General features: G+C 41.8%; 3 protein-coding genes across 7 annotated transcripts; all 3 read left to right on the top strand.

The window, feature by feature from the left end:
- The first annotated feature begins 12,597 nt into the window (after positions 1-12,597).
- CAPRIN2 (caprin family member 2) lies at positions 12,598-47,150 on the top strand. Of its 4 annotated transcripts, XM_061345808.1 has the most exons (21): positions 12,598-12,724; positions 13,899-14,098; positions 15,924-15,986; positions 20,062-20,148; positions 22,632-22,870; positions 24,182-24,264; positions 26,173-26,334; positions 26,814-26,857; positions 28,259-29,104; positions 29,959-30,000; positions 34,158-34,289; positions 34,506-34,593; positions 35,284-35,339; positions 35,982-36,092; positions 37,757-37,867; positions 38,492-38,644; positions 41,455-41,638; positions 42,636-42,821; positions 43,907-44,007; positions 44,688-44,754; positions 46,236-47,150. In XM_061345808.1, exons 2-21 carry the CDS (start codon positions 13,928-13,930, stop codon positions 46,802-46,804), a joined length of 3,495 nt encoding a protein of 1,164 aa, XP_061201792.1. In that variant the 5' UTR covers positions 12,598-12,724; positions 13,899-13,927; the 3' UTR covers positions 46,805-47,150. The 4 variants fall into 4 exon arrangements, with proteins under 4 accessions (XP_061201792.1, XP_061201794.1, XP_061201793.1 ...); XM_061345810.1 differs by lacking the exon at positions 29,959-30,000 and having other exon boundaries at positions 12,632-12,724; positions 13,839-14,098; positions 42,699-42,821; XM_061345809.1 differs by lacking the exon at positions 29,959-30,000 and having other exon boundaries at positions 12,633-12,724; positions 13,839-14,098; positions 42,639-42,821.
- A 7,750-nt stretch (positions 47,151-54,900) lies between these two features.
- Positions 54,901-104,755, top strand: IPO8 (importin 8). Of its 2 annotated transcripts, XM_061345805.1 has the most exons (25): positions 54,905-55,271; positions 63,586-63,667; positions 65,766-65,922; positions 68,131-68,289; positions 69,252-69,408; positions 70,462-70,551; positions 71,358-71,452; positions 72,021-72,105; positions 74,651-74,785; positions 75,796-75,895; positions 77,500-77,576; positions 78,785-78,901; positions 81,161-81,250; positions 82,080-82,245; positions 82,800-82,960; positions 83,405-83,530; positions 85,247-85,313; positions 85,992-86,117; positions 86,607-86,704; positions 87,716-87,811; positions 89,434-89,654; positions 96,901-97,106; positions 99,086-99,322; positions 99,976-100,092; positions 100,820-104,755. In XM_061345805.1, the coding sequence occupies exons 1-25, from the start codon at positions 55,188-55,190 to the stop codon at positions 100,915-100,917; spliced, it is 3,147 nt and encodes a 1,048-aa protein (XP_061201789.1). In that variant the 5' UTR covers positions 54,905-55,187; the 3' UTR covers positions 100,918-104,755. The 2 variants fall into 2 exon arrangements, with proteins under 2 accessions (XP_061201790.1, XP_061201789.1); XM_061345806.1 differs by lacking the exons at positions 99,976-100,092; positions 100,820-104,755 and having other exon boundaries at positions 54,901-55,271; positions 96,901-97,160; positions 99,086-99,214.
- A 39,671-nt stretch (positions 104,756-144,426) lies between these two features.
- Positions 144,427-284,382, top strand: TMTC1 (transmembrane O-mannosyltransferase targeting cadherins 1). The gene is made up of 20 exons (XM_061345846.1): positions 144,427-144,923; positions 157,206-157,383; positions 159,099-159,172; positions 160,295-160,471; positions 162,357-162,563; positions 200,728-200,809; positions 201,796-201,899; positions 214,359-214,548; positions 227,721-227,842; positions 241,590-241,754; positions 249,774-249,887; positions 265,682-265,825; positions 271,648-271,756; positions 277,524-277,626; positions 280,328-280,463; positions 281,245-281,389; positions 281,503-281,640; positions 282,005-282,127; positions 283,216-283,293; positions 284,032-284,382. The coding sequence occupies exons 1-20, from the start codon at positions 144,460-144,462 to the stop codon at positions 284,170-284,172; spliced, it is 2,994 nt and encodes a 997-aa protein (XP_061201830.1). The 5' UTR covers positions 144,427-144,459; the 3' UTR covers positions 284,173-284,382.
- The last annotated feature ends 225 nt before the right edge of the window (positions 284,383-284,607 follow it).

Raw genomic sequence — 284,607 nt, 5'->3', positions numbered from 1 at the left:
CTGAGCTGGTTTCCTTTGGGCTGTGTACACACCAAGACTGGCAGCTTCAGGTGGGGCAGGGAAGGGCAGCCATCACCCTGGGCCCCAGCAGAGTGAAGTAAAAGATGATTTGTCTAAATGTAAGCAATGGCACTAGTATAAAGTGGGTTCCTATTGCAGGTGAGGAATGTGCCTTTTAGGAAAGGTCAGAGAATATGGAGCTACGTGGCAGCGTGGAATTAAAAGGAGAGCTGAGAAATATCGTGACCTGAACAGATTTTCAGTGGTGTTAGCATACAGTAACCATCTGTTGTCTCTTTTGCTTCTGGAAGGCCTCTGTCAGCAGACAGGAAGCCGGAGCTTCGCCTCATCTGTTCTACCAGCTTTCCATGTGAGACAGGCTGTTTGCTGGGCAGGCACTTTTCTCCTCTTTTGAAGGCGTGTGAGTGAAGAGCCCATCCCCTCTGCATCACCTCTCATTGTTTATACAAGCTAACCCTCGGCTATTGTTTGTGCCTGTGTGAATAGTGCTCTGTGCAACGCGATGCATGGCTCCGAGGCTTAGATGGGAAGCTGGTGAGCTGCAGATGGCTGCCTGGTGACAGCATGGGGTTGAGGAGAAGGCACGCAGCCAAGCAGAGATCTGCTGGTCTAACAGCGTGGAGATAGCCGGCTTCCCACCTGTCCTCCCTTGAGCAAAATACCCATCTGCAGTGACCTCAGACACATTTTTACCTGCAGGAAAAACAGAAGAGAAACTCAAACTAAAAAGGAATGATTTAATATCCATGCAGGAAAGTGTAATTCAGGCTTTCGTAGGTTTTGAGGGGCAAGGGAGAAGTTACAGAGGTGAAATTTCTGCCATGGAGTTTAGAAAATATTTCTGGCAGTCTAAGCTGTAGTTAGATTAGATTTGATTCTCTAATACAGGAATCTCAGGAAAGTCAAGACTCTTCCTTCCACATTAGTTCTTTATTGTTTCCTACATTGCTTCAATGAGGTTAAAAGCAGCAATGTTTACAAGCCGTGAACCACAAGTTAGATTTCTCCTAAATTTCTAACCTGGAGATTATACATCCATGAGCTGGCCAAAATAAAAGGACAGTGTTTATATGAGGGACTAGGCTTTCTGGCTGCCTGTGGCTGCAGGGGAACCAATTCCATGACCCAGGATGGGTCCCCTCTCAGCTCTGTATTCTATAAGGAAAACAGAGACAGGATTTCAAACTACGTAAATTATTACCTGCCTCCTTGTTTTTAGAATGGTTCGGTCAGTTACTGGCAGATTATTGGCCAAACCTAGTGAAAAGAGAGTTAAAAAAATTATACTGTCACCTCTGCTCTGTCTAAATTGGAATGAAGTGAAAATTGCTTCTTCCTGCTTCACTTTTTTCTCTCATTTCATAGTCTTTGAAGATGAGCAGCTATTTCAAAAGTTAAGACAGACCAAGAATCTGCTTGCTGTTTACACTCATGTCACAATACCCTGTGCTGACAACATGAATGGCCTTTAAAGTGGCTGTAAATGTCCATGTAAAATTGACAGATGGTACACCAGTATTTCTGTGCACAGGGCCCGCTGTTGCAATGCAGCAACAGTGTAAGTCATACCTGTATGTGTACAGGATGTGGAGTTTACTCAGGGCCCTTGCTAACTTTAAAGCTGCCCCCTGACTTCAAACTGCTTTCCTCTTTCCTCATTAGCTCCCTTGTCCTTGATTGCATCTATGTCAGAGTTATTCAAGGGTTAGGATACTGTATCTAAAATACAACAGAGTTACAACAGTATCACATTTCCTACTGAAAGGGCATTCTTGCTGTGCTACAAAAATGAGTTATTACAATTTGTCTTAATCACTTCTATAAACAATATCCATGCAGACGAAGTCCACCATAACACAGAAAGCACATACTTGGTGGGTTGTAAGATGTAACTATGTGTTCTCACTTTTACAGCTTTTTAAGGGCTTAGGTGTGTGTGCATTGGTGAACAGGTGAATTGTTTGAGATGTTGCTCTCTAGGAAGTCATTACAAGCTTGTTACAAGCTACTTGCATGGTTTATCTGATGGAGGTGGGGCTGTTGAGGGAGGAGGATATGGGAGAGGAAAGTCCGTGATGGTAGCATGCATTCAGAAGGTCCTATCCCAGCTCTGGCTTGGTAAACCATTGGACTGACTGGTGCTGTACTGCTACTTCTGCTCTGTCTTTTCCAGTGTTTCACTTGTACAAGAAGTAACTTTAAAGCTACTAAATTTAGCCCTTGAATCTGGAAACACAACATAGCCTCAATGTGTAGCCATTTGGGGGATGGATAGGGCCGCATATCCAGTTCTCAGTATCTTCAGTATTAGAGCTGTCTAGCACAGAACTTTAAAATATCTTAAAATCAACATAAGTAAAGTGGCTTGTCAGTAAGTGGAGTAGTGTGAGATTAAAGAGTAAAGGATTATCCAGTCCTTGAGATCCCCTGGAAACCTTGGAACTTCTACCTAAGTTCAAAATTCATTTTTTATTTTGGGTTTTCTAAAAGCTTGTTTGTTTGCTTGTTTTAATAACAAAAACCCCAAACATACAACTTAATTGTGGGTATTAGCTGACCACTACTGCATACTCTCCGCCACAGCCCTTTTGAATGCATGGCTTGTTGTGAGCAACCCAACACAAGGGAAAATGAGATTTCTGGGTTTAAGATTGTCCTTCTGTCATCTGTGAGCTCTAAATTCTTTTACAATTTCAAATTAGTTGAAAACTTCTGCCCAACAAAATAAATAAAACGTTAGGTTTTACACAACCCCCCATACATTCATCATCACTTCTACCTGCCTTAGTATCTACATAGCAGTAAAAATAAAGAATGATTCAGTCTTCAGTACATTCATTTAATAATTATAATCATTCACTGGGCCAAAATGATTCAAAGGAAATTAAATGTGCAAGTGACAGGCCTCATGACTATGCAACCAAGTGGGAAATTTTCAGATCATGGTTTTAAAGCATGTGTGCTAGGTCACTGTTCTCTATTGTCTATTTAGAAATCACCATCACAGCTCTCTTATTAATGTATGAGGCAGAAAATAAATGTATAATAATTTCAATCAACTTCCTAATTTCTTAAGACATTGCTTTTAAACTCTCCATTGCCATATGCAAAATGGCAAAGTCAATTCCACTTAATTTATTTCATACGTTATTCCAACAGCATCACAAATAGTTCATTATTACGCACCTCTCCAAATAATGAGTTCAAGACATTCTTTCCTTCGCAGCATTTCAGCTGCACACTACATGCTACGCACTTCATACCGCCTAATTGTCTGATGAAGAAGGGAAGCAGGTAGCCCAGGGCTATTGGAAAGAAGCAGCTCAGTGAAAAAATATTGGACACAGGTGATACCCCTAAGGACAATGGAATATTTGGAGGATGAATAAAAAAGGAAACATGATGAAACTAATCAACAGGTGATTAAAAAACAGTTTACCTTCCCTCCCTCATCAGGATGCTACTCATCACCACAAGCATTCTCTCCCAGGGTGGGAAACTTCCAGACAACCATGAAATTCCCATAAAAGGTGGTGGATAAAGCTAACTGAGCTCTGTCTGAATGCTGCACTTACAGGATTTGCTGGAACGATTAACATGAGTCTAACACAGCATTTGGTAGCTAACCAGTGCTTCCAAAATGTCGAAAGAAACTGAAAATTTACCAAAAAAAAAAAAAGGTGTTTAAATTGGAGTCAATTAATTTCTTGTGTATTAAAGTCTGTTCTTTGCTGGCCTGGCAACATAGCAATCAGTCATGTAAACTCCTCATAGTAATTCCTCATGTAAATGAGGAATGTGGGGGGTTTTCATTTAAAATGTCTGCCATAAAATATATCCAAATATTCAGTTGCTTGGATTTTTTTTCCTGTGTGTGAACACGAGTCACATTTAGGCCTCCACTGAATACAGTGGGAGTGAGGAGCAAAATACCTCTGAGAAGCCCATGGCTTCAATGAAGGCTGGATGCTGTCTTGCAGGATTATTTACGTACTTTAAGATAAATCTGTGAAAAAACATTTACAGACCCAGGGCTTTTGGTTTTATGTTAAGAGTGGCTGAACATTTCTGGTTAACGTGTATATTGGAGCTGGCTGTAGGGTCTTAGCATTTCTGGAAGTGGAGGCTTTTAGCTACAGAGTTGTCTACTTGGTCTACGGCTACCCAGAGTCCTATCTACCCCGGGGCACTTGAGGGGTGTTAAGCCAGGCTGGCTCCTGGTTCTGCATCTGAGATTTAATGCACTCACCAGTCACACAGCCTTTGTGCCCAGCCTCTACCCAGGTGCGTGCAACCAGCTACCTTGGGATAGAAACTCAAGAGCAAAACAGGCTCGCGTTCATGAGCTCACATCCCTGCATGTAGCAATGAATAATTCAAGTGGCTCCAACGGTCTCTGAGGCCTGAGAAGTCATGGCCATGATCCAGGCATCCAGCGTGGCCCAGGATTTCTGCTCTTGCTGACGTGCTAGTAGCAAAGACAGTGTGGCCACAACCTAGACATGTAAGACAGGGCAGCATTCAAAGCCAATGGGTTTTAATTTGTGTTAACGATTCTATGCATCATGCTGTTGATGTAGAGGTTCGATCTAGGTCATTCTAGTCTGTGAAATGAATGCATATTTATTTATCACCGAAACATGAAGATAACCACATCTGTTCCTGCTGCCTTCCAGCCTTACACTAAGAAAAGATTTCAAGGTTGCGCTTTCTTGTGTTTGTTATAGTTTTCCTTCCAAGCTGTAGGATGGTCACTAAATCTCTCTCTCCCTCCCGGGCTCACCCCTGGCTCTTTGTTTTCTTATCAGCAGTGGGAATGGTGCAGGAGTATAATACTGATGTGCTTTTCTGAGGATCTGAAAGCACTCAATTGCCCTTGACTGAAGGCTCTGATTATTTCACAAGTTTTTGTCTTCAGCTGTGCTAGTGTAGACTTGGTTGAAAAACAGGAAAATTGAAAGTATTCTCCTATATTCTGTCAAGCTTCAGAGCTGGTTTTGTTACTTTTTTACCATAAAATTTTCCTTATATTCCATTGGCTCTAGGAGATATAGCAGCGATGTGCTTTTGACAACGTTATTCACTGCTTTTTCATAACTACATTTCTGCATGTTTGAAGTGCTGCAGAAACAGTAGGGTTTTGTTTCCCTCTCTTTTATTAAGGCAGGATCTCTGACTCGAGCAATATTCATAACTCTTAACACAGAATAATACATATGTATCTGAATTATATGAATAATACAGAGAATAAACAATTATTCATCAACACCTTAAGTAAAGTTCTTTCTTGTCACTTTTCCATTAGCATACAAATACTGTTCTGGAAAGCTGTCAAGAAATTTACCTCAATGAAGCACTTACTGCTCCTTTTTAAGAAGACAAACCAACCCATTAAGATCACAGTTCTTGTGAGCAGGAAACCCAGCAAATACAAAGAAAACCCCTGTGCTTTTCAATATGACTTCTTAATAAAAATGAAATTTGTAGAGTATGTTGTCTTACTGAAGCCAGTGGGAACAGGCAGATGCTCAAAGTTAAGCATGGGCTTATGTACATGTATAATATGGGTCTTGAACAAAAGAAATAATTTACAGGCTTCAACAATTATGAAATTGTGGGGGTGGTTTCAGCCCTGTTGTAAACCATCAACGATATTCCTATTCCTGATAAAAATGAACTGCTATTTTTAAAAATATATGGATGAGCAATTTATTTGCTGGTGAGTCTAAGAAAATCATGGTTGCAATAGAAATACACGATCTTTTTAGAATGCAAATTAATAAAGATCCTGGATTTTATTAAAAAGTAGGAAAATGAATGACTATGATCAAAATTGTTTTTCATATTTTGAATTCTACAAGGAATCATCAGAGGTCTTCAAGAAACAGAGGCCCTATCCTGTAAACACTTAAACTCGTCTTTATTTGCATTCAGGTTATCAGTATTGTTTTATTTTGTGAGGTCTAGCGTGAGGCATCCCTACCCAAGGCAGGGAGGTGGAACTGGGATCTCAAGGTCCTTTCTAACCCAAACCATTCTATGATTCTATAAAATGGACACTGTAAAATTAAGCATATGCATGTACATTTTTAGAAAACACCTCTCCACTTTAATAAAGCTATCAGAGGGATGGTTTGGGTCTCTGCTTCATTATTTTCTTCTCTTTTTATTTACCACACATTTTAAACTTGTTAACATCTTCCTCACATAAATACCATATTATTTCATGTAAATTTGACTGAATCTCATTACAGTACTTTCAGAAGTTGCCAAATTCTCCCCTTCTTTTTCTTCAGTTACATACAGGTGGATAACATTTTGCATATGGAATTGCTCAGAACCTGCACAAGACTAAAAAAAATAAAAAGGAAAAAAAAGAAGCCACGGAAATTGAGTCCTGAGTTCAGGTCACAGACACATTTCAGGAATGTCAGTTTGTCTGCAGCTCATCCTTTCTTTCTACTGAGAAAAAGATAGAAAGTGGGGCCTATTTTTTTCTTTCCTCACAACATACTGGGTAATGATGCAGAGAAAGTATCGGATTGCAGGGATAGTCTGTGATGGTCTGAAATCAGACTTTAAGTTTAATTGAGTCTCCGAATGCAGCTATGACATAGCTGCATTCAAAGGGAAATGCAAGTGAAAGATTTTCTACGGGTCCACCTGAAAAGCCTGAAATCAAAGGTGTATTTAGATGGCAATAAGATATCAATCTGTCATTAGTATTTCCCTGGGACTCATAAAAATCCATTAGCTTCTCTGGAGGAGTTAGGGTTATTGGTCATAAGATGAAAGGCATGAAAGCTGTCCAAGTCATTCCTGCATGACTGTACCTAAGACGACCAACTACATAAAGAAACAACCAAGTCAGGCTGTTATATTTTTAAGACCTATATGACTTAAACACTTTTGAGCCATGCACCATGATCATAAGAGCAGAGCCAGCCAGAGATCCAAGCTTGTGAGATGCCAGCGGGCACCCTGCTAGCCTGAGGCTGGACCCATTACCGACTAATGATCCTGCAGCTGAGTCAGTGGGCAAGTGAACAATTCTGTGAGAACAAAACATGTTCACGTAAGAATTCAGAAAGCTGAAAAAGGACCCCAGATGTTTGAGAACAATTGCAAAGCTACTTACAAAAAAAGGGCTTTAACAGAGAAATACGACATAACGGGGTAGTATTTTAATGGAGGCCCACAGCATCAAAGGGCTTTTCAGGGCTGCTATTGAAGGACAGGGTCACTGAGCAATTTACAGCTATTTCTTGCGAAGTGCAGAAGCACTGGGCTCTCTGGGCTCTGCCAGAGGAGCAAATGAAGGCAGCACAAGAAGCTCACAGTAACCCTGTACTTAATCCCTGTGCAGAATGGTGAGCATGTGCTGTTCTACAGTTCCTATTCAAAATAAACTCTTCCCATCACAGAACTGCCCTTGAAAGAAAACATTTTTCTACAGACTACCAACTAAATAATATAGGTCTGTTTTGAAAACAGCATTGGTTTTGAATGGGGAAAATACACTGGGCAGCCTTTTCTCAGCATTCCTGTGAATGGTGAAGGCAGGATTACATCCCCTATGGCAAAAGTCACAGATGCTACTAATTTTGAGTGTGTAATCTGAGACATATAATGTCTCATTCTCCAGAATACTTTGTATACAAAGGATTACACTGTGTTGAAAGAATCCACCCTGGTTTTGCTTACTGAGGTTGTTAATGCTCTAGAACCAGATCCTAAGCCATCTAGAAAAAGATCATATCCATGTAAAGTTCTTCAGAAGTTTGTAGCAGAAATAGGGTTAAGTTTAGCTTAAAATCAGTGTTCAGTTGTATTATCCATAAAATCATATTTTCCTGCAGTTATTTTGCTCATTCACTGTAAATCTTCTAAATACTGCAAGGTGCAAGTCCTGAACTCGTCAACTGTTTTAATGCACAATCTAGTTTTGTTCTAAGGCCACATGCATGCCAAGCACCAAATGAAAGAGGGGGAAAGGAGTGGTTTCATGGAGAAAATAACACTCTAAATGTGTTAACTTGTCAAAATGCTGACAGATGTAAAATGAGCTGAATTAATATTGGTTTTAAGGAAAATTTACTTCTACTATTTTCTAACCTTTCAGTGCCAAATTTTACAAGCCTACTCATATTTTAACACCAAATTTCCAAGGTTTCCCCAGTAGTCTATCACTCAGACTACTCTTATGCCCCATATATATGTCCCTTTTATGTCCTCTGCATCTGAGTTAAGCATCTTCTTGCCCATGTGCTCAGTAGCAGAAACACAGAAAACATTGAAGCATGATTCACAAACTGAAAACGAGGGTGGTCCTCATATCAGAGTGCCACGGCCATTCAAAGCCTTACAGTCTGCATGCTCTCTGCACATCAACTCTGGACAGACTTCAGCTGCCAAAAAAGCTGAACAAGCACAGGTGTGGGTTTCAACTCCCAAGACGTACGAGTAGGCAAACTCTTTTCATGGGGTTAATAAAAGAAGTGCTTCTGACAGAAATCACAAATGCACTGCCATGTGCCAATCCCTGTTGCAAAGCATTTCTGGGCAAACATTCCCTTTAATCTCACCCTTGGAAATTGGTTGATTCCTTTTGAAATTTTCACTATGCATGCACACAAAAGGCATCCCTTTTGAATGCCTCCTCTGCAATATCTCCCCTTTTGCAACTGAGGTTTGATGAGGCCAGAGAAACTAAGAGAAGCAGGTGCTACTGCTTGGAGCACACCTTCTCAGCTGATACCTCTTATTACTAAGGTTGCCCAGCACTTTCCAATTTGTTTGGTTTAAATTTGCTTTTGCTTTAACCAAAAAGACGAGCAGTTGGTGGGGTTCCTTCCATGGTTTTAGTGAAATTCCAGAAACCCGCAGCCTGGGAACGGGAATTTCAACTTTGCTGCCAAGGAGTGGCTTTTGTGCAACATACCTATATGCAGGCAGCTGGCACATACTCCACAGAGAGCTCTTTCAACTGAATTTGTGTATTCTCCAAAGGCCTTCCCTGCCAGGGAGGTTAACTCAGCTCCTTTGCAGATCTTTACAGGTGTTAACATGGGCTTTAATTATACATACTGTGTTTGGCCTGGAGCTATGCAGGTGAAATTTGACTAAGTTTGTAATTGCTGTTCCCAGGCATAGTAACTATTTATACTCATTTTTTACAGCTCCTTCTCCCTTGAAAATCATGTAAATCATAAATTTATATCTGATGAAAATGTAGAAAGCTTGGGCTGGGGGGGGGGGGACGGGACTACACACCAAAATGAGAGGAAAGGAAAGGAGTTAACAGAATCATGAATTCTGGCAAGGTAAGGACTGAGTGAGGAGACTGAAACAGTCTGGGAATTGGAAGGGGTGCCTGGCACTTTCGACAATAAGAAGAGCAGGAATATGAACCACCCTGCTAGGCAGGATGGAGTGTGGAGGTAAAAAAGGAGAAAAAAGTTTCTATACAAGAACATGGAAACTGGGATCCTGCGAAGAAAACCATAAGACAAGGATCTGGAATGTAAAGGGAGAACTGTGTCTTTAAAAAGCATTTGCAAAAGTTGGTTATGTGGTGCGCAGCAGCTTGTGTAAGGCAATGCTGGGCACTGAGTGAAACACCCTTTCATCAGACTTCTTGGCTTTGATTCTGAAGGGCGGACACGTAGCCACAGGCTATATATGTGAAAAAATTCCTTGCAGCATAGCATAGCCCTGAAGCAGTGTTATTTCCTAAGATCCTCCAGGTTCTTCCAATAAATTGGGTGTCATTTTAATATTCCTCTTTGTGAGATCTAACGTATTCATCCTTTGCTGGTTACAGAATTCCTCAGCCTTCTTTCCTGAGAGATGTTCCATCATGAGTAAAGCAGGGCTTCCCTAGTCCATCACTGTATAATCTTTGCTACACATTTACTTGCATTGTCTTCCTCTCCTATAGTTAACAAGCAGCTGATCTTACTCTACACAACCATTTACTTTCTGGAGTTTCAGTACAATAATAAAAGGGATGGCAGGGAATCAAAGTGGGAACCTGGTCTCATTCTTTGCCACGGTTGCCTGGGGGGAGGCAGGCTGGCACTGGATGTCCCTAGGATTAAGAAGGGTTTTGGTAGGCTGCATGAAGAGTCATGTGTGGAAAACTGGAAGTGATTGGGCAAAGGAGCCTGTGACTGGGACAACATGCAGACTGGGGCAGGAAGACCAAGCCTGGAGGGGATGGGCATGCAAGGAAAATGAGTGGGATAAACTGCTGGGACTGGGAAAAATCAGGGCAGTCCCAGCTGAAGGGGATAAACAGAATCAGCAAAACATGCGAAAAATTAAGAGCTTTTCTTTTAATTAAGTGTTTTTCTTCAGTCACTAGAGTGCAATCCCCTTCTGATCCTGGAGTAAAAGGCTCAAGTCTCTGGGTTGAGAGTGCTGAATGTCTAGGACTCCATGGCTATGATCAGTGTCTGGCTAGGCTGTGATAACCTGCCATACGATCATCTACTTAAAGAATATCTCACGATGGATCTGCAAAATGGCATTAAACTAATTAATTTAGGCTGCACTTAATCCTGGCATTTTTTAACTTTGGTTATATTTACATACTATAAATGTATATAGCATCAATCTCAAATAGGTATTCTGTATTTCTTTTAAAAAGAAGTTCAAACATATTTTGATTTTAAATATGGATTTGGCTTATATGAATCTTTCTTTCAATTTTTTCCTCTTTTATATAGTTTTCTGATTGCAAAAGCAAAGTATAAAGTAGCTTTCAAGATGTAATTATGATTTATAGAATAGTCCCAGGTGTCTGCACATTAATTATGACTTATTATTATTAATATATGCATTAATTGATCATTAATTTTGTAATTACTTTGCAAGGATCTAGCCCGTTAGTGCTAGGTTTGAACAAAACCACACAAAGAACAGAAATCCACTGGAAGGATTTGCAGTGTGTGTTGCTTGTCCTAGACACAAGCTGTGTTGAATTCATTATCATCTATTCTCTGTCATGAAAACCTGCCTCACAAAGTGACCTCATTCTAGGAGCTAGGGCTTTAAGAAAAATAGCATGTTTTGAGACTTAATTGATTAAGCTGGGACAAGTGGCAAGATTATGGATGCTACAGGTGGTTCCATATGGCTGAATCTGATTCTGCGCTACTCTGAATCCTTCTCGTTGTTTGACTCACTTATCATTTGCTTGGGTTTACTGTTAAACACAATCTTACTTTGGTGTGAGCCTTTCCTCTCCCAGTCTCTCATCCATGCTGTGTACTATATAAGCACCTTTGGTAATCCGTAAAACCTCTTTGCAATCCTTCCATACTGACTAATTTTTGCCTCTTTCAAAATCACAGCATCACAGAATGGTTTGCATTGGAAGGAACCTTAAAGCTCATCCAGTTCCAACCCCCCTGCCATGGGCAGGGACACCTTCCACTAGACCAGGTTGCCCAAAACCGCATCCAACCCGGCCTTGAACACTGCCATGGATGGGGCAGCCACAGCTTCTTTGGGCAACCTGTGCCAGTGTCTCACCACCCTCATAGTGAAGAATTTCTTCCTTATACCTAACCTGAACTTCCCCTGTTTAGGTTTTAACCCGTTACCCCTTGTCCTATCACTACAGTCCCTGATGAAGAGTCCCTCTTCAGCATCCCTATAGGCCCCCTTCAGATACTGGAAAGCTGCTATGAGGTCTCCACACAGCCTCTATTTTCGTGTCTCTGTTTTCATAACTTTCCCAACTTTCAGCATCTCTCTGAAGCTGCTGTATCATATTTTAGACATATTTAGCCTATTAGGCCATTACTTTAGACATAAAAAGAGAAACACAGAAAACATACTTTCCATTTAGTCCTCTGGTCTTGGAAGATCTGCTTGCTCTGGTTTTCCTGCAATTGATGCCTTGTGTGGTGCTGATGATGTTCTTAGAGGTTAACAGAAGTATGTGATCATTTTACTGTGTATGTTCAGTGGACTTCAGTGTTTTTATTGGGTATCAACTATTTACATGACTGAGTTGTAGTTATAGAGGACACACGCATCTTTGGTTACGAAGAGGACAGGGAGACTGGTCAGTCTCCTCAGAGGGCTCCATAATGGCCCAAAGAACCCTTCTGCTGGTTTAAACAGGCACAAACCAACATTTCTTACTGTCCCGCAGCCACCCAAACCCAGTGGTCGCGGGATGCTAGTGAAGGGTGTGACTGGGCCCTGTGTGGTGAAGAAGAGAAGGCCAGGATCTCCTTGCAGTGGGGTGAGAAGACACTTTTCTCAGGGCTGCCCGGAAAGACAAGCCAGCCTGTCCTTGGCCGACTGTTCTGAGGGGCTGGTGTGATACATGGCTTCCATGGGGACCCTGACCCCACGGACAGCGCGAAGCACGGCATCGTGTCCCTCCATGCATCCCTTCCGCACGAAGACGATGACCCAGCACCAGGCCTTGCCCGGCAGCCTGACCCCGCAGTCCCCAATCCCAGCGACCCCCGAGCCGAGGGGCTGGCCGCCAGCTCTCCACACGAGGACGCCCCGCCCCGGCTGTCGCTCTCAGCGGGGGAAAGCAGACGGGCAGGTGAGGCGGTGCCGCCGATTGGGAGGCGGGCGGTGACCCCGGCGGCGGGCCCCGCTCCGCCTTTCCGCCGCTGCTATATTAGGCGGGGGGCGGGCGACGGTGCTGGTTTGAGCGTGTGCGGGCAGCGAGGTGAGTGGGGAGGCGGGCGCGATGCTGGTGCTGGCGGCAGGGACCCCGCCGCCGCTCCTCTCTGTTCTCTTCTCCTCTTTCCCATTGCTCGGGGAGCGGCGGCGGCGGGGCGGGGGGGTGGTTCGGCATCTCTTCCCTGGAGGCGCTTCCTCACTGTCCCTGGCAAGGGCGTGATGAAGGGCTGCTCCCGAGCTCTCCCTCCGGTGGGCTTCGGGTGCGGCGGCAGTTACCTGCCCGCCGGCTGAGGCTGAGCCTGAGCGGGCGTCCCGGGGCGATGCCGGTTTCCCCCGGCTCGGTGCCCGTAGGGAGGCGTGCCGCAGGCCTGCCTGCAGGCAGAAATGTGGTGTCATTGCTTTTCAGGAGCAGGTGTAAGTAGTTGGAGATGAGGGTGGTGGAGCATCTCTTACAGAAACTCTATGTTCAAGGTTAAAGCCCAGCCCCTCCCATCGGAGCTGGTGGCTTGCCGTGGCACGGGCCCGTCTTTTGGTGTAAGCAGAGCCCAGCTCTTCAGGAAGAACAAAGCTGTTGTATCCGAGCGTGCTACTCGCTTTATCAAGTGATCTGGTTTTGCCTTTTTCAGTTGAAGCCTTTTTAGTTTAATTCTTCGGTTGGATTGCTGCAAAGGTCATGAGGGGGTAAAACTGATTTAATGGGGATGAGAGGAAGAGGAGCTATATCTTCAGGCGTGCCTCTTCTAAATCTTCATTCAGGCTGCAGCCTGGATGCGAGGCTGGCAGCATGATTTGCAGTTGCTTGCTTGCAGTTTTTTTCCCTGGTGGGTGATGTGTGCAGGAAACCTGCCTGGTTTTATATGGACACTATACTGGCTTTCTGGAATCATCCCCTGTGCTGGCAAATTCTGCCGATGTAAAGGATTTCTGGTGTCTGGATGGGTGGGGAGACTTGAACAATACAAAGTTTGACTTGCTTTGAAATTCCTGCAACGGATGTTTTAAAAAGGGAGGGAGAAGACTGAAAGGTGGTGTTAAATTCTTACCGGGGCTGTTTTGTGGCTATGTTTTTGGAATACATGATAAGAAAATATGTAATTTTAAAAAGAGGGGGAGGTGGGGGGTGGGTGAGAGAAAGCTAAATAAGAGGAGTTTCTTTGCAGCTCCATCCATTTCAATGGTGCAGCTTTCCCAAGCCCCTTTCCGTCACCCATCACCTTCAGGCCGGTCAGAGGAGGTGGAGGAAAGGAGCATGAAGGCGGCCAAGCAGCAGGTGAACCCGTCTGGGGAGAGCCCGTCTCCCTCCAGCCCCCTGCAGTCTGCACTGAACTCGGCAGCCTCTCCTTCCCAGGCATATGAGACTTACATTGATAATGGGCTTATCTGCCTCAAACACAAGATCAGGAACATTGAGAAAAAGAAGGTAACTTGTTTTAATTTGGCATGGCATGTGTTTAAGCTGTGAATTTTAAAACTCGGTGTCTGTTTTATAATAGCTGGAATAAGGTTGTGTGTGTTTATAGAAAGCAATCATTGATTTTAAAAATAACTTCTAGTAGGTACTAAGCTTGGATTTGCTGGTGGGTTTTTGTTAGCATTTGTAACTCCTCTATAAGAATGGTGGGTTTTTTTAACCTTATTGTTATGAAATGGGCTCCTTGCATTTGACATTGTGTGAGCATAACATTTGTTTCTAACAATTGGGAATGCAGCTAACTAGAGACCTGCTCTCAGCTGCTGGCTTTACAGTGCATTCACAACAGTTACCAAAAGTAACTGAATGCTGCTCAAAACTGGGGATGCTTCTCTAATAGGCTGAATCAGTTAAGAACTAACTTGGAACTGTTTTGGAGGCAGTTTGCAGTTCTGTAGAAATCTTCGTATTTATTCTATTAATTGCATATATCTAATATGATGTAGAAATGTATGTAAATTGAAGATTAGAACAGTATTTCCTCTGACTCATGCAAGTGTCAAATTATATTAGATATATATTGCTTTTCACTTCGCATAAATATGGGGGGGGAGAATGTAGCACAGTGTTAAGAACTGAGATAATGATACCCCTAAAATATTGTGGCTATAATTAGTCAGGCTTTTGCATTCTTAGACTTTTCAGTTAATTGGCAGGTGATTGAAGGCTATATGCATGGCTTTTAATTTGAAAAATGCTATTTTCTGCAAGGTGAAAAGAAATAATGGTGCTGTTTCTTTTATTACTAGATCAGGTTTGTAAGTAAAACTATTCAGTGAATATTTTGTGCTTCCCTAAAGGTCTGAAAAGCTTTGTGTGCTATGTCTTAGGGTGAGGAGAGGCTCGCCATAGATCAGACTTCTAGCCATGTGGCTGGGGACTTGATCCTCCTGCAGGAGATGCAGTATTACTGCTGTCTCATGTCATGCATCATCCTGTAATTTTGAATAATGTCAGATAAGCATGTTTTCTTTGTGGGATTAACCAGCTTTGCATGGTATTCTGATTCTGCCCAAGAAAGCTTATTGTTGTGAATTTCTCAAGTATCTTTGATTTTTCACGTGAATTACAAAGGGCCTCACCAGCAAATGCAAGTGTGACTTAGTAAAATGAGCAGAAAGTAGTCCTACTCCTAGGCTCCTATAGGTACTGTGTCAATGAAACTGTCGGCCGTTACACGAATGAAATAATATTTAACTTCATGGCCATGAGTTCCCTTTTCTTTTCCCTGTGTACATAAAGAATAATACCTAATAGTTTTGTATAGTTTACCTCAGCTTTTTTAGACTTTCAGTATATTAGAAATAAACCTTCTCTGAAAACATTAGTCTAATTTCTTAGGAAATAGTGCTGTAAAATCTTGATGAACAGAACTCAAGCCAGATTTTGAAAGGCATGCTCTGGAAAGCCAGGTAGGATTATTCAAGAGTAACTGAATTCTAGCATGGAACTGGAAAAGCTAAAAAAGCATCCTTTAAAATAAGGGCACTGTGTTTGGATCTAGGGTCAATGCATTACTATTTCTTAAATGAAACAAAGATAGCAAGTAAGAGATGAAAGATCAAAGATAAGAAGTAGAAGTAGACAGTCCTGGAGACTGAGATTGCTGACTCAAAGGCACAGCAGAAATTTCTGTGTTCCTTTCTCCTGAAAGTGAGCAAATAGTAAAATGCTTATTCTGTTGCAGTATGCAGTACAAGAAATGTAACTTGCATGCCATACTCTGCATTAGACAAATTGGTATTAAAAAAATGTATTTTGTATTTTCCTGCAGCTTAAGTTAGAAGACTACAAAGATCGCCTGAAGAAGGGAGAAGCTCTCAATCAAGACCAGTTGGTAAGTGCAGGAAGGGATGCCCTCAGAACCTTCAGCCATATCAGAAGGATAGGTTGCTGAAGCAGGTGGTGGTGTTTCACAGAAGTAATGCCTGCATGCTTGCAGTGGTGTTTTTCACAAAACCAAATGGATGAACTATTGGTAATTAAGTTGAATGTTGAGCCCACAAGCTTTGTCTCCTACTTTGACATCAGCACACAAGATGGAGGTTACAGAAGGTACTTGTTTATTTTTGCTCTGTAGACTTTCAGCTTCAGTGTTCCTGCACCTTTCTTGAGGGGTGTCTGTATGCAGCTTATCTTTGTGGCATTGCTGTGTTTGAACCCGAACATCAAGACTTTTGGAGTAGCTAATTAATCTTCATGACATCTTCATTAGTAGGTGTTACTTGAAGTTGCCAGTTGGCTGCACAGCGATGTTGATTACAAGTAGCTGTTAAAATATAACTGACAAACAGTTCCTGTTGGTAGAAGGAAGATGCTGATCTAAGTTGCATGATTTCTAAAGGCTTCTCTAATACACAAATCTGGCTATGGGTTACTGATGCGGTTTGTAATACTCTCTTGTCCTTCTAGTGTTGCTGTTAGACAGCTGCGAGTCACTGACACTCTCAAATGCTGTTAGAGCAATGTCTTGTATGTAAGGTTGCTAGAGTTTGGAATGCCAGGATGCAAGATCACTAAACAAATGTGATCCACTTTGTGGAGCTGGTGCAGACTTGCCTAATGTTAAACAGTAGTTCTGTTTTTTTTTTCTGTCTTGGACTAGAATGGGTTCTAGAACTGAGACAAGGTTTCTGTAACATGAAAGCTATTACTTAAGCATATCTGAGAAAGCTATTACTTAGGCATATCTGAGTAGCAGTGTCACATAATCTAAAGGGTTTATTGCTCTAGTTATAGAATCATAGAATATCTCAATTTGGAAGGGGACCCATATGGATCACGAGCCCAACTCCTTGCAGGACTACCTAACACTAAGTGGTATGAGTAAGTGTTGTCCAGGTGCTCCTTGAACACTGATGGGCTTGGTGCTGTGGGGAGCCTGTTCTGGTGACCAATCATACTTTCAATGAAGAACCTTTTCCTAATGTTCACCAAGAACTTCCTTTGAGGCAGCTTCACATTATGTCCTTGTGTCTTATTGCTGGTCACCAAGGAGAGGAGTTCAGCAGTTCCCCCTCTACTGCCACCTTTAAGGCAGTTGTAGGCTGCAATTGAGTTACCCCTTAACCTTCTCCAAGCTGAACAAACAGTGTGACCTCAGCTGCTCCTTGTAAGTCTTGCCCTCTAGGTCTTTCACCATGTTGGTTGCCCTCCTCAGGACATCCTCTAATAGTCTGTCCTTGTATTGAGGTGCCCAAAACTACAGGTAGTACTTGAGGTGGGGCTGCACCAGTGCAAAGTGGATAATCACCTACCTCAACCAGCTTGCTATGCTGTACTTGATATGCCTCAGGCCACGGTTGGCCCTTTGGGCTGCTAGGCCATACTGTTGACATAATTAAAATTGCCATCAACCCAGACTTCCAGGTGTCTTTCCATGTGGCTGCTTCCCAGCCTGTTTTCCCCCTGTGCTGATTCTTCTTGTGAACCAGTTGGAAAAATAATTTCATTGGATGCTAGCTGTATCACAGTGCAGCAGGATGAGAGCACAAATACTGTTTCTTTATCCTGAATGATTTCCAAATGAGGCAGATGTAAGTGGAACAAGAGGGGATATAATAAAAATAGGATGATGACTTTTTATTTTCTCTAAACTCAATCTGGAATCAGGTGGGCAAGAGCCTTTTGTGTTATCATAGCTATTAACTATGATCTGTTTTCTGTCACCAACAGTGTGACTGTTTAGTATTCTATGTAAGTTTGATTAATCTTGAACATGTTTTAAAGCTACTTCTGAATTTGACTAGTTGTTTGGCATACACACTGGACTGTGAGAAGATGTTAGGTGAAAGTGAAATTATGATGTGGGGGACTAGAGGTGAAGGATTCTGTAGAAATCATTCTTGCAAATGCATCCAGCAGTGCTGATTTTGGAAAATGGCAAGGAACTTGGTTACTGGCTTTCAGTATTTTCAGCTGAACTGGATATCCCAGTCTTCTAAAATGGGAGATTAGATTCAGTCCTGCTAGTAAACTGATCAGTGGTAGTCCAACTGTTGGAATGATTATTGTAAAAGTATCAACTCAGTATTTAATAATCTAGTCAAGACCCCTGTTTTAGTGGTTAAGATAAGGAAATATTGCACTTGTACCTTTCAGATGGAAATTCCCAATGTAGGTATAAATACCAGGACGTGGTGATTTGAGCTAGAGCAGAAGGAGTTTAATAGCTTGGACACTTGCCTGAAGAAACCTAACTGCTTGTAATACAGTGAAGCTTTGGTATAACTTGATGTCACCTATATTCACATTGTTCCTTGCACAGAGGAAGTGCCCATCTGATGATGAACTTTTGTAAGCAGTTTGTATTAAACTAATTACTTATGGTGTGTGCATGCCTGCCAGAGCTACTGTGTGTGCTAGTCTTACTTCAGGGAACATCTGTTTCAGAAATAAAGAGCTTCCAGCAAGTTAAATGCTCTCACTGGCAAGCTAAGCAGGCTTTCCTTGGTACTGTTCCTCCAGTATGCTGTTAATGAATGTTAATAACAGGTGTGACACAAGAAAGCTATTGCTTTCCTGTGGGCTGAGTTACAGCTTGCCATCAGGGCAGTGGTAACTGTTCTTGATGTTTTCAGGTAGGGAGTTTTACTCTGGAATTTGCACTGTTAAAAGCACAGTTACTGCCACCTGTCTTATAAGTTATTAGTGTTAAATTGTGAGTATTCTTCAATGTGTGAGCATTAGAGTCTTAGAAGTTACTCTCCAGAGTGTGAAGTAAACTTGCTAATTAGTTCTTACATTGATTAATTTGCTGAGGGCAGCTTAAACTGCCAGATGTGTGCTTTAACTCATGCACCTCACTGTGTTGAGTTGCATTTAGGCCTAGTAATATTTAGTATACTACAAATAAATGAATACAGGTAAATGATCAATGAAAGTGGTTGAACAAATGAGCATGTAGCTTGTTTTCCAGTTGCTTAGGAACACATATGGAATTTGCAGATGTCCCAAATCTAACTGGGACAGTAGATCAAGCTTTTGTCATTGCACTGATGAAATGCTTCTCAACACTAACACTACTTTGAAAGAGCTTTATAGTAGACCCATGAGTCTATTCCAGAAAACTTCTGCTATCATGAGCATAAACCACATGCACATGTAAGCAACTGAAATTAAAAGTATTTCCCAGGCATGCTTATGGTATGAGGATATGGACAGCATGTCTGAACTACAGCATTTTGCTGTCTTCACATCCTTCAAGGAGATTTATAAAAAATAAACTGACTCCTCAGTGGGGAAGAACTCATAAAAAATAGGGTATATCAAAGGGCATATTAATAATCCACTTTACTTTTTTGAAGACTGGCTAGTGAAATATTGGCTAAAGCCGTTAGTGAAGGCAGGAACATTGTTTTATTTGTGGAAACTAGATTTGAAAGACTTCTTTTTTCCTCAAAGTATGACTTAGCTTCCATGTTCTTTCTAAAGTGTACAAATCTGTAAAGGCATTCAGGTAAGTATGAGGGTAAAAGGTCTATGCTGAACTTGTCAGTGTCCTGTATTCCTTCCAGGCTTTTGTATCAGTGTCTGGTTTTAGGTGGTTGCTCACCTCTGACTGCTGAGATCTATGAGAACAAAAGGAAAATTGAAGTAACTGGTATCCAGGCTTTCCTGTTTCTACATAAGTATACCAAGTATTGAACAAGATGTTGCCTGGAAAGTCTAATACAGACAGACTTGTAGGACATGTGGTGTGAGCTGGCTTTCTTCTGCATCTCAGTCATGGTTGAATGATATTCATAACTAAATTTAAAATACCATTTACAGATACAGTATCTTTAAAAGGTTACAATTTTAGAGAAATATATGCTAAGTAACTAGTTCTCAATAATAGTTTACTAGTGCATCTCAGTCCCCTTGTACTTGGTCTTCTTAAGCCTGACAGATTTTTACTTGTTCCTTTGTAGGAGGCTGTAGAGAAATATGATGAAGTAGTACACAACTTGGAATTTGCTAAGGAGCTTCAGAAGACTTTTTCAGGACTTAGCCAAGATGTAAGTCTAAAATGCTCTTCCCTGTATTGTAAGAAAGTAACTGCAAAGCTTGTGCTACTCTTCTAATGGCCACACTTACACATGAATATGCAGAATACTTCAATATTTGGAAGTTTCTATCTTGGGATTTGGGGGAGCAATGTGCTTAAGCTTTCTGGAGTAGTGAATAGAGCAGAGTAAATGTTGACAGTTTTGTGTACCACTGACCTCCACAATAGTTATTCACTGTATTTCTGTAAGAACTTGTGCTTAAGTAAATGAGTCATTGGAACTCGGCTGTGGTTGAGATGATTCCAGTTAAGCTTGAAACCATTAACTGGTACTGCTGGTACCTTGTCCTGGAGGTGGACTTACCTGCTGTGTAGGTACAGACTGGTGGGGGAGCAGCTCTGCTGGAAGGGACATGCAGGTCTTAGGGGCTGCAGGCAAAGTAAATTAAGTGTACCCCTGGAGCAGTGAAAGCTAGACTAGACTGAGGACCAGTAGATTAAAGAGAACTGATTGCATGATACTGATAACCAGGTGTGCCTGTTTCTGGTCACTTGGTGTACACAAAGGCTATAGATAAACTTCAGTGTGTCCAGTGGTGTGTTTCTAAATGGCTGGGGCCTGGAAAATGGGACCTGTGGGGAGAGACTGGAAGAGCTGGGCTTGTTTGGCCTGGTGAAGTGAGGGCTTGGCAGGAGATACAGTATTGGCCTTCAACTACTAAATTGATTACTGAAAGGGTGGAGCCAGGGTTTTTGCTGAGATGTGGTAGAAGGCGTAATCATAAAATCGTAGGCTCCAACTAGATAAAAGGAAAATTGTCACCGAGGGTAACTGAGCACGAGAGCAGGCTGCCTAGAGAAGTGTTAAAATCTGTCCTTGTATCTCTTCAAGACCTGCCTTGCACAAGCTCTAAGCAAAATGGTCTTGATTCCGTGTAACCTTTGTTTTGGAGGCTGGGCAGGATGAAATCCCAAGTTCGCTTCCAGACGATATTTTGATGTTTCCAATGGAGGGAAAGTGCTGGGATTAAATCACTGGGAAGTACAGCTCTCAGTAAAATTTTACTGAGGCTGGTGGAGTTTGCCACTTACTGTCCTGTAGTTGTCTCTATTTATGGCAAGTAGCAGATTTAGTGCTTTATGGTGTTATTCAGGGTTTAAAGCACTAAATACATTATTTTTATGTAAGCAGATGTTTTAATCTTTGGTGAAACTGTTTTTTTTAGCTCAAGCAAGTACTATCCTTAAAAGATTTTATCCACGGTGGTTTTATGGACACTGAACATGATTAGTCACTGCTCTGGCATTATGTCTTTGCCTTTTACAGAATGCTGAAGGACTGGTAAAATGGTAAACGTTTTGTTTAGACCAAAAAAGTTTTGCTTGGGAGGCTTTTCTTGTGTATGTAATAATTCCAGGTAGCGCTGTAAATCTCTCAAAGCATTGTGTGAGCAGAGATGTAAGAGCCTTTCCAGCAGTGTTGCTGCTTTGGGTTCCCTCGGACATTTTATGTTGAACACAAACTACTGTGCTGAATGTTAAAACTTGGGTTGCTTCTTATTGCTTTTCTCTGTGTAGCTGCCCATAATATATTAGAAATTAAGGATTGTTACCAAGTGTATCTTTCTGTAGGTGTTTTTAGTAATCCAGGTCATGTTTGTCCTTTCACTTAAGGTATTTTTAAAGACTAACCCCTTTTTGTTTTTTGCTTTGGCTTTACTTCTGCCTGTATGGATTCTACAGGCAGTACCTATTACTGGAACACTAGTGAACGTTCTGGCAACAACATCCTTACAGATTTTACACTGAATTCTAGAAAAACTAAATTTCCACACATCTTGCAAAGAAACTTAAGATGCCCTTTAATGAGGTACTTTAAATCTTTCAGTTACTCAGCTTCTGCTGTATAATTTTGTTAGTACATGGTTAAACTTCTTAAATGCATGAGGGCTGTGTATGTTCTGTGGCTTGTTGCTTATTTCATGGGTGCTTCAGTCCTCTGCCATCAGAAATGAGTAACTGTAGGATTCTGCTGCATCATTTAAATGGGGGTGCTCAAAAGTGAAGAGGCAGTTGTCTCAGAAGAAATTTGGGAACTTCTGCATTACTAAATTCGTGTGGTAAGTGATAAAGGTCAGCTAGGCTTGGATTTGTGTTTGTATCAATTTCTTATATTCAGTTGTAAGAGCTTTTACAATAAAGCAACTAGCATCTCTAATCAAGATCTAAGTATCATAAAGGCATATTACAAGTGAAGCTACTAGTATCCAGTTTGACTAACAGCTAGATTTGTAGAGAATCAGTAAATAAATGGGGAGCTTTTCCAGAGGAGGATCTTGAACTCTCGGGTATCTGAAGAGAGTTAGGAGCTTGTTATCTAACCAGAATTAATAGTTTGATCAATGTAAGTTGATTGATACTAGAGCTTACTGTGTTTCAGCCTAGAATCCTGTTACTTAATTGTTTAACTGTTGAATTCATGTACTGAAATAGCTGCTGAAAGCACAGAGGAAGGCTCAGCGAAGAGAAAGTCTATTGAAGCTTGAAGCTGAGAAGAAGAAACTGCGTACGATACTTCAAGTCCAGTATGTGCTGCAAAACTTCACTCAAGAGCATGTTCAGAAAGATTTCAAAGGTGGTGTGAATGGTGCAATATACTTGCCTTCTAAGGAACTAGACTACCTCATAAGATTTGCAAAACTGACGTGTCCAGAAAGAAATGAAAACTTGAGGTAAGGTCAAGATTTTTGTCTAATTGGTATGCTTCATTCATTACAGTAAATGTCCTCTGTTTGACACTGCCTTGAAATATTATATTTTGGGGCATTAATTAAAATTCTGGTCAGTACACTTGCTTTAGTGGGAGACCAAGAATGTAGCAGATTGTCCTCATTGAGCTTTAGAGGAAAGCTGCAGGAATTACAGCCTCAGTTGTGCTAGTTGCATACAAGCGCTGCCATCTCACATCTTGTTGTGGGGCTGAGGAGGGATAGTCCAATACCATCATAAGCAGGGAGGCTGGTGTTGTGCTGCTTTCTTGATGTCTCGCTGTTCATGGACTGAAAGTGCAGTAAATGCAAAACTATGTTCCATTCACATGGTGGTCCAGATGTGCTACTTTATTCCAAGGAAAGCTGGTACTCCTGAGGCTCTCTTGCTATTATCTTCTAATCTTTGAAGTTTTAAAAATTAACAAAAATTTTTGATACCTCTACAATAAATGTCATGCTTTTTAAGGCAACAAGCTGTCAACAAGTGTAATGTCAGTACTAATTTGATACCATGTTTGTATTACGATGACTTACGCTTAGCCTGTCTGTTTTTAAGATCGTATAGAAAGAACTGTACTTAAATATGGAAAAGTAGTTATTAGGTGGCAGTTGAAACATTTCATAGATAAGGGTACTTCCATATTCAAACATGACTTCCTAAAAATCACTTGCCATATACTAAACTGGCCAAATCTTTGCTCTTAAGGTAACTTCTAAAGAACAGCTGCTTATAAAAAGCTACGCAATAGGAGTCTCTTATCCTGGTGAAAAATCTTTATTTCTAGCTTCCTCTTTCTACAAGAAGCACAGTCCTTTCCTTCGGGATTCTAAATACCATCAGGGTAGATTTCCAAATCTATTGTCTGGAGGGGGTGGAGTGGATCATAGACCTATGTCAAAGCCCCTCAGTAACTAGCAGAGGCCAAGAGCTGTTGACTGCCCCTGCACATGTGCATCCAATGAACAAGGTGATCAGATGGTTAAAGAGCAATTGTTTCCCTGTCTAGGAGTCCTGACTTGGAATGAAGGTCAGTTTTATGGTCTTGTGGGATAGTGCTAGGCTCTTTAATATGTCTTAATTATTCACTACTTAACATTTGCTAGGTTAAATCATGTACAGATAGAGATAAATCAGTAGTGGATAATGGATTTAGGGTTCCCTTGAGTGGGAAGGCTAAACCTTAGTCAGTGGCTTCAAAGGAGGGGTGTTGGGATACTGCAACACTTGATCTTGGCTATGATTCTACCTAGTAAAACTGTCATTTGTTTTAGTGTTGAAGACCAGATGGAACAATCATCTCTCTACTTCTGGGACCTTCTAGAAGGAAGTGAGAAACCTGTGGTTGGAACAACATGTGAGTGTCTCCTCTAGAGAAGTAACTTAGAGACCTGAAATGTGTGTGCTAATTAAAGCATCTTAAAACCAGTGGAATATATGTGGAAGGCTACTAAATTAAGCACTTCCAACTGCATGTGTTCACTCAGTTGTCCAAGGGTAAACTGCTGCTTGCTTCAAGTTCTGTTTAAGTACAGCTCAACAACACTACAGCATGCTTGCTTTTTCCAGGTAAAGGCTTACTCTTCCTCTAATGTACTAGCACCTTCTTGTGGAATAATGATGGTAGTAATTCAAAAGCTGATGCATGAATACCTTACAGGACCAGCAGTGGGAACTTTTTTGGGTAGCTATGTGCAAATGGCTTAAGATTGGAACACTATTCCCAGCCAACAAATGCTTAGTTGAGTAAACTGATGTGTTTTACAAAGCTTCATTGGCCCCAGGCTGAAGGTCCCACAGCACTGAAGATTGTCTTGTAGGAATTCCAGGCTCATACCTGTTCTCTGACTACAGTGCAGGATACCACACTAAGGAAGGATAGTCATTAGTGGAACTTGCAGTGTTATCTAACCATGTACAGTGCAGTCTTACTTTGACCTGCTGCAAGTGTCCTCATTTTTCAGGCACAACAATCTGTGGGACTCTACATGTTTTATTCAATCTGTGGCTTAGTTTCAACACGCATGGTTGTAAACCAGTATATACATTTTATGTTCCTATTTAGAACACAAAAGAAATGTGAAGAAAGTCTTTCCTATTGCAAACAGACCTTGCTTGTCCCATCTACTCCAATCTTGTAATGGCTGTATGGCAGTATCTTGTTTGTAATTGACAGTGTTGTTGGAGCTGTTGGACCAGAGCATGAAGTGTACCCTATCTAATTTCTACATGCAGATAGCTGAGCTGAAGATTGTGTTAATTCATTTCATGTAGTTCTGGACAAACTGCAAGCTGCCCTTGTGTTGTTACAGGCTGGTAACTTTAACTTTGTTGACATAAATTAATAGTCTAGTTATTTTGAACTCCAAACTTTTGTAGGTTTTTGGCTATAACCTAAACTTTTGTGACTTTTTTGTCAGTGTCTTTACCCCTTTAGTGTCAGTCTTGCACAAGCTAAACTTGAGATAAAGCTATTATGACTTCTTACTAGCATTCAGTGCCTTGGGAGGCAATTTTCTATACCCACATTAAATTCAAGCTACAATTCTTGTTCATGTGGCTGTCGCTGGTAGGAGTGATCTCTTGCTGAGTGTTTTTCCTGTTTTTAAGGCTGCTGTTTCTCTAGCTTCTCTGAAAGAATTTCTAGTATGATTTCTGGGTCCTTACTCTCTGTGTTGCTGTCTTTTTTGCATAAAGAGGAAAGCTAACAGTTCTTGGAGTACACAGTTAAGTTTTTCTTTTCCGAAACTTCAGAGGGTTAAGTTCAGTCTGGAACAGTCTCTTGCTTCCCACCCTCTGCTTGTTTCTGCAGTTCTTAACTTTTTGGTCTGAGACTTAACATCTTACCACTGGGAAGAAGGTGCTGTAAGGCAGTTGCATAGCGAGTTTGTTTGGCTTCACCTTTCCTGCAGTCCCTACAACTTGCTTTTAGTATCAGTGCTGGCTAGCTTACAGGATAGACAAAGGGTAAATAAATACCTTTCGAAGCATGTGGGAGACTAGGTAGCTCAGTGTTGACCTTATGTGCATTTAAACACAGGTGGCAGTCTTACCTCTGGCTTGCAAAAGTGCTTTCAGCTGTAATATATAAAGTAGTTTAACAAATATTTTCCTTTACAAAAACACATTATTAGAATAACTAGGTAAGATGTGTGAACTTGGAAAAGTTGCAACTTATGTAAAGGGAGGGAGTAAAGAGTTTTGATCTGAATACTCCTTAATTTCAAATTGTAGTATCTTAACTGCATGGGTTTTTACTCTTCAGATAAACACATGAAGGACCTGCTGTCCAAGCTTCTGGACTCTCGCTACTTTGAAAGTATTCCGACGCCTCGCACCACTGTGCCCGTAAAAGAAATTGAAGAAGTAAATAGAAAACCTGAGAGAACAAGACATGTGTCAAAAGGAGAGCCTGTCAAAGAATCAGGTGGAATATTACAGGGTTCAATTTCTGTGTTATTGTGTTGGGATAAGCTTGAACTGAGTAGTGACTTTCTATAGCTTGAGACTAAGTCTAATCCTGTGCAGTGGCTTACTTGCAATGTAGCAGATAAAATAGAAACTTTAAGGCTTTCTGCCTTATTCTGACAAATATTGTAGGGGAAAAACTATCTAATTCAAATTAATAAGATGTTTTTGTCACCTGAGCAAGTCTTCAAGGTGTGACAATTGTCTAGTTTAGAGAGTGCTGCATATTACAATAAACAAATTACAAATACTACAAAATGTTTCTTAACTCCACAAATTTAAAACAGAAAATAAAAGCTTGTCTAAAAATACCATCTTGAATGACAAGCTGAGCTTTAGCAATTGGCCCTACTATTTGAGTAGAATTAAAGACTTGCTACTGCTTGTTCTGCCTTTCTGCATTTGATAAGTTGAAACAAATTAACATCCTTTCTCTAGAATCCATTGTGGAGCTTATGAAGTCTGAAATACAGCCACAGGAGGTAAGATATTCCACTGCTAATTGCTTTTCTTTAGCATATGATTTATCAGAAATATGACAACATTTCTGCAGCTTGTTTTTTAAACTTAAGGGAGTCTGAACAGTAACTTAGGTATTGCTTTATGTAGGAAGCATTGGCTTGGTTGCATTTCTATTTCTAAACCCAAATTTATGGTTTCTGTGGGGTATTCTGGGATAAATGGGCCAGGATTACATGAAGTAGTATAGTACTTTAATATACTCTGGTGCTTTCCTGAATAAATCAAAGCATCAGCCTTTAGAGTGGAAACAAACTGATATTTAGTGTACTGCAGGATGGAAAAAATACACACATACTAAAGCTGTTTCTAAAGCTAAGCTTATTGCCGTAAACTTGATACTGGTGGGGTTGCAAATGATACAGATCTTGTTCTGATTTGTCAGAAAAGTAGGGGTCTTAACATAAACTTGTGTGCAGAGGGGTGTGTAGATGTGTTTCAACAACCATTAAGTCATCAAAACACATCTGTCTATACATTTTGAGCATGTATAGACATGTTTCGACAGCTAAGTTGAAGTTTAGTACTCAAACTTCAACTGGGAACAGCACAAACCCCATTAAACTTCAAAATGGGGGGAGGGGTGTACTCCTGTAACAGGGAATACTGGTTCTTGAAATGCTGAATCATTATTTCCCAGGTATCACATTAGAGGGTGCACCCCTGAACAAGTTTTTATAACCTGGTAACACTTGTTACCTGATGCTAAAGGCTTGTTCTGGTGACTTGTCAGGAAGTCTCAGCTAGTGAGCTTTGTACATTCTTCATATACTTCTGTTTATGACAAAGTGGTAACCAGGGATAACTTCAGGATGCCTTCACTAAACTCAGAATTACTGATAGCAAATGTAGCCTGTCCAGTGGTACTGAATCTGAGAATCTAGTGACTTTTTAGTATTTAAGTATAACCCTCATTAAGGATGAGGGTTATACTTAGTTACTGGGTCAAAGACTGTGTGGGAGATGGTGCTGCTGTTCTTAGCAGAATGTCTGCTAATCTAATAACACAGCATTTTAGATGCTTAGGAGGAGAGATGTGTTCATAAAAAATCACAACTGAACCTGATATTGTCACTGCCTAGGAACACCAGTTAGCACTGAGGATAATAGATTTACTCAGCTCAAGTATGTATCACTTGTGCTGCTCAGGACTGTTTCATGCTTCTCTGGCCTGTCAAACAAAGCTAGTTTGCAGTGCTGTAGCATAAAGACATGGCTGTCCTTGTAGTTTCTACAGCTGATACTTAAACTGTCTGGGCTCTGCTTTTAGTCAGAAGTTTTCAGTAGCTGGGTGACCTAACTTACCTGAATTGTAGTAGCAAAATGTTTTCTTGGGAGCCATTAAGTTTCTCTGGTCTATATAGTTTCTCAACAGGCGTTATTTGCCTGAAGCAGAATACTCTGTCAAGAAGAAGCCAGAAGAACCAAAATCTTGGGAAGCTGGGTATGCTAGAAAGCAAGAACCTCCGAAGTCCTGGGAAATGCTTGTTGATACTGAAGAGCAGGAGCAGAAGCAGAAACAAGAGACCTTAAAGCCTTGGGAAGCTCGTGTTAGGCAGCAAGAACCAAAAAGACCAGATTCTCCAAAGCCTTGGGAAATCCGTGTCAAAGAAGAGGGGCAGAAGCGTGAGCCTGCAAAGCCCTGGGAGACCCGTGTTGAGGAGGAAGAACAGAAGAAGCAGGAAGCTCCAAAGGTCTGGGTAGCACATGTCCGAGAGGAGCAGGAGTCCTCCAGGCCTTGGGTAGCAAAGGCTAGGGAAGAGCAGGACCAGAAGAAACAGGAATCATCTAAGCTGTGGGCAGTAAAAGCTAGGGAAGAGCAGGAACAGAAAAAGCAGGAGTCTCTAAAACCTTGGGTAACCAAAGTTAAGGAAGAACCAGAACAAAAGCAGGAATCTCTAAAACCTTGGGTAACCCAAGCTAGGGAGGAACCAGAACAAAAGAAGCCAGAACCTGTGAAATCATGGGAAGTGCCTGTTAGGGAAGAGCCAGAGCAAAAGAAGCAGGAGCCTGTGAAGGCTTGGGCTGCCCATGTTAGGGAGGAGCCAGAACAAAAGAAGCAGGAGACTCCAGAGGCTTGGGAAAAAGCTGACAGGCAGCAGCAAGTGTCATCACAGCAGTTACAGAACCCTCTGAAGTCCTGGGGAGCTGCAAGTATTGGGCCAAAGGAGCAGATTGGGCCAAAGAAGTTTGATATGGAACCCAAAGAAGTGAGTTGGCATATATAGTATTACCTGTCATAAGCTTTTGACACTAGTGTGTATTGGACTAAAGCTACCTGTTAGCAGAGGCTTTACAGGGTGCATTTTATAGGCCTGTATTTAGTCCTGTTCTTGGGGAAAACAATTCTGGCAGTTAAAGCTTATATTGGAATACAAGATGGTTTGGTTTACTTCTTAGATCAACACAGTATTGCTGTGTTGGAGCCTTGAATAACTGTTTTATGCATAAGACAGAAGACATAACTTAGTTCATCCCTAGTTACTGGCTCTGTTCACCCTTAGCAGTACAAAGCAAGTGTGACTCAGCCAGGAATCAAATTGTGTGTGTCTGTATGGAAACAGCAGTTCAGCAATGCTTTTGAGGCTTTTGATTAAAATAGCTGCTGATTCAAGACAGATCTAGATCAAGGAATAGGAACTGTGTAGGGGCTTATGTATGTATTTCCAGATGAATGCATAAACCATACTGCCGTCCTGAGTTGTTTAACAAATAGCTATAATTTTAGAAATGTAAAATGAAAGCTGCTGCAGTGCTCACAGCTAAGCAGGCTGCTAGCATCTTCTTACCTTACCTTCTTTCTCACCTGTGCTCAGGAAGTAACAGTTTTAACTCAAAACAGATAAATGAACTCTGTCTTCCATGTTCTGTCATTAAGAGCAGTGTTCAAGCTAGAGTGAGACTTCAGGAACAAAAGCAATTTTGTGTACAGTGTTGTCAACACTGTCTGGTTTCTATAAGAAAGCAGTTATCTGTTAATTCCATATTACTCATAGCAAATGATTAAGTTTAAATCTTGTCAGTAAACTTGATGTAACTGGAAAATGGATGTTCTTGTGCCTAGAAGCGGGACCGCAAACTGAAGGTTGAACCGGAGATTAAGAGAGTATGTAACATGCAGCACTGGGTAACAAAATGGGATTAAGGTGTTTGATTCATCTTTACACTTGAGCTGAGTAGAATCTGTTCACTGGTGGTACACGTATAAAACCTGGTGGCCTCACTGAGTAAATCTGAGCACAAGGAGGTGTCATGGACCCAACTATGCATAGTATTACAGAAACAATCTGAAGTATTGGAATAACTTCAAGCACTTTAAGATGCCTTGGATTTTCTGGTGTCAGATAACCTTAAAGCTTAAATCCAAGTTGCTTGCATGAACTCTTGTTTTTTATACAGGATGGGCGGATGGATGGCTTAAGTGGTAAACAAAACTTTGATGCAGTAAGAAAAAAGGAGTTTCTCCAGTCAGTTGGAGAAACTTGTGAACTGCCTAAGAATCTTTGTAATGTGAAGGTGTGGATGTCAGCAAAACTAAACCAAATGAGATGCTGGAATGTGAGATTGCTTAAGATGGGTTGCTGAATTAAGTGAACAAAGCATATTTTAAGTATTCAAACTTTGGTTTCCATAGACCTTAGCGAAACACCAGCTGGCTTTGTTTTTGCTTAGTAGTTATTGACAAATGCAGTATCAAAAGTATATTGACTCAATAGAAAGGTACTATCAACCTAGTTAGGTTCCATATACAATTTTTAAAAAATTAATATATCTTTGACTTGTCAGGTACATACAAAGCACAATTAACAGTAATACTGAAATTTGAATAAGGAAATTTCTCTTGCCTTTCTTAATATGAAGAAAGAAGAGGCAATGCAGTGCCATAGCTGGATCCATTTTGCTCCCAAGGACAATCTATAAATGACCTTGTGGAGGGATCTAGATATGGTAGACAGAAGGCCTGTGTCATTGCTGCTGGCCTCTGGAGCCGAAATTAACCTTGCCTTACTCCCTGAAATAACTTAGAGCCCTGAGGTCTTTTGATAAACTACTAGGTTTTGAGATCTTGAAATATGCTTAGTTAACTTAATGTACCATGAAGTGCAATACTTAAGAAGTTGAGCTGATGTGCAGGCCTGTTAAGCTGTTACATTATTTGTTTGTGCAACCTGTGGACCATTAAACTTGATTAGAGCTGAATTTGTGTCTTGCTGTGTGAAAGTAGCAAGGCTTGTGCTGTCATCCAGTGCCGTTGAAATCGTATCTAATGTGAATGCTACTCCAAGTAGGAAGCAAATGTTGATTGTGTATCTACATGGTAAAGCTAGTGCTCACTGTTGAAATTACTGTTTGGGTATCACCATCCCAGCTTTCTTGGTACTCCACAGCTAACAAACCCAAGAAAGAACTGTGGTATCAGAGTTAAGTTTTACTGGCATGTGAGGTACTTAAAACGTATGTTGGTGTTGCACAGAAGTAGACCTTCAGTCTCTAAAAGTTCAAGCTTTAACACGAGTGCTTAGTATATTGGCACTCTAACTGGTAAAATTCCAGAGTGGTCACTGTCTTTACATTGATTTGCAAGTGACTTACAGGTCCTAAACCAAATTCTAAGTATTTCAACTCCATTTTTAGTCAGTTCTCTAGACAGAAACAGTTGTTGCTGAATGTATCAGAAGTGTTGAAGTTAGGTTTCAGGAACATGTTGTTACGACAAATTAGACCCTAAACTTTCCAGTGCTGTGTAAAACTGACTTGAATGTTGCTTGAACCACTGATGTTAAGTGATCTCAGGATATAAGTTTGATGTGAGCTGGACTAACAGGTTACTACACTCAGAATCTGCCACCGTATTGTATAGTATGAAATACTATGATTTCTAGTTATAAACATCTAACTGTAGGCTAGAAAGAAAACTTGGTTTAAAACTGTCTTAAGGATATAAAGTACCTGCTCTTTCTCAAAGCATCTCTTACAAAGACATAAAATCTGAAATACTTCAACTTCCTGATACTTTTTTGTGCATGTTCTTGTACTGCACTTGATTACTCTAGCTTCAAACACCCAAGTGGCAGCAAAATAGCAAATTGAGGTAACTTCAGTATAGCTCCTTTGGGCTGGTGTATTTTAATATATGCAGGAACTGGAAGGTAACTTCGACAGACTAGAGAGTCTCAGTGTTTTAATCCTGGCTTAAAGCCCTAATACCATACATGTAACCCTGTATGCTTGCTCTTCTAGTTGGAAGAATGCTACCAGGATAATGTACAAGCATATGAGCTGGGGAAGGAGGTGAAGACTCTTTAACAAGTTGTAAAAGCATACAGAAGACTGTATTGTCTTTGCAGTCACAAGTGAAACTGCAATTTCTGCTACTTCCACGCTGTTAAGGCTGGTTTTAATTGTACTTAATGTACAAGTCCAATTTACCTAACCAGTGAACAATCTTAATGGCTGTAGACACTGCCAGACTTGACCTGGTTGGGTGACTTAACAGTGAACAGCTTACTGTCAATTTGCAGAACTACAGAACCAGTTTGGTAGTGTACTTGGGTCTTAGTAAATTGCAGTGAAGAGGGAAAAAGTAGTAGAACAGTTAAACCCATAATGTATTTAACATGACAGCAAGTGTTTTAAGATTGCCTGCTTATAAGTGAGGGCTAATAAAGTGATGTACAGGAAGATTGATTCCTAGTAACTTAATCTATAACTTGCTGAGATTTAACTTTATTCAACTGTATATTTTGTCCTGCAGTTAGGTTCTTAATAGCTTTAGTGTCTCTTCATTAATGAAAACTATACAGCATAATGCATGTGCATCAGGAAGTCTAAGACAGTAGTACAAAGATGTGCTCTTAGCTCTAGGAAAAAGTAAAACTTCCCACAGCTCAACAAATGTCTGTTGTGTGGACCATAAGTATTAGAAATAGAGTCCTCCACAATTAATGTGCTGCATATACATGGATTATGCTTTGTGAAGGTCACTAAACCCTGCAAGCTTCTTCCATGGCCATGTTACTGGAAATTCTGCAAATGATAGGGGTTAGTTCCAGGTAACTGCTGAAGACATCAAAGAGTAGTTTGGGGTTTATTGTGCTAAAATTGGACAAAGAGTACTCTGTCAATTTGTGTTGAATTTGTGATGAATGTCATGACGACACATACCCTTCTGCCATATAACGGCAGTCTTCTAATGAATTCATGCAAATACTCAACTGCTATGTAGTATATTGTAGTCATCTCCTATTGGAAAGATAGACTTTTATCTCTAGGAAAGTAAAGGCTTTCATATGTTCCTGTGTGTCTCAACATTTGGGCCAGCTGAAATAATGCAGCTATTTAATGTCTTCAGAATTGCCTCCCTCTAGCTGGAGAGAAATGTAAGAGAAGCGAAGCTTTAGAGAATCACTGAAAATAATGGGTTTGAAATACTTGTAACAAGCCTACCACTTCAAAAGACATGTTAGGCTATCTAGACAGTCTGTTATTATTGTCACCCTGAAAATAAGGCTTCTGCCATCTAAAGAGTTTACTGTCATGATTTTTCTGATACCTTAAACTTGCTTATTCTCTGACAAAACACTTTCTGCTTCTGAATGTGAAGTGAGAACAAGTTGTGATGAACTGTTAAGGGGCTATCTGAAACAATCAAAGAGTACTAAGTTCCTGCAGAAGTATTTAGCCACAAAATTAGGCTCCCATGTGGGAGTACAGGTGTACTTTTCATGCTAGACTTCAAAAAGTTTAACATACTTCCTGCAGGAGCTGGTGCATTAAAGAGTATCTAGCTTGCTAGTGGAAGCACCTTGGTCTAATCCTGAATAACCTGCTTGCAATGTATCTCTTGGGTGCGCTTTCTTCAGAATGTCTGGAAATGCCATCCTAAAGATCTGCACTTACTGGTGTGGGTTCTACTGGGAGGGGGAGTATGTTTTCAACCTTGAGTGATGCAGCTTTGTTTTTTAAGCTTGTTCTGGCCTTCAGCCTGGATATGCGGGTTTCCTAATGATGCACTAAATGTAGGCAACTTACTGTCGTCTTGTACACTTGACTGTATGAAGCTGAATGAGGTGAATTAATGTTGTGGCAACAGTAACCTGCTGTTATTTAATGAAGTGAAAACTTGATTCAGGAAATATCAATGACAGTACAGAATTCCTTGGCCCATGTTTTCTGACACTTATAGGTTGCTCTGGAAGTATATTGGATAAGAAACCTTGTCTCGCTTCCAGTATTAGATTTAATGTATTCTCTTCTGATTAGGTGCCTAAACCTGTACATCAGCCAGCTGCAGAATTTTGTTCTACTTCAACTCTTCCAAAAGATCCAGTGTTGAGAAGGGAAAAACTTCAGGATCTGATGACTCAGATACAAGGGACTTACAACTTCATGCAAGTATGTGGGGTTATTTTGGATTTCTTTTTTCTCTGCTGTTGTAGCACACAGCTCCAATTCCTACTGGGTTAGGGAAGTAAGTGCTGCCAATGTGTGTTTGCACTGAATTAATGTAGCTCTAATTAACTAACAGCAACTTGTCAAATGAGAATGTTTCATTTATATCTAGAGTTAAATCTTTTTTTTTTCTCTCAACTGATGATCTTTTCGCAAAAGGAGTCCATTCTGGATTTTGATAAAGCTTCACCAAGTGCCATTGGTTCATCCCAACCACCTTCAGTTACTCCAGCAAGTAGTCCTGCAGGTAGGTAATACTGTTAAGTGTGAATTGTATGCGGGATTCCTGCAAACACTAACAGGATTTGGTTGGGCTGTAGATCAGTAGGCCTGATGAAGACAGCTTGTCTAATTATAAAATAATACTAATGTCTGATTAAAGAAAAAAGAGACAGCTCAAATCACTTACCTGCTTATTAGTTGCTGGAGGTGGCTTAAGTTGGTGTATCTGCCTGGAAATGGAGTGTTTGTATAATTGCTGACTAGCATGTGCATCTGAACCTAGAGAAGAATTGACATGCTGACAACTTGTCTAGATGTGGTGTATATAAACACAAGCTGTGAATGAGTTCAGGACAAAGAGCAGTTTTCTGGCTACACTTGGAAAATGGGAACTTGTTAATAAACTGTTTGGGTGGCTCTTTGGTTGTGAAACCAAATTAGACAGTTTATTACACCTTTCTAATATAGAAAGTGGTATCTCTTTTGTGGTAGAAATATTTTTATCATTGAATACTTTTGCCCTTTTACAAAGAAAAAGTTTTCAATGGGGTGTAGTTTACTGATGCTAATTCTAAATATTTGCAGTGCACACACTTGAAATAGTGTGCATTTTCATACACCAAATGCTCTCAAAATGTAGAACTGTAGACTGAAATTCTATGTAGTATTTGAATTTAAAAGCAAACGTTGCTTAATGCATTCTTTTTTTTTACAGCTCCAAAAGAACAGAAACTGCCAAGTCAGAGTGACTTTCTTCAACAGCCCCTTCAAGTAAGTTGAAGTGACAGTCCTTACTGAAGAGGCAGAACCATAGCCACAGAATGACATAGAGGTTATGCACTAGAACAGACTTAGTACTTCAGTTGCTTTTCTTGTTGCCAGTAGTTCTGTAACAAACTTCATGTAACAGTAGCTTACAAATCTAAGATCACTCAAATGCTGACAGAGTTGGCTGCTCTTCCACTTGAAAAGCAGCAACAAATGTTTGAAATTTCTGGAAGTAAAAAGTATGTTGAGGACATGCTGAAATAGTTTGAATACTTAACCTATAGATTCAAGTTGTAGCTGATAATTGTGTGCCAAAGAACATGCTGCTGCTTTGTTATATAGTGCATGTATTCATCTTTAAGGTCTCCACTTATGCCAAAGATAGTGTGTCAAGATTTGGCAGCCATGGTTATGTGAACCTTAAAATCGCTTACTGTACTTGAATGCATTGCTACTTGGGCTTTTAAATAGGTTTCCTTGCCATGAACAAGAACTCCTGAGAAACTTAGATTACTGTTCAAAGCACTTCAGCTCCTGCCTCATTCTGAGGTTTACCTGAAAATGCCCAGAGTGTGTGTGAGTTTCAGTGAAACCAGACATTTAAGACAGTATTTTAAAACTTTATCTCTTCTCTTTTCTTGCAAGGCTGCTGCTTCACCTGTTGCATTGCATGGTTCAAATACTTCCCTAGCATCTGCTGATCAGACTCTTTCTGGCTCTGAAACAGAAGACTTGGTGACACCACAGACACCACAGGTAATATACCCTGGGCTTCACTGGCATTCAAAAATCTGTGATACCTAGCCCTAACAAAAGCTGTGGTGGCACCTCTCCTGGAACAACATGGAGGGACAGAATGGAACTAACAGCAACAGTATAGCCTACATTTTGGAATACCTAAAGATGGCTGGGAAGGTTTTCCTAATCCACATGAATGCAATGTGAACAGTCTGCCCCTTGAAATGGAAAGGGTGTGAGATGAAGAAATGCAGGTTAGAGTGATGCATATTTTTGTGGGAACATAGGAGCAGCATGAATATTTGCTTTGGTTACAGTGTAGAATACTCCCTCTAATTACACAGAGGATGCATAAGTTGTGGTATTGTCATGAAACAGCAGACTTCTGTGTAAGGCTGGGATATGTTCTCTTGAGCAGTAACTGAAAAAACAGACTTGCTAATATTCAGCTAAGACCTTAGATTTTGCATTAACAGTATGTGCAGTTAAGTCTTCAACTAGCATTCAGATATTGTTTAGAGGCAGAAATAATGTTTTAGTTTATGCAGATCACTGTCCTAAGGACCTCTTGCTTAGTGTGATGCTGTCTTCAGAAACACAGCTGGCTCTTCCTGTTAGAAATCTCTAATACAGTGTATGTAGATTATAATGGGGGAATGTTAAAGCTTCTAAAATGTTTTTGCTGATGTACATGCCATCAGCATGCTGTGCATGTAGCATTTACTGTATTCCTTAGTAATACTATATAGGCAAATATAGCAGTCCTGATGCGAATATCAGTCTTGCTGCCCCTTGAATTGGCAATTTTGGCCTGGGTCTTGACACCTTCTCTCATTTAGACAGTGTCAGAAAACTTCTTGTGTTGACAAGGGTTAAATAATTTTACTGTTTAATATGCATCCAGAAGACTTGTGCTGTGCTCTAATGTAGATCATCTGATTTAGTAGAATGCTCCTAGTTTATCTGTAAACTTATTGTTTGGAATTAAGGTTGCTTGTGCCCAGCACCTCTAGTCCCTTGGGCTTAGAGTGTGGTTTCTTTTCCAGTCCTTCTCATAGAAAGCAGTAGATGTGCTGAGACCAAAGCTTAACCAGGGAATACACTTCATGGTGACAGTGCACTCTCCTGGCATGTGAGTGCATACCAGTTTTGGTGCAACTGTGATGGTATACAAAGTGAGAATGGAACTGGTAGTCTTTAGCCCTCAGCTGTGCATCTAAGTGTAAGGAACTTTTAAACTTAGAATTATAGTGTGAACTAACTAAAACATGTAGGTTTTGCAAAAGCAAACAAAGTTTGGCTCTGAAGCCTTGTTCAACAGAGCTTACCGAAGCTTAACATTAGATATGTCTTTGTTTAATTCAAGGAGACAGATGTGTATCAGACTTCATTGTAACAACTGGTTGAAGCAATCTACAGTTCTTAAAGTTACCTGATTTTTGTAGGGCTAGTTGTGCAGCCTGTTGCGTAAGAAGGGTGATCAGTCTGAATCTCTAATGCTAATTACTTGAAATTTCTGGCTAAGATGACTATTTAGTAGACCTACTTTGGACCTAATATTTATCATGGTCTTTCAAAATCCACTTATTTCAACTTAGGCACTGGTATTTTATAGCTCTAACAGAAGCTTGTGCTTTCTGCAGTACTTTTTTAATAGCAGGTGCATGTATGGCTTCTTCTAGGCATCAGCATCGCTTTCTCAAGAGACTGAGAAATATACTTCCCAGCCACTGTATCAGACAAGTCCATGTATTTCTGAGCCCCTCATACCCAAAAAGATTGAAATTGCCCAGGTAAGCTATCACCAATACAGGGGGTAAGGTAAATATATTGGTTGCTGAAATGTCCAGAGCCTTGCATTTCTTTGGCTTCTGATTCCTATAAATACTGGTATTCTAAATTAACACTTCACTTTGCTCTCTGCACAGATGAGGCTTAATGCTGGTTAATACTTGGTCTGGACAACTCAGCACTGTTGTAATCTGAAACACTGAGATGGGAAAATAATGAAACCCCCTAAACTTCCTGAGTTCCTTTAGAAAAGAGGAGTTGCTTTTAATATCAGCTAGAGAATCATCTTCCAATAAATAGAACAGAAGGCATTCTGTTTCCTTAGTGGTGAGGAAAAAAAACCCTAATATCTCTTTTGTAAATTTATTACCCTGCATGGTATGTATAGTAGCTCATAGGCACATTTCACTTAATCAGCAGAGACTGCAATAGAAGTACTGTTTGCTGAGGATGCACAGCAAGATTTGGAATTGTAAGCAAAAACTATTTTGTAGCTTTACTATGTCCAAATGTCATCCTGTAGAAACTGCTGACTTCTGTCAGTCTAGGCTTTAGAACAAATTAAATGCTCTGATACTGCCTGATAACTATCAAGTGACCTTTCATTACATTTATTCTTCCCTCAGGCTACTGTTCCTCTCCCAAGTGAGCCACAGTCACCGTTGCCTACTTCAAGTACTTCCATGACACCAGTACCACCAGCGCAAAGCTTTCAGTCTCCTCCAGCAAGCAGCAGTTCTGTCACAATAACAGCAGCTCCCTTTCAGGCTATGCAGACTGTAAGTGTGCAGAATGATTTACAATAACGATGGTAACTTAGTCGTAATACTGGGGATCTGGATCCTCTTGATAGAGTATGGAACTTCATAGATAGTTTTGATTCAAGGACACATCCTGACTTTGCTCTGTATAGTCCCTGTATTAAATACTGGGATATATTAGTAGCCTCAAGGAACTAAGAGGGAGAAGTCAGACCTGAAATCAGCAGATTTATAGCTATGTCCCAAGGTAAAGTTGACTGTACTTAAACTGTTCTTAAGCCTAGATTTTAACTAACGGACTGCAGAGGAAAGAGGAAATCTTCAAGTGTAGCTGTTAGGATGAAGAGCTTTCTGAAGCCTGAACCTGTCTTGCTGCCTTTTAAACTGCTTCAGTGCGATAAAACTTGGACCACTTAACTCATGCAAAATGTGACCTTGAAACACTGTAACTCATTATCCTATCTTGTTAACAAGGAGTCACTATAGATGTCTGGGGAATAGTCCACACAGACTGTATGTGGTGTTTTTTGCAAACAGATACTGTTTTTTTTTCAGGCCATATGTCATTACTAATGTTCTTCAACATCACTACTGTTGCTACTGCCTGGTAATCTGCAGTGCAAGCTTAGAGGGACTCACAGGAAGGGTCGCTGTTTACTTCTTAATGTTCCCTTCCCTGTACTTGGTCTTTCTTACTCCTCTGATACCTTCTCAAGATACTAGAGACCTTTATTTAATGTTCTTGCCCAAAAGCAAGTTTAGAAAAAACTCAATCTCCAAAGGCATCCTCTGTTTCAACAAATATCACAGTGCCATTCTACAACTTGCTGGATGATCTGCATCTGGCAGTACTGACATCCATAGTAGGATTTAGTGGAAGAGGATAGCTAATAGTCTTTTAAAGCACAGGATATAACTAAGATATGTGACACTCTGGTGTGGTCTGTAGAAAATCATACTATGACCTTCTCCTTGTTTTTTTGGCATTTGTGTAAGTGTTCCAAGTAGAAGCTTCCTCAGAACCTGTACAGAATCAGATAACTAAGGGAAGTGATGGTAGAAAGGTGTTTGTTTGTTTGTTTGTTTTTCCCCAAGACAGCTCTATTTAAATTATGTTAAGTTGCTAAGTGGTGATTTTTCATGAAAGTGGAGAAGTAGCAGCATTCTGATCCAGAGTCTTTCTGGGGACCCAGTTTGTAAAATAAGCATCTGTCATGGTGTAAGTATGGAGTAGGTCTCAGTCATTCAGATTATAATACTACCCAGTGTCTGCATTTGGAGTGCTTTTGATCTTAATGGTAGTACTGAAAGTATACTTGAATGAATGCTGTGGAGTTTTCAGAGATGTTGAATATTTCTCTTGGAATTTTTTTGGGTCAAACTGGCAAGCATCTGTCACTCATTGCCAGGACGTTAACTCCTCTTCTAGTCATAGTATACTTAACTGTGCAGTACTTGCTTCTTTCCTGTGTTGCTTAGATTCTCACAACTGACAGGAAACCACAGCCATTGGATTTCAGTAGATAGCCAGGAGGTAGGTGGTTCCTTGCCAATAATGGGAGTACAGTGACAGTAATGGAAGCATCTGATTACATGTTGTCAGGTGTCTGAACATCCTGTTGCTGCCATTGTGCTTATAGAAGCCTAAAGACAGATCCAACTTGTAGCCCTCGTCTGTTACTAGAATTCCACCTGTAACCCTCACTGTAGGGAAAAGTAGACCACTTGCTTACAAATACTTCAGGATGTGGGAGGTGACAGCCTTGGTGCACAGTATCCTCTTCTAGAAACAGGATTGCTTCTGCTCACTTTGATCACTTCATCTGGTAAATTAAAAAAAATCAATTTGTTATGGTTCAAAACCTAACACTTGAGTATCATGAGGGATTTCTGTGCTGTCTCCCTCTTAGAGGCAGTACTTGGTTTCTTGACCTTGCAAGAAGTGTTCATTTCCATTTTAATTTTAGAGTCTTCTGCAAATTGACAACAGTTGTCGAGCTGTGAAGCTGTTCCTTTTGCTCTGGTCTATCTACAGACAGTTTATAGTCTTGGGAAATGGTCAGATGTACCTCTAGACTCCAGTATCAGTACTGCTGACAACTCTTTATGTGAAGTGTAGATGCTTTTACTTGAAACAGACTTCTTTCCTACTGATCTTGGTACTAGCTGCTTTTGACAATGTCAACTCTGGTAACTTTGGGTTATTGGCTATAAAGCAGTAGAGTCACTGGAGTGACTGAACTCTGGTTGATTAGTTTTAACTAACAGCATCCTTGTGCCACCCTTGTGCCCAGTCTGTAACACTGAAATTTGAATTACAAAAGTTAGGTTACGTGTTTACTGTGAGAGAACTTAAAACAAGAGGAAAGTTGAGGCTCATTTTACCAAAGGGGTGAAGGCTGTCTAATAGAGCGGATAGCAGTGTTATATCAGGTTCCAAGACATGTATAAAGACAAATTTTTCCCAAATGTGAACATCTATCTACAGGCTGTCCCAGCTTCATGTAAAAAACTGTAGGATGGATAGACAGTGAATTTAATAGTGGATTTCTCATAGAAAGTAGCTTACTGTATGGTAACCCTTCTGTTCAAATATAATAGCTATGCTCAGTCAAGCTGTTTCTTGGGTAGTAGCTACATGAACAGGAGTAACCTTCAGAAGTGCACTGAGAGGGGAAAAGGATGGGTTGAAGTAGTCTCCTTGATTTAGTTCTAAGAAACAGGTATTCTAGAAACTGACCTGGGGGTATGAGTTTAAGCTACAGCATAAGATGGTGGTGGTGACTTTAGCTGGTAGTGTTAAGTATTTTCCTTGAAATATGTTGTAGGTATTTAAAGTGAATGCACCACTGCCTCCACGTAAAGACCAGGAAATTAAGGAGGATTCTTCATATTCAGCAGGATATAACCAGAGTTTCTCCACAGCAAGTACACAGACTCCTCCTCAATGCCAGCTGCAATCTTCTCATGTTGCAGAACAAACCTCTCTTTCACAAGAACCTCTGTCTTCAGGTGAGAACTGTATGTGTATCTATTTCAAGTAGCTTTAAAAGATAGTTAGGTTCTAGTATTTTAACTCATTAATATGTGCTGTGAGTTATAACTCCGTGAAATTCTTTAACACTTTTATAGCACCTTGTTAACATTAGGGCTGCATCAGCCTAATCTAGTTGATGATAGGGTGTGTAAACAATTTCAAAACTGCTAGCAGAATGAAAGGCTGCTTCAAACTAGTTTCTATAGTAGCTGTATGGACAATGTCACTTACAGGCCTGAATTTCCCAATAGGCTGGAAATTCAAGGATGCGCTGATACTTGTCAGTCACACCTTTGTTAGCTAGGAATTGAAGCAATGATGAAATGCTCATATTTGGAACCATTAATTTGGTCTCTGGTGATAGACAGTGCTGGTGTTGCTGAATGCTAAATGAAGTTGGGGTGGATTTTCAGTTTAACCTAAGGAAGACTAAACTTCTGATAGGTGGGGTTTTCCGCTGCCTTATTCAACACAAAACAGACCTGCTTGACAGATACTGTAACAGGAGAACTTACACAGCTGACATTAAATTTGAAATTAAACCAGTTCCTAAGTCTCAAATATTTTCCAGGATGAAAGAAAGCTGACAAATAGGGGTCTGGATTCCCAAGACTAATCACTTGTAGAACAGTGTTGGTTCTATGTGAAAGCTCTTAACCAGGTGTTACTTGATTTTTATTGTGGCTTGCATAGGCCAGCAAGCTTGTTCTGACCTATGCAACTGAACCTTGAATGCATTAGAGGCTTACACTGACAGCCTGGGCTGTCTACAGTATACTTCAATAAGTATTACGTTCCACAGAAGAAAATGGGAGGATGCCCTCTTATTTGAAGTAATGCAGGGGCAGGAAAACAGGATATTCTGAGCAGCTTGATGGATCTTTGGACTTCCTAAGGCTGCTGCTGCTTCCAGGTGTGGTAACTTCTTACAGTTACAAAAGCTTTGAATTCTTCTGTGCCTTCTGTTTTAAGCAGTGAATTATCAACCTGATGGAGCAGTTCCTGTTAGCAATGGTAGCCTTGCCTTTTATCCAGCACAGACTAATGTTATTCCCAGACCGCCTCAGCCTTACCTTAACAGTCGTGGGTCTGTCAGAGGATCTGCTAGAGGTGGAAGGTCACTGGCTAGTTCATATCGTTCCCCTGGTGGGTACAAAGGTATGTCTGTATTTGCTACCACCTTAGAACTAATGCAGTAATACTAGAACATGATTTAACAGGACAGGGCAGAGCTGTTTCATAGCCTTTTGAGTTTTGAAAGTAGAAACTTTCATTAACAGGTTTTAAAATTATTTAACTATATAGATTTTGCTTGCTATTTCATTTACTAATCTGAACTTTTTTCCCCCTTTTATTCTTTCTCTTGGCATCTGTCTTGCTAACGTTCTGGGTGTGTATTCTCTTCAGATAGCACTTGTGGTATTTGCCCAAAACAACGTGGTCTTTGCTTAGTACTGCTGGCTTTAATATTACCAGCAGAAACCGGGACGTGGGAGAGGCTCACACTAGTGGAGACCCCTTCTGGATTAATAGCAAATTGAAGAGATTGAAGAGGTTTGTCTCTGCAAGCTAGTTGCTATCTTGCTGCTAGCTGAAGTACTCCAGAAACTTTCAGCTGACTTAAAGCAGATACTAACTTAAGATTTTTGGTAGCTGTGGCCTCTTCCACTTCGGAAGGGCACTTAGTCTGTCATAGCTGTTCCAGTTATTTGGCTGAGACTGCTCAATAGCTGGTAGCAACATGTACCAGGCAATGAGTTGTATAGTTCTCACTTGACAGCAGTTAAGGGTTTTATAGTGTCTGGTACTAAATGGCTTGCAGCTCTTCTTTGCTAGTTAGCCTGATAGCTAAAGAGGTTAAATAGTAGCACCTAAATGTATAACCATAGTAGATAAGCATATCTAATAGCAAAAGAAAATACTTCTTAATTCTGTGTTAAATCCTGTTTCTGGACCTAGCAGATTTTTTCAGCTATTCTTTGAAGTACCATTAGTATCAAATAAGTAGTTGTTATGGTCTGACGTTAATACTTCTAAGTATGCAATTTTGATACAGTAGTCCTGAGTAGCTAATGAAATGCTTTCTTTACAGGGTGAGATTCTGCTCCAAATTCTGAACAGGAATGGGTGTAGTTGCATAATTTAATACACATAGTAATTCCCAGAAGGGAGCTCCAGTTGTATTTTGGACTTGTACTATAAACCAAATGAGGAATATCAAATAATCAACTTTATTTGAACAGGTTTTGATGCTTACAGAGGCTCACCTTCAATAACTAATGGCAGCTATGGCCAGCTGCAGTTTCCTGGTAGAGATTATGCTGGAATGCCCTATTCTCAGAGGGTAAGTATTGACCTTGTTTCCAGTAGCCTTTTGAGCACTGTACAGGAGCTGAGTCTTCTACTGTAGGTTTTCATTATCTTCACAGGTGAACTGTTCCTTACAAGATGCTGGTTTTGTTTCCTGGACAAAACTTCTTGAAACAGTAGGCAGCAGTTGAAATGACTGGAGACTGGAGGGAGTCTCTGAAATGAAATATAGCAAATAGGATGTGATATGAGTCATTTTACTGTGGATTTTAAAGTTGATGCTGAGTGCTTCTGTAATATAAAATAATGGAATGAGAATATGGTTGGGCAAAAATTCCTAAGAAGCAGTATATAAGAATGCAAAGGGTTCTGGTGAAAGGAGAGTCTTCAGCTTTGAAATGAACTACATTCATTCTGTACAGACTCATGGACTCCTAACGGACCTGAGATTTAAGATATTGCTTGAACTGAACTGTGTATAGTTCAGAAGCTAACTTGCTGGAAAGGGCATTGAAATAGCTCTTTAACTTCATACAAGCTATTGTAAATTTTCCATAAGTAAGGCTGTTTATCTACATCTTAATTCTGAACTCCAGGATTGTCTGTTCTAGAGCTTGAATTAATTGTGTAAATGAAAAAATACTGTATTTGTTAGCACCACTTATTTTCAGGTTTGCTTATAGCCATCTTCCTAATACTTCTGTTCTCTTTTAGGATGTTAATTACCAGCAGTGCTATAAACGAGGTGGGATGACTAGTGGTCCTCGTGCAAATTCAAGAGGTAAGGCTAACATCAGGTTCCCTGTGGCACATCTGTATGCTTGGGCATAGCAGATGGAGTGTTATTGTGAATAGTGAGGAAAATGGTGTACTATCACTGACAAAACAGATTATGGTGTGTGTAATTTAACCAAGCTAGATGGAAGCTTAAGTACTGTTCTGAAACAACATTACATAGCAGCAAATTTAATGCTACTGTTCTCAACTTGGGTGTCTTTATATGTCAAAGTTCTAACATAATGGTACCTTACTTAACTTTCTTCACAAACTGAGGAAAATGCAGAGGGAGTGGTTCCAGTGTTGCTTATGGCTTTTTCCATTAATTGTATGGTCTCCCCTGCTTCTGGGGAAGCTATCAGATCACAGAAACCTTGTAAGGTAACTTTTTCTATGAAAAATAATTTGTTTGGGAACAGAGCTTTACTTTGTATTTCCATGCTGGAGTACAAAACCTAAAGAAACACACGAGACTTGAGGACTCAAGCATGATAGTGTGTATTTTGAAAAAGCTGTGAGCAAGATGATGTAATCCTACTGTGTGTGCTGGAAAAAGCTGGGACTTAGGATGCTATAGGTGAAAAATGAGATGAATAGTAATTGTAGATTGCTACTTTGAAGAATAAATGAAAATTCTGGCATATCAGGAAATTTTAGGATAAAGCAGGTCAACTCAGTCTGAGGGAGGACTTTCAGAATAAAATTCAGAACAAAATTAACAGAAATGTGAGATTGTGGTGAGTTAACAGTTGACAGCTGTACTCATTATTGTTAGGATATAGCAACTTTAGCTTTATTTGGTATCTTGTGGTGTTCCTTGCTGGTGGAAATAACAATGATTTGCAGCTTGAGTGTGACTGGTTAATATTTTTCAGATCTATTAATCTTTTCATTTTAGACCCTTTTTAACTTGGATGTTTGAAAAATATAAACAGCTTTTTTGGGGGGGGGGGGAGTTGGGGTGCAGAAAACTTAAAAGCAATTCTAGTTCTTCAGACTTAAAATATTCTAGCATCACAAGTCAATAGGACCTAGGATGCAGTTCCAGAACAACAGTATTGAGGTAACCTGAAGAGCAAATTCAGGTCTTGAATGTGACTAAATGACTGCTTGGCTCTTGGTAATTTGTAAGGTTTTTCAGAAATTATGTTTTATCTCCTCTCAGAAGTTAGCATACACTTTTTTTATGCTGATATATGTAAGTGGAAATAGTGAAGATAAAACTATTGCAAGCTACTGCCCTCTCCAAGTATGAAAAGTAACTGTTCATAGTTAAATTATGGCCAATCTTGCTGAATGTAAGTGTGGTTAATGTAAACTAGCTTCAAAGTTCTGTTCTCACTGGGGTCCTTGGACAACTTGCTGTTGGTGAAGGACAGATCTGTTGTAAAGCCCATACGCTTTCTGCTTAGGACTATAACTGCAGGTTTAAAGATATCCTTCTGTTACAATACTTACTTGTCATTGCTGGTGATCTTTTAACAGCAGGGTGGAGTGATTCCTCTCAGGTGAGCAGTCCAGAACGAGACAATGAAACCTTTAACAGTGGGGACTCTGGGCAGGGAGACTCCCGCAGCATCACCCCTGTTGACATGCCAGTGACAAGCCAAGCTGCCACCATACTACCAGTGCATGTCTATCCTCTCCCGCAGCAGATGAGAGTTGCCTTCTCGGCCGCTAGAACATCTAACCTAGCTCCTGGAACTCTAGACCAGCCAATTGTGTTTGATCTGTTGCTGAACAACCTTGGAGAAACTTTTGATATCCAGCTTGGTAGGTTCAACTGTCCAGTGAATGGTACATATGTCTTCATCTTCCACATGCTGAAACTGGCTGTAAATGTTCCCCTGTATGTGAATCTCATGAAGAATGAAGAGGTCCTAGTGTCAGCATATGCAAATGATGGGGCTCCTGATCATGAAACAGCTAGTAATCATGCAGTCCTGCAGCTTTTCCAAGGAGACCAAATCTGGTTGCGTCTGCATCGAGGAGCCATCTATGGAAGTAGCTGGAAATATTCCACCTTTTCAGGATACCTCCTTTATCAGGACTAAAATCCAGTGCGATGTTTACAAGAGCTGCTCCAAACACCTTGGTGGAGGGGGGTGGACTAGCTTTGCACTTCTGACTTTATAGAGGATATGTGGTTCCATTACTGGGGGGAAATGATGGGCCTGTTGTGCAAGGTGAAATCTTGAAGTTGGGGTACTGAATCAGCACTAATTTGGCACTTTATCAGTTGTGATGTAGCCTTGCTAGTAAAGCTGTGAATGTATATTGTTTGCACTTACCCTAAACTGTATTAATGTCCAGCTTACTACACTATCAGTTGCCTCAAGTATGGGCTATTCACAATGCCTTGTTGTGCCTCAATAAAACAAGTTAATATGCATTTTAGTATTAATATTTCCAGTGGTCTTTATTAAATATATCAAACTGAGCTTATTCCTGGAGTGGTTCATACATGCATATTACATAGAGCTGGTCTCCAGGTTTCAATAATTCGGGATAAACTGTGTAGTTTAAGTGGGATTACTTGTTTAGTTCTTGCTTGATAACATTGTTAAAAGTGTGTCCTTGATCAAAGTGAGTTCAAGATTGTTCCATACCTGCTTGCTTTTAGCCAAAAGGTCAAGAAGTAGTGAAATTCTACATCTTTCATTAGGGCTGTTTATTTTAAGTGCATATCCTGTTGAAGTCTAGCTTTGTCACATCACCTGTCTTTCAGCAGTGATTAGTTAAAACTTTTAAACCTTGAAACAGTCACTGAAGGGCTGGCTCACACTTAGGTGCAAATATATTTTAAAGTTAAAATTAATCCTTATGAAGTATGCAAGTGTATTGTTTTCCTCGCCCATGACACTTGAATTGGATTGTAATGCAGTTCTTTCAGAGAACTGCTGAGGAACTTGGTGCTTGTAGTTGAAGCATGCTGCTTGCTTTTCAAATCCAATGTTAATACAAATGCTAGGAAGCATTTATGAAATTCCTTTCTTACAGCTAACAGGCTCTGTGACCAAACTTCAGCAATTTCTTTTGCTTAGTAATTGTCAAACCAGGATATGTCCTTGTCATGTCAACTACTGTAAAGTATTTCAATGTTTAAAATGGAAGGTAAACTAGTAAGAAGTTTATTGGATAGGTAGGTCACTGGCTCTTTTTACTTCTAAAAGCTTCATAGTTTGTTTTAGCCCTAGGAAGCACTTCATCTGAGTGCACTAATGAGTGCAAAAGTGTAACTGGTATATCTGAAGATGAAACAGAACTATGCAAAGTAAAAACAGTTCAGCTATTTGCTTGTTGAGATAAAAGCAAAAACCTGCATGGAGTAGACTTCAGACCTGATATAAAGCTTCTGTTTCATGGTAACTGGTTTCGCAACTTCCGAATTTAAATGGTTCTCCCCTGCAGATGCCAAAACATGTTGTCTGGCATGACTTAATGAAGTTACTGGCATAAGATCTTGGGTTTATTCCAAGCTTAGATTTCTCTTTCTTACTGACTTGGAGAGTAATCATACTTTGTCTTGTTTTAATTACTTTGGCAAGTTCTGAGAGGCTTAGGCTTCAGGGAACCTTGCTTTTTCCCACTACAGGCAAAAATGTCAAGCCTTAACTATTGACTACTAAGGCTGTATTTTGTGCTTTTAAACATGGTAATTCTTCAGCCAATGCACGGGGTTATTTCAAGAACAATCAAGGTAGAGGTTGAGTGGCAGGAGTTTAACTAGCACCCTTTTCTTACAGTGTTAACTCTCCTTGTATATTCATATGGTAGATAGGCCTGAGTGCTAGGATAACTAAGCTTTGCAGTAGCTTTGTAGCTGTGGACAAAAAGTTTATTGCTTTTCTAATAGACCTACAACTCCTATGTCGTTTTATGTGTAGAGCACTGCACCAGTCACACCTCTCTCAGTCTGTCTATATAGAGACTAGTAAATACATGAACTCTACTGTGCATATAGCGCTTAGATGGCCTTAGTGTAGGCTGCTTTGTTTAGCATGCAGCTTATCCTTACTTGCTTTATGTGCAAGTGATAGATTTCATATGTTTTAAGAACAAGTTACTAGTACTTACAGAGGCTGCTAATAAGCTCAGCCTTTGGCAACCTCAGATGTGATTACTGTGAATACATAATATGCATGCTGCTTTCTAATGCTCTGGTTCAATCAGATCTGTAAAACTGCTATCCTGGGTTCAGCTGTAGCAGTTATCTTTCTCCTTGTATCTGGTGCAATGCTGCATTTCGACTTCAGTCTAAGAACAATGCTGGTAACACACTGATGTTTTAGTTACTCCTGAGCAGTGTCCATCCTGATCAAGGTCTTTTTCAGTCTCATGCTGAGGTGAAGCTGGGAGAAAGCAGAGACCAGGACATCTGACCCAAATTAGCCAAAGGGGTATTCCATACCACAGTGTGTCATGCTCAGTATTTAAACTGGGGGGAGTCACCCGGAAGGCCCAGATTGCTGCTTAGGTCAGGCTGGTTATCAATCAGCAGGTGGTGAGCAATTGTATTGTGCATCACTTGTGTTTATTGTTTTCCTTTCCTTTTCCCCTTTTAGTTTTATATTTCTCACCTTATTTTTGTTATTATTAATAGTAGTTTTACATTACACTTTAGTTATTGGACTGTTCTTATCTCAACCACTGGGGCTTACATTCCTTTGATTCTCCTCCTCCATCCCACCCAGAGAGAAGGGGAAGGGCTGAGTGGTTCTAAGTTACTGTCTGGGCTTAAGTCATGGCTACTGCTTGGTGGACCCATGTTACCGTTTTTTTTGGGACTAATCTTATTTCTTACTGATAGGTTTAGCAAAGTTTTTATGTATCTTAGCTTGCCATGTATTTAAGATATCTGAGCTAAACATCTTGATTTCATCTGTACAAGATGGATTTTTTTTTAATACATAATTAAAGGAGTACATGCTGCCCCAGATAGATGTGAAATCTTATCATTATACCATTCCTTGTTAGTAAACTTGATCATAAATCATATAATGGATAGCTTTAAAGAACTTCATAGTTTATAGGCTTTATCAGTCTGAATTGGAATTCTCTCTAGTACAGATACTTAAAAGTAAAATGTCTTCTTCCTGATATTTGTTATTAAAAATATATACAACTTGGATAATTTTCTTCTGGAGTAACTAAAAATAATGTTCAATGTTATCCTATACATTTCTCACATTACCCTCTTAGCTAGAACTTTTACTGTGCTTCTAGTCAGAGCCATGAACGCAGCTCTAGCTAACCTCTGTCACAAAACCAAATGCACGCACTATTGAACAGGTACTGTCACAAAAAAGCTTTCAGACTAGATGTGACTTAAATGAAATGAAATTAAATGAAATGTACTGAACCTTTCAAATGCTAAGGCTGTGTTTACAAAATACTTCAAAAGACCAAGCGAAGCACCTTTTTTTTTTTTTATTCCACATTAACAGCTGGCCAAAATCCACTAGTTGAAAATTATTCTGATCTTTAAAATACCTAAACCCATCATTTCCAATGATTTCAGATAATGATAAATACTAGCCTATTGATAACTCTTATGTCATTCTGCATGCTTCAGGTTAGTACTTGATTTTGAATGCTTCTCAAAGTACTTCAGAGTATTTAGATGCATTATTTACTGACACAGTTTCACCCTACCTCAGTATGTCTAGATGAAAGATCTAGATCCCTATTCTACTTCTGGGCAAAACATTTCACAATTTGAAAATACTTGATGTACTGCTGCTGTAGATTTCAGGTAAGTATTGTCTGCCAATACTTTTCTCCTTAGTAGTCATTAAATGAAGTTCCTTGAATTGTTGCGCTAGCTAATGTGCTTTTAAGGATGATAATCAGATCTAATTAAAATATATGAAGAGGCATCATAGCTTTTCTAACATCCTGTTGCTGTCTTAGCTATGCACATCAGATACCACCTAAGGTCTCTCCAGTTTAATTACCTTGTGCAGCCTGCTGAAGATGAGCCTAAAAGCTAAGGAGCTAACCCTACATTTTGATTTGGAGTGAGTTTCCACATTTTCTTCTCTGAGTTCAGTGAAATGCTGGAACCACCCTGAAATGGGAGGGTGTGCTGGCTTTGACTGCAATAAATTAATTTTCATCAGAGTAGTAGGTATGGGGCTGTTTTGGTTTTGTGAGCAGAACAGTTTCTATAACACAAGGATGTTTTAGATACTGCTGAGCAGTGCTTACCCAGAGTCAAGGCCTTTTCTGCCTCTTACAAGATCTTTTTAGCAAGCAGGCTGGGAGTGCACAAATTGTTGGGAGGGGACAGCTACCCATAGCAACCATATAACTTAGTACTCAGCAATACAAGCTGGGGGAAGAAGGGAAAGGGGATGTTCAGGCTATGGCATCTGATATGCCAAGTAGCTGTCAAGTCTGATGGAGCCCTGCTTTGCTGCGGATGGGTGAACACCTGCCTGCTTATGGGAACTGGTGAATAAATTTCTTGCTTTGCTTTAATGCGTAGCTTTTGCTTTGCCTATTAAACTCTCTTTATCTCATCCTATGTGTTCTCTCATCCTTACTCTTCTGATTCACTACTGTGGGGGGGAGTGAGTGGCTCTATAGGTCTTAGCTACCTATTCAAGGATTCAACAAAGGGCTTCTTAAAGCTTTCAAAATACTAATGGAATTTACTTTTTTGTTTCCTCCAGGCTATGGATGTGAGAAGAGATCATGAATGAACAAGAATTGTCATGGCTGCCTTCCTCCAGCTAAGGAAGCCTCCATCCTGCAGGCTGCAGAGGTGGTGCAGACAATACCACTGTTCTCTTTTTCTGGATCACTTCACATAATGTTTCCTTCCTGATTGCTCCAAGTTACCTGTAGCTGCTCCAACAAAAGAGTCAGTAGAGGCGACAGCTTTCGAATTTTAGAATCATAGAACAGTTAGGGTCGGAAAGGACCTTAAGATCATCAAGTTCCACCCCCCCTGCTGTGGGCAGGGACACCTCACACTAAACCATGTCACCCAAGCCTCTGTCCAACCTGGCCTTGAACATTGCCAGGGATGGAGCATTCACACCTTCCTTGGGCAACCCTTTCCAGTGCCTCACCACCCTTCCAGGAAAGAACTTCTTCCTTATATGCAATCTAAACTTCCCCTGTTTAAATTTTAACCCATTACTCCTTGTCCTCTCACTACAGTCCCTAAAGAGGAGTCCTTCCCCAGCAACCTTACAAGTCCCCTTCAGATACTGGAAGGCTGCTATGAGGTCTCCATGCAGCCTCCTCTTCTCCAGGCTGAACAGCCCCAGCTTTCTCAGTCTGTTTTCATACTGGAGGTGCTCCAGTTCACTGACCATCCTTGTGGCCCTCCTCTGGATTTGTTCCAACAGTTCAATGTCCTTTTTTAGCCATGAAGTCTTGTACCTGGAGGCCTGCTATATGTTTATCTGCTGCAGATCACCCTTGCTAGCTCTTTGGTGTAAAAAAAAATTTTTTTTTGTAGTGACTATTGTGTCTTAAAAGTTCTGTGTTTTAAATACAAATGATAAGTGCAATAAAACTATTAAAAACTTTTTAGGGAGATGTTAAGCACATTTGGTTCTTCATTGTTTTACATCACCAGCTCCACAACACTGAAGTCCTTTAACAAATACATTTAATAACATATAAGTTCACCTACCAGAGATGAATACACAGAAACAGAATAAACTAGAGCTGCTTTTAAACTGGCCATGGCATGGTAATTTGGGAAAAGGAAGTGGAGATATAACACTACAAATCGTTGAAGTAATAGTGGTTTCGTATGATTTGTGCTCCAAGATCTTTAAAATGGACAGTTTTCACTGGACTGGTTTATTTTCTATCTTAACCAAAATGAGAAAATGATGAATTATCACAGTTAACAACATGTACTTTTCATACTCACACTGTTTTCTGTTTGTTTTATTATTACTGAACATAATCTCACCTGCTTCTGAGAAGGAATGAAAAGGTGGCTGAAAATACCTTCAATTTCCTGCTAAATGCTGTAGAGCTGCATTACTGGAGAACAGAATGGCAGTTCCTGAATGATAATGATCAGGTGTTCTGCACCACTTCAAAGTGATGAAAACCCTAAGAAAGCACACAGTCTCTAAAGGCCAGGTAAGTGTAATTCATTTTTACAGCCAGATTATATTTTAAGTTATAAACAAAATTATTAAGGGAGTTTTTTTTTTTTTAAACAGTATTAGCTACTTTCACGTTTTCCTTGTAAATAATTTCATAGAATGGTTTGGGTTGAAAGGGATCTTAAAGACCATCCAGCTCCAACCCCCACCATGGGCGGGGACACCTTCCACTAGACCAGGCTGCTCCAAGCCCTGTCCAGCCTGGCCTTGAACACTGCCAGGGATGGGGCAAACACAGCTTCTCTGGGCAACCTGTGCCAGTGTCTCACCACCCTCATAGTTAAAGAGTTTCTTCCTAATGTCTAATCTGAATTTCCTCTCTGTCAGTTTAAAGCCATTTCCCCTTGTCTTGTCACCACATGTTCTTGTAAAAAGTCCCTCTCCAGAATTCTTGTAGGCTCCCTTTATTTAAGAACTTAAGTTACTTAGTGGCAGTAAAGATGTGGCAAATGCTGCTATATAGTTCCCTTGGGTAGATAAGGGTACCCCTACTATAAATGATAACATAAACACTGTGCATTCAGCACTGTTAAGAAAAGTATTCTTCAGCATAGGTCAGGTAATACATAAGTTGAAGGAAGTACTGCTGCTTTCTTAATTGAGGAACAGTAATGACAAATGATATTTTACGCTGTAATTACAATGAACAAATAACATACTGTCTAATAGTATTTTTAAGGCATCTATATAATGGGGCGATCTTGTAATTGCTCCTGTGCTTGACTTTTCCAAAATACAGCAGATAGTCTTTTTGTTCTTTCTACCAGTTAATAAAATGTTCCTTGTTCGCAAATTTAACATAAAACATTACCTGCAGAAGTAAGCAAAGGATTTAGCTCACTAAGTTCGTACTAGTCATGAGGGTTTCTTGGCATGGTTTTGGTCTGTGAACTGCACTTTGGATAGTTATCTTACACCTGCATGGGTATTTAATTCTTCTTTTGGATCAGCTGCATGTTCTATTGCTTAAGGGTGCAAACAGGAGGACAGGGGTGAAGAATCACAGTAGGCCAAATGTTTACAGTTGGAAGTAGTGTTTGTATACCCAAGAAGTTCAAATTAAAATGGGGGAAATTTAGATTGGATATAAAGAGGAAGTTCTTTACTGTGTGGGTGGTGAAGCACTGGAATGGGTTGCCCAAAGAAGTGGTGAATGCTCCATCCCTGGCAGTGTTCAAGGCCAGGTTGGACACAGCCTTGGGCAACACGATCTAGTGTGAGGCATCCCTGCCTATGGCAGGGGGCTGGAACTAGATGATCTTAAGGTCCTTTTCAACCCAAATTATTCTACGATTTTCACACACAAACACCATTAAGATACACAAGTAATTTTCAGGTTCTACTGATCTACATAATGATGAGAACAAGCAATCCAAAGGAGCATGTTCAGAAGCATAGCAGGAATTACAATCAGTGTCCCACTGCACATTTTAGGAAGCGCCTTGCAGCATGTTTCTATCTTCCTGTATGTTGTGAGCTTTTCTTGTCCAGCTGCAGGTAGCTGGGTAATTGTGTAAGGGAATTGACCTCATTTCCATTCAGTTTTTGTGTGCTCACTTTAATCCTCGTGCAAACAACTCACCAGGTAGCAAATACACATCGAGCCTAGTATGCAAGCTAGAAAGCTACTGGGAAAAGGGAGTCAACTGTTAAGAAGGAAAATGAGGATTTTACCTCGAGTGCAATGCAAGTATGTGCTGGCAAAGATGGATTAGTGCAGAAGGTCTGGAAGCACTCCGTGGGCTGAGCAGCCCAATACCTGTGGGACTGGTGTGCCTCAGTCAGTGCTGCCAGTCGCTGCAAGGTACAGAGAGGCCACCAAGCAGCGATGGAGGTTCCTCAACACCACTGCAGCAGCGGCAGCTGTACCACGGCAACCGTACTATGGCGGGCTGAGCCGCCCCTTTGCTGCCGCGGCTGCCCGAGCCTGCTCCTCCGCCTGCGTTCCGTAAGCCGACATGGCCGCCCCCAGGTAGCCACGCCATGGATATCGCTCCCTAACCCCGCCCCCAGCGTGCCATTCAGGGTGACTTTCTTCCGTACAACAACATGGCGGCCACCCTTCGCCGACCTCCGCCAGAAGCTAGAAGGAGGCGCTGTGGCCGTAAAGCAGTGCCCGTTTCCCGATACCCAGCTGTCGCAAACCGGTGAATGGCTCCGGAGAGGGACCGGGGTGGGTGGGGGACACGAGCCTGTGACTGTGGCACGGGGGGGCGGCCGTGGCGCTAGCGGCGGCTCCTCTCCCTCCTCCTCCTGCCCCTGGGGACGCGCCGCTTGCCACCGACGGAGCGGGAAGATGGATCCCAACAGGATCATCCAGGCTCTGAAGGGCACTATAGACCCGAAGCTGCGCATCGCTGCCGAGAACGAGCTCAATCAGGTGAGGGGGGCGGACGGCCCCGGCCCCGGCCACGACCAGCCGCCGGCCTGCCCCGCCCCCGCCCCGCCGCGGCATGGGGCCGCCGCATAGCACGGGGTCGTCCGGCCCCGCCGGCAGGGGCGGGTTGCGCCCCCTCCCCCCCGGCGGGACCGTCGTCCGCACCGCTCAGCGGCCGGGGCCATCAGCCGCTGTTCCCCGCCGGTTGTCAGCGGCTGCCCCGGGCGCTCGGGCCTGGCGGCGGAAGGCAGCGCGGGAGTCTCGGGGAGAGACCTGCCGGCTCCGGGAGCCCCGGTCCGGGCCGTGGGAGCCCGGAGCTGTACTCGGTGTACTCGCTCCACTGTGTCCTTAGTTTCGTGACCCTGGGAGCACGGTGTACCGGATGGAGTGCGGCAATGTAACCTTCGGCTGGCCTGGGCGCTCATTGCAGTGCTCTGTTCTGGGAGGCATGGTACCGGGGAGCCGTGCTCCTCGGGTCTCTGTCCTGCTCTTCCAGATGGTTGAGAGCGGTGGCTCCCTGGGATTTTGTCCCGCTCAGTAGCGTGCGGAATAAAACTTTGAGATAGGCACGTTAGGATTCTATTGGTAGTATTTATCGCAGCATCCCGCAGTTTGTACAGGCATAAGCGCTGAATCAAAACTATTGAGCACAGTCTCAATTCTCTAATAGCCTTCCAGTACCTAAACGGGCCCTGCAAAAAGTCTGGAGAGGGACTCTTTGCAAGGGCATGTAGTGACAGGACAAGGGGGAATGGTTTTAAACTGACGGAAGGGAGATTTAGGTTAGACATTAGGCAGAAACTTAACTATGAGGGTGGTGAGACCCTGGCACAGGTTGCCCAGAGAAGCTGTGGCTGCCCCATCCCTGGCAGTGTTCGAGGCCCGGTTGAACAGGGCTCGGAGCAGCCTGGTCTAGTGGAAGGTGTCCCTGCCTGTGGCAGGGGGTTGGAGCCAGATAAGCTTTAAGGTCCCTTCCAACACAAACCATTCTTTGCTTTTCTGAATTTGGACATTTGAAAAAGGAGAAAATTCCCTTGCACAGTGCTAAATCCTTTATGCTTTACTGGAATGGATCAGTTCTGTTGGAGGACTTGGATTTTTTGATTCTGTTGGTGTCTTAGAAAAATGGTCAATGAGAATTGGCTATTAGGTATTACTGCTATTTCAGAATTGCTCTTTTGGCTTAATTTTCTATTTAGGTAGTTTAAAAGTCATTCTGAATTAGGTAGAGCTAATCCTTGCTTTAGCAGTTGGCAAATTCCTTTAGTAAATCAGTGGATTAGGTGTTGGACATTGGGAAGGCTCTTGGGGATAGTTAGATAAAAATACAAGCCTTTTATTTCTTTATTTGGCACAGTTACTTAAAAAAAAATCATCAGTATCTATTTTTATCCCTACTAGGAAGGACTGAGAGGGAAATTATAAATATTTGTCAGCAGGCTGTTGCACAGGAGTCGGAACTATAATAATAAACTGCTGCATGTTTGGCAGGCTGAGAACAAAGAGGCAGCTGTCTGGATTCCTGGGTCCTGCTCCTTACACTGTTGTTCTATCATCAGTAAGAAGCTCAGGAAAAGTTTTGAAAGCAAGATTGAGATCTGTTAAGTGTTTTAGGTTCAAGTGATGGGTACTGCAGTTCTCTTAAAAGACACAGGTTTTAGATTCCAGAGGAGAAGCAGACAAGTACATTTATTGAGATCAGGTTGAGATACAGATTGTTATTTGAAATAGCTGGCACATTTTTTCTTCTCTAACTACTACAAGGAATGAGTCTTGAAACTAAGACATACCTTCCATTGTGCAGGCTTTCTGTTACTAAATGAAGCATGATGTATCTGACTGATACAATGTACTGATGCAGTGCTGGGTTTGACAGCTGTTTAGATGAGGGATGAAAGTGCTCCTGAGGAATGTTGCTTAACGTGGGCCTTTGACATCTTGAAGCCTTTCAGTGCTTTTGAAGCAAGACTACAAAGCGACGTGTCAGACTCTCATGTATCTAATGATGGTGTTGACGTATAACTGTGTTCCTGCAAGTACTGGAATCCAGATGCTTTTCTGGTATTTATCTTGTTCTAGCAAAGGAACCAATCCACCAACCAACCAGAAAACCCTCCAACAATAGGTAGTTGAAATAGTAATATAACACTTGGTCAAACAAAACAGGGGTCACCTTTATTCTGTGCCATAGTTAAACTGATGCTGCTCCTGATACACATATGCTAATGGATATTGAGGTAAAACCTCTCTTGTGTTTGCCTGTCTGCAGTGTACATTTGCTTTCAAGTTTGAATCCAGGTAGTGACAGGAGCTTCCCAGAGAGTGTAAACCCAACTAGTCCACCAATATAGCACCTCTCTGTAGGCGCCTCATTGCCTATACCAAAACAGAGTCCTTTAGAACAATATTGTAATGATCCTGACTCTGTAATTTGCTTACAGCATAGAGCATGGGGAATGGTGTTAAAATGAAGGAAAGCTTCCCTACCTATAAAAAATCCCAGCATGTTGAAAATGTGTCTTTCTCTTCTGCATGCTTCTTTCTCTTCTGTACATGTGTAAAGATAGATCTAAATTAATCAAACTGTTGTCTACCTTATGGATTATCATCTAACTGCATTCAGAGATGGAGTCAAGATTCTTTTTTTTCTTCCATTATTATATCTATTGGAAAGATGTTTGTGAATTTTCTTCCTCCTGCAGCTAGAAGCAAGCTCTGGTTTCCAGACAAAATTAATTTATGGTCCATTTATATCCATTTGTGCCAATCTTACTTCTTAACTGGTACAGATTTCTTGGTACTCTCTCTGACATATTTGTCAAAGCCTGATCCCTACTGGCCTGTTTTCCTTGCCTCAACAGGCTGTATTTCCTTTGCTTTATACTAAAACTGAAATTATGAAATCTAATAATAGGGAGGGCACAGCTCTTCTTTGTGTTTGTTTCCATTTGAATTAATCTTTCTTGTGCAATCTGGTCATCTGTTTGCAGCATTCCAGAAAGTTTCATATTCAGTGCCATATTCAATACCTTCTAAAACTATAGCTATCTTATTTGTGTCCAACATCTACATATTTCTTGTCATTTAATACACTGAGGTCTCCTTTTGGTTATTCATCACAAAGAAGCCTCAAGCTTTTAGGAGAAGTTCCTGTTATCTTCGAGTGCATGACCGTGTTCTTTGTCTCCTTATTCCACTCTGTTTTTGTTGATGTAAAGATCACTCAGTTCTTTGTAGGATTTTTCTGATCTTTCTACTTGGATGATGCATTCTACTTATGAGTCGTCAACAAACTTCACTCTGTGACTTGAACACAGGTGGATATGTGGGATTTGCCTGAAAGGTGATTCTTGATAAACTAGAGCAGTAATTTTCTGCCAGGTCAGTAATCTATCATGTAACTGTTGTCATTTCCCTTGTAGACTGTTGATTTTGTAAGTGTACACATCTTTCAATACTCCTCTCTTTCTTGTGCTCCCCCCCCCAATTTTAGTACATTAATCTTCAGTGGCTCAGCCTGCTATAGTACATTTGTTTGGCTTGTAACAAAGGGGGAAATAAGGCAATGGTTCCAGCTATTTGTGTGAATATTGAGAAGGAGTTGCAGAACTTGGCTTTGACAGGGGAAGAGTAGCAGTTGTGGAAGAAGAGAAAGAAGTATGAGGAGGTCACCTAAAAGCAGAAGAGTCCAGAATAAAGATAGGGGCTTCCATATCTACCACATCTTTGTTGAGCTGGCTGCCGTAGTGGGTGGGGATCTTAGGACCACTCTGAAAGTGCCAGTGAGCACCTCATTCATTACCTAGAGGAAGAAATCTCAGGTGCTTGGGTGTTTGTACTGAAGACCAGTTTGATGAGGAAGTTGAGTTGCATGATTAGAAGTTCTGTGGAAAGTGAGTTTGTTTGAGACTGGGTGAATTTGGCAGCAGAACCCACAAAGGAAAGAAACTCGGGTAGGTTCTTTCATATGCTTATTTTCACCATGTATGAAAACACTATGTGTTTTCTCCTCCACATTTTGTTTTTCCCTCCACAAAATGCCTTTGTGTAGGCAGGGAAAGAAGAAAGTGTCTTTTGAAGTTGTAGTTTGTTTTAACAACCGTCTGTGACTGACAGTGTGAAAACAAGAGAGAAAATACTCTTTTAACAACTGCAGATATATTCCTGAGTGTGAAATACTGATGGAATTTCTAAGTAACACGTTTCCAGTGCACAGCAAACAGAAAATAGAACTTACTAAAGCAGGTAGTTGAGCATTCAGATCAAATGTGTGTAAACCTTAAAATAAGCTTAGTGAACAGTTAATTGCATATGTATTCAAGGCACAAATTCATTTTGTCTGTCTTTGCAAGCGAAAACGTAATGCCTTGATTTTTCAGCAATTTTTACATGCCATGCTTGGATTAGGAGGTACAGAGAAAGAGGTGTTTACTACTGGTGTAGAAGGATGGTCTGGGCTTCACTTGCAGAACCTGAGGGAAGGCTCCAGTTTTCCATATGCATTGTCCTCGGTTGTCCCATTGTTCTGCAGGGGAAAAAGCACCATCCAGTGCTGTTCTGCACTCAGCCACTGTGGTTGTCATCAGTGCAGCGGGAAGGTTGCAGACAAATAAGGTTATGGAGCAGTTGCTTGCTGTGGGATTTAAATGTGATGGCAAGCAAGATGGAAATAATACTTCCTGAAATTAATTTAGTAGTATATAGTACATGATAACCTGGGATCTGAATGTTAGGTGTGAAGACTATTTGCTTCAGTAAGATCCTTCTGGGGAAATTTTTATATATTTTTCTTGCTTTTCTCTTTTCTCTTTCTTGCTTTTCTCTTTTATATATTTTTCTTGCTTTTCTCTAGTCCTTTTCATGTGATGGTGTTCATCCTGCTGTTTTTCAGTTTCCCATATGAGGGTTTCTTGGGTGTCATCTGTTCTATACCTAATCAAATAGAAGAGGAAATAGGCAAAACATGATGTGCTGTCTGATGTTTCAAAGACTGGAGCTGTGGTGCTGAGGCAGGAAAGTATATGTTAGGCCAAAGGTGTGTGGAGAAAGTGCAAAAAGCTATACAGCTGCAATGCACAGATCCTGAGACATCAGATAGAGGTGGCACAAGATGCATGGGGACATACACATCTCTTCTCTGTTGCTGTAAAATTACCAAACCGCATCTTAACCAGTGCTGTGTGCTTCTCCCAGTTTAGCTGCTAGCTTTGCATGTTCTTATATCCCATCCTCTTAATCCCAGTGGAAATTAGATGTGAGTTTGGGGTTTTTTTTTAGCATAAATGCTCTGACGTGATTCAGTACGTATTTTACACAACTTTAAAATGATCAGTCTTTATAAATATTCAGTGAAAGTTTATAGTTAAAAACTTCTACTTTCTCCTTCAAAATAAACTTATGCCACTGTGGGTCAGTACCTTCCACAACAGTGTGAATCGAAGGCAAATGTAATTGTTCACAACCTGCACAAAGCAGTGTGCTGTATTCTGGGAGCTGTGCTGAAGGTCTTTTTCAGCCGTCTGGTGCCTCCCTGCAGCTCATGGGCAAGTCAGTAGATAGATTTCCATTCCTTACGTGGGACTAGCAGTATTCCTGCTCTCCTTTTGTAAAGTTCAGGTGCAGCTGTAATGATGTAAATAACTGTCTTGCTGAACTCATCCAGCACCAAGATCTCTTCCTTGTCTCTTCCCACTTACACAGTGCACACCTGACAATTGCTCTGCACCTGCTTGCGTGATAAGTACAGCTTTACTTAATGGTTCCCAGGAGCCTGTTACATAGTTTCCTGCACGAGGCAGGGAAAGGATACATCTCAAGATCACAGCACTGCGAGACAACTAAACCAATAATGTTCTGGTATACAAAAAATGCTGCTGTATACAGCTTTTTAAAAAGTCCTCTGTTCTAAAAATTGCAAGCAGCATGTAGTTTTCCTGAGCGGGTTTGCTGTTGCACAAGTGAGCAGGATGGTGTTTGAGCTTCACAAATACAACCAAATCAGGGGCACAGAGTCTCTGTTGATCTCTACAGTGTTTGTGTTTCTGATAACAGTTAGAAAATGAAGCTATGTACAAATGTAAATTATGGTAATGACAATAGTATGGAGTAGGAGGATTTAATGGAAGCTTGATACTCTGTTCCTGTCAGCCCTTTAGGGATGTTGGCATGTAAAGTGTAAAGGAACCTCATAGCAGCTTGCTGGTAGAGCTGGGGCCGCCTCTGAGACACTGCGCGTACCTTCTGCATAGCATGCCTTTTGTCACTCCAGGCACTTGCTGAAAGGATTTGCTGCACAGGCCAAATAACCATATTTGTATATATCCTGGCAAAACTGCAGGGATAGCAGTTGTATGACAGCACAAGTGGTACCAGTAAAACTTCCTGGAGTAGCACTGACTTTAATGTGGATTTAGTAAAAGCTGTTTGCACAGAGAAGGGGAAAAGATTTTTACCATTATCACTGTGTCCACTCTAAATGTCATACTGGTAGGACTACTGCAGGAAAACAGCAGCAAAACAACCTCCCAAAACGTTGCATTCTTAATGTGTTCATAGTAGTAAAAGCTGTGAGTAGAATGAGTCTGAGAACAACATGTTGGCACTGTTCAGAATAAAAAGGATTTGAGTTCATGCATGGTTTTGGTTTTCTGTGCTTCTGGGATTCTGTGTGGCTTCCCTATCTCCCTGGAGTTGGGTGTTGAGTGCTGGAGGATGCTGCAGCCTACTGCAACCCCCATCAGAACCTGCCAACATTGTAGATAATTGTGTCCAGTAGTGACTGAAGGACAAACTTTGCACTCCAGGACACTTGATTAAAAGGTGATCTTTGGAATTGAGTATGCTTCAACCAATTGATGTTGATAGCTGATATTTCTGCATGTTTGTAGATAAATGGTGTTCCTGTTCTGTTACAGCTTTTACTTTGTTTGGAGCATTTCTTATGGATAATGAAAGTTTATAGAGAAGGGAATTATAGGAGAGTATGCTTTTGATTTGCCATTACTGCTTTTATGTGAGATCTCAGATTACTCTATAAACACCAAATGAGTCTCTGAGCACAGAGTAGGTTAGAATTACACTACCATTATAATGAGTAAAATGAGGGCCAGAAAGTTAACTGATTTGGTAAAATTATTGAATGATAGTGTTGTGATGCAGCTGTTGCACTTAGGCATTATGAAAGCAACGTAATTTTACCTCATTATGGAAATGCTAGCTCAAGGAACTGGGTACAGAGCAGAACACTCCTCTTTATTTCACAGCTTTTGAATGAGGCAAAGGTTACAGGGGGACGTAGTATATTTGTACTTAAAGCACAGCTCTGGAAACAACCACAGAACTGCCAGACAAAGCAGTTGGAAAGAAAGATGACTATAAAAGGTGAAATAAAGTGAGCTTGTGCTATCTAGCCCAAAGAAACTTCTCTCTTTGGACATAAAGCACATGGATCTAAGTGATGAAAGATCTGACCTACTAGTAACTACTGATGTTGCCAAGGCTTAGTAGTTACTGCACCATGCTGAGTCAATGATTCTTCAAGTTGGAGGACCCCTGTTAAATGACAGCGGAATAATGCTATCAGATTTTCACATCTTTTCAATCTGGCATGCCTTGCTCGGAAGTTCAGTGAGCATTATTTTCTCTTTGACATTCCTCGGCTGCATGGCTGATGGAGCATTTGAAAAGTTCCCAGGAAGGCTGTGGGGTTTGAAATGTTATCTGTGTGCACTTGGTTTTAATTAAAAATGGTTATTCCACTGTGTTTTCCCCGTTCTTGTTTTTCTGTTAAGATGCACTATACTTCTAGTTCATTAGTGGGTGTATAATATCTGGCTAATGTAGATGCTGTTTACAGTTGAATATAATTTTAAATGGTTTTCTTAATCTCTTCAAAATTCAGTATCTCTATTACACCACAATCTGTTTTGCAAATAAATGGTATGTGTTGATGAAGCATGTCAATACCCGTTTGATTTATGAGGCTAAGTTAAATAATTCAAAGAGATCTGTAGTGCTTCTCATTATGCATGTTCAAAATTATTTAAATATTCAGTACCACTATTTAAATATTAATTACCACTAATCTCTCGTGGAGAGACTTGTCACATTAGATATTCCACCCATGGGCCGTTATACACTCAGCTTTCACAAGTAATTATTTGGGTTGATGCAGATCCAGGTAAATCCAAGTGCTAAAACCTTTTGTACTTCATGAGGAGAGTCGAAAAAACCTGCAAAATGTATTTGTTATTTAGCTTTCAGTAATACACTCGACTTCAAACTTAGTGATTTGCTAACTGTTTTGTATGTATTTCAGTCCTACAAGATCATCAATTTTGCTCCAAGTCTACTGCAAATCATAGTATCAGATCAAGTCGAATTTCCAGTGCGTCAGGCAGGTGAGATGAATTCCTTGTTTCCTTTTCTTTCAGTAGACAGTCAGTCTGTATGTTATTTCAACAACCTATCCAGCTCTTGCAATGCAAGTAAGTTCACATTTGTCCTAAATGTGGAAATGAAAAGGATCTAACATGACGGTCAGTTAAAACTGGGGGCATATGGTAGAGCCCTGCTTTGACATCCCTGTGCTTGTAGTGATCTCTGCTGGATTGCTGTGGTACTGATAGCAGAATGATTTCTGCTCAAAACTAAGCACCCAAGGGAGCCTTAGGTCTTCGTTTTCCTGGTGATATAGAAGCAGTGATGCCACGACAAGTAGGAATTAAAAAAAAAAAAAAGGTGGATCTCATTTTTATACATGTATCCATTTTCCTGGAATAAGGAAAGCTAATAATAATAAAAAAACCCTCATCTCATAGTTCCCTAGGTCAGGGGTAGCCATGTATGCTTAGACAGTGTCTATGGTGTCTGCTCACAAAAGTAGATTTGAAGAAAGGTCACATTACTGCGGAGTTATAAATTTATAGCCTGAGCATGTCTAGAAGGATTGCCCAGCAGTGTGTGTAAGTCCAGGTATGCTGGTGCAGTTAACTGCAGGGTATACATCTGACTAAGATCAGATTCTAAGTTCTCATAATCTGTCTGGACTAATCCTATACAATATTTTTGACAGACACAGAAAATATTCAACTTTTTCAAGAAATTGGTGAACACGGTTTTGCTCACAGCTCTGTTTTTATCCTATGGAACAGCATTTCCCATAGAAGCACTGTTGGGTTTTTTTTTTTAACAGATCCTATTAATCCCCTCAGCGCATTGGGGCATGCTGACATATGCTGTTTGTCATGCTGGCATTTATTTTTTCAAAGATAATCCAACTTTGAATGTCATTGTTAAACCATTCCCTAGTAAAGTTTGATGCTTAATCTAGACTCCGTAAGGTAATTTGTGTAAATTAAGCTCTCATTTCGGCATCATTCAGGAAAACCCACCAAGTATGTAGAACATCATTTCTAAATTTTTGATTTATTTTTCATTTCTTACAGAGTAGGGGTATAAAATAGGAAAACATGTTCAAATTACATTTGTAAGCTAACAGATTTCCCTGGGAATTTTTAAAAGCCAAGAATTTGTATAGTAACAAGATGTATGGTTAAAGTAAATTAAAGTCTTGGGCTGGTCTTTGTGGACCTGTTTCTCATGTGAAAATTCTGGCATGTCATCAACAAAGAACTGTTTTTCCTCTTGTTCCTATAAAATATTTTATGAACTACATGTTTTCATACTTAGTAATTTGTCATCAGCAAGAAAAATGATTGTACCCAAGGATATCTTATTTAGACTTTAAAACCCTAGCTAGTAATCAGCCCAACTAGTGCAGGTATAAGAGTTTATTAAAAACGTTCCTTTAATGTCTTACACCATATTTACTACATTTTCATAAAGAATGCCTACAGGCATTTTAGTACTGAAGCATAAATGCTGCTTTATTTTCAGTTGAAGATTAACTTTATTTTTCATGGTTATTCATGTGAGACAGAAGGGAACAATTCTACAGGATTACGGGAAATCCTAGTAGTGAGATAAAGCTTAGAGAATTCACAACAAACATTTCAGTTTGAATAGAAGGTAGGCCACATGCCAGTTTCATACTGAGCATTTCCCCAAGCGAGTGTCCCTTCTGCATGCACAATGGTTTGTTTACCTGAGCTTTCTAAACTTCACTTACTGAGCTTGAGTTAGGGATGGCTAAAAATGCAGATAAGTAGATTTTTGTTTGCTTATTTAGAATGATTGAATATTATGTCCATATAGAAGATTGCTGTAATAGAAAATGTATCCTAATAGAAGCTGACTGAATACTGTCCTGTTCTGCTTAGGACCAGGCACTTGAGCCTGATTTTGTATGGAATTAAAAAGAAAGTGGTTTTCTGCTTCAGCTGTGCGTAGTGCCTATAATGGTTAACAACTCATGCAGTGTTTTCCAGTTGTCTTTTCAACTCTTTGTTCTACTTTCAACTTCTAGTAAAGTTGAGCACAGAGGAATGTGGAGATGTGTTACAATTAAACTTTTATTTCCCCAATGTTTATACTTAGCTGCCATTTACCTGAAGAACATGGTGACACAGTACTGGCCGGACCGTGAACCGCCTCCTGGAGAAGCAGTATTCCCATTTAACATTCATGAAAATGATCGTCAGCAGATTCGTGATAACATTGTAGAAGGAATAATTCGCTCTCCTGACTTAGTGAGGTACCTTACATTGTGTGGACGTATTTCTGTAGCTCAGGTTTTCAGACCTACCAGTCCAGATATAGTTGGTGTGAGAATCTCTATTTCTTGGGAGATGAATCAAGTACTTGTTTTGAAAATGTAATAATAAATTTTAACGTATTTATGTGCACTTGTTTTTCAGAAATGTAGTAACCAGGCTAAGAGCCTTGTGATGTGTTTTTTCCTCTTATGGTGGTGTTTGAAGTGACATGTAACGCTTACTGTAGCGACAGCCTGTCTATTTGGATGATGAGGGCAGAAAGGGCTATCTGCAATATATAATTAACCATAGAGAAATACTGCCTAAGATCTGTTTTTTTTACTAGTAGTCCTTTTCTCAATTACTTTTGCTATTTTTATATGTAGTCTCAGTATTTAAATATGAATTGGTATTCTTGGGCTTAAGATATTCGAAGAGCAAAGAAATGATCTTCTGTTTTTGATGGGAGAATAGTTAAGTTTCATAGACATACTACAACTGGTACTTGTTCAACACTCTAAAGTGAGGCTGACAGGATGGGATTAGGCTATACTGTATAGATGTTCGTCTTCAAAAAACCAAAGAAAATCTTCCTCTTCTTTCCTATTGCTCCCCACCATCTAGGTGCCCAAAGATGTCCTTTTTTTGTCAGTGGTCATATCCAGAAGGGGTGATTCACTACAGATTGAAATTGTGATTAGAGAAAGCACTTTTAAAAAATAATGAAGAACTAGGATGCATTAGACGGCTATAACATTGCTGTCACTAGAGGTCCTTATGAATAAATTAGACCAACACCTGCCAAGGATGCTTAGGGCATAAATGGTCCTTTACTGAGACAAGAAAATGAACTAAATCATCATTTCCAGTTAATCTTTTCCAACGTACTCTGACACAGATGATTAGTATCTCCACTGAAAGAGATAGGTGCTCCTTGCCAAGGTTGTGCTACGAGATAAGGAAGTCTGTGTTGTTTTGTGATAAGGTAATAAAGGTATATGGTTTCTCCTGCAGTCATGTCATAAATACCAAGGCTAGGTTCATAGCAAAGAACACAAAATAATGGAAGCTTGAAGAGTTTTTTGCAAACTAGTTCAGCTATCATTCATAACCCGATACTCAGAATGCCCTGATGTTGCAGTGACAATCTACACCTAAAAGGTTTGTTGAAAACACTGGGACAGTCACCTGTAATGAAGTACAGGGTTTCTAAATACTGGATAAATTTGTAGATTCGTCGGAGGTTCAGAAAGTCAAAGAAACTTTACTGGAACTGGTCTGAAGTTCTAATCCTTTTTTCATTGTTTGCTTGTGAGAATAAGTGGGGGAGGAACCAAACCAGCAACAAGCACAAATTCCAAAGACTTGAGGGGGGAAATAAGTTAGTACAAAGCTAAAGAGATTGGTAGGTGGAGGACCCCTTATTGAACTACTTTTTAATAGTGGCTCCTTATGTAATGAACTGCAAGAGGATACCAAAGGAAAACTAAATATAGAAGAACCAATATTTTCTGCAGACTTTTTTTTTTAATTTCTTAGCAGAGCCAAGAGTATTTATTTGCAGCTTCTAGTTCAGTGCTGCTGAGCTTTTTGAATCACACCTCACTTTAGTCAGTTCGCAATCGCATCTTGCATCACCACTGTGAGTGGCAACTAAAAGTGCATGGAGGGAGAGGAATGGTAAGATGTTTTTACCTAATTGTGCTTTGCCATATACTTTGGAAGTGGAGAAAGTGCTGTTTCTAGTAGATCCCAGGAAGACTGTAATTTCACGAGGAGCCTCTGGTTTGGGTTATAACACAGGCCAATACTGTTTAATAAAAATGTACAAATTTGTGGCTTTGTGGTTACTTTCAGTCTTAAGTGTGTGTAAGTATAAACATTCATTTTCAAAGTACAAAGCTAGCTGGTCTCATGAGCAATTAATTGTTTTCAAATATTGCCTGGTGAGTGTGGAGTAGGGAGAAAAGTAGCTGAAATGTCCCAAAATTAGTTTCTTCCTTGAAGTTAAATCCCCTGGGATTTTTTTTCCTTGCTTTTCCTCTTCCACGTCCCACAACACTTTCAGTGCTGTTAAAATGCATATGATGCTTATGATATAATATACATATTGTGGCCAATAAACCAAGATTTGGGATCTGTTCTTTAATGTTAAACACTATGCTGTGATCTTCTTTGCTTATATTTCTTATTCCCTCCTGCCATAGAGCCCAGTTGACAATGTGCCTCCGTGCTATCATTAAACATGACTTTCCTGGCCACTGGACAGCTGTGGTAGACAAGATAGGCTACTACTTGCAATCTCAAAACAGTGGGAGTTGGCTTGGGAGCCTCCTGTGCCTGTATCAGCTGGTGAAGACTTATGAGTAAGTTGATGTCCATCAGTAGATGAGGTAGCAGTACTTTCAGTCTCAGGTGATTGGTGAGAATGACGTTCTTAAGAGTGCTGGCAGTTCTACAAGGAATTCAGATAGAAAATAGGAATTAATATTTGTCCTATGCTTTCTTTCCTGCAAATAAATGAAAACTATTTCTCACCTTTATATCACCAGTGATTTGAAAGCAAAGACACCAGCAGTAATCTGTATGAATTTACTGACTTGTGTCTTGAGGCTTTTTACTTTTGATCTGATTTAACTCATTTGTGAAAAATTTCTTAACTTCTTTTGTTTGACAATTCCCCAAATGCTGGATATATGAATGCAAATAATTTTCTACTTTTATGTCATGAATATAGTACTGTCATTGTCATATACTCCTATTGCATTTTGTTACCTGTAGCATCCTCCTGATAGTCTAAATCCACAAAGCATAGATTAGGAGTAATGTAGTCAACATTCTCACTAATTTAAAAAAAAAAAAAAGAAAAAGTCCATTGTTAGAAATATATGTATAAACTACACAAAAAATGTAAATGGAGAAAGAGAGAATCTTTTCCAGACAAAGGAATTGTCTTTCCCTTTCAGTGGCTGTTCATTTCTATTTGTTCAGTGCCCAGCTTGGGTTTGGCACTGGTATGAATGTCAGAGACATTCAAATCCTTGCTCCTGTGAGCTGACAAATCAGTAGTAAAGAATGTTAGTTCTCCCTTCCTATAGCTAGATTCTATATAAGGTAACATTTGTTGTTTTTAATTTCTCTATTTATAAGTTAGTGAATTTGCACAAGTTGTTGAGATGGCGGTTAGAGGAGGGGAGAGAATGAGTGCTTGGATATTAATTATTTAATTTTGCGGTTTTAGGGTACAGGAGTTTAATTGCTGGTGGGGAATAGGCATTAGAATCTCCAGTGTGTAGATCCTGGACCAACATTTTTCTTTCCTTTGCAGATACAAAAAAGCAGAGGAGCGAGATCCTCTCATAGCAGCAATGCAAATATTTTTACCTCGGATTCAGCAGCAGATGATCCAGCTTTTGCCTGATAACTCCCATTACTCTGTACTGCTTCAGAAACAAATCTTAAAAATCTTCTATGCTCTTGTTCAGGTTGGCATCTGTGTAGAGGAAAACCCAAACTTTTACTTTGCTGGGCACAATGACCCCGTTCAGTACACTCACGGGTGTGATTGAATAAGAGTATCGATTTCACTGGGAAAAGTCAAGTACAATAAACAGCTTTTACAGAAATATGTTCTTTATAGATTTTTTTCTACTTAAAAACAGGTCACATGATCCCCCAGATTAAATTCTGAATGAATCTAGTACTTTTGCACATCCTGTTTGTAAGCTTACTGGGTAAATGTTCCTGGTTCTGTAAAGTCACACATAACCTCATATAAACTGTATGGGTGTCTAGACTGTGCTTGCTGGGCTCTGAAAGTGTCAGTAGTGGGTATTGTACTATAATTGTCAAATAGTGCACTTCAGTAGGTGGCATTTCATTATCTTCTGAAGATCTGGCAGAAGTTATTTATTGAGGCACATGCATTTTAAATAGATGAGTTTGGCTTTTACAGGGATGTATTTCTTCAGGAAGCACTTTTAGAGAATGAAAAACAAAACAAGTTTTTACATAAGGGGCAGTAGGAGAATTTTTACTAGGGGTTAAAAAGCTAAAATAGTTTGTTATTAGATGGGGGGAGGATTAAAAAGATCTCAAGATCCTATTTTAATTTTCAGTAGCTTGCTTGAATACTGACACTTTGCTTTAGATTTTGTAGAGAAGTAAGATTTACTAGATAGTAGCTTTGTAGTAAATAGGAATATATTTTACTTCCTGAAATGCTATCGGTTTACCCAAACCATGTAATACCGACACTGCTGTGGTCCCTAAAAGTTAGCTGGGGAATTGTGAAGAAGAGGAAGAAATAAAGAGTCAGCAGCTTCTCAGACTAAGGAACTTTCCTCAGATAGTGTCTGCTCAGAAATTCCTCTGTAAATTGTACCAAGAAGGATGCAATTAGAGTAGTAGTAATATCTAACCTAATTAGTTTTAATTTTGCTTAAAACCTCATCTTCCTCAGAGTGTAACTACTGTAGAAACATCTACCTTTTTCAGGTAAATCAGTATTTAATGACTGTTTTTTATTCTTATTTCAGTATGCATTGCCGCTCCAGCTGGTGAATAACCAGACTATGACTCAGTGGATGGAGATCTTCCGTACTATCATAGATAGAAATGTACCTCCGGTAAGTTTTAGTTTTGCAAAGACAATACTTGTACATTGCCATTTGAGGAACAGTCAGTGTGAAGATTTTCTAAGTGTTCTTTTTTTAAAAGGTCATCTGTTTAAGATTCTTATTCTTGGAATAAATGGTCTTTCTGACAGAAAGCCAGGAAGATCACGTGCCCTGTCTGAATTTCATTCTCCAAGGTAGTGACACCATGTAAACTCCAGCCTGGGATGTTTGCAAGTTTCCAAATATTTTAGCCAGTTTCTCTCAAACAAGAAGTGAAAGCTCATCACAAACCCATCATTTGTCTCTGTTCCTCTTTTTCTTTCACTCATCCTTCACATTTCTTGCAGAACAAAAGTAGTAATTAAATTCTTGTTTGTGTATGTACAACATTAACTGGCTTTTCCTCAGTATTTAATGCATTTCTTTCACAACCATAATATTCTTTTAATAACTTTTGCATTAGAATATGGTTAGGGTGTATGTATTTTAAAGAGTTAGTATCGTGCTGTGAGGTATTCAAGTGTATCTAAGACTTTCTGGTTGTAAATAGGCATATTTATCAAAGAATCATAGAATAGTTAGACTTTAAGATCATCTAATTATGAAAACTAAAGTACAGGGATTGTGCAGGTATTGCACAGACACAATTATATTGACTAATAAGGATATTTGAAAGTTTATGAATGTTATATACCTGTTAACCAAAGTTTTTGGTTGGGGCTGTGCATTTGTAGTAGCTTACTCAACAAGGAACATTTAAAACATCATTGATATCAACAATAAACACAGCTAATTTAAAATGTATTTACTTATAGGAGACTTTGCAAATTGATGAAGATGATAGACCGGAGCTGGTGTGGTGGAAATGCAAGAAGTGGGCACTGCATATTGTAGCTCGTCTTTTTGAAAGGTAACAAACTAATAAACTGATTAGAAACTAAATTTGGGTTACAAATGTGTAATGTTACTTGATGTGCAATTAAACAGGACAGTTGAGTTAACAGCTCATGGTCATGGAAGAGGTATTCCTGCTGCTGTCTTCTGGCTTGCATTGGCATAGCCACTGGTCTGAGCTCTTAGTGAAATGAGTTAACTTTAAGATGGCAAGAAACTAGCCCTGTGGAAGAAGTACATCTTTTAAAATTTATTGGGTTTTTTTGCTACATCCAGCTACAAGTGCTTATATTCTCAAATGTAAAGGTAGGGGAAGATTTGAAAAGGAATCCATAAATATGAAAGTTACAGAGCTTGTGACAAAAAGGTGGCTATATTTACTTGACTACAGTATTGTACATTATGGTAATCTAAGAAAAGGGAAGCGGGGCGTTATATGGGAAATAATGGCTTAGAAGAAATCTGAATGAGAGATTCCTTTGGGGATGGAAGACTATGCAGGGTCCCTTTGTTTTAGAAAGTACTGTGTTTTACTGGCACAATAGAATTTTCAACATGTAAATATCTGCATCCTCTTTTTAAAGGTATGGAAGTCCTGGGAATGTGACTAAAGAATACTTTGAATTCTCGGAGTTTTTTTTAAAAACCTACGCTGTGGGCATACAACAGGTAAGTACAGTTCATTTGTTTCTGAATTAAAGAATTGTCACTGAAGAAATGCACTGCTTTTCAACAGTGTGCTTGTATCAAAGTTCATTCATGAAACAAAAATTCCTTTTAGTTATTGAGAGGTTCTTTAGACCTCAGTGCCATACAGCTGAGGTACATAACACAAGTTTTCAGCAATTCAAACAACCTTGCAGGAAAATTCTCAGGAAAGCTGAGTGCTGGTGAAACGGTATTGTCATGTATGGAGATTCTAGATACAGCTGAGAGACAGAACTATTGATGCAGGGCCCTCGTATCATAGAAGGGTATGTTTTCAGGCCAGTCTTTAGGAAGTGCTTTTGCTGCAAACAACTTAGGCACAGTAATCCAGTGGTACTGTTTTCTTTCAGGAAGATGAAGCAGATTAGAAGGTATCTGGAAAACATCAATGAAAGTGGTTTTATACTTGGCAAACATATTTTATGAAGATACAGCATAAACTCACACTTTGCAAGGAAATTTTTGTTGGGAAATGCTAATTACTTGTGAGTAGCATGGTGTTGTGGAGACAGCTCAGTTCTGATAGAGTTGCATAGATGAGAGGCAATTCCTGTCAGAATTTTCCCTGGTTTTCTGTCAGTTCAGCTATGTACCCCTCCAACTGTGGGCTTCCAGCATCTCCCTGGTTTGGTGGAATGGATGTAGTAATTTGGTGCTTGAAAGCCCTGGGTGCTGGTTCCCACGCTTGGATGTTTTTGGCACAGCTCCTCCTGTTTGTTATGCAGCCTACCGTATACTGTATGACTACGAGCATAGTTCTCAGCTAAAGCTCTTGAGTGTTCAGGCTTTTGGATTACATATTCCAAACAGTTTTGTAAGAAGCCAGGAGACTGCAGTACACTCTCCTCATGTGCTCTTGCCTGCCTTTGACCTGTAAATCTTGAAAAACACCTGGGAACAGATTTTTTTAAGTGACAAGTGTTTGGATAATGTATATTTCCAGAATAGGTGGCTGCTTAGCATGCTGTCAGATTAAAAATCCCTGACAGGGCATCTTTAGGCTTCTTATGATTTAAATTTGATGTGGAGTGCCAGGCTACTGTTATAACTTCAAGTCAAATTTTAAACTAGGTTTCAAAATGCCAGGATTGTCTGCAAAACAAAATTACTTTTCTCCATCCAGTTTGCCAATAGGATAGTTTATCCACCAGTGTATTAATTCTGTGTAAATATATAAAGAACCAGGGAGAGGAATGGTTGTGGTAAGGCTGTAAGCATTAAATTTAAATAGCCTAACATCTATTCTAAACTCTTTTCAGTGTTTAACTTCTAAATGGAAAAATAAAATCCCATGAGCAGTCGTCAGTTGAAATACTTAAGGTTTGTCTGTTAAGAGATTATGCTATGTAGCAGAGGGAGCAGTTTGGCTTTCAAGATAAATGGACTGGACCATCTGCGTGTTTCTTCTATTTCTGGCTCTTAAATGCTGATTTGTCATGTTTTCTTGCAGAGTCAGTAAGAATTCTATTGTGAATATTACATTACTAAGCCTTCATTACTTATTTATCAGTTGTAAAGTGCTGGCATCGTGCTAGAATCTATATGAGCTATAGATAATTCTTGCCCAAGGAGCGTATCGTATAAAAGACTTAAGATCAGACTTGGTACTCCTAATGAAGGAGTTATATCCAAAACAAGATCTGTTATAATGTTGTGAAGAATTATGAAGCAGAATTGTCTTTCTGAAAATACCACTTGATATTTTGTTATGCACTGCCCTTGATTTTTGTTATTTGTGTACATGTCAGTTCTCTACACTTATTAACATGGTTCGTCTGCCATTAATGCAGATTAGTGGCTTTGTTCTGTAGGTTTTTCTTAGTAGAGCAAGCCTGTGTACTAAGGGAGCTTTCTGTGACAGAATTTGTGATATCACACTGGGTGGTACTAGGTGATGTTTGCAAAAGGGAGTTGAAGGGTTTTGCATCTCTTCTGATTCACAGATTTAGGCGCTAACCTATTTTTCTAGTTAATATTTCTATTCTTACCTCTGTTCTTCCAAAGTAATTTGTCTTCTTTAGGGGCCTGTCCTTAAAAAATGAACACAGACACTACTAACGGATTTAGCAGCCAACCAGTTTGAAAATCTCACTGTGCCTTTTCCTAACATTCCAAATTTTGCTGAGGCCTGCATAAACTAAGAGCCTGTGACTATTGAAGTATATCTTTGGTTTACTATGATAAGTGATCACATGGTGGAGTTAGTAGTGAAGGTAGACATGTACATAAATGCTTGCAGGATTAGATCCTGCAATATTCATAATGTTGCAGGATCTAATATAGATAATATATACTTTAATATATATTATATATAATATGTGTATAAAATAACGTCTTTAAATGTTTTCTGATATTTGGATCAAAGGCATTACATTTATAACTAACCATAGAATCTCTGCTGTAAAACTAATTAATCTGTCCATGTGCATTTATTGAAGAGGTTCACTGCATGTCTGTGTGTGAGAAAGAAACTTCATTTAAAAATATTAATTTATTATTTCTTTAGGTTCTCTTAAGAATCTTAGATCAGTACAGGCAAAAAGACTATGTTGCGCCACGTGTTCTTCAGCAAACATTAAATTATCTGAACCAAGGGGTTATTCACTCTGTAACATGGAAGCAAATGAAGCCACACATACAGGTCAGTGTATAAAACCCAGTCATAAACACTGCATGTCATCAGAGATTATAAAAACACCAAAACACCACCAGCAATTTTACAGTTTTAGAGAAGGTTTTGTGCAGCAATTGATCTGAGCAAAAAATAGCATTTCTGTATGAATGTGGTTGGTGTTTTTCAGTATTATGACTACATTTTATTGCAGATATTGTTAACTCAGCTAAAGATTATGTTCCATATTTTTATTTTGGAAGTTTTCCACACAATCGTAATGTTCTGTCTTTTATTACTTACTGGTGTTTTGAATTGTCTATAAATTTGGAAAGTCATAATTGATTACATATAGGGCGAAATTCTTCACTATGAGGGTGGTGAGACACAGTGGAGCAGGTTGCACAGAGAAGCTGTGGGTGCCCCATCCCTGGAAATGTTCAAAGTCAGGTTGGATGGGACTTTGAGCAACCAGGGATAGTGGAAGGTGTCTCTGCCCACGGCAGGGGGGTTGGAACTGGATGCTCCTTCCAACCCAAACTATTCTGTGATTCTGTGATTGTAGTGGGCAAAGAGAACATGAACTGTGAGAAACCTAACTCTTTGTTTTATATGTGAACTAAAACCAAGTGAAATGTTATCATTGTGCTTTTATTTTTTTCAAATCATAAGTTCGTCTGTTGTAGTTAGTTAATCCAATGACTCTTACAAAGAAGGACTTTGAAGTCCATTTTCATGTTAAGTGTTGCATTGGTGAGATCCTCATGCCGAATGCGATGTTCTGCTGTTCATAGACCGTGTCCTGAAGTATATTTTGTGTGAGTCACTTTATAAAAGTAGATTATATAATTACTTCTGTCTGGGACTGGTGCAAAAGAAAAGTATATTGTAAGCTTATTTCTGTTGGCCAAAATGAGCACTGGTTAAAAGAATTTGACTCTTCAGGAAAGTAAGTCTAATAAATTAGTGCTTAGCGGAGGGAAACTGTACTGCTTTTGATTTTGTGTGTACTTATATGTATTTGACTTCTCTAATATTAGAGTATAACAGAAGAAGTGATATTCTCTCTAATGTGCTACAAAGATGAGGATGAAGAGCTCTGGCAAGAGGATCCATATGAATATATCCGTATGAAATTTGGTACGTTTGTGTTCATTTTTTTGCTTTCATCATGAGTGTGCACTCTAGTCCCTGTTAACAGCATGGCCACTGTAATGTCTCTGTCTTCACTAGTGTCCTGGACCGGAGGAATAAAATCTAGTTTCTTAAATCTCAGTTAATCTGAGTTAAGAGAAAGCATCAGATCAAGTGAGTTTTGGCCATTTGGCTGGTAGCTTTAAATGATTCTTTTAACAATTTTTCCTACTTCACATGTGCTCAGTGCAGCCCAAATAGACTAGCTTGCTCTCTTTTTAATGCCAGTTTCAGAATCTCTTGCAGCTCTTGCTTTGACCAGAAGAGGCCCGACTTGCTCTTCCTTACTGAAAATTGTTTATATCTTCAGAGTTTTTCCCAATTATTATTGCTAAATTGTAAGATGATTATAAATACATATTCTTCCAAAAGACGCAGTGGAAAATCATGGTAATATCACATAAGGCCATATTATGAATAACTACTTTTATTAAAAGACTCATGTCATTGAGAAAGAGAAAGGTATATTGAAAATGTAGCAGCTGTGGCTGGAAAAATTCCTTAAGACAGGCACCACAGAGATATGTAGCATTTGGGAATTTTTAATTAATTGATTTGGGATTAATATATGTGAAACCAGAATTTAAATGTTCATAGAATAATAAGAAAACCCCTTAGAGTTGTGCAAAAAATTAATCACAATATAGTGTTGATCACTGGGGTACAAATACATTGCTCATTTTTAATATGTGAATTCAGTTCATGCTGTATAAGTAGTGAATGCTATTTTTATATGTAGTGAGACAGTTAAATATGGTGAAGGATAAAGAAAAGAAGTAAGCATGAAATTACATTGAGTTGAAGTGTAGTCATACACATTTGGGTTTGGAACAGAATTCAATAGTTTGGTCGTATTTCTTAATCATGTTTTATCTTCAGGCTCTCAGGAAAAGTTAGTGTGCAGTTTTAACCACAATTTAAGATTATGTTTTTTTAGATCTTTTTCTTTAATTCAGTTTGTGTAGGGATGTTTGCATTAGAACATGTTTGGCAGTGCAGATTTTTTTGTTTTTCAAGATACAAGTGATATTTTCAATATGATTAAAGGAGGTTTACTTGTTATGACTGAAGCTAAAAAGATTAAACTCTCAGTACATTTGGAACTACCCCATACCCAAGTAGTTTTTACAAACAAAAAGTTTCCCATGCGTTTTTAATAAAATCAAGCCCAAAACGTGTATGTATGGTACGCAGATGGTACTGAAGTGTACTGTTGGTTTTCCTATAGAAGTTTTAATACAAAAAAACCCACAACCAAACCCCAGGACTTTTCATCCCTTAAATACATTGTTTCAAAGAATTAATGAATAAATAACACATCCCTAATAAAGGGAATGATGAGTGGTCAGAACATCAGGGAGGCAAGAAGTAAATGCTTTCACAAGCTATGTGACATAAGCTTGGATCTGACTCTTCAACTGTGAATACAACTCTGTCAATAGTTTTAAAGTTACATATCCACCCTGGTTTTGTGATGTCCCACAGATAAGATGGTTTATGAAAGTTTTATTCTGTCATTCAGAAATAGATTTATTTATTTATTTATCTAGATGTATTTGAAGATTATGCATCTACTACAACAGCAGCACAGAATCTCCTTTATACTGCTGCGAAGAAGAGAAAAGAGGTATGGAACTAGTGCTTTTTAATTATTTGAAGTTTCCTTAATGATATAATTTTCCCTTAAAGTTGAAGATGCTCCAGGAAACTAGTCTTGAAAAATCTACTTGCTAATAATACATAGTCAAATGTTTTCCTGGCTGAGTGCTATCAGTACTGAGTGAATAAAAATGTGTGTATTTATAGGTAAGTAAGTGGATTCCTTTTGCAGCCAGATATGAACTGAATTGGAATAGATGTACTGGTATTTTCCCAAGTTTACAAACACCCTCTGTCATGGATGTTCTGAGCTTCCCAAACTGTAGCAGGGGGAAAGTGAAATTGATCCTTATTAGTTTTCACTGATGTTATTTTAAATCCTGTTGACAACAATTAAATAAATGATGAAGAATTAAAGCAGTTTCATAGTTAGTATTTAAATGAGGACATAACTTTCCTGTAGATCTTTCTATACTTAGGTTAACCTGGGCAAAAGATTGCCAAGCCCTGGAAAGCATATGCCAGTTCACTGAAACTGTGGACTTTTCTCTGGATACCATTTTAGCATCCAGTAAATATGGAGCTCTTTTTCCAGGCAGATTTTTTAGAGGAGAGCATAGTCTTTTTGTCAGGTGGAATAGCCTATGATCTTTCTTCTTTATTGTCAAAACAGTCCTTGCCCACTGATCTTCTCATTTTCATAATTTGCACTGAGACTGTCAAAATGTGATAGTATCCGAAAGGCACATAATGGGTGTGGAAATGACGTTAAACAATTAGTTTTGCCAAGAAGTCTTTCAAAGTCAAATTACTGCCAAAATCAATAAACTAAAATAAGTTTATGAGGTTTTAGTACAAACTGTTCTTGAATATGTATATATTCATACATATATGTACACACGTATACGTATATATATGTATGTATCTGTGTGAGACAATAAAATGGTACTGTTTGAGCCTCTTTCTTTTTCATCACCTTCTTTGATTTATCACAAGACAATAACAAAAATACCTATGTACTGTTACTAATGTGAAATTTCAAGGAGGTTAATATAATTCTGACAAGTTGGGCTGAAAAGTTGGAAAAGGAACCTGCTAAATATTAACTGTGGAAGATGCTACACATAATACCTCACAGTTGCTTTGGCCAAGGTGAAATTTCTACTTGGATTTTTTAACTTAAACAATACTATTAAAATTGACAAAAGAAGATTGTATGTTTTTTGTCTTGCATAGGTACTACCAAAAATGATGGCATATTGCTACCAGATTCTGACAGAGCCAAACATTGATCCAAGGAAAAAAGATGGAGCTTTGCATGTTATAGGATCCCTAGCAGATATTTTACTGAAGGTATGTGGGTAAAGAAGTGAAAAAGGTTTGTAATTCTTATTATTAACTGCCTTTTCCAATAAATATGTCTTAGCTTGTAAAGTGTGGCTAGCCGTTATCCATGTTTATAAAGTTTGTAGAGAGATTGCGCTGTGTGGTAAGAATCTGAGGGTTTGTTTCTTTACAAATATTACCATTCCTGGTTTTTATATTCCCATTTTATAAGCATACTTCTCAAGTTTCTCCAAAGCACTGTTTGTTTACTCTCCTACTTTATAAGTAAAATGGTGTTAAAAATGCAAACATGCGTTCCATCGATAACATTTTCTATGATCCTTTAGCAAACTGCCCAACAGCCTGCACTATTGTGGACTTCTGGTTCTAGAAAAACATTTACTTAACATGTTGCAGGAATGTTTTGTCTAGCTCGCCAGCTTTCTTACCCTACAGTATGTTGCTTTAACTCTTACTTTGTCTGCCATTTGGGAGTCTTGAAAGTAACTGGACAGAGTACAGAGTTTCTAACCTTCCTCCAGTTTTTATACAGTATCGTCAGAATTTTGAGTATTTGTCTGGTATTTGAATATACATTTAATCTGCACTGTTGCTCCCCAATGTAATATTGATTACAGTTTCCCTTATGCTTTTGTAGAAGGTAGAGTCTAAAGTATGCCATGTCTCCGTGATAACTGTCAAAAAGTTACCACTTTTATCATATGAATGGCAGCCTTGTGCTGGAGGCTTCCTTATAGAATTATTTTATTATGTTTTATGTGAGTTGTCCGTCTGTGCAGGATGTGTCGTCATGTTACAAGCAACAGTTGCCATCTATTTGTTACCAACGTACCAATCTACAATCTGATCTGAAATCCAGAAACATCAGTAACTTTTGCAGATATTTTATAGATTACATTAGTTTGTGAAAGCCCTCCCTCATGCTGGAGTACAACAGTGGACATTATTCTAGGAGGACATTGTTTGTGTTGTGAGGAGCCTTTCATATTGATTAGGGGATTCTAAACACATTTATCTCTGTCCTGAAAGGAAAAAAAAGAAAAAAGAAAAAAAGAATTTATTCCATTATACTGCTCTTATTTGAAATTTTCAGTCTTGAAACATGAAGTTATACTTTATAAAAGAGTATATATTTTCTATATACTTTATAAAAACCCCAAACATTGCAGACGTTTTTCAGCTCTGAATTTCTTGTGTTTGGGATTTGACAGATTGAAAAATCCCATTATTTGTTTCTTCGTAAAAATATTGATTTATAGTGCTTTCTGGCTGGTGAGCCAACTGAGGTAAGATTGTGAAGAGCTCCGTAAAACACAAGGACCCTGCCTGAGCCACCTGGTTGCCTGTAGTGGCTCCGGTTTACTGTGTGAAAATCTCTGACGTGTGTGCACAAAGGAAATCTCTTTTCCCTTCTCTGTTTCTTTCTGTGTCCAGTTCTTCATCTGTCCTTCTGAAAGTTGGGAAATTAGTGTGTGAAAAAATGATTTATGCATTGGTGAAGTAACAGTGTGATCATCCAAGATATATTTCGCATGTTGAATGTCCCTTTTCACCCTTTTTTCCTATCTCAGCCACTGAATCATTCCTTTAGATGGTTACACAGTCCCCAGCATACATATTTTCTAGTATCCTGGGGCTAGAGTTGGCAAGAAAGTCCCAGGTCTCCATGCTGGTGTTCCTGGCTTCCTGTGAATATCTTGGGATTTGCCAAGGTTTGAATGATAACAGATTATTTTCATTGATTATCCTCCAGCTTTCTATCACAAAGGACGTATCTTAGTCCATTAATAAAAAAAGATGTGAGTTATCAGTGTAGTTTGTAAACTAATTAGTTTTGATGCTGATAATAGGTAATTTGAAACTTGGATCTCTTTCATACTAAGCTTAAATTTTTCTTCAGGTACATATGTACTCCTTTATAGAAAGAATGGAGGTACTAGGTTATTGATCCTTATTAATTTGTAAGAAAAATCAGCTGGAAGCAATTGCTTTAAAGAAAATGGAAACTCCAGTTTACAGTACTGTAATGAGTTACGTAGAGTTGAATACTGTATGTACGGTTCACTTACCTGGCTTTGAACTTTCTATCTTATGAGGTTTGTTCAGTTCAAGGTACAGGATCCCAATCTTTTTGTGAGAGAATACCTTTACTACATAGACAAATCATTGTATTTCCCACAGTTGGTAGTTGAAATGGAATATTGGCTAGAATGAGGTATGTAAAATGAATGGTCTCCAAAATTAATTTTTTGTTTACATCAATAGAAGAGTGTCTTCAAGGATCAAATGGAGCTGATGTTGCAGAATCATGTATTTCCACTGTTCATGTCCAACCTGGGGTACCTCAGAGCTAGAGTAAGTTCACAAGTTATATTACTATTTCAGTATTTGCCATGATTCTTCCCTTTGCAGTTTGACTTCATTCTGAATGTTAATGAAAGGTATAAAGAAAATGCATACTAAAATTTCAATTTTCAGACAGCCTTGTGCAATAATCTTTCAGCATTTTGATTAAAAAATGGTTTGTCAGTTAATTGAATTGATGGAAAGTTTCTCGTATTATTGTTTACTTCTTTGATTGTGGCCTTTTTTTGTGACTACTTTTCTTTAGTAGATCTCAAAAATTAGAGTGGTTGGATGACTATGAAGAATAGGTAGGACTTCCACAGAGTAGGTAATGTCAGTTTTTGAGTGTAGCTTGAAGAAAATCCCCAATTGGTCCTATCAGTCATAAACAAACATTTAATTTTCCTAAATTCCTGTTCTGTTTTGTTTGTTGGGGTTTTTTTTTCCCCAGAAGGGCAGAATTATGATTGACAGGTATGTCCATAGTGTATTTATAAGATTTGAGAAAGGAAGATAAAGGACTGGAAGTGTTCAAGGCCAGGTCGGACTTGCAGGGACTTTGAGCAGCCTGGTTTAGTGAAAGGAGTCCTTGCCCACAGCAGAGGGGTTGGAACTGGATGAACTTTAAGGTCCCTTGTAACCCAAACCATTCTATGATTCTCTGAACTGCTTGAGCGCAAAAGCTGTTACATTTACTGTAAGAATACACTATAATTAAAAAAAAAAAAAAGAAGCAATATGTGCAAGTAGAGATAATTAACATTGGTTTTGTATGAGTTAAAAAATGCTAAAAATTACAGTAGTCCCTAAACTTGCTTTTTTTGTCCCCATCATGCAGTCCTGTTGGGTACTTCATTCATTCAGTGCTTTGGAATTTCACAATGAGCTAAACTTGCGGAATGCAGTAGAGTTGGCAAAGAAGAGCCTGATTGAAGATAAGGAAATGCCTGTCAAAGTAGAAGCAGCCATAGCTCTTCAGACATTAATAAGCAACCAAGAGCAAGGTATGCTACAGTGATTCATTAGCTGCATACACTGATGAGGAGGTTGGTGTAGATTTATTTAAACGTTTCTGCCACTTGAAAGATGTAGTTTTCAGAACATTTTATCATGTTTAGACAGCTTCATTTGCCCATTAGTTACTATATACATCCCAGAATTCTGACTTCAAGTTTTTATCACAGGTCTCTACACAAAAAAGTTGGAATCAACAAATTTCTTTGAATAAATAGCACCTGTCTTTGTTTTTCTTCAGTGAAAAGAAAGCACTTGTATCTTTAAGAATGAATGGTGGCATGCGTTTTCCCAAAACAGTGGATTTTAGTTGTAGGTGGTGTTTTAGTACTCAATGTGGTAAATGTACAGTTTATTTACTTTGTTGGTTTGCTAATTATGGGGTGCAGATGTGCCTTGAGTAATTTTTTTGGCTTTGGGGTTTTTTTTAGTGAATTAACTTACGTTGTTCAAGAGTAGTCAGTTCCATAATAGTTTTGAGATACTGGGTGTTTGTGTTTATGGGCAGTTGATTTCACCTAGGGGTTTTTTTTGATTTTTTTAGCCAAGGAATATGTGAAGCCTTATGTAAGGCCAGTTATGCAAGAGCTCTTGCACATTGTTAGAGAGACGGAAAACGACGATCTTACTAATGTAATCCAGAAGATGATCTGTGAATACAGTCAAGAAGTAGCTACTATCGCAGTTGACATGACTCAGCACCTGGTAAGAAGCAAGGGTAAAGTAACAGTCCAGTCAGAAGAACACACCTAGTTTAGTAAACATGTAATGAAGGTTGTATGAATTGCACACTGTTTAAAATAATCTTTATAAAGATCCACCTTTAGTATTCACTATATTCATTTCAGTATGAAGCATCTTTACAACCTGTAGGTTTTTAAAGTTACCAATTTTGCCACTGGTTTTAATGAGCTAATCTTTTATCTGTTTAATATTTCAAATGATGCATCGTAGCCAGACTTCTCAAAAAGGAGTTTTTAATTTTCTGTGTTCCCCTTTCAGAAGTAAGGAATGTATTTTTCAGTGCTGACAGCTCTTACAGATAACATGTTGCTGCTCTTGCATTAGCTGTCTTGGTTTTGCATGACAAATTAGAAATGTCAGCTTGCTCTTGAATGTCAAGTTGGTTAGTTTGTTTTTTTTTCATAGGCTGAAATATTTGGTAAAGTACTTCAGAGTGAGGAATATGAAGAAGTAGAGGACAAAACAGTTATGGCCATGGGCGTCTTGCACACAATTGACACAATCCTGACAGTTGTGGAAGATCACAAGGAGGTGAGATTTTTTTATGCATCTTTTCTCCTGCTGTTCCCTTACGCCTTTCATTCATTTTAACAAGTGCTTCTATGTATGTTGCATCTCTTGAGTTGATATGAGTGTGCATTTTTTATGGCTGCTTGGTGAATTAGTACCAAGTGATCTCTGACAAATTTGAATTTAAAGCACAGTTTACTTTTATGATTTTTTAATTGTTGAAATCTCAGCTTTGATGGGAATTCTATCCTGAGGGTAAAATCCTTACCTCTTATTTTAGTAATACTTAATTGGGTATTTGTATTACAGACTGTTGAAATAGATTTTTTGGGAGAAATATTTTGCACAAGGCTAGTTTTTTACAGTGGTAACTCATATTTTGTTGTTTCTTGGATAGAATTCCTAGGAATTGGTCTCCCAATTTTAGTGCAATGTAAGTCTGTGTTTCACATATTCAGGGAAGAAAGATTCTTTCTGCTCATACCACCTGAGCTGACTGAGATAGGAAGGAGTTCAGTGACTGATCAAGGAGGCAAAGTCAGTAACTTTAAACTCAGCATAAAAGTGCTTTGTCCTGGGTTGTTTTGCTTCGTTGTTTTACGATGAGAATGCTTCACTGCAAGGGTGAAATCTTTTTATGATGCTTATAATTTTGAAAATAGATTCATTAAAATACTAATTATTTGCTTATAAGACCATTATGTTCCATTGGATTTCAAAATATCTTTTCATTTCTTTACAAGAACCTCTTGCATCTTTTTAAAATTAAAATGAAGTCTGGTAGCTGAGCCAAGAATTAGGAATGATTGAAGTGGATCTTCAGGCTTCAGCCTAGGAAGAGCTTTAGGGTTGGGGTAGTTTTGGTAGAAACTTAGAAGCTTATTTCTCTTGTGTGAAGCACAGACTAAAATACTGTGCAGAGTGCTCTTCATCTTAGGATCTTAAATAATTTTAAAAGTGATATAAATGATATAGAAATGACATATGAGGCTGAAAACTCTCTTGTATGCATGGAGAGAGTTTAGAGGATGAAAACCCAAGTCACTCAAAGGTGACTTGAAGGTAAGAGGATGAATCTGTGGTCACATACTTAATCCCTTAATTTTTCCCTGCAAGATTATGTCTGTAATTACCTGTGGTAATAGCATGAAATGTCTGTATTTGGTGGCTTTAATTAGATTTATAAGGTAGCCATATATTTCTAATTTAGTTTAATTAATAAATGTAGTCTGTCTGTCTAACGTGGCAAGGCTGAATCCTGACTTTGACACAGTTGTATGCTCTGAATTTCTGCATGTGCCTCCTCATACTGAGCCTCCTCTGGGAAGCTCTCCATAGACATTAGGCAAAAGCATCTCTTCCTTTCTTCCTGTTCTATTTCAAAGTGTTTGGACAGAGGATTTATCTCAAATGCTTTGAGTACAGTGTTAACTTCATATCCAGACAGGACAACAGATACAGTTTTTGGTTGGATCTGTAGAACAACCATAAAATAAGATTTTTATTTTTTAATAAAAAGAAAAATACTGTGACAAGCTTTAAAGCGATACTGTTTATTGAAAATGAATACTTACATCAGTGAGACCTTATTTCATAATATTCCAATTATTAGGGCAGCATTTAAGTGATAAAAGCCTTTTGCTTTGAAGAACTTGTCAAACTGAATTAGTCAAATACATTGATTAAATGCCTGTATTTCTAAGTTTTTAAATAAACTTCTTTATGTTCTTATTTCAGATAACTCAACAGCTTGAGAGCATTTGTTTACAGATTATTGGCCTTGTTTTGCAGAAACACGTTATAGGTATGTTTTAGAGATAATTTTTAGGAAAACATTACTTATTTTTACATTAAAAAAATCTTAAATTTATTATTACAAACAGTACTGTCTTCCTGAACCATGATTTTGTATGTGTGCTTCTTTAAAGAAAAAAAGTTGTTAATTTTCAGTTATGATTTGTTTCTCCTGATACATTAGTCAGGCTGGTTATTGTGATTTGAAGGTCAGACTCAAAAGTAGAAGATGCAGTTCTGATTATAGTTCTGGCTAGCTGTGTTAAAGGACAGTACCTGCAATTACATTTGTATTTTATGGACGTGGGCTGCAATTAAATTACTGCTTTATCAGTACCCTTGACTAAAGAGTTACACAGTCTGGGGACAAGGCCTTTAAGAAAAAACAAAAGTTGAGGGAAGAAAATGTTTTTCAGTAAATTGTTTGGAAGCAGTGTCTTCGTGCTGGTATTTTTCTGGTGTGTATTTGTAATGGAAAACTATGCATATCATTGTAACTATAGCCAACATAAAGCTCATCTAAAAGAATCTTTTCCAGCTTTTATTATTTTTCTACATTTTGATTTAGTTACTAATTGCTTTAGTCTAGTTGTTGTATGTCTCAGGGTGTGGTTTCAGATTTCAAGGTATTAGCAAACTAATTTTGTTTTTTCAAAGCACCCTACTTCAAATTGTTTCTCCTTTCCAGAGTTCTATGAAGAAATTCTCTCCTTGGCCTACAGCTTGACGTGCCAGATGATTTCACCTCAAATGTGGCAGCTTTTGGGTGTCCTATATGAAGTTTTCCAGCAGGATTGCTTTGAGTACTTTGCAGGTTTGATTACTTCTGTTGATGTTTCTACTGCTTGGGAATTACTTTCTAAAACCCACCTTAGTAAGGGTCTTTTCCGTTTAGTGTTTTGGTTTAAAATGATTGTGTATTTGAGTCATGCCCTGACCGTCTGTTTAGTGTGGGAGTATAACAGGAGCATATTTAAGTAGGAGAAACGTGTTCAAATCTGTCAGTGCGATCAGTTATTGTAGGAGGTCCTGAACTCAAAGCAAGCTGAAATATACAAAGTTAATGTGAAACTACAAATTAATTAATTAAAATTCTGTTTCCTTTTCTGACAAGGCACCCTGCATGCTGCACTTTATGAAAAATGCTTCAAAACAGACTTTTGCAGAGTTTGAATTTCCACATTTCCACCCATATCCAAGAATCTGAGCTAATGAATTCCATTACAGGATTGCAGCCTCACTGGTTTTCAATTGGATGGATTAGTTTTTAATGTTTTTCTCTGTTGCTCTCCCTGTTTTGCAGATATGATGCCTCTCTTGCATAATTATGTGACCATTGACACTAATACTTTACTGTCTAACCCAAAGCATTTAGAAATCATTTATGCTATGTGTAAAAAGGTAAGGCTTCTCATTCTTACTGTTGAGCTTGTCATTGGTGCTTAACGATCAGATTAGTGGGGTGACCTGAACTGTCAGGTGGTTGGCAGTCATTTCAGAATGAACTGAAATTTGGTCTCGGCTCAGTTCCGAGTACACATAGCACTTTCACACTTGTTAAGTGACATGCTTTTAAATAAATTACATGTACAAATCTGTGTGGGAGAAAGTTGCTGTTCGTCTTGACTCTCTTTTATGAACAGCTATTTTGGTAAGTAGAGGAATTAATGAAGCCTGATTTCCCTGGGTTGTGTATCTGCAATTGGATTTCTCTAGTTGTGAGCTAAGGTGTGAACTTATTTGAAGTTCCTCTTACATTTATGTTTCTCTTCTATGCTGATTCTCTCATCTGAAAGTATGAGATCACACAGCAGCCTTTCTCTGATTTTAGGCATTATAGAGTGTTAGGCATCTAGCTACCATCTTACTTTTAAGAAACTTACGGAAATTCAGTGTGCTTCAGAATTCTTTGTCAGGCTTGATTGACACTGACCATAGGGTTGAAATGCACTGAAAAGAAGCAGTCAGTTTCACATGTATTTGCATACACCTACAGTGATTGCATAGATCTTGTTTTTAATCAGAAACTAGATGAGAGACACGGCTTCACTTTGCCAGCCTGCTGATCTGCCAGTGTCTATTAGAACTGAATTGAAAAAATGGAAGCAGAATGTGGAAAACATCAATGCTTCTTACCAGTAGCACTTCCTTTAAAAGACAGAGAGCTATGACATATAAAAAATGCTAACATTCATAAAGAACTATAGCAGTTTCTTTGATTTTTTTAAATTTGTCTTTAGCCACTTATCCTTTGATTTTTTGTGTGTCTTAATTCCTTCACAAAATATAACATTAATAGATATGTATATGCTATGTAGAGGGGTTTTGAAGTATGCAGGTACAGGAGCACACTTGATTTCAAAGTTATCAGTGATTCATATTGTTGAACTAAATTCTTATCCTGGTTGTTAGGTATTAACAGGAGATGCAGGAGAAGATGCGGAGTGCCATGCAGCCAAACTCCTAGAAGTAATCGTTCTTCAATGCAAAGGACGGGGTATTGACCAGGTGATAAATTTTGAACGGTTTTTCTCTTTTACTAGTTTCCAATGATGTGTGTGTAATTCCTGAAAAGGCAGTTGGAATTGGAGAATTTGAGGTAAATGTGAAGTATAGAAATGGGGAGGAATGCAGAAAAAATTAAATGAACTCAGGAGAGTTTGTAAGGTTGGTTGTTTTATTTGTTTGTTTGGGATTTTTTTTACATTGCAAATTAGTGGGCATGACCTGAAAATCATAGAATCATAGAAGAGTTAGGGTTGGAAAGGACTTTGAGATCATCTTGTTCCCACCACGTTGCCATGGGCAGGGACACCTCGCACTAAGCCATGTCACCCCAGACTCCATCCATCCTGGCCTTGAACACTGCCAGGGGTGGAGCATATGAATACAGAAAACAAATACAGACTGAATAATAAGGGTAGAGTATGATGTGCAGGATGGTCTTTTTTTGCTTTTTCCTAATAGGATTTCCTTTTTGATTCAAAACACACATTGTTAAATAATTGTGGCTGAGAAGTTAACTATACATATCCAACTACTGAAATTGTTTCTCCAAGCAATTTGAACTTGTTCCCTTTTAGTATTTTGAATTTCTCAGTGCATTTGGAAATGAATTTTTAGTGTGGCTGGATTGTGATTGCTGGGAAAAACATAATCACAAAACATAATAAGTTGTTCAGAGTTTCTTACAACACACTTTTAATATACAGTCTTTTTCCTATTAAGGGCTAAATTCTGGTCTCGTGTTTTACATAATGCTCCAGCCTCAGTTTCTTTAATGTACCATATTTGATGTTGCCATAGTAGAATCCGTGAACTTCAGTAATAAATTTTCAGTTAATTTCACTGAAACCAATATAACTTCACTAATTTATATCTGAAGTCACTGAAGATAAAAATGTTCCATGAAAGATCTTATTTTTAAAGGAAATCTGGAAGGGTTTAAAGTGAACTGTAAGCATTTGCATTGAAATAAGTATGTGGTGGAAGGATTAATTGAGCTCCACAACTCTGTGAATTAAAATGGTTGCACACTGAACTGAAATACATCAACTAAAACATTCATAATGCTTCCCAAGTTATTATAAAGCATAAACTTGCACATTGAAATGTATTCATTTCATTGTGTAGAAATTTGTGCATCTTGCTTTTATCTGAATAAATTCACTCATTTCAAACTTTTATAAGAAATTTAACATCACTTTTCATAGGAAAAACTTATTTTCTTGCAGGTTTAGGTAATATTTTTATGCCTGTTAGTTTTGAAATTGTTGGATATCTTTACTGAAAGATGAGAATATCTTTGAGTTCTTTTCTAAACCTTTTATGCACACTAGAACAAATTACACCAAATGGCCCCAAATATTATTTTCTGTGCTGAGAATAGCACTGGCAATTTTTAGCTCAGAGAATAGCTGTTTTGGGGAAGATGTATAAGGATGTAATCAGAGGCTTAAAATGCTTTTATACTAGGAAGTGAATAGAATGTGTTTCTAGGTTACACCTGCACTTCAGCTAACTCTGGAGATCAATTCAGATAAAAGTATCTTAAACTTTTTTATAATCTGGCAACATGTGCAATGCCTGTTTTATTTTTCTTTTCTCTGTATTTCTGTTTCTATGCCCAGTGTATTCCACTCTTTGTGGAGGCTGTTCTGGATCGATTAACTAGAGGAGTTAAAACAAGTGAGCTTCGTACCATGTGTCTTCAAGTTGCCATAGCTGCACTCTACTACAATCCTGACCTACTTCTGCATACCTTAGAGAACATCAGATTTCCACACAATCCTGAGCCCATCACTGCACAGTTCATAAACCAGTGGATGAATGACACAGACTGTTTTCTTGGGCAAGTACTGTGTTGTCTTCTTTTAAAAGTCCATGGGTTTGAATTTTTTTGTTTGCTTCAGTATATGTCCCTAGTTGTGTTGATGAAAGAGTTTCCATTTACTGGCTAGTCTATGTAACAGTAATCCACATCAGGTCTGACTGCTGTGATGCCAGTGAAGGTGACCTATGTCCATGTAACTTTTCCAGGTCTGCTGAGCCACATGCTGAATTTTCCGTGATGTGAGCATACAAGGGTACAATACCTAGAGTATTTCAGAATTCTTTTAAATTCCTTAGTCACAAACTACCTGCTGCTCCAAGGGACGGACCAACATGCATTGAGAGTAATATTTGGAGCTGACCAGCAGGATTTAAGTGAGATGCTAACTTTTTTCCCTGAAACACTGTATATATATTTTCTGTTCTATATTTTATAAAGTATTTTCAACTGCTCCTCTTAATGTTAAAAAACATCATTCTGTCCAATGAATCCCACATCCTTATTTTAATCCCTGTGAGTTGTTCATTATCAACTTGTGTATTTATCATTATGCTGTCGATGTACTAACTCTTTAGCATGCTCCTGAACTTAGACTTCACTCCAGCCTTCCTCAAGCATTTGTGGACACTGCATGAGTGTGCACTTGGGCAGGAGCTGATGAAGTAAATGAAGGTGGACAAAGCCTGTCATCACATAGCTAAAGCATGCATTTCATGCTTTGTAGATGTGAAGTCCAGTACTTGACAGTTAGTGCTTGCCTCTCAGCTAAGATGTGGTGTCTAACAGTGAGATTCAAATCCACTTAAGGGCAAAACAGGCAGTCAGGTGTAGTTAACAGCTACCTCTCATCTTCCTGCTATGAGTTATGTTTTCTCAATGGAGGCTGACATCTGACTGCAGATGTATGGATAGGCTTAGAATGAGTCTTCTCTGTGCATGGCCTATGCCAGCAGACGAAGTGAAGTGTCAGCATGTTAGCAATCATGCTGTAAATGAGAATGGTCCGAGACAGGCAGCTCCTCACCCATAGATGCATACCTTATTTTAGATTGTCAGTCTTTTCCTACCTGTTTTTTATTGGTACAATTTTGTCTTTCCAATTCTAAACAAGTCTCTAGGGAGCTTCTTATGAGAGGGTTTCTCCACTCCTCAGTCATCCAAGTAGCTTTTCTCCATACCAATTCTTATGCGAGTTAATCTTCCCTGAACAGAATTATATGCCATCTTGATATAGCTGCGCTATTGCCTCAGTGTCTGTCTTGAATTTAGAACTGTGTGGTGCATTAGAGCACTGCATCACCTTTTTCATAACTGTAATAAAATAGTGATTCCAAATCAATCAGTGACTAACTGGTATATCCAGGCTTGCTTTCAGCATGTCCTTTGCAATATTTTTGAAATACAGGCCACGTACACAGTAAAAATTGTTTTCGTCCCTCTTCTGTCCTAAGTACAATTTAGTGGGATGAGGATGAAAGCTCAGTAATTTGTAGAATTGCAGCATATTTCAGGTCTGCATGTTAATTCTTTTTTACTAGAATGAAAACCACTTGGAGATACAAGAGAAATGTGTGGTATACGGGTTTTGTGCAGCTTCCCCATTTGTGTCTGTGTTTGAAGGTATTACCGTAGCAGTCTCTCCTTGAAGGAAAAAAAAAGGTATTAAATGGATAAAAACTGGGGAAAAAGAAATCTCTTACTTTAACAAAACAGATGGTTCATATTATCACAAGCATTGTGACTTCTTCTACCTGCTGTGTGTACAAAATGTGTACAGTACATCCTGTATCTTAACATAAATACACATCACTTAGAGGGGTTACTTGAATTGGTGACAAAGAAGGCATAAAGGAGCCAGTGTCACTCATTTCTTTTTGGAGTGCCAGTGGCTGAAAAATGGCACCTTTAAGTCTCTCCCACATCACATGGTAATATTATTGTTAATTACTGAATAATTTTAAATCTACCCACTTCAAAAAAGGATTTCCGTGAATTGATTTTGTTTATTTTTTTTTATGGCTGAAGCGAAGTTCTTGAGATTCAGCTCTTTGTTTTGTCATTTTTTCTACTGCATATCAAATGCTGAACTCGTACAGAGGCAGTAGGAAAGAAGACGTTCCCTACAGATGGTAAACTTGTCATACCTTTTTAAAAAGAAATAAAAAATGAAAGAGATTAATAGCCTTAAACAGTTCATCCTGGAGCATTCAATGAGAAGTTAGTCAAATCCAGAGGGGGGAAAATACTGCAGATCTGACTAGGCTCTAACCTCAATTAGTCCTATAAGCTACAGCATAACTTTCAGTTCTTTGCTGTTGTTTTTCAAAAAGGATCAGCTACTGCAACTACTGTTCAACTGAAGTCTTCTTCAGAGCTGAGGCAAAAGTTGACAAAGCCTATGAAATGAAACATGGAGATCATGATGTTAGATTCTACTCATACTCTGCACTTGAATGGCAGCAGAAGATTAAAATATATCTCTTTGATCTGTTGCTCCCAGAAGTGAAATTAAGTCATAGAATCATGGAATAGTTTGGAAGGGATCGTAAAGCTCATTGAGGTCCAGCCCCCTGCTGTGGGTGGGGACACTTTCCACTAGACCAGGTTGCTCAAGGCCCTGTCCAACCTGGGCTTGAGCATTGCCAGGGATGGAGCAACCACAGCTTCTCTGGGCAACCTGTGCCAGTGCCTCACCACCCTCATAGTGAAGAACTTCTTCCCAATGTCTAATCTAAATCTCTGGAGGCCCCAGAACAGAAGAGGGGGTGTATAGTATCATTGGGTATTTCCCAACGTATGACATGTATTGATGACATGATAGACTTGAGATGAGGAAATATAGCCAAGAGGGTGTTTCCCTACCCCTCTGTCTCCTGCCAAGGGCCCAGGGTACATGCCTCAATTCAGCCTGGAGCTGTCAGTCCCTGCCTGAGCCATGCTGTAGCTGTGCCTGTGCCTGTCTCCTGGATGCATCTGGGACCTGCACTGCAGAGCTCTACTCTCCTGGGTGGACACTTTAGACCTGTGGCATCACTTGTCATGCAGAGATGTAGGGATCCCATAGCATAATGTATTCAATTTCTATTCTAGTCTAGTGTAGTCCGTTCCATTCTACTCCATCCCACCCCATTCCACTCCACTCCATGCCTCCCCATTACATTCCATTTCCTGTGCTCACCCCGAGCTGAATAACAAGACTATTCCATTCCATTCCCTGCATTCACCCTGAGCTGAATAACAAGAATTTTATTTCCCTGCAGTGCCAGGGGTTTTCAAATCAATTGTAAGACTCACAGAGCCTAGAGAAATTGCAGAAGATTGAAATAGATCTACCTCCAGCGGTGAAGGGCTAGTGAATCTTACTGCCATTTCTTTAGCAGCCATGCAGGAAACCTGTGGCTTACTGCTAACAGTGGCTCTTCAGGATGCTTTGTCCACATATCTCACACCCCTCTGCCTACTTCTGCTCCTATGAAGTTGTAGTGCCCATAGATCCTGTCTTGCCAGCAGTAGGGTTGTCTGTGTCTGCATGCTCTCAGGTTGGAGCCAACAGTGCTTACCAAAAGAATGCAGTATTTCTTGCACCATGCTTGTGAAGGCATGAGATAGAATCCATGGAAATAATACATCTTGGGGAGGGAAGCAGTTGTGGTAGGATAAGTAACTGTTCTTCCATGTTATTAAAAATTGGGAAACTATTTAGAACTGAATAGACATTGGAATATTATGATCCAGGCAAGGAGAACTCAGAACTCATTGTAAGACTGTGCATAAATCCAGTATGTATCTGTGAATGTGTGCCCATAATGCCCATGTGCCAGAGCATGTTGTATTTATTTATTTTCAAATGTTTTCTCCAAATCTTTAAACTGAAAAGCCTTTTGTAGAAACATTTGTTCCTTACTGCCTTCCACCCTTTCCTTGACAGCTGAAATTTGGGTGAGACTTCTGCATGACTTACTTTGCTCTCATACTAAAAATTCTTCTGTGAAATCTAGGGTGAAAAGAAAATCTAACTTGCTTCAAAAAACCCTCAGTAGCATTTTATTAATTTTTTTTTTAGAAGGTGAATAGGGGCATTTATTTGATAGGAGTTTAAATAGTTAGAAATCCTGGTTTTCTCAGTTGTATATAAAATCCCATTCTTACATAGGAAAACAGGGTTGGTTCCAACTTTGCAGCAAGAAGGAAATGGCCAATTATTTGCAGTTTGTCCAGGAACTGGATTGCTGTAATAGAAAGCAAATTGATCCTTGCATAAAGGAGCACAGCAAACCAGTAAAAAAAAAGGCTTAGTGTTTTCCCTTTGAAATACTTTCAGCTTGGTTTAAATAAAAAAGATTCTTAGACCTTTTTGTCCTGTCTTGGAAAGAAGTGCATTAGCAAGAAAAGGTCCTACAGAATATGAAGACCACACACAGCTTGTTGAAAATAGACTAGCCTAGGCGTCAGGCATTGCACTGCCATATGTTGCATGTTTAGCACTCCAGGCTTGATACGCCATTGAGGGAGCAAGTTTGTGATTACTAGGGAGGACTTTTGGGTGCTGCTGTGCAAATAAGTATAAATCTTGAAGGACAAAGAACTGAGGGAAATCTTATCTAGGCTTCCTTGTGTAGAGGGAAGGGTGCTGAAATAATGAGCCATTTGATAGCAAAGGAATGGTCCTGAAACCATCCTTTGCCATTACAAAAATATGTAAATGACATAAAACTGTTTTGCTTGCGCAGTCCTGTGGGTACTTAATATAACTGGGACGAAGTAGAATGTTCAACTTAAGGCAGGGCAGATCTTATCCTGCTGTTTGTCTCTGCTGGCAGGTGGAAGAAACAAGTCTCTTTCTGGCTCAGGTTCACTAAAGATGGCTTGATGCCTGGATTTCTGCTGTATTTCTGGGCCATCTAATAACATGCATATACTGAAGACGTGTTCATTCTTATAACTTTCCTGTTGAAAATGGATCATGACAAATAGACTGTATTTTTTGACCATTGGGGTTGCTTCCTAATGATGACTCTCTTTTAAACAGCAGTGCTTAATTCTTGCAGAACTTTGGTTTGCTGTCCAGAAGAGACAATTTAGTATGTAGCTAAGCCACTAATTACTGAGATTTATTTGGTTTTTTAGTTTTGGGGGCTTGGTTTGGTTTTTTTTGCATTTTACTGTGTTGCATTTTGCAATTGGCATTTTGTAATGGTAGGTTTTTCTAATGTATTATAAAATGTAGTGCCAAGTGTCATTAACTACTCTGGTGCATGTACACAGAAATTGCTTTGTTACACGTTTGGGGCTTGAAGCAATTTCATGGCTTCCCAGTGTCAAGATGCAGGATGGAAGTCTTGTGCGTAGATCACCGAGATTTTGTCAAACCTGGATGAAGGTGCTGGCAGAGAAAGGAGGTAGAGAAAGTTCTTCCTTTTTGTACTTGAAGGACAACTGTCCCCAGAAAGCTATGCTTCATTCATAGGTGGCATCATCTTTAGCTTGGATTTTGGTCTTCACAGTGTTGGCATGAGTGCAAATGGTGATGAGCTTGTTTTTGACATAAATAAACTGACAGGAGTAAGCAGATTCTACTCCCCTGACTCTGTTTCCTTGGATGATTTGTATGCCCTCTTTTGAGCCCCATTCCTTCTGTATTGCAGTTAGCAGTGATTTAAGGACACTCTTCGCCTACTTATGTTTTGGTACATTTTTCAACACATGTAATGGAGCAGCCAAACCCAACATGACAAAGCGTGTCATTTGATGTGCTAGTTGACTTTGTTTTTGTTGGAAGGTCGTCTGTGATCATAATGTTACCCATGGTCATATGTAATTCATTGTTGTTGTCAACTACTCTGAGAATGGAGTTACTTCACTAAGCCCTAACAGGATGAACAATGTGGGAGGTGTAATGAAATCCGTTTCAGATCCCCAGCCTTGTTTAAGCATGTGTAAAGTTCAGAAAGCTGTAATACACGATCACTTGTATTACTTAGAGTTCAGTAGCATTTTGTATGGGATCTTTGGTAATGAAATTGTAAGCACCTTATAAATTGTATTTCTGTAGCAATTTTTGAAGTGCTGGATTGAATTTTTGAGCTGGCTATTCCCCCGTAAGCTTTATTGCAGTCTGTGGTGCACATGTTTAGTTTCATCTCTCTCAGCTTGTTGTATCCTTTTTGTCCCAAAGTAAAACTGATTCATTAATAGAAGTGTCTAGCCAGAGTCTGGAGGATAGCCGGTTTCCTGCCAGCTCTGGAGGTTTGTTTGGTTTCTGTAGGTCTTGCTGAAGCTTCTTGCTAAAACTTCTTGCTGGAACTATGTGTCTTGTAGAAGGCGTGCACAGAAGCTTTCAGCATCAAATTGAATAGTTCAAACAAACCAAGTTCCTCTCAAGCCCTGAATAGCAAAATGCCATAATGCTAGAGAAGAGTTGAATACTGCTGTTGTTTCCAGTAAAGGAGAACCAAAGAGTACCTGCAGAGGCAGTTAGAGAATTTTTTTATCTTGTTTGAAATAACTTGTATTTCTGGAAGTGAAAATCAGTTCTTATTTGTAATAGCATATAGGTTCTTACCTAGTTTCCTGGCTGTGATCACATAAAGATCTTTCTGCTACTAATGTCGTGATTTTCTTTCCCTTCAGTTATCTATAGTTTACTTTTTTTACTGAAGGTCTATCCATTGGCAAGTTCCCTGTTTGAGTGTACTGTATTCTTGATGCAGTGGAATTATTTCCCTGCTTTCAGTGGAGTTAGCAATGTGTCTCAAGTTAGTGTGGAAACTGGATGTATAATACAGCCTTTCTGGTGGACTGTTAATAAATATATGTAAATACAGCACTCCGTCAATGCACCCTGCAATTCAGTAGATTCTTGCTTATCATTACTCTTCACTAACAATCATTTTACTAATTTCAGTTCCTGTAACAGTACTGCTACTGAAGCCAAGGCAAATTAATTTTCCATCCTATTTAATGATGATAATCTGTATCAAATGCTATATTAAAGACAAGGTATTCTACATAATTATTAAACAGTATTTCTTAAGCATTACAAACTTTACATTTGGCAATCAGAAGCAGTTGTTCCAGGAATTTGACTGGTGCTTCAAAGGTATTTACTTGCTATTTGCCAGTGGGCAACTTGGAAACAGAACAAAGAAATAATGCCACAGCATCTGTGACATTGTTTTCTGCCATACCAAACACCAGGCCTTTAATGTTCTCTATATATCCTTGCAGTGAAAATCTGTTATGTAACAAGTATGTGTTGTTTCAGACTCCATGACAGAAAGATGTGCATAATAGGACTGAGCATCCTAATGGAATTGCAGAACCGACCACCTGCAGTGGATGCTGTGGCTGCCCAGATTGTCCCTTCAATCCTCCTCCTCTTCCTGGGCTTAAAACAAGTTTGCGCCTCACGAGAACTCACAGAACATGAGGATCATGCTAAAGATGAAAAACACGTTGCAGAAGATAATGGTAAAATCTTCCCTTTTCACATTGTGGATTTTGTCTGGATTTAATTTAAAGGGGGTAAGGAATTGCAGTTCATTTTTAAGACTTATTAGTCTGCTGAAAATAGCTCAGCTTACTGGGTTCTTGAAAGATCATCTTAGGAATTGATTTTTCCTCCCAAAAAGGTTTCAGTGTGTAACAGCTAACACTGAATAAAAGGGTTGCATATATTTAAGAGTAACTTGCAAGTCCACTCTTCTAGGTTGTGAATGTGCTCTGTCTTCTCACATAGGCAGCAGGAGTTTGCCAGAACTGCACTGGTTATATTCTTGCATCCTGGAAAGAAGCTGTTCCTAGTTCCCAACTAGTTGAAAGACCCATTTGGATGCACTTCAAAGGAAATCCCAGCAAGTCTTCTTTGTCCAAATGGAAAGTGATTTGTAAAGTAGGGTTTGAGACAGCTGAGGTTCCTGGAGTAGACTCTTGCTGCTGTGTCTGCCAAAAGAGAAAAAACATCAAAGAATACCTTGTGGAGGGAATTGTGAGGAGTGAATTTTACACAGCATAGCAGGCAGATATGTGTGGCTATATTTGACTTGGAACAGGAGATAGATGGTTTGAGGTCTAAAAATTAGATTGGATGTAGGCAGATCATGTAATCCACTCAGATTTCACATGATTGTTCTGTAATGGAATTACAGAGTTCTCAATGCATAGAAATATGGCATGGAAACAGTGCAGTAATTTTCAGATACCTGTGATTCTGTCCCTGCTTGTTGTAGATACTCATCTTTTTTTTTTTTCTAAACTATTACTACAAGAAGAGCTGAAGGTTTAGAATTGGAGGGGGATTTTTTTTTATCTGGATTATAAATTCAGACTAGTTTACCTTAGGTAAGAAATAGCAGTGTTTAGAATTGCATGTTGGAGTTGCATTTAATTCAGGATGTAATAGTTGTTTCATAAAAGGATCTAAAGGTAAAGCTGAGCAAAAGATGCAATATTAAGTTTGTTCCAATAAGAGAACACTCTGAAGAGCAGTGAGCAGGAATTTGGTCTGCATCTGGTTTTCTCTTTGTTTTGGGTCAATTTGTGAAGTCTGTGCAAGTCTATTTGTTCATTTGCCCCTCTGCTTTGCTCTCATGAGACCCCACTTAGAGTACTGTGTGCAGTTCTGGTGTCCTCAAATGTAAGGACAGGGGGCTCTTTTAGAGGAAGTCCATGGGAGGGCTGCAGGGATGATGAGGGGGCTGGAGTACCTCCTGTATATAAAAAAAAAAAAAGCTGAGAAAGTTGGGGCTGTTCAGCTTGGAGAAGAGAAGGCTGCATGGAGACCTCATAGCAGCCTTCCAGTATCTGAAGGGGGCCTACAAGGATATTGGAGAGTGACTCTTAGTCAGGGACTGTAGCCATAGGATAATGGGTGATGGGTTTAAACTTAAACAGGGGAAGTTCAGGTTAGATATAAGGAAGAAATTCTTTACTGTGAGGGTGGTGAAGCACTGGAACAGGTTGTCCAAAGTAGTGTATGCTCCATCGTTGGCAGTGTTCAAGGCCAGGCTGGATGGGAGCTTGAGCAGCATTGTCTGGTGTGAGGTGTCCTTGCCCGTGGCAGGGGGATTGGAACTAGATCATCATAAGGTAGTTTCCAGCCCAAACCGTTCTATGGTTCTGTGATAATTTAAAAAGCACAGTGATGAAACACTCTGACAAAGACACATTTCATAAAATTTTTTGAATCCTGTAATTACTATGACTACATAAATGAAAGAAGAAGAATATAGTAGTTTCACATTCCCCTGGTGTGCTTAGAAACAAAAGTTTAACTGATCTTGAATGCAGGAAACATTAACAGCTTCATTTTTCCAATTCTTCAAGACTTTGCGGGAAGGGTGATAACAGAGGGTCCCCTTTCCAGCCAAAACCTAATTGTTCTTCACTCAGTCATTGTTTCCTCAGACTTTTTAAACTTTGCTTGACAAAATACATCAATGCTTTTGCAGAAGAGATACCAAGTGATGAGGACGAGGTAAATGAAGTGAGCCAGGCAATGCAAGAGAACCATGGTTGTGGAGGAGGAGGAAGAGGTGGTGGAGGAGGAGAGGAAGAGGATGAAGATGATGATGATGATGACTGGGATGAAGATGCATTGGAAGAGACTGCTCTTGAAGGATTCAGCACACCTCTTGACCTTGAAAATGGAGTTGATGAATATCAGTTTTTTACACAAGCACTTTTAAGTATGTGTTTGCTAGTTGACAGAATGGCATAACATGATGAAATAATTTGGAGATGTTTATGATCATTCTTTTCCTTTTAGGAGTAATAGTTCAGATTAGTGAAACTGGAAAATGTGATTTTACTTTCTAATGTTAGTCCTAAGATTTTTTTGCTTAAAAGTACCACAAAAACAAACGGTAGCAAATACAGCCAGAGATTAATTATCTTCATGTTCTCTTTCAGAACGTTTCAATCACAGCCTAAATAAATGGGACTCGGTCACTAGAGGGACTCCTAAATATAGAAATACTTGTCACGTTCTAGATGTTAAAATCATAATGGAGAAATTATTTTCTGCCTTTCCTGTTTGACTAATCCTGTTGCTTTTGAGTTTGAAATTAGAAGATTTACTTCATCATTGTCCATAAATAATGGATACATGGTTAACTTTCTGTTTCAGAAAACGGGGATATAATTAAGTTCCCCAAAACGGATTGCTTTTATTACAGTGGGTATTCTGTGTTAAGAAAACTGACAGGAATACTGAACTCATTTTGCAGTGCAAATTCTGTTTTAAAACCAACCAGGGATTCCATGTGTTTCATTTTGTTCTTCTGAAATTAACTTGCTATATAACCTGATAATCACTTTTCCTTCCTTCCTGTTCTAACAGCTGTGCAGAGCCGAGATGCAGCCTGGTACCATTCGCTGACAGCGCCATTGAGTGAGGATCAGAAGAAACAGCTGCAGGAAATTTATACATTAGCAGAACACCGGCGAAGTGCTGCAGGTGAGGCACTTTTCTGGGGCCATTTTATCTGTTGCAGAGATGCTGGAACTGCATCTAATCTGTAACAACAGAGAGAAGAAATCTCTGTTGTTGTCAATGTGCCAAGTAAAACTTCCTGAGAAGCATGAGTGGGATATCACATTTATATTATTCCCTGCCTGGAAGTATGTGTTATTCAGAATACTCTTGCTTCTAATTAATTGCCTTCTCATTGCCATGTGCTGCTATTTGAACAGGGTATGAACTAGCTTTGCACAATCTGACATTTGAAATGAAGAGGAAATTAAGACAATATCTAGCTGTCAGCCAGGCAATTGATGAAGATTTCTATATTATTAGAATAGGTTATTATGTGTTTAACAGTTTTGTGACTTTTTAACTGCTAACATTACCGTCGCAGTCAGTGTAAGGTTTTAGATGCTTAGAAAGCTTGCATCATGAAAAATAAATTCATATTTAATCAAAAAACATGCAGAATAGTATCACGAGCTGATTCTATAGAGGATTAATTTCTAAGCTTATTTCTCAGTTGTAGTGGTGTGTGCATGTCTCCATTTAAAGAAAATCTGAATATAATTTATTAGTGTCACTGCATTTAGGGGATGATATTTTGACTCAATTGAGAATTTTTTCTACAACTGCCTATTCCTTGCTGAGCTGTATTGCCTCTGACAAAAGCATTTTCAATAGCCTGTTTTTCACATCCTTTCCCTTCTTTCAATTCTAGAGGCTAAGACAATAGAACAACAAAGTGGCTACACATTTGACAACAAAGGACTGATCACAGCATTTAACTTTGCTGGAAGTACTACCGGTGGCAACTGAAGGATCAGCTGCAAAGGTCAATGGGAAGGGTCTCATCATTACATTTTCTTGAAATCATGGTGACTTCTGAGTGATAGGGGAGGGTAATTTAATGCTGCTGAAGGTTTCCTGGGAAATAGCAGTGTGCTTCCCCCACCAGAATGCTCTTTCTAACCAGCTACTGTAATGTACAAATTCTTGTGGTGTTTTTATAATTTGATGGATGGAAAGGAAACATTTGTTCTCAAGGAAACCGAATGACTGGGAGGAGCCAGGCTGCATCTGATTGAGTTGCACTTCTCAGGTTTTTGCTGTGCAGAATTGATAGATTCATATGGATAACAGTGCCTTCTGTTGTATATGGGTTGCCTGAACAAATGGATTTTGGAGTGCATTATAATTTTTTAAGTGTAAGGACATTTCTTGATACACTGTAAGCCTTGGTTCCATGTTTTCCAGTCACCTGCTTTTTACTACTCGGTTCAGTTGTTTGTGGGTTGCATATGCGTTGCTGGATTCAGAATATTATCTCATCTTCCCTATTTGGTGCAGACCAAATGTGTAGAGGGAAGTGTCGGTTGGAGTTGCAAAGCATACACTGGTTATGTCGAAGGGTCTTAACAAAATTGCAGATTTTCCCTTGATGCAGTAGTTTTAAATTATTTCTCTTAGCCATGAAATCAACTTGCTTGAGTTATGATGACATGCATGGCAGGTGTCTACCCTAAACCTACACTGATATTACCTCCTGCCTGGGCAAGCGGAGTGGCCCTCGCATGTAGATGTTCTACATGACAGCTTTTTATTTCCACTATTTTTGATTAATATTGGATTTTAATTGGGATTCTATAAACCTCTTTTCTGGTTTTATTCATTCATTACCATTCCAGTGGTAGTACTGAGTAATGTGGTACAAAATATTTACAATATTTTATTTCTCTTGATAGAAGAAAAACAGCTCCAAACTTATTTCTTCTTACTCTTATACTTCTGTGATTGCATTTCTGGTCTGCATTCCAGTTGGCTGTTCTTGTTGCATGCTGAAATTCCATCATCTGCCAGATTTTTTCCTTAATTTTTGAAGACTGGTTTCTCATAAATTGAAACACATCCAGCAGATATTTTTGTGAATATGTTAATTTGAGAAACTGATAGCAGTACTAATTTGATTAGGTGCCCCTCCTTTAGACTTACTGGAATCGCAGTGGTGTAGCCAAAATAAGTAGGGGTGCTTTAGAATGTGAAGTTTGGATAGGAGATAAAATGTTTAGACCAGATATTATCTCTATATGTTAATTTTTTTATGATTCAGAAATATTTACAAAACCATTTTAAGCACATACTGATAGTGTATTTCTTTACAGCAGTGCCCCAGCTGAGAAGTCAAAGCCCTTCCCATACCCCATCAGATTTCCATTGACTGTAATGAATTACAGATTGCTGGCCCTGCCCTATGCTGAAGCTTTCATTTCATGTACCTCAGAGTAATTATAATTCAGTCTGATAAATCTGAAGCACTCTATGCCTTGGCTTCTGGAAAAGGCCAAAGTGTCTCTGCCTGTTTCTTGCCCCATCCCTTGGGATTTTCTGAGCCTGGCAGCTGAGGGGCAGAAGGTTCCCTGCTGCTTTCGTTTTTCCTGCACCTTTATGTCAGACTCCCTCCAGTGCTGTTCTCCGCTGCTGGTTTTTTCCCACCCTCCCCCAGCAGCTGGAGATTAAAGTTGGCCTGGTTCATGTAGGTCTTTCACTGCTGCTACTCACTTAATAGCAACAGTGAAAATTTCTCACTTTTAGGTCTGTTGAACATATGGAAAACTGAGAATTCCAGGTTCTGCGTTTCCAAAAGGGAACAATACATTGAGCTACATTGGGCAGGCTCTTCAAGCTCAAAAAACAGAGGGCCAGGACATCCTTTAGTTTGAACATCAGGCCATGAAAATTATAGGTCACTTTTGCTAACTTAGGCCTGGGGGTGAATTGACTGAGATGGTAGGAAGCCATTACATCCAGTTTGTGGGTGGGTTTCTTAGAAACCATAGAAGTTTTGAATTCCTTCATGAATTTAAGGAATGTGTTTTTTTGGAAATTAGGGACATGGACATCTTCTCTCTTACCTGAAAGCTGAAGTGAAGTATTAGTCAGGTAAAATGTTTAATCCCTTTATTATCTTATTTTTAAAAATGAGATTGTTGAGTTGGGTTTCTTTAAAAGCCCATTTGCCTTCTCTACACTGGCATGCAGAGTAGAAGAGGGATTTATTTTTCTTCTGCTGATGAGGTTGCTTGCACAGTCACAAGCTAATTTTTAGGAGTTGATGTGTTCAAGGAAAAATCTGCTTTTGCATAGCATCTTTGTGTCACTCAGCTGAACTATGGCTGCTCCCTTGTTCTGCTTCTTGTATACTTTACGAATCATCTGCCAAGAAAATGTCACCCAGATGTTTCTTACAAGGGGTTTAATCAGCAGTGTGGAGTCGGGAATCTTTGTTGTCTGTTTTGCAGCGGGGTCAGAGGTGGCTGAGGGGATGGCATGTAAAAAGGTTAAATGCCCTTCCCTTCCCAGGAGATTCGTGAGCAAATGTTTCTACTGGCAAAAGCAAATGTTAATTATTTTATTCCTTTTTTTTGAAAAGGGTTTTCATCCAAAAAGATTTATTGGGCTCTAGCCTCCACTTTAACATATGGTTCTCTTTTAACATGATAAATATCCATTTGTACATGTTCATAAATAGGTAATGGATTTGAGGGATTTCTTTCTGACCTGTGTCCAGCTTTGTACTACATTAAAGGGAGAGTAACACAAATGTGCATTAGAGTCTCACTTTGAAGCCAAGGTAATAATGGAATATCAGGTACCAACATCAGCCAATCAAGCATGATGTATTTGCCATTGAAGTGCAGAGAATCATGAATGTATTGTAAAATAAATCAAAGGCTGATAAACAGTGACCTGTGTTGCCACACGTTCATCTTCCTAAAGTGTGAAGGTGACTTGTATGGGCACCATGGGGGCTTTACATAGGAAACTAACATTCTGTAGATTATAATCATAGCAAATGTTAACTTACATGATAAGCTGCTTTTTCAGATAAAATTAACTGATCCTGGGTATTGAATTGCATATGCTGTTTTGTCACTTTGAAAAGAAAATGAGATTCACCATATGTTCTGACTGTTACTTTTTACTCTCTCTCTTTCAAAGTTGAAAGTCTTGGTTTGCTTTCATTAAAACCATGATCTTTGATCAAAATGGCCAGGTCCAGGAAAAGTGCAGAGTATCAAGCTAAGGAAAAAGCTAAATCCCAAACCCCAACAATCCCCCAAAACCCACATGCGCACAGTCTGACTGAAATAAATGTGCTTTGGGAGTGTAAGTCAAAATATGTAAGGAATGTTACACAAAATGATATTGAGAGATTCTTTGCTTTAGGGGGAAAGGCTGCCTGCCAGGGTGTCAGGGAAACATGAAATCAACTGCTTTAGGACATGCCCTTTGCCTGTGAAGTCCGGGCAGTTTGTGACTCTGGAGTCCATCATACATTGTAGAGTAGACTGTAGGACAGTAGAGGATTTATTTATTTTTTTACTATAAAGGAAGAGTCTGTCTTGAGACTTTGGTGAACATGAATGATTAACTGTCTTTTGTGTCCAGAATCCTTTCTTCTTCCTTCCTTTCTTTCTATTTGCCAACCAATGTCTTACCAGGTATTTCAGGGGTTGTTGAAAATACCTGAAAAGTTAAAGATTAAACATTTTTTTTTAAATCCTATGCTTCTTGAAACAATGCAATCTATCAATTGCATTTCTGTCTGTAGAATAAAGTCTCTCTTTTGACATATGCAGATGTCACAGAACTGCAACCTCCCCTCATTTGTGCCTGTAGTTTGATGAGTGTTTCTGTGTTTTACTTCTTGAGGATATGGGTACTTGTATGGGTACTTTGAAATACCCACACCTTGTACTGAAATTTACTCAAAGGACAGGCAAAACTGCAGTGTGTAATGGGAGTACCCAGTTCTAGTTCTGAGATGCCCTTGTCAGTCTTCTGATGATGTTTGACAGGCTGGTGGTCAGCTCTTCAAGGATCTCCATCTCTGAGGACATTCTTGAAGTCCAAGAGACTGTGAATCTTTGCATGTGGACAGAGAATCTGTATTTCCCTGGTCACAGGAAAGCATACAGCAGGCATGGCTATCAGCTTCTTGATCTTATGAATGAAAATAGCACTCTCTTCTGTCAGATGTCAAATTTTACCCCAAACAGATGGCGTACAGAAGATGTGCATGTTCGTAGTGTGTTAAAGGAAGCCAGATACTCTTCCAGAAACCAGAAAGTTTTAGCATAAAGCCATATCATAAAGGATATGTGAGAGGATATATGAACAGTTCAAGCTGCTTGCTTTTGACACCTCTTCCACAGCTACTCTTTTTGTAAAACAAAACAACAAAAACCAGTATAAAATAAGAAAGAACTAAAGCAATGCTTGTGCACTAGACAGGTAGAAGCTTCGCTGGCCTGTGAATCTAATCCCAGTACTCACTGCAAGTGCACCCACATACTTTTAAAATAGAACATGCAACAAGTGTATGGATATCAGTACCCTGAATCTGACAGCCGTTGATGAGAAGTAATGACTTAATGTGAGTTTTCGCTGGCAGAAAACATATGCATCCCTTTATGCCTTCCACGATGAGGCCACAGTGCTGATGGATAAGGGAACAGCAACTGATGTCATCTACCTGGACTTTTGCAAGGCATTTGACACTGTCCTGCACAACATCCTTGTCTCTGAGTTAAAGAGGCATAGATTTGATGGATGGACCACTCAGTGCATAAGGAATGGGCTGGATGGTTGTGTTTGAAGAGTTGTGGTCAATGGCTGTATGTCCAGGTGGAAATCAGTGACAAGTAGTTGTCCTCAGGGGTCAATGTTGGAACTGGTCCTTTTCGACATATTTCTTGGCAATATGGACAGTGGGATCTTGTGCGTGCACCCTCAGCACATTTGCTGACAACACCAAGCTGTGTGGTGTGGTTGACACACTGGAGGAAAGGGTTGCCATCCTGAGGGACCTTGACATGCTTGAGAGGTGGGCTGATGCCAACCTTTTGAAGTTCAACATCGCACCTGGGCTGGGGCAGTCCCAAGCACAACTATGGGTTAGGCAGAGAATGGACTGCGAGCAGCCCTGAGGAGAAGAACCTGGGGAGTTGGGTCACAAGAAATTGAACATAACTCATCAGTGTGCACTTGCAGCCCAGAAAGCCAACCGTATCCTGGACTGCATCAAAAGGAGCATGATCAGCAGGCCAAAGGAGGTGATCCTGCCCCTCTGCTTTCATGAGACCCCACCTACAGTACTGTTTTCAGCTCTGGAGCCACCAACACAGGAGGGATGTGGACTTGTTGGAGTGAGGCTACAAAGGTGCTCAGAGGGCTGGAACACTTCTCCTGTGAAGACATGCCAAGGGAGTTGTTCAACCTGGAGAAGAGAAGGCTCCAGGAAGACCTAATAACTGTTTTTCCAGTACCTAAAGATGGCTTACAAGAAAAATGGAGAAGGATGTTTTACAAGGGCAGGTAGTGACAGGACAAGGGGGAATGGCTTTCAGCTGGCAGAGGGGAGATTCAGATCAGATATTAAGAAAAAATTCTTCACTGAGGATGGTGAGGCACTGGCACAGGCTGTGCAGAGAAGCTGTGGCTGCCCCATCCCTGGCAGTGTCCAAGGCCAGGTTGGAGGGGGCTTTGAGCGACCTGGTCTAGTGGAAGGTGCGCCTGCTCATGACGGGGGCAGGATTGGAACTAGATGAGCTTTAAGGTGCCTTCCAAACCAAACCATTCTATGATTCTGTGATACTAAAGGGCTACCTAAAACACTCTTATGTCTAGGGAGCTAACTGTTGAACTGCTTCCTGACTAGAGTTTTGTGGAACAGCAGTTCAGAGAGAATCTGCAGGCATGTGTAATTGTAATAAATAGGGAAAGCATCGAGTTTCATTGAGATGTGATGCATTTGGTATGATCTTGGATTTGCAGTGTTCCCAGTGTCGCTTGAATCTTCTACAGGAGCATCCAAGAACTTTGTCCCGTGCCTTTCTCCAGGAAAAGAATGTAATTGGGCAGCCCCAGATTTGGTGGGATGCTTTGAACTCGCGGTCAGACAGCAATTCTTACTAGAAGCGGGTAGTTTTCCGTATCAGAGAAATGAGGTGAAAATGGTATATTAATGCAGGGATTCTCTTTATAGCCTGTACAGAGGTTCACAGTTTTAAGTGCTCGGCTATGTGCATGGTGGGGTAAGAGTTGAACTTTCAGAGGCATAAATTTCTCCAACATTTATACAAAAGCATCTGTTCCAGGATTCACCTGAGGTGAATGGAAAGTGTTGGTCAGGGGCTGCCTGCTGGACCATCAGGCATTATGTTAGACGAAGTGAAAGGATAATTTGAAGCTGTTAAGCAACAAAAATGAGTGTTTTCTTGAAATGAGATTTTAATGTTATGTTCAGGTATGTTTTTAATTTTTGGGTTTCTTGCCCTCACTCAAACTACAAAATCACTACAAGACATGGAGGCCTGTTGACTTTTCACAGGATCACTTACTGTTGGAGGGGTTAACCCAAGAATTGTTCCTCATTTTTAGGTATTTTCAGTGTTTGTTAGTGAAGCTACACATACCCCTCTTTCACTACTTTCCATGCACAGAGAACTTGGAAATTGAACTTAACAAAAGGAAAAAGAGCAGTGCTTTGAAAGAAAAGACTGTGCATAAGGTGGTTATTTTTAGAAAACAGAACAACTATGGCCTCTGAAGGAAATATGAAACAAATATTTATACAAAAGTGTATGAGGTAAAGAAAGAATTTAAGACAATATAAGCAGGTCTGTGTTCTTTGATCACAGCCATAAGGGTTGTTTTTTATCATTGATAAACAGTGTGGGAAAATTGGTTTTGATTGCATGTGCTGTTGGTAGTATGCTTGACATCACCTGCAATGTTTTGGGGCTCAGAAAGACACCAAATAGGCCATGCAGATTTCTTGTGGTATTAAAAGCAAAAATAGGAGCCCATGCCTGCAGTGAGGTAGACCACTATGTGCTACATTAGCAGATTGAATTGCAGGTTCATCACCTTTGTAAGAAGCCTGAAATACTAAGCTATGGGTTGGCTTTGAGGGCAAGAATTGACAAACACAAAACATGCATCGATGACAAGAAGAACCTCTTCCTAGCTTAAAGAATTATGGACAGTGTTCTCTGAAGCTGTGCTGAATTTGCTTTAAAAATAGTAATAAATCTTGCTGCTTAGGTCGAATGTTACATCTGTTGTGCATTTCAATGGGAGGAATAATATTTCTGTAAAAAATGTAACATGCCACCTACCAAGGACCCTGATCTCATTTTACAGCCTCTCTTCATGCAGCCATAAAACTGACTTGCAAGAACACCCCAGAATTCATTTTAAACAAATGTGTGTGTTAACAATCCAGAGTTAATATGTGCATTTGTGTAGCAGTGTCTGTTTGTTAATCCCAGATTTGTGAAGGTAACTGTTCACATGCACACTTTGCCTGCAAAAGAACACAACTGTCATTTAATGGAGATGGTATCATTACAGATCAGCCAAATACAATTCCTAAATTATCAAACTAGTGAAGACAGTGCTGAGGGAGGGGATTGCACCAGAACTTGGGCCAATCTTCTGTGCATGGGAATCCTGCGGAAAGTGCAAGCCCGGTATTTGTATCAGTGGAGTATTTTCCTGACAGTGAGTTGCTGAAGTAGCCTGTTTGCTAACAGGCACAACTTCCTTGGGTGAGGCCCTGGAACAGGTTGCCCAAGGAAGCTGTGAATGCTCCCTTCCTGGCAGTGTTCAAGGCCGGGCTGGATGGGGCCTTGAGCAGGCTGGTCTAATGGAAGGTGTCCCTCTCCATAGGCATTGGAACTGGATGATCCTAAAGTCCCTTCCACCCAAACCATTTTATGATTCTAAATTGTACTGATTGATAATACTTACCCTTTTCTGTATGGGCACTTCTGTGCCACAGTGTCTCCAAGAGCAGTGCTTAGCGGCCCATTTTTATAACTGGGGAGGTTGAGTTAGTATAGTTTGCCGAAAGCTGTAGCATTGTGTTGCAGCTGGCATGAGAAATTAAAATGCTGTCTCTGTAGAAGTGTCTGGGAATTTTGCTATTTGTTTTAACAGAGCCAGGATTTTGCCCAAGAAATTTGCTAGGTCCTGATTTTTGGATCACTGCTAATACCTTTCTGGAAAGCTCTGTCAGAATGTATTTTATGAAAATGCTTAGTAACAGTGAGTTCCTCTATTGAGCTGCAATTCTAATCTGTCTAGCAGTGACATTCTTTAGTTGTATCTTTTGTGGGTTGCTTGATATGATGAGCTGTCACTTAGAAAAATGGTTCTCGCCTAGCTGCTGAATGACATCCTGACTGTTAATTCCTCTTGAGGCTTTGAAGTGAACCCGTTGATGTGGGAGCAAAACTCTAGGTGACCTGTGGTATCATCTGCACCATGTATCAGAGTGTTGTGAAGCTTGTAGCCTGTCTGCAGGTATTAACAAACATGCTGGTTTGGTTGTGAAACTGTATGTTGTGACTGTAAGTGTTCAAGGCCAGGTTGGATGGGGCTTTGAGCAACCTGGTCTAGTGGAAGGTGTCCTTGCCCATGGCAGGGGGTTGGAACTGGATGAGCTTTAAGGTCCCTTCCAAACAAAACCATTCTGTGATTCTATGACTGCCACTTCTAATGGGTTCTATAAGAGTATTTTTTACCAAAGTAAACGTATGGCTCCTATGCCACCTCCTGCCCTCTGACAGAACATTGATCTTTTACCTAGAATCACATTCTTAAACTGAATTCTAAGTCCAGATCTCTTAAAATGGTCATTTCTCGATTGGTCCCTAGCAAAGGTGAAAGATGATTGGTGTTTGCTTCCTCTTATTATCAGAGATGTTAAATGAATAATTTAAATACTGTATTTACCTGTTTGATTAAGTTACTGGGACTTCACCAATCTCACGCAGTATCCTACTGAATGTATGGGTTTTCTGGCAAACTCAAGCTACATGGATTTGTGTGCACATCAGGAATACTCTCCATAGTCATCTTAATGAGATTCAGAGTAAAAGAGAAAGAGAGAAAGAGTCTGGAAAGGTCATATCAGCATATAAATAATGGATGTTTTCCTTTTTATTAAAGATATTGGCCTTCTGTCTCTCAGCACCTTCTAGAGCAGATCATGCAGTGTCTGTATGGAGAAAGCATAACCTGTGTCTCCTTTTCCTCCTGCAATGAGTATCTTTCTGGAGGATGCAGGGGGTTAAACAAAACTGCAACAAGAGAAATTGGAGAACACCAAAAGCATCTGAACGTGCACTGAACAGAACTAGCTATCACCATCCATTTCTATGTATAGATCACTCAGAAATGTGTCGACATCAAGTGAGATTAAACAGATGCAAGGAGTCTGGTTTTCCTCGGTACAACAAGGTTCATAGTTGTTGAATTCTGCCAAACAAGAATCAACTCGGGGTAAACAGCATGATTAGCTCAATTTGTATTATTGTTTTGAAGAAAGACTGACATGATCTGTCTGCATCATTGTGGAGATGAAAAACACCACCACCACCACCATGGCCAAGAGTCTCCCAAGCATTGTTTTAACTGGAAGAGCAAGCATGGAAATTCTCAAAGGCAGAGTTAGTACTCCTGGTGCTCTGTTACAGAATATTTATCCTTTTTGTACTTCTAATCAAAAGGTTTACTTATCTCATGAAGATAAGGTAAGTAGGTTGCTAATACTTTCCCACTGTGCTCCTCTGGTAAGCATGGCCGATTTCAGAACCCAGGGCCATCTGAGCCACTAGGCTGGAGGGTCTGAAGGGCTTTTCCTGACTGCCAAAGGTCCTTCTGTGAAGAATGGAGAATTTTGCAGTCTCAGGTTGCCTCACTTCTTTTGGTTGCTTCTTCCTAACTGCTGCAAAGGCATATTTGATTGTTTAATGGGATTTGCTATGACTTAGTGATTGATATTCTTCTAATAAAACACACATACTGAAAAACCACTGCCACTGTGTGGCTGAAGTAGTGGCTGTTTGTGGTTGCAAATCATTCCAGGCTGCCTGTGACACAAGGAAGGGTTGGGGAGAGTGCTTATGTTCATGTTTGTCTGTTACGATCAGGCTTTGTTAGCCTCCTCTTTGCTGTCTGTTCTATAGCTTTAGGATGCAGTGGTCTTCCAGGGCATCAGGATATTACCTTAGATCTTCAGCTTCTGCTTTTTGTGAAAAAGGATTCTCACTTAATCATGATTCTGGATTTCTGTGTCTCCCACTCACCTCTTCAGGGCTGTGAGCTGCTGAATTAAGAACAACTGTGGAGTAATCCAAATTTTTCTGTCAATACGTATTGCTACAAAGCATGGATTATTAATCATGAGATTTTCTTACTACTGTTTCTTTCTTTAGATACAGTACTGTGTAAAGTATTTTCAAATAGATTTGGAGCAAGTTTTCCAGTGTTTCAGGGCCCAAATTCTGATTGAATGAAATTCTGTCACTACAGCAGGTTGGGGAAGATGCAGGAAATGTGTCAAACAAATCAAGGGTTAACTATGAGAAGAAAAAGATAGCATTGCTTTGTTTATAAACTGTAAATACTCAGTTTTATAGCTTCATGTTCTTGCTCTGTTCCTGATTTTAGGGTAGGAGATTTAATTGTCATTTACTTTTCATTTGGGTATGCAGTTATGCTTGACTATTAACTCCAGATTTTACTTTGTGACAGTACTGCTGCAGGAAAAGAAATCACTGGCTACTTAATGCCAAACAACATGTACCAGTTTTTTTTGTTGCCATCTTTGTGGCTTCCATCCAAGGTCACTTCTGCTACAGTACACCTGAGTCCAAGATGCATTTTGCTGTAGGAGATTGCCTAACAGGACACCAACAGTTCATAACGGAATGAATTTCCAAAGCAGTATTAAAACACTGGAAAGCATTGCATCCTTTCCTGAATGCTTTCTGCTTCACCATATAGTTTTGTACAATAGTATTTTTTTACTGTTTTTCATAATATCCCTGCTTTGGTTGAAGAAAAATAGAGGGAAAAGATGACCAACAGTGGATATGATTAAAGACACACAAGTGAGCACTGTTATGTGTAGTACTAATGAGGACATAAGGGAAAAAATAAGCACACCATCTGGTTTTAGGTACCTAGTTTAAGTTAGGAGGCTTATCTTTTTAGGCTTTTGTAAGAGAGTACGGGATAGGCAGAGTTGTACTCCTAAGCCATCAGATGCTCTAAATCACCCCCTGGCAAGCCTGCTTCCTTCTTTTCTTGCAGAGCTGGCTTAGGGAGATGAACCATCCAGGTTGGGTGGGTAATTCAGCTAATGTGAGTACACCCACCTGGTGGATTTGCTTGGAGGGGAAGGGGAAGCACTCAGGAAGATTATAACACTCAGTAATCAGAGAATAAAAGTCTCTGCTTCTTGTTTGCTGATTGTGTGCAAGTGTATAGTCGGTTTTGCTGATGCTTGTGCAAGAGAGGGATTCTGAAACGTGAGTAATTTGAGGCATAGGCTTTGTCTTGTTGCAGTAAATTACAGCCTTTCCTAGCCCAGGAGTTGAGCTATAGCTCTTCCTGTTTTAGAGTGTTGATGTTGCCTTGATTGAACCATGTATTGTGAAATTTTTGGTGCTTTTTATTGTTGTCTTTTCCTGTGGATGCTCTAACACAAGTAAATGGTACTACAGCATTCAGGAAACTTGTCAGGCTGCATTCAGATCAGCAGTTCATCAGTGAGTGCTGTGAAAGATAATCTATGAATGTCAAAGTTGCAGGACCTTGAAAATGTGCTGAACAGCTTGAAAATTTGCTGAACAGAAACACCTAAAGGTAGGTATGGTAGTGATTATGAATTATCGAATGTGTCAAGCCCCTGGTTGTATGTCCAGATTCTGGGCTTTGTGGTGACCATTAGCCTAGCCTCTAGGATTAGGGGAAAACCCTAAGGAAGGGAAACATACAACCTGTAGTTGGGGGTATGTTGCAGAGCTGGATTTTCTATCAATTTCTGTTATTGCTCCTGCTTGAGAGCTTAGAATCGCTAAATAGTTCAGGTTAGAAGGGAGCTTAGGAGGTTTCTAGTCAACCCGCTGTCCAAAACAGAGTCAGCTTGGAGATAGAGAATATTGCTTGGGATTTTATTGAGTCAGTGTTGCTGCTCTTCCTGTAGGATGGACAGGGGGAGCTGAGGATTGGCAGTGGTGAAATAGCTTGGCTGGGCTATGTGAGCAGAGATGATTAGGAGGGCAGGTGTTTGACTTGTTCAAAATGTGGTAATTGCAATAATCTTGAATGAAGTGGCTCTGCTTCAGACAGTCAGAGGTAATTAGACTTTGCATTTGAAAGGACATGATCGGAAAATGCAATAAGCATTAGGCATGAGCCTCACCACCATGCAATTTCTAGTTCTGGAAACTACAGCTTGAAGTAGCATTAGCTTCAATTGCTAGGGTATGTCACTTCCTCAGAGCAGTCCAGAAGTTGAAACATGAACTATAAGTTGTGTGGGAGGGGAAGGTATGAAAGGTATAAATTCTATTGCGTGAACTATAGATGTGTAGGAGAGGGAGATACAAAAGGAGAACCCACATGAGAAATCAATGTCTGCTTGGATTGCAGAGTGTCAGCAGGTGTCTGGTAGGTTCTGCTTGCTGAAGGAAGCAGGTGGCTTATTATTCATAAGAGAAGAAGGAGCATCTCACTGACAAAGGATCTAAGCATGGGAGAGCCAGATGAATGGAGGGATCTATGGAGGTTTCAAGGAGATGGGTTGTGACTCCCATGTTCTTAACCTTTTCCAAGATGACAAAGCGTATTGCTGAAGGAGAAGAGGCTGAACAGGGAAATACTGTCTTTTAAAGGTTGAGAAAGCCACCTGCAGTCATTTACTTTGTGTTACTGCAGGGGAAAGTAGAGGCACATCCCTACCCTGCAACTATTTGCTCAGCCCTAGTACAGAGATGCACATCGAGCACACCTGTGCCATCCAGTCTCAAGCTTTGCTGCCAAATTTCAGCTTCTTTGCAATGATTCACTGATGGGAGGTGCAGGTGTGTCAGCTATATGGCACGGAGGGAGGATGGCCCAGCAAAGCAGAGTGACATTGTAAAGGGGGCTCTGGCTTCTCCTGCTTCTGCTTGGGCAGGTTCCTTCAGCTGAGCAGCAATCACAGGTTTGCTGTTGGCTTCCTGCTTGGTCTTGAAAAAGATTGGCTGCTCTATAATCTTCCTGTCTGTAATCTCTCTCTGTCATTTCTCACATACCATGACTTCGGGGCCCACTGGAACCCAGAGATTTTCACCCTTGCAGATAGCTGAATATCTCCAACAAGGGCTACCTTTCCTATTTCCTTGCAGAGAGCTGCTGTTCTGAAATAATTGCCTGCTGATCTGAACACAGTGGGGAGTTCTCAGGAAGATCATACTTCTGAAAATGGCTGTGCTACACCAAACCAAGGAGCACCTCAGCTTATTAGTTGAGAGCTGCAAAACCTGAGTCCTTAAAACCCTGACTGAACTGATACAGCTGAGCTTCTGTATGCCCTTGATTACAATCCTTGATTGCCTAAACTGCTTACAGAAGCTAAAAATATCTGATATATTCCAACTATCAGTGACACATGCAGCACATAATACTGGATGCCACCCACTGGCTTGAAATGTTTTTTCACCATGTGCCTGACTTGCTACAGGAGCCAGAAGGCAGGAAGAGAGACAGTTGGGGTGACATTGAAAGAGGCTCCCTTATTACTTATCTAACTTGGATCAGTTTGTGGTTCAGTTTTGTAGTACTAAAAGCTCTTTGCAAAGTGTGATTATCTAAATTGGTGCAGTCTCTCTGATGACGTAGTCCAGCATTTCTCAGGAAAGCTGATAGCAAAAACCATTCCTATAGGTTTTACATACCTCTGACACTGTGGTTAGGTCTACTGCAGCCTTTGGGTCCATGAGAAGATCATGCTGGGCTCAGCTGTACCATTCTATGGGTGACTAATGCTTAAAAATCTAAGATTTTGAGAATCAAGATAGATCTATTTTTCACTTTGACATGTTCATGGGTTCCTTCTGACAGAGTATGCATGCCAGTCAGACTCAAGGAAGAAGAGATCTCAACACCCACCATCACCTTGATTCCCTAGGCCAGCTGAGGATCCAAGGAAGGAGTGTTTGAGAGAAGATCCTGTATCTCTACACACGTTTTCTGATGCTGTAACCACTATCAAGCATCCCTTTTGGCAGTTTTCTGAAAAGCCCTTGTTAGCAGGATACCTTTTCTTCCTGCTTCTACCTTTATCTTGCATTTGGCACTCTTTCTGTTTAATTCAGGGAATGGCAGAATGCCTTTATTCAGCATGACAATCCTTGGTTATAAGAGTCACAAAGCTGATGCACAAGAGCTTTACTTCTGTGCCTGTTGTTCCCCTCTCTTCCAGGAGGGATGTGAAGTTTCATCTAAACAATCTTGCTTTTAGCACAAGGGCTTGTTCTCAGGATTATTGTTAGCATGGGACATTTTAACAATATACATTAGAATTCATATGATTCTAGAAATCTCTGCTTCATTTCTCCCACGTGTTCAAATAATGGCTGTACAAAGGAGACCACTCATCTTGCCTGTGCCAAGCAAGAACTCATTTCTGCAATTGATGTACCATCACCTAGTCTTTGCCTGCAGGACTGTGTTCTGCACAGGAAGAGTCAACTGTAGAGGCAAATGGAGTACAAATGTACTCCAGGAGTGCATTTATAAACCTCCTGCAACAAAAACATCAAGTGTTTGCCATTACAAGTCGTGACTGGGGACTTCCATTGTGCATGATTTTTCATCCCATGATCTTCAAGAATGACGTGCATGTAACTTTTAAATCTGTTAATAGTGTTCATGTTAGGAGGATTAGGTCAGGCAGAGCTCAGATAGATAGCCATCAAGATATTTTCATGCTTTGTCACCAGCCATTTGTTATTCCCAGAAGGCTAAATTTGTGGTTAGGTTTGATGGCGCAAGGTGACAGGCGCAGGCTTAGCTTCCCTCTTCTTGGCAGTATTTGAAGCTTAATTGGTGGCTGCAGAAAGAGTCCAGATACTTTCAGAGACCAAAACGTTTAAATCCAAGTGAGAAATACGTCTGTCAGACAAACATATTGTGCCAAGTAGAAGAGAGCTTCTTTAAAGCAGAGCCATGTCTGTTAAGTCCCTGTTCTGAAATACTAGTTTTCTGACCTGATTATTTATATGGGGATTTTAGAGGGAGACATGGAGCACCCCCAATCGCTCTGTGAACTATCTCAGCATACCACTCCTTTTCCAGAGATACATACCTCCTAGTTTCCCTGGTCTCTGTTGTGACTAGATCGATCCCAGAGGAAATATTGTATGCACTTTTTATTCTCTGCAAAGCAGGAAAATGCCAGTTTTACATTAGCAAAGGAATGAGAGTTTGATAGAGCCCTCTCTCTGCTCCACTGTGATATGTTAAGCAGTAAATTTACTAATGGCTTCTGCTACCCACCATATGACTGTGTGGCAAATATTATGGTTTGGGAGCACAAATCTAGGTAATATGTATCTGTGATTAAAGAGGCACTAGATTAGCTATGGCAGTGTGTTTGTAATGGTTTAACCCCAGCCGACAGCTAAGCCCCACAGAGCTGCTCTTTCACACTCTCAGTGATGGGGGAGAGAATCAGAAGAATAAAAGTGAGAAGATTCATGGCTTGAGATAAAGCGAGTTTAATAAGTAAAGTAAAAGCCACATGTGCAAGCAAAGCAAAATTCATTCACCACTTTGCATCAGCAGGCAGGTGTTCAGCCATCTTTGGGGAAAGCATGCCATCATCATGCTTTCCTCTAAGCTTTACATCACATGTAATGGAAGACAAACACCATTACTCCAAATGTGTGTGTGTGTCCCTTTTTTCTTCCCCTAGCTTTACGTGCTGAGCATGGTGCCATATGGTCTGGTATATCCCTGTGGTTAGCTGGGGATAGCCTGTCCTGGCTGTGTCCCTTTCCAACCTCTTGTGCATCCCCAGTCTGCTTGCTGGTAGGGTGGGGTGAGAGGCAGAAAAGGCCTTGAGTCTGGAAGCACTGCTCAGCAGTAACTAAAGCATCCCTGTGTTATCAACCCTGTTTTCAGCATAAATCCAAAACATAACCCCATGTGAGCTACTATGAAGAAAAGTAATTCTACCCCAGCCAAAACCAGCACAGCATTTCATCCTAATGAACAAAAGCAAGGCCTGACCTACCTGGCCTAGTTGGCCCTGCTTTGAGCAGGACTAGATGACCTGCAGAGGTCCTTTTGGTCTGAATTATTCCATGATTCTAATCCAGCTGCCTGAGCACATAGCCAGGATCAAGGGCTCTTTATACAACTGGTGCTGGATCCATTACTGCTGCAGCTGCTCTTGGACCGACATTTGTCTTCAAGTGCTGTCTTCATTTCTCCTAATGAGTGTGGAGGCACTCAAGAGATACAGTTTCTGGGACTGTGGTGTGGCCAATTGTGTAGTCTGAAAGCTCCAGCACATGGCAGTTCTAACATAGAATCATAGAATGGTTAGGGTTGGAAAGGACCTTGCCTCTGCCTCCCTCAGTTCTCTGCCTGCCACCATGAAGGTGGTTGTATTAATACCTTTCTGTAGTACCTCTACCAAAGAAAAATCCCTGTGTGGTTTGGTTGATACGCTGGAGGGAAGGAATGCCATCCAGAGGGACCTTGACACACTTGTGAGGTGGGCTGATGCCAACCTCATGAAGTTTAACCATGACAAGTGCAAGGTCCTACACCTGGGTCGGAGCAATCCCAGACACAGCTACAGGTTGGGCAGAGAAGAGATTCAGAGCAGCCCTGAGGAGAAGGACTTGGGGGTGCTGGTCGATGAGAAAATGAACATGAGCCGGCTTCAGTGTGCGCTCACAGCCCAGAAAGCCAACCGTATCCTGGGCTGCATCAAAAGGAGCGTGACCAGCAGGTCGAAGGAGGTGATCCTGCCCCTCTACTCTGCTCTTGTGAGACCTCACCTGGAGTATTGTGTGCAGTTCTGGTGTCCTCAACATAAAAAGGACATGGAACTGTTGGAACAAGTCCAGAGGAGGGCCACGAGGATGATCAGGGGACTGGAGCACCTCCCATATGAAGATAGGCTGAGAAAGTTGGGGCTGTTCAGCCTGGAGAAGAGAAGGCTGCGTGGAGACCTCATAGCAGCCTTCCAGTATCTGAAGGGGGCCTATAGGGATGCTGGGGAGGGACTCTTCATTAGGGACTGTAGTGATAGGACAAGGGGCAATGGGTTAAAACTTAAACAGGGGAAGTTTAGATTGGATATAAGGAGGAAATTCTTTCCTGTTAGGGTGGTGAGGCACTGGAATAGGTTACCCAGGGAGGTTGTGAATGCTCCATCCCTGGCAGTGTTGAAGGCTAGGTTGGACGAGGCCTTGGGTAATATGGTTTAGAGCAAGGTGTCCCTGCCCATGGCAGGGGGGTTGGAACTTCATGATCTTAAGTCCTTTCCAACCCTAACTATTCTATGATTCTATGATCCAGAGAGAGCCCCTTTGGGCAGGTCTGGTGCTTTGTGAAAGGCTCAGAGTTCTCCAGATGTGAAAACATAGAATCACAGAATTGTAGAATAGTTAGGGTTGGAAAGGACCTTAAGATCATCAAGTTCCAATCCCCCTGCCATGGGCAGGGACACCTCCCGCTAAATCTTGTCACCCAAGGCTCTGTCCAATCTGTCCTTGAACACCACCAGGGATGGAGCATTCACAACGTAAGGCCACCTGCCACCCCACCTGGTAATCCATTGCTTTTCACGGTGAGTGGGTCATTCTCTGTGCTCCTCACAGGGTTGCTGATTGCACAAGCCAGCACCAATTTATTCTGTGGGCAGTCCTGCATCTCTACTGGAATGCATGCTCCTTTCTACTGCTCCCAAACACGATAAATCACACAAGGCTTTAACCTTTATCTTCTACAAATTGTCTTTTTTCAGTGCTGTGCCATGAAACCTGCTCATAAACAAGTGGGAACTGAAAGAACTGGAGCTTCTCTGAGTTAGACATAAACCAAGTTTGAGCCCAAGTAGTGACATTCATAGAGGCAGGTGGCTTGTTGAATAGTACGCTCAACTGCAAGCCATGATGCTAAATGTCAGTCTGGGAATGCCATAAATCCTATCTAAAAAGCGTTCAGATTGTTTTATGTTTCAACACACTAGCCCCAAACTCCACACATAAGAAAAGAATAAACAGTGTGGGTGGCATAGCCATTACTTTTTAACATCCCAAACATATGCTTTTAGCAACCAGGACCTCACAAATTTTCCCTCAATGCTTGTCAGCATTGCTTTAGTTTCCACCCAGGGGCTTTGAACTCTGCTGGCCCTTCTCCAGAGCTATGATCTTGTTTTATGATCAGCTCTGGGGGACTAGTAAAAATGCTCCTGAGAAAAAAGCACAGCTTCTGTCAGTGAAAGAGAACTTCACAGGTAGGGCTAAGGCTTGTTCCCATTTTAAATGGGCCTTCCTTTACCAACCACCTGCTCCTTTGTACTCCCGTCCCCGCCTCAAGCTCTGGCTGTCCTACAGCTCGGTCCTTTTAGGTTTAGCCTTTTGCAGCCTCTGCTTGTCCTGTGCTCATTTCCTCTACAAGTTTCCCACGTGGCGCTGAAAATCCCGCTCACCTCCTCAGCAGGATCTGTGTGAACAGCACCACCAGATCCTGGGGCTGTTCACTTCTGCTCCCTGTTCTGACCTGGGGGTGAGGCTCGGCAAAGCCTGGGACTGTAGCTGCTGGAGACAGGCTGCTGCAGGGCTTGCATGTGTGGGAGATCTCAGGGAAATGGGTTTGAATTCACTTTGATTTCATGTGACTTTCTTGGTTTGCCACATTTCTACCTTTGTTGTTTTGTTGGTTGGTTGGGTTTTATTAGCCTCCCTGGCATTGCCCACGAGTCAAAGCCTTTTGATTAGTGTTTTCTGTAGGTCCTCTGCGCTGCCTCCAAAGATAATCTCCTACAGTGTGACTTCTGTTTTCTTCTATTCAGGCCCTTGTCACTGTTCTCACAATAGGATCTCCAAGCACAGTGCTGCTCAGAAGACACCTGAGGAGCTAGAATGGCAATATCCCACATATCTGCTAACATGAGCTCATTTAGTGCTTTGGACTGGGATGTGCGTGCCAGCCTGTGAACATCTGCTGCCTGTGTGGGCTCTGTTGATGCTTAGGCTACATGTGGTGGGGATGGTGTGGTCAGTCCATCTTCCTCAGCCACTGCATGCTGCAGGGCTCACCGATAGCTGGTTACTCTCTTCCTAGCCAAATGCAGCTTGGACTGGGGAGGCTTCTGTTTGCTTCTTTGGGCTTATAGGAAATGGCTTTCCCTGACTGAAACTAACAAATGTGGCACTTATTTGAGATGTCTCTGATGACTGAAAAGTGGGGGGAAATTTGGGGTTGTTGGCACAACCCTAAGCAAACTCCTGAAATCTTTTTTTCCTCCTTTTGCTGAAAGCAGATTTTACTTTGATAAGTCTAACCTTTAACTATAGCAGACCCACCACAGGGATGAATGTCACCTTTATAGGGGAAGGAAGATTACAGGAAGAATTATGTAGTGCTGCAGCTTTTCAGGGTAGTAAATTTAAGGTATCCAATGTACACCATTGTAAGTCTTCAAAATGTTCTAAAATAACCTTTGAAGCCCAACCTTTGCTTACTTTTCAAATGCAAAGACCAACCTTTTGTGGAATTTTCATATTAAACAGCTGCAATTTGGCAGAAGTTTAGGGAGGAGAGAAGGAAATGGTCTGGAAAGATGATCATGATTTAAGAAGCTGTGCTCAAACAAAGCAGCCTCATTCGTTTATTTCTATTTATGTAGCCTGTCTTTCAGAGAGCATTTTTGGCTATTCATTTAGATGTTTCTTTTATATGACTAAGACCTTGTCAGTCAGTTCCTGGCTTGTAACTGCTTGATTCTGCAACCTTAATATTTTCTTACCATTGGTTTGTATATAATTTCCTATATTTGGTCTCAGGGAGCAAATGGAAAAAAAACCAGCTTTCTCACCATATGGAACCATATGTACCCACACAGGGGTCAGCAAGATGGCTGAGCTATTTAGACTGAGATTTAGCAGAAACCTCTGCCTGAGTTAAGAGTGTTCAGCGAGAGCACTGAAGAGCTATTTGCTCTGGCAGGGTGGTCTGCAGTCCATGACTGTCAGTGGCTGCAGCGAGTAGCCAGCATCTAGTCTGTAAGAGTTGTGTTAGACATCAAAATGAACGTACGTTAAAGGTGGAATGCTCTATTTGAGTACCAGTGGGTGAGCTGTGGGTTTACTGTGAACCACTGGGCTGCAGGGTTTGGTCTGTATGGCCAGCTGCTAGAAGAAGGTGAGCCCCTTTCTTTGCTTGGGAGTTCTTCAGATTGTAGAACAACTTGGGCTTTGATTTGAGCTGCTGTGGAAGAGTGCATCCACAGGCATCCCTCCTGTCTCTCACCCTGTGCTTGTGAAGGAGGTCACTTCCTTCCATCTGCACAATCTGGGTGTTGCCACCCAGAGTGAGGTGCTCGAGGAGAGGCTGGTCCTTGGCCCTGCTTTAAATCAGTGGTGGGCTGCTGGACATTTTAACCCCAGAGGCCCCATCCACCCTAAATCTTTCTGTGTTGTCTAAAGATTGCACGTGCACCAAGAAAAGCACATCTATCTTCAGTATTCTATGTATTTCCTTAGGGGTAAGCACCTGAAATGGATGTAGCCCTGCCCAAGCAAAGACAATAGTAGGTATTTTTTGGCAGCGCTAATTAGGACATTGCTATTTATAAAAAACAAAACAAAAAACCTCCAAAAAACCCAACCCTAACTTAAGGCAGCTTTCGCATTCTTCCCTTACAGCCTTCTTTAATGCTTGCTGCTTGCCCATGTTGCCCAGGCACTATCTCTGTGTCCCTCGGAACTCAGCCAGCCCCTGTTCACCGAAGCCTGCAGAGCAAACACAATGTGGTGGTGTAGCAGAACACTTGTACCATTGATTGTCTCCTTGTAAATGATTTCATAAACATCCACTGTGGGTTTGCTGCGTGCCTTGTGTGAGTGCAGAGATCTCCCGTTGTGACAGAGCATGCCAGTGCAAGCACACGTGGGTGACTCAGGGCCTGGTGCGCAGTCAACAGCTGAGTGTGAACTGCTGGTTTTGGGCATGTCTCGCATGGATCCTGGACATATTTCCAAGGCAGCAGCACATGCACTTCTGGGATACAGCATACTGCTTCCTTTCAGTGTTTTGAAGCCTTGCCTCAAAGCTTCAAGAGCTTCTAAATAAGGCAGTTGGAACTTCTGTTAATGCTGGTGGAACACTGTGGTTTTTCCTAACTTCATCCTCAAAACGGCTGCACTATTTTTGCTGGAACTGTCTGAAAATATTGAACCTGAGACAAGAACATTAGAGGGAAGTTTTCTGCCTGAACACTGAGTGTTTGGCAGTTGCAAGCAACTGAAATCAGGGTCTTATAAAAGGGAGTACGAGGCAAATTTAACTGTTGTCATCTGTGCCTGGTGTCTGCCTATACTGACGTTTCTGGGTGGATACACGAGTAATATGTGCAAGTTCATAATACATCCTTTCTCTTTAGGAACCAGCTTTATTCTGGTAAAACTTGTTAAAGTCTGTGGAATTACAAGACCATAAATCTAATATCACACTGGAAAAATCAGGCCCTGTAGATGTGCTCTGTGTGTGGTATCAAGCTATTCGCAGTGTATATAAGATCTGTGGTGAAATGAGAAAAACAAGCCTCTTGTAGATCATCTAGGAACGAGCTCTATGTTGTGCTTAATATTTTCCAGAGACAAATGTGGTGACAGACTTATCAGAAACACCGGCTGAAATGAAGCTGTTGATCCAAACATCCTCATCATCCTTTATCCTAAAGCCAAAGCAAAAATGAGATGTCCCAGTGGGTGTGGGCCATGGTAACATTACTTTTTATCATTATTATTATTATTGTATTCAGATGTCGGTTGTGTTTACAATTACAGTGCTGGCAGACAGACTCTGTCAGAGCTGCCAAAACTGATCATCTAGCCCCACATCTGATCATATTACTGAGAACACAGTCTGGGATTTTACAGGGGCCGGAGACAAATTGACTCTTTCTTCCTTGCTGGCTCATCTTGCCATATCTATTTCAGAGTGAGGCACAACATCTATTTTATTGAGCCTCCAACACTTGCTTTGGATCCTTCTGGGTGGCTGTGAGGCAGAGACCAAACAAAGCTAGCGGCTTTGCACTGGAGGAGGGAACAAAACACAGGTATCCTTGCAGGTTCGGCTCATGTTCACTGTGTGTGAAAGATAAATAAGGGCTTTCTTTCCCATTCTGGCACTCTTTTGAAACAAAAGGAGTTGTGGAGAAGTGCCTGACAAGTCAATATGTGTCGTTTCTCTGTGGTTAGGCTGATTATTTTCTGTCCCAGGAATAACAAGCCAACAGCACTTGCATGTTGTACATTGCATCCAAAGAATAAAGTGGACCAAGCAGCGAAGCTGGGTCAAAAGATACCCTTCAGATGGGTCTAGCAGCCAGCATTTCAGTGAGTTTGCACTACACAGACTCTGCTCCCTAGATTTAACGGCTCACTGAGCGGAAATGAAGAAGTTAGCAGGTTATCTCACCCTCTGGAGAGAGTTATGCTCTTTGGAAAGCAAGGTAGATATTCAGATTATATGCAAGCAGAGCCAAGGAAGCAGGAACCCCAAGGAAATGGCTGTGCCCAAAAGGATTGTTCTGAGGAAACAGTCTAGGGTAAACAGCAGAGCAAAACTGCTTGATGCTGACTCCAGCAGAAGAGCTGTTTTCTACCACAGGAATGATTTCCATAGACCAGAAGCCCTTACAAGAAAGTCATAAAGTACCACCACCAACCACCACCTCCAGCAATGAGGCATTCAGAGCTGGCCAGGAAGGGGCCGGTGTTCTGCTTACAGCCCACTACAGGTTTATGAGCCCTTTAGGTTTGTGGAAGCTGAAGGGGGAGGTAGCTTTGAGGGCTCTTTCTCCGAGTTATTTTCTTGTTTGCTTGTTTTCCCCAAATTCAATTTATTAGCACCTCTTTTGGGAAGCTTGGAGGAAGTATGTTTAGTCTCACTCAGCTGGTGTTCGTCTGACAGCTTTTGCTGTGGACAATTTAGGCATATCTGTGTTAGACCTCAATTGAGAAAATTGCTGAAAATGAAGGAAATGGGGTTGGGCCTGCTGCCTTAGAGAAGCGTGGCTCAGAGGTGAGCCCTTTGCAAGAGAGGACCATCTACTGAATGGACAGGGACAGCAGGAGACTTCATCCCTTGGACAGACCGCTCAATCAGATGGGGGAGTCCTCACAGTTGCTCTTCCTGTCTTCTTGGTCATAGACTCATAGCATGGTTTGGGTTGGAAAGCACCTTAGGTTCATCTAGTTGATCCCCCTGCCATGGGCAGGCATGCCTCACATGAGGTCTTAACATTGGAAGCTACCCCATGTCTCTTTGAGGTGGTTTCTTCTAATTTTCTCTGGATTTTTCTAAGCATATATTTTGACTCTTTCTAATGGCTGTAAGAAGTGATTTGCATTGATTTACTGCATAGTTTTGTTGTGCTGTGATAGGCAATCCAAATAGGCCAAGTAAAAGCCACTGCTCTGTGTGCTAGAGTGAAAACAGAAAGGTGCATATAGTGCTGTCAGCAAAGTCTGTGGAGAGGAACCATTTTTTCCCTTCACCCAAAGCAGTAAGCATTAAGGTTTTGCATGACTAAAAATGTAGCATCATCTTCCCTTTAACTCTTGTTTGTTGCTACTTAGCTGTTGTCACTTTATTGGAATGAATAAGCAGCTCTGAAGAGGAGCTGTTTGGTGCTTTGTGGTTTGGGTTTATTTTCCTGCGACAAATGTCTGTATAGAGGAGCAGTGAAGCACAGCTTAGATGTTATTTTAAACAGATCATTTTTGCTGCCTGACCTATATGACTGAGTTGATGTCACAGGAGAGAGCATCTTTTTTCCCCAGATTAGATATGTGCTTCATGCTTTGGGCTGATGCTAATAATTTTGATTTCTGGGGCTGGAGGTAGAGATAAAAACACCCCTTAATTCTACCAGTCCTTGCAGAATCTCCTCAGAGGAATTCTGTAAGCTTCCTCTGTAAACCACATCATCCTTTGGTTTCGTCTTCAAAAGTAAGGGCATCAACTAGCCCGTGAAGGACAGCAGCACAGGGTGCTTTCCAGTAGAAGGATGAATGCAGCATAACTGTCAGTCCTGTTCTAGTCTGAGTTTATACAGTACCGTTAAGGTGACTATCACCTCCTTCATGATGTTGCTTCCAGTTGTTTTGTATATTGGGAGCAGCTGATATGCCGGAGGGAAAGGCAGCAGCCTTTCATCATCCAGGGAGGACATGAGCAGGCTGGATAAATTGGATGACAGAAGCATCATGAAATTCAAGAAGATGAATGCGAAGTCCTGCACCTGGGAAATAATAACAACAGTACAAGCAGTGGGCTGGCTGACTAGACGTCAGATTAGCCTAAAAGGGCCTAGAGTTCTTGGTGGACATCAAGCTAAACATGAGTCAAGAATGCTCCATTTCTAAACACATCAGACATGGGGTGCTGTCATACCAGTACAGCCAGCAAGCTGAGGAAAGTGGTGGCTGTTCTCTGTTCAGCACCTGGGAGGCAAGGAAGTTAACTCTTTAGAGAAATGAGAGCTTTCAGATGTGACCCTTTGTTTTACAGCATTAGAAGTACATTTTATATGAGGTGTACTCATTTTGCTTTGTAATCCTAACTGACATTTGATCCCCAAAACTGATTTTGGAAGCAAAACAAGAGACCTGTTACCATTGCTGTTCCCACATTAGGCGTTCACACTCCTTCGCTTGTCTTCCAGCCCTGGAATAGCAGAGAGGACTGTGGGACATGTCTACTGAGAAGATCAGAAGTTACTGAAAAGGCGAGGGGTTGTGGAAGTGCTCTGTCAGGTTCCCAGTGAGCCATTGTGCCCCACTGCCTGTCTCTGCTTCCCTGAAGCACCCTCTGGTCACATCACCCATGCCAAACATCAGATTAGCTAGTTAAAAGGTGCACTGCAAGAGCCTGCTTTGTAGAGCAGAGGGAGGAGCACACAAGCTCTTTGAGATGAATGTGACCAGGAGCTGTTGGGAGGTGTTGGCATTAGTCCCCAGATGAGGTCAGCAGGACTGCTGCAGCAGAGATGCCTGGAGAATATCAAGCTGCTTATCTCAGCCACAGCTCACCCTGGCTGTGGTAGGGGAAAGGTCATGCTCGTGACTACTGCACTAGTCTTCCTTCGGACCCTGTCCAGCAGCTGCGGATGAATATGGAAGGAAAGAAGAAATGAAACCTGAAGGTTGGAGTGAAAAGCAGGGGAGTGCAGCCGTGACATGTTATTGCACTGAGAACATACATGTTTGCCAAACACATCTTGCTCCTTCTCCCCTAGCAGATAACCCACACAAAAAAACAAGCCTTTGCTCTTACTGCCAGCTGATGAGGTTATTCCTTTGGTTCTCGCTGACAGGTCCTGCGGTTCCTGGAATCCCTCCTTGCCTGTGTTCCTCTGCCAGGGCTGTTAACAGTGGCTGCAAGCTTTCCTCATGCCTGCAGTTTCCCTTAAAAATAGCAAGGCTGGTCAGAAAGAGACAAAAGAGAGGAGGAAAGATGACAGCTTTGTCACTTCTGCTTCCTTGGTTATGGTCTTACAGGGAGTTGAGTAACTTGGGGATCTTGAGGACAGAGGTTCATGAGGTCCTTCACACTGACTGTGTGCTCTGCTACCCTTTTGCAGGGCAAGGACACCCTCCTTTTATACTGACACAGCACTGTAAAGCTTTGTATTAGCTAACTTCATTGCTTAGTGTATTCAGAATATGCCTTTTCTAATAAATAGAGAAAAAAGGAATTAATTTTCTCTCTGCTTAGACTATAGATGACACTTCCAACAGTGCCTCTCTCAACAAAGCCATTTTTGCATAGTAGAAAATACCAGGGGCCTCCTGGTACCTTCTCTTTCATCTGATATAATACATCTTTATTCCATAATAGCATGGCACAGCAGCTGTATTTTCAACGCCAGTGTGAACAGTACTTACACCATATTACCAACGATCATACAAAACCTTGGCACATTTCTGTAAACCTCCCCTGTAATCTCAAGTGTTTTCCTGTTCCCTCATAAGGCCTGAGGAAGGTCACAGCCTAATGGCAACACGTTAGTGTTTTGGACATCTATTTGTTTCTTTGGGTTGCATTAGAGTACAAACAGCAGAGTTAAGCTGGGAGCAGGGCAGAGCCCCCACGTTCTGTGATCTGTATATTTTAACTGGGTCACTGAGTGAGAGCCATTTGGATGCTTCATGCTCTGCATCTTCCAAGTAATTGCAGTTTAAAGATTCATTTTAATGTTAATTTTTCCCACTTATATGTTTGAAGCTGAGCTTGGAGTTATGCAAAGAAGAGGCATATCTCAATCTATTTTGAATCTGAAACCAACTGTCAGTGTAAAACCAACCCTACGTCATAGTGTTACACGTTAAAACTTTTTACATGATGCTTTTGAGGCAGGGGAAGACAAAGACTCTGCCTTTTAAAAACGGCCTTTACACAAATATCCCTTAAATAAAAGGAAGTTCATAAGTTTTCTGAAGAAGAGCAAAATAAGATGCTGCTTCACACATCTGTGTCTTTGAAACACTGGCTGTTTCAAAGCAAGGAAAAGACTGGATGCTTACACTGCCTTATATGACCCATATATCCCATCCAGCTTCTCAGTCAATTCATTTCTTCTTTGTGATGTCATGGCTCCTAACATCAGTCCTATCACCTCTGGACACTGGGATTGACAGGACCTTTAAGAAAATGAAAACCAAGGCAAGTTTTGTGATGAGATTTAAAGCTGAGGGTTGGGACCCCTGGGTCCTATCTGCTCCTATGCAGAAATTAGGAAGGATTTCCAAATGCATGGATATTTTTCTTCTGACCAGGTAAGTCTGTGAAACAAATAATAAAAAAGGTTGCTTAGACAAAGCATTGCCTGCCCATCATGACTGACATTACTGGCCCTTTATTGAGATGACTGTGCTTGCCCTGAGATGGCCCTAGGCTGCAGATAGATAGCTGGTACTCCAGCTGCCAGCCTAGTTGGTGTGGCTCTTCAAAGCCTTGTCCCTTCCCCTAACCCAAAAGGAGGGTGAGCATCCAGCCCAGGGCTTCCTCCCCACCTTCTGCCTGCATAAAAGGGAAATAACATCTATGAGGAACTTTGCCAAACCTAACCTTCTGACTTCTTCCTCACAGCAACCAGCACGAGTGTTTCAGGGGCTGTATGTCCCCTCACTACAAGACTTGGAGGTCTCCAGACAGTCCTAAGGGCAATACAGTTCCAGCTTTGGCAGAGCTCTGGGGCAGTCTTTTGCTTGCAGAAGGTTAGTTCGTTTGCTTTGCAATAACCCCTGTAAATGTGTTAAAACCTGTAAAAGTCCATAAGGGAGAACAGATACTTCCCCAGAAGAAGAAAAGAGAAACAAGTTCTGTCAACAAAGGGGTTTTGCTGTGTAAACAAGTACTTTGCTAGCTGGCCACTGGGAAAGGGTAGTCTCAGATGCACTTGTCAGCATGCTGATGGAAGTGGCTCTGGAGGGAGTGGGACACCCTTACTGAGCAGAACTATCAAGGGTGAGTTGAAGTGGTCACTGATGGCAAGAACAGTGGCTGGATGCATGAGTATTGGGGTGGACAGAATGAGGAGAGGCTCAAGGATAAGGAAAAAGCAGATGAATTAGATTAGGGATTCAAAGCAAATGGCATTCTTCAAATGACTAGGCAGAAAAGATAGTTTCAGAAACAAGACAAGATGAAAGCTGGACAGTAAAGAAGGCCAGTAAGTGAATGATACAAATTTTATTGCAGAAATATGCAGCAAAAGAATTTAATTACAGTCATGATTTATTAAAATGAGCTGGGAAGCATCCCAGTTCAGGGAAGCTTTTTATAGAGGAGGCAGCCCACATATTGCCTATCCAATTAGCAGGAGAGATTTGTGGACATAGGATGTGGAAACTGGCAGCCACAGGGGTGAATGGAAGTGTGTCTGTAAATCACATTTTGACAAACGAGGGAGAAGACTGTCTTGGCTCATCACAACCACTCCTCTGTCTGCCTCTTTTTTCCCAATCCAGAGCTGAAGTGTTTGTCCCGTCAAACAGCTGTCTTGCCTTTGCTTCTTTTGATGCTGTGAAGTTCATCAATATTCATTAGGACTGGAGAGACAGAGAGACTAATTTTCAGCAGAGGCAGCTGGGTGACTCACTGTCAACACCAACACTGGTAACAAGGCGAGACCCTTTGCTTTTTGGCATCTCCCACCACCCTACAGTAGGAGATCCACCCTGCCGCTGCAGTACCCCTGGCTGGGAGAGGTCTGCCGAGGACCACAGGGATTCAAATGTGATGCCCACAATAATCCTAGCAACTCCAAATGAGAGCAGGAAAATCTAAGCAAACCAAGTAGAAGCTTTAAAGGATGTGCTGTTTTCTGTAGCCCATTGGCAAGGGAAAACCTCCACAATTCTTTTAAACCAGCTAGACGGATTGGGTTTATTGTTATTTAGTTTCTAACTAGAAATCAAGTTACTTAACCCATGCGCTTCTTTTCCGAAGTTCTCATCTAAGCAGACCAATTCACGTTCTTCTTGCTCTGTGAAGTGGCTCCTAGCTAGTATGTAGCATATAAAGCATCTGTACTTGGTTTAGGACTTTCTAATATTGGTTATGTGCTATCTACAGGAGGAGTGTGGCAACACGCTTATCATAACTGTGTACTGAGATGCAATTCTCCACAGAAGTAAATACTGTACCTCACTGAGGGGAGTGAAATCTCGCAGCTGAGCTGAGAGGGCAACATGGCCACTTTTTGTTATTTCTGTATTAAACATAATTTTCCTTTCAGGGGGGCACTTCAACCAAATCAAAACATTTCTTCTGTACAGTCAGTGCCATTCCAAAACTCCTGATTGTACTGTGAAGTATCTGCTGAATTTTGGTGGCCCTCAGGCTGCAACTCTGATCTCAGGTAGGGGCTGTGGGTACCCCAGAGTCTCAAGCTTTACATTATCTGCATGCTTACCTTACTGGCTTGAAACTATTTATGAACCTACAATATTCTTCTCTACTTGCAAACTTATTTAATGAAGATTTTCATAAACCTATCCATAAATGCAGAGAAAGAAAAATAGAAATGAAACCCCAAATGGTTAGGTACATCCTTTTTGCAGCTGCCTGATATTTAGGAATCCAGTATTGTGAAGGATGTGCAAAGCTTCTGGGGGCTTCTTTAGTCCTTTACCACCAGTCCAGGCTTGCTATCAGTTTGAGATGTAAATGTGAAACTGACCCAGTGGCACTGAGATTTGCCTTATTTCACATCAGAGTTGGACTTGCTTTCGGTCCAAAATGATAAAACAGAAGTGTAAACTGTGTTTTAACAAGGAAAATAAAACCCATCATTCAGAACAGCACAGAAAGCACCCGCTTTGATGCTTCATTTCCATGTTTAAACATAGAAGAGGCTCAGAGAGACATGTGCTCAGCTTCTGGATGGGTTTGGATCAGCCACAAGCACCTGTTTGCACAGGGGGAGTGAGAGCTGTGGGTTGCAACGACCCAACAATGCAAATAAAACTGAAATTCGTCATTGATTTTGCTGAACTTCTGCACCCTCCATAATGCAAGAGTTCAAACAGGATCTTCACAGTCCCTTCCAAACTAAATCTCAATGGAAAAGGGACCCACATTCTTGAAACTAGGCACCAGAAGACTTTTTTACTGTGAGGAGACAAGCACTTTACTGTAGTTTTCTCACCCCAAGATATCAACCTTTTGTTTCATTTGGTAAAAAAAGCTAGAAGAATCGTAATGCCATTGCCACCATGCCTGCAGGGTCGTAAAAAACAAAGGGGAAAATGGGCTGCTCTCTTAGATTTTCCATAGGATGCTTAGACATAATAATGTACCGATAGGTTTTGTGTTTATCAAGAGTGATTGCTTTAATACTGAGCTGAAGTGCTAAGTGAGAAGAAAACTATTACTGTTACGACTGATCTGAATCTGGCAGGATTCTTTGTTGTTTGTAGCTTATATTTTTGAAATTGTTTTTCAGCTACTACATCTACAGCTTCTCTGCAAGCTGAGCTCAGAAAAGGAATGTCAGTAATGGGGGAAGCCAAAAAATGCTGCAAACCCATCTAAAGGCAAAAGGTTTAAGCCTCTGGCTTGCAGTAACTTGCAGGAAATCCACCGTCACTTTGTTTGCAATGATTAAAGGTCAGCAACTTAGCCGTGTGTTGGGTTTCTTGCCTTTAAAACACAGTTAATTATTACATCTTAATTTATTTTCTGCTGTAGAATAAGCCTTGCTGTGGGAAGCAGAGCATAAGAAACACAAGATGGTGCTTTTCAGTGGCAGAGCTCAGACTATGGCATCATTTTTCATACTTGCAATATTAAAGCACAGAATTCACAAGGGAAGTATCATAATAGCAAAATGCAATTTAAAAGTATGGTGAATTTTATAAGAGCTTCCAGTGTCTTTCATAATATTTGCAGATAATCTCAGTTTGCCAATTTGTCAAGTCATTATTCTCCATCTGTAATATCCAGAATAGCCACATAGACTTTTAATTCATTTTTTATCAACATTAGTGAGCTCATCAGTAATATGTTGAAAAAACAAAGTGCAAGCATTAAAAGCAGTATAATGACAATGTGTTGATATTCTAGCATGTACCCAAACCTGCATAATTACTGCTCAATAACAATTAAAATGCTAAGGTCTTCACTTAGAAAAGACTAGCGGTTCTATTTGCCTCTGTATGCTACTATCCACGAATCATCTTTGTAATCTGCTTTCTAGGATTAGCGACTACGAGCTTGTTTTGTCCAGCATGAGGCAATTTCACTTAATCAGGCACATGCACTAAAAACCATCCGTTGCAGTTAGGCATTCACTTATACCAAGTATACTACCTCAAACCAGTATGTGCACGAACTTCGATCTCCACATGGCAGGCACTTTGCTGCCTCTGGAGAGGAGCACGGTAAAACTGCGAACCTTTCTTCATGGCCTGGATGCTGGCAGATGTGCACACACATCCTTGCCCCATAGACCAAGCAGGAGCCACTTTCGTCAGCACAGCAAAAGTTCCTTTAAGAAACAGATAGGTGGGAATAACAAAAGACAGGTGAGAATGAAGGAGACCTCTGCACCGTGCTTTTAAACATTTGAGTACAGTATTGGTTTGGCCGATAGTGATGTTGAAGTAGCACTTTGCACATTACTATTAGCACTGAGTGCCTAAAAGAAGAGACCTAGGCCTTCCGTTTGCACATCTGTATGATTAGGTTGCATGCTCCTAGCAACTTCTTCTTGAGCTGCAGTATGACAACTGGACACTAGAGAGCTCCTTTTACCAAAGACAGCTCAGCAATGAGAGGGGAGGCTCCTTAAGAGGCGCCTTCCAAGCATTCCCTCTTTTTGGGGGGCAGTTTGACTCGTTTTTAATTTTTATGTTGAAAATTAATATTCTCAAGGGAACGATATCTTTGCTAGAGCGATGGCTGCAGCTGTAATTCCGCATCTCCCACCCCCGACAAGGCAGAGATTTTGCAGGAGTTGCAACTTGGGAACTAATTATATGGTTTCAGAGATAGCAGAAAGTAAATCAAATGCTGCCAGCTTGGAAATGATAATTAAGTTTTCCTCCGAATAACAAATGCACTCAATATGTGATTTATTATGACTGTTACTATATTAATGATAGTAATACTCTATGCCATGCACCTATGCAGAGTACATGTTTTCATCTAAATTGTTGGATTGCAGTCACAGATGCAGAATGAATTCTAACTAGCTCTCTGCAGCCACTCTGCCGATAACCTTAAGCCTTACAACACACAAGCTATAGCTAAACACTACTCTATTAGCAAGTGATAGAACAGGATGACAACGGTCTACTTTTTCATTAGCTGTGTTTGACCTGTTCCCCAGTAGTTGCCTTTGCCCTATCAATCATTTATTCAAAACTGACTCAAAATCTCCTATGCTGTCATGGTAAGGGCATATGCATTCCTGCTTCTCAGACTGTGACACAAACACAGGCTGCTGCAAGATGCTATAGCAATGTGGCACCCTGTCATATTCCTCAACAGGGATTTTGCTCTGGGGTTGATTTACAGGTGATAATGCCCTGAGGTCATCAGTGGGAAGGCATGGGATTCTGCCTCCCGAGCATGTCCTGTCTCACTTCTGTCTCAAAATCCTGGTATGTAAAGATTGAAAAAGTCATCAAGAAAACTTCAGGAAGGTTGAGGGAATTATTGTTCCAATCCTTGTGTGCCCTCAGGGGCAGAAGATGACACTGAAATGAGGAGATATGTTTTCACCTACTGCTTATATTTTCTGCCTGAGTTCCTTTCTAGCTCTGAGCACATCTCTCAGCCTTCCTATACCTCTGTTGCTTCAATAAGGAAGGCTTGCTAGCTTCCATTACTTCTTTGCCTTGCTCCCCTGTGACCAGGAGTCTTTACTTGTGCAGGTGCGAGGGACCACAGCTCTGTGGGAGGCTGTAGTAAGGTCCAGGCCTGGGTGCAGGTGCCTCTTGTGTCCTGGTGGGAGGTCAGTGTCCGTGAAGCTGATGGCACAGTGGGAGGGTGGAATAAGGAGCCTCCGCACAGTTGGAGGCTCACTACTGCAGGTGCTTAGCGATGCTTTCAGCCACATGGACCAATTCATTATGAGTTAAAGTGTTCCAGATCTGATTAGGTTACTTACAGGCAGCCTGGCAAGGTGAAAATGTTTATAGTTGTCTTTGCCTGGCTGTTGAGGAGGATATTCTGCAGGAGGGAGTCAAGTCTGATCAGGTTTTACTTATACTGCTAAGGAAACAGTATTGAGTTTTGAAGCCTCTCTTCCGGCACAGCCTGACTGTGTTAATGACAGTGAGCTGAAACGTGGCATGAACATCTCGTCACTTAGTTTCCAAACCCAGCATGCGACAATGACAGTTGAAAGGCAAACTCCAATGTTACTTTGTTCTTTTCAGCTGACAGTCCTCTGAAAATGCACAGATAGATGGAGAGAGGGGATTTTCAGCGTGGGGCAGCTCCAGGAAAGGTCAGTGTGGGAGGGGAGAGGCTGCCTTTTGATTAACCTGGTATTCTTCTCTCTTCTGAGAGAAGCTCTATATGAGCCTTTGCTGTGTTGTTATGCAACCCGTACCCTGGCTCCCATACCTGCAGAGCAAGTCCCCAGCACGGCACTCATCAACTCTCTTCTGAAATGACCCTAAGATACTTGGAGAATCCTCTCCTACTTTTGTGAACAGAGGGCTCATAATGATAGGGAATGTAAGAAAATCCAGCCCTAACTCACTGAACTAGAGCTAACAAAATGAAAGGGAGTGGTGGAGTCAGGGCAGGCATGTCCCAGCCCTCAGAAAATTGAGGTTTATTGTTTCCAGCCCTGGGAGCTCACATTACATCCCAGCAAAACCTAGCAGGGCCCTGTCATTCATCAGTCACTTTTATGGCATGATGGGAGTCTGCAAAATTAGAAGCCAGTTAAACAAATTAAAGAATTTAATGGGATCCTCCGAGTGCGTCTTGCAGAAGGAAAGAGGAAATGCCTTGGGATAGCTTTTCCTCACAGGGAGGATTGTATGGGCCCTCAAAAGGCAACAACAGCGAGGTGGCCACTGGAGAGAGAAAAGCTTGCAAAGTTTTATGAAGGAAATTGGAATGTGATTCCTGTCAAGCCACCCCTCATGAGCCCATCTGTTCTCATCAACAGTTTGGACCACGGGATATTTGGAATAAAGTGAAAATGCTGTGGCTGTGGGCTATTTTTTCCCTCTCATTTCATTCTGCTTCTACTGTCCAGAGAGCAAATCTTTTGGGATGTGTCCAAGACCTCAGAGTCTGAGGAACTCTTTCTAGAAACTGAATATAATAGTGCCACCATTTTAGCTGACAGATGTGGTTATTTCAGTGACAAAGCACCTGGGAACCTTCTAATCCCCTTCTCAAAAAGAAAAAAAAAAAGCCCTCAGTATCGTTTCATTCATCACCCCAAAATATTTTGGTATGTGGTCTTAGGAAAAATGGCTCATTTAATATCATTTTTATAAACTGTTATTGAATGGATGGTGATCCATAGGCTATTCTTTTCATCAAGGTGTCACCCACTGTCAAGTCTGACTAATAAGGGTTTATAGACCATCAGTGAGTATAAGCAGTCTCAGTGACACGAATACAAACTCAGCGTCTCAGCCTACTGCAGCTTAGCATGGATTAATTTCCCATGGCAGACACCAGCCTCATGCCAAAAAAGACTAACCCCATCCTTAGTATTTTACTTTTCTTCACAACTGGCAGTCTGTTTAAATGCAGAGATAACTAGAAATAGGCCCAAATTACAAAGTGTGGATCTCTGCAGCACTTCACTGAAACTGGGCTTTACCTGAGTCCTCTTTCAGGCTCCTCTCCAGTCCTTTCCCTTATAAAACTATTGAGCACAAGCTTTGTATGTTTTTACCCTTTTTATCAACAGATGTGGTTAAGCAGTAGTTACATAAATGATGTTGACTCTGGTAATGATTTTTTTCTCTCCATCTTCTCCCAAGGAAGGATTAAGAGTACAGAGGTGTATTGTGGTTTGATGGAGTGGTTTGTTTGCTGTTATTATCCTTTTTGTTTACACTGGAGAGTGTCGGTCTTTTTGCACTCAGATGATGATGATGAGGGTCACAAAAATCCTTGCGTCTTGTGGGGAATCACTCATTATTCTTGAAGCAGCTTCCAGGGAAGTTCTGTCCCAGCGTACGTGACCTCTCATCTACAAAAGAAAAGGTTGCCTTGTGCCTGAGGAGCAGAGCTGTGGCGTGAACTCAGTAATAAGATATGCTGGGCCATGGAGCACCTCTGAAAGCCTTTAGACAGCCTGCAGAAAAAAACTAGGAAGGATCTAGGACGTGGCAGTGAGGTCAGATGAACCTAAAACTGGGCCCCTGAATTTAATGTGGTGCCCCAGGAACGGAAGAAAAGGGCAGGTGTAATGTGCTGGGATGGCTCAGCTAGAGAGGACAGAAACCCTACAGAGAGGTGTTGCTAAGCAGGGTTAGTAACAGTGACCACGCTAGATTTGCTCTCAAACTGTGGTTTATTTTGATTTCTACACCTTCCAGGCTCCAAATGCAGTCCGGAAAGCTTCCAGACTCCTACTGCAGGGATCTTAGAAGTGTTTCAGCTGAACTGCAGATGACTTTTGGCTTTGGGCTGGAGCCATGGGAAATTCTGCAAGCTCTCGACTAGGCAAAGCTCGGTAACTTGTTTTCTCAATTGTTTAGCAATAGAAACTCCAAGGTTACAAGTTCCTACTGACTGAAAAGCAAGCTGGAGTGGAATCAGGAGAAATCAGCTGAAACACACAAAGGGAGTGGGAGCGGGCATAAGAAAGCAAGAGAGACGCATCTCCTTGGAGAGAGACTGTGAAAGGAGAAAGTCCTGTGGTCCCCATTAGCAGGAGGAGCTGAAGATCCTGAGCTCATACATGTGCACTCGCCTTCAGGAAAACTGGGAAAATCACAGATATGTCTCCCCAGAGCATTTCAGGCAAGCCAGGAGTTTGCATTCATATGGATAAAAGGTGTGTTAGTATTGCAGGCATGTATGGATCATAATTCCAGCATTGCCACGTTCGTAGCCCCAAAACTAATTTTGCAGCACTGCAGTAAAAATATAACAAAGCTCAATGTGAGCTAATGTAGGACAGAAAGGTGATTTTACTCAAAACAAAACAGCATTTGCATGTGCTTCCATACCCTCATTCACTCTTCATCCTGTTCCATCCCTGAATTAGGATTTTTCTCTCCTTACCTGGGTGTTTGACAACCCTAAGCCTATTCTTTTCTTCCTTGCATCATTTCTTTAGGTTACTGATTTATATTCTGTCTTCTGTTTTACTCTGTTCATCTTCAGTTTAGGGAGGTCCTGGTAAGCTGCACATAGATGTACTGGCATCTCTATGATGTAGCTGTCATCTGCACTTAGCATTCTCACAGCACTTCTACTGGTCCTTTTGGTGCTTCCATACCTAGATAATCATTCTTATTTAGAATGGGCTTAATATTTTTATTAAACATTCCTCTAGCATTGCAACATATTTCACCTGTCCACAACAGACTCATATGAGTGCTGAAGAGCAAAGATCACTGGGGAAGGTCCAACTTACTCTGCTACCAGTAGGAAAGATGTGTGGTCTGTGAAAACAATGGAAAGGGGAAAAGGAGCACTGAAAAGCTACTTCAGTCATCCCCATGTCTCCTTCTCCATCTCCCTTCCTCCTGATATTGTCCTTCTCAATCAAGCTTTCATTTTTTTTCCTTTGAGAAGCAGCACAGGGTTTTATTGCTTTGATTTTTAACTGATCTATTAGCTGTCTGTGAATATCTGATGCCTTGGGAAGACAGCAGCCAGCACATGGTGATGTTTGCAGGTGAAAAGCAGACCTGCATGATAGTTTTCCAGCCAGCATAGCACCAGTGTTGCCCTAGGTTGTTGTAATCGTGCTTGAGAACTTACCTGTGCTTTAACATAGAGGGAGCTCCTCAGTACACCTTGGTGTAAGAGGACTAGTGAGAAGAAGCAGTGCCCAGAGTGGCTGATGGATGTGTTGTTTTATCTGGAGTGTGTTTGTTCAACAGGAACACTAGAAAGTTAAGCACTGAAAAATAAAACTGTAGCTGCCTGAAAAAGTAAAACCCAAAGAAGTCACCTGGAAAAAAAGAATAAGAGAAAGAAATAAAATAATAATAATAATAATAAAAATCGTATTCCTTTCCCAGTAGCTTTTATGGAAACTTTTCCCCTCCTCAAACTGCAGTGACTCCATGTGGCTTATTCTACAATCTAGACATTAATATTTTTGCTAAAATGTATTCCAGCTGTTGCTAGTCATAGAGATATGAATAATATTATTATACAGATCCTTGACTGGACTTGGTGCAGATTTATTAATTTGTAATTTTCCATCTTAAACCCAAATATTAAAAAGTAGATGAAAGGAAAGAAAAGTAATCGTAACCGCTGGCTTCTGCTTCACCATGATGAAATTGAGCTTGCTCAGTAATCAGAGAATGAATGTAGAGATTTCCTGATTTTTATCCGACTGTCTGATTTTTTTATTTTTTTTTTTGCAGTGACTGCAATTCAATTGAAACTGGTGATGCCAGAAGTTCTTACATATAAATCAGCTACTTTTAGGAGGAGGTAACTGCTACTGAATTCCAGCTCAGAGATGCCCAGAAAATAAAACCAACTGAATCTGAATAAGGAACAGACTTGGGGTATTTAATCTATGTTATTATTTTGACATATAAACTTCCAAGAGAGAATTACATTGAGGAACATATAGCCAATATTGAAGGCTGAATATAAGGTCAAATTAAACTATTTAGATCAATCCAAGCTGAAAATGCCTCCTTTGTCTCTCCAAAATCAAATTCTTCTTCTGAATCCAGTGCCTCCCTGCAGGAGCAATATGAATCCCAACCACTAAATATTGACCAGAGTTCTGTGCTCAGATGTTTCTTATTCTGTGTTTGACTCCGGTGCCCTCAGCAGCTCAGCATCCAACTTTGCAGCCATGTGCCATTTTATACATGTCCTTCCATAAGCCTCATAGGAAGTGTATGAAGTATGAGCTACTAATGCTCATTTATCAGGAAAGATGCCCATTTATCAGGAAAGATACCCTTTTAAATCAACTTCTCTCTAGTAAGATCCCTGCTTTAAATAGCCTCACACCCATTCTGACCTGCTTGTACTCAGAAACAATGTGCCATGTATAGTGCAAATGTAGTCCAGGGCTACGCACTGTAAGTAGAAACAATGTTGGGTCATCTAAGAGTACCTCATTTGCTCAGTCAAAAATGGGACTATCTTGAGTTGGGGTTTCCCTTTTTAATTTTTGTGGTTCTGAGCCATTAGCTGATTTCCGTGAAATACATAAAAAATCAACTTAAACTGTCTTGTACTTAATCATCATTAAATAGATGAATGTTACAACTGATAACTCTTACGACTCAAGCCCTCTATGCTGCACTTTTCCCTTGCTCTGCTGCAATAAAAGCAGTTTTTTAGGCAAGGGCAAGACTGAGAACTCTTGGAATTTGGGAAGATTTTTCAATGTGTCTAGAGGAGGAAAAGTGCAGATCCATGCTCAATGAAGAGAGAAAAATGCTTTCTCTCTTCCACTCCCCATTCCATCATGGGGCTCTTCACACCTAAATCATGCCCACAAAAATGGAAAGTGCTGATCTCCTCAGCTCATGAGCAAGTCCACTAGAGTGGGCAACTTCAGCAGCCTGTGCCATCATCTGCCTCTTCTCTGCAGGTGAAGAATCTGATTATTCTTTTTCTGGGAGTTGTCCTACCTTTGTATTGTCCCTGACCTTTAAACTGCAATTACCAAGCCCAAGTCACTCTGCACCATTTGCTGGATGCCTCTCCCCTGTCAAATTGTGGATGTTCCACCCATTACAGGGGTTCAAAGACTCTGTACTATCCTGCCCATAGACTAAGGCTTAACCTGGGACTCTTTGAAGGCAGAAAATGCATTTGTTGTATGAGCTGAAAAAGAGATTCCCTCTAATCCAGTAACAACTATGGCAAGCTTTTTCTCAGCTTGAAATTGCCCATTTTACACAGGCATATGAAACAGGTAACAAATGGATCTGAAAATGGGTCATGGAGGATTCTGTGTTACTTGCCATCTGTGTCAGGGATGGGAAATGTGCATCCATGGGGATCCACCAAGCAGCGCTTGCCATATGATGTCTTCTTCTTTATATTGCTTTGTAAAAACTGAGAGGGTTGAATTTTCAGGGCTAATATTTATCATACTCCATGACTGCAACAGGGAACAGGTTTATTAGGGGGTTGTGGGCTAAACTTGAAATACTATATATCCCCATTGAAAAAGAGAGGTCATCCTAAGGGTACTGAATTTCTTTGTCTCCTAAGGATCACAGCACAACGGTACTAAGGCCAAGAAGTTTTCCTCTCCTGCATGTACTACTGACTCTTGGCCATAGTTGAAAGTGAAAGCAAACCCACAGGACCTTTCACCGGGCTTCAGGAAGAATTCCCCAAAGAGAAACTTCCTGTAGCCTGCATAGACCTGAAATCTATTTGGTAACAAGCAAAATGGATGATAATTAGGATTTTTCCAGCCCAGTCCAGTCTTTCACTGCACCATTGCTCTTGGTAATTCCAAAGTTCAATTCCTACTTGCTTAAATAGAATGATGCCTGCACTTGAAGGGGCCAGGGACTACACGGATTGCTTTCCATCTCTCCAAAGCTCTTCCAGTGCAGATGCATACTGGATTAAAGATGCCAAACTTGATTCCAGGTTTTGCAACACTCTTTCATTTAAGATGGCAATTTCCTTTAACAGCTACCAGAACCTGGTGGCTGGCTCTTTTTTTGCTGTTGTTTGTTTTGCTTTTAACCATATGAACATAATCTTTATCAGCTGAAAATTATATGCATGGCAGATCAAGAGTTTCATCCCAGGGGCTACTTAAATGAATTGCAGAACCAGTCAGTAACTGACTACAAGCAGAAATCAATTGTGCCAGTTACCAAATGACTTAGTTTAACTGTAGAATTATTTGTTCAGACAGCAAGAAACTATTTACATGTGCTACTTTTGAAATTTACCTCTAGCTATGACCATATGGTAATTTAACTTTTAAATTGTATTTACTTCATTCTTATACTTTAATCAGTCAGTGCAAAGCTAAACTCTTCAGAACCCCACGTTTAAGCTTGAAACTCAAAACTTTTGCAGTTTCTTTCTGCCTTTGAGCAGTTGCCATCTTCAGATAATAACAGATCAATCAGTGTTCAGCCCTTTGAAGTGTAACAGTTCAAACGTGTCTACTGCCTTCCATACCCTGCCGTATGTTTTACTCCAAGCCGAGGCTAAACTTTCCTACTTCAGAAGTAACGAGCTCTGCTCAATTAGCAGAGCAAGGTTTCTTTCTGAGTGTCACACAGAATTAGTTTCAAGATCTCTGTTTCTAACAGGCATTTGTTAATCTTTTTGTATAGCTCACACGAAACTTGTGATTCAAATACAAGCAGGCAGTCAAATAGCTGGACTGCTTCAAGTGCACATGATTCTAGAACTCAGCTAGGCTTTCAGAGAAGCAATTTGATTTTACATTTCAGAAGTGATGACATGGCTACTTTAGGTAGAAAAGGAATCAAGGCTTGCAGGAGGAGGAAAGTACATCTTATTAGACCAGGTATCTTTGGAAGTGGCAAAGCAGCTCGGGAGCAAATCATCCCATTAATGGATTCTCATTTTTTCCTCTCTCTTTCCTCTTCCTCTGTGCATACACCTGTGTATATATGTACAGACTTAAGACCCAATACACATCGCTGTTCAATATGTGTTCTCCCACTCTCTGAATTATGACTTTTTTTTCTCTTAGTTTCTTTATAGGTGGTCAGGACTTTTAGTAATAACATCTTGAATTTAGTCTGTGACGGTGACTGCTGCGTGATGAGGTAACCTTTCCCTTTGTGAGTGAAAAAGAGAAGACTATGTGCAAGTCTTGGTGTGAAGAAGGGGAGGTTTTCCTCTGTGGCTGACTGGAGCATTGCTTTGTCTCTTTCAGAGTTTTGCTTGAGGGAAGAAAGGAAAGATCTGGTCTATCCTGGAGAAGTGAAAATAGATTTTCTTCTCCTAAGAGAAACTTGACAAATCAGTGCTAACTACTTTGTGCATAACATTTTAATCAATATATAAGAAAATAGATTAAAAAATAAATAGGGTTTTTCTTCCCTGCAAACTCTAGGTTTCTGTACCAGATGAAAGCAAATGGCCAGTATTTGTGCTCTCGCAAGAATGAGGGCAGAAGGAGTCCTGAATGGGTCAGCACTGCCATCTCTTTCCAGGCTTTTTGCTATTATTCAAGCAGGGTGGGTTATGAAAGCAAACAGGAAATTGTAGATCTGTATAGGAAGCAATATTATTTCTTCCATAGAGCGTGTCTGTTGTACTATGTGATATGGCTGCGTGCATTACTGTCATAAGATATTGACAGGAATTCCCTTAATGAGAAAATGATTTTTTATCGCCTCTTCATCATTAACCATTTTATAACTCTGCATTTTTTGTCAGCTTTATGTGGTGAGCTAGTTAAGCTCAAAGGGATGAACAGCGGGACTTGTGCCACAGCAGGAACGTGTACCACAGTCCTGGATAATGAATGGAGAGACCTGTCCTGTGCCCAACATCGGGTTGACTTATGGCAGCCACAGACCCTGTTTCCTGGCAGGAATAGGCTATCAGCAGGCTGCCCCCAACCTGTGGTGAAGGAGAAGGATGGAAGGCTGAAAGACATCAGTGAGAAAGTCTGTGAGGACCTCAGTCTACAGTGGGTGGGCCCATAGCATGGGCATCATGTACCTGGGCTGCTGGTTGCATTGGGTTCACTGTGCTCACCTCAGCAGTGCTGCAAACCCCTGTTTTGGCTGCCTAGCTCACCTGTGTGCAGTACATCTGCCTCAGAGAAGACCTTTGGCTGTCCATTTTAGAACTACAGGGGACTGCAGATTTTGGTCAGTGGAGGGTTTCAAACACTACCTGGAGTCTGCTGCAAGGCAATTTCAATGTTTAAATCTTACACATACTGGTTTTGCTTTCTTCAGCATTAGAATCCATCCTTCTGCTCATCCCTCCTCCCACTAACTGTCACCATTTTAATTTATATCAACAAAAAGTCACAATTCCACCTTTCACAAATGTCTGCAATAATGACTGTTTCCAGGGCTGCTGGGCTTTAATGCTTCAGTGCCTCTGTGTACCAGGCTGGTTTTCTGTGCACATGCATAGATGTTGGACTCTAGCCTTACATGCCCAAACTTTGAAACTCTGGTGAAAATGAATACCAACACACCACCACAGTCTCCCATGCTGGGGAAAGCTTACAGCAGCCGACTGACAAAATGTCATCAGCCACTTAAGGGAAAGTTAGAGTTGATGACCCTGCTGCTGGTGGAGTTTCCTTCTGTCCCGGATATAAGCATGCTGTCCTAGTTGGAGCTGAGTGTTATTTTTAGCTACGACCAAAGTGCATCTGAAAAGCCAGTTCTGTTGCTCTTGGAAAATACCAGATGGGTCCAAGTGCCAAATATGCTGGGGAAACGCATTCCTGGAGAGGGCTCACCCTGGACAGTCTGCATGAACTCTTCACGGCTTCTGCTCCCCTCTTTTTCCCACAAGCAGGCAGGCACGCTCACACGCACACACAGTGACAGCAGCTTGGAACTGCACAGGAGGGTGGTGAACCATGTCCGTGTATCTTTGTTCAAGAGCAAACTCAAAGTATGTCCAGTATGCTCGTTTGCCTAATCGAATCTAAGCTTCTTTGCCAAGCAGCATTATTGCTTTGGTCATAAGCAGGAAGTTTTACTTAAATGGCAAGAAAACACTAATAGAACCCTTGTTTTTCTGTTTTCTGAAAAAGTCATGGTCACATAACTTTTATACATGGCTGAATAGATGATCTGAACATAGCCTTGCCTTAAGCAAAACTTACTGAGAGTTGTCACAAACGTAAGAAAGGTCATGTATGGGAGGGGATGGACAAACTGCAGACATCAGAATAATCCTTTGGAGAAGGCAGCTCTCAGGTGATTTTGGAAGAGGGACAGTTGGTGGACCAAAGCAGAGAAAACAAGTCCATAGCACCAAAAGACTTCCCCCCGGCAGGACGCAGTGGGGGACTGCTTGGCACAGATGATGCTGCAGCCTGGATGCTGTGGAGTAGTGTGGATGGTGTGAGGAAAGCAGTGTGGATGCAGTGGAGCAGTGTATGATGCTAAGGAGCAGTTTAGATGCCGTGCAGCCGGCTGGGACGTTTCCATTGTCCAGGTAAGCTCGGCCCACGGGGAAGCTACTCCTGGTGCGACTGCCTGTGGAGGGGGACGCCGGCGGGGGCATGGAGGAGGCAGTGGCACCAGGGCACCCTTGCACCTTCCTCCCGCGAGTGACAGGGGCGACCCGCCGCACCGGGGCTCCGCTCCCAGCCCCGCAGCCCATGCCGCCCGCGGGGAGCACGGCCTCGCGTGGGTGCTGCCGTGCCGTGCGTGTCTCCCTCCCCGGTGTGCGGGGCCACCCCAGGCAGAGCCCACCCCGCCAACGGGAGGAGGTGGCGGCGGCGGCAGCGGGGTGACAGCGCGGCAAGGAGCATGCGTGCGGGAGGGGGGGGTGGGGGTGAGGGGGAGGAGGAGGAAGAGGAGGAGGAGGAGGGATGGCGCGGGGAGGCGGCCGCTGTTTATGTGCAGCCGGGCAGGCTGCGCCTCGGCAGAGAGCGAGTGGCCGGCGGCGGTCCCGCTGCCCGCCCCGCACCATGCGGGTCCCGCTGCATCTCCGCGTCGCGGCGGCAGCGGAGCCGGGGCAGGGGCAGCCAGCGCGGCGCCCCGCGCCATGGTGACGGGCTCTGCGCTGGGATCCCGCAGCCGGGACCGAGCCGCGCCGCCCCGCTACTCGTCCCCTTCGGCGGGCGGGCGGCACGGCGGGGCGGCGGCGGCGGCGGTGCTGGCGGGGCTGTGCGCCCTCTGCTACGGCAACTCCCTGCGGGGCGAGTTCGTGCACGACGACGTCTGGGCCATCGTGAACAACCCCGACGTGCGGGCGGCCACCCCGGTGGCTGCCGCCTTCGCCAACGACTTCTGGGGCAAGCGGATGGCCGAGAACACCAGCCACAAGTCCTACCGGCCCCTCTGCGTCCTCACCTTCAAGTAAGTACCCCCCGCCGGCGCCGCAGCGGCTCGGCTCATCCCCTCCATCTCCCGGTCCCCCTCCCGGGGCGAGCCGGGCAGCGGGCGGAGAAAGGCGGCCAGTACCGCGTGGGGGTAAAACGGGACACCCCCTCCCCCCCCCCCCCCCCCATCCTTCCCAGCACCGTCGCCTCTGGTCCCGAGTCCTCGGCTTCGTGATTCAGCATTTCTGCCCAGAGCTGTACGGGACGGGGGATGCCCCGGGGGGGAAAGGGTCAGCGGCCCGGCCCGGTGGAAGTTAACTGGAGAAAGGGAATGATGAAGAGCCGCTCCGGCGGAGCCTGGCGCTGTCCCGGCAAGTTCCTCATTTCCCTCTCAGTTTGGGAACAGGTGGTGACTCTTCCCAGGCTGCCGAGGGTAAAAGGGAAATTTCGGAAAACTCTTCTTTTTTTTGCTTTTTTTCCTGGGAAGGGTGTTCAGACTGAGTTCCCCGTGAGTTCCTCCTCTGCTGTACCTCCGCTACTTTTTTCTCTGCAATTGAAAGATCAGGCCAGAAACTTCGCTGGTGCTGCTTTGAAGCAGACCCGCAGTCATCCGTACCTTTCTTTTTAACGCTAAGCGAAGGGATCTGCTCCAAGTACAGCGCCGGGGCTGGCAACAGCAAGCCTGTCCTGGCACCCCCGGAGCTCCCCGCCAACCTCGTCTGCCTCAGACGTTCCCTGTCTACCAGGCAGAGCTGATGAGGAGGGACTGCGCTTTCACAGGGGTAAAGAGAAGTTGAGTAGCGGCAAAGTAACTGACAGTTACGGTTGCTTATCCTAGAAGGAAAACCCAGGGAGCATTCTTTCCCCGAGGAGGATAATTTGTAGCAGACCACCTTAGTTACAGTTCCTACAGTTTGCCGTACTTTCCTTTAGCTTGTTCTCTTCTTATTTATTCTGATCAAACAAATTATAGTGAATACTTACCATGTTCTAGGATTTAAAACCAATACAGGAGCTGTGCTGAAGGTCTAGCGTAGCTGGGCAGCATTAGCACTCGTTTGTAGGTGATGGGTAGGTGCTCATTACAAACCTATGGCAGGCATAAGGAACTAACTATATAGACCATATAGTAAGTGTGCCAGGAGGAAGTGTTACTGGAACCTGGTTGAGTCTGCTAATTGAGTAACTGTTCATTAAAATATCTGATTCACAAATAGCATTTAATGACCTATGTGAAAATTGAGTGTTTCTGTGAGGCAAGAGCAGTTCTGGGGAATGCAGCATCCCTTCAGCACTCCCACGGAGCGCTTGCCACCCTTCAGTTGTAAGGATGGGCTCTGAGACAAGAGCCATCAGTATCGGCTGTCAGGGAAGCAGGGCTGAGTGGGCACGGGGTGGCATATCTGCATTAAAGCAAGACTGAACTGCACAGACCCTTATAAACTCGCTTGTTAAGGGCATGTTTTGTAGCTGCTGCTCAAAGGAGCTCTCGGCAGGTTTCTGTGGAGAGCAAAAGGGATGTAGGCATCCACGGGCAGAGCTGGCTTTGTGGACACAGAGTGCCTTCTCCATCGGGTGTCCGGCCAAACTGTTGCAGCTGGGGGAGCTGTCCGACTAATCCAGCAATGCACTGAGGGGCAGGGGATATAATTTCAGAGGTGGGTGAACCTGCGCTTATCACCACTGACCATGCTGTGTGCAGTATTGGTGCTGGGCTTGGCCTCCTAGATTGGGTTGCAGGATCGAGGTTACATTATGCTAATTAGCAAAAGAATCTTAGACTTTAATAATGGAACAGAAACTAAATGCTTTGGTTCCCATTTCCATGTCTTGACTTTGAACTGGCTTTGCCGTTGCTGTTCAAAGGGGTGTGTGTGTAAAGTGCTGCCTCCATCTAGTCCTTTTTGGAAACCAGTGAGACTAATTTTGAGAGTAAGTTTTCAGCCTTAAGTGCTTATAATAACCATAAAATAAGATGTAGGGTCAAAGGCAGAATCACTTGTTCATGGCTTGGCATTGTATTTGGAATAGGGAAGGAATAGCTTATCTTCCCTGGCTGCAGAAGATTATTTCCACCACATCCCAAATATCCTTCCAGCCCTCCAGTTTGCGCATTCTTCCCATTTCATTTCTATCAGTAGGGTGTCAGAGGAAGATATTGAGATCTGGGTGGAGTGGATCCTCCAAACCCAGCTCTTCCAAAAAACACTGCAGGGAGCTTTTGCCATGCAATACTGAGCCTGTGGTTGAGCTGTGCTCTGCCTGCCAAAGCCATCCACCCCTGCCTTGCCCAGCAGGAGGCTGCTGGTTGTGCGCTGTCCTCCTGGAGAAGACAGAAGGGTTTACCCTGATGCTTGTAAAATGTTCTGCAGAAATGGACTTTTAACAGAATGGAAATTAATATTGTTTGTTAATACTTTTGTTAGGATTTAACAGAGGATTAATTATCAAATATCCACTTAGGATACTTGGGAAAACAGGATCTTGCTGAGGAAGGGAAGCGGCTGGTGGTGGTGGTGTATTTTGGTCTCCTTATTTTTTATTTATTTGTTGGTTGGTTTTGGGGTTTTTTTGTGTGCTAATTTGGTCAAATCCAAGGCATTTTCATGGTAGCGTTATTATTCATACCTGCCCACTGGTTCTGCATCTCTCCTATGAAACCTTCGTCTGGAAAGACTTGTTTTGGGTCTTGCTGTACTAAGATTAAAAATCTGGGAGATGTCCAAACTGTAAGTACAGAACAGATGTGAAGGGTGGGCTGAGATTTTCATCTACAGATCCATCAGTCTATGGAAACTTTGTCTTGCTGTCTTTTCTGTCCTTCGTGACTGTGAAAGTAAAACAAAGCCCAGTGGACTTCCCATGAGGCTGAACATATCCTACATATATCCTATGTGTTCCTGAAATGATCTCAATTAAAGAAATGTATCACCGGTTTGTCAGACAAATCTTAAGCAGACGTTACTGAAATTCTGTAACAGTAGTGCAGTGTCCCTGATGAATTGGGAATCTTAAGTGACAGCCCTCCTTCAGTAACTAATGCTCTGGAGCCAAACAGTGAAAAGAGCTCACCTATTAGACGTTATTCACACCGGGTCTGTCAAGTATGAATGATCAGAGGAAAGTAAGAGCAGCCCGTGTTACTGGAACCATTGAGCAAACTTAAAATATTCTCAGAACTGCTGCATTGTTTTGTGTGGGTTAACATCAGAAGGGGGAGGAAAAAAGCCTGCGCGTGGTCTGTTGAGTTAAATAATGTTTGCTTTGTGTCTTGGAACTTCTCTCACCTTTTTTCTTGACTTCAGTAGAGTAAGGGGGTGTTAAAATTAGTTGATTCAGAAACATTCCTATTTTAAGTTGGTAGCTGTTAGGCGACAGGTCTAGCACAACTCCTCATCTGCACAGGAGCCGAGATGGTAGGCAATGATTTTGCTTGGTCTTTATGAAAAACTTACTTAACTCTTTTCTCCAGTTGCTGTCACTCAGGGAACGTTTACTTGCACCTATTTTCTTCTCCAAGAAGTGATTCAGTATGCTTCTTTCTAAAGAAGGTGTCTTTTTGGACTCAGGATATACACTATTTCTTGGTGTCTTCCCTATAAAATGTTAAGAAGAGTAGGGGAAAAAAGAAAGATAAAAGAAAAAAATAAAAGAACTGCCAGTTCTGTAATTCACCCAGGATTTTATATTTAAACTGGGTGCTTTCTGTCTTACACCTTGTCTCCACTAACAGAAGTTCAGTGAATCATTTATTCCCTCAGTAGCACTTAAGTTATTCCTTGGTTCCAGTGGTTTCACAAAACTGTTTCTCAACTGTTGAAGCAGAAGGTGCAATCCTCAGTGCCGTCTCCCTCCCTCTTTCTCTTCTTGTCTGCCAAATCCCCATTTAGATAGATTTTCAGCTCAGAAACAAACAGGTGATGGAAGTTTGGTGTAGTCACCACCACAGCAGACTTAGCCTGAATGTGTGCAGTGGTAGGAAAGGGTGAGAACAAAGCCTTTTGAAGAACCCTAGTGCCAAAATTTAGACTCTTAATCAGAGATCAGTCTCCTGGTTTTGCAGGTGGTTGAGAAAGGAAGTGTCTGTCTGCTCAGCCGCTTTGGGTAGGGATGGAGGGCACTGCCATGGGGGATGCTGGTAAGGGGGGTGCCTCAAGTGACAGCTCACCAGGGACAAAAGACTGGTGGTGACAGGTCTAGGTCATGTAGCCATGACAGGCTCATGAGGATGAAGCACATCCTCATGAAAGAAGGAGGGCAGCACAGCAGGTAAGGAATCTTCCTTCAGAGAGGTGGAAGTGACTGTTCACCAGGAATGTGCTTGGCTCAGTGGGAAGAGTGTAAGAGTGTCCATCCCAGATGCTGCTGGGTGGTTCTGGTGGCCCAGGAGGAGATGAGGTGGGGGAGACAAGCTGTAAAGCGGAATGCTGCTCTCCACTGGAGAAGGCACAGACACGGGATTTATGAGTGCACAGAGCCATGCTGCTAGTACTGTGGCTGGAAAAAATGGGAAGAAGGTAAATCAAAAAGCCCAGGCTGTGCTCAGCTGCTGACTGCAGAGCAGTTGACCTTCCAGGCCTGCCCACTGAGGCTGCTAGCCAGGGATGGCTTGGCTACATACCTGTCTAGGAAGTAAATGGGACCCTTCAGTAGCAGTTCAGTATTCTGTGTGGGCAGCAAATGCCCTAATGTAAGACTACCAGGGGCTTCGCATCAAAGCCTTCAATGACTGTGAGCTTGGGTTAGGTGTAAATACATAGCCAAAGAGAGAATTAATTCAACAATTCACTGCCAGCCTTCTGATGTAGCTGCTTACAGCTGATCCTTCTGTTTTTTCAGCTGTATCAATGGCATGAGTTTCAAGGACAGGGAGCTTAAGAAAACCAAAGCAAGCCAGGGAAGAAAAGAAGACCTTAGATTTTATTTGTTCTTGATTTAATGTTATATTACAGTTTGACATCACAGGGTAATATAGTGGAGCTATAATGTGTCAGGTTAAATACACAGTGCACAAGTATTTTCTTCGCTCTACATCCATAATAGGGCAATATCACAACATTTAAGATTGTGTCAGTATTTCTCCTGTACAGCTTAGTCTAATATTTCTAGCTATAGCAATCACTCTCCATACTGATACTGTGATACCTGCCATGAAATTGATATAGTACTGGTGTAGCCATGCTGGGAGAGGGGGACTTTGTAAAGAGAGGCAGTTGCTTTTATTAGACTAGTTTTGTTATAGTTGGAATACACAGACATAAGCTTTTCTTCTGACCCAGAGCAGAGGGTCTTTCTGCCATTTCCCATCTGAGAGAGGGCACATGCTCCTCAGAACTTGTTTTTTTCCCAGTTCCAGGTGCACTGAATTCCTTTCCCCCTTGAATGCAATCTTCATGTCTGGTGTCTGATGTTTTTGGTTGTAAGTTTGGGCTGTGTTTCTCTAGGGAGGGCAGCAGGGTTGCTTGCACTCCCTAGAAGGAGGGGATTCCTGGGGAGGGATGGGGGAAGCTCCCTGCCTAGGGAGGGAGGGCACAGACCTCCTTAAAGCCAAGCGCGGAGGTGAGGATCTCCCCAGGAGCAGAGGTCTGTACAAAACATGTAGGACTTCTGCCTAGTCACAACACTTTCTCAGTCCATAATACTCAGTAAAATTTGTCTGTCTCTTGAATTAAAAGCCTTTTACTATGAGGAGAAGAGTTCACTAAAATGTTTGGGCAGATCCTGCTGAAAGATCTGGCTGAGGTGAATCCAGTCACGCCTGTGTTTGCTGCTTGCCTCAGTGGTGTTTTGTCTTTATTTAACACCTACCAGTTCCTGGGGATTTTCTCTCATTCAGCATCCTACTCCTTCTGTACTAATGTCACCCTTAATTTTCTTTTGTCATCTTTTACCTAAAAAGAGCTTTTGACCAACCTTCTTCCCCACAGGAGCATCCCTGTCAATACTCTTTAGAATCCATGAAAACAAAGTACTCCGGCTGCTGCTGGTTAGCTAAAGGCATTTTTCTGCATTTACTTGCTCTCTTTCTGACTGCTTTCCTGGGCTTTCTCATACATTGTCTCTCAGGTTTACAGAAAATAAAAGAAAGCGCTGCTCTCTTTTCACTCTCTATATTGTGGCTTTTTTTCTTCTTTGCTTCTGTATGAACCAAAGTGGCACTTCCTTCATGGTCTGCAGCTAGAGCTGAAAGACTGCCATTTATTTCAAATTTGGTGGGAAACTCTTGTACCCAGTTTGAAAATGCTGTCTTCATTATGCCTAATAACTGAAGACTAGGCTTCTGCTTTGTTTTCTCTTCTTGAGGAGTGACTGCAGCTTGGCTCTTCATCACATCCCTTTCTTTGTCTCTGCTCTCGGAAGAGGACTGCTTGATGGCTGCTGAAGTGTTTCATGAGATCTTTGCTTTCTTCAGTACATTGCTCTTGCTAAGATGCTACTCCAGGATAATTTTGACGACAAACTCTTTTGTTCACCATCTAGGTAAAATGACACCTGCTTTATCAATTTGTCAATTGCCGTCATCTGGCTGGTTTTTAATTCTTCAAGGCTGTTTGTGGAGACACATCTAAAGCCATGTGAATGATGCCTTCAGTATTCTTAGCACAACAATGATCATCAAGCCGCACTTTCTAGTGTTCCACTAGGAATTTCTGCCCTGGCATGTTTGCTGCTTCCAAGATGCTGCTACTTCCCAGTCTAATTGTGATTTCTGTTTTCTTTTCCTTGCCCTACTGGAAAGCAATAACCCGCTTTGAATGCCAGCGCTTAACTATTGCTCTTGTAAATGACAACTGTTGTGCTCTAAGGGAATTGCTATAGCTTGGGAATTGATACGGCCTCTGTCTTCTCACCAATCCCCGTTACAGCAAATCAAGCAACAAACTATTTAAGCCTTATTGTCCATTTAATTCCGAGGCATTGTACTGAACTATGAAAATATTATCAGCACAAATCAGCACAAAGTGCTGTTGCGCTGTGATGGAAACTCCGCTGTGCTTGTGCTGGCCATTGCACGAGCAATGCTGCAAAGGGGGCTTATTTTCTTTTTACTGCTACAGGCTTTTCATTAATCTTTGAGCAGTTTCCACATAGCTTTAACCATTATTACCACTGATGCAGCTGTGCCATTTCTGGAGTGCAGATGCTCGTTTTCCTGGCACAAAGTAGATGCATCTGTGGAGTTTATAAGGAGATTCCACCATGCACTGAAGTTGTGCATTAATTTGCATAAAGCTTGCCATATATATAATGCAATTCCAAAAGGAAGGGAAGATCGCAGGAAACTTAATCCATCCTTGTATGTTAGATTAATTTATATAAATCTGCATGTGAGCCTACCTCTATAAAAACTGTGGGGGTTTTATGAGGTGTGGGATGTTCTGAGACTTTCCATTAACTGTTACTCGCTATAACAAATTACCATTATTATCCTGTGCATTTCTATTTCATAACATGGTGTGGGTTTTGTTAGTCTTTTGAAAATAATAAAACAGATTAAACTAAACAAGAGCTGCCCAGGGATAATAACAAAGTCTATAAAAAGAGAAACTCTCCAATTATGGTTTACAATATAATTAAATCATAAGAGGCCTTAAAAAAGGTTGAATGAGTCTTTGTGTGTGCCAGTGGTTGAAAAGCACTATATTAGAGCCCGGAGGTGCTGGTGATTATATATGGTAACTAGATATGTATGGGATTTGTCCGTGAGCCTGTAATCTTGCAGCATAGACCCCTGTAGTTCTGGCTATGTGAGGATGAAGTCACTGAATCCCACTCCATTTCCAGGCCCTCTGTACGGATAATTGCTTACCCAGGAAGGTGTGTCCCTGCCTGATGACTTATATAGAGGACAAGTAAGTTCCTGTGGCTTGAGGGTAGCAGGCTCCATGGTCTGGGCTCTACACATTTCACTCCTCAACCAAGGTGGCAGTGCTGGCGGGTGGGAGGGTAAGTGGTTAACTAGGAATGCTGATTGGAATTGCTTATACTTGTAAGAGCAAGAGTGATTTGGTTTCTTCTGGAGAGCTCTTTTACAAGCTCTACTCTGTGGACCTTCAACAGCTGGTGCCTGTGGAAGTCTGAGAGCAGAGCTATGTAATTTCTTTTCCTAGAGTGGATGGTGGAGGAATGGAAAAGCTGCTGTAGGTGGCAAGGAAAACTACAGCATTGTTCCCAGAAAGCATCCATTAGCCTTAACAAATCAAGGGATTTCTGTGTTAGGCATATGCCTCTTATTTTTGTATACCTCCTGCTTGGGCATGTAGCTTTGACAGTGCCCTGTCTGGGGTGTTACATGCTGAACTGCACATGCTGCAACACTGGGACACAAAGACTGGTGTTAGGACAAGAATCTGCTTGAATACATGTTTCAGTGCAGCGTTCTCTGCCCTGAGGGGACACCTGATCGATGCTGAGATTTCTGTAATGAGCTTTTATTTTGGTGGTAGCTTGGGTGACGCTGATCAGCGCTATTACAGGATACCTGCCATCTGGTATTGAGAGACTACTGTTCTGTATATGTGCTCTTTCCCCTCCTTTTCCACATGGCCTTTTGACGGCCTTTGCATTTGAAGTGCCGTTCACCACTTCTCAGGAGGCTTAGCCCACTCTTTTGCCATGGGGACTCTTCCAGCAGAGGTGTTGAAGCAATGTAAAACTCTTCCTCTCCAAGTGTTTTGCAGGTGGCTCTGAGGTGGTGGTGTTTCAGGTGTCTTCATTCCTAGGACCATGGTCACTTGATTTATTCAGTCCCACATCTGTACTACCTGCAAACACCTTTCTGGTTAGATGAGCAGTCAGTCCAAAAAACCTGGCCAGCCCAAACCATGTGCTCTCCTAGCTGTGTGATCTACCAAGGCCATACCATGTATCTTACAAGGTGTGCTTTAGCTCAGACAGATGTTATGATCTTCATGGAGAAGGAGCTAAGGTCTTCCATCCCACACCATCCTGCAAATGAGAAATGATGATAATGTTTGGTGTCTTTGGGGCTTATGACCTAAAAGATGAAATATTTTCCCCAATTATGGACCTGTTTAGGTATGGAAATATAAGACAACTCCTCCCCTCCAATGGAGTACAGTTGTTTCCTGCCAGAGCTTCTATTCATCAACATTATGTTGGATAAACACCACTTCTTACTTGATTTTGAGATTCATATCTCTGTTTTTCTTCCTTTGTTTGCTGAGCCTTATACTGTGTATAATTACTACATGACTCCATGATAATGCTGCTGGCAGTAAACAAAGACAAGTCTGAATCTCTGTAAGGGTATTAAAGTTTAAGAAGGGAGAAGTCATTTTTGATTTACTTATCTCGCCCTGCTCCCTTGCCCACAAGTTTCTTCATAGTTGCTCCACGATGGAGCAAATTTGGCTTCCCACATTAGGCTGCCTTTTTCTTCCCCATGGGTGTGTGAGTGTGCTGGGGAGCTTGTGACTTGGATTAGAGCTGTTTAGAGCCCCAGATTTGCTCACCCGTTTGACGTGCAATAAATTCAAGCACTGCTAACGTTTCAAAATCATTCTGCTGGGATTGTTTCAGGACAAAAGAATGTTTCCTTCATTGCTGCATGGCCTAATTTTTTATGACAAAGAGATTTAGCAGCAAAAAACACTGGTGTGAATATAGCACCTGCACACATTCATGTTTAGTATTCATGGACCACCAAAGATGGTGTTTAAAACGTACACTGAGGTATGCTTGCAGCCAGATTTTGCTGTTTAATGGAAGGCTGAATACCATGGTGTTGTTATGTTTGTGTTTTGTTCTGCCCTTTTTCCCCTTCTGTATTGTTTTAAGAATACACAGGGGAATAGCTAAGCTGTGAGGCTGCTTTTTCTTAGCTGTTTTCAGTAATTTACTTCAGGTAACTCACAGCTTATAAGCCTTGTTGACTTGATGTTTGCCCAAAGAAGGGGCCTGAAGAGCATGCCCTGACTTTGGGATAGGGTCACCTATCCTGGGGGCAGGAAGATCTCCCTCTCAGAAGCTCTGTCCCATGAGATTCTGCCTCTTGCCAGTAGACCTGTTTTGCAGGATGGGAAGTGATCAGACATGATTCATGGAGACCAATGGTAGATTTTTCCAGAGTACTGTTGGATATTGTGGATTTAGTGATTGGTCCTTACAACTTGGCCAAATAAATAGAATCATAGGCTGGAAGGGATCTTCAAAGCTCATGTAGTCAAACCCCCCTGCAATGAGCAGGGACATCTTCAACTAGATCAGATATCTCAGAGCCGCATCCAGCCTGGCCTTGAGTGTCTCCAGGGATGGGGCATCCAACACCTCTCTGGGAAACCTGTGCCAGTGTTTTGCTAAATGAGAATCTCTCACATTTTGATGCATGGGTTCATATCATGTGATAACCTGAGCACTTCTTGTCTTCATTGTCCTCACCTGCCCACATCTTCTTTCTCCAGAAATGAGGTTGCCAGAGCACGGTTTGGCATTTGAGTAATGACTGCGCTTTACCCAGCTGATTTACAGCCAGAAATTGATCATTTTTATAAAGATTGGGTCCTGCAGGTGGTCCCTGCCTTTGCACACGTCTGCAGGGGCCTCTGAGTGGGAACTTTGTCTTCTTTGGAGCAGGGTGGCCCTATGCTGCCCCTTGTTTTCAGCACACTGCGGGAACAAGACTAAGGCCTGCGGCTTCCCACTGCTGCAGCATATTTACAGCTGAAACTCTGGCTGGATGTCTGTTACTGCCATTGCTGTGGTTTGTCATCCTGTGCTGGTAGGAATGAGGGAAAATGATGTATGCTGCTGCCCTGAAGTGGCTTGCAGGAGAAATGGGGGGAAAAAGTAGAAAAAGCCCCAACTCTTTGTGTATTCTTGAATCACACAGACTGATGTCTTGTCAAAATGTAGCTGCATCAACCCATACTTCAAAGGGAAAGGTCACTTCATGCTAAAATCTCACTTTTGCCAAACTCTCTGGGATTCAGCTATTGCCTCCATGAGCATTGGGAGTGGGAGCAGAGCAGGAATGCACAAGTAAGACTCTTGATCTGGTAAAGTTGGATTGGCCTGGAAAATGCAGCCCAGGACAGATAAAACTCAGTTGCTTATGAGTAAGGAATGCAGAGAGTATTTATAAAAAGCATATGTTGTCTGGCCCTTACAGACATACCACACCTCCTCTGTCTTACAAAAAACCCTAAAGTGTTTGCATAGTAGCAACAGCTCGGTGGCTTTGCTGATGCATCATGTATGTCATGGGAGACCTGGAGCCTGTTAGTAACAACAGGAAGGATTACTGACCCTTTAGCGTGTTTACAGCAACATGCAAAATATTTAGACTGAGTCTTCACTGACTGTCTTATTTTTTTAATGTCCATTTACATTAGTGCTCCCAAATTCTTTGTTCATATATGGAGTCTTCCATAGATAGAGGCACCATGTGAATGTGTGTATATATGTGTGGGTGTATATGTATATATTTGTCCAAATGTGCAGATGCGGCTAATTGTAAAGAGAATTATCTTCAACTGCATGTAAGGCAAAGCCTGTCAGCAGCTGTTAAGCAAGCTGTCTGTAAAAAACAGTGACCAAAAAAATGTGTTAATACACGCTGTCAAACAAATGTCATGACAGCTTGTTATGTTTTCCTTTTCTTTTTTCCACAATCAACACAAAGATGAACCCCAATTGTCTCACTGAATCGAGGGTGATGTTAGCTAACTTATCTTTACCATCAGTGTCCTTATCAAAGTGATTAGACTATCTTGATAGTGTGGTCTTGATGTCAGTAAAGCATTTAAATAAATGCTTAACCTTCAGTATATGAAAATATTTTGAAAATGAAATGGGAATAAATGCACCTGGAATGCCAAGCGGATGCTCCAGAGCCTTACCAAGTCCTTGCCTTGGCTGTTCCCAAGGAAAACCATCTATTCTGTTGTAGAAAATAACTACCCATATTGTAAAGCTGTCACGTGGCTGTGACAACCACAGAAGGTGCCAACTGGGAAATAGGACAAGTGCTGTATTTCCGATGTTGGCCGGTGTTATTTGCTGCTAGGGAAGCACAGACGTTGTCTTACTGCAGTAAACTGTAGAGGGAGGGCACAAGCCTCTCCCATCTTGGTGCCAAGAAGGTTGCCAAATGAAACCACATATTTAAAAAACTGTTGAAGTGGTTTCTCTTTAATCAGATAAACCAGAAGTTCAGAGCTATTTGCACTAATTAGTTTAATAGCACTTAAAAGACTGCAGATTAGGCAAGGAAGGCACGATTTGCAGTATTTGAAAGATGTCCTGCTATTACAAGATCTCTCCAGTCTAATAATAGGTCCATTTTGTTTCCTTACAGGTTAAACATATTGCTGGCTGGTATGAACCCCTTCTATTTCCATGCAGTGAATGTAATTTTACACTGTCTAGTGACTCTTGTGCTGATGTACACTTGTGACAAAGCTGTGTTCAAGGACTGTCGACTTGCTTTTGTCACGGCGCTGTTCTTTGCTGTGCATCCCATTCACACCGAGGCTGTAAGTATGTGACACACAAAAAATGGGTGACACAGAAGCTAAAGATAAATGTATACTTTATTTTTTGTTTGTTTTTAAAGCAAGCTCTGAATCATACAGAGTATGGCACTTGTGATTCTTTTCTGTGGAGGAGGAAAGGTGAGAATATACTATGTTTAAAATAATTTACAAGAGTCATTAAGAAAAAAGCATATTCGTACTTGCCATCTCTCTGCTCTGGCACTAAATCCTTATTGAGGCTCCTAATCAGCGATGCTGGGAAAAAATGGGCAGTCACTCAGATGATGAAAATCTTGAGTCTTCTGAAACCAAAGACCTCAGTGAGGCTGTGCTCTCCTGCTGGGACATTGTTGCATGCCTTCAGTCATCACCTATAGTCATCAATTTAAGGGAGAGAAAGCGAAGGGAGTATTAGTGTGTATACTGGAGGAGATGGCTCAGATTGAAGCAATGTGACCCATGGATTAATTTGTATTGATTTCAATTGAAAGCTGGGAGTATCATCTTCAGTATGACTTGTTAGCTTAATAAATGTCATGGTAAGTTTACAGAGCAACAGCTCATACTGGACATTTTCCATTTCATTATAAGGAAACAGTTAATGACATAGTCATGCTAAAACTGCAGTCTGCTAGCGCTGGGAGGTACTTCTGTAGATAAAATGAGTCTTTGAGAAGGAAATGCTGTGTCCAGCTACCCATACTTAAAAGAAACACACTCGTTAGCTGAGGTACCATTGATTGAGTGAGGTACACATGCTTTCATTACGAGCCTTTGTAAATGAGCGAGGGAAATGGCTGCTGCGGCTGAGAACTTCTGAGGAGAGATTACCTTCATAACAAAAAGCCACGAGCTTTACAGTTACTCCCTGTGCTGGTCTCGTGTGAACTAATCAGCTAGGCTCCTTTTGATAACACAGCTTTATATTATGAGGGAGGTTTTGGAAGAGGCACTCTTTGAATTTATTTTTGTCTGGGTCAAAACTTAAAAAGGTTAAAAAAAATTGCCGGAGCACTGAATATGGCTTAATTATGTAATCTCAAAAGAGGCGAGACTTCAAAGGGGCTTTTATTTGCTTTATGGGCAGTTTTTAGATCTTTGTGGAATGGAATATTGAAATAGTTTGTCAAAAAAGTGTTTATGCGTTCTTCTTCAGTATTCCCTTTCTCATAAGAAGATTTGGTCAATTAATGTGCAGAAAAAACTCCCATAAACTCAGATTATTCAGAAAGAGAATAAATTACATATCACTGTATGGCTTTTTGGTGATAAAGTTCATTCAGATATTAATTATTAACTCACTTCTATATAATAAGTCTTCTCCAAAGAGTTGCTCTTTTGTGTGTGTTTTCCTTTAAGAAATCTCAGTTCTGGGATTTGGATGTGTTTCTCATTGGAGCCTTATTATACAAAATTAAAACTTATCCCTAAAATTGGCATTTCTCTATGCAACTTTATTATTATTTTAATAAGAAATTAAAGAATGACTGAACTGTTGGTTTACTCATTTGTTTTGCCAAGTGAGAAATGCAGTAGACAAAGCTGAGTATATCCTAGGCTAACCAAGTAACATTTCACTATGTTGAGGGAGGATAACACTGAAAGATAGAAAGCTTAAAATAGCAGCAGTTATCATGGATCATTGAAATGCTCACTGAATGCATATGCCTTTTTATAGATATGCCTTTACACCTGCATGTCTCTTTTCCTTTCAGGTAACAGGTATAGTAGGCAGAGCCGATGTCCTAGCCTGCCTACTCTTTCTGTTGGCTTTTCTCTCCTATAATAGGTATGGATCCTTGCTATTGGTTGTGATGAGTTGCTATAGTCAGAGGAGACAAAGGGGTAACCTGTCAGTTTTTGGTTGCTAGTAGAGGTACTTCTCCCAGCACTAATACATGGAAGTGCCCTGGCCACTGTTTTCAGCCGTGGTGCCAAATAAGTGATGCTTATGAGAACATTATAAACAGAAAAAGAGAAGTCAGTATTTAAGGTCCCCTCTTCCATTGATGTTACGGAGGAGCATACGCTAGAGGAGGGCCTGCAGAGCTAAAAATGGTAAAGAAATATATTCAACTAAGGCAAATTGTCCATGTGTAGAGTGAAGCAAGGACACGTGGCTGCCTTTGAAATACATACTGTGACTCTGAAACACGTGGTCTTGAAGAGTTAAGGATTGCATCTAGACCATTACTTACCCTTTTCAGATGAACACTTGGCACCATTTGCTGGTCTGTCTTAAAACTGTGACGGAACAAGTATAGATAAAGAAATAGCTTTACTTGGATGGGGTTTATGCCCCTTTTGCATTCTTGTTATTTCATTTAGGAATGGCCACGTGGAAAAACTGCTTATATCCCTCTTGGGCTGTTTGCAGCTCTGTTTTTGTCAGAAGGTTACAAAGCCATAAAATTGGTAGTGACCCTGCAGGAATCTGCCTGTTTGATTTTGATGCTTCTTTCCCCTCCTGCAGGCTTGCTGCCCAGTCTATTAATGATTAGGTCACATCTTTGGCTCAGGGGGGTTGTGGGTGGGATGGAGGAATTTTTGCTTGCATAGTGCATTTTGTCACATAAGGAGAATAAAGCATGTGTGTTCTAGATGATGGAAAGCAGGTGTTTTTCTGCCCTTTCTGTCTCTGCACTTACTCTGCCTTCCTCTGTTTCTTCCAGCTTGTCTTTTTTCCCTTTTCTGCACAAATTCTTGGTGCACCTCTCAATATTTGTGTTTTCCCTTCCTGTCCCCTGTCTAAACCCTTCCTCATTTATCAGTGAACAGCGTACATTGTTCATGTCACTGATTACCAGCATCTTAAGAAATTAAGGGAAAAGTGTGTCAGTATTTGTGTAAATATAAGAAACATTAAAATAACACAAAAGTTAAAAATATTTATGTCAAATCTATTTTTCAGGAGTGTGGATCAGCTTTATGTTGGGGAACATTTCCCTCCCACTGCCTCCCCATTCTTTTTGCTGCTTAGTTTACTCCTTGGGACATGTGCAATGCTGGTGAAAGAAACTGGAGTCACTGTGTTTGGTGTGTGCTTGGTTTATGACTTCTTTTCCCTCTCCTGCAATGGACTCAAACTGTAAGTAACTTGCTGTGCTTTTCAGATGTTGCCTCCTGCGTGTGCAAAATATATATGATTATAGACAGCACTGTGGGAGATGGACTTGCCCCCCTGAATTCGATGGCACACATTTGACAAACCTTGAGTGGGGGAGGTTGTTACTCTATTGCTGCCTGGTAACTTTTGCTGGGTAGTAGAGCAGATGTGAAGAACTGATCTCTAAAATGCTCAATTCACTCTGGCAAGACTAGCATCTATTTTTTTCTGTGGGAGTTCCGAGTGAAGCATCAACATCTTCCAATTTCTTTGGCTCAACTCCTTCCAGTTACAATGTCTGCTTGATTATTTAGCTATAATGTCATAGTTTTAGGATATCATATGATGTTTAGTAGCAAAATCAGGTTTGATCCTTTCTGTCCTTACAGAATGGAAAAAGAGGGAAAATATTCAGCCAATTCTGGAATGACTGGAATAATTAGCAGCTCTTAGAAGTCAATGGAGAAACATCAAATACTTTGAAGTCTGTATCCCTCATCCACTTAGTGTCACAAATAACTGCGATTCTGTATCTCCGTTAAAAGTCTTTTGTTTGATAGAAGCTGGTTTTTATCCATTTCTCTCCAAAACCATACCTCATGCAGATCTGTTGATGAGCAAACATAAAAGCTTACTGCCACTGAGAATGGGAGGTCTTGCTCCTGCCATCGCCTTTTGAGTTTCCACCAGTGCTGCCCCACAGGCTCTGGAGCCTGTCACACCCCTGTGTGAGCTAATGTATTTAGGCTATCGAAAAGGGCACTGAATTTGTGTTTCTGCAGTAGTAATTAAATCAGCTCCCAAAAGGGTTTGGGGGGTACCAGAGTTGACAGAATGTGAAAGCAGGAAATGCAGGGAGGAGAAGAGGGATTCTCCTCTTTCAGGGGCATCCTTTCTTCCCACCCACTTCTTCTAGGTCCTAATGGGGAATGGACCCCCTGCCCTCCCTCAGCCCCTCTAGCAGCAATAGCAATGAGAGGGCAGGTACAGTGGATTGGCAGAGGACTTCTATTTTGACCAGATAAGTAATTCATAACAGTGTAACTGACGGGCAAGTAGCCAGCGAGCAGTTTTCTGGGGGCTGACAGCCGGCATGCTTGTTGACATTTGCATTTACCGTCTGCCAGGCGCGCTCCAGGAGCTGCCTGGCTAAAGGTAACACAAATGTCAATTAAGTGGGGGAAAACCTGTGCCTTCCTCCTCCCCCCTCCCCTCATCTCCTTCCTATAGGTTCACATTCCAGTGGCCTATCCAGGTTATTTCTTTGCTTCAGTGGCATCCAGTTGCCCGGGTATGGCAGTTCTTTAGCATGCAGGAATGAAGCTTTGTGATCCAGATGTGCTGCATTCTTATGTTTGCTCTGGTTTTCTGTCTGTTTGTGGTGCTCAGGATCTGATGACTTTTTTAGGGGGCAGAAACCAGCATCCTCCCATATGCTGCTAAAACTCACTTCCTCCTGCTCCTTCCCCCAACCTGGACAGATTTGATTTCTGTTTAGAAGAGGTAGAACACCCAATTATTTTCTGCAACAAAAAATTAGGAATAGCACCGTATTCTTCCTCACAGTGCTTCCCATCTTACCAGCAGACCAGAGAACAGCTTGATATGGGAGTGCTCATCTTCTGTTGCTGTCAGATCTCTTCTGATAGAGACCTAGTTAGGAGCTAATAAATCCTGTCCTCCCAGCAAGCAAAGACGTTGTATTTTGGATTAAATAAAATGTCACCTGTTGTAGTTAGATGCCATGTTGTGCTGTTTTCATAATGCTCAACCTTTTGATCAGTATATCTGAAAAATAAAAATCCTTAAATCCTTTTATTTCCCTTTTCCCCCCTTTTTTTCCCCTTTTCTCTGCATGCATTAGCAGGAGAAATGGGGGGATCCACCACAGACCTGCGCAGCAATCCTCAGCTTCTCCCTCTGCCTCACTGCCGGTCCCTCCTTCTGGTCGGGAGAATGGGAAGCATCGCTTTGCTCACCGGGGCACCTGGAGCTCCTGCCACCCTGCATCACCCGAGGAGCAGCGGAGCGGTGGCCTTTCTGTGCCCAGCAAAGCCATGTGGGCCATTCGGAGGTACTGCTGGCTGCCTGCCGCTGTGTTGTGGTTTAGTTTGTAGCCGATCTTATATTAAAATGGTTTATCCATTTTTTGTTAACTTTGGATTACCCATTTTTATCCTGAAATGTGCTGCAATTTTTCTTGTGCTACTGGAGAGGGAAAGAAAGGGGAAGGTGGAAGGAAAGTTGAGGAAAGAAAGAGGATGGAATTACAAAGGGTATGTATTCTGCTTGGGAATAAGAGAGTATCTGATGGCTGTCCATGTCCTGAGACTTTCTATCCTAGCATGATATTAGGCAATGCTCCTTTTCCCAGCTTATGTGTGGAGAAAGCCAAAACTGTAATGCTGGTTTGAATGTGAAGAGGGTGCATATGTGCATGTATACAATAATGTCTGAAATGAGTGCAGTGTAAGCAGCATATTATGTGATATTGCTATATATCTACATATGCACATGTCTGTAGGTATGATTTGTGCACATAGGTGTACATACATGCATATGTGTATGCGTATTTATGTATATATATGAAAGTAGTATATATGATAGCCGCTTCTGCTTTATACTTAAGAACGTGCATGTAATGGTGAGAGCCAGGCTTGAGCAGTAACAGAAGGATTTTCACTGGTCACATCCAGCAGTTCTTGGCATGATCACTGGGGAAGGCAGGAATCCAGGGCCACACTCTGGCATGGGACCAGCGCTTGGCGCCCTTATCCCTGTGGAACTGCACAGAGTTAGTAAGAGCATTTGAGGTGGTGTGACTCAGCAGCCCCCCACGGATGTGTGTCAGAGCGTGGGGGTTTTTCTTTTAACGTTGACTTTTGTACAGTCTCCCTGGTAGCCCTTGTCCAGCTTGTCCTTTGTCGCTAACTACAAAACACAGTACGATTTCATTTAGAGACCTGTAATAACAAATTGCCCTACACTACCTGGTCCTTGGAGAAAGTGTTTTGTTCCTTAAATAGATCAGAAAGATAGATCAGTTCTCTGATCACTTAATGGTTGGCACCTGAACAGGCCCTGTGCAACACTCCTGAAATCTGGAAAAGGGAGTGTTTTATTCTCACGTAGCACCCCTCATTAATCAGTTCAGTAGGAGCTGTTTGTTTGTTGTTGTTTATGTTGGGTTCTCTTATAAATAGTCTTGCTGCATCAGTAGTGATGACATTTAAGCATTACATGGGATCTGTAGCTTCTCGTATCAGAGAGTCTGTTTTCTTTTTTTCTGCAGATTAAATGGCTCAACCCACTTGAGAGCTTCTGCCCTGCATGTGTTTTGTCTGATTGATCTGACTTGGGCATGGTTGGGTTCTGCTTTTAACAAGGAAGGGAGTGGCTTTGGTCCAGTTGCCTCTCAGTGTGGGAATCTGTGATACAAAAATAGTACCGAATTTGAGGCTTTTTGGAGTGGGTAAGTGCTGGGTGCTGCAGCACGGAGGCTTTTCTGGCTGTTGGGAACAGCTTCTAAAATTGTTTGTTCAAATTTATTTCTTCTCCTGTATCCTAGATGTTCCACACAATTGGAAAGTGTGGGTCACTCTGGTAACTTCTGATATGCCAGGCCAGAATGGGCTGTCCAAAAGTCTCCTTCGACATTTTGCCTCCAAAGTTTAGGATCTGGTGGGGAGGAATAACGTGAGCATGACACTGGTGCAGCTGCTATTTGCTCTCTCCATGTTTCTCTCAATGCTTCTCATTGACATTTTTGTTTGTTTCCTTTTCCCCTGATGGATACTATGGTGGAGGGTACCAATATAAAAGGTATCTCCTGTCTTACTCCGTCTCTTGTTCCTTGTTTCTTTTATCCCTGTTTCTTTCTTTCTTCCTACTGCTCCTTTCCCCTCTCCTTTGCTTTGTACCCTTTCCAGACAGCCTCACCCTGCCGCTGCTTTTGGGAACATCTCTTTCTTACACCATGGGGAAAGCCTCTGCTTTTCCAGCTGCAGCAGAGGCTGCAGAAGTTGTGTTGGAGAGACTGTACATGTGGGATGGCTTTGGAGGGAGCTCATCCATGCTGCCAACTGGCATTTGTTTTTCAGCAGCTGCCTCTTCGAGTGTTGTGAAGGATTTCTGCACATGGCAAATCTAGCTCCGCGTGTACATAGCTGCTTTCTTTTTTAAAAGGGTCTCTCATGGTGCAAGCTGCTCAGCTTCTCTTTCCAAGTGACTGACTGTGTACAACACACTTGCGACAACCTGTTGCCTGCTGATGGTTCACTCTGGGATGCCCAAAGTAGAGCTGGCTTGATCCCAATGGCTGAGAGGGAAGCCTGGTGCCAGACATTTATATAAGAGTTGTGCCTGAGAGCCTTGGGAGAAAGCCTGGGATGGGTTAATGGATGCTGCACACTGCTGGCAACCTTCTTTGCTAGTTTTTGCCTTGCTCTGAATTCCTCTTTCCTCTGAATGCTTAGAGGATAACTTCTTGTTGCATGGAATGACAGCGTCTTAGTGCCTGAGCAATTTGACCAGTGCCTGCTTGTCTAATGTCAGTGGTTGCTAGTCAGTATAAAAAACCTAAATATGCTGCTTCAGCGTTTGTAATTCCAAGAGACCTTCTCAGTTCACAACCACATGGAGCGTGCTTGCAGTCATATGGAACAGCAAGAGTCAATGTATTGCAGCTCACTGACTCTCAAATGATGTTCACCTCACGTAGAGAGAGGTCTGTGACCACTACCTGGTCTAATTGCAACCTTCTCCTTACTTCCATTTGCTGACTCCTCTCATAGGATAGATTAAAATAGTTGAAATACACTGTACACTGTCTTTAGTGCTATTGGCAGATTATATGATATGAAGTAGGAACCGCTCAAGGCAATTGCTCTATTAAAAGACAATCCATCTTTTCTAAAGTAAATTCTTGCTATAGATGAAAAAAGGTAGAAGGAAAAAAACTGCAGTCACTAATACACAAAATTAATTGCACAATTTCTCTTCTGTGATCGATGTTTCTCTGACTGGTGTAGGTCTGTTCCGTGCAAAAGGAAAGATTTTAAGTATTTCAAAAACTCCAAAGTTGGAGGGCAGGTTGGGTAGAGTGCAATAGCTGCTGGTACCTTACCTAGTGCACCAGGTTGCTAGTTGTAATGCCTTCATTACAGTAAAATAGTTGTTCACTGTTTAATAGGTACTTTTAAGTACTTGTGATCAATTACATTCCTATTTAATAATAATTTATTACATATCTTACTACTAGAGCTAACTGAAAAATGCAGGAAAATGTAATGGAGGAGTTAAGGGAATCAGTCCAATTAGTAGCAACTGGAGTTAGTTATGTAAATTCTAAGTACAGAATGATTTCTGTTCTTTATTGTCACTTGTTCGTCAGCTATTCTGTGAATGTGGGTGTTACAGTCCTGGATGCCTTCAGGAGTCTGGTTGAAATTGCAGGTTTTATCACCATGATTTATTGCCATTTTGGGGGATGCTGGCATATACAGTGAAACAGGGTAGCTAGGATCAATTACGATTTGGATCCATCTCCCTGAATTTTAAGACCTGAAAGAGACTTGTGACTGCATGTGTACTCCTATAGGACATAAATGGAGAAGTGCAGGCAGGAACTTTCACGTCAAGCTTGTACTTCTGTTTGGGGCGAGGCCAGACCTTTAGTGCTTTCACTGTGATGGTGCAGTATACATATATGTGTCCTATTAAAAAGCATTATCACTGTCAACACTTCATTGCTCACCATAGTGATACTTTGTCAGATCCATGAATATGTTAAAACGAGTTGTCACAGTCCTTCGTGCAAGTTGTGTCTGTAGTTATTGTCACTCATTTTCTTTCTCTTGATTTGTTGAAAACATGGAAAACAGAGAGCTGGTTTTGGTTTGGAGTGTTTTTTTTCATTTTTTTCTTTTACTATTTTTAATTTCAAGGCTACATATAACTGTAGTCATGCCGTCTCATACATGCCTCACGCTCAGCATTGCTAAATGCTGTCCTACCCGTGGATACCCTCATACCACCTAATCACCCTGATGGTTTTGAGCTTTGAGCAATGATTCTATGGTGAGCCCACAGTCTAAGCTTCTTGAAAAACAAGACTCCTTAATAGCTTGCATACATTTGAAACTGAAATCTGTTTATCTTTGGTGATCTAAAACCTGATTTTTATTGCATCTGCTGGTGGTGATTTAGCTGGTGAGACCTTTCTTTTAGAATGGACAGTAGATTGGTGTTAAAGACTGCCATTTTCCTCATACATGAACTGTTATATCGGATTTTTGTGGTGGTTTAGTTTTGGTTTGTTTTCGTTTTTTTTTCCCCCAGTTGACAGAATGAGGGAACAAGCAGGTGTACGTGGAGCTGTGTTCAACATCATCACTTTAAATCTCTGTATGTGCAGAAGAGAATGAGGGAGCTCACTACTTGTTAGCACTGTGGGATCCAGGCACAAAACCCTATTGATCCAAAATTCAATGAAATCCTTCGGACTAAAGCAGGGATAAGTGTGATCTGATGACTAAACCGGCAGTGATGTGCCTTTCTTTTGCAGTAGCAGGGGAAGGAAAATGGAAATGCTTTGCAGAATGTGGTGCATTCCAGGGATGGCTGTGCTGGCCCTGAAATTGACATACTATGGGGAAAAGCATGTTAAGGTCATAACATGTCTTCCCAGAGTCCCTGTGCAGCATGTAGCCAGTGTTTGAGTTGAAACAGATGCTGCTCTCCAACATGAAGGAAGAGCGGGAAGGGGGGATCAAAGTGTTGGCACGCATAACTTGCGACTACGTAGGAATTGCTTGGTGTTGATTTGGCTTTCCTCACTGGGTGCTTCTATTCTAATTCTTGTGTAGCAATGGGTGGGTTTTTTAATTAATATGCCAGTGTAGCACTTTCCTGCTCTAACATGAAATTCCTGTTCAAAAAGCGGAGGTCTCACCTGCACTTTTTAATGCTTCCCCTTGCCATGCAGTGCAATGCTGTTTCCTAGATTCATAAACAACATAAGCAGAATAGTGTGACCAGTTTCCCAGATACAGGATTTAATGTGTGCGAGCTTTATCTTTTCTTGAAGAGGGAGTTTTGCAGAGGAAGGTGTGGCTCAGAATATGAAACTGCCTGGGTTGCAGAAGTGTGAGGAAGACCCTTTCTGTAAGATGTGGCTAAACTTCACTAGGTTGTTCTTGGCAGCACTCACACACCCTGAAGGTCATTGGTGATCATGTTTATGCATAAAGTGCAATAGTAAACAGCTCTGCATACTTATGAGAAAACACTAAGGTAACTATTATTAGTGTATTATTTTGGTCAGGGGCAAACATACAACGAAAGGAAAACCTGGATACTCATTGCTGGCTTAAAAGGTTCTTGCCGTGCAACAGCAAAACAGCAAGGAAGGGATATAGGGCTTTGAAAATGCCAGAACAATAGCGGAGGAATTCCTGGAGAGTTTGGGGGTCAGCCTCTGGTGAAAAAGGTCTGGGGGTCCAGCAGTCAAAATGATTTTCTTCTCTAGGAAAGCAAAACGAGTAACCTGGAGCATTAAGCAATGGAACCAGCCAAGGCTTTTCCAACTTCCTTCCTCTCTCACTGGTAATCTCCAGAGGGTTGTGAGGTTTTGAAAATAAAGGAGTAAGCTCCTTGTCGGTGATGCTCTGAGCAAAGATTGGTGTTGGATTGCCTCTGTGTGAAAGGAGAGAAAAGGCAGTGCTGGATTGTCACTGGTCTTGGGCTGATTTCTTTTTTTTAGGGAATTGATGTTTAAAATTCAACTGAGAATAGGACAACACAATTTTACTTCAAAAGACAAGCAGGGCTCCGAGTCCAAAGGCTTAGAAAGGCACAGTTTGTGCTGAAAGATGACAGATAACTGTCATTGTTATCCTGATAACAGTGGGATGATGTTTCTATGATGTTGCAAGCTTTTGTTAATTGTAGCAGGTTCGCTAAGGCTCTGCCATGCTTTTATTCAGTAGGCTTAAGTTTTGAATGAAGCTTGCCCCCCCTTGGGGAGGTGTATTGCTGAGGTGGATTTATTGTGTGATTTACTCTTCTCTGAACTTAGTTCTTTAGACCATTTTTTCCATCGTGAATCTGAGCAATAGCTCTAGCTACTGCTGTGTCTGTGTCATGTCTCCTTAGGAAATGTATGCTAGCAATATGTGAATCTCGTTCTCCTTCACCTGCAGTCAGTAATGACATTTATAGTCAGGCTGAGATGGTACCTGAGGCCACCAGAAGACTCTGCTAGAGTCTACAAACATGGGAGAGGTGGGTGCCTCTATGCTTAAGGCTTTGGATTCAGCCAAGGATTTATGCGCTCTGGCCTGTGACTGTCTTCCAGAGAATCCTTGTGTAAACCTGGGAGGAGAATTGCATAACTCTGTTCCCATAGCATGTGCTGGAAGATGAAGCACAGTAATGCACTCTTCTACCTCTATATTTGTGATGTGGTGGTTGGTTTAAGACTCTACCCCAAAAAAGCCAAGGACTCTCTGTTTTATGCATATTTGTGGCATTATTATCTCAGTCTTTGAAATCTGTAAGTGCTGTTTCAATGCAAGTAACTGAACTCATTGCTTCCTAACTGAAGTTTATTCACAAAACAGCACCGCTTTGGTATGGTGATGACTGATGTTGCATGCACACACAAAGACGTGTAGACATCATTAGATGCAAAATTACATACTCACCAGGTAAGAAAGGCCTGCTTTAATTTTGGCCCTGTTATGTGCTTATATCATGACAAGTCTTTAATTACACTGTCGCACACCATTTTTTCTGCATGATTCCTGCTCTATTCATTGTCCAGAATAGATGAGGCTCAGTTAATGAGCAACCATTCAATAGTTTGTTTCTTCCTTGTCCAGAGAATGGCCCCATGCACAATTTACTTCATATTATTCAATTCCTGCTCTGAGACAGATTAAAACCATCTTGATAATTTCTCTGTGTATAAACTACCAAGTGCTGGTATTTCCTTGCAGTTTGTTGCCTTCAGCCTGTAATCTTTTAAAGTACTTCTGGCATAGTTTCTGGATGTGTAATTTCCTTGCTTTTCAAAACAACTGGAGTGAATGGCCAGAAATTATGCAGTGGGGAGCCACATGGGTGTGAACAGTTGGATTGAAACCTTTGGATCCAACCCATTGACATCTGCCACTTAGGCAAGCAGACTAGCTGGTGGCAGCAGTAGATTGTGCTCTAAAGGAGTTGGTATTAAGAAACGAGGGACTTTTTCCCTTAGATATTTGCTGCCAGAGGAGGCACAATGACATCATGTTCCTTTCCAGACTTGGAGAATAAGCCCTGGCATGTGCAGCTTCTAGCGGCCCCTTCCTTCCTCCCCATTTTATTGTCCTGCCTTGTCTACTCTAGCCTGCATGCATCTCTTCCCTTGTGTTCTTCTACTTAGTCATTTAACTGCTTCCAATCACTGCCTCTCAGGCTCTGCCTTTTGGATCTCATGGCTTTCCTGAAAAGCTACTGTATGATGACATATAGGGACTGTAGTGTATAGGGACTGTAGTGTATAGGGACTAGTGTATAGGGACTGTAGTGATAGGAAAAGGGGTAATGGGTTAAAACTTAAACAGGGGAAGTTTAGATTGAATATAAGGAGGAAATTCTTTCCTGTTAGGGTGGTGAGGCACTGGAATAGGTTGCCCAGGGAGGTTGTGAATGCTCCATCCCTGGCAGTGTTCAAGGCCAGGTTGGACGAGGCCTTGGGTGATATGGTTTAGAGTGATGTGTCCCTGCCCATGGCAGGGGGGTTGGAATTTGATGATCTTAAGGTCCTTTCCAACCCTAGCTATTCTATGAACTCCCTCTCCAAGGGTCCAGCCTATATTCTTGGCCCCCAGAGTCCTTGCCCAGCCAATTCAGGGTCCTCCACCTATGGTCTTTGTACTGTGTATCACATCCTCCATGTGCTTCCCACTCCCCTGTCTTTTGGGTTCAGTCTCCTGCTGTGGGAGCTTTGCCCAACTATGGGGGAAGATCCTTCTTGGGTTTTCGAGCTGTCTGTGCTTACTGGCTCTTTGCTTATCTCCTCCCTTCCTCTGCATGGGTTTCTGTCCCATGGGCTGCAAAGCCTGGTTTCTTTTTTACCTCTTTTCTACAGCTTTGTGGGTTTAGCTCACCTCCACTCTGTACCCAGCTTGTGAGTTTTCCCTGTGCTTGCTGCATGGGTTTGAGGATGAGTGAGCCTGGAGAGCCAGGCAAAAGCCAGGAGCCTCCTCTGCTCAGGTGCTCGTCATGGCACCGAGCCACAGTTACTTGTACTCTTGGCTTATTTGTGTATGGAAATGAGAGCACTTGTACACACTTGTTTGAACAGAAGAGGCTCGGTTTTAAATCTTACTTCCTCTGTTGGATTGTTATAGCTGCTATTCTAGATAGTTTTGGGGTTGTTTTTGTCCTGCAGCACAGAAAAACACCCCTCTCCATATTTTTAAATCCTCTGAGAGGAAGTGGAAAGTAATAACCCCATGACTATTAATATATGACAGTATTGAGAGGCCCTGTTTATTTCAGTAAGCAGCAAATAAACTTAAGTAGTTTGGCTTTGGGTACATTAAAGGTCAGAAAATAGGGGGCAAAGCTGAGTATGACATTTTTCTTAGGTGATGATGACTTACCATGTTTTATTTATTTTTAGGGAAGACCTTTTAGCCTTTTAAAGATTCTTTAGACCTTCATTTAGTCCATAAAACTATGTTTTTGTGAATTCTTGAGTGGGAATTGTGCCTGGGACAAAGAACCATGCTGCGCAAAACAGAACCAGGAGGGAAAGTTAACGGCTGCCTTTGTTTGGGTGTTTTTCCCCATCATCTGAAAGATGCTGATCGCTTATTCATTCGTGTGCAGAAGGAATGTTTTTTTCCTCTCATTAATGGGAGTTGTGTTTAAGCCCTGCAGTTGCAGTCGCTTCATTGTATGTCGGCTTCCCTGTTCTCTGTGTTGCTAATTGGAAATCCCCAATTTGTAGGTGCTTTCTTGTTTGTCCCAGAGCTGACTCACAGGAGACTCTGTTCATTCCTTTCACTTCACAGGATTGCCTTTTATTCACAGCTCATGGCAGTCTCATTAAACCAGCGTTTGAAATAGCAGCGTGCCCATGTTCATTGGCTTTCTCTGAAAGCCCTGTAAACCAGTGTCAGGGAATTAACAGCGGCTCAGAAACAGAAAACCCTTAATGGCTTGCCAGGTCATTTTCCTTGCAATAAATCTGGGTTAGTTTGACACAGAATGGTATTTCAGTCGCCCAGGAAATAAAAAAACCCAAACCAACCACAAAACCTGAAGATAGACTATGATACCCATGTTGTTGCAGGTATTCCCCCAGAGCTAATCTAATTGAACAGTTTCTCTCTTACAGCTTTGACTTCCAGGCACATTTTTGGATATCTAGTGGAAAGGAGACATTTAGGCTGTTCTTAAGATTGAAGGATTCACTCATTAATGCCTTAACAGTTTCCAAGCTGGTCTGTGTCTCCTCTGTAAACCTGGTAATCACAGCAAGTATTAAGAGAAGGACAGCAAACTCTCAGGACTAAGTTAAGTGGCTTTAGGTTTTCACAAGCTGATACAAGCAATCATTTGCTCAAAATCATGAGGACACCAATCTTACCAAATGCAACTTTACATGGCTGTTTTGCGATGACTATTACTTTGTGTTTTGTGTTTTTAATGTGAAGTGGCTGATGAGATTTAATTCTTGGTTTAAAAAGACAAAATCTGTTAGCATGACTGATGCTTCTCCCATCTTCCCTGTATGTTTTCCAAAAGGAATAGGTCCTTCCATGATTAGAAACAAGTAGTATATCCACTTTCACATTTCTAATTCAGTTATCCCAATATTCTTTTCCAGCTAGTGCATTTAAAAACCTTAATCCTCTACTTGGCTTGGAAATGCTGGAACACACATTTGCTCCCAAGTGCAGATCTTTGAAATGCAGATTTTTTTTGTTCCTATTCTTTTAAGCAGTTTCCAGAATGTGAATGTCCAGGAAGCTGCAGCGCAGAAGGGACTGTTATAAATGCATTCCACATTCCCAAACACCCATGCTGAAATTCAGATACTGGCCAAAATGAGCCCTGAAAGACAAGGTTTGCTCTTGGGCTGTTGGAACACTGCTATTGAGTGTTTGCTTTGAGGTCTGACAGGTCTTGCAGCATCTGGCGATGCTCTGCCTTATGAATTCTCATTACCTATCACAACTGATCATGGAGTAGTTTAAATGAAAGCCTTCCACTGAAATACATTGTGGTGGTTGTTATTTTTTTCTTAAAGCCACCTTTCTCAAAGCTAGGTTTGGTTGTCTTAAGCAAGTATCATTCTTTTGTTGTGTGGATAATGCAGTTGTTCCCTCTGAAAGCTTCGGTTGGCAGCGCGTTTGCATAGGTCCTCTGTTGTCTGGTGACTAAAAGTCTGCTCAAATCTCTCCTTTTGTCACCTGTGAATCCCTTGTTTTTGCAAATCAGCTATTTCAGTAAGGAAATTATTTCAGTAAGGGAATACTAAGCATAAAATTTGTACTTTGAAAGTAAGTAAGATTGTACTTTGATTGTACTAGTGCAAAAACTATGGAATAAAATACAGTTCTTTTAATCCATGAAAGATGCCAACAAGCCTGCTGGATGTTCACTTTAACAAAAGGAAAATTAGAAGGAAGAACTCATCTCTGTTTTCCTCTGAGACGAGGACATTATTGATTGCTCAAGACAAAATTCAGGGATAGAGTAGTTATTGGTCGGGGTTGGAAGGGAGGGGGAACATTACCTTTATTTCCCTCCCATAAAATGCAGTTTTATCTCATCATACAACCCTGTTACATGTATCATTCTTGCAAGACCATGTTAGGAATTTCTGCAGAGACAAAGCTGCTGTGAAATGCCAGCCTTGGATTTTCCTGCAATATTTTGACATTGCTTGATTTAATTGCATTTACTGTAACCTCTGCCTAATCTCATGACAGCAGCTTGTATCACTGCCGCGCCTGTGAGTTATCTGTAAATACTTGAAGCAGGGATGTTTTTTCTGTATTTTGGTAGTAAGCTCAATTCATTTTGTTGTTCTCCCCCATTCTCTCTAGAGTTCATTATGTCACACATTTATTTCAGAGGATGAATTGTTTAGAGCAAAAATGGTTTTGGTACAAGCATCAGGAATTTTCGTCTTTAGAAAGCTGTCACCTGCTCTGTGATCCAAATGGCTGCTAATCCCAGTCTTTCTAATCTAGCCATTACAGATCAGCATTCCTTTGCTGATCTTGGCTGATGTACTGAGGTACTGAAGCACTATCATGACCCATTCATGTTCCTGAATGATATCTCCATTATGGAATTGCTCAATATGGAAAACCAAATTCCTTCGTTCATTGACCGTATAAGCTTTTGGAGATGATGAATAACTTTACACCCGGAAGGCATTTGTTCATCCATTTGGTGTAGTGCTGTGCATGAATATAGGATTTTTTTTCATGATATTTCTTCGGGGGAAGAAGCCCAAACAAATACTTTAACTTTATGCTAAGATTTGTCTGTGACACTCATAACAATATATTCAAAATAATAGAAAAACATTGTAGGAAAACTGTATGAAACCAACTGTCCATCTAGCTCCAGTCTCTGTTTTCTAACTGTGGTCATTATTAGGTGCTTACAGAGAAGAAAAGAATGGGAATAGGGCCAGTGTGAGGTTATCTTTCCTCACCGTGCATGCTGAGCATGTGCCAGTCAGTGATTTAGAGCCTATGCATGGGGATGTTTTATCTGGAGCACTGTGTTTAAGACTCTCCATGGACCTGTCCTCTGTGGAGTTGCCTAATTCCTCTTTTAGAATCCTTCTCTTCTCTGACTTTGAGGGCATCTTGTCACAATGAGTTCTGTGATTTTATTATACACTCTATGAAGAAATCTTTCCCTTTGCTTGAAAACAGAATTTCACTGGGAGCCCCTTGACTTTGTGTGATAAGAAGTAGAAAGTAATTTCTGTGGTTACCTCCTCAAGCCCTTCGTAATTTTATGATATCTTCATATGCACTCCTTTCCAGGGTGGAGAGGAGCCCTATTCTGTTGACTTGTCTCCTCACACAAAAGCTATTCCACGTGTCTGAGCCTTATTACCCCTTCCTGTGCCTCTTCAATCTCTATTAGATCCTTTGAAAATTGGGCAGAGGAAGGGGAATAAGATGCAGTACTCTGGATGCAGGGGGACCTTGGATTTTTATTCAGTGTATTATTGCTTGTTGTTTCTATTCTAAGCATGCTATTCAAGAGCTGCATTTTTCAGTGCTGATTTATGGCACCAATCATTTTTTTAATTTGTTACTAATTCTTTTGTTCTGACTGCTGTCTGTGTGGGTAGCTGAGATGTACAGTAAAAACCTGGATGGAAAAAATCTGAGTTTACTGTGGTTTGAATTCTGAGCACTGCTTTTTGGCTGAAGAGTATCCTGCAACGGCCTGGCTCGTTCCCCATTACAGGGGAAAGGCTGGAGCAAGGTGCTGAACTAAGCTAAGATGGGCCTGGCTGATTTCAGGGCCAGAGACGATACCATCAAACCCTGTAGCTGCTGTATCTTGCCTCAGTTACCTTGATCTGGGTTATAATATATACACAATATATTCTCCCTTTCTTAACTGCTATTTGGGTGTGAGTAGTAACTCAAAGTAACTTGGCTTGGGCCATGCTTGTGGGCTTGTCCAGACACCCGTGAGAATGAGCACTTCTCACTGCTTTTTCTTGGCTTCAGCTGTTTTTGCTTCTGCTTAGCAGTGTAGTTACAGTGCAAAGGGGCTGCAGCAGCTGTCTCAGCTGCCTGGGACCCAGGGTGTACATGTCATCTCTGCACCAATGTCTGTGATCCATCAGCCAGGGAAAAGAGTTACCTCTCCAAACCAAAGAACAGAAAGTCTGAGCATTTGCCCCAGTTCACAAACAAAATCTGACATACAGCAGAGATGTTTGGGAAACCAGGGTTTCCCAAATCATAAGCACAGCCACTGTAGCAAAAGTCTTGCTATTTTTGCTGATAAATTGTCAATTTCTTTCTTGAAATTTGCTGAAAAGAGAGAGCTCCTTATCCCTCTCCCCTTTGCTACAAGCTAAAAGCTTCATCATTTGTCCTTTTTAAGTACGAAGTTGTAGACAGTACAAGCCATGATAGCTGCTATCCCAGGGTTTCACGTCACTATTTGTTGCATTATTTACTTTGATCTGATTTGGCCTCTTGACTCCATCAAAAGCGCCTTTCAATGTGAATTAATTAAGAGAACTGTATTTTCTTCATTCAATTGCCTTTAAAAGAGAAGTGGTCCCAGATGGCATTAGGAAAGGAAGGAGGTGTGTTTTCTCCCTCCACAAGCCATGCTTTTTTTGTAGACCAAAGGCTTTCTCTGCCCTTATGCTTTGGGAGTTGGCAGTTTTGATGGATTGAAGGTACTTTCTCCCAGGAATCTGGAAATGCCAGAACCAAATGAGGCCGCCTCAGTGGCATCCCAGCCCAAATGAGCAGCTTTCTAATAATGAAGATGACTTTAATATTGCAGCATCACTCTGCAGGCACTCAGTTAATTATGAGGTGTGAATAAGGAATATGTTTCACAGTGCCTTAGCAATTTTCTGAGTTCACTGATCCATAAACAAGATTATTCCCTAATAGTCCTTCATCTCTGCCATTATTACACAAGGGTGTTCAACTTTAAATTAAATTAAAAATTATCATCCTTAAAGTTTGTTGAGCCACAGCTAATCTTTTGAGAGTGTTTCCAGGATTAACTATTTTTAAATTGCTTAGCGATTTGGGGAGGAGAGAATTCTGTGGCGTTCCTGCTGTGCCATTTTTATAAAGACTGCACTGTAGCAACTCTCCACTGGGAAATGTGGATTAGACCCATTTTTCTCTCTTTCTTTCCAAAGTCTCTGACACTATCAGGCAGCTGATGTTTTGGAAGGAAGCTTCTTTATCAAGGTACGTGTAACTTTTTTTACAGGTCTTTCAGCTGCTGCCAACCCAGGAGCAAAGGACTAAATCTAGTTCCTGAATGCCAGCTGTTCCATCCTGGCTCTGCCCTGTCCCTTAGCCAGTTTGTACAGGGTGGAAACGAAATGGGCTACTGGTGCAGAACTGTTAGGCAGTTTGCAGTCTCTCGGGGTTGAGCAGAGCTACAGCTGCTTGAAGACATTTTTACCATTACTAACAGTGTCATTGTAGATTTTTAAGGTCAAGAGTGACCTTTTATGATCGTCTAATCTGAGCTGGAGCGTGGTGCAAGAGACAGAGCTTAACTTAGATTTACTGCATGGAGCTTGCATTTCTCTTTGTGCTGTGTCGCATGCCTGTCAGTAGCCCTGACTTTAAAGACTTGATGTGATGGAGTGTTTGAAATATCCTTAGGTGAATGGTTGCAGCGGTATGCTATTTGCACTGTTAAAAATGTGTGCCTATTCCTAGTCTGATTTATCTAATTTGAGCTTCCAAGCGCTGCATCTCATTATGTCTTTTTCCGCTAGATTAAACTGGGCTCTCCTAGCTGAAAGTTTTGCAGTCTGTGGTAGTTGTTTTACCGTTCTTCCAGACAGACTTAAAGGCCGAGCTTCCTCAGGGTATGTCTAACCAGCAGTTGCTGTTGTGATGCAGTTAATGTACTTGGATCTGAAGAAGTCTTGGATTAGGTAGCTTGGGTCCTGCTAAAAATATGTCTGCAATGGCATGGAGATCAGAGTAGGTGAAGCAAGATTTCTAAACATTTGCCAGTATTTCTTTTTCTTTGATTTTTTGGCTTCTCCCCCTCTGGATGTTATGCTGAAGTTTCAAAGCAGTAAAATACAGTTACTTTTTGCAGTGCAGAATTTACATATTGTAAAAGTCGGTACTTTGCTGACTAAACCCAAGTAGATTAGAGGAAAATTAGAGTATCCTTGATGTAAATCCCTATGGGGCAAGAATAAGACATTCCCATGTGTTGTGTTTCTAGTGCGATAGCGTTTCAAACTTAATTGGAAGATGAGTTGTATGATGAGGTGCACTTGATACTGCATCTGCACACACAGATGACACCTGGATGGTACACAGCTCTTGATCTTAAGAGCATCACTGTGCATTAACAAACACCAGTGCTCAGAGCCTGGAGTTGACTTTTTGTCTGAAAGGGCTGTGATTGAACACGCGGTCTTCAAAATGCTGCACCGAGCCCTCGTTCATGGTTGTAAAGTTAAAGAAAAGGAGATGGAGAACATTTGGATAGATCATCTTTTTTAACACAAGGTTGTTCTTCACAATATAGTTCCTAGCAGGTTGAGTCTAGTTTTAGAAACAAGAAAATATACAGATTGATATCTTTATTTCACACTCAATATGTTTTATAATCAGGAAGTATAATTTCAGAGGGGAAAAAAACCTTCTGCTGAATTGCTGGCAGCCTTACCTAGAGTGTGTAGGAAGCTGTCAGGAAAGCAGGGATGTCAGGTGTTGATTTGCACTGGTAATGCTTCATTTGTGAGATTCAGTCAGATTAAAGGACAAAGTAATGTGAGTAATTTGGCTCCAGGTTCAGTGCTTAAGAATACATAAGACAGAGCATTAGTATCATTCTTTTATACCAGCTGAGACTGTGACCCAACTGGCAGGCTACTCTGAGGGTACCATTATCTTTTACATAACAGGTTTCATATTCTCACATTTATGTTTTTTAAGCATCTGTCATTACCTCTTCACAAATCCCTTACAAATTAGAGGTGCCTCTTGCATAACTGAAGAGGAATTATTGTTCCATTATCAAGTAATGAAGTGCACGCAAGATGCCCAAGAGAATTTCTGGAAGTGTGTCCTACCTTCAAAGCTTGTATTTTAGTAGTTGGCAGATCTTAGATCCAGTATCTTCTTTAAAAAACTATTAAGGAAGAAAACGTATATATGTGAGCTTGAAAAAGGGAGCTGTTTCCATATTGAAGTTGAGAGATGTTTTGCATCGTCATGAAAGATGCGTCCCTGTCATGACCCAGAGTTTGAGTTATTGAATTTGGTTTAGTGTGGGGGTTCAGTGTGTTATTGCCCTCCTGCTAATTCTGCCAGGACACAGAGGAGGCTTCTGGGGGAAGTCCTGAGAGTTAAGTATAGCGGAGTCTTCCCCCAAGTCATATTTGAAGAAGAATCAGAATCATAGCATGGTTTGGGTTGGAAGAGACCTTAAGGATCATCTAGCTCCAGCTCTCCTGCCATGGGGCAGGGACACCTTCCCAGGTTGCTGAAAGCCCCCATGCAATGTGGCCTTGAACACTTTCAAGACATTGATTTTCAACTGGATGAAATTGCAGGTCCTTGAGCAAGTCCAGATGGTGCTCCCAGGGCCTGCCTTTGAGATTTCCAGCGTAATCACCTGAAGCAGTAATGCTCTCTGGGAGTTAGGAATCGTCTATTCTTGGGATTCCGAGCACTGAGGTACTTGAACAGGAAATTATTTTGAACATTTAGTCCTTACATTTAATGCTTTTTTGGGTAGAGCTTAGTGTGATGATCACAACCTGCTAATCCCTCTAGCAGAGTCGTCCAGTAACTGGGACACGGATGATTACTGGGTCGTTGCAGCTGAACAGCTGGTGTCTATAGCTTTGTTTGGTTTTGGTACAGCTGAGGTTTACATATCTCTTGACATCCTCATGTCAAGTCTCAAGCCCCTGCCAGCTTAGTGAATAGGATGGCTAACAGCACACATCTGACCAATTTGCTAAGCCTGCCTGTGGGATTCTTCTCTCCTTCTTAAACTAGGATTAGTGAATTTTGGACCATTAATTTTAAAAGCCTTTTTCAATCTGTTAATTAATATTTTCTTAAATAGGTCCTCCAGATGAGAGTTGCAGGAAGTCTAATGGCTTTAGCAAGAACAGCGGTATACTCCCTGATTCAGTAAAAGAAAAAATGCAAAACTTAAACCAACATCATCCATAAGATTGTTTGCAGGTGATTCTTAAAGTAATCTCCTTCCTTCTGTCAAAGAAACATCAAATGTTATGGGACTGCTTGGCTCATCAGGCATAATCCTCTGTTATCACATGCAGCCAGTTACCTAATCCCTTCCATAGACTGGTTCAGTGCTGCCTTGTGTCCAGTTGGATCATCTCCGTGTCTTCCCTTGAATCACTGCTCCACAGTCTGACAAGTTTGCTTGGAAAGCTTTCTTTTCCAAGCCTAAATACCTCGATGGCCAATTTAAGCCCACTTAAACCTTGTGTTTGTGCATCTCCTTTGCCTTTCTTCCTTTGTGTGCCTGTGTGATAGCGTGTGGGCACACAGACCTAAAAAGACTGTCAGGTGGTGTACAAAACTGGTGTTAGTGTGAGGATTCAGTAGCAACTCTTTATTTTGTATGTGTTCCTGAGGAGAGGATGCAGAGAATTGACATGGGTTGTTGCTAAATAATGTAAAATAACCTTCTTGCTGGTGTTACTTAGGCAAGCTTTGTGTAGTGACAACGGCTGAAACTCTCCAGAGAAGCTGACTTTGCTTCTGCCAAGGAGAAGGGTATGTTTGGAGTGCTTGTTTTTATTTTTATGCATTTCCTTTGGTCAAGAGCCATGAAAACCTCAGCAGCTTCAGAAACTTATGCTTTTCATTCTGACTCACAGCCATTTTGAGAAAGCACAGAACAAAAACCACCAGCAACTGCAAATGCATGTGATTAAAAAACCCATACGACCAGTATCCTCACCAAATATGTTTAAGGTCCATTTATAGGAGAATGAAGCAGTAGAGAACCTCCTGCATTATCTTGATAACTAGTGAATAGGAAATATGAAGTTCAGCTATTTTGGATAGTGGCTCATCCTTACTGTTAAGTTGTGCTTAAGAGTACAACTCGTACTGTTGTACACTAGTGCAAAACATGTCTAAGTCAGGTGGGAACTGAAACTGGACTTAAAGCTTAAATATCAAGACTTTCCCAATATGTTAGACAAGAAACTTGCTGCTGCTTGCTTTATTCTTCTGGGCTCCCAGAGGCATTAGTTCTCATTATATCAGGCCTTCTGGAGACCTCAGCTCCCTTTTCATGAGCATGCTGGATAGGCTTCCTTTGCTATGCTGACCAGGTGCTTCTTGCCTATTGTGTCTGAATGATTGCGTGAAAATGATGTAGCCTGTAAACAAAGATAGTATTACTCATAGTTTAAAAAGCCCAGGATGGTTGTCTTTCCTTTGCTGGTAGTGTACTTCCCAGAGGCATATCTTCCAAAAGGGATGTCTGTCTTTTTTGCTGTCTTTACCATGGATTTACATCCACAGAGTCCCATGGAAAGAATGCCTTTTACTGAGTAGGAGTGACTTGTTCTTTTTTTGGCTAGACAGCCTAAAAGGGTTGCTGGACCTCTAGGAGATGAATATGCACCTCTGTCTTCTTGGGAAGGTGTGTGGGCATGGTCATCCCCATGCCTGGCACAACCCAAGGGCTGACTGACCTTTCTTCAGCCACTGGGTGAAGCTGAGGGCTTTCTTTGGCCGTAGCTGGTCTGTGTGGACAGGTGAGATAATACTGTACTTGCTGTTGTAGTTTAGGTTGCTGTTGGATGAGGGAAGTCCACTATGTGCTTACTTGTTCTGTCTGTCAGCTGTGGAGCAGTAGCTTCGAAGGAATGGCTGTCCAACTCTGCACTAAGAAGTAGCCATCACTCAGCAGTGGTACCAGCCATTTTCTTGCTAATGGGGGAAAAAAAACTGAAGAGGAAATAACTTGGAGCTGCATGTATTAGTGGTCTGAAGCGTTTCTGGTTCAGAGGAGACAAAACAAACTTAGTGCATGAGTTTGGATGTGTGGTGCTCTGCTCCCTCACCCGTCTTCTGATGGCAGTGTGAGGTGAAGGCATTTGACACCTTTCAGTACTGGCCTCAGGAAGAAACTGAGGCTTCTTAACACCTTCCAGCATTCCCGTGACTTTAATTTCCTGAGAGCAGAGAAGGAATGTTGTCCTACTCTTTCCCTGGCAGGCTTTGGGAGGTGAATTTCTTCGGTTTGGAAACAAATGTGATCTGAAAACATTCTTTCCATAACAAAAACAGACTGTGTGGTACAGTCCCTAGACCTGATGTGAAAGTTGAATGTTTCTGTCGTGAGGAGGCGCCTTTGGTGTCAGGCAGTGGACTGCTTCATGGAAGCCATGCTATCGGCTCTGAGTAACAGCCACGGTATTGGTTACATGCTGGGGTCCAAAGAGCTGAAAATCTTTGAGTGTGAGGGGTTTCAGATTTCCTTCTTAGTCTTCTGTTTTTCTAGTTCAGTAAAATCTTCATATGGAGCTATTTACGTTAAGAAACAGAGCGTAAACACCTCTGCTCCCCTGTTTCCTCCATTTTCCTCATCCCTCCTGCCCCCATGCTGGCCAGCTCTGTGTGGCTCAAACGGAGAGGATCTCTGCTCAGGACGTGTGCCAGCCTTTAGGACAGAGACCTGCTGCAGTGTGTGGTGAATTGCAATGTGCATTGACCTGATGCCTTTGGAAAAGCATTGCCATTTTGCTGCTGAACTTGCAGCTTTTCAGGTGGTTCTTTCTGTCAGCAAAACTACCGATCAGTTGACATTCCCTGAGAGGTTGCTTTTTTGTTGTTGCTTTAAAGGCAAATAACAATTGCAAAAGCAGCAAATGGTGTCTGATGTGAATGAGCCCCCTTTATTTTACTTTCTAGCCCTGCCATGTTAGTAAGGATATATTAATGGCTTTCTTAACCTTGGTTCACTTTGGAATGTTTATGTATGATGAAGTAATATATGTGTGCTATTCAGTAGGAGCCAAGTTGTTGCTTTAGTTTTACTTTTCTTTTGTCCATAAATTTAAGGAAATAGATATATATTTATGGATTAGACACCTGATGTAGGAAGGTCTTCCCAGAAGACAGCAAGAAATTAATACATGCAGCCCATGTTGCAAATTGCGTTTAAATAGCTATTGCTTTCCTTTTCCCACACTTGAGTGGGAACTCATGCTGCAGAGAGAAATAATGACTCTGTGATAAATCTTGAAAGAAGTATGGATGAAGCATCTTTACAATGAGATATGATAATCAGCAACTGCTTTGTTTCGGATTGTGTGTTTGGATGCAGCAATTACGTAGGTATGGAGAAAAAGCGGAGGAGGGCCAGGATTAAGAAAACTGGCTCTTAAATCTCCATTTTCAATCTCAACCAACCTAATATTGCATAGTAGAAGCATAACCTAGTACAAGCACTGCCGAGAGATAAAATGCTGCATTTTACGTTTCCTTCCCTACCTCTCTGTCCTCTCAGCATCACCTCTCTGCTGTTCTCTGCAGCGTGTTTTCTTCGAGATGGGTGGTATGATGTTAAACCTTTTTGTCCCTTTTCATATTTTTGGTGGTGGTGGTGGTGTTTTTGTTGCTGTGGAAAGACCCAACCTTCCTCTGTTCTTCCTGCTGTGAGAGCTTTAATTAATGTTTTTGCAAAGTGTGTTTAGATCCTTGGATAGCAGCGTAGTTTTGGCAGTGGTTCAGTCTCCTGGAGAAAAGCGTATGCTTTCGTCTGGGAAAAAAATAAACTGACAGGTTTTCAGAGTTAGAAAAAGGTAAAACAAAGTGAATAGGGTTAAAAAAATTACTTTTCTTTGGCTCCTCTAACCTGAAGCTCTAGTCTCATAACAGCATATTCTTTTAGTTAATGGGTTATCTTTGCTCCTGGAGTTGGGAGTCATCCCTGCTGAAATCTTAGGAACAATGTTCATTTTACTGTTTTGGAGACAAACCAGTGCATGCTGTTACTCAGCCTTACCCTTTGCTTCTCTGATGAATAGAAAATGATAGAAATGAGAAGGAAACTTTAAAATGTTTCAGCTGTTGTCTTTGATGGAGTGCATCCTTTCTTTTAAGCAAAAGAACACAAACCACAAACCCCTCTGGATTGCTGTCAGCCCACAGTGGGGTAAAGATCCTGAATGTATACCGTATAAACTATGCCAACATGGGCTGTCTGTCTGTACCAGCACCCCTTTCTCAATCTCTGATATTAATGCTTTGAAAGAGGTCTCTGTTTCAGGAGTAGTGTACATCAGCAGTGTAACAAAAGTTGAAATGGTCACTTGCTTCTTAATGTTGAATCCAAATGTAAGAATGGTGTTTTCAATGTGTTATGGGGAGGCTGTTGTGTCCCAGAGTCTCTGGCAGTCTGGGCACTGTTCCTGCAATGCCTCAGCAGCAGAGACCTGCTGTGGGGTGGGCATGCGTGCAGCAGAGGCTGCAGATGTTGCAGAGCTGTGAAATAGTCTTGCTTTACGTGGCTGCTTACAAAATACATTTAAGGAAACCAGTGTTAGGAATGTTAGGAGTAACATCTGCAGTTCCTGTAAAATGGTTAGCTTCGTTTTGGGAACAGTTCTACATTTTCCACATGCTTACTCTGAAAAGTGGCCATGAAGCAGCTTGAGGACATCTGGAAGGCTGGATTAACTGGTACTTCTGAAAAAGCAGGGAAGCCGTTTGAGATGGGAAGCTGTTTGTTACAAAACATGTACTTGCTGGTGAAGATGTGTTGTACCAAGCACACTGACTAGCTTCTTATCTTGAGAGCACAAGGAATTATGTGTCCTCCGTCCTCCCATTTAATTTCCAGTGGTGGTGATGTTGCAGTTTTTACTGTGCGAGTCATTGCTGTGGAGTTTTCAGTTTAATCCACTCTTCCGTTTTGGAGGCAAAGCCCTTGAAACTTCTGATGGCAAGAAGAAGAACCGTGGGCTGTATGTTCCTTGAAGAGCCATCTGATGGGTACTGTAGTAGACTGTGGGTACATACAAGGAGGTGATAGTTATCTCTAAGGAGAAGCCTACCAGCAAAGCTAGTGCTTGGCTTGGCAGTGACCACTGAGAGATGGACTCTGGTGAGATCCAGCAGCTGTGGGGCAGCCAGGCACTCCCCTCTCAGCCCTGAGGTGTGTGGTCCCAAAAAGCCTGTCCGAGTTCAGCATCTTGGGAACTGTTTGGGCCGAGGGCTTTGGCTGAAGCAGATGACTGAGGTATGATTGCATTGACACAGTCTGTAAGCTGTAAAGCAAATATCCCCACCTTGTTTTTCCAGAGTTGCCTCTGCCAAAGTGCTGTAAGACTGGCTGGCACTTGCGGCCCTGGATAAGTTCTCCTCTGACCCTCTTGTTACTGATTTTAAGCCTGTGTTACTCTATCAACGTTATTTGTAGTCTCATTTTGTAGTTCTACTTTTTTCCTGTCAAGAGGCAGTCTGTCTGCGTACTGCTATTGTGAGATGACAGAAGCTTTTCCATTTATGAATCTGTCTCTTTGATTGACCCACGGAGCAGCAAGGGAAAAGCTAGTCCCATGGTTTTGGGGGCTTGGCAATCTTTTTCCATCAAAGCTGGCATTAGTTCCTGAGAACTCAAAGGCAGGGTTGCCAAGAGGGTGAGAGTATCCTGCACTCTTGTGCACAAAAAATACCAGACCCTATTTTTCTTCTTCAGTTGCTGTAATTATTTTTGTCAGAGCCTGAGCTGCATCTGGATGGTGTGGGTTTTGAGGGAGCTGAGTCCAAGGGAAGTGAGTTCCTCCTGTAGCCGAGAGGGTCCTCAGAGGCTAGCTCAGGGGAAGTGATGGCTCTGCATTGCCTCTCCCCTTCCCTTTCGCTGCTGATCAAAAAAGGAGCATGGGAGGCTTTTTCCCTTTGGCAAAATCTAGCCTTTCTGAATACCCCCTCAGCTGCTACTCTTCTTGCAGGGGTTTTTAGCAGCTTTCATCAGCATGTGGCTTGGGGTGCTTAGTTTTGAGAAAGTAGATTGATTCGTCAGATTCCCAATGCATGCTGGCCTAACTGGGACAGAGCAAAGAGGGCAGGAGAGGGAGTGTGCCCTCCTGGGTGGCAATGATCCCGAGTGGTATTATGCTCACATAAGAGCTGTAAATACCTAGCAGTGGGTCAGTAATTGCCAGGAATGCTGGCAGGACAGGGGTGAATAGCACCAGTGGGATTGTCTCATTCTTTGTCAAGTGCTGGCCTGCTACCAAAAATTGTTTTAAAAAATAATAATAAAGAAGTGGAAAGAAGTTAAGATTCCTGTGGTGAAATCAGTAAGAGGTGGCTGTTGACAGAAGTGAGAGTGGGATGGAGTCCACAGGGTTTCAGCTTCCTTTTCCATAACTTTGTGGATGCTGATATTATTTATATCAGATGTGGCCTTGCAGAGTCAGTAAGATCAGTAAGAGAGAAAGAAATTGAAATAAATGAGGTATCTAGCATGTCTGAGTTTTATAGTGGGCTTGTGTGCAATTGTGGGGGTGGTTGGCTGAGGCGAGGAGTGTGATCTGGTATGATACAGTCCTTATTCTGCACACCCATGTTTGCATCAGATCAAAACCATGCAGTCAGCTGTAGCATTGCTCTGTGCCCAGGAGACAGGCAGAGGGCACGGAAAGTCTCCATGCATCCAGTGGTGCTGTAACGTGTGCCGAAGGGGCCGCTGCTGTTAGCCTGCTCATCCCTGCCCAAGCAGGCAGAAGGGCAGCCTTGGGTTTGTAGTGCTTCAGCCAGCACGTGAGCTTTCAACGTTGGTGTGCCTGTGCCTGTGAGCAACCAAAGCAGTGTGTGGCCTGATGAACTTGGAGGAAGGAGGGAAAAGAGTGAAGTCCTGTTGACTCCTGGCAGGGTGAAAATTCATTTCTTAGATTCATCCTAATGAAAAAAACCCAGCCCCAAAACCCTGGATATCCTAAACAGCTTTGCTAAACTGAATTGGTGTTTATTACTAACCCTATCCATCTGCAAAAGACCCCCAAACCCAAAAACAAAGAGGAAAAAACCCAAGCCATTTCTTAGTGATCAGCATGTTTTGTTTCTACTTTGGTCATTTTCTAAATAAGAGCTGTAGAAAAGGAGTCAGATTCAATAACATTCACACTTTTCCCAGGGGTAGGATAGAAAGGGGAGGCTATTAAGATGCTGCTCCTTGTCCCCAGAAGCCTGGATTGCTGAAGGCTGGTCAATGCAACTTGCGGTGCTTACAAAGTGTGTATGTACAAAAGTATGGTGTGGGGCTGGCAAAGGTTTTTTGCAAATCTGACTTGGAATAACCAAAACATTTCAACCCAAAGAAGCGCTCCCTTCCTCTCAGAGTATCTTAGAAATGTCCCTGCTCCCCTGTGAAACTTTGAGTATGGCACATACAATAGCTGAGCTTGTGTAGTAAGAAGGGAAAACCAAACAAAGGAGGCAAAGAATCAGCTCCTGTTCCCTTTGGGAAGTGGTATTTCACCCAGCAGGAAAAGCCATTTTTTTGAGCTGTGGCAGACTGGGGTCAGTTCCGCACTTTCCAGGGAGATAGGAATTTACACCTCAGTGGAGTGCCTGCCAGCTGTGGTTGGTGGAGCCTGGGATAAATGATGTTGCTCTCTGGTCCCTCTCTTGATTTTACTCATTTGTGTATGATATTGCAGGAGAGGTCTGCCTCCTTAATCTTTATTTGCATATGGATGCAGTAACCCCCGTTCCCACTCTGTATTCCTCCTTCCTACTCCTGTCCCCATCTCTGCATTAAATGAGAGTGGATTGGGATGTCCACTTCATGCAGTACCTATAGCACTTGTGGCTGGCCTTCAGAAGTTTTCTTTTTTATTCCCCTTCAGTGTGTTCATAAGGAAGCTGAATCACTTAAACCAGCTGGAAGGTCCCTGAATTGCTACAGTTCTATAATAGTTTCCCTCCCAGCTTATAAAACCGGCTCTCTCCTGTTTACTGCCAGGCCCTTTCATTGCAGATTGAAAAAATAAAGGTCTCCAAGGACCGTGTGCTTCTCAACTCTGAGAGATCGATTGGATCAATTTGCCTCTGTGCGTTTCAATGTCTCTGTCCTAATTCTTCAGACAGCCACTCTGCTGTGCAGCCAGGTAGCTGCTTGCAAAGGGAGAGGCTCCTGGATCTGCTCAGGGCACTAAAACGAGCTCATTAGAGGTTGAAAAACCCCAACAAACAAAAAAAGGGAGCAGTGTGTTATTGCTCTGTTACAGTATCAGTGAATTGGGCACTAATTTTCTTACCTGAAGTGAGCAGCATGTGTGGTTTGGTCAAGACGTTAAACTCAAGCAGTAGTGATTTTGTAATGTGAGTTTTATTAAGTTGCATGAGGTACAGTATGTTCATCAACACTTTGCCTTGGTTCATTCCATCCATCTTGTAAAATCCATTTCTTCCTCGCCCTTGTGAAAAGTGCCCTTTTCTGTGTCTGTCATCATAGCCTTGAGCTATCAATTTAAGGAAACAAAACTGAAGCAAACAACATGGTTTTACTCAAGTAAAGTTCACTTGGGTGAGCTTGTGCTCTCTGGATGAAGCTTTGACAGCCAACAGCAGCTTGGGTGAACTCCACTTCACTGCTTCTCAGCGAACACTGCAGCAACCCCACGGCCTGAGCTGGTCAGGTTAGAGGCTCATCACCACAAAGGAGAAGCTCCAAGCCAAGGCTGATGTCCATAGTCTTGGTGCCTGCTACACTTTAGCCCCACAGTGTTAGCTCGCAACAGCCAAATTTAGTGGAAACTGCTGCTGGTTTGGGGATTGCTCCTTTCTTACCCATGTGGGAGCCACACGCTAAGTGTGATTTGAAAGTTTATGTTCTTAGTGAAGACGAGTGGCTGTACTCTTCCAAAACACTTGGCCCCTTTCTTCTGTGGGAGACGGCAGTGCACAGGGCTCACCACTTGCTTGGTTGGGCTGCAGGGTCTCAACAGAGCAGTTCCTGCTGTCTCCCTGACATGGTTTCTGCCTCTGGCTCTTCAATCTTGGTGAGTCTGATGACCATTGGTGAGGATCTTGCTCTCTGTATTAGATTCTGGTGATCAAACGGGGACTGCTGAATCAGTACATTTATTTGGTATTATTCTTACTCTTATTTTTCTCAGAATAGCCTTCTTTCCTCAGGGTCTGAGGGCATGAGTTTTACACAGCTAATTCAAGAATGTTTTTCTTCCCATCCATTTCATCGCTTAGTAAACCAGGAAGCATAAAAAAAGAAAGCCAGCTTTCTGGAATCAGTAAAGCATTACTGTTTCACAAGATTTTTTCCTACTGAGACATATTTTGGAAAAAGACCCTGTTGCCTGCTTATATTTACATGTAACCTGAAAAGTATTTACAATGACTTACAAACCACAGCCTGCATTGACACTTCTCAGCTTTGAGTTATGTTTTAAAAAATCTTACCTTTGTATTTGCTCCACAGGTCAGGATTCTGTGATTTGTTTCTGTTTGGCTTGTGGGGATATTGGATGCTTTACTTGTTTAATTGCATTTTTAACCACAGGAGTATATGTGATTGGCACTTGGAACGAGTCTTTACTTCTCTGGGAACGTTTGCAGAATAGCAATTCTGATTGCTGCTCCATGGATGTTACATTTAATCAATAACTCAAATACAGAAATAACAGCAGCTTTCTGTCTTCAGTCTTGGTTGACAATATCGCCCACACTCACTGGTACTTTTTTCTTAATTACTCAACAAGGGGCTATTTGTTGTGTTTAATAATAGGATTGAACATATGCAGTGCAAATTTTAAAAGGGAAGAAGAAAGGAAAAAGAAGGGTTATTTTAATGAAAATAGCTGTTTCGTGCAAGCAAATCTGTGGAAGAGTCTTTACCATCAGTTCTGTTGCAGCATTGCTTGTCCCAGGGCTTCTTTACAAGTGAATTTGGGAGAATCGGTTCTCCTGTTTTAGCTGCAATGGGATTGCAGCCACGCTGCAGAGCAGAAGCTGTGCTGATGTTCTTCCATAACAACTCTTCTGGTGGCCTTCCAGGCCAAGGTCCTAGCACCTGTGCAGCAGAACCACTGCTGTCCATTAAGAATGAACAGATGTGTTTGTGGTAGCTCAGAACTTCTCACCTTTCCCCTTCTCCATCACCTGTGCCTTCTTGCCTGGACATCTGAATCATTTCTGACTAGATCCCATCACTGTTTGGAATCTAGACAAGCACTGACCATGGGAGTACCCTCTGAGGGACCTGCTGCATTTCCCACGATGTGTGTCTCCTTCTGCTCGCTCACCAGGACCTGCCTCCCCCTTGCACCTTCCTTTTGGATGACTTGGGGGATGGGTGCGATGCTAGAGGATGCTCATGTGGTGCCAGAGCAGGCAGTGAGTTGCTGTGTTGCATGTTGCTCTGTGAAAAGGATGTTCATTACGATACGACCTTTTAGAGTGATCTTGGTTGTGGTCTACCAGTACAACCGAAATCATGGCTACGCTGGAGTGTGATGAAGACTTGAGCAAATTTTACAATGCATTTTCATGGGTTTCCCTCAAATGGGTGATGTGCCTTCTAGCATGTCTGGGGAGGACAGGCAGCTTATCAGGCATGGAGGTTTGGTTACTCAGTGTCAGCTCCAGCCCCATCCTGTAAAAGTTTGATATGGTTGGGGGATGTGTTGCAGGCTGCTGCAAAATCTCCAAGGCAGAAGGGGTCTGTATTTTTGGCTGAGTGCAGCATCCCTTAAGCTTTCCGGTGAGCAACTGCACAGAATCTTTCATGTTTGCCAGGCTTTTAAATACCAGAATTTAAGCCCACTTCTGTAGAGATGGAGACTACAAAATGATGCTGTTTTCTTGCAGCTGCATATTTTCTAAAGTTGCCGGTGCAGTTCAAAGTGAATATCTTGGTGATTTAAGGAATACTGGAACATTTGTGGTCTTATTTTTCTGGCAATAGATAAGACTGAATTGTAGTCAAAATAGGATAAAATGTAATTATTTTTTCTAATTCTGCCAAGTTTCAGAATTATTCTTTTATTGATGTGCTATTGGCTTTTACCATTTATTGTCTGTTTAGGCAAGATATAAAGAATAGCTTTGCGGAGGAAACCCATTTAAAGTAAGCCACTGATCTTTACTGGCTATTGTGGATTTTAATTCTTATTTTGCACAGATGAACCCAATCATAACTGAACCAGGAGTGCCTGTGATGAAGGAACTGGTCCAGTTTTAATAATTTGAAGAGTTTAAGGATCTGTGTGATTGTGTGGAAAAGCGACAGAGATAAAAGTTGTTGCAAGTACAGTGCTTGGCATTTTGTGCCAACAGGAATAGCACAGGCATAATTTACTTGCAGGGCTGCTGAAAAAAAGAAGTAATTTGCTGCCAATTTTTGAATTGTTTTCCACTAGATTCTTTCTGTCTTGCAGTATAACTTTGGCACTGAGTTGCATTTGATTGCAAACATCAAGAAGTTTCTCTGAAAGGACACTAGCCCCGAAGGATGTTATTTTGCTTCTTCACTATATTGCTAACAGCCTCATGTCATTCGTATTTAAAGAGAACAAGCTATTTTGAGGATGTTCAAAACAACAGACAGATTCCTAACAAGAAAAGAGTGAGGAAGGGTTGTGGGGTGTTTTTTTTTGTCCTTAACGGTTTATTTTGTATTTGTATATGGCGGTGCCATATTTATGGGTTGCTTTATTTAACCTGACAGAAGCAATAGAACATGGTAGATCAAATGTCAGATTAAAAATTTTCCGGAAAGGAAATACCTTCTTCCTGAAGTGTGTAGCACTGACATCCAGTAAACTGCTTTTTAAGCAGCTGATGCATGGGTTTCATTTGGAAGAAAAAGTTTGTGAAAAACAGGCCAAAATTCAGTGTGAGCACGGTACAGCTGGATTTAATGTCTCTGCTGCTGGTGACTTTTGACAGAAAGTCTGAATCCACACAAGGACAACTCCTTTCTTTTCCATTACATGAATTTGGGAAGATTTTGATGTAAATGAACAGGTTATAGCCTCTTTCAGTTTAGACAGCATCTTCAGAAGAATTCACGCATGCTTTTCTGTCTCTATTAATGCATCAAAAAGGAAACTGTTGCTATTAAAGTTGTGTCTTGTACTTCTAGCTCTTTCCCATTCTTTGCTCTCTCCTGCTCCCACGAAGTCTATGCTAACATGGTCCTTTAAACCAGCCTCCGCTCTTAAACCTTGCTGTCCTAAGGCAGAGGGAACCAGGGGAGGAGGGAAGATTATAAAATGTATAAATATCCCCTCTTAATTTTTACTATCTCTTGTTTTCACTTATTTTCTTATTATCACTTGGTGTTTGTTTCTATGTGTCTGTAAGTTGGTTGTTAGACATTAGCGCTGTAAAACATATTCTGTTTTACCATCCTGAAGGTCCACAGTCCCCCTACTCAATCCCAGCAGCACAGTAACTGCTCCTCTTCCCATCCTCTTGTCTCAAAGTCAAGGATTCAAAATATGGATGTGTGATCCAGCCCAGCCCCCCTCCCCCCATTAAATTAAAAATGTCAATTTAAATTGAATTTGACAAGTAGTTTCAGATTACAAGTAAATTATGAAGGAATTACAAAAAAATCAAACCAAATAGGTTTTGAAATAAAGCAATACTCTTCCAGCTACATTTATAGGAGGTTTTGGGTGCTTATTTTCTCCCTGCATTTCTTTGCAAATTGTGCCCATGTTTCCTTCTGAAACCAGACTTTCACTTACCACTATCGCTTGATTTACCAGAAATGCTCACAACCAACAGTATGTGCCTTTCCAAGCACTGCAGAAACTTTTTCTTGGGCTGACCCCAAATGATGACTTAAAAAATAAGTCAGCTCGAGTATATTTAAGATTCCCAAACAACTGAGTGGTTGTCCTGATTGAGAGTAAGGTCAGCTGTAAAAATTTGCGTGCTTCCCTTCCTTTCTCAAGTCAAACTTTGTACCAGGAAGCTACTTAAATTCCTTAAAGAGTTGTTTCAGGAGCTGGTATGGGGCCGGCTGACACTTACCTACCCTGATGCTTCTCATCAGTTCCTGTCACTTTTTTAGGGCTGATGCATGGAGGAGATGATGGGTCTGTTCTCCAGGGAGTTCTTTGCATATCCTGGTGGTTGTGTAGGGGGTAAGTGTACCCATCCTTGCTGTGGGATTAGGTGCTTGGGCTCTTGCCTTTCCTGGGCATATTTACAGCTGGACTGTGCTCCTCACTGAGTCCTTCCTGTGTTTTCTGGGAGCTGGATGACTGTTGTGCCATGTTTTTCCATCAGGAGTAGGTAGTCTGCCTGAATGTGTTTTTTTGTTTTATGCTGTTATTTTTGTTACCAATCTCCCCTCCCTCCTCCCCTCGCCTTCCATATTTGATCCTTTTTGGCACTGTATTTGAATCCAGGATGGTTTGTTGTTGCTAGCAGTTGTATGTATTATTTCCTACTTGGAGGTGCGTGGGGGAGAGGAAAGATCCTCTCCTGTTCAGAAGCTCGCCAGAAAGAGACTGACAGTCTCACAGACAGTGATTTCTGTGCCCTTTTCTCTGCCGTATTTTACCGATGAAAGGATTAGTTCTTCCTTTTCTGCCCTGATGGAAGCTTTACGTTTAATTTATTTTCTTAAGTTTATTTACTGGAGTCCTGGGCAAAGACAACAGCAAAAATGCTAAAGCCTTTAATTCCCTAATTGCACACACGTAAAGTCACCATGGCTCCTTCTGTAAGTTAGCAGACTAGTCAGACCAGCGTGTGTTTGCTGGCACAAAACGCTTTACACAGAGCATCAAAGCAATGCAGCAGGCCTCTGCACCCTTTGCGGTGGTTTGTAAGTTTTTCCTAGAATGCTTGATTCCCAGGGACACCTCAATAATTTCCACTCACAATAACAGAGCCTTGTGCATGACTGGAGGACAACCTCCTCCCCTCTTCACATAAATGCTGGCAAGAAGCTAGTGATTAGGAAGTATGTTTTAGATACCTTGCGACCCCACACTCCCTGTCTGCACGTGGTGGGTGTGCAAGCAGCCCCTTTACCAAACCTGGCCTTGAAGGGTGAGTGTGGCCCCTGGATGCTGTGCTGTGCTTTGGGGAAGGCTGTATTTGAGAGCTGCCAGCTGTTCTCTGTGCAAATACACAGAAGCAGCAGTCAGTCTGTAGAGTTCTGGCTATCCTCTGTGCTTTTAGGTCCATCTGCTCATGCTACATTGGTTGACTGGAAAGCACAGCTGCTTTCCTTTCCTAAGCATTGCCACTCTGGGGAAGGCAGGCGCTTTCCTGCCTCCAGTGCTGCAGCTCAGCTCCTGAGTACTCACTGGGGATGCAAGTGAATGCAGCTCCAGTGGCAGCTGATTTCTTGGATACTGCTGCTGGATCTCTGACACCAGAAGAGGTCTGAATATCTCCATGTATCTCCAGCTTTCTCTTTCTCTCTGTCCTTCCTGATTCCTCTTTGCTCCCATCCCTTTCCTCTTTGTGCCCACCTTTTCTCCTTTATCCCCTCTATTCCTTGTAACACACATTCACATGGCCTCTTCAGACACAAATTTTCAGCCTTCTGCAGTCCAAGCAGTAGGTCTCCTCCAGGCTGGATTGCAGGAGAGAGTATCTCCTCGGTGGCTTTGCAGGAGCAACGCAAAGAGGGTATGATGCTATTCCTGCAGGCCCCTGCTAGAAGGTGCTGGGTAGGGCTAGAGACCCTGGGGAATTGATACATCTCTCCAGTGAGCATTGCCAATGGAACTTTCTTCTGCACTGGCTTGTCAGGTGCCCAGAAGCAGTCAGTTGTCACTGAAAGCAACAACAGGAGAATCTCTGCAGTCCCTCTACTAAATTCAAATCCTTACTCCAGAGTATGGAGCTACTGGAGCCTTCCCAATAAAGTGGTCTTACAACTTTGTTGATATGGGCAAATCTCTCCAGTTGTTTTTTTTTTTCAGGAATAGCCTAACAGTTCTAACTGATACTTTCAAGGAAGAAAACAATTTTAGCTTGACAACAAGCTCCTGTTAGGGAGAACTTTCAGCCTGAATGAATACAGCTTGTCACAAGAATAAGCAGCTGAAAATAGGGGTTTGTAGTTAAATGTCTGGAGCAGCCAAAGCTGCTATCAGTGCTGCTTATAATGCAGTTACTTGAAATACTGCTCTACCAGCCCTTAAGTGGGCTAGGACAAGAAATAACAAGCCTAATGGTTGATTTCAGTGCCTCAGGTGTGTGTGATGCAGAGGAAATAAAATGGCTAAAATCGATGGAAGCTTTAAATTGCAGGCATGGTGCTTTGGTTTCCTGAAATCTGGTGGAAAGTGGCCGTGCTTTGATGAGGTCTTATTTTTCCTGTTAGCCCTGCTCCACCTTGTCTCCTCGTCACGTCGGTGGAATGTCTGGTATGAAGGGAAGCCCTGTTTCATCTTCTTGGTCACATCTTTGATCCGTTAAGTGCATTTTGTGATTTTCCTTTTTTTCTTGTTTTACTCGTGATCCCTTCCTGTGCCTCTTTCTCCTCCTTTCCTTGTTCCTTTCAGTTTTCATCCTCTACTTTCCTCCCACACAGAATGAGATATGTATTGCCTAAAAGAATATTGAGAAGCCATGAGTGGAATTGTCTTCTCTGCTGTACATGCCAGTGCATTTATGGCCTGCTTTGCTTTCCCCAAAAATCCAGTAGCAGCAAGATCTCCAAATGTGGTTTCAACTGAAAATGTACATGAAGAATATGTGACGTTATCAGTGCAAATGAGTTAAAACAGTTGTGACTTCCATTAAATCTCTCTGTGGCCCCCTAAAGAGTCTGTAAAACTGCTTGTTTGGTGTCTGTTTATACATCTACATCTGTATGGGTAGTTGTGGCTGGGGTTTAAGGCTCTCTGGGGAGATAAGGAGCAAGGATGCTACATATATGCTGCAGGGAATGTCAAGACTACTCATAAACAGAGAAGCAGGAGGGCTTTCTTCTCCCTTGTAAAACCTGTAGCTGTGACTGGTATTTGATTTCCCTGCATTAACAAGTATTTTAAGCAAGTTTAAAATCCAGACGTGTCTGGATTATATCAGTTTTCCTTTCCTTTTGCTTAATTTTGTTTTTATTTTGTGATCGATTTTCATTCCTGTTTTCTCCCTGCCCTTCGATGGCTGCCCTCAAGGAGTGACATAAGCCAAGCTAGGTTGAAAAGATACTTCTCTGATATAAGATATAGCTGACTAGACAGATTATAAGGTGGTCATCTTTAAGTAGAAATGGTAAGGTGGTGTCTATAAACAAAATATGGCTCCTGTAAAACTTGCCCATTCTCATGAGGTGAGTGTGGCAAACTGGTTTGGAATTAGGTGTGTGTCTAGCAGTGACCTAAAGCTTTGATGTTCACTTAAAATAGCCCCTTCTAAGTTTAAAAATATCTTGATTAGAGGTGTCTTACCATTATCGATAATTAAGAGCAAGTTAGCAGCCTTGCTTTTATGCTAATCCTTCTAATGTCTTCCTTTAGTATTAAGATTTTGAATGTGCTTGTTCAAAACTCTGTCAGTTTCTGGCAGTTGCATCTATTTGCTGGGAAGAATATAAATGAGAGCAATGATCTTGCAGTGGAGGGGCCTGCCGAAAACAGGCACTTGAAATACCAAAGCTTGTTCTACTGCATACTTAACCTGGTCTTTTAGATGTCCCCGTGCTGGATGTTTGCTTCCCTTGAGAAAGCCTTCAAAGAGAACACAAGAGCAAGTTGACATTTTATACCAAAGCTGAGCCTGCTGCAGCGTGGGATAAATGTGTTGCCAGTAGTCTATGATAGCTCACAGAGCCATGGCAATGAACAGCATCTCAGTGAGCTGCCCCACTCCTTTCTGTAAACTCTAGGTGCCTCCAGTAGTACAGGCACATTGAAAAAGCTGCCTGCTTCTTAGAGAAGTTTGTTTTGATTAACACAGAGTCCATCTGGTACCAGCAAAGTTTATGTTCCTGAAAACTGTGTAGTATTGAGTTTTACTAGGCCACCTACCCTGCTGTCTTCAATTATAAAACCTCCGAGTGCCCTGATGATGTAATAGATTTCAGGATGAGCCATGCTTTTCAGGAAGCTGGGGCTGCCAAATATCTATCTTGGCCTCCACTCGAACTGTGCAAAACAAATCCCAGCATTATTAAGCATTTCTTGGATTTACTGGGTTTTGTCATTCTGATTGCTTCAGGGAATATTCCTGAAAGGCTCTTAAAAGATAGCAAGTAGGTAATTACATGCTGGTTGGCTTTGTGGGAAAGCTGGCACTGTGCAGATGTGGAACCTCTACCCAAGTGGGCTCTTTTCACACTCATTTAGCAGACCTGATGATCTGGATTTCCTCCTCTAATTTTATTATATCATTATGAAAATCTGGAAGACCCACACCTTGAAATATTCACCTACCCTGGAGGTAGCATTTTGCTGCATGGAGCTACCATCAATAGAGCTTTCCTACATACATCCCACACCTGCTGTCGTGGAAATGAGTATGTGTGTGTATTTTGGCATGGGGAGCCACATTACACTGGTTGGGGTGGAGTAGGTGATAGGGAGGGTTTCCAATGAACGGTGGGATGTTTGGAAGCCTAATGTGGTTGGCAAATGCACGGAAATCTGACCTGTAAATGACTTTATACAGGCAGCTTTTTAAAGCAGGTATAAAGCAGTTAAACTTGTAATAGTAATTTCTTTGAGTCTCCCAGCTAAAGACAAAATAAAGAGCATTGGCTGATCTGAAGGTCATGTGAGAAAAGTTCAGTGTAACTTTAGATGGTCTCTTGTCCCAAGGAACAGTGATAGGACAAGAGATAATGGCCTCAAGCTGCACCATGAGAGGTTTAGATCGGATATTAGGAAGAATTTCTTCACAAGCAGGGTGCTCAGGCATTGGAACAGGCCACCATCCCTGGAAGTGTTCAGAACCTGTGCAGATGAGGCCCTCAGTGACATGCTTTAGTGGTGGACTTGGCAGTGCTGGGGTAATGGTTGGACTTGATGATCTTCAAGGTCTTCTCCAACCTAGTTGCTTCTATGATTCTATGTATTTGCAAGCTGCAATTTTACAAGTAAATGCTAGTGCATTTTTAAATGCTGCGTGTCACTGATGTTTAGCAAACTTCCTCATCCAGGTCCCATTTGCAGTTCATTGGGATTTAAATATATAATCTGTGTGTTGTCCTTCAGCAGCACCGGACATGAGACGTTTTAATAATTGCCTTCTCTGAAACAAGTAGTAGCCTCAGTGAGGTACTTTGGAAAACCACATGGTTCTTGTAAAGCTTTGATGCATTGAGCATAACAGGTATGTTTATACCACCCACACAGGTTCATCTGATGGGCAGACAGCTGGATTACCAAGCAGTGGGCCACACTATTCTTTGTGGTTTCCAGATAGACTTCAGGACAGCAGCTTTCTCAAAATGGAAATGCTTTGCTTCTTAACTGAACTACCATGGGAAACCCCCCAGGATTTCTTAACAAGTTGTAAAGTAGCAGAAGCATTTGGGGAAATGATCAGGAAAATCGGGGCTCTCTGATCTCTCTTGCGTCACTGATTCCCAGTTACCCCTTGCTTTCATTTTTGTTTCTTCTTGCTTGCAGCCCATCTGCTCTGTAGCACAGGATGGAGATTTGCAATTGGTGTCAGTGCACAGGTTTGGGTTTTTTTTCCCTGGCTGTGTTATTGCTCCACAACATAAACTGTGAGAGGCCTGTCAGGATTCTCTGAAATGTTTTCAGAAGGCCTCCTCTGCAGTGGCCAGAGCTGCCCTGCAATTCATGTAGCACTTCAAATTGACTTACAGGTAAACTCATGCCTTGAAACTGTGCTTGGTAGCTTGCATGGCGTTATGCTTGCTGCAAGGAAGGTGTGAGATGTGGGTGGCATTTTAGTTACTCACAGATAGACAAAAAAAAGTCAAAATCAAGATGTTTAAAGTGTAAGTATTCTTGCACCGTACTGCCAATGATGAAAGAGCAACTATGGCCTTCCATTTACAAATCATTTTTTGGCTTAGATTTTCTCCGGCCAGGCTTAAGAGGGAACGAAGAGATGGTAATGAGGGTTCCTCTATGCTGGTCTCCCAACCTAGATCAGTGTTTGTAAGTCACTGAAGCACAAACACACTTTCCTGAGCCTCAGCAGACTAAAACAAAGTTTACTGTTCTTGCTGATGGGGTACTACAACAAACAGCATGTTGTCCCCAGCAGTTGTTCCAGCTGGAATATCTTTGATGCAGACTTGCCAAGCAGCAAGGTCTGTGTGTCCCTACCTCCTTATCTGTGCTGCTCCCTCAGCTTGCTGCTTGCCTGATCACAGCTGGCTTTTCTGGAGGGTGGCAAACACATAGCCTGGAGATGATGGACACCTCACGAGTTCTGGGTCACTGGTATGAGGTGATGCAGCTTCTCAAGCATGAAATTGGCAGACTTCTTGACACCTATTAAAAGTGCTCCTCTGTCTCTAATTTAAGTCTTGGGGGAAAAGCTAAACTGTTTTGGCTTTTCCCAGAATAATTCCACCTAAAGCAAATATTTGTAATGGAAAATTTCTGCTCAAAGTGTTGCAGTTAGTTAAAACTACGAGCAAGTGAAAATGGGTTCTTGAAAAGAGTGAGGCAGCGTGATTAATAGAGGGCTTTCCTCCCTCCACCCATTAAAGTATAAACAAAATGCAACCCAACACTTCTGTTCTCACTGCAAAGCGTGAGGGGATTGAGTTTTATAGAAGGTTTCAGTAGGAAACAAAAGACCGGGGTTTCATCCAAATGCTATTAAAGTCACTGACAGTCTTTCCCTTTGGCTTCGGTGGGCTTTGGAGCAAGGCCATGGTGAACACTTGAAGGCCAGCCTGTCCTTTCATGGAGAGAGAAAGCTTAAAGCTTAGCTTCATCTCACTTTTACTTGCTAGAGCCTGATTAAAATCAGTGGGAGCTCAAAAACTTTGCGCTTTGTGGGGTTGAGCCCTTGAAGACTAGTCTGACATTTAAGTCAGATTCCGAGCTTAAATGTCAACATTTGTAAATAGGTAGGCACTAAAGACTGAAAGTCCTCTGGCTTGCTTTGCGGTGTATGGTGTCGTCCCTAAGTTTTAGGTACAACACTTGGGCACTTTTCTCAAGAGCAGTTGTTTTGTGGAGAGCACCCAGATTGTACTTCCTTTTTCTTGTTAAATGTCGCGTCTGTTTCTTGCTGGCTTTGCCCCTGGTGCTTTTGTCTGCAGTGTGCCATGGTGACAAGGCTTGCAGACTTCCTCCACAGAAAATCTGAACAAAAAGCCAGGTATTAAAGACTCTGCAGCACTTCCTAACGCTGCCAAATCCTGTGGGTTTTTTCGAAGACTTGAAGGGTGGAATCAGTCAGATGATAGACTGTCTTGAGGAATTTGGAGAGGAAAGAAGATGTGTTTTATACGCTAGATGTTCACGGGAGAAACGTATGATGATTTCATGCTTGGAAAGGTAACTTCCTTGCAGGTGTGATTCATGCTACAGGTTTTGTAAATCATTTAAATAGAGTATCCTGATACTGATTATATTTTACAGAGAGGAACTCACAAATGTTTTCCTTCTGAATTTATTTGTTTACTTGATATTTATAACTTCTTAAAACTGTATTTTTTTTTCTATAGTTTTCTAGTTCTTATATGCTTAAATTATTCCGGTTGTCTCTCCTGTGTTTCTTTTTGTTTTTCATCACCTTATTAGAATGACAAAGCCTCTGTAAGGTTCAGTAGAAATGGAATTATCATTTAATTAATAGGTACAGCATCATTTGTTATATTAAGAAAGCGCCATAGAGTCTGGCAAGTGCTTCTACTCTATATTAAAATAAATATGTAGTTTTGGCTCCAGACACAATTTAATTTTACTCATTGAGAAACAGGAAGGATTTTTTATGAACACTCCTACAACAATAAGGCACCTGTGTGTTTGTCTCTGTGCAGTTTAATTATCGTAACACCTTGTCAGCAGAGTTGTGATGAAACTTAAGTGTGCTGGATACACTTAAAAAACCCCGCTTAAAATAAGTTCAGATCTGCTAGACAGTTATTCCCATCTCTAGAGACTGAGTTTTGGCATTTTAATAATGGCCTAAAATCTAATTGTTCTCTTTGGGTAACCTTTTAAAAATGTGTCTCGGTGTAATCTTCTGGGAGTCTGAAGACAGCAATCTTAGTGAGACATACATGGAGGTTTTCTGAGGATTATGGAGTTAATTATGATTTTAAAAACCTACAAACCAAACCCAGAGTTTGATGGGAAACTGCAATGTATTATAGTATCTGTCATTTGAAGTGGTCTCAATATTTTACTTGAATCATGAGGAAAGAGCTTTGAAGAGTAAGATTGATGTCACTATTACTGCATCATTAGATTAGGGTAGTTTATCACAATGTGTTAACACAAACACCTTTTTCTCCAGTTTGAAAAATGAGTTGTTGTTTCAACAAATACTTGTTTCCTTATGTTTCAGCTACCTGACTGCAAATAACAACCAGAATTTCTTGTATACCGCTCGGCCTTTTCTGAAGAGAGCTGTTTTGGTGATAAGCTATGTAAGTATGAATGGACTTGACTGTGTATTTCTGCATATGAAGGAATGTTGTGTGGTGGTATCCCAAAAGACTCTGAAAGCTTAGATGGTAGATATTAATACAAAGTTAGCCTTGCAAAACAGTCTAGAAAACTTCAGCTGGGCAGACACAAGAATATTGCTATGCTTCCAGTTCAGGCATTCTTTCAATTTATAGTGGTTGCCCTTACAGCCATGTAATAATGTGCAGGTATTTCCTGCCCTAAATACAGGGGAACTCTGTAGTGCTGGGCTGATTTTTCAGTGGCATGCCATTAGTTTCAGATCTGTTCTTGGTAAAAGTCACAGTAAAACCTCTGCCTGCAAATACCTGCTGCTTGGCATGCTCCAAGGAGGACTTGACATGTCACAGGGGAGAAAACAAGTACCTCCATGGGGGTGTGCTGGATGCGCAATTCCCTGTGCTGCTCTAGGAGCCAGATCCCCTTGCTTGTTCCTTGACAAGTGGTTCCCAGAAAGCTGGAGGAGTGCCAGCCTGCTGAAGTCCTTCCAGGGATTAGGATTATACAGCATGAGAAACTCTGGTGAGCTTGTCCTTACACCTATGCCAGCGTGAGTGAATGATAATAGCTTTTAAGACATCAGCCATGTTTTCCTCTTCTGTATTTAGGTAGAGGTCAATAGCAAAACTCTGCAGTCTGAGCCACAGCAGGGTGATAGATTTGTCCTTCAAAATGCTGCCTTTTTCGTGGGTAGCTGAGATATGTCAGTTGCTGTCAGTAATGCACACACGAAAGGGGGACACACAGCAACGTATTGTGCTATCTGTGCTGAGGGTTGACACGTTTGTCACCCTACATAGGGTGGTAAAATTGAATTTAGCCTAAACCACTGAGCTGACTCACTTGGAGGCAGAGAGAGCATGAAGATCTAGCACAACAAAACACTTGCTGGAGGCCTTAGTTCTTCTTAGTAGCTCTCTGCTAACTAGGATGTTCTTCTTTGAAGGTAATTCTCGTGTTGTACTTCCGCCTCTGGATAATGGGAGGTTCCATGCCGATGTTTTCAGAGCAGGACAATCCAGCTTCATTCTCACCGTATTTCCTGACGAGGTACAATGCCACTAATCAAACAAAAGTTTTCAAAAGTGAAGCTTTGATGTTATTTTTTCTCCTGCACTAAAATGTTTTACAGATGGCAAATGAGAAGACTCATTTTGTTGTCTTAATTACTTTTCCTTATTGCTCTGCCTAGAATAGAAAGTAACCAGCATTATTTGAACCCTGAAGCATACTCCAGGTCCCTTAGATTACATTACAGATGTGGGTTTATTTTTATCCAAAGCCCGAAGAATATAATTAAATTCCCTGAGCATAGGGCCAGGAAGTCCAATGACTAAAGCCTAATCCCAAACCTAAAGCCTAATTTATGAGACTGAAACATAATTGTAAACCTTAAACTGGCTGCTCCTGAGGCATTGGATGCAAGTATTCGGAGTTTCATCTTCACTGTATAAAAAGGGTAGGACCATGCCTGTTAGTGGAGTATAGGTGGCTGATCAGTGAAGGTGGAATGTAGAGTTGTGCAGAGTACTGGAGAGCTCTGACTAAGCATAAAATGAGCTGCTGTGGATTAATTAAAACCAATGAACCTGAAATTTGTGTTAACAGACTTTTTTGTTTTATAACTGTTTTTTTTTAAAGACAGATGCTTAAATTTTGTAAAAAACATGTTTTGTTTTCCTTGCCTGGGACCCAGTGTGCAAGAAGGGGGGCTGATTCCACATTCCTTTGGCTCTGCTGGGCCAGACCAGCAAGGTAGTAGAAGCTGTGACTTAGTTCTTCCCTCCAGATGTAACCCAACCAGTGCTCCAAGAAGGTAGTAGGAAGTTAATTTCCTCTTAAGACAGGGCCATGTGCATAACTGCTTGCTCTGGTTAGCTTCTGAACTGGGGAAAGACACTTTGCAGCTTCTGGAGGGATTTCCTTATGTCTCAAATGAAAATGGGAACAGTCTTCCTCTTTGTCACTTTCTGGCCTTGCTGGCTCACGGAATTGGAACTGAGATGCAGGTTAAGATCAAGCAATCCTTACTGAACATCTGCTGCAGAATTGGACTGGATCTCATTTGGAGACCTTTAAGATAATGTGACAACAGCTCCTATTACCATCAAGGCTGAAAGGGCCTCTAGGAAGCACATTGTCTGATTTGGAACGCTCTGATCTGTTCACAGCATTTCTGATGGAGTCGTTATTACCAGACTCTGTGCAGCATAACTGAAGGATTTGCTGCTGTCCCTTTTTGATACGTTTATGCTGAGATGCGGGTCATCAAGTCATAAATGATCATGGCCTGATTCCAATTACGTATGCTGAGCTGCAAATGACTTTCGTGTGTTTGCTCTTTACATCTTGTAATGACAGGGGAAGGTTTTTTAAACCCAAAAGCTAAGTCATTCCTGGGCTATAAAACAGTGTCTATTTTTACCATCAGCACTGTGGATTTCATTAACAGCCTTATGAAACTCAAGTGAGAGTGCTGCTGGCTAAGGTCCTTCCTGGTTCCAGAAGCAGACCTAGCTTCACCTGCCATCCATCAACACCTACCTGCTCCAGACCTAATTAAGGAAACCCTTGCAATAAACCCCACTATTATTGTTCTGCAGGGATTCTAAACCCCTGTAGTTATCCCAGCTCTTCTGCTGAGTTTGATCTTAATCCTTACTTTAGCCAATTTACCCAGAAGCCTGTATCTTCCACCCAGACATCATTTCAGCAAGCCCAGATGGCAGCCATTATGTGGCTTTCTAATATGCAGAGTTAAATTTAGCTGGTCAGTTCCACTGCTGCTAATCTAGCACTAGCCTCCCATAGCTGACTTTGAGGCACAGGTCTTCGCAACAGAACCTGAAAAGTGAGTTTGTTGCTGAGTCCTTGTCAGCAGTCAGGAGGTGGGACTGGCAAAGCTGCAACATGGCCCAAAGTTCATGCAGGAGAAAGGGCAAGAGGCAGGAGTAAGGACAAGCAAGAATGTGTCTCCTGGATGGACACCCACAGACACAAGCTACCTGCAGCACAGGTCCGATGTGCATAAAGGAGACAGGGCTGAGGTGAAATGGGGTGCCAGGTGTGGGACTAGGTGGTGCTCATCAGGGCCTTGACAATGTGTTCCCACAGTTCAGTACCTGGCACCTTCCCTGCCATGAATCTTGTTCCTCAGCTTTTGTGGTAGTCCCTGTCCTCACAGTTTGCGCACTGTATGATCTAGACAGAAACTTGGTTCTGAGCTTCTGCTGGCCTTAACCCTAGTCTCCTGGCATGAATCTTCATCTTAGATGTGAAATATCTGCAAAATATATCTGTGAATTCTCCTCTGCAATTCGTATTTCTCTGAACTCAGATTTTAAGCTGACCACTAATCTGAGCTTGCAACCAAAAAAACCTCAGAGAGGTCAAAACCTGGTTATCCTGATCCCATGTACCACTGTAAGCCTGCAGGGTCCACCTGCCAGCACATTAGGCTTGCTCAGCAATACCTTTTTTCCTGAATGAGACCCTAAGCCTTCATTTTGAAATGGTCACTGACCTACTGACAGCCTCAGAGCTAGCTGTAGGCCCAGCTGTGCTGCTGGCAGTGCTCTTCATGTTAGACATGTGGGATCACCTACAAACAAGAACTTGGAGGTGAGAGCTGTTCTTTTGTTGTTGTATCTTGCCAGTCTCATGGAGCTGTGGGAAGGCTAGTTAGTCAATATGGATGACACCCTAGGACAAGTTTTTGGACAGGTGGGGTGGCAAACTTTTGGTGAATGGGACAGTGGTCAATCCTTCAAGGTAGCCAGAGCTGGTGACTGCGTCTGAATGGACAGGCTGTTATGCGTACACTGACCATAGCCCTTATCTTGGCAAACCTCTTCCTTCCTCATCTCCTCTTTCAGAGTCAAACTGTAACTCTCATCTGAGACTTCATCTGATCGTGGTCAGAGCTGAAGCTGTTGCTGCAGAAATGACACAGTGCCAGTTGTCATGAGTGCAGAACTGGGATGTCAGATGGAGACAGCAAGTCTGAGTGGTGTAGGCCTGGTTTCCAGGAAGATCTGTGTATCTGGCCAGTTGGAAGGCTAGCCAGGGCTGGTGTTCAGCTTAGGTGCAAGGAAGAGGGAGGCTGAAGAGACAAGATTAGCTTTAAAGCATCATATTTCCACCCTGTGGAAACAAAAAACGCTGTTAGCTGGATGAGTTGCTTGAGGGTATATCTGGAGTCAGTGTGACTTTCTGGCCCCAGTGTTAGAGGTGATGTTAGGTTAGGGTCTGTGACATCAAGGTTTGAGGATATTCAACATCCAAGTAAGTGCTGGTCTGTGTGGTTGGTTGCCCAGCTGCTGGATCTCTGGTCAGATCGGAGCGTCTGTAGATATGGTCCAGCCTCAGAGAAGCTGCTAAGCAATGTATGTTCCTCAGCTGCAGACACCTACAGCAGCAGCATATGAAGAGTTGGTGTGGGAAGCTTTTAATGAGATTTTGAAGGCAGTAATTTTGTCACAGCACTGAATTTAAAGCCAGGATGTTATTTGCAACTTGGGTTAAATTGGGAGGAAGGGAGTGGAAGAGCTAAGTTTGGTGTCAACACCAGAAGGAGGAAGCCCCATGAAACTAAAAGAAAGGCCAGTGTTGGGTGGTGATCTTAAGGGGGTTGGTTACTAACAGTTTAGCTATGGCTGAAACAAAGATTAGTGCTTGGGCAGCAGGCAAGTTGTTTTGTAACTCTTTGAAGATCCTGCAGGGCACAAATGGGAGTCTCTATTTGCAAGCAGTTGTTCCTATTTGTACTAAGCTGGAAATGTGGTCATTCTGCATGTCTTGCCAGGGTAAATGTTTTGGTTTTTCAACAGAGTTGAAAGCTATTGTAAGACTTGGCCAACTCTCTGGGGCTAGGAGGAAGGCTGATGACAACAAGTGGAATAAAAAAGAAGATCAGTAGTTTGGAATGTGTGGCAGTATTTGTGAAATGTATAAACTTAGAGCTGGAGTTGGGTCTTGGCTGACATAGAAGGAACCCAAAAGAGTATTGTTAACTGTCACAAGATCTCTGTGTGAGCCAGTGAGCTATACAGGCATGGTTTGTCCCGAGGCTGGCAAAGATTATTGTAGCTAAGATTAGGGGTAGCTGTATGTTATAGGTTTGGAAAAGTATCTGAGGTCAGACTTTTCCAGCCCTTATGATTCTTGTAGTGTAATCTGTGCATCCGTGGTTGTGTGGAGGTGGGGAGCATATAGAAATAAATGTTTATCAAATGAATTTAAGAGGAGACATTCAAAGCAAGCTAAGGAGGTGGCTTGCAACAGGTAGTTGAGCTGGGGAGCTCCTTCCTGCAGGATCCTGTGGGTGTACTGAAAGTTTATGCAGGCTCGAGGAGAGATTTGCCAAGTTAAAAAAAGAAATTCAGGCTACTAAATATGCAGAAACCACATCCAGCTCGGGGATATCATGATAACTAGAGACTGGAAAAAATTATCATGTTCTTATATGCTTTGATGCCATTAATTTTTGGTCACTGCTGGAGAGAGGATCCTGGTCTTGGCAGACCATTGGTGTGGCCTAGTCTGTCCTTAGAACATGGCTGTGTGTTCTGTAAAACATCCTCAATCTTGGACAAACGTATACATTGAAGATTCATTTAACCATTGGAAAATGAAATAAGCTGAAAGTCTTTAACAAGTTCAGTATGTTCACTAAATTACTGTTCTTAAAATTACAAGTAATATTCCCAAATAACTTAAAACTTAGTAACATGAATGAAAGCCACATTTCCATGTCCTTCAGCGTGTTGCTTGGCAAGAGTGATCTGAGAAGATGAAATCTGTCCATCATCCCAGTTCTCAGTGTAGGCAGAAATTAGTGGTGGGAATCTTGCTATATATAAGCCCTGCCATTAAAACCTGTCCATACAGGCTATTTTACACTGCAGAAAGGATGTAGCTTCTCCAATGACCTACCTTAAAGAATGCGTATTTCCGGTCATTGTGACTCGCCATCTCAAAATCTGCTGTGGGTAAGCTGTTGCAGTAGAAAAACCAACCCCAACACTCTGTTAAAACATTCTTGCTTGTATTAGATGAAAGTGGAGGAAGAATGCAATTAGAAAGGTTTGGAGCACTACCCAGCTTTAGCTGAACAGTGTACTGAAGTGTAGCTTGAGTGTTAGCAGGGCGTTGAGTGGTGGGCTGTCATGCTTCAGATGTTTTGCACAATGTTTCCTTCTTACACCATTCTTGAAGGGAAAGAAGTAGGAGGCCTCAAGATAAACAGATTGTATTACTAACACCATGGTGATACAAGGGAAAAGGCCATTGTACAGCATGTCTCAAGGTGTGTGGAACAGATTAAATCCTGCCAGTAATTTCAAACTAAGAAAGTATAGTTGTGTTTTGTTTTTTTAAGACTGTATTTTTGTGAGTCAAGTTTGATGAATTTCTGCTGGTATTTGCCTTGTGACCTCTGTTGGCTATGGCTCTGGGCATGAAGAAGGATAAATTGTGGTGTTGCATTAAATAGTTAATGCATTTCTACTAAGACTGCCTTGAGATAACATTGTCCTGTGGTTGAACTGCTCTCTCTGTAAGCTGGTTTTCCATATTATTTTGCTGTTTCAATAAAGTAAATAAGAACTCACTGCTGTATAAAGCTGAAGAAATGCTTATACATAAAAACTGGCAAATGTTCCTTTTCAGATAGATTTGTGACTATTTCCTGAGCAGTGTATTTAATCATCCCAGTTGCACCTGTGAAGGGAATGAGTTACTGAGAGGCATACAGCAGACCTCTGTTGGAGAACTGGGTGTGTGTGCCAGCCAGTTCTGACAAGGCAATAGAAGTGCAGCAACTACTCTGATGGAGGTTTTTCATTGACCTTAAGCTAGGAACTGGTATTGAAACAGACCCCTGTGACAGATCAGTTCTTAATTAGTAACCAGACTCGCATGGGCTTCCTGAGTGGGAAAGTTCTGCCTGTTTTGTCAGTGCTTTCTATCTTTTGCCTAAAGCTACTTCAGCCCTATGTGAAGTGGTGAATGCTCCATCCCTGGCAGTGGTCAAGGCCAGGATGGACAGAGCTTTGGGCAACCTGGTCTAGTGTGAGGTGTCCCTGCCCATGACAGGGGGATTGGAACTAGATGAGCTTAAGGTTCTTTCCAACCCAAACCATTCTATGATTCTATGTAATCTCTGCAGGGACCAAGCATTCAGGGCTCGCTTCTAGACAAAAGGGAGAACAACATGTGTCAGTAAGAACTGATGTCCTGCCCACCCAGGGGCCAGATAGACCCTGTTTTAAGTGTAAGATATATTCTTTATTCCAAGGGGGCTGGAGGGAAGCCTGTCTGGAAGATGGTGCTACAAAGCAAAGGCCATCCTACAGTTCCCAAAGAAACCTGCTTTCCCAGAACCATGTGAAAGATTTCAGCATCCCTCTAAGTTAAGTTTTCCTGGTTCAATGAAGAAACCCAGGTAGGTGGTGCTGCTCTAGAACTCAGCGTAACAGGCATTTTTAATGGCTCATGGCACTTGCTACAAGCACCGGTTACAAAACAAGCCTCCTCTGCCAAAAGTGGAGGGGGTGCAGCCAAAGCAGAGGTTGTTGCCTCACATAAACAATGCATTTTGCTTTTCAAAGCACTTTCAGACAGGAGGGATAGACCATGGGCAGCCTCTGAGGCCAAGCAGTGTGCCCAGGCCATCCTTTTGGCTCCTGTAATGCCCTGGGGTACAATGGACCACTTCCAGAAATGTTATCGCAGCAGGTTTATGAAGTCTGGGTTTCAATTTCCTGAGGATCAGCCACCAGTGTCTCAGCAGCTGTCCAGAGGACCCTCCACCCCATGCTACCTTAGTGAGCCTCTTCTGAAGCAGTTGTCACCTGTGGCTGGGGGTTTTGACTGAGTGGCTTCTGGAGAGATGCTGCTGTTGGCAATGAGCTGAGGATTGCTTTTGATCACAAGGCATGCTCTCACCCACAGCACACATGGGCCTGTGGAGGGAAAACAGTACAAGATCAATCCCAGGTTTTCCAGCATTTAGGCTCTGAAAGCAGGCTTGGGTTTCACTGGAAATTCACAGGGTCTTTGAAAGTCTTTACTCTTCAAGAATTTGATATTTCTCAGATTCTTAGCCACAGAGTTGAAACAACTGAGAGCAAATTGTTCATCAGATCAAAGCTCTTCAGTCTCTGAAGCTACAGAGGACAACGTAGTCTGCCTTCTCGCTGTGCTCCTGGTGCACACAAACCCACCTTCCAGAGAAGTTACCTTGCTATTTATCAAGCTGTACCTGTCTGTTTATTGATATCTTTGTCTTTCCAACTCCTATCCTCTATTGACTAGCAGCTTTTTTCCTCTAGATGCAAAAGTTTCGATGAAAGGGCATACAGAGGCACTTTTCCTGGCTACAAGTCTTTTCTACCTAGGTGATACTTACACTTGGATGTTAAATCTGAATATGTCTGTCTGTTGCTTGTTTGTGTAGTCTTACTCCACTGTCACTGAATGTGCTGGATAGAGAGTGTTATTTTAATTCTAAGGCTATGAAAAGAAAATGTTTAGGCTGACAATATACAGAGCAGGAAAACAAACTCATGTGGGAAGGTATGACTGGACTGACAGTTCCCCAAGGGAAGAACAAATATACACAGTTTCAAGACAATATCCTGAAATACCACCACCTGCTTATAACTGCAGCCACATTTGTCCTAGGAGGACATTATTGTGAAGAGGCTCATCAAACACAATTGGTTTTAGGGCTTTGTAGAGGATGAAGAGAGGCTTAAGCTGACACTAGTTCATCTCTTAATGCAAGCTAGAAGCTCTTTTCCCTAATAAAGGAGCTCTTCTCACCCTTACAGTGAACTGAAACTTCCAGGAGTCTCTGCAGTGTGCATGTCTTCACAGAGGAGCAATAACAAGGCTGTGACTTCTGAAACAGCAATGACTATCTTCCTGCTTCTGTCTCAGATTCCCCCCCTTTGTCATACACCCCCATCTTCTCCCAAATACCCATTAAGTGAACTGTTATCGCCTGTCTGCTAGATTGGTCCATTTTTTTTCCCAACCAGGAGAATATTTTGCCTTTATCTTACTAGAATCCCCAGTGCAGGAAAATCTTCCACTTGCAGGTGGATACCCTGCTCGGTCTTTGGTGGAAAGGCTGTTGGTTGGGAATGCGATGGGTTGTCTCAGAACTGGGTAGGTGGTAGGCTGCACCACTGCATGCACCTAGAAAGAAGAGGGCCACTGGCCCCCGCTTTTCCATGCAGCTTCAGTGGGGCATGATCTGAGTCTTGTGGTCACTTGTGCGGCATAGTTTAGGAAGAAATCTATAACCTCAGTCCCTTAAAGCTGGGGGGGAAAAACCTTAAAATGCTGCAACATCAGAAAGTAAATGAAACTCCTTATAAATGGCTATAAATATTGTACTTATTTTAGCTAGTCTCACAGTCCTCCTGTGATCTGGTGGCCTGAGTTTGGCAGAGCTGAGACTAGGGCTTTTCCAAGCTTGTTAGTCTCTATTACAGCAAAGGGTAACAGGCAATCCCTCCAGTATTTTTCTGTTGTATTGTTGATGGCTTTTAAATAGTATCCTTTACTTTCATTTTTGCAGCAGAAGCAATCAGTTCAGAGTTGTTTTCTGCAACAGGTTCTATATATGAGTCATCTTGTATTTATCTCAAACAAAACACACACGGTACATTTAAACTAAAAAATGCAAAACTAAACAAACTGAATTGCCATGACAACACCTGCTACCTACAGGAGGAGCTGTGTTTTTCCGAACATGCCAGAGATACTGAGAAGTGAAAAGAAACACTTGATACCCACTGAAACTTGCCTTTCCGTGTTCAGTTTGCAAATTAAGAAGAATGACTCTGCTGTAATGCAAATGCCTAGGGAAAAACTGATTGCCAATTAAGAGGCAGATTCTTCCAGTCACCTCACCAGTAACACTCTGATTTGTCTGGGATTAACTGATAGACTGGGAGATGCTACAGGCAAGGATTTTTCTCCCTTGGAATTTCATCAGGCAGGAACAGCAGCATAGAGAAGATCATTCATTGAAAATGTAATTCACTTAGTCAACTAATTAAAAGAAAATACTTTTGTTGCCATTTGCAGGTAGGCTGCTGAAATGCAATTAGCTCCTGGAATGATTCCAGGAATCTTTGAGTTTTCAGGATCTGCAGATTATTTCCTTGAGGTGTCAGCTTTGGTGAGAGGGTTCTTCTAAAGTTTCATCTGCGTTTAGCTTTATCCCTGGTTAGCCTTGTGATATGAGAGCCACACTGATGTAGAGGAATACCATGTGCTTTTGAGCGCTGTAAGCAAAAAGCAGCACTGAATTGACAGTAACTATTATTAGCTTCCTGTTATTTTCTGTTCCTAGTATCTAGAATAGCAATAGTTTGTGCTTTATTTTTATACAGCCATCCATCACATTCAAGGACAGGTTACCAATCCTGAAAGCATATCTAAACTTTTGCTTGGATCAGAGCTTGCTCAAGAATGTTTTGCAGCTTACGAACGCCTTCTAAAATCAGGCAGCACCTTCCCTGCATCTTGCTTCTCTGCCTGCTGATGGCACAGGCACATTCAGTTAGGGTGTTCAGGCTTGAAAATGAGACACATGGCCAAAGGGATCTCCAGCAGAGTGTTTGGAGAGGCCAACCAGTTGACCTTACATAGATGGTTAATGACTGTCACAGGCTTTAATGTAGCTCAGTGCTGGTGACAGAATGTGTTTAAGAGACCAGTTATTGCTGTGATGGAACAGAGCAATTGCCCATCTCGTCTGAGACCTGCCTCTGGCAGCAAGTTGTGTGCATGGCTCCCAAGGAAGATGGAAACCCCACAAGCACATGGAAAGAGAGACTTGTTTACAGACTTCTGCTGATGAATGTGTGTCCTGGAGCATGTCTTCTCATCTTCAACAGCAGTTTGTCCTAACTTTCCATCAGAAATGCATGTATAACAGACACTAATCTGGCTAGTTCCTTTTAAAATTTGTTAAACTGACTCAATTTGTTATGGAAACAAACTGGGTTTAGTTATTCTGTGCTGCATAATGATTTAGCAGCTCCTGCCTTATCAATGAAGATGCAGAAAAGCAACTAGAATGTTTTTAACTGCAATGCTGCGGTTTGCAAAGATCCCAAATGTCGTCTCATTCCTTCCTACCCAACATCCCAGTCTGAGTAAGCAGGGGAGGGTTTCTGGTGTGTTGTGGTTTGCATACAGACTTTCATGCGTATTGTGATGCTTACTGAGAATGTTAATATGCCAGGGCATAAAAGGGCACTCCCTCCAAAAACTGGGCTCTCCTAAGACATCAAGAGCAAAACTAACTCAATACTTGTGAAAATCCTGTCTAATGTTCACTCTTTTAACAGCATCATATGCCACGACACAGACTCACATAAACAGACATGCTTTTTCTTTTAGAAAGAGATCTCAGCTTGGCTTTTAAGTAAGTATCTGTAAATAAATGCTGAAAATCTTTTCTGAGCTGACGTATTGAGGCTGATACAGAAATCTTTTTTTTTTATTGAGGCCAAGCAGAGGTGGGGCCAGGCCACATGTAACATCAAGGAGTGAGCACCTTGGGGTGATTGAGTTCCATCAGACTTTGCATTGCTCTGTTCCTCTGTAATGCAGGCCAGAAAATACGGGCTTTATTATTAGAAAAGGCATATCTGTTTCTTGAGAAATACTGAACGATCAAAATTGTAAGAAAAGTTTGAGTAAAATCAGATTATGTTTTTGAGGAATGCTTTCTCATATAGAAACTGGCTTTTTAGTCGCTACCTCTGTTAGAAGATGGATTTTCTCTTTTCCCCTTGTTTATTACCTTGGGATGGGGAAGGGGAGGAAAATGGGGGGATGGAAGAGAAATGTATCAAATATATGAAAACCTTCAAAATGTGGAAGTATTCCATTTTCCATCAGAACTGGGAGCTTAGACAGATTTGTGGGGAAATGAGAATGTGCCTTGTCCACTGTTTACAATGAAATGTTATTCCAGCTCTGTAAGCCCCCCTGCTTTTGGGTCACTGTGCTGCCGGAGATGTTTGGAGGTTTGGATGAGAAGAGAAACTGATATCCTAACAGTTTGTGATTATTTAAAACTGTTTTCAGAAAAATTTAGGCCTGTTTCCTCCCTGTGTCTTGGGCCAACATCCATCTAGGAAGTTCCTGCCTGCTTGGAGTCACATGTAGTTTCAGTGTCTTACCCCTTCTGCCACAAATACAGTATTAATAAGTGGAAGGAGCTGCATTTTAACCCCAAAGAAGCATGTTAGTAAATGGCAAGTGAAACAATCCTCTGTCTACATGGGTTGACGTCTCATTGTTATCATTTTAATAAATCTGCTAAGGTACCATGGCAACTGGGTGTGAAAACAACAGTCAGGGCAGTCTCAGATGGAAGAAATCTTATGCAGGAGAGAATATAACTTAATTTATTGAGTATTTGCTGTTATTGCTGCTGTGTACGATGTGGCTTTTTCCATTTGCAAACCAAGGAAGGGTTTGTCTGTTCCAAGGCTGCCATAACTTTGCTTGTTTGACTTCACAGTTGCTGAAATAATTTCCAGCCTATTGCATACAAAAGTATATGAACTGCTTTATATGTGGCGTGAAGCAGATGTGCTTTTGGGCAAGTAGATGCCAAGCAGCAAAAAGCTGGAGGGGAGAGGGGATGCTGGTTTGATTTGTTGTTTTTTTTTTGTTTCTAATTTTCTTTTGTGTCTTGTTTTCTTTAGCCCAGTTGCACACATGCTATTCTCGTTCGGTCTTCTGAAAGCCCTGCATACTTCCCAGAGGGCAGTATGCTCCCCATTTCTATTCCCCGTTAATTTCCTCTCTATTGAGGATACTAATTGATGGAGATTACAACAATTTCAAAGGCTCCCTACTTCTCCATGATTTCTGTGGCACATCTCAGGCCCTACTAAGTGCTGGTGGGATCAGCCAAGAATCGCCTTGTGCCTCCTTTAGTCTGTGTTTTCTCTCTGTGCTGGAATGGAAAGACAGAGAGGTCTTGACTTTAATTCTGAATATTATGCACATAGGAAAAATCCTAAATTATAAGCCAAACCTAGCTAGAGGGATGTTTTGTATTGCAGGAGTGATGCAGTGAAGTGTTTAACAGGTCAATGTACGTATGTGCCTGCCCAATTATTCATTTATCGTTAAAGCAGGGAGAAAATCAGTTCAAAAATCTAACATTCATGGGAGATAAAGATCTGTTAGTTTTCTAAAGGTTAGTGCACAGAAACCATGTAAATATTATTGATCTTATGTTATTTCTTTAACTGACCTGTTGAAGTGCCCCTCACCTATGTTAGCATCTCTTTGTTGATAGAGAGGTACTGTATTGCCTGTGTGTGTACAGGTTTTTTAGCTTGTTTGGTTGTTGTTGGTTTTTTTTTTTCCCTTTTTCCATATAGATTATGGTAATGACCAAAGGAAAATGTTTCATGTGTTAGCAGTTATTCCATATATTACATTACTTATATTCTTTTGCAGGTTTCTGACTTACTCCTACCTTCTGGCCTTCAATGCGTGGCTTCTGCTGGCACCCATCACCCTCTGCTATGACTGGCAGGTCGGCAGCATCCCTTTGATCGAGTCAATCTGGGATGCAAGGAACTTAGCCACCGTGTTCCTGGTACTGGTGATGACCTTACTCAGCCTACATTGCATAGCTGCATTCAAGGTAACACCAAAAAGTCATGCAATAGAGTGTTTCATTTAAAATATTCTGTTTCCTAACCTTCATATGAAATGGTCAGTAAGCACAAGTTTTCCTCTCAAATGCACTGGACTGAGGTTAAAAAAACCCTACTACATAACTAATGCAGGCAAGCTTCAAAGATGAAAATGTCCCCCTCGTTGAATGTCTCAGTCTCTGGTGTGATTTGAGGGCAAAACTTGTCCTAGAGTCCTGCATTCAATTACTGTTAAGGGTCCAAACCCACTGAAGTTAAGTGTCTCTGCCTCTGTCATAGTCATTAGGCTCTTTGTCGCTTGCTTCAAACAGGACTGGGAACTGTCATCTGCAGAGCCATTTAAAATAAAATCAATTACAGTATTCATACCTTTATTGTGCTTCTAAAAGCTAAATGTGGGATACGTCTTGATGAGAAGATTTCTCATCAGTGGAGTAATGGAATGTGGGAGATCTGAAATGATCTGGAAGTTGTTACTTAGTGTAAATAATATAGCTGGTAAGCCGTACTTTGCAATTCAACATTTCAGATCCACCATTAATGGATATGACAGTGAGATTGTACTAGACTTGTCAGAGATCAGACATGCGCTTACATGGAATGGGTTTTTTTTGTGGATCATAGGTAATTACAAGCTTTCCTCCAACAGTGTTGGAAGGAAAGTGCTGGTAATTATTTTTGAAATAGCACAAAAGTTTTTCTTCCTTAAATATATGCATCTTTGAAAAGCATAGGAGGGGAATGTTAGGTTTTTAATACTTACGTTATGCTAAAATGTTCAGGTCATGTACGTACTTCAGTTTACCCTGCCAGTCTTCCCTCTGTTCCTGATAAGAGAAAATGAACCAAATGGTTTGAGACTGCAGAGTCATTAATTTAGATTATACATTGACAGATGCTCTATGGCAAAAATGGGAAAATACCCTATTACATATTCATTAGTTCTACCTGCAGGTTGTACACCATCTTGTATTCCTCCTGCTTTTATTACTCACTGCTAGAGATATTCAGAAGTGTTTGTATTAGACCTAATCCTGTTCCCATGGAAGTTAATGATAAAATTCTCATTAGCACAGTACTGAACACTTCTAAAAAATCTTATCCCATTTTCTTTGACGTTTTGGTTGCTATCAGTGAGATTAATGTTGTTGGTTTGCTGGGGGGAAAGAAAATCTTCCAGGATTATGCAAAGACATTTGATATTATTTTATTTTGGGTGAAACCATAATCCAGAAGGATTCCTTTGGGTAACTGAAGTATTTGTCTTCTGTTGAACTGCAAAACAAAATATTTCAAGGCACTTTGTGCATTAAGTGACTGGATTTTGTAATATTTTTATTCCTTCTGGCCTTTTTCTTAAAGGCAAAACAATTCAGTGTGTATTTATGAATACCACTGTTTGATTTGAAATGGCAATTTCTATTTTTGTGTGTGTGTGTGTGAAATAACTTCACTGCTTTGCTCTTAACCACTGTTAATGTAGCATTGAACAACGTGAGCTTCACTCTTCAGGCGTTTAGTTGCTGGGTGTTTTGAAATTCATCTTGTAGATTCTTTTGTGTTTAACCTTGAAAACCCCAAACATGGCATAAATTGGATCTGAAGTGATCTGCTTTTGTGGCTAACCCACGTGAAACCAGAAATATCACCTATTCTTGACAAAGTGCTGTAATCAGTCTTTGCTCTGCTTTCCTGCAAACCCACCATAAACATGGAAGTGGTAATGGTTCCTCAGGGTCAACATGCTTCCCCCAGCCCTAGGTATAATTAGAGATAACTGAAATATTCTGCTTTTCAGGAAATTCTAGATTTTGGAAGCTGTTTTCTGTTTCATGTGTAATGATTCTCATGACTATGGTGATACTGCCATAAGTGGTATGAAGGTGATTGTGTTGAGTAGTGTGGATTGTTGAGGAAAGCAAACAGTATGAAGAGACACATTTCCTGGAAATGCATTACCCCATTTGGATTTGGACACTTTCGGGAATATCTTCTACAGCGAGGAGAGGGAAGTTCAGGTCACGTGAACTGCAGGCACAATTGCATTAGGCTCTTAAGAAAGCTTCTTTCCAAATGCAACAGCCTTTCATACGATACTGCTCCCCCAAGAAGAACCATCCTTCTGTCAAGCCCCAGACAGGCTATTTCTCAGTATTTTGCAGGTTGTAGGCAGCATGAGACACATCAGTTTATTTTTCACATTGCATAAAGTAAGAAATTCTACATTCTTTCTGAAGCAAACACACAGAACTGTCCTAGCAGCCTTTTTTTTTTCCCTCATTTTTCATTACAAAGGCTAACCTGGAAGGAATAACTTGCGATTTTCTAAGGAATGGTTTTAGAATGAACAGGCATGCAGTTTGTGTGTGCCTTTCATTTGAGTGTGCAGGTATGCAGGGCTATGAGAGGAAAAAGCCTCATGTTTGTTCTTACTGGCACTGACACTTTCCTTTCTGTGGCACAGAGAATGGAAATGCTAGAAATTATTTTGGCAGGAGTGAATACATTTGTGCACTGAGCACAAGAACTGATTTTCAGTGGTAAGAGGCGATGTGTGTGCGTCCAAACAAGCTCACAGGAGACTTGTAGAATATATTACATGGAATGTAATTAAGAGAATGCATGTATTGGATTTCTGTCTTTGTTGCCTTTGAATTTTAAACAGGGCTAATTTGTTGTTGACGTTTGTGATTAGGATAATAACCCTGTTGTTAGGTATGTGTAGTGCTGATAAAAGACATCTAAGGCAAGCTTTCTTGTTCCATTTCATTTTGAGAACATTGTTATACCTCAGAAGAAGAAACAGTGCAAGATTTCTACCCATAAGTGCTTCACTTGGAATATGTCTGTTACTAGATGGAGGTGTTCATGCTCCCGTATGAAGAGAGGCTAAAATGTTGGGGCTGTTCAGCCTGGAGAAGAGAAACTGCGTGGAGGCCTCATAGCAGCCTTCCAGTATCTGAAGGGGGGCCTACAAGGATGCCAGAGAGTGACTCTTCATCAGGGACTGCAGTGATAGGACAGGGGGTGGCGGGTTTAAACTAAAACAAAGGAGATTCAGAGTAGATGTAAGGAAGAAGCTCTTTACTGTGAGGGTGGTAAGACACTGGAATGGGTTGCCCAAAGAAGTGGTAAATGCTCCATCCCTGGCAGTGCTCAAGGCCAGGATGAAGCCTTGGGTTTCATGGTCTAGGGTGAGGAGTCCCTGTCCATGGTAGGGGGGTTGGAACTAATGATCTTAAGGTCCTTTCCAACCCTAACCATTCTATGATGCTGTAAGAGAGCTCTCCAGTTTGATATTGTTTGGAAAGAGAAGCCTCCCTTCTCATCATCCTCATGCACTGTCACTGTTGTCCTCCTTCTTTCTTAACGAGGAAGTCATTGAAAAATTGCTCTGTGAATTTCTTGTATATAACTTTCCTTGGCTGGGTTGTTTTGTCTGTGTAGTGCTGTTTCCTTTTGCTTATTGGCTAAAGAGCTCCCTGTGAGCAGCTCCTCAAGAAGGATTTGTTACTCTGCAGTGTTTAGGTGCACAGACATGCTTATCTCTTGCTGTAGCCATCTGTACCACACATGACAATTTCCACCTTCAGAATGCCTGACAGGAGTAAAGAGAAGGCCTGCTCCTTGTATCTCCCACTGTTGGACTAAGGGACCTTGCTGTCATCTGTAGCCAAGACTTTTCCATAGTGATACAGTTTCCTGGTGGCTAAGCTGCAGTCCATCATTAAGCAGCTCTTGGAAACACTGATACTTGATTTTTTTACTACAAAGATGCCAGGCATGCTCTGCAAATTTGCCTCTCTTAAGATGTTCTAGCCAAGGTGCCAGGAGCCACCAGAGGGTCTTGAAATCCTCAGGTTCTGTTCAGCTCTTTGCAAGGAACTTCCCCTCTGTGTCTGGTTGGGCTTCAAGTAGCATGCAGGGGATGTGACAAAGGCTGGGGATGCTATTGCAAATACCTGCCTCCCAGAGAAATAATGATAATTGGGAAAAGAGAATGAGATTTGTACATTGTTCATTTTCAAAGACAGCCTCAGCTGCAAGGCATGGATGTGGCCTGTCTTCCAGCTTGGGGACTAGGAAGATTACAAAGTGAAGATTACCAGTGAAATGGATGAAGCAGTCTTTTTGGTTGCTGAGCACACCAGTTACAAGGCCAGAGGAATAATGTCTGATGTTTCAAATGGCCACTAGTGTACCCGGGGCCCATAGTGCTGCCTTCCTCTGCTGGAAGAAATGGCAAGCACCTGGTGAACTACAGAGAGGACAACAGTTCTTGGTGTATTGTCAGGACAACAGTTGTTTCTTTGGCATTCATAATAATTCAATAAGCATGAAAGGAAGACCCTTCAGATGTTTAGAAGGCCACTCTGAGTGGCACTTCTAGGAAGCTGCTTAACTAGCAGTGTGATTAAAATGCACCTTGTCTTGTAGTTGTAGCTGTGAAGGTATGTACAGAGCACATGATGGATCAAATTCCTCTGATATATATATAGGGCTGATAGTGGGAAAACTCATGTGTGTGTGACGGGGTAATTCACAGCAAAGTGATCTGAAAAACCAGTTTGAAACAGTAGCTTTGGTATCTGGCCAGTCTTGGGGGTGAATGTCTTGTTCTTCATGCCTCTTGGTCCTTGTAATGCATTTATACTCATGACCAGCACATGGAGGTACCTTATGGTGGTTCAAGGCACCTTTTACTTGCTCAGCAGTAACACATAATGACATGCAGCAGTTTGCTTGTGTCTGAGGAGGGAGTGCTACCTATGTTTCACATTAATAAAATAAATATCTGTAGTGTCCTCTAGGATATACCTTTTTAAAGAACACGTTTTGCTGCTTTATGATGTGGCTACCTGTGATACAGGCGGTTGTGATGTTTTTCAGTTTATATTCATTACAATGTGACTGTGATGTATATTATTACCCTGATCTTTCATATGCTACAGTTGGTTGTTTTTTTTATGTCAGGTCTAATTTTAAGGTAATGCTGTTTCTTTACATTTCTATGCATAGTACTTCTTAGCCAAAAGAAGGCATATTATAGCAAAGTATTATGACTTTAATTTGCTCTGTAATTGGCACCATATTGCCATTTATCTGGCGGTTTGTATATATGAATATCATCTAAGCATATTCCTCAGTCACATGCAGAGACTATATTTCTTAGCCGACAATGTTTAATACCATCAAGGAGAGAAGTGCATTTGCATCTTCTCTTTGTGTGCATATTTCTGTTGTTTTTGCTAGAACTTATTATGTGTATTCTGTCATGCTATTTACTTTGCCCTGCACTCCTGAGACCTTTGCCTCGTTTCCCAGGTTTGGCATTTCATTAATAAATCACAGCTTACAGACCTTTCTGGGGAACAATTGCCTTTTGTAATATTCTACAGTAGTACACAGTTAGAAAGTATGTCTAGCAAGATTCATATGCCACAACACTTCTAGAACAATACCTGCTTCAAAGGCACGGCAAGGTGAATAAGGCTATTTGTCAATGGAGTCTCTCAGACGAGCTGCAAACCACAGTCATTTTCATAAAAGGTCCATTTAAAATAAATCCTGCTTTCATTTTCCTGAGGGCTCACTTGAATTCCTTCCACACACAGAGAAGGTCAGGACTGATGCTCTTAAACCTCAGCAGCGAGGTTTTTCTGTGCTGCTTCTGTTGTTAATATTTGCTGCGGGGAGAGAGTAATAAGCCAGAAAGACTGTTTAGTGGAAGCTGGAGGAAGGGGGAGGAACCCCTGTAGATGCCCTGTGTGTCTCACTGGCCATGTTTCTGCTCTGTTGAGTGTTGCAAGCAGATCAGGTGTGGATTCCTGGTGGGGCTGGGAGAAATAGGAAAGCCTTCCCAGGGTGCTTGCTGTGCCAGCTGACACTCAAGTGGAAGAAGGAACTTTCCTCAGTCTGTATGCCATTGCTGTTCTGAACTAAAAAAACAAACACAAGAGCTGTCAAAATAACTTTTGCATCAGGTTTGGTTGGTTTGTTTTTTTTTTTTTCCTGGTAAATGCTTGAAATACCAGGTTTGGAGTGTGGTACTCTGAGTAAATATAACAATAGCTGAAGTAGTTCTGATGGCTCACTGTAGAGATCTTGCTAAATGGGCTCTCTCCTACAGGAGTTTTGGCACCCTAGGTAGGTCATTTTCCTAGGTGCAGATAGTTCTGCCATTATCAGCATATTAACACCAAATTACTATGTTGTCAAAGATACTCTTTTTGTTTCTACCGTTTTCTTCTGGCTTGAGTTAATATTTCAAGGCCCACTGAGGGCTGAAAGGTTTTCTGAGTGGCACAATAGTAGGCGTAATAGGAGAGGGTAGGTGGAATTTAGGACTAGGAAATTTATAGCTGAGGGCAATAATGATACTCATTGTGGTTATTTGGTCTTAAATGTTTGAGTGCCAAGCTACTGTGTAATTTTTGTTAGGATCCTCTTGTTATGTGTTACCTGTTAAGAGCAAGCTCACTGGGAACAGAGCTGCTTTTCCAGACATCATGCTTTTACATACTGCAAGCAGTGAGCATGTATTTAAATTTCATGGGTTTTTTTCCTTCTTTTTTTCCCCCCATGTAGTGAAGCAGGTGGTGTCACAGAATGAAAGGGAAGAGCAAAAAACAACCATAAGGTCAAAAGCATTATTCTAATTCCTGGAGCAATTTACTGACTTTCCTGTTTCCTTTTGGAATGTTCCACTTCTCTTGCAAAGACATACATGCTCCTGCATCCTGCTCAAATCAGTTTGTCAAGTGGTATTAGAGGTTGCAGAGATTAGAAATTGGGAAAATGAGTTTATATCTTCAGGGAATTTTGGAAACCTGAGTAAGAAAGACCTTACACAACTGAATGGATGGATAGCTGGGGACTACAGGGGAAAAGAAAGCAGTAGTTACCAGAATTTTACTTTAAGATACTAAAATAAAAACTGAAGTATCAGTAGAATGTACTTCTGTGCCTTGCTGTGGGTTATGAGATTTGGAAAGGACTGCGTTCTGCTTTTATTCTGTAATTGAAAGACTGAATTCCAGAGCTGTTGAGCATCCCCAGTTCTCGGTGATGTAACTAAAGCTTTAGGCACTTTCAGCATTTGTAAAAGTAGGCTGTTTTATCTACTGGTACAAACTAATACTTGCTTCCTTCTGGAAATGGAAAGTGAACGATCTTGTTAAAGTGGTCTGAGGTATGTGCCAAGGATTTCTCTTCAGGTAAGCCTGGGTCAGGAAGTCAATGGTACTTTCAAGGGTTTTGATTTGTTTTCTGACTGGTGTATGTTTGCCTGTACCCCAGTTCCTGAATAGGTGCTGCTGCTGGTGAACTGGAAAGTCGGTTTTGTGTTGCTGGATGCTTCAAATAGAATCAACATCTCACATAATTAATAAGCAGTTAGTGCTGATGGTCAAAATAGTGTTGGAAATCCCCATGGCTTTGGGCTGTCTATGAAATACAACATTTGCTTAATTCTAGTCAGTAGTAACTGGGTGGTTTTGTCAAGACTTAGATGATCACCAAGGAAAACAGAACTATTTTAGGAAGATAGCAAGTTGCTAAAGACTGGCATTCAAGCAGCTGGCACTACTGAAGATGCTGGGTTTTTTTTATAAGATGGAAGAATAAAACTCCTGATAAATTGAAGTGATTACAGAATTTGTGGCTTTTTGTGGGAGCAGGCTGATTAAGCCTACTGTCTGAGCCAGGTTTGAAGCTGGGCAGTTACCTTTCCCTTACCAAATGTCTGAGTTTTTCAGACCATCTGTTGACACCTGATGTTTGGCACATGGGAGGTGGTGGCACAGGCAGCAGAGCGAAACAGCCGCAGGTCCACAGTGCCCTTCTGTTTGGCCACAGAACATAAAGATGTACTGTCCCAACCTGATTTCTGCTGGTGACCTGAAGAAGACCATGTTGATGGTACATGGAGCATGGTACAGCTCTGCCATGACCCATTTGGGCCTGCACCAGTAAGGCAGGACTTGGGAATACCCAGTGCTTGGTTCTGCAAGCTTTGCATCATCTGTGAAGGAAGGAAGCCCAAGGATTGGCTCCTGAGTAGCTTAGGTTTGCTTTTTATCACCTTGTGCAAGAATGCAGTGTGAATTTGAAATGTCCCTTTTATCCTTGATACCATATATGTGGAAAGTGCAAGAGTAGATGCTTGCAGATCCTGACTTCTTGCCAGGTGAGATGCTGCCAGTGATTTGGTGCAGGCAGATGAGAAGTCATATTGCTGAGCTGCTTGTGGCTTCACAATGGACTGGTACAACTATACCAGTCATGGTACATGGATTAAGTTTATGTGTAGTTTGCGCTAGCAGTTTGCACAAATGGGTGTTAGGAATAAACTGAAAAAATGTAATCCTCTGTCTGTGGCCTACAGTCAGTCATGTAGTTTCTTTGGATTTCTGTGTCTCTTTTGATGGATAATGCACTTACCTCCTAGGCCTGCAAGCATTTAAAAATGTGTAATATCAATCATTGCTTTTATACAGTCATGCACTATCAACTTTCCTGGATACCAGCTTTTCTGTGCTTGCAGTCAGATGTTCCAAGCATAATATCTCGCTGGCTGCAGTGGACCATCCAGAGCTCACTGGCAGAGGATGATTTATCCTTTTGGTAGGAAGGAAGTCTTTATCGCATGGAGCTCTTGGTTCTAAACGGTGGAGAGGTAACGTTTGCCTCATTCTTAAACTATCAAGAGGAAGGAATTGAACCCCTTTGATTGCCACCTTCCCATCAAACAGGCAGGCACATATAAACACCTTCAGAAGCATTCCAAGGTAGAACAGAATTTGCTTGGACTTGTTTGCCCAGCTGCTGTCTCCCCCAAGGTGCAACTTTGTCCAGCTGACAGGAGGGTACTCCTCACAGCTCCGCTTTCCAATGCCTCAGCCCTTGGAGGTGCCAGGGGATGTGAATGTGTGCAAGACTTAATGGATCTGGCACCTCAGACAATGTTTCCTCAGGGGGAAACACAGCGAATTTACAGTGGGTTTATGCAAGTCCATAGTTTATGATAGATATGTCAACGTAATCTGCATACCTCCTGCTCTTGTACTTTGTAGGCTTTAGCTTGTAGAAGTCTTGTGATCTAACAGTAGTCAGCAAATAATCTAACTGTAGTCAGCAAGTATTTATTTGTAACACAGAAATATGTCTTGTATGTAATATGGGAAGTTCTCTTTCAGTTGTAAACTCAAGATTTTCTTCTTTTTCCCCCAAATTGCCAAGGAAGTAATTTTTGAGATTTATTGTTGTTTCAGTTGATTTTGGCCTTGAATGGATTCTGTTTGAGATAGTGTGACAATTTTCTTGTCTTGCCTTTGGGAGGAAAAGTGGTGTTCTTTAGTTCTCCAAGTCTATGAAAAGTAGAAGGTTAAAAAAGTTCTTTATTGTTTTTTTGCTTGCTTTCTTGGTTTTTGTTTGGTTTTTTTGTAACAATATAGTGAAGGCCTAATTGTAATTAGAGGTAGATGTTGGCTTGTCTTTAACAAAAGGAATCATTCCAAGGTTAAATCAAAAGTGGGCTTTTTTTACCCCCAGAGAATTCTGTGACAGATAGGAAGGCAAGTTTGTATTTCCAAAAGAAAGTACTATTTTTAAGAGCAAAGGAGTTGTGTCTCTGTAAAAGGGATGATCTATAACTTCTATACTAGCTCTTCTTATTTCAAGGAAAAGGGAAGACAAGCAAAATTGCCTACTACTCTTTAAAAGCTTTGACTACTGCTCCAGGCCGTCTTTAGCTCAGCTGTCTCTTAAGTGAGCTCCTATGATCAGAGTAGTGAAACCAAATGAATGGTCCCAATATTTTTCTGTTTGTTTGCTTGTGGGTTTTTTATGTTTTATTCCCTTAAATATGTAACAAGCTACATGTTGGGTTGTTTTTTTTTCCCTCTAAAAAACACGTGGAGGACATCTATGGCTTGTGTTGGATGGAAGATCCTGCTGCCCTCTCTTCCTGCAGCCCTACAATACCAGCCTCCAACATTCTTGCGCCATTCTGTTGTGCTTGTCTACTCATTTGTAAACCTGTCAGTCCCTTAGGGGGGAAGGGGAATTACAAGGTGAATCTACTAAGTAAATTTTGGTAGGGGAAGAAGATAAAGGAAAATATGCTGTCTTATGAGACTTGTGCTGTTAGCTTTTAGCTGTCTACAGGTATCACCTGCGATACACAGAATCCTTTCAACATATCGAGGTTGCATTTCTGTCCTTTTTTCTGTTTTCTCTGAGCTGCCTAGCTCCCCCCTGGAAAGGCAGGGATGGATAGCTCTGCTGTGCCACCAGCCCTCACAAGCCTGGCATAGAAGAATGTTCAGTTCCTCCATCAGGGCAAAGGCTGTTTTTGCTCATTATCTAATCAGTCAGTAGAAACTATTTAGGGAAATGAGAAATAAGGTCTGGCTGAGAATAGGATGATTTTTTATTTCAGTATAAATTCCAAACTGTGGGCAGGGCTTTCTGCCCAGGGGTTCTCCCCAGCCACTCCTCCCGGGACAAGATGTCAAATACATGAAAGGTCTGTACAAGTTTTGGGAAAGTTAATGGCTTGGTAGAGGAGAGAAACCCAAACTGAGCTCTGGAGTGACTACAGCATGAGCTCAGCAGTTTGACCTGTTGCCTTGCAAGCAACAAAATCAGGTAAATCTGGCCCTCAAGAACCACCTCTTCACAAAGGCCTCAGCATGAACTGAATGTTTTTAAAAGGGTACTGCCACATGTTTCTTGTTTCAGAAATAGCTATCACTAAGGAGGGCTCTGCTGCTCTGTGAGGCTGGTTTGTGAGTTGCTGGGCTCCTGTCTCTGAGCCCTGCCTGAGGGACTGAGCTGGCAGCCCCCAGTGGTATTAGTGTGTGACTTGTGGAGAGAGAAAGGGCATGCAATACCATTTTCTCCTTCAGCCGAGATAATTCCTACATTTTCTTCTTTCCCTTTTCATGTACAGGTTTATTTATCTTTCTCCAGAATTCAGTTTCCTTTGCTTATCTGCAGTGCTGCAGCTTTGAATAACACTGTGTCCTTCCTAGAGATGCTAACCAGAGGTTGCTTTCCCAGTTACTGACTTAGTGAACAACAGCTGGAGAAATAGCTGGTTCATTTGAAATCAAGAGCGTATCTTAGGGACAGAGAACGTTTTATGCAATAGCAGTGCACTCCTTTGGGTCCAATATACCTTCTTTGTCTTTGTTGTTAAACCCCCAGAGTTAGAGCAGTGAAGCAAATGGGCACCATAATTAAGCCAGACAAGGTGGGAAGAGACTGTCAAATAGCAGGAAAGGAATGGAGTATATGTCCAGAACTGGGTTGCAGGGAAGTTGGAGTTGAGCTAGAACTGGTAATTTTCATTCAGAGTTGAGTAATCATTTTTAATCCTCTTTCCTTTTTCCCATTCAATTTTCTATTGTAATTAAAAGCCAAATTGACCATTACCAGTCATCTATGCTCATCAGTTTTATGGATTGGTGTCAGCTTCAGTGCTGGGAATAATGTATTTTAGGTGGTGGTATGACTGCAAGAAGGCAGTAGTAGCTCTCATTTCCAAGACACCAAAAGAGTGGATAATAGAAGCAGGTAAACATGGTGCTCTATAAAGCAGGTATTGATAAAGAAGTCTGGAGACATAAGTTCTTCTCCTCTCACTGCTTCATGTTTCTTCATTGAGCCAGGGGAAGCCAATGCAGTTTTTTGTGATCCTGTGGTTTAGCTCCTTGAAAGCAAGATCAGCGCCTCCTGATGCATACCCTTGCATTTGGTATCCATAGGGAATGCTCATTGTTTTTCCCAGAGAGTGGATTATATATTTTAATACTGGGACTTCTGAATTTCAGCCACTGACTAGGCCAGTGATAACTGGTGTCTGTAGCTGTGCAAAAGCAAGACAGGTTGTACCGCTTGGTCCCACATCACTGATCGGGCTCCATTCCTCTACTCAAAAATCTTGTTCAATGTTTCTAAATTTAGATCCCTTCAGTAAAGAGAAGTCAATTTGCTCTCCAAAGTTGAGAAATTGCCCACAACAATTAGAAAGTGCTGCAACCATTAAGTGATTCTGGTTGCATCTGTTTCTAAGTGTGACAAAGCTTCTCTCAATGGCTGCCAATGGATCATGCTGCAGCAGCTCATGAGGCAGTGGTATGGCAGGGCAGGAAGGCACAGATGTCTGCCTGGGTGATTTAACAGACCCAGTGCTACACTTCTGTTAGCCTGATGACGTTCTTTGGTATCAGTGACAGAAAGCATGAGCTTATTCACTCTCTTGGCGGGGGGAGCTAAATTAACATTCCCAAGGAGGCTTGGGTCTCCTTATGGCTGCAACAGCGGCTGCTCCTAATGGCATCCTGAGAGGCTTGTGTTGGCCGTGCAGATCACAGTTGATTTGAAGTGCATGTGGCAATTCAATTTCTCCTCAAAGAGCAAGCCAACATTAAAGTGAGCTCAAGTGAAGGGCATTAACTGAGCTCAAGTGAAAGATGTTAATTTTAGCATCTAGCGTGTTTCAAATTTCCAACTCTGTATGAGTATGGAGGCCTCGTGTGTGAAAGTATCATTTCAAGTTTAGATATTGTCTCCAAATGGATAAAATGACTGCATTGGTACGCCATTTGGGGTTAGTTTTCTTTACACAAAATGTGACTGATTGAACAGCTTTTTCTCAGTTAATAAACATTCAGGATTGAACACAGCAGTCTGTGTGTGCAATATGCGTTTGTGTGTTTATATACAGCCAGAGTGTGGTAGACATGCTAATGTATACATACGCTATTCTAAACTCATGTATTACCCATTTTAGAATCATAGAATGGTTAGGGTTGGAAGGGGTCTTAAAGATCATGGGATATATTTTAAGTGTTACTTATGCTATCTTAAGAGAGCTGCATACAATAGGGCTGACCTTGGAAAAGATACCAAGGATAGTAATACGCACTGTGGTTAGTGTTTGTGCACTTTCTGGACATATGAGAAGCACAAACAGTGTGCTTACATAGAAGAATAGCATCTTGAAATAATTTATTTTAAATGCAAATCATATCAAATATTAAGCTAAATTGCCTTTTTCATATATAAGAAACTCACAAGGAAAGGGGAAAGTTAGTGGTGAATTAAGTTGGATTTGTTTAGTTGATATTTGTTTAATTTTGTGTTATTGCAGAAACTGGAACACAAAGAAGTTTTGGTTGGCTTGTTGTTCCTGGTTTTCCCATTCATCCCAGCCAGCAACCTCTTCTTCAGGGTGGGATTTGTGGTGGCAGAGCGAGTCCTTTACATGCCGAGGTAACTATTGCAATTGAATTCCTTTCTAATGAGACCACCATCCCATTTTGTAAAAGCAGGCATGATTGCTTCTTTCCTTTTACAATACTTCAAACATTATATTGCTACTCAGTGTGCTCTCTGCCTTTCAGTTTTGGTGTGATAGCATGAGACATTTTATAGTAGGTTGAGAGCAGGTTTTTTTGCTGTGCCTGAAACAGCTGAATACAGATTAGCTGTTGTTTTTGAAGATAGACCTCCAAGACTCTCTTTCTTAGTCGTATTATCAACTTACATTGTTTAATGTCTTTACCTTAAGGAAAGGAGCTGAAAAGTTAATCTGTCACATTTTATTGTGGTATTGCTCAGCTTTCCTACTACATTAGGTGGTCAGTACAAACAAAGGTGACTTGCTGTCTTAAAAGGGTGTTGGCATCAGTTGTGAAAATAGGCGCATGACCTCCTACCTGTAAGCTATTGACTGCATACACATCTAAGAGGGCAGGACTTACAGCTGTTGAAAAGGATGAAGAAAAGCCAGCCACTTCTCCATCCCTCAGCCTCTGCCTCTCAGCTTCCAGTTGCTAACAGTTATCACTTCAGCAGTCTGGGTGCTTCCGATTACATTTACTCAAGGACAATTTGGTGTCCTTACTTCTGACATGTCCAAGGTACCCAGACCAGAGGCTGAGGTGGCAGTAAGAGGATGTTCATCCAAGGTGCACCAGACCTTGCCCATTTCACAGAATCACAGGATGGTTGAGGTTGGAAAGGACCTCTGGAGGTCATCTGGTCCAAACCCTTTGCTCAAACAGGGCCACCTACAGCCAGTTGCCTGGGACTGTGTACAGACAGCTTTTGAATATCTCAAAGGAGAGAAACCCCATAACCTCTCTGGGCAACCTGTGCTGGTGCAGTTTGTTCCAGCTATGAGTATAAATGGTTGCTCTTGGATGCTGCAAGTCAGAAAGCCTAATTCTGTCCATGGGTGCAGAAGGTCAACATCTGTTATCTCTAGTGGGAACTGCCGTTGTGGAGCTGTTGAAAAAGCACAAGTCTTCAATTTCACTCTGGATTGCTTTGTGATAACTGAAACAATAGTTTTATCGCACAAAATGTTTAAATCGTATTCCTCAGAAAACATGGATCCAAAAATCCTAAGAAAAATGCTTACAGATGGTCTTTTGCAAAGCCCTGTGCATATTCTGATCATCATTTGTATAAGCACTATCACAAAAGGGCTACTTATTGGTGTAAAACTCAGGCTGTGTGGGAGCTGTTGTATTTATTACAAGCTTCTCATGAAATTAGGCTGGATCTCTGTGCTCTGCTATATACTGATATGGGTTTTGGGTCAAATCCTGCAGATTTCATTCACATCACTAGCATTGCTTTTGTTTGCTGGGAGTACCCCTGAAAGTATAGTGAGTGAAAGTTGTTCCTTGGTGTTATTTTGCAAATGATACCCTCAACTAATGGATCCTGCATCATTTCAAATTAACTTGGAAATCAGATTGCTTTAAATTCATGTAACAGAAAATGAGGAAACACATGAAAGCGCAAAGCTATTAAGGAAACAGTCAGCTGAATGCAGGGCTGTGTTGAGTGGTTGCATTTCTGAATCTCAAAAGAACCGCAGAAAATACTTCAGCCGTCAGCAGTTCCTCGTCCTCCTCCAGATGAGACTGCTGATATAATGAGAGGAGGGGCAATGAAGAAGAAAAAAGGATATGTTTGTGCAGAGAAAATTAATCAGCGTTAACATGTGTGCATATAGTTTGTATAATGCTTTTCATCTCCCTGAGGGCTTTGCAAATATATGACCTATGAAGTAGGCAATTCATAGATCCTGTTGGTTAAAAAACCAGGCAGGAAAACTGAGGTAGATGATAGATTCAGTGATACCTCTGGAGCAAGTCTGTGTCAGAATCCCCTTGTATCTCATACTTTGCTCAGATCACTCATGTCCTGCTTTGCAATATTTGGTTTTTGCTCCTACCCCAGGCTGGCAGGCAGCTGGCATGAAAAGGGAAGGCAAACTCTGGCAGTTTATGGGAATGGTGGGCAGTTTAGTTTCCAGCACAAGCATCTCGGGGGAGCTGAGCTCTTGGCTATGAGTTACCAAGAAATGAGCTCTCTTGCATCCTGTGAGTGCAAAATGACATGAGTGGTGAGGGGAGCTTCTGTGAGCGTTCATGACTATGGAAGAACAAAAATAATCTGTGGGGGGTTTGTTTGGTTTCTGTTTGTTTGTTTATTCCTCCCCCACCTTGGGAGCATGGCAGTTTAATAACGATGGCTTTAGGAAGCACTTTATTTAGAACAGCCTTTAGCAGTTTTCTTCTTACATCTTGAAAAGGGATTTTCTTATTCTTTACTATTCCTTCCCTAAAATTCAGCACGCCAGAGGTGGTTGTTCACCTCAATTAGGTGGAAAGAACTCAGTGATCTATGGTTTTGGGCTTATGCTGGAAGGTGCTTTTCTATCTCTGTTTCAAGTAATAGCTTTTTATTAGTATTTATGGATGTGACAGTTGTATATGCGTGTCACAGCCTGAAGCCCTAATTTGGTGTTGCACGGTAGTTACCTGGGCAAAATGTCAAGCATTTTCTTTTCAATCTAAGTTAAGTAAGGACCCAAGGATTTATGTAAATAGAAAGGAAGAGGGAATAAGCCTTTTGCGTGATGTCTAATTATATGGCTGGGCCATGCCTTCTGGGGATTGATGAGTATTTGGAACAATTCCTCTTCTGTCTGCAAGCTGTGCCTCAGGGGAGAGGGATATAAGCTAAGTCAGAATGGTTGAATGTTTTCTTTAATTTGCTTTAGCAAACCACAAATATTTGGAGAAAATATTTCTTGTATTTAGTTTTTATTTGGGGCTTGCAAGCACTTATTTGTTAAAATCAGGATTTTTTAACAATAGCATTACTTTAGCCTGAAAAAATTAAAAGGAAAACTATTTGTATTTCAATTTCTAATTTTCATTTCGTTGTTGTTCTCTTATCCTTAAGAGGGGAAAACTTGTTTTCAGGAGGGCTAAGGGGATGGAATACATATCTTGGAAGTGTTAGCCAGGATACAACTCTCTAGACCACAGTTTTCCAAAGAGACATCCCAATAAATAGCTGGATCAGTGAAAGACTTAAATCACTAAATGTTTTTCCTCTCTTCAAAACATAGATATACTAACGCTTGCTGCCTATCTGCTAATGTGCTCAGAACACCACAGACAGCCTGATTCTTTGAAAATCGGGAACAGCTATGTACATGCAGGTACTCTGAGCTGTGAGCATTTGTCTGTACTTAGCACTAGCTTGTCCTCTGTGTTGCCCTTCACCGTGCAGAAACTGGAGATGTAATGCAAACTCCTTGACCATCCAGGTGCTGCCTGCCCTACTGACACACCAGCAGAGTTGAGGTTGTTCTCACCTCATGGATCTTTCTTATCAATCAGAGCTATTTCTACATCTTCCCCATCTTTTACCGCTACCCTGATAGCAGTGGCTCTTGGCAGGTCTGCTCTATTGCAGCTGGACAACTTCAGCTGTTTTCACAACCTTATATGAACCAACAAATCAACCCAAACACTGCTACATGGCATATTTCCAATTTGCTGAAAGCAGTAGGCAAGTCAGAGGTACCTGCACCATTTTTTGGGCAATGAGTGGGCTGCAGCTACTCTTTCCTAGCACAGGCAATTACGGGTTGCTCTCATTTTCTTTTCTTTCTTTTTTTTTTTTCTTTTACCATCTCCTCACTCTATCAAGAGTTGGTGCTGCAACCCTAATTGTCAATATTAGAAGATAACTGCTATATACAGGATGCCATTTGCTTCAGCATCCATCTCAAAATCTGCGAGAAAGCCAGCATCTAGAAAAAAATGCTTGCACTTTTCAGGAGCTAAACACATGTTAAAGCTTTCCCTGTGCCATAGCAAAGCAGGCACTATATGAATTTTGCATTTGCATAGAGCATGTTTTTGGGTTTTTGTGCCGATGCATTTGTTCCAATTAGCGTAATTCCATACGTTATTAACGTTTGGAGAACAAACCCATCCAAAACTGGTAGGTAGTGGAACTGTCTGTAATTTTTGCAGACCTGAATATCTCTGAGCAAAGTCCGTTTGCTTATAGGACAGCCACTTGAGGATGGGAATTAACTGGTGCTTCTTTTTTCTGGGAGTGTGATACTCTTTCCACTTTAATTTTCTTGAAGACCAGTTTTATAATGGGATGATGGTGTGTTTTCAGTTTCCTTTGCCACCTATTTCTTTAACATTATTTGAAGCTACGAGTTCACTGGGAGCTGAATTCCTGTTTGCCTTTCAGAATTCCTTCAGGATTAGATCAGATCCTGTAAGGGATCATCTGAGTTACAGAAGAAGCTCCTCTTTTCAATTGGAGTCAAACCCTGACCCCAGCGAAGTCAAGCGGTGAAAGTCCCATTGACTCCATGGAGCCAATTTATCTGCTCCCTGATCTCAGTTCGGGAGCATAATTAAGCTTTTTGCCTGCTTTCAAGTTATAAACCCACAATTGATTTGGGATTTGGATATGGACTCTGAGTTACACCTGTTCCATTTACTTAAACCAAGCATGATTTCAATGCCTTACTCTATTGCTGCTATTCTTGTGAGGGCCACATTCAGAAGGAACAAACTGGATTATATTTCCTGTAACTGGGGGCACCGGGAGAGGACTGGGAGGGCATTATGTGATGGCAGTGGGCCAGGTGCCAGCCCCAGCCTGGTCCCTCTTTACCATGAGGGATGCCTGTCCCTACTTCAGGGCGTTTGCTCAAGCTTCAGTCTGCAAAATGCTTCATGTCTGGAGGAGAGGAGATGGGGACTTCGGTTGAGGCAAGCAGCTCTGGTTCTGCTTTCTTATCTGTTCAATAATTCCACTCTGCCTTTTGGAAGGTGACAGGGAGAGTTCACATCAATTAATGAGAATTAACTGCTTGTAGGAAGGTTAAACACTGCAAGCAGCTACCTTCCAGATGCGTATCCAAACTTGAGCTCCTATTTTTGAAGGCTCGCCCACCCCTGTTTAAGACTTTAAGCAGAAATCAATGCAGCCGTCCTCCGTAAATGCAGGCAAGAAATGCTGAAATGCTAGTGTCATGTATTTTGACAAAAGTCAGTAAAGACCTAGGAATAAAAGCTGAAATGATGCTGATAAGCTGAAAAAGGTTAGTTTATGGTGCATTTGGTCCAGACTGCAGTCTTGCATTATTTTAGCTAAATTTAAAACATGCTTTTGAGAAACATGTTGTGTTTTGGCTGTGTACAGCCTATTCAAGGAAAAGCTGAATATCTGCAAAGTATGAGCATTAATGCCTATACTGGAAAGATTTTGGTTTCCTTGTGATAGATTAAAGGAAAGCCTTCAAACTCATTTATTCTGCTTTTGAAAATAATGCAGAGATGTAAGGATATTGCTTTTGAAAATAGTAATAAGCTAAGTTCATGTCATCTTGTGGAAATAATCTACTTGGTCATGTTGGTTTAAAGAGAAATTCTTATTTACAAGGTTATATGGTGCCCTTAAGAAAATGCCTTGTGAAATTTAATAGAAAACAGTTTCTTACATGGTGGCTTTTGAGACTTGTGATGGAATTGAATGGGAAATGATGTCCCTACTATAGAATTCCAGAAATTATTACAGTATTTTAATTAAAACTGTAGCATACAGACCCTTCCACGGTAAAGTATATAATATTTAGGGGAACTTCTGTGGAATCCCCATGGAATCTTATCAGATTTCTCATTTATAAAATGTTTTCTATCCATAATGCATATAGTAACCAAAACCATGAAAAGTTTATGTATTACCTGTAAATTTTTCAGATAGGAATCTGTTGGAAACAAAATCTTGGACTTCAACATTAATGAAGTAGGGTTTTTTTTTAATCACGTGACTTATTGGAAGGAAGGGAAGGGAAATGTGTCCAAATGTTAAATAGCCTTTCAAAGGTTAGCGAAATCATTCATTTCTAGTCCATATTTTCTCTCTAATAAGGAAAATAAAACTTCCTGCATTTTCTCCAATTATGGCATGTTCTGGCTAGAAGACCCCATTGCTTGTGCAGGTAAATCATTTTGATGACTTAGCCAGTTATGTCTAAGTGTCTTTAAAATAGACATGCATAGGTTTTAATTCAGAGCCAAGGGCAAAGTCTAACACTAACTCATAAGTATCTTTCCGCATTAGATGTATTCTGCCAGTGTTTATGGCTCTCTATGTCTTTGTGCTTATGAATTGCAGACCTTATTCCAGGAAAAGGCCTCTTAATTCTGGTGAAAATTTGACACATTCAGCACACTCAGTAGTAAGTACACTGCCAGTTCCTTGCCTGTCACACTGATATTTCTGAGCTGTGAGGCTTGTTTTTTCCCAATAGGATTTATTTTATATACTAGCCATTAGATGCTGGAGGTGGTCCTGAAGTCTTTCAAAACATCTAGTAACCAAGAAAAAAGATGCTAATTCCATGTTGCCATTACTGGAAGATAGACAATTTAAGCAACACTGTTCCCTTTGTCCCCAGACTTCAGCACCAGTGAAGAACCAGAGATGCATGGTGAATCTTGCTGGTTGTCTGAGTGTGACAGAGACACATCCCACATCCTCCTTGCCTTTGGACATTCAGTCCAAAACCGCGAATGTTCCAACAGGTTTTTCACTCATACTCCAAACTGCTTGAGAAAGTTTTGATACATTTTCCCATGGAAAATATGACATTTTAGTTAACCCAAAACTCTCTGCCAAGGTGTGCTGAAACTGTAGTGAAACTTCAGATGAAAAGGTTGGAAACAAAAGACTTCTCCAACTTAAGATGGAGTTTATGGTCAAAAGAACAACAGAAATAGACTGTTGGATGCATGTAACCCACAGCTGCCTCTCTGGGGGAGATATTTATCTGAGAGTTGGGACACCGAGGTCCATGTGCCACACACCAACATTTTTCCAGGATTGCTAGTGCAGATCTACAGGCTGCTGGATCACTTGGTGGCTGAAGTTTGATCCAGACCTTATCTCTCCTCACGCTTACATTCCTGTCAAATTAGCCAGACTGTAACTTGCTGAATTTAGGCCTTGTACCAGCTGTGAGAGAACATCTTGATCCAGCAGTTAGCTTGGCAGTACCAAGTCAACTTCTCAATTTCCCAAACATATTTGAACCAGTGGAGTGTTTATTCCAGATCAACGCTTAGGCTTTGATGAGTGGAGAACTTGGGGAGCACCAAACTTGGAGCCCTACACACGCACTCACTCAGTGCATCCCCAACTCTCAGCTTTACCTTGCAAGGTGGTTTGAATCCATGGGATCTGAGTCACAGGGAGGTACCCTGATTTCTGAGTATCTGGCTTTTCTGGATGACCCCAGTGCAGGCTAGCATGCACATACAAATACACCTTTTTTCCAGATGAGAACCTTTTTTTTTAAAGTCCAGATTTTATTCTTTCCTGAATTGGCTCCAGCCTTGGAAAACTTGACCTTTTTCATGAAACAGCATGTTTGCTACACTGCCAGCACTGCTCATCGCTGCAGCTCTGCACCTTAGAGTGCTTTTTGGGGCAGAAGGATCCACCCTGGCCATCCCTGCTTGCCCACTCTCCTTTCCTCATCTGACTGCTGTGCAGTAAGGCAGCAGCAGCAGCCCACAGGGCATGCCAGGCATGCTTTTCGCAATCAATTACTCCCCATTAGAGCAGTGTGAGCAGAGCTGATAAGTTTAACAGGGGTGAACTGCTTTTTTCCCCTGAAGCAACAGCCCTGCCTGCAAGCTGCATTTCAGCTGGCTTTAGCTCTTCCTCTCAGTGTGTTTCTTCAGCTCAGGCTGCAGAGCTGGAGTGGTTCGGACTGGAAGCATGAAAAGCATGTTGTGCCAGGTAACATATGTGTGGGACTGGGGCTAGGAAGCTTGTGGAGGACTAATAGATCCGAGACAAATATTTGTGTTCAGTGTTTGGACCTGGCAGCGGACATCGTCTTTCTCAAGGCTGTGCTCCACACTCTTGGAAGGGCAACAGCAGAGTATGAATTTAGCTGAAGTCGCACACACAAGGGTTAAACTTGCTTCAGCTTGAAAGCAGGGGTTAGTTTTTATGGCGGGAAAGGGAGTAATCTTAAATAAGAGCTGGAAATCAAGAAGGCGGTTTGCAGTCCAGAAAGAGCCTCCAGAGTGAAATGTCAAAGCCAAGTGCATTTTCTGGTCTCAGTATCGTTTTGGGATAATCCCTTTTGTTGCATTAGCAGCCGCTAAACAGGGCAGTATTTCTTCCATGCTTTGACAGGCTGCTTATGGGGAACTGTTTTTCTGATATGTATGTGTATGCATGCATCTAGATTCTTATCTAGGCTGAGCTCAGAAATCTGGAGTAACTGCTTTGGTGAAATCAGTGGATTTACTACATGCATGTAGTTGAGATTAAATCAGTTTTTCTAAAACCAAACAAACTACTTCACAAGATTTAACATCCCCAAAATAACCATTAAAAGGTGTGAGGAAGCCATCTTCTCTGCATTCTTCCACTGAGATTCCAGCTTTGCCTGGGTGAGTTAGAAAAGACTGCGGCTGCAGCGCTGGTGTCAGGGCTGGCTCCCTCATGTGTGGTGCCTCTGAACGGCAGCACTTAGCCTACTCTGCCCACAGGCTCCTCTGTGAGTGGAAACCTGTGCTGTGCAAAGTCACAACTCAGAAAATGCAGTAAGATGTGTGATTGGAACATACCTCAGTTTTCAAGAACTGATAGAGGTAAGATGGTTTCCTGTGCTGGCAGATTGCTGTAGCAGAGCATCCTAATAATCTTGGGCTGTGGCACTAACCACATGTGTCTTTGATTAGATGCCATTGCCAAGAACCAAATGCAGCCAAGTGGTTCCTGACTGAGAAACCTGATCCATAGAGGGGGAGAGAAGCTGTGTGTAAGCATTGTCAGTAACACCTTGCCTTGGGAAAGGGCCCAAGGCCAATGGCCAACGGAAAGATTGAATTTGTGATCTGGTTATCCAAGAAGTGTCTGCAAATACTAAGTGTCTGCTGGTTTGGCTCTTGTTTTAAGTGGGCAATACATGTAGCGCACCATGGGAAATGGGGTCTGTGTGCCACCTCATTCCCATCTGCCTGTGCCTGCTCTCACTATGCTTCCTTGCAGGTGGAATGATATTAACAAACCATGGAAATTGTGGACAAAAATCTATTATTGCACAGTTCCCTGTGTGTGATCTGCCAGAAATACATGGCAAAGGCACAGAGGGTTTTGCCTGCCCAGTGCAGCCCTGCCCTCACTGCAATTCAGGACATGCCTAAGGTACCACTTTAGTACCACAGGAGTCTGAAATGCAAGCAATCATGAAACTGTTGGCTTGTTAGTCCATTTGCCAAGCTCTCCTGCAGCATCATTGAATTGCTGAAGCCACAGGTTCTCCCATAATAATGTGCTCATTGTGAGCCCATGGAAAAACTGTGTTAACCTGTCAGGCTGTTCCTCTGGTGCTGCTTTGCATCTGACCTGAGGGACCAAGCTGGCATAGACTTTTCATAGTGGGGAGCAGTTGCTGTAGCAGGCTGTTGCTTATTCTACAGAAAGTTAAAAAGAGAAAGCTTAGCAGTTTCACAGTCATGCAGTGGAAAACTGACTTAAAAATAATAATAGGGGTTGGGGATTTTGCTTGTTTCCCATTGTTTTGTTTTCACTACAGAGTATTTCAGAAAAGTGCTTGCATTACAGGCATTACAATGCCAAGAGAAAAGCCCTTCAGTAGAAATGGTCCCCTCCCCTTCCTAGGAAATGCTAGAGTTAACAAAAAACCCAAACAAACCCTGAACCTACAACCGTACTGCCTGGATGCATATGCAGATAGCTATGGTGATGTCTGGAATGCAGTGCTTAAGACTAAGATTTTCAAGTGGCAAATAGGTCTTGATGAAAGGTCCTTCTGAGACAGTTTAAATTTTCTTTCTGTTGAATGTGTGTTAGGCAGTGCTAACGTTTGATATGGATTCGAGTTCCCCCACCACTTTCAGAAGAAAAGCGAGTGCATTTGAAATGTTCTCTGCGTTTGTAGGTGATAACAGGATCACCACATAGGAAATGCCTTAGAGTCACCCGGCAAGTTAATCAGATAAGTGCAGTCTCAGCTGTGTAGACTCTTTCCACCATGGGTACCACTGTCGGGGTGCTGCTGACTCCTAAAACTCAGGGCAGCTTCAAATGGCTTATGTGAAGCCTGATGAGGTTGGGATCAAGGGAAATGGGATGAACTTGTATCTCGGGGCTGAAGCATTGTGGAGGGGCTCTCCAGGTCTGGTGTCTGTCAGTCATGTTGCTGCTGCACCAGCATCTAAGCATCTAACTCCATCTAAGCAAGATTGGTGATTTACTGGTTCAAAACTTCATGTTCTCTCTGCTAAAGCTAGTTTCTGTACTGAGACTGATGAGTCTAGTGTGAAACAAGTGTGTTGTAAAGTATGAGGGATTATGTGATTTTGGGACTAGGAAACAATAGTAATTGTGCTTTTTTTACAGGCGTTTTATACATTGGTATGGGTGCTTTTTTTGGTTTGTTTAGAGCTGGATCTGGAGGAGAGGTCTGGATTTGCCCTGATTTCGCCATAATTATTTGGCCTGAAGGCAGAAATGTAAAGTGAGATGCAGAAATTACCAAGGATAATAGCTTTGGGGATGTTGCAGGGAGTTGTTGTTTTGCAAACAATTTGTGGCATGAAATCACAAACACACATGCTTTCCTGGCAGCAGAGAACAAGAGTGCTTTGTGCTTCTGGGAGTCCTTGGCCTGAAAAAGACCTGCAGCCGGGAATGTAACATTCACCCTTGACCAGGGAATGCCCTTGCAATGACCATGTTATAAAAAAGGCCATGCAAAAAGGTGCAGCTCCACCTGACATCTGCACTGAAATGTCCCTGAAAGATAATGCGGGTGTGTCCTCCCCACCCTGTCCTTGATGATCCCTGGCAGGAAATGGTCTGAAGTTTTAAGTCAAATTTACCAGGTTCTGAAAATAAAAGTTCTGACCGGCTTCATGCTTCCTGATCCTTTTCCTTCTTTTCCTGTCTTTTGGGCTCCTATGCATTTTATAGTGCAGGTACATGGACTATAGGTCAGTTAGGCTATAATTATAGCACAAGTACAACTCAGTCCTAATGCTGTCACAATTATCTCTATCTTAGAATCACAGGATAGTTAGGGTTGGAAAGGACCTTAAGATCACCTAGTTCCAACCCCCTGCCATGGGCAGGGACACCTCACACTAAACCATGTCACCCAAGGCTCTGTCAATCCTGGCCTTGAACAACGCCAGGGATGGAGCATTCACAACTTTTTTGGGTGCTTTGGGAGCCTCTGATGGAAATTGCCGTGCAGAGCTGGGCACTGCTGCAGTGTCATTGCCAGTGCAGCTGGGATGGGAGCTGCAGGCTGAAATGAACCCTTAATTCTCTGCAGCACCCAGCGTCTCTTTCTGTGACTTGTGGCAAGGCACTGCAGATACTGGAGAGCAACCCCCGGAAGCCCCTAATGCGATGCTGGCTGTGCCCTGGCCAAGCAGACTGAGTGCTGCTGCTGAGGCAGACATTCCCAACCGCCGGGGCAGGGTTTGACATAAATACCAAGACATTGACGTTTGCATTTTTTGTTTTCTGGATGTATTCACAACTCTGTTAGAAAAGGCTTGTTCCTGAAGCTGTGAAGGTCTAGGGAAATTCCTTTGAAAACGGCCTTGTGCTAAAGCAATTAATATTTATGACAGATAATTAATTCCAAAGGAGGGATAAAATTGCTGAAAGGCAAAATAAGAGAGTGAAAACTATTTGCACGTTTTTGAGGCATTTCTTATTGCAAAGGGAGGGCTTATTACTGAGATTAGCTTTTCAAAGGTTTTATAAAATAGAGTTCAATAGCTATACAGGCTGTATTGTTTGGCACCAGCGTCTCGGTTTGTGGATCTGAATGTCTGCTTGCAGTTAATATAGGTGCAATAAACATATGTGTGCAAAGAATTAATGAAAAAAAACCCAGTTCAAGTGCCATAAGAAATGTGTTGCAGCAAAACGTGAGCATAGTTAAATAAAAAACCCAACCAGATTGACACTCGCCTCTGAAAAACAGGAGAACTCTAAAACAACAGCGAAGAAAGAAGTCTTGAATGCTTTCTAGATCTGATGTCTCTGGGTTTGCCCCTTATGTCTGTACTTTTCTGTGACTTATATGGCACCTGTACTATGCCAGAGATGGCACCGCTGCCTGCTCCCTGTCAGCTTATACAACAGAGTCCCTTTATTCCTCAGTAAAAGTGAGAATTCTTGTCCCTCTCCATCCTCAGGAAGCCCAGCAACAGCAGTATGCCCAGAGAAACTGTGCTGGGAAGCACACTCACAGCTCCTTGAAGATGGGATGTTTTTCTTTTGCTGATATCCAGACTGACTTTCACCATACCATGTGCTTACTTGCAAGGTCACCTCTGACAGGGAAATTGTGTTCTAGTTTTTCTTACCTCATATCAGTCTCATAGGGAAGTTGCTCACATGTCTTGGTACAGACCAGGAAAGCCTGTAGATCTCCATCCAGAGTGCAGGCAGGTGTGATGAGCTGTCTGCCTCCAGCCTGCCTACATTCAAGTGTAGGGATTCAGCTGGGGGTTCAAGGTGTGCCAGTGTCTGGGGAGGGCTGCTTTTTTGTTCTGGGTACTGGTGGTCCCCAGCTGTTACTCCATGTCCTTCTGCTTCTTTTTTTCTTTGTGGGAGGAGTTTTCTGGACTAAGATAGCTCTTAAGTTTAAACCAGGGGCTAAGTAACTGAGTTACAAATAACCTACTGAAATTCCTCAAGCAATAAGAATTGAAATTCCCTTTTAAAAGTGCCAAATAGAATTAATGGCATACTTAAGTACAGCAACCGAAAGCACCCCATTTCCAGCTCAGAGAGGCATCACTGGAAGAATTAACATAAAGCTTCAATTAGGGTCAATAATTACTGAATTGATTTGAAGTTATACAGGAATAAGACCTCTGTTCAAAATGCAATTCACTTTGCAGAAAATGCCTCAGTAGCTGTGTATGGAGATTCATGAAAGTTCTGGGAGCCTGGGTGCTGGAGAAGACCATGTGTGATTTTATGGAAGGGCAGTGAGGAAGCTCTGCTAATGCATCTCAGCTGTTCTGGACTGGGCACTAGAAGGGATGGACTGGATCTGATGTAGATGTGCAAGACTCAGGCAGGGACTCCCATCTTTGATGCAGCCTTTTCCACCCTCTCCTGCTGTGGCATCGGCTACAACACTTGTTTTCCCACCACAACTTCACAATTTGTAAACTAGAATTAATAGCGGCTACTGCTGGGGTTGTTTGGAGACTTCCCAGTGTTAAAAATGTTTTTCACTTCTGTGCTACCCCAGTAGTGCTCAGTATTACTGTTATTACATGATGCTTTCTTAGCTTGCTGTTCAGAAAAGCAGCTGCCTTCTGCGGGCTGATGTAAGCTACCATTATGCTGGGTGGTATTATGTGTGCTACTGTACTTCTGGCATCCGGGTCTATCATTTAGATTAATTTGGAAATTGTGCAGTGTCTTGAGGAAAACTGCTTTTTGAATTGGAATTTGTTAGCCCAGAAAATACAATTAGTCCAAAAAACCCTCTAATTGTGTAATAAATGCAATAACGCGTGGTCTTGCATATAAATCAGAATATAACTTGTGGTGCGTTTTCCTTTTGTTGTTTGTTTGTTTTTTTTTTTCCCAGTATGGGGTACTGCATCCTTTTTGTCCACGGTCTAAGAAAGCTGTCTACATGGTTAAATAAATGGAGAATTACTGTTCTGACCCTTTTTGCTCTACTGCTGCTGCTCTTCTCTTGGAAGACCGTGAAACAGAACGAAATCTGGCTGTCACGAGAATCCCTTTTCAGGTACGAGTGACCACGGGAGAGTAATTGCATTCTTGTATTGTTTAAAATAAGTTTGTTACATTGAATAGTTTTCTTTAGCATGAGTCCTGCTATTGATGCATTGTTGTGATTAACATTTTTATTATTATAAAGTAACAGTTACTTTTTCTTTTCTGGCAACTATGCAAAAACTGGTGTCAGCACTTTACATGCTTATGCACAGACCCTGGTTGTGGCAATCACATTTTTAGGACATGCTGCTTTTACATAACTTCAGTTCTCTGGAATTACCAATAATGTAACACTTTTCCTTTTGAAGACATAGCAAAAATTTGTTGTGATCCTCCAGAACACCATAGTAATGCTGTGGAATAAACTGAATTTTCTTTAGTGATGCTCTCAATGACAAAAAATGAAATGCCATGATTTGCCCAACTTAATGTACCATATTTTATTTTATTTGATTACTCTTTGCCAAACAGCTCTCTTTACACCCTCATTTATGTATTTTTTTGCACTGAAGCAGACTGTTTCATTTTGTGTTTTGCTGGCAAATATATTGCATTTGCCTCCAGCGGCTTTCAGCAGTTGTCTAATTGTGAAGTAATCGTGGAAGTGCAGGTGATCTGCACATGGGTTGCTTAACTTTACTCTCTGACTTACTGGCCAGAGCAAAGTTTAATTTATACAGCTCTAAAGAGTATGAAATTATTTTTTATGTGTGCCCTTTGTTCTTCAGGAAGTGGTTGGAGCCCCGTTAGTGGGATTTAAGAGAAAATAAATCTGGGATAGAGGTTTCTTCACTCGGACGTGATTCATCACCCGTCTCCCTGAAAGGCTGTTTGCTGTTCAAACAATAGCAGCCATGGTGACCGGTCTGGGCTCGTGCATTGATCTCTGTGAAGCACACCTCCAGCCCAAACCCTTCTGGCTAGCAGTGGCTGGCCAGAGGAAAAGCGTCAGGCTTTCCAAGTTGGATGACTTTGTTGTTGAAAGGGGGGTGGGAAGATGGCAATTCCATATGCTCAGTTGCAGGCATCCTCTGGTATCACATTGTGTACAGTTACGGTCACCCCTGCTTAGGAACGCTGAAGTCAAACTGGAGCAGGTGGCAGGAAGACATCTCCTCCCACAAGGAGCACTCCCAGGATGATATGGGGTGCTAGGGGGTCTGTCACAGAAGAGAAGAAAAAGATTATATGTGCCTAGTTGGACATAGATGGACTTCTGTTCATCCTACCTCTGTTCAAAACAGGGTGGCCATGTACAATCCAGCTCATATTCAGAAACCATGCCACTGCTTCAATGCAGCACTGAGCTGGAGCTAATACACCTTGCCTCAAGGCAGGGATTTGGTGTTGTGCAGGATAGTATGCAGGGCTCAGTGACTTAGGTTGAGCTAACTTGCTCTTCAGCTCATGACTTTTAGAAACAGTTCCAGGAGTGGGATCTTCCTTGGGCTTTGGAGGAGAAGGCAAGAACATAGGTGTGCTCCTGCTGGGTCACCTCCTGTCAAATCCTTCTCCTGAGACGAATCAGCAGTGGATGCCTAGAAAAACAGTGTAAGAACAGGGCCAGCAGCAGTAATGCTTCTTTCCAGTCCTTTTCCAGCTTGCAGTAATCTGCAGTTTAAAGACTTCCTGAATCAGGAGTTACTTGCTATTTTTGCTTTTAACAACCACTGATGGATTTTCTTCCATTAATGTGTCTGACTGCTTTTTCAAATCTATTTATAGTTTTGGGTTCTACAGCATCCTGTGCGCTCGGCCCTGTTGTTAAATTACACAATGTGCACACTAAGATTTCCCTTCTGTCAGCCTTCTGCCTGATCATCTTGTCTGGTGTCCCCTAGTTCTGAAGTGCTGAATGAGTAGTGAGTAACAATCAGCTCAGCACTTGTACCCCTCAGCCTTTATCCCCATGTCCCCCAAGGCTGGAGTCTTCTGATTTTGAACTCTACTCATATGGAAGCTGTTCTGCATTTCTGTTCCTGCTTGTTAGTCTTTGCTGGATGCTTTCAAACTCTAATCTGTCCCTTTGGGAAGGAAACCAGAATCCCCTTTCAAGATATATGTACAGCACAGCAGCATAGGGCTCTTTCTGGTTTTAGTTCTCTTCTCCTATGAATTCCTGATCTTCCATGTGCCTTTTGTCACTTCTTATAAGCAATGGGTGATACTTTTACAGCACTGTCCACGGAACTCCAAGGTAACAATCGTGAGTGGAAGTGCCTGATTTATAGACATGAATCTGTGTGCAAATTTGTGCAGATTTAGTGTTTGCATATACACTCTGATACTTGTTCCCTTGTTCCTCTACCAGAGTTGCATTTCATCTGCCATCTTCTTGCCCAGCCTTCAATACCATGAGATCCTTCCGCAACAATATGTAGTTAGCTTTAATTGCTGCAGTGTTATTCACATCAGTGTCTCCAGCAAATGTGTCGTCTCCCTGTTTGCTTCCTTTTCAAGTTGTATGTGAACACAGCTTAGGTGCCACTGCATGTCTCTTGGCAACCCTACTTGCAGTCTTCTCCAGTTGTAAAAACTGCTCACTCTTTCCTTGCTGTCTTTCATCTAGGTGTTGATGAAGGAGAGGACCTTCCCTCCTACTCTGTGATGCCTTTAAGAAATTTGAAGTCTTTAGTGAGAGATTACATCAAAAGCCTTTTTGAATATTTAAGTGCACAACATTGATGTGTGTGATTCATCCTGACTGGGATATTTCTGGACTTTCATAAAAGCTTTCCCTAGTTTCCATACCACGTAGCTGTTGAGTCTATCAAAGAACAACAGGTCTGCCCAACCAACTTCTTTCTGCAAAAAAAAACAAGATCAGTTCTTCTCTGCTGGATTGTAGTTATCCAGAGCTTTGCTAGAACCAGTCTTCATTATGGATCTCCCCAGATTACCTGGAGTGGAAATCAAGGCTTGCTGCTCTGTTGCTCCCCAGATCCCTCCCCTAGAGCCAAATGAAGTCATGTTCATCACCTCCTATTTCTCTAGTGCTGGCCTTGTATAAATGGCAGGCTACATACTGCAGCTAACAGCAGTTTCACATTTGATTTCCTTTGCATGCATACTACCAGGCCCAATGGATTTATAGCTGTTCTTGGTGTTGATTTGTTTTAAAGCCTCTTTTACTGCCACTTCAGTTTGAGATAGGGCTTTGGACTTGACCCTGTAGGGAAAAGCTCCCACGTGGCAACCTCTTCAGTACCACTGTAGTTAGCACTGGTGCAGAGAATCCATTTAGCATTTCTGCCATGGCTTTTTCTTTTTCAAGCACTACTTTGAGACCTCCATCATCTATTTGCCTTAGGGGATCTTTGGCAGGTTTCCTATATCTGATGTATTCCGTTATCAGCTTTGATGGCTTTAGCAAGTTTTTCCTTAAATCTCTTTTGGTCTGCCTAATTATGGTTTATGTTTAACTTGCTGAAGTTTATACTCTTTTCCTTTTTCCTTCTGTAGCTGTGATGCTCACTTTTTAAAGGATGTTTTTCATTTCTCGTAGCCTTCTTTACTATGCTGTTTAACCATATTGGTCTTTTTGTTGTCCCTTTAAGATCTTAGGTGTTGTACATCTCTCTTGAGTCTTTAGGACACTTCTTATTGATGGGAAGAAAATGCAAAAGAAGAATAGTATAGCAAGAAGATAATGTCATCCCGGAGTGGGAGATCTCTTTGGGCAGGAGGCAGCTATATATAGGCTGATGAGGAGAGAACAGTGGAGTGGATGGAGACATGTGAAACAGCAATAAATTAGAAAGGACAGCACAGGAGGAGGAGATAAGGAACAGTAAAGAAGTATGAGGGAAAATAATAATGAAACAGAGCAAATCTATAGATGTGGAAAAGGAGACATAAATCAACCTACTTGGTAGTCTCTGCGTGTGTTGAATATTTTAAGAAGCATGTGCCGAGAGATTCTTTACTCCCATTCCTAGTTCTTCATTCTTCTTTTTCCAGTTCCTGCTTTAATTAATTACTGCTTTTCTCACCTCTTACTTTTTTCCCTACTTTCCATTCCTCCATTTGCTTGGATGTGTTTCTTCTGGTCGATCTGTCACTATTACCTTGGCCGAGATCTGTTTTGTTGTACAGGCTTTCTCTGCGCTGATCCAGGCGATGACTGTATACCTAGCATGTTATCAGTTTTGTGCTTGTACCCCATTTTGTCTCATTCTCCAGGCTTATCCCACTTTGACATCGTGCTGCAGCACTGTTGCCATCTCTGGGCCATCCTGGCTTTCAGTCTCCAGCCCAGGAGCCAAGTTTTCTGGATGCAGAAATCCTGCCATGTCATGGCTGAAAGTGTGGGAGGATGATGCTGTCTGAGGGAACGCTGCATGTCCACATAAGTGCACAAACATATGTGCAAGGACTAAATGAGAAGCAAATGAACCACAATTATAAGAATTGCTCAGCTCTAGAGAGAGCTCAAATACACAGAGAGCACAGAAATGCTCAAATATGTATCATTTCAATAGATCTCTAGAGGCCCCAGGCAGTTTGTTTTCCTGTATTGGCAGGTGGGCAGGGAGGGCTTATTTGTTAATTATTTAAGGAACTACCCTATAGACAGAATGTACAGGCCAGGAGGTCAGGCTCCATAGGCTTCAGCTGCGGTCAGTGTTAATTTCTGAAGCCAAGGAGAGGGAGGTGAGGGCTGTGGGCTAACCTCTGCATCCGCTGTACCAACCTTTTCAAGGCTTGTCAAGCTGCCATGTTTCCTGTTGCTCCTGGAAAGCATCTGCATGTACTGCCCACGTTTGTGACAGACAGTGCCTGGAAACACAGTTGTAACTGGCAAAGGAACTGTATGAAAGTGGCACTTTCTTAGTCAGCAGTTTTCCCTCCTAAGCCAGGTCTGCTGACTTCAGTAATCTGCAAAAAAAACAACCCATCCTCAAAGGTGGCATTTACTGCTGTCTTATTTTGTTAATTTGGAAAGCTGGCTCAGCTGGGGAGAGCAACTCCTACTGTGTTTTGTGCATCATCTATAGAGCAGTTTAATGTGGCCCAACAGTGATATCTGTGAAATCAATACAAGGGGAGGAGACCAAGGAAAGCGGTAGGTTGTGTCGTTCAGAGAATAATTTGCTGTAGAGAATCTTCACTGGTGATAATGATTCCCAAAGCAGAGGAGATTCCCTCTATCCCCCAGGGCTCTGCTGAGGTGGGAATGGCCCTGTTTCCCTGTAAACAGAGCACTTTTCATATGGAAGTCACAGAAAACAGGTAAAGCCTCTTCTGACCTGCACCCCAGGCACTTTGCAGAGCAGAACATACACTTAGAAAAACAGTGGAAAGGATCACAGAAGACTTTTCCCAACTGAACTGAGATTTGGTTGATGCTGATATTTGAAGTTGGAAAATACCACTGGTATTTTATGTCCCTGATTTACAGCTAGTAGGGTTTTGACTTTCCATGGAGAGGAAGTGTTGCGTAAAAGGGTTTGCCTATTGTTTATTTTCCATTTATGTCGCTTACTGCTCTCGTAGAAGTCAAAAGGGAAGGAAATCCTCTGTAGGAGTGACGTCTAATCTCAGTGATCTTGTTTCTGGCTGGAGCCAGATTGGTGCCATAGGTTTTCAGAAGGCACATGTGGGCCGGGCTGGAGAAGAGAGAAATGGGAGTTTGGAAAAGCACATTGGAAAATTAGACTGAAATTGTAAGAGACTGGGTGCTTCTGGGAAGCAGAAATGGAAAAACATTGTGTTCTGCCTTGTTATTTATACTCCACCCTTTCCTGCTTGGCTTTCATTATGGACATTATTGTTTCCTCTGTCAATGAGCAAACAGTGTTCTTGGCTGGCCCAAGGATCAATTAACATGAGTGTTTGCCTAAATTCTCCTACAAAACCCCTCCATGTCCAGTGCTGTGTTTGCTACTACCTCCCACAGCACAGAGACTCCAAGCAGCCTCCGTCCGATATTGTTCTGTGCCTTTGCAAAATGAAACTCCCCCCTCCCTGCCTGTGCAAGGAGAATAAATAGGTCAGGGGGTGCGAGCAGTATGATGCAGAAGAAAGCCCAAGTGAGAATCCAAACTGATTTCTGCCTGTCCTATGTCACCCCCACCTCCAGCGGAAGCATGCTGATGAAGGGAGCTTGATTAGTGATGTTTTAATAGAAGGGACCAGCAGGATTAATAATAAATTCTATTCAAAGGGAAACAGTCCAGAGTGAAAATATTTAAACATATGCATCTTACTGTTAAAACCATATCTCATTAGAACTGAAGTACTTGTGCATATGTACTGTACTCCTTACTGTTTGTTTTGTTTCAGCAGAGGCTTGTAGCAGAGCCAGCAACTCATTGCATGTAGCTCAGAGAGCAGCAGTTTTGAGTGCCTGTCCATGTCTCTGGCACTGATGTAATGAAAGCTCTCTGTATAAAAATTAATATTCCAGTAATGCCCAGAGGTTGTAAGTGTGTAGTTAATAGCTCCCAAGGCCAATGGAAATTAACACAGCCATAGCAGTCACACATTACTTGCTGCTGCTGCAGTATATCTTTGTGAAAACTAATACAGAAAATCATTCTCTTAAGAATAGCATCAATTAAGTGATTTAATTCAGCGATTAGTCACAAAATGTCTTATTCCTGTAGTGCTCCCAGTAAGTAATTTGGAAATACCTAATGATTAGGAAGCCAAATGCAAGGTGTACTTTAATTTCAGTAGGCAAACCGTGGCTATGTTGTGCTAAACTCTGTAAGGCAGCGGTGGGTGAAGCTTTGGAAGCTCTCACAAGCAGGCATTAGCAACGCTTGATACCGCTGGCTGCAGATAAGGAAAAAAGATATCCTATTTGCCACTAGGATTCTTCAGCGCTGTTTTACAGTGAAAGCCCCAGCAAAGGGTTTCTGCAGCTGTAGGTGCACTCTCCCCCACTGGTAGGGGCTGTACGCAGCCCTGTATCATTATGATTAACTTCCATACCCTCCAAAGTTAAACAGGAGAGACAGACAAGGCAAAGCAACACTTGAGAATTTCCTAAGCCTGTCTTTTTTCTGCCTGAGGTAGTAGGGTCAGAGGTGATGGAGGGAGAAAAAAGAGCGGCTGGCAGGAATCTGCTTGTGAGCAAAAACCAGAGTTTTGTCTGCTTTTACATGAACAGATGCATCCACCCTTATTTACCATTACCTCAGAGAGCCCCTATTTATGCACTGGAAAGGATTCCCCCATTAAACAGAGTACACACTTCTCTGGCTTCTTGTAGGGGAAATGTTTCCATGTCGTAGGTGCCTCGGATTTTTTTCTCTCTTTAACCTTGAAACGGTGTTTCCTCTAGCTGTGAAAGGTGTACCTTGCTTTCTGTGCGCTTAATTAAGTAAATAAGCGTATGCTTACTCTTCTCCTTTTGTCTTTGTGCCCTCATTATTAATTCCAAATGTTGAGTCCAAGCTGCATGTGGCAGTGGAGGTGGAGGGGTGGCTGTGCAGCCACATGTCTTCAGTCATGTGTTAGAATGCCAGTGTATACCCTGCCAGCTAAGGACAAGAGTCCCAGCTTAAGGGCAAGAGTGCCATTAGCCCTCACCTCCTGGCTATACTCCTCTCAGCACTAAGCAGTGCATATGTGCTGGCTTAGTACTCAGAGTATGCTATGCATCCCCTCTAGTGGCTGATGCACGTGGAAAAGTTACCTTCTTTCTGGTGCCTGCAGCTGACAGATTTAAATCAAGATTTTTCATAAGGTGCTCCATAACACTGAAGTTTAAGCAGGGAGTCTGTTATGGCTGTATTATAGAAAGTGCTACACGCTTTCCCTCTAAATGTTGGCTTTTTTAGGGTCTTTCAATTTAATAATTCAGATTTTGAAATATGACAGCATCTGGACACCGGGATTGTTGCAGTGTTGGTGCTAGAGGTGCCTGCAGTGACAGCGGCCAGGATAAGGTTGATTCCTGCCACATATTTATGTTCACTCGGAGCACGTGGGAAAAGGGGACCATGAGGAGAAGGTGGGCCTTGGGGAAAGTGGGGTAACTGGATCACTAACACTGTCCTGCTTCTGTTCCTCTTTGCAGCTCAGGAGTGAAGACCCTGCCCCACAATGCCAAGGTGCACTACAACTACGCCAATTTCCTCAAAGACCAGGGCCGTAACATTGAGGCGATCTACCATTACAAAACTGCTCTCAAGTAAGTCCCTTGATGGCCTGGGGGGCTCTGGCTGTGTGGTGCTGTTATCCCTGCCCTTCTGTGCCAGGCATGGGGCGAGCTGCCTGCTCCTCACCACTGATTCCCAGGGGCAGCTTGGCTTTCAGAGGCTGGGAAAGTTCCCTGGCTCAGTGTTTGTGTGTCATTAAGATAGCCTGGCTTCCCTCCAGCTCCACATGTGTGTGTGTGTGTGTGTGTGTGTTTGTGCACACTTCAATATATGCGATAGAAATGTTACCATAGCTACACTTTGAGCAATGAAGTGTCATTTACGCAGCTGAATGTATGCTGGTAAGCAGGAGGTAGTTGTCCTAAATGCATTTTCAGGTTCCTGGGCCATTTATCTTAGTAAATTGTTAATGGTGTGTGCCTGGAAAATGCCAGTGCTGTAGCCATCTGAAGTGCAGTAATAATAACAGTACTTACTACTTGTATTGAGGCCTCTGTCCACAGAGCTTTGCATGAACACTAAACTAATTGATCCTGAAAATGTTCCTGTGCAGCAGCAGCATAAACATCATTACTGTGTTTCCTGCTGAAGCAGGAGGGTGAATTGCCATGCCCATAGATGCATGGTAAAACTGGGCCTTGGCTGGGCTGTGATATAGGACATCTCCTGTGGTATAGGTCTTCGAAGGAACCTCCTGACAGTGGGTGGATGGGGTCACTCCCTGAGAGCAGCATCCCTCCTGCTGGGGCTGTTAGTGCAGATCAGCTGGGGCCTCAGTGGGTTCTCTGTGCCTGGGCAGTGCTCAGTGCAGCAAGCAGGTCACCCCAGTTCCCCAGACCTCTCCTGTCTGGTCCTGGGGGTCTGGCATAAGGGACAAGTCCCTCAGGGGTATAAGTGCAGGGGAAAAGGCAAAGAGACACATTGGCAAGGGAAAGCAAACATGGAGGGTGCAGATGATGTCTTTGGGAATAAAAGCATATGTGGGAAGGACAGACAAGGTGAGGAGTGGCTCAGCTGACGGACAGCAAGGGCAGAGCTCAGCTCTATAGGGCATGTCAGGAGGTGCAAGTCATGTTCTTTCCTGACACGTGGTGTGGCAGGAAACTCCAGAAATTACATCTATGTTTTGTCTTTTGGCCAGCTGACAGGGTTATACCAAAGGCTCTCCAAGGGCTCCTAACCCACCCAGGCTAAGCTTGCAGGACAGGAGTTCATTGTCACTGAGGAGGGACTGAACCCGAGTGAAAACTATTTTTACCTTTTCTGGGCAGCATCCTGTTCTGTTTTACCATGCTGGGCATTTAGGAAGTCATTTAGAAAAATCTCTATCCTATCTTTTAATGTTTCCAGGACTGAAAAATCCAGCACAACCACCAAGGTACTGAAGGTTAATTACCTTGGCTCTTGAAAACGTCCTCCGTATTTTTTAGTCTGATTTGTTTAATATCGTCTTCTAGTCACTGGGTTTGTTCAAATGCCACACTGAAGATCCCACTATTGTTTTCCATAGTGATCAGCTCCTCCCTTTACCTGCTGCTTGATACAACCCACTGATGTAGTTGCTGGCATTTTCAGTGTTGTGTGAGTTTTTGCAGTCCTCCAGTTGTTCCCGTAGCTATTCTCTGAACTTTCTCCAACTTACCAGAAAAGCCCGTTGCAAATTAAAAAGAAAGGCTAACGAAAATTGTTAAGTCCTGCAGAGAACATGCGAGCACAAAAGAATGCAACAGCTCCTACCAAAATTGCCTCTGCTTGTGTAAATGCGATTTGCTAATGAAAGATTCTGCTCTTTAACTCAGCAGCATCCATTTATTATAATTATTATGCTGCCTTCTGCTCTGCAGTATTTCAGTTGTGAAAGAGTCTGCCTTGAGAACTGATTGCTAATGTTTCCTCAACTTTATTAGATAGTGTGGTTTGTGCCAATGGTATTGTTTATAGAATATTGAAAGCCTTGTTGGGACTTGGAGCCACACAGAGCCAGCTGTGCTCTTCTCTAGGTGCCTGGTGTCTCAGTGACACCAGGGCTAGTGCTTTACTTACTTCAGTACTATCAGGATTAGCTGCTCTTCTGAAAAGTGAGACCAACCGTGTGCATTTGCTATCTGACTGAGCAGTGCAGACCAGGAGCTGGGAGTCTCCATCTGGCTCCACCACTGGGAAGCTGCATTACTTGATCCCTTGTCTCTCTGCACTTGTTTTCCCTATATTTACACCTTTTTCCCACTCCTGTCACAGTGGTTATTTGTGTAATAAGCAATAAAACAGTGCAAGTAAAAAGTATAGTGTGTTCTCCAGCTGAGAATTGCGTTCCATGTCTTTCCCTCAGACATACCTCTTCTGAAATGCCTGGGGTTGTGTGTAGGCCTTGCAGCCTCTGCTAGGTGCCTGCATGTGGTGGCTGCATTGAAGCAGTAGAAAAGATGATGGATGTGGGACAGGCAACATAGAATCATAGAATAGTTAGGGTTGGAAAGGACCTTAAGATCATCAAGTTCCAACCCCCCTGCCATGGGCAGGGACACCTCACACTAAACCGTATTACCCAAGGCCTCGTCCAACCTGGCCATGATGGTGGCTATAGTAGAAGACCCTAGACTAGTATCTCAGCTAAGAACAGATTTCATTTCCAAGCTATTTACCCATTCTCACACATTCCACCTGTGCAATCACTGCTCTGATTATAGACCAGTTACTCTACAGGTAGAGAGAAGGAAGTAGTAGCTCTAATATCCTGACCAGATTTTGACAGTTTGGTGTTTTTTTGGCCACTGGCCTGACCTGAAAATGGAAGAACAGCTGGGAAGCTGGATTACCTACTCACTCCATGTATTTTCTCATCAGGGAGCAGGCAGACCAGCCACTGAAGTGCTAACACAACAAGCTTCCCTGGTTTCCCCCAGGTATCTCTCTCTGGGTGTCTGCTCTTTGGGTGAGGTCAGGTGGATCCACCTGGATCCCAGATTATAGCAAACGCAAGCTACTCAAGAGGCTTTGCAGTCTGGCAGCAGCACTGTCACAAGTAGGGAAGATCAAAATATTGTATCTGCCTAGTGTGCAGTGAGATCAATGAAGGAATTAATAAGGAAATTGAGTCATTAAGGACATGGACTGTCACTGCCTGGGAGCTCCTGGGAGGTAGGAAAGAGAGAGCATGTGCCTCATACTGACCCTGTCTGAGGCACATGTGTGATGGCTCATCCACCATTCCAACTCGTTTCTAAGCTTGTGCCAAATTACAGTGTAAGGTCTGCTTGATCTCTGGTGAATGAGTTTAACTGTTTGCTAAACAAAAGTGATCCTGTCAGTCTGCACTCCGCTGCTTGAACCGCTTGCAATTACCATTCCACCAACGTAACGATGCGCTTCCACGCGCTGCTGCTCTGCCAGAAGTGTTGGTTGCCATGTAGTTACTCAGCAGAGCAACCCATTGCTCCTGTGAAATAGGTAGGTGATGTTGTAGCTAGAGCTGTGGGAAAAGATGTTGAAGTGCACACAGGTTACGTAGTGAAATAATAGCAATTGAGACTAAATCCTGGGAAAGCTGATCCCTGGTACTTTAATCACTTGCTCCCATTCCTGCTTTCAAAATCAGGTTGGTCCTCTGCTGGTACATCTCTGTTAACTTCAGGGCAGGTAAGTGCTGGAGGAGAATGTGCTTTCTCTGACAGTGAAACAACAGCACAAGTTTCCAAGGCAAACTTGGTGATCGAGTCCGGCAACCAGTTGTTGATGCTGTTGCAGGTGGCCTGTCAAAAAGCTCATTCCCCAGCCCAGGGGCCATTGACACAACACCCTGACCTTGCCTAGGCTTAGGTAATAAGTGCAGTCTAATTATGTTGCCCAAGAGTGGGGGAAATGAAACTGAAATGAAATGCAAAAATGGAGAAAACCATTTGAATTGGTGATGTGGAGAATGAAAAATACAAATTCTGTGTATGCAGGAAGGGCTCCTCCTGTATGTTGGGTTTCTAAAAGGGGAATGGTAGAAGCACAGCACTTTGGAGATGCAAGATGAGTTACCCATAAAGCAGACCTGAAGAGCAGCTGGTGTTCTGCAGTTGTAGCAGCAGGTTATAAACCTTTCAGCTTACCTTCAGTAAAACAAGAAAAACACACTGCTGGATTGGACTGCTTCACTGGTTTGCCTGACATGTGGTAGTGACCCCAGGAGATACTTGGGGTTGTTTCCTTGCAAAAAGTAAAGGCCAGAAATACTCCATCTGAGATGAGTTGACCATGGCTGCTCTGAAAGCTGACCTTAACGTCCTTGCTGCTGCTTCTGCTGCAGATATGCAGGTGCTGTGAGGCATTTCAGAGACTTCCTGCTCCTGCAGATCAAACAGTGCTGGTCTTGTCTGAAGCAAAACTTGTCTTGCCACTCCGTGTTTGTGAGTGTGAATATGACATTGTGCAACCTCACACAAATATGAAGAACAACTCTGATGTGCTAATGAAGACATTTTTGCTGTTGTTGATGGCTACCAGGCTTTTGTCCTGCTTTTCCCCAGCCTTGTTTGCTGGACATTGCTGTTGAGACTGTTCTACTGCTCCTCAGGAATGCACATGTGCTGACATGCAGAGGGGGAAACAAGCAGAGGCTTAAAACCTGTTTGATGAACATTCGTTATGTCTTTAATAACCCTTTTAACAGTTGGGGGGAGGGGGAGAAATTCACCTTCCCTGCTACAATGGTACTCATTCGAAGTTTTAATTCCCAAAGCAGCACTGTCTTACCATCTATCTATGTGCTCATTGCCAGGGCCAGGCTTCCTATGGATGGCAGATTGATGTAAGGAGCAGCAGGTGGGGCTGAAGGAGGTTGCTGGGTTTCTTGCTGGAGTTGGGTGAATAAATGTGCTAATACTAGTTCTGTGCTATTCAAGCTGCATTTCTATGTCTGGTCAGCATCTGAAAATTCATGTTTGCATTCTTGCATATAAAACCATATAGATTTTCCCTTAATTAAAAAATGCCAATGTTGTGTTTAAGTTAATAGAGGGAGAGAGTTATCTTTGTCTGAAGGCTGATACTGTGACCATCACATAATATAAACGGTGGAATCATAACTGATTTTTTTCTTCATAACATTTTTGCTAGATGAAAGTCACAGAAATGGGATTGGGGGACTGAAAAATGAAAAGTGATAGAAAGAAAGAAATACAGACAGTAGGGCAAAGGCAGAGAGGTGAAGTAGAAACTTAGGCTGGCCCTGCAAGCACCAGGCACCTCAGGGCACCTCTGCACTGGCCTCTGGGGTGCTGCCTTTCCCAGGGAGGCCATGGGCAAGTGTGTGAACTGCCTCTTACCATCAGTGTAATACCTGATACTGTAGAGTTCTGAAGGAAGCATCCACCATATATAAAGGTGTGAATTTATGTACATAAATGCACTGGTGTGCGTGTACATGAGAATGCACACGTCTGCAGTGTGCCTGTGTGTGTGTGTATGACCATCAACAGGTTCATAGCCATAAGCTCCCTCTGGACTCTCTCTGCCAAATGCTTCTGACCAAACAGAGCAGAGAAGGGGACCAGCCTGCCTTGCAGAAACCTCCATTCTTTGAGGCATCTTCCAGAGAAGCGGGCCTCTGGCCAGCAAGCAGGAATCCCTGGGCTGGCTTCCTTTGCAGCTCAGGGGGTTGCCCTGGTGCTCAGCCTTAAGAGGGAGGAGGGAGTGGGCCAGGAGGCAGATGAACCAGTATGAAAACACTTGGTGCTCTGACATGTGGTGGGGCTCTCACAGAGCTTGCAAATAATACAGCTTAGAGCATTGCTCACACATGGAAAACTGGGAGTGCTGGTTTGTGGCATCAAGAAGTGTCACGAGATCATGCTTGTGTATACTTGGTACTTGAATGCAGGCTAGATGGAGGAGGAGGGAGAGGAATCAGTGTGGGTGCCATATCTATGTCCCTCACTGAGGGAATAAAACCAGTTCATAACATCACTGGAGTGGAAAGAAAAGGAGCAAGTAAAACTGCTTTCTCCTCACTCCACTTTAGAAATAAAGCCCTAATCCTGTAAGGGAGACTCAGGTTTCCTGCTAAGCTTTCCCACACACCTTCCCACTGGGTTTTTATATATCTTAAATCAACAGTATCTGGGGTTGTTTAAATTCAGTTAAATTGCACTCTCCATGCAGTAAAAAAATTGTGTTCATAAGGCCCTTTGTGTGTGTGTGTGCCTGTGTGTGTGCCTTGAAAATGCCTCTCAGCGTGGACTGCAGGTGGCCTTGGATACCATCTGTGATTTATTTCTGGAAAGAATTAAAATACCAGCACCATTTGTTAGCCTGTTTTTACAGTGAGTCAAAAATGTGCAGCGCTGCTTTGCTGCGACTTGCACAGCTCTGTTTGCTCCCGAAACTGTGAGTGCCCTTCTGACACTTAATGGTACTTAGGTCAGGCCCTTGGAGCAAGCCCTCTGCTTAGACACTTGATAAAACATCTTCATAGAGACTTCACATAATGCACTGCGTTAGTGGGTGTTACAGACTTGAGGCTGATCACATCCAAGTAGTCAGAAACATCTTTGCACAGTGTTCTTCTGAATTGTATTTTGACAGTAGGCTTTTGGGGTAATTGGTGTACATGTATATGGTGGTTGTCCTGAAGCAAGCAGAATTGTTGAGTAATTTAGTAGCAATTGATGGCTGAGAAGGCTGCCTGATGATTTGAATCAGAGACTTAATGGCCTTTACAACACAGTGCATGGGATGATGGCCAAGTTCCTTCAGCCAGTGCAATGTATTTGTTCTCTATAAAGTGCTGATCCCTGCCTGTTTTGAGGTGTGCTCCACCTCTGCTCAGTTTTTCTACTTTTTAGTGATAAAATATTAATTAATCAAGGCATGGGCTTTTATTTTCTCAAAACCAGAACTGACGTAAGTGCAGCCATAAGCCCTGATGCAGAGGCAATAAATGTGTAACTGCACTGACAGTGATGGAACCTACACATTGATGCATAAATAAGTCTCCCCTGGACAATGGTATTTACAGCCAGGGCCCTTTTCTAGAACATGGCTTCTGTCATGGTTGCAGGTCCTTCTACACTGTGCTTCAGGGACTTGATGGCTTTTCAAATGCATCTTCTTGGAAAAGAGCCCCCATCAGCTGTGAGAATGACTGCTCTGTAGCCTACCTCAGGCACTGCATCGTTGCTCTGACTACTTAAATATTAGGGACTGAGCTAAAAATCTGGGGAATGGAAACTGTTTCCCTAATGAAGCTGCAAAGCTGTTTTCTTAGTGGGACAAGGCATCTATTTTGGTTTTTATGTGGGCTATGCAGAGAGAGACTTATGGCTGTATTACTCAGGTGTTTGAGTCTACTTTTCACTTTTGGCTAATGAGAACCTCAGATCCAAGGGTTAATGACTTGATCCCACAGTTATTTCTTTTTCCCTAGCTGGCTGTCCTTGCCTTTGTGGAAACTTTGATCAAAGAATGACCAAGTAGCACTTATTATCATCGTGCTAAATCATCAGAGACTTGCCTTCACTGCTCCTTACCACGGGTCAGCAGAAAAATTGGTTCCCAGCACACGTTTGTCAAGGACAACCTTGAGACTTTCTGTGAAGGCTTGGCAGGAGTTGCTGAGGCACTCTGCTTATCCCCAGACTTCTGAATGGCCCCTTTGAGCAATTTGGGCACTGTTGGAATAGGTTCTGCTCTGATTTACACCGAAGACTGAGGCAACCCCCAGACATCTTGGAGACAGCAGTGATTACGGGTGGCGGTGTGGGGCTGTACAGCTTCCTCCAGCACCTCTTAACCTTGGGAGATGATAGGTGTGATTTCATCCCATCTGTTTCAGTGAGATACAGGTTGTTATTTCATCCCCTCGTGTAGTGGTTTGGTAGAAGAACTCAAGCAGTGGTCTCCTGTTTGCCGTGGCATACCTCTAGTTTCTGTGGGCTCTATGGATGTGCCTGCACTGTTCACGCTGTCTGTAAGTCAGGCACGTCGTGAATTACTAGTCTTTTGTTTGGCTTGAGTGGTTTCTGGAATTTTCCAGGACTTACATGAGTCCTGCATAAATTTTTTATGTGAGAGCACAAGCAGGCAGCCCAGTTTGATAACCTCATATTGCCTCAGCACTGCAGGGAACATGTGAATTTAGCAGGAAGCATTTTATTTATTTATATTTAGCTGTAACATTGTTTGACTTCAAATCCTGGTTTTCTCCTCAACTGGAGCTCTTAAGCTTCTGCCCTTGCCCAAGTTTGAAAATTTAATGAAAATTCAGAAATTGTAATATTGTTTAATGAGCTGCAGGTTTGTTTTTTCAATGGCATGCTTCTGGGTGGTTTTTTTTTTTCCAAAGAGTTAACTGGGCTTTTGTCAATGTACAGATTAAATCTATTCAGCTTCTCTTCTCCCTCATTTCTGTCCCAGAGAGGTTTTCCTCAATATTAGGGTACAACAGAGCCCTGTGCTCTGCCTATCAGCCTTTGGGGCTCACTGTAGTGGTAGGGTGCCCATGGGCTGCTGTTCCTGCCAGCTGGGTGGTCAGGCAGCAGGAGAAAGACCCTTCTTCCTTCCACTGATCCCTGGCTGAGATTCAGCACTTACTATTTATACTGAAGTCGCCTCTGGAGATCTCAGCTGAGATCAATATCCACTGTGCTGACCACTGACTGAAGCTGGAGGTTGTCATCACCACAGAGGGCTTGTGCTGTGAGTGGAGAGGCAGGGAAGTTTTATTGTCCCTTTAGTGACAGGGCATGGACACCCTGAGAGACAGAGTTGTCCTAGGCCATGTGGGAAATGTGGTAGAGATGAGCACCATCTCTCGGTGTCCACATTGTAGGTGCTCAGTGCCAAAATGTGGGTGACTTCTGCCCACCAGAAGGTAGAAGACCTTGAGGTAGGCTGGGGTACCCAAGGCATCTGGCAGGGGACCCCCTATCCTTCAGCAGCAGCAGGGAGAGGCCAACCTAGGTGGGTGTCTGAACTAGCTATAGGCACTGCTGATCAGGCACTCTCCACACTGAATTCTTGAGCAGGACCTTTATCAGGACCTGAGCCAGTCCATGTAACACCAGTGAAGACTCTAATGGGATCCACAGAGCTGCTAAGGGATGCTCTGAGAGCTCCTGGCACCATGCTGGGGTGGGATCACTCCCTGTCTTGCTCCCAGTGTTGTGTCAGGCCCTGAACCAGGCCATCTCATAGCTGAGTACTTGGAAATGAGTGTGATGTAATACCCAACCTGTGTACAGCCAGGAGTCTGACTGCTTTGTCACGCTTTCACTGAAGAAGATTATGCCTGAGGCTTCCAATAGAACCTAAAAGCGTTAGATCTCTCACCTACTGTTTTTTCAACAGGCATTCCAGGTTTGGGTTTGGGTTTTTTTAAATATAGAAAGCCCCAGCCTGCCACAAACCTTCTGCCAAGCTGAAGGGTGTTACCTTTGAGGAAATACTGATGCAACTACAAAAACTCTTCAGAAGAAAACCAGCTGCTGCTTAATATTGCAGGGTCATCTCTCTCTCTGTAAAAGGAATTCAAATGCTGCAAATTGAAAGTATTTTTGAGAAAGACATAGGATCTGGCTCCATGACCCTACACGTCTCTACATCATGTAGAGCAGCTCTTAGAACAAGGTGCCACCCTTGAGGCCATGGCCGGAGTTGTTGCCAGTGCAGGATTGTTCCCTATAGGATGACTGGTCTCAGAATTACATCAAGTCAAGCTTTAATTTCAGCGTGATATAGAGCTTTATTGAGAGCTACGTAGACACATGAACATGAGTGTGAGGTAATATTAAGATTGGAAAATTGGCTTGAAATAGTATACTGGAATAAATATAAAATGGGCAGTATAAAAATTTGGCACAGATGAAACATTATTCATGTAACATTCTTACTTTTGTTGGCAAAATGATGCTAATAAAATATTACTGTATATTTTGGAATGGGGCAAAACGTGCCTTAAAAACTAGTTGCCATGCTGCCAGCAAGTAATTGGGCTTGAATAATTAAGGCCTGACTGCGTGCTTAATCTGGCTGAAGTGAGCCTCGTGGATGCTGAGCACCGTGACAGGGTCATGCATGCACGGGGAGAGCTGAAAGCAGGCAGCAGGGACGTGTCCTGCACTATGGAGGACTTAGGAGAGGAGGTCTGTCCCAGGGGCTTTCAGCCTCTCCTTTCCTCTTAGGAACAAGAGAGGTAACAGAACCTGTTTTGTCACGGCAGCTCAGCAGTGGTAATTAATCACAGCTGCTTCAAAGGTGGAACGTTCCCTGTGAATGCTAGGTTTTAAATGCATTCTTTAATCAAAAGATGCATTAAAAAAAAACCAGGTACGCTTGTTCTTCCCAGCTGAGTAAATTGCTGATTCTTCTTTTTAGCAGAAATTAATGCGCGTGGAGCCCCTTTGAATGTTGTGCAAGGTAACGCAGGCAGGTTTTTTTCTTTCTGCTGCTGCCATAGCATGGCCATTAGGATAATAATAGCCAGTGTTGCTTACAGCTTTTATAATAGTCTTAAGGGCTCATGTTTTAAGTCACTGGGAACAGGCTTATCATCAATACTTGGAGAGTGGCGAGGGGCTGAGCACTGGGCTGGGACACCAGAGAGAATCGCACCCTAGCGTGTGACATCTCATGGCTGTCCTAGCTCTGAGAGGTGGCTCTGGACTGCTTTCAATAACCTTTCATCATGCAGTGGCTGTTGGGGGCTGCGTGGACCCTGAAAGCTGGCATTGAAGCCTTTTCCATGCTGTTTTTGGAAGATACGCAGGCTTTATTGCATGTTGGTCTGGCCCGGTCCCCTGTTATCATCTGTCCCTGCACAGCAATGGCTGTGCAAAACCCACATAATGCTCTTAAGAGCAAGTGGGGAGTTGTCACGCTAACGGCTTTTGCCCCCTGAATACCTCTGGCACCAGACTAAGGACTGTTTAAAGGCAGGACTGGGAGGAGAGCTTGCCAGTTGCTGAAGTGGTCTCTCTCAATCTGAATTAAAAGAATTAAAATTCTTGGTGGATTATAGGTTGTAGTCATGACAACAGATTCCCTCCCTTTCTCTTTTTACTGGAACTGTCTTGTAGTTCAGATATGGTGCCAAACAAAACCCCTTAAATCAAAGGAAAGATGTTACAGGTAATAGCACCATTAAATTAAAAGGCAAAATAAATGGTCATCAGCATTTTGATGATTGTGTTATGTTTTATTACTGGTATCTTCTTGTGAAACTGAATCTGTTGGCTATGCAAGTCAATAAGGCTTTTGTTTGGTGGTATTAGAGGGAATTTTGCTAGCCTAAAAGAAGTGGGGATAATTACTAGCAGGACTTCTTGTGCAGTGTATACCTATAATAGTTAAAGGGAAAGCTGCTTAAATCTATTCTGACAATTGCAGATACAGCACTGGAGGAATCATTTGAATTATTCATTCTGCGACAAGGAAACATCCCACTTGTCTTCCCTTTAGAAATGAAATCCCAGTCTGATTAAAAATATACTTTTATGGGTTGGTTTCTTTTTTTTCTACAGCAATTTTTCCATTTCAAAACTTCTATTATAGTTGCCTGTGAATGTAGGTTTTTAAAGAAAAATATTCTGATTTTTAAAAGAAAGGAGAAACTGATTTTTATTTTTTTTTACATGAACTGCTTCTTATAGAATAAGTTTAATGAAATTCAGCTTTCTTTCATAAATAATGCAGCACTTGCATTTGATTAGGTGAAGCCTAGAGGAATTTCTACCTAATCAGATGCATAGCAAGAAGGATATTGCCTGCAGACTGTTACCATTATCAGTGGTGGTGGCAAGGAAAATACAGCTCTGTGTGTGTCCGGATAGAAAGCTTTGTTTCTTGAGAGAGGTTGCAAAACAAGGCATACATGTTCCAACTGGTTCCTTGCATCTCAGTATCCTGACTGTAAAATAAGGTCTGGCTTCTGAGTATTGTCATTATAGTGGCATGAAGAGACCTCAGGTTAACTGGACACCTTCTTGCCCTGTAATGGGTTTCTGACCCTTCCAAAAAATGGATACATGTGGGAAGACACAATCTTTGCATCAGGGGGCTCATGGTCAAAATAAGCAGAGTAGACATTGGCAATCGCTGGAGCCTGTTCCAAAAGTATTGAGAAACAGCACAAGCCTCCTGATAACATCAAAATGGAAAACAGTGTTCATGTGCCTCCATTCATTAAGAAAATAGATTACGTACAGCAAACCACTTTGCAAATGGTGTATCTGCAAGTTTTGCAGAAACATTTTGAGAGTTCTTAAGTAAATGTTGGTTTAATTAGTCATTTATGGTCAAGTTTTACACAGTTCTGTAAATCCAGCTACAAGACTTTGTTCTACTCTGGTTTTATCCCCAGGAAGTCATTAGTAACAGCAGTAGGTGTGCATGAACAGAGGGTAGGTTGAATTAAGGCCATTAGTGCTTTAGTCAATATCATGCTAATAAAGAGTCTGGTCCCCATTCTCTAGCCCTTAGGTCAGCTGGCATAAACTGACCCACAAGTATTCATAGAATCATAGAATAGTTAGGGTTGGAAAGGACCTTAAGATCATCAAGTTCCAACCCCCCTGCCAGTATGTGTATCCTTTGAGAAACAGTGGCCAAACCCAACTTAGCTGCTGGGACCAAACCCTGGTCTGGGCTTAGCCCTGGAGCATTCCTGGCAATTATTTGAGGGTGGTGTAAAAGTGTTGGGAACCACGTTTAACAGTACAACAGCATGGATGGTCATGGGCTCAGCCCCTGGCTCTGGTTACTTTACTAGATGTGATGCTCTCTTAAGGCTTGGTTATAGCTCTGCTGAACTCAAGTTGAATGGCATCTCATTCTACCGCCTTAATAAAGTCATATTCCAAATAAAGCTGTAAAGAACTGAACCCTAATGGCAAAGCTCAATGCCATTGCCTTATCTCACTGTGCTCAGATTATTCTCTCAATATTTGTTCAGGTATGTAAAATTGCAAATGTCAGAAGTTCTTCAGGCCACATGCTAAGCGGGTTTAAGCTGACAATTTTTGCTAGCTGGGGTTCTGGTTTTTCATTTACATTTCTTGGAAAAGGCAATGAGATGTAATGAATAAATGTAAAACACAAGAAGCAGAGCCCAGGATGCATGGGAGTTGTGCTTGGATCCTGTGATTTGCTGTCGAGAGGTTTTAGTGCTGAGTGCAGAAGTGTATTTATGTAGCTGCTGGTCAGAACTGTGCAATTTAAAGGTGAAATCAGTTCTCTTTTTTAATCTTGAGTTTTCATTCCTCTCCACATTGGTGCAAGGAAATCTTCTGGGCCTAAAATGTCATGGGAACAACAGAGGCCAAGAACAGAATTAATTTCTGAGTTTGAGAGCAAAATCATCAGGTTTAGGGCTGTAAAATGTTAATCTGTTTTTTTTCCAAGACTTGTCTGAAATACTTTTGCCCACTCATAACTGAAGCACTTTCATGTCAGATATTAAAGCTGTTTTTACGTGTGAATACTGACAAAAGTAGTGCGCAGCTTTTATCATAGCCAACTGGAAAAATACCAGCCTCAGAAATATACCTCCCAGACCTTCTTTTGGTCCAAAACAATGTCAGAATCACATAGAAAAATGGGAAACAAGGCTGAGCCCTTGGTGATTTGCCCTAAGATAGATAAGACGTTCTTCACTCAGGATCCTGGTCAGGTATCACACAGAGCTGCTTTTCAAGTGCTGAAGAGCAAGTAAGCTTGGTCCTTCCCATTCCTCTCCTGCTGCTGTTGTGGAAAGCATTTCTCCCAGCTTGCTTCAGCTGCGGAGGCTTAGCCTTGATGATCAGTGGGTTTTAGGGCCAAGGTCAAGATCCAACACTGTATACTCATTACCACCTTGTCCTTTGCTGATTCTTCTCCGTGCGTGGGTAGCCTCTCACATCCCAAAATGTGTCAGGCCCACTGGGTAACGTCAGTGATGGAAAGCAATACTACTCCTGTGCCAAATGCAGTCTCGCCATTAATTTCCTAGTCTCTGCTCCTCTGTGAGAAAACCAATTGGGGAACCCTTCAAAAATTTCTTGAGCAACAAATGCAGGTGGTATGGGTGAGTGGAGACACTGGGCAATGCACCTGAGGGCCTGCAGCAGAAGTGGTTACCTCTGAGAGACAGTATGCTTATCTGTACAGGACGGAGGTTCATAGAGTCTGCAGTCGTTAGTTACTGTAAGTGGTGGTCGCTACATTTATCTTCTGTCATTATAATAGGTTCAATAAGTAATCTCTGTCTGCTAGGCTTATTGTTGGGTAAAAAAAAAGGGACTTTGGGCTCTTCTCTTACTTAGGTGTAGGAAACATCCTGGGTCCGTTACTGGTGCATGTCCATTTTCCCTGGAGTTCCTTCATGTGTTCCCAGCTTCACCCCCAAGTAAGACTGTGCCAAAATCACTTATATTCTGTGAAGCAAAAATGTGACTGATACAAATGTTGCAGCAGTGTGTAAAATACTAAATTATTCATGGTACTTAAGCACAGAAAATCCCAGGGCTGAACTGACATAATGAAAAACTCCAGGCAAAAGAACACACCATGGAAAGTTTTAGATTAAAAACAGTTGCAAACTTCATATTCAGCCTATATTATGGAGTCTTAATCCCTTCTTCCTTTAAATGCCCCTCCTCATGCTGTACCCTGAGCTATCATAGCCAGCTATTTTTAATGTCATTATCCACATCACTTTCCCATGAACAGGGACCTAAGGCGAAGAAATGTCAGGTGTCCTCATTTAAAACAGAGTATCTATAGTGGCAGCGGGATTTGTGACTAGGTCTTCTCAAACCCAAGCATTGCCCATCTTAATCTGCTTCCTCCCTATCATGAATGGTCATCTTGAGTTCAGTGGGCAAGCACCTGTGCACCATTTCATACCAGAGCATTGGACTTCCTCAGCGCATTGGTCTTCCAGCTTGCCTGGGATTTGTGGGCTACTGACATAGATTTATTCATTTATTATAATGAAGCTCAGTTTTCCCCCATCTATGGCACAAGGGGTCCTGGGTGCTAAATGTTACCCTGGATTATTTTCCCCTCTAGAGTTTTCTGGTGGAAGATCTCCAAACCAAAATATTAATGTACGAGCACAACTTTGAGAATCTAAGCAGCTGAATGGACCGTAACATGCTGCTTAGTTCATGGAGAATTTTAACACTTGGGTCAATATGTAGTGTTGTAACTGAAACACACTGACGTAAAGATCAACAGATCAGTTAAAAGAACTGAGCCACGTAGTAAAAAAATATAACTAGAAGCTGAGGGAATTCATACTGTTAAGCAGTCTGTTTGCATATTTTTGTATCATTTTGTTTGGTCCCGAAAACATTGTTCAACGGCTGATTTCAGGTTTCCTTTTGCACTTTGTTACTTTTACTGTGGAAAACTGATTTAGAAAAAAACCCAACAAACAACAAAACAGATCAATTAAAACTGTTTTGTTGGTTTCTGTGTATTTCAAAACATATTTCCATTGGAAACATATTTTTGATAAGGCAGTTCTTGCTTGCTTGAAAAACATTTTGCATAAAAACATTAAAGCTGCTTTAGTCATTTTGTCTTTTGCTTTGAGGGGAAAAGAGACTTTCAGAAGTGTTCAGTGTTCCCTTTTGCCCTGGAGGCATACAGGAACTGTAGAAGAGGATCTGATTCGCTGTCTCTTTGAGAGTTGAAAAGGCTCCTCAGGGTCCCATGAGGACCTGCTGCAAATGAAGGGAAGACAGTGTTTCCTAGCTGACATCCTTCCCTTTACCAAGTGGTGGAAAGCGGTGGCAGTATCAGTGACTTTGGCTTTACTTGTCAATTAATGAGTATCTGTAACTTGTTGTTTCATTTTTCCTAGACTGTACCCTCGTCACGCAAGTGCTCTCAACAACTTGGGGACGTTGACCAAAGATGTGGTGGAGGCAAAAGAGTACTATAGACGGGCCCTTCAGTTAAACCCTCAGCACAATCGAGCTCTCTTTAATCTCGGCAACCTGCTCAAGTAAGTTGAACACAGAACAGGCACCAAAGAAATTCACATTTTCCCAACACTCACCACCAAACTAGTTTTTTCTGCCAATTGGTAGAGGAGTTGCATTGTTTCTTAGTGTCAGCCAACAGTGCCAGCACAAAGGTAAGGCTTAGTTTGGATGTCCTTATGCTTGTTTGGGTATCTTTATGGTAGTTTGGATATCTTTATGCTGTGTACTACATCACTTAAGGTGATGTTTGCAGTTGTGTTGCAATTAGAAAATAGGTGAGGGTTTTACTGGAAATATTCACAAGAAAGAAAAATGGTAAAGACAGTCTTACTGCAAGAGAAATGGAAGGTCTTTGTATTATTCATCACATTCGGTTGATTGAAATTAATCTTCAGTGGCAATAGTTTTTAAAAATACATATTGTCCTTTTAATTCATCATGTTTGCCTTATTATTCTCTGTGATATTTTTTTAATATGAAATATTGATACAAGAGGATATAAGCCAGAAGCAGCACCATGACATCTCATGTCAATAATGTTTAAATCTGGCCTGTTGATGGGCTCTTTTATGACCCAGCAGATGGGTAGAAACTGGATTTGTTGCACTAGCAAAGGATAAAGGAAGCGTGGGAAAGTCTCTTAGAACTGCTGTTTGTTTTGTATGCAATGTGTCATGTTTTCCTAATGTGATAGTTAAGATATTGTATCCCCCTTTGGATATTACATGCTCAGCGTTGTTCCGTGGTGCCGTATCTCGTACTATGTTAAAGGTGTGTGATGCTTGTGCTAAACTCATTAAAAGAAAACACTCAGGTTCCACCCACGTATTTACTAGGACTAGTAACGAAACTGTCTGGCATAGGGAATTTCCAGTTGAATTCTGCTGAGTTCCTTACACCCATCCCTGCTCATAGTGTGGAAATATAGTGGTGGATATTAGATTTCACCTCCTGGAGTGCTGAGAAAGGGTATCTCCAGGATTTTGGAAAGATGGGTTTGCTATTCCCATATAGGAATCTGCTTCTCGTTATTCCTTGTAAATAAACTATCTAAGCATCAGTTGCTTCTGATTTACTAAAAGTCTGGTTTGAGGACCACAGGGTCGAATTTTTAAGGGTTTTTTTTTTTTTACAGAAGTCCTAGAGGAAAAAAGGATGTTTCTATTTTCTGCTTGCACGTAGTGAGGACAACTATGTGCCAGAAGATGAATGTTCTCAGGAAGCATTGCAGAGTAATGGCTGAATAAGCCTCTGGTTTTGTTTACATATCCTAAAATAAAATAGTATGTCATCATATTCTTGCTTACAATAAATATTGGTGAGTAGATAATTAAACAATGCCAACAGATTTCTTAGTTAAAATAGACCCAAAGATGTCCTACCTAAAAGTGAGAAATCTCTTTCTCTGCTTTCATGCCCCGTCATCAGTGACACAGAGCAGCCTGATGCTGCTTTCTTGTGTTTTGTTTTGAAGCTTCCCTTTAAATAAATATGTAACTTCTCTATATACATTCATTTTTTTGGAGATACAGCATGAAAAACTGAGATGAATATCATTCAGAATACCTCACAAATTTATAGTCTGTGGGATATTCTGTAAAGAGATGAGAAATAAAATATTACAAACACTTGAAGTACATATTTATCTTGGCTTTCTGTTGGAGGAAGAATAGGAGAGAACTTCTTATTTGCAGTACTCTGTATAACCATACCTCAAACACTCCAATATTCAGTACACTGTTTCTTATAAAGAAAAGGCTCATAACTCTTATGGGCTTTGAGTGTGTTATGGTTTCATTTCCAGAGGGAAAGTGAAATGCCTAGAAACAATGCCACTGAAACACTGAGTTTATTCAAAGGACTGCTTCTCTTCTGAATGTAGAATAACACAATGTGTCCTGCTGCCGTGATTTAGTCAATGTTTAGTGAAGCCATCCATTCAGGGGAAGGAGGACTGTTTGCTCTCTCTGATACAGGCTTCTGGATATGTATGTGTGTGAGTGTGATGACACAGGTTTGTGTAACTGTCTGAAGATGCAGGTAGATATTACGTGTATTGAGATTTAGGATCTTTTAGAGAGTGAAACATTATCTCTTCCATTTAAAGAAGCAAACTGAGTGTTAATGTTCAGTGGTAGTGCATCTGGCTTTCTGGATGGTTTCTGGTTAGGATACTCTGCATCGCATGAAGTGCTATAGTTATCCATCAGTACCACATACATGTTGTAGCCTATTTCCTAAAAAAAAAAAAAAAAACAAACAAACAAACAAAAAAAAAAACAACCCAAAAACACCAACCAAACCAAAAAATCCAAACCAACAAAAACCAAACTCTGGCATTGTCAAATTTATAGTAGATTAAAGAAATAACTTAGGTTGGAATGGACCTCTGAAAATCAGAGGTCCTGCTGCTTAGAGCAAGTCTAATCAGATCAGGTTGCTTAGGGCTGCATCCAGCTGAATCTTGAGCACCTCCAAGGTGTTACAGAGATGCCACAATCTCCCTGTGAAACCTGTTACAGTGTTTGACCACCCTTGTGCTGAAAAATATTTTTCCTTATATCTAATCAGAATTTCCTTGCTTCTGTTGCTTCTTGTCCTGTCACTGTGCACCTCTGAGATGAGTTTGGCTCTGGTCATTCTGTATCTTCCTGCCAGACAGTAGCAGCCAGCAATGAAGTCACCCCGAGCCTTCTCAGATACGGCTCTCTCAGCCTTTCCTCAAAGCAACAGGTGCTCTAGCCCTGAATTTTAGTGGCCCTCTTTTGGCCCTCTTGCACTGGGGAGCCCAACTCTTGACAGACATTGCTCCAGGTGGGGTCTCACAAGTATCCTTTATGGGGAAAGATCACTTCTCTGGCCCCACTGTTGGCTTCCTTTGCCATGTAGGGTACATTGCTGGCCCATGGTTGAGTTGTTCTCCACCAGGACCCCAGTCATCCCCCAACCTGTGCTTGCACATGGAGTTATTCCACTCCAGGTGCAGGACTTGCATTTGCTTTTGTTGAACTTCATGAGATTCCCACCAGACATGGTCCCTCTGAAAAGCAGCTCTGCATTGCAGTGTATTGTCCACTCCCCCACTTTGGTGTCATCTGCATAGTATAGATGAATGGCAAAGGAGTGCATCTAAATTACCTGAATTGGTTTTAAACCAGGGAGGCAAACAGGCTTAGAGGCTTCCTCTCAGGCAGGCAGAGTTAGACACTGCAAGCTCTCCCTGTGAACCAAGTGGAGCACTTACTGAGTTCTGTGATTCTGGCTTTACAGAACTAACTTTACAAAATAAAACGAATCTTGACAGTTAAAACATTCCCTAAGGCACTAATTCCTAGGTTACTCTTTATGTTGCAACTGAAATTTGCCCACACACAGCCCTGTGCATCATCAGACTTCTGTGGAGTGGTTTAAACTGGGGCTTGTCCAACTCTGGGGAACTTGCAAAAATATGGGAGAGATGCTACCAGTGGAAAGAGCTTTGTCTTGCTCTGAGCTCAAGCACACTGATTGTAGGGGGCAGATTGAGAGCTTGAGTGGAAGAGAAAGTCAGGAGAGGGCATTGTAAGGGCGGGTCTTTGGAGAAAAATCAGATTGAGTGATCATAGACTCCTCATATCAGTTGAATTTGTTCTCTGTCATAGCGAAAGTGTAGATTACCTAGCTTTTCCTGCCCCAGATCCCCAGTTTATGGTAAATTAGTGTATATGACTGTTCCTCCAATTCTCTGTGCTCTCCCAAACTGCCGGAGATCTATAAAAGCCACAGCCTTGATCCTGCAAAGTATTGGCCTTGATCCAGAAAAGCACTTCAGCCAGTAATTAATTTTCAACTTGCATACATAAAAGTTAAGTATGCGTTTAAGTGCTTGGCCAGATCGCCTGGTATCTTGCAGGCCTAAGCCCTCTGAGAAACTACTGGATCTGCTTCTTTTGATGTAATTCAGTCTGTCACATAAAAAGATGCCTTAATCTTTCCCTCTCTACCCCCACTTTCAGGAGACAAACATTGTTCTTGGATCAAAAGAAAAAAGAAAGAAAGGCCACTTGGGAAAGAAAAAAAAAAGAGTAATTAAGAGGGCTGCCCCACGTTCAGAGTGCATGCTTATGGTAATGGAGACTTTTACTGCTGCTGAGTGGATCACTTAATCCTTTTATTTCTGTAGCTGGCATTTCCTAGGGGTTTTTTGCCAAACATCAATACCTTTATAAAGCAGTCATCTGGTTTTGATTTATAAAAATGTGTCACGAAACTGTAGCCAAAAGTTTTATAAATGGACAAGCTAGCTGGTCTCTAATTAGTGTAGGAGAAAAGTGGTTATTTATTTGGTTTTGCTTCATTCGTGTAATTCATATGGAACACCACTGGAAGAAGAAAAAGACCAGCACAACTGGCTTTACTTAGCTTAATGCACAGGCAAAATATTCTTCCAGCTACATAACTAGAAAGGGGAAAAATCTGCAAAGCCACATATATTATCAGCTGAAATTCGCACCTTATAAATGAGATCTGGTTACTCGACCATGTCATTCAGATGAAATCTAAGGCCAAAGCGGCAAGGTGTTCACCTATTTTGTGTCCCGAAGCCTTTTGTTTCTTTTGTAAATAAAAAAAAAACAAACAAAATTTCTGCTATTCATATTCTTTGTACAACTGACACTAGGAAAATGTTCCAGTCCAGCTAAACATCCTTAGATGTTTGTTCATGAAACCTCATTTTTCCAAGGAAAGAAATACACAGAGATACTGGAGAAATGTAGCTCAAATAAATATCCTTAGATTAATCCTTAGATTTTTGTGCAGAAAACCCTTTTGGTTTTCCATGGTAATAAATGCGGATCAAGTCTGGAGAGAACCCTAGCTCATCAGCATAGCCAGCTCTCAACTATCTCTGTTCATAATGTTAGGATCTGAAGAGCAGACTCCTCTAGCCTAATGACTGACTTACTAAGGAATTATTTAGAGGTCCCAGGCAGATTTAACTTAGCAATATTTTAATTGCGAAGTACAATTTAACTAAGTCATAAGTGGCTCTATAACAGCACTCATTGTCTCGGAACATGCAGGGGGGGATTTTAGGAAAATGCAAATGTTTTGGTGTCGCCAACCTACTGATGTGAGCAGGGTTGATGAGAGCAAATGGCCTGTTCCCAGGACATCAGTGACATGACTGCGGCCAGACCTTCAGAAGCTGACTGCAAATTTGGTGTTACCCTGACAGCATCCCTTCCTGTAGGGCATGTGACTTCCCAAGGACATTGATGGGAGGGTCTTGCATAGTACTTCATGCCTGGGGACACTTTTGCTATCGTATCCTTTATGTACCTTTAACTCCTGATGGGTTGAATGCGTAAGAATGTGATATATTTGCCATAAAGAGAAATATTGAGAGGATATGTATGGTAGCACTGGAGAAATTTACAAAATCTAGTGGTTATGACTCAACACACAGTGCATGTGGCCTGTACTGCTTGCCCTGATAACAAGCAATAAAAATACCTTTTGTTCTTCAGCATGTGTGGCTGAGGAATGAGTTGGTTTGGGCAGTGTTTTGTCTTCACTAGGATCATCGTGTGTTGCTCAGTATGACAGATACCAGAACAGAAGACCAAACAACAGATTCATTAAAGCCTATGTTCTCCCAATCCCTGAAAATAACATATGGAAATAGTGATGGGCTGAGGAGATGCACTCTGTGGAGACGATGCACAAGTGAATCATTTAGTCTTTCTGAAAAGGTCAAGCTGGGGACTTTCACATCTCTTTAAAGCAGTTAATCAGTGGGATGATTGAAACCTGTGCTTACAGGAACATTTCTTTCTTTCCCTCCTTCCCTGTTGTGCAGGTCCCAAGGGAAGAAGGAGGAAGCTGTGATCTTACTGCGGGACTCCATTAAGTATGGCCCAGAGTTTGCGGATGCTTACTCCAGCCTGGCCTCACTGCTAGCCGAACAGGTAGTGGTGATCACTTGAACTCTTGTGACTATTGTCCATGTGTATGCAGTGCAGCCGCAGCACCTCCTGCGCATCCCAGCAGAGCACCCTCACCTTGCATGCAGGCATGGGTCCCCCCACTGTCTGCCGAGAGCTCTCAGGTTGCGTTAGAGATGACTTTTTCAGGATGGGAGGCAACTGATTTGCAGTGAGTAATTACACCCACATGATGTGGCTCTGAATTAAATCACTGTTGAAGTTGTGAGTAAACACCCTCTCTGCAGCTCCCCATGTCTACGGTAAAGTCTTAATCCATTGTACTTTGTTGTGACAGCAGAATAGGCAAGCACTTCCCCCTCAGACACACATGCCTACATAGGTAACTGTCCTGGGTTCAGCCATAGCGCGTTTTTTTTCCTCCTTCTTAGTAGCTGGTGCAGTGCTGTGTTTTCAACTTTAGCTGGAGAACAACGCTGATAACACACTGATGTTCTAGTTGTAGCTAAGTAATGTTCACTCCGACCAAGTACTTTTTCAGTCTCATGCTCTGCCAGTGAGGAGGGGCACGGGAAGTCGGGAGGAAGCAGAGACAGGACACCTGACCCGAACCAGCTAAAGAAGTATTCCATATCACAGCACGTCATGCCCAGTACATAAACTGGGGGGACTTACACAGCAAGCCAGATCGCTGCTCTGGTTGGGCTAGGTATTGACCAGCAGGTGGTGAGCAATTGTGTTCTCTCACCTTGTTATTTCCCTTATAATTATTATTACTGGTGGTAGCAGTAGTGATTTGTGTTATAACTTAGTTACTGGACTGTTCTTATCTCAACCTGTGGGAGTTGCATTCTTTCCATTCTCCTCCCCATCCCTTCAGGAGCGGGGAGAGAAAAAGGGGGTCAGTGAGGCTGCATGGTTCTGAGTTACTGGCTGGGCTTAAACCATGACAGTAACTTTGAGATTTCATAATAAATCACTCCAAAGCTAGGAAATGACAAAAAACAGGTGGGCTCTGCAGCCTGAATTCTGCCCCTTGCATGCATGCATCGGGATATGGCCCTTCATTACTGTGGTAGAAGATCACATACAGGGGATGGGAAGGTTGATTAGTTTTATGTTGCTCTTAATGAACAGCTGTTCAATATTTTATTTAACCTCACGGTTAAAGGCTGTGCTCTGGAGGCAGGATTACTCATTTCCTCTCAGGCTTGCTCCCCATGCTCATTACTTGGGGCTCCCCCTGCTCCCTGTAGTTAGGTAATTTATTTCTACAAGGTCCCTGTGAGGTGAAATATTGCCCCCATGGAGAAAAAGGGAAACTGAAGCACAAAATGCCCGAGTTCAGAAGCCACAAAGTGTGGGTGCCCATGTTAAGACCACCAAGCCCTGCTTTTCTGCATGCCTGCAGCAGGAGATGAGGGATGCTGTGCTTTGGGCATTGCTCCCATGGGCTTTGGCCAAAGCCAGTGGCTCCAGTTTGGGGATACAGGGTTGGGTGACAAGGCCCTCATAACTGCACAGCTCCAGCACACCTCTACAAACCTTTGAAAACTGTTTTTTTTCTCCACCAGGTTTCAAATCTAACTGTTCCATAGCATGGTGTGCTAAAGCTTTCTATAAAGATTGCCAAATGCAAATACAGATAAAGCAGAAATGTATCCTATTTCACTGTTTTCCACTGATCTGGTTAGTGAAACCTTTCTGTAAGGGAAGTGGATAAATGTCAGCAAAACTAGAAGCAGAGATGTTGTTCTGATTTAGGTTTCTTTAATGATGTAGGCACTCTGCAAAACTCATGTATGATATATGTGGATTACTAAAAAAAGGTGCTATTTTATTTTCCCTTTTAAATTACTATCAAATTATTTTCTTGCCTGCGAGGCTGCTGAGGCCCCAGGAAATTGTGGCTGTCCCATCCCTGGCAGTGTTCAAGGCCAGGCTGGACAGGGCTTGGAGCAACCTCATATAGTAGAAGGTGTCCCTGCCCATGGCAGGGGGTTGGGACTAGATGGTTTTGAGGTACTTTCAACCCAAACCATTCTAGGTTTCTATGAAATATTTGAATACTGTCAATGTCAGCTACACGGGCACAGAAATACAGTGTATGAATTGAAAGAACAGACTCGCTGAATGGGAACTATCTTTTGAATAAAGCTGTCAATAGTCTTCTGCAAGTATAGGAAATGAGTCCTCCACAGTAGTACCTGGTTTTAATATTAATTGAATTTATTAATTAGAACCATCGATTGTAAGGTCAACAGAGCAATAAAATGATTGTAGAGCCCTGAGGCCTTCTGCCCAAAGCAAATGCCATTAATAAGTCCAGCAATAATTCATCTACTCTTACATATAGGTTGTTCACCCTCTTGAGTAAGTGGTAGGGAAAAGAGATAGTACAATTCCCTCAGAAAATAGCTATTTCCTGCAGGCTTTTAACAGCTTCTCACGTTCAACCACAGCAAATGACTACCTGATTGTGCAGCTTCTGCCTCACACACTCATCCTAGTGACTGCAGTAAGGGCTGTCTTACAAACATGTGCTGCTGTCCATGGCTGTGGGCTGCAGAATCAAACCCTAATGCTGTGTGCTTTCTGGAGGGGTAAGGGCAGAAGTTTTGGTATCTCCAGCCCAAAGGATGATGATGGGATCCCATTTTTCAGTTTTGGGTTTCCCACTTTGTCCAAGCAATCACGTCCAAACTGTCTAAAACTGACGAATGTGTCTTTCTGTCTACTTGTGGCCCAGTGTCTGTCTCACAGCTGAAGGATATCTGTGATGCCATGAAGTTTATGCAGTAAACACTGGGATGTGATACAAAGGGCCTGAAGTGTCATAAGTGGTGCATTAAATAACTCACACGAGATGACCGTGCTCATGACAAACTGCTGCTTCTCCAGCTTTGCACTAAGGATAAGAAGGGAGGAAACGTGGATGTGGCTCAGTGAACTATTGCCAGGATTACCTTGGTTGGTCCCACACAGCATGTTCCCCCCTATCTTAAGGGCAATGAATCCAAAATAAGGCTTATTGGCCCTTTTTTCCTACGGATGTAAAAAGTGTTGCTAAAAGAAATGTCCCATGAACCAGAGAATTAGCCTGTAACTCGATGTAATTGCCCTCTTCTCTCTTTGACAGTTGGTTCTGAAGCCAGAGATGACATGGAAAAAACTACTGCCACATTGTATAAAACAGTTTGGTTTGTTTGTGTCTTTTACCACAGAATCAGAATAGTTAGGGTTGGAAAGGACCTTAAGGTCATCTAGTTCCAACCCCGCTGCCATGGGCAAGGATGCCTCACCCTAGCCCATGTCACCAAAGGCTTGCCTTTCTTACTACTTTTTCTACTTGGTGTTGTAATTTGATCACAATGTATTGTTGTTTTCCTTGCTCTCCATGATAACTGCAGTGGTGCTAATATCAGAAATCAAACATTTTGTTTGCTATTTTCACAACTCTCCTGGTTCTCCAGGATTTCCTCTGATGCACTTGAACAGCACCTTCTTCCCAGCGTGTGTGTGTGTGTGTGTGTGTGTGTGTGTGAAAATTGAGCCATGAAAAACCAGACTTAAACCCCTTGGAGTTTAACTGAGAGATCCTCACATGCATAATATATTTAATATCATAAAAATCTCATACTTTTTTTAAGCCAATCTTCTGCATTTTGTGAGGTTGATGAATGTTTCATGAGCATCGGGAGTGGCATTATAAACCGTTAATGAGAATCAAGCCTTGATGAATTTAGAGCATTTCTTCCAAGAAGAGGAGATGCTGTGAGAGAGAAAACTCTGGCACAAAAAACTGGTCCTACCCATCCCGATTTCTGACTGTGCTTAATGCAAACACTTTGTTAGAGAAATCATCCTAGACTCTGGGCTGAGCCTGAAGCATGCAGGTGCCAAAAAAGCAATGCAACCATGATGAAAATGCTCAAAGTGCTCAGTATTAGTGAGTGTGAATGTTTTGCCATGGGACACTGTTAATCCAGTTTAACACAGCCCTTCCGTGTTTTAAAGGTTGGGTTTAGGGTCAGTAAATAAAATGAAGAAAACTGACACATGTGCACACAAAGCCACATTCCTTGACTGAAAATTAAAATCAGAGGAAAAGAAACTAATACAGAAATCTTTGAAAATACGCTTGTTAATGTCTTGGTAACACAGATGCTTGCTCAAGAAATTGTTCTTCATTTTAGTCAATGCTGATGATAGCTACACTTTTCCTGACCCCTCAGGATAATGATGTCAGATTCACATAAATATACCCAAAATGTCCAAACTTAAGCACTTTTTAAAAATGTGTTTCTGTGTTTTATCACACACTATCTTTTCTGCTGGCTGACCTTTATCATGTAAATGTGAAAGCACTTAACCATGGCAAACTGTGCTTTCATCAAGTCATACTCTTCCAATGCGATTAATTCCAGCTCCCCAGTTCTGAAATACGAGGTGAGAAAGGAGCCCACACATTCCATCAGCTACAGAACAAAGCTGCCATCAGGTACACCATTTAAATCCAGAGAAAGCCCGAGGCTCTAGGATTTGCAGGGCTTGGGGAGAGCAGAGTCCATAGCTGGGAGTGGACCAACCCTTTATTTCAGTGTGGGTTCAGCTGCCAGGCAGGACGTTTGCTTTGGTGGCTCCTGGCCCTCCACAGTGGAGACCCAGATGGCTGATTTTGCTTGGGAGCATCGTCAGGGGGCTCTGGAGTCTGTTGCCGTAGGGTTATACCACTCCACGGCAGGGAAAGAATAGAATAAAGCATCTTTGGTGCTGGAGGCTTGCCTGACACCCCTCTGCACTCTGCTTGTCTTTGCTGTTCACAGCCTCCTTCCATAAATACATGCAACAGCAAGCCTCTGAGGTTAAGAAGGGGAGGACGACTGTCATAAGCCATGCTAGTGAGCGTGCAGGCAGTGGGCATGCTCTGGCTGGCTGGAGGGAAATGGAAAGTTTATTAAATTGCTATTTATCCAAACGAGACACCTCATTTTCATGTCAGGACCAGGCTGCCTGTAGCTCAGGCTAGAGAGCAAACAGCCTCTGGTACACTTTCTGTAGGCAGGGTGTTCCCAAAGAAAAGTTCCGTATTTTCCAGAAATGCTCAGCACCAATCAATGCCCTTTAAATCTGTGCAAAATGTAAGGGCTCAGTGCACCTGGGAATCAGTGTGGTGGCACATCCCATCAATCCCAGTGAGCTTACATCTCATGCATTGACAGCGCCTGGTTTTAATCTAGATCTGTCAGATTTTCCCCACTCTTCCATTGCACCCCATCCTCCTCCAGCTTCCCTTGTCTCCCTGTAGAGCTCCCCGTCCCCCAGGCATCACACGCACCAAGCTTTCACTCCTTATGTTTTCCCTGCTGCCTAGGGATAGAATAGCAGAGCTGCAGAGGGGAAAAGTTAGCCAGCGAGATGCTCATTAAACAGATAAATGAAAATACATCAGCTCCCAGATGACAGATATTTCTCAGCAGAACCAACACGACCCCTGTCGCTGTGTATTACCTGGCTGGGTACATGCCCAGCTGGGGCTCACTGACATTGCACAGGACCCACCTTTTCCAGCTATTATTTTTGTTTCACAGATAGCTCCAATTGCAAACGTATGGGGGAAGGCTATCTGAATTGCTCTGGGGTACCAGATGGGAGCTATACCTCATCTATGTCATGGGGTAAAATTCTGGCATCCTAGACAGTGGGGTGAGCTCAGACCTTGAGCTCCACATACAGCAAATGATGCTGACACTCTTTCTGCCATGGCTAAAAAATCTCCTTCTCTTTTAAGGAACGGCTTAAGGAAGCAGAAGAGGTCTATAAAGCTGGAATAGAAAATTGCCCAGAGAGCTCTGATCTGCATAACAACTATGGTGTTTTCTTGGTTGATACCGGTAAGTGAGAAGCAGCAAGGAACTTGCCCTTTCTGCCTTATTTGCTTTGAGTTGTTTTATTCAGCAGGATGCATCTGAAAGGGTGTGAAAAGCTTCCAAAGCAATAGATGTGCCTCCACTGTAGCTTGGAAATAAATATTCCTGTGCTATCAAGATGGCACAGTGTACTGGAATTTGTAATCAATTCAGGCACTGTGTGGCAGTGGCGTTCAGCCCAGCTGTTCCCTTCAGTGTTTCTCAGCATCTTTGTACAGGCGGTTGTCGTCTTCAATTTGAGATGGGCAGCAGCCCGACAATACTGCTGTTTCTTCAGGAAAGCATGGCCACATCAAACCGAATTCCAGGCACACACGTGGATAGTTATGGTCTTTGGAGCACTTTCAACTCTGCTCGGTGACAAAGCAGCTCTTTGACTGTAAAGGTTGAGTGCCACCACTATAAAAATAAACATGGCTTTTAAACAACAACCATCTGAGCTGAGACCCAGTGGTGAAATATTGTAAGCTTAAAGTGTTTGGTTACTACCCATTCTGCCCCTTTGCCACTGTGCCTGTGACGCTTGGGAAGACAGGCAGTGGCACCCATCAGTCTGCAGCTGGTTGTCCTGCCTCTGAGCTGACACTCAGCCACTGGTCTTCTGTAGTACCAGTGTGAAATACACACGAAAGCAAAATGAACATTCATAATCAAAAAGGACATTTCAGCATTAGCAACAGATGTTGAGTTTCTGAATTTGTGCCCTGCAAGACTGCAAATAATAGAAATTCCTCAGTATTTTCACACTGACATTGTGCTTATCTCTGCTTGCCATCCCAGATAAGCTGCCCTTTTCCTGCCAAAAACTGTGGTCCAAATGCACTGCAGTGGACTTTCTGTTTTTTGCACTTGTGCCAAGGTGAAAACTAACTTTTCCTGGTTTACTACTACACTTCCCTACACACAAACAAGAAGAAAAAAACCCACTGACTTCTGGTACTTCAGGCATTATGTGTAAATAACCCTCCTGGAGACATGACAATACATGAAGGAAGCAGCTGGTATTGAGCCTATCACAGGCTGGGCTCTTCCCCAGCGGGCACAGGGAGATGCTGAGAAGCACCACACCAATTAACTTGCAGGACTGTGCAACAAGCCTCCAGCAAGTGTCAGCTCCCGGGAGCCATAATAGACAGCTCTGCAGTGGTCGTAGACATTCATCTCCCTTAACGATGTACATTACCCCTGTGTGTTGAGCAGGGGAGGCAGTGGCTGACTTACAGACTAAGGTGCACACCCAGCCACTTCCCAGGATGTTTTGTACATGTGCTCTCCAGAAACATCTGCCAGAGGTGGGAGAAGATGAAGGCTTCTGATGGATGTGTTGAAAAAGTCCTACCTTGAAAGATGCATCATTGGCCTTTGATGAATCTTAAGTGCTTCTAAACCTCCCTACAGATGTTCCTCCTCTCTCCTGTAAAGGAGGTGCTGAGAGGTGTCACTGTTACTTTTATGTTACAGAGATAGTCTCAGCGAAACTAAACAAGATCTGAAGAGCTATGAAAATAAAATTCCCACGGCAGCAGATGCTCAGTGCCCCAGCACGCACAGGCTGCTTTCAAATTCTGCTTTCCAGCTAGAAATCGAATTAAATACATTGTGAAGTGATTCGGCTTCAAAAAATGCCAATACTCCAAAGCTTTGTTGGTGAACGAAGCTCTGCAAGTATCGGTTTTCATCAGGAGATTATCTGGTCTACAGTGTGCAAACCAATTTAACGAGCACAGGGGTTAAAAATACGACAGTCACACTGCTGATGGAATGCTGGAACTTTATACTGTGCTCCATTAATTTATTTAGTAGGTAGCCACCAGGCCCTGCCTGAAGGAAGCGCTTCAAGATCCTTTTCAAGGAAAGCCATTACTTAGCTAAATAAAAATATAGTGTTAGAAATACAACTTTAGGCTTTGGGGCTCGTGGTCTGGTGCCTTGCCTTTTGCACCGTGCTGTATTTTGTGCTGGTGCTCGGTGATGTCATGGACTGCGGGACCTTGCACCAGTACACACTGTCACACAGGGAAGCAGTGCCACCCAATGGCTCCTCTGCAACATGGAGTTGGTGCCTACATGATCCAAAATGGGCACCTGGACACCTCTGGTCTGGGATTCATTGTCCCCAGGTAGGAATTAGCTTGTCACTGGCAGCTACTCCCAGTCCAGGTGAGCAATGCACAGAGACTGAGCAGGGTCAGCCAACAGAGGTGGAAAGAATCAGCTCTGTTTGGGAAGACCTGAAACTATTTGCAGTTCTGGTGAGCTTGTGGGGTATACTGGGTGGCTTATTCTCCATGTCTGTGTTGCCTTTCTCTCCAGTGGGCCAGGGTGGAAGCGTGGTCTACCAGGAGATGGGACATGTGCTGCAGCCCCCTCTCTGGGGTGGGATCTGTGCTTAGCACAGTGGGTGTATCTCCCATGATTGCTGCAACAATTGACTTGACTTGCAACAGTCCATCCCATGAAAATCTACTTCTCGGGGTCGTCTCTGAATATTGGAGCCTATTAGTCTGAACAGCTGAATTGCAAAAGGCTGAGGCAGTATTTCTCTCTCAAAATGGTTCCCATGCACAGAGCAGTAGATGAAAGAAGAACCCACAGAATCACTGTCTGCTGAATTTGTGACAGGCTTTTTTTAATGCACCAGTTTAATTGCTGTGCTTCTCTCCAGGGGCTCCTGAGCGAGCTGTGTCCCACTACAAGCAGGCCATCCACCTGAGCCCCACTCACCACGTAGCCATGGTCAACCTGGGCAGGCTTCACCGCTCCCTGGGGCAGAACAAAGAGGCTGAAGTGTGGTATAAGAGGTAAGAATTTGGAACGGTTTCTCTCTTCCCCCTGTAAGGCTTGTCTCTGCCAAAGACCCTCTGATGAATCGAATCTGTCAGCGCATGTTTCTTTCTCCATCCAGATAAAAACCTCCAGGTAAATCTCCAGATTTACCTTTGGTTATTTGGCTAGTTTTGAGGAATGCTTGGAGAATCAGCACAGACTCGGGAAGTGTTGACTTCTCTGTACCATTCCCAATCCATGGGATGGACACACTGCTGCTTTTGGCTGGGGGATGCTCTTAAGATGAAGTCGGAGGTTCCTTGATGGCATGAACAGGTTGTTAGAAGGACTCCCACCCTTCTTGAAGCTGGTCTGTGTGTGCTGCACCAGTAACAGCTATAACTGCTGCACAGATCACCACTAAAACTTTGACACCATCAGGAGCTCTAACCCATCCCAGAAATGTGCCAGTAGGCAGGCTCTGACTCCTAGTATGCAGCGGGGTGGATTGTTTTTTGGGTGGGAGGGGCCCTCCTTTTTGGCACCCTGATTTGTGTTCACATTTCCCAGTTTCTGCCACCATCAGCCATTCTCACTCCTGATGCACTTTGGAGGTGGTCCTCTGTCCTTTTCAGGTAGCCAGAGAGATTGCTGCTGTGGGCATGCCTACCCCTCCAAGAGACCTTAAGCTTATGCTTCTCAGGGTGGGATGAGCAGGGTGTGGAGCTTAGCTGTTCTATCTCAGGACAAGCCACACCTCGCTCTTCTGCTTTGGTCCCCACACCACCCAGAGCATCTCTTTTTCCCAAATTCCAGGGCACTGAAGGTATCCCGGAAGGCTGAAATCCTGTCCCCGCTGGGGGCTCTGTATTACAACACGGGGCGGTATGAAGAAGCGTTGCAGGTTTACAGAGAAGCAGGATCACTGCAGCCTTCAAACAAAGAGATCCGACTGGCACTGGTGAGTGTGGGGCGAGACCACGGAAGTGGAGCACCAGCCACTGGGTGCAGCATCATCTATTAAGGAGGGCTGAGCTTTTTAATGCCATAACCCTTTATAATGTGGCTCCGTAGGCTCAGGTTTTAGCAATGATGGGGCGGACGAAGGAAGCTGAAAAGATGACAAACCATATACTCAATGAGGATGTGAAGTGTCTGGAGTGCTACCGCCTTCTCTCGGCCATCTACAGCAAGCAGGAGCACTATACTAAGGTACCAGGGCTCCAAAGTGCCGTTGTCCTGAGGGTTCACACACAGAGCTCAGGTTGAATTTTACACTCCATTTGTCCAGAGACATGTCACATGCCTTAGTGCACAGCCAGTGGGTTAATTTTTTTACTAAACCCTCCTTTTTATCTAGATACTGGGACTGAAGCAATGTGGGGTTTTTATTACTTACTGCTCCCGCTGCTGTCAGCCCCACTGCCACTAAGCCACAAGCATATAAAATATCATTTCCATGTGTGTTAATGGTGTGGGGCAAACAAGGGAAAGGAGGAAGGTAACTTTTCTGCTGGGAGGCCTAGTGGTGAATGCACAGAATACAGTAACACAACATCCTCTTGCATTTTCACAGGCACTTGAAGCTATAGAAAAAGCTCTTCAGCTAAAACCAAAGGATCCAAAAGTCATATCAGAGCTCTTTTTCACTAAAGGAAACCAGCTAAGAGAACAGAATCTCCTTGACAAGGCTTTTGAGGTACGACTGCTCTAAGCCCTGTGGATAGTTTTGTAGGTTTAAAGATAAGAGTTAGGTCACTGCATCTAATGCTCCCTGGAGCGTGCACCCTGGCTGTTGTTCTTGGGAGCTCAGCAGTTCAGCAGTGGTACAGGTAAAGCTATGGGGCAACTCATTTTGCCAGACCTGGCTGCAAATTTTTCCTTATTCCTGTGTGGAAAGACAGCTCCCTGCTCTTAGAGGTTTAGTACAGAATCATGGTAGGATTATGGAGGAGCCTAGGCCTTTTCTTATTGACCAGACCCTTGGTCCATCCAGCCCCAGCCCCCTTCCCAGTGATGGCCAACCCCAGGTGGCTCAGCTGGAAGCATGGGGAATTGTGAGAACCCACCATGTTGTTATACCTCACCTTATTACCTGATAGCTAAGAGGCTGGCTTATGCTTTGGAGCAGTAGGCTTGAGAGCTCAGAAATTATGTTAGCATTAAATAATAGTACAGAATATTAGTGGGACAGTTCTGAATACTCTCAATACCCCTCAAGATGTCTAATTCTGATTTGAATTCTTTCCTTTTGTGACACCATAGAAATGATGTTGTTTGACAGATTCCAGGAGGTCCTTGCTTCTCCTTCTCCCATGCACAGTGGTGGAGCCAGAGGAGAGGGGTAGCATTGCCCTCAGGTCCTTGTGAAACCTCTGCACAAGTGACTGTACCATAGTCTGCTGCCAGCTCCAAAGCCTTGCAGATGAGGAGCATCACAACCCACACATGGCTTGTGGGTGGCAGGCACCTGCCCAAGGAAATGACCCTGATGTGCAGGAGACCCCAGTGGTGCAGGGTGCAGAGAGAGAGTCACAGGGGTTGGCGTGGCTCCTCATATGGTACTGTGGGCAGGGAAAACCTTCAAGATGAGCTCAGCAGTGAAGCAGTGTATTATGTTGCCTCTGCTGTGAGGAAGCTGAAAATCAGCTTGTGCATTGTATGTGAGAAGAATTTGAAATTATATTTTAAATGGATTCAGGAGAGGAAACTTTCTCTTTCCCCTCCAGCACTGGTTTTGTTTGGAGATTCAGACTCTTAACCTAAAAATGTTTCATATTTATATAGAGCTATAAACAGGCTGTGGAGCTCAACCCGGACCAAGCACAGGCCTGGATGAATATGGGAGGCATTGAGCACATCAAGGTATGACAGTTTTGCTTTTCCTTAAGATGAGAGTGCAGAGACTACTACTCAGGACAGAAAGCCAAATTTGTTTCAGGCTGCCAAGAACTGCATGTGTGTGAACAGTGAGTGTCCCTGACATATTTTACCCAAAAAGGGAGGAAAGTCTGCTCACCCCAACTAGAACTTCCCAACCAGATTGCTTTGGAATATCTATCTTGTAATGTAAATCTCATATTTTAAGAGGGCAGGCTGCAAGGAACAACGTGCCCATCTCTAAAGCTTTCCTGCTTCAGTTGTTTACCTACCTTAGAGAAAAGTCACCGTGAGTTGACTTTTAAGATTCCTCTCTATGGAATTAACTTAATAAAGATGTCTAATGCAGAATACTGGCATGAAATTATGGAAATAGACAGCCAGCCCCATGACTGCTTATCTTTTTGAATATTTTAGCATATCATTATGATTTGGGTCTTAAGGAGTCACACTGTATGATATCCTCAAGCTATCCTGTTGCTGAGTGAAATTAACTCTTTTGGTACAATATAATAGACAAATGTAAATCTACTGTGTGTTCGACCAAATTTAGGCTAATGGCACTCTGTGATCCATTTCATAATGAAGAAGTATTCCTTTTACCTAACAATATCAGGTTTTATACATTCTTTTTCCTGTGTATTACGGTCTTCACCATTCCCAAGGAGTTAACTTTGCATGTCAGGGAATGCAAATGAAATCTGCCACTCATCTTCTTTGTAGGGGAGCTACATCACTGCCCGTGGCTACTATGAGAAAGCCTTACAACTCGTTCCAAACAGCAAGTTGCTGAAGGAGAACCTGGCCAAACTGGATCGCTTGGAGAAACGGTTTCAGGAAATCCAGGAGAAAGACCAAACATAGCATTCAGTCATCAGTGGAATGAAACTCATGTCCCTTGGAGAAGACTATGGTGGAAGCCTATTCTTGAAGTGATGCTGAAGGAACTTTGATAGGACTCAGACTTACGGAAGGCAGATTATGAATGCATGCTTATGTTTGACCAAAGTTACAGGAGACATTTGGCTCCTGTGGGACATGCTGGAGAATGAATGAAAACCTTCCTTTAATCAAGATTTTTGTTTAGGCTGGACCCGTTTTAAGCACACTGGGAGTCTGGGTGGGATGTGTACCTTCAATATCTTGGTTGTCACTGGGGAAACCATGGAGACAAAGCACTCATCCATTGCAGCAGGGGTGAAGTAGCACCTCTTATTACTCAACATCGGCTCATATTTTTCACATAAAGCACCACTAACGGGCTTCATTGCAAGTGCTGCCTGGTCCTTTTGAGCCGGG

The sequence above is a fragment of the Neopsephotus bourkii genome, unplaced genomic scaffold (genome assembly GCF_033783945.1).
Source record: "Neopsephotus bourkii isolate Nb327-2 ecotype Australia unplaced genomic scaffold, CSIRO-AGI_Nbou_v1 NB_244, whole genome shotgun sequence".
Taxonomy (NCBI): domain Eukaryota; kingdom Metazoa; phylum Chordata; class Aves; order Psittaciformes; family Psittacidae; genus Neopsephotus; species Neopsephotus bourkii.
This window is presented reverse-complemented; position numbering and strand designations above follow the sequence as displayed.

What these genes read in the sequence shown, in the direction of transcription:
- CAPRIN2 (XM_061345807.1), top strand. Translation starts at nt 13,853, where the DNA reads ATGGTGCAGCTTTCCCAAGCCCCTTTCCGTCACCCATCACCTTCAGGC. An exon ending in CCTTTCAGGCTATGCAGACT is followed by an intron (nt 38,645 to 41,454) that starts GTAAGTGTGCAG and finishes AATATGTTGTAG; the next exon opens with GTATTTAAAGTGAATGCACC. An exon ending in TCCTCGTGCAAATTCAAGAG is followed by an intron (nt 44,755 to 46,235) that starts GTAAGGCTAACA and finishes ATCTTTTAACAG; the next exon opens with CAGGGTGGAGTGATTCCTCT.
- IPO8 (XM_061345805.1), top strand. Translation starts at nt 55,188, where the DNA reads ATGGATCCCAACAGGATCATCCAGGCTCTGAAGGGCACTATAGACCCG. An exon ending in TTGTGGAAGATCACAAGGAG is followed by an intron (nt 83,531 to 85,246) that starts GTGAGATTTTTT and finishes TTCTTATTTCAG; the next exon opens with ATAACTCAACAGCTTGAGAG. An exon ending in TTTTACACAAGCACTTTTAA is followed by an intron (nt 99,323 to 99,975) that starts GTATGTGTTTGC and finishes CTGTTCTAACAG; the next exon opens with CTGTGCAGAGCCGAGATGCA.
- TMTC1 (XM_061345846.1), top strand. Translation starts at nt 144,460, where the DNA reads ATGTGCAGCCGGGCAGGCTGCGCCTCGGCAGAGAGCGAGTGGCCGGCG. An exon ending in GCCATGTGGGCCATTCGGAG is followed by an intron (nt 162,564 to 200,727) that starts GTACTGCTGGCT and finishes CTTATGTTTCAG; the next exon opens with CTACCTGACTGCAAATAACA. An exon ending in TCCTTGACAAGGCTTTTGAG is followed by an intron (nt 282,128 to 283,215) that starts GTACGACTGCTC and finishes ATATTTATATAG; the next exon opens with AGCTATAAACAGGCTGTGGA.